Genomic DNA, 285,966 nt, shown 5'->3' with positions numbered 1-285,966 from the left:
GTTTACCTAAAGTTCTGTCCCTTCCACACTCTACTTATCTCTTCTTTTATAACTCTAGTTTATTGTTATTGGCATTACTGAATCATAAACCTAAGAAGGAAAAAAATGTTTCATTTTGAAGTATCTTCTATACTATTTGGGGGTTACACCCATACTTTGAATCTTCATCACATATTGGAGTAGGGAATGGCAACCCACTCCATTATTCGTGCCTGGAAAATTTCATGGACAGGAGTCTGGCGGGCTACAGTTCATGGGGTGGCAAAGAGTCGGACCTGACTGAGCAACTGAGCATGAACATACTGCACAGCAGTTCTTTAAAATCTCTGCGGGTTGTACCACATCACACGAGTCTTTCAAGCTGTCTTGTCTCTGCTGCTGCTGCTGCTGCTAAGTCGCTTCAGTCATGTCCAACTCTGTGCGACCCCATAGACGGCAGCCCACCAGGCTCCCCTGTCCCTGGGATTCTCCAGGCAAGAGCACTGGAGTGGGTTGCCATTTCCTTCTCCAATGCATGAAGGGGAAAAGTGAAAATGAAGATGCTCAGTCGTGTCCGACTCTTAGCGACCCCATGGACTGCAGCCTACCAGGCTCCTCCATCCATGGGATTTTCCAAGCGAGAGTACTGGAGTGGGTTGCCATCGCCTTGTCTTGCCTTTACCCCACCAACACATAATCTCCATGAGGTCAAGGACATTTATACACAATCCCATATAACCTTAGACCTAAAATAGTGCCTGGCTCATAATAGGGGCTCAAGGATACTTGTTAAGACTTCGTGGGTGTCTCAGTGGTAAAGAATCCACCTGCCAATGCAGGAGATGTGGTTTCCATTCCTGGCTTGGGAAAATCCCCTGGGGAAGGAAACAGCAACCCACTCCAGTGTTGTTGCCTGGGAAATGCCATGGACAGAGGAGTCTGGCGGGCTACAGTCCATGGGGTCACAAAAGAGTCGGACATGACTGAGTAACTAGACAGCAACACTTGTTAACAAAGAGTATGAAAATCTATTATTGAAAACATTAATACGGGAAACATTTTTCTGCTCCCATTTTCTTCCAATTACCCTGCTCCTTATAAATTATCTCCTCATTCTTTCCATAAACGCTTATACAATCTGTGATCCTCTCCATTATTTCTTTCTTGGCTCCATGATCGTCAACTACAGTGTAAGTACAGTCATGCTTTGGTTTCTATGGAGGATTGGTTCTAGAACTGCCATGGATATTAAGCTCAGGATGCTCATGTCTCATATAAAATGTGGTTTTATCTGCATATAATCTATGCACAGCCCCACCTACACGTCTCTGATTGCTCAGAGGTAAAGAATCCGCCTGCCAGTGCAAGAGACACCAAGAGGTGAGGGTTCGATCCCCCAGTCAGGAAGATGCCCTGGAGGAAGAACCAGCAACCCACTCCAGTATACTTGCCTGGAAAATCCCATGGACAGAGGAGCCTGGCGGGCTACAGTCCATGGGGTCAGACACAACGGAGTGACTGAGCGCACACATACATACACACAGAATATCTAATGCAGCCGAAATGCTATGCTAATAGTTGTAAATGCAATGCAAATGCTATGTAAATGGTGACAAGCTCTGTTTTTTAGAACTTTCTGGAATTTTCTCTTCCAAATATTTTTGATCTGAGGTTAGTTGAGTCCTTGGATGTGGAACCTGCGGATATGGAGGGCTGACTGTAAAATGTCTTATTAAAATAGACTTAGTGGCTTTCTTTACACTGTTAATGATGTATACGCAACCCTGATCTCTCATTTCAACTCTAGTCCTGGAACTAATCGCGTGTAGGGTACTGCTCCTTTAAAGTAAATCTGTCCTCTTTACTCCAGCCTTGCATCCACTCACTAATTTCATTCCTTCTATCAACAGCATTTGCCAAGTCAGCCCAGCTTAAGACTCTGAAGCCACCTTCTCCTCTTCCCCTTTCCTTCATCTCCTTTAGCCAATGAGTTAAATGACGACTGCAGTAGGAATTCAAAAGGCCTCCTAGAAAAAAACAGGGTCATTGGTAGTGCTGTGAATGGACCTAGAGTCTGTACACAGAGGAAGTAAGTCAGAGGAAAACAAACACATATCACATATTAATGCGTATATAGGGAATCTAGAAAAATGATACTGGTAAGCCTATTTGCAGGGCAGAAATAGAGACACAGATGAAGAGATTGGGCATGTGGACACAGTGGGAGGAAGGGAAGAGGGGAACGAATTGGGAGATTAGGACTGCAGTAGATACACTACCATGCGTAAGACAGCCAGCCAGTGGGAACCTGCTGTGTGACGCAGGGAGCTTAGCTCAGGGCTCTGTGATGACCTAGAGGGATGGGATGCAGGGGGGAGAGGCTCAAGAGGGAGGGGACACATGAATACACAGGGCTAATCCATGCTGTTTGTCATACAGCTGAAACTAACACAGCCTGTAAAGCAATTATCCTCCAGTAAAATTTTAGAAAAACCCTCTAAGTCCAGCCCCTCTCCCTCACTTCCATCACCATACCCCACACTGGCCCTCATTTTCTCTTATCTGGGCGCTTCATTAGCCTCTCGGGTTCCCTTCCTCCAGTTTCTCTTCCCTCTAAAATCCTGTCCACCCAGCCCTTGAAAGCACGCCCAACCAATGTTAGGAGTTGACTCCTGTTTGTTCAGTGAATGAATGGAATAATGGATTCGTGAATAAATGCTCAATCGCATAAAGTGCCTTACGTATTTCACAGTAGTCACCCCATCCCAATGTCTCAGCTCAGACTCTGAATCTGTCTACAGTCTGATGCCAGCTTCTGTCTACTATTTTCAGACTACCCTACCAGCCCAGGTAGCTTGCCCTAAGCAGGCCAGAATCAAGTTTCTCTGGCTCGGGAAATCACCCAAGCTTTGACACATGCCAACTTCACCCCGCTACCTCCATGAATGCATGTCTAGAATGACTTATGCCCTCCCTGGCCATCCATCATCTCTTAATTCCTATAACATCCCCTAAACAGTAGTGATAAATTTTGGCATTCTATCTGCAATGTCACTTCATTGTTTCCTGCCCATATATCTTCTTCTCTCAGCTAGATTTACATAATACTGGGAAATGGACAGTATATTTTAAGGTCTTTGCTCAACTGGCTACAGTGATTTAAAGGCCTATGTATCTCTCTAACTCTTGACCTACTTCATTTTGCCAATGCATACATCCCACAAAGAACAAAAAGAAAACAAACCTTAAAGCAAAGAAAAAAAAACGGTACATATAACAGACTCCTGGAAGGACAAGAAATCACATGTTCTACACCAATTAATTAACATGGAGCATATAACTCAAGAGAACCTGTATAAGTAGAAATTTCTAAATGTCTACATTTATAGTCACAAAATTGAAAGAAAGTAAATGATCAGAATTCAAAACAGAATATTTTATTGTTTTCATTATTGCTTTCTGAAATGCCAAAACTAACTTACTGCTTATTATCAGTTGGTTGAAATGAGAATATATATATACACACACATATACATAACCTTTTTCCTGTTGTATAAAAACTATCTAGAAAAATTTACTTAATTTAATGGTTCTCTATGTACTTAAGAATAACAAACTGTACAACCTGTTTTTTAAAAGTGTCCAGTAATAGTAATGTCAAAAGACAGAGGATAAATAGAGACAGAAATCAGATATCAAAGAAAGTACTATATAATTTTATGAAGGATGCTTGTTCCTGCAACTCAAAAGTTGAAAATGTTCTTATCAGATAAGTTTCAAAGATAAGAAGAGCAACTGAAGATAAGAGTTCATTTTTGACCCTCCAAGGACTAGCGGGCATTTAGTAGGGCATTAAAAATAATACAGGAAATAACTCACATTTTTTGGCTTCAGGAAATACCTTGCTGTTTATGGAAATAATTCCCCAATCTTTATCCCCTGTTTTTTCAGGTAATTATTTCAGTATTCATTTAGCTTTGGTGCTCAATAGTGGAAGTTTTTAAGGAAAGATTCTAGACAAAAAGCCGAAGGTGTAAGCAGAGGAACTGTGAGGGGATGGTGCATCTCCCCCTCCTCCTACATCCTGCTCCCTCTTCCTGCCAAGTGCCCGCCGTGGGTCATTCGGATTTTCAGGCTTACCTGGCATTGCTTCCCCAGAAAACTTGCTCTCCAATAAGGCTGACCCTCTTCAACATTTTACCATAACTCCTCATACACACTTGACTCTCCACCTTAATATCAACCATTTCCATAGCCTCTGACATCTTCTCCCCTTTCCAACTACTCAGGTTTCACCTCGTTGGAGGTCCCATTCGAGTGCCACCTCTCCTGAGGAGCCCTCCCTGATCATATCAAAATCTTCAGAAATGCTGCTGAGCTGTAACATTCAGACAAATACTGTGTCTTCTCTCCTCAAGTGGGTTAGCCTGTACTGGTGGATTGATACTGTCCGTGAAACTAGTCAATCAACAATCGATAATAGGAATAGGAGTTTGGAGACTTGCCTGGTGACCCAGTGATTAAGACTTGGCCTTTCAATACAGGGGGTGTTGGTCAGGGAGCTAAGATCCTACGTGCTTTGGGGCCCAAAATCCAAAACATAGAACAGAAGCAATATTGTAACAAATTCAATACAGACTTTAAAAATGGTCCACATCAAAAAAAAAAAAAAAAAAAAAGAGTTTTATTTGAGCCACACTGAGGACTATAACCCGGAAGCCAGCATCCCAGATAACTCTGAGGAACTGCTCTGGAGAAGTGTAGTTTCAGCACAGTTCTACATCTGCTCAGAACAAAGAACACTGAACAGGTCAGAGATACATGCCTTCAAGGTTTCAAAAACACAGCACCTCCACAGTGAGTCATCCTGGCCTTGGCACCTGGGAAGGGAGGCTTATCATCAAAAGAGTCCCTGCCTTGGCATCCCAGGAAGGAAGGCATTTAATCTACTTTTAACATGAACATTCTTTACCTCTGGTCAATGCATCCTTTCCTTTAATAATTCAAGCAGATGTACAATATACATTTGAAAGTCGCCAATCGGCTGTTTTAACTAGCATAAAATTCAAGTTAACTCATGTATAAGCCAGAAAGACTTCCCCAGACTTCAATAAGTGGACATTTCTTTTATCAATATCATGTTTTATGCTTCAAAGGACAAGGGATTGGGGCCAAAAATGAGCCTACTTTGCTTAAAATGCCTACCTCTTAATTCCTTTTTCTTAAGTCTTCACATGGTGGGTCCCCTGATGGCTCAGATGGCAAAGCGTCCCCCTGCAATGCAGGAGACCCAGGTTTGATCCCTGGGTTGGGAAGATCCCCAGGAGAAGGAAATGGCAACCCACTCCAGTACTCTTGCCTGGAAAATTCCATGGACAGAGGAGCCTGGTGGGCTACAGTCCATGGGGTCGCAAAGAGTCCGGACATGACTGAGCGACTTCACTTTCATTAAGTCTTCACATCTTAACTGTCTTCTATTTTGGTGAGTTTCTGTTTAAACATGTTTCATCTCCCCTAGCAACAGGAGGAAATTCTCAAGAGCAGGGCTCCGTCTGGTGTTGTAGGATTCAACCACCAGGATGCAGAGTGTCACACATGGACTGAGAAATAACTGGGGACTCAGGAAGCATCCCTTTAATAATTGTAACACGGTGGTTTAGAGTTCAAACATCTGGAATCCAATACTGTCACCTACACTCGATGGCAGTGTGATCTAGGAGGTTGCTATTTATCCTCCACCAGCCTCAGCGGCTGCATCTGGGAAATGTAGCAGCATCAGCTATTCTTCAGTCCTATTTTGGGTATTCCCAGGGCTGTGGTGCTTTTAGCGGTCTTCTTCCACCCATAACTGGGAGAAGAGCCATGTCTCTGGTGAGAGATGATGCTTTGTTTACAAAATTTTAACTATCCCCTTAAACTCTCTGCAGAAAATGTACTCCTTTTCACCGTATTTTTCTGAAGGTTCCCTGCCAAACTCGTAAAAGTATGGGAAGGCAATAAAAACAAAGGAAAGGAAGCATTTATAACATATATGTTGACTCTGAATAATAACCCAAACAAATAATGCTGCCAAGGTCTTTGCTGTCAAGTGTCACTTTGGAATCCTTGATGGGTATCCAACCTCAGTTAGGAGCAGTAAGCTGAGTCCTGGAGACAGTTTTGTGGTTCACTGCAGCCTTGGTTGAAGGCTTTAGCCCATGACACTCGCTTCAGTGAAAAGTTCAAAACCACCTTCGGTCCTTTCAAACAGAACAATCCTGCCTGCCCTTATGCTGTTGTGTCTTAACCACTGCCGGGGGAGCTACACCAAAAATGAACTGATCTGAGCAGCCAAGTGGCAGGCTTCTGGGAGGCTAACATTCGCTCGCCTGAGTGACTCTCCGATTCTCACATGCCAAAACAATTAAGGAAGCAGCAGTGGGTTAAAAAATGTCCTTTTTTTTTTTTTTTTTATCCTTTCTCAGCCATGGCACACAGCTCCTCTGCATAATTTGTTTTCCACTATGCAGACTTCAACATCTTGTTTACCACCGCTCAGATGGAGTGTTCTATTTAGGAAAGTTTCTGAGTTTCTATGAATTGATTAAGACTGAGATTTAAAAACATAAAAAGTGATCAGTATTCAGTGAAAGAGGCATTGCCGATCAGCCATGAGTGTGTGCAATGATGCACAAGCCGGGGAAGTGAGCTGACTTGGGACCTTTGCTCATTGGAGTATCACTTATCTACTGAGCAAACCTTGTCTGCCAGCCATTGGGCTTGGCTTTGGGAGTAGATCAATTTCCTTGCTTTAGGATCCTGTATATTGTCTTTTATATTTGCCATTCATATTTAACATGATCTGATTAGCAAATCAAGGAGAGAAACATTACACTCCAGAAGATCCTTCTGAACACACAAAAAAAGTTTAAAACCAACTTCCCCACAATATGATACTGTCTAGTTAACTTCATGGCCACGGTCTTTAAAGGTCTCCCTTAAGAGCACCTCTCCAACTTCATTATGTAATCCTTTCCCCTTTTTCAAGCCATGAAATGTATTATCTTAGCTAAAGTCAGCTCATCATAGGCTCTGTGCTATAAGCACTTACTTGATTTAGCCCTTTTATTTCACTATTATTTCACTTTTATTTCACTATTTTTTGCCATCCTTCCAGTCCTTGGAAAATAGTTTTTTCCACTCTGTGTCTACCAAATCGAGACTGTTTCTCTCCAACTCAATCAATTAGAATCATTTCTTCCAGAAAATCCTTTTATTCTGAGTTTCAGTCACAACGTTTGTTCAGATAAAGAGCATTCCACTCAATCCATATTATATCTAGATTATTTTACAATATAAACGTAAATATGCATTTACTATGCAACCTGGTTGCTCAGACGGTAAAGAATCCACCTGTAATGCAGGAGACGTGGGTTCAATCCCTGGGTCAGTTAGATCTCATGAAGAAGGAAATGGCAACCCACTCCGATGTCCTTGCCTGGAGAATTCCATAGACAGAGGAGCCTGGCGGGCTACAGTCCATGGGGTCTCAAAGAGTCAGATATTACTGAGCAACAATACACTTTTCAAAACTTTGCACAGACCAGCTATATAATTAACGTCTAATGAATGCATAAAGTTTCCTTCAGCTTCTCATCTCTCCACGTGAAGAGTCTTTCCACTATACCATCAGTCTTTAGTACGGCACATTCTGGCACATCAATGGTTTTGTGATGAAGAGAGACCAATTACAAAGTTATAAAGACCATTAGAGACACTTTTTTTTTAAATGCACGGGGTTTGTGGAAAGAGGAAAGTAAAGGTTTAGTCATTTAAGACTCAGAGCCACTTCAAAGGGGCCTTTGAATTCTAGAAGTGAGCCCTGGGAAATATAGACTAAAGCGAATAAAACAGATGCTTGGCAAGTTAGCCCTAGTTTTCTAAGAAAATACTCACACAATTAAGCAATGACTGGCCAAAGCATAAATGACTGGTCAAATTATAAAAGGTGTCTTTTATCCAGAAATTTCAGTAATGAATAGACAGATCCAGGAAATTTGCACAGAGAAAAATAGATTTCCAAGCTAGGTGCCCAGCAAACACAGCTGAGCAAAGCAGTCACGGTTCTAAGCTGGCCTCCCAGAGGTCTCCTTGGCCAGAAACGGTGGAGACCTGCAGAAACTTCTCAAATTAGCCCAGAAGCCCAGGACTGACCTGGAAGGGAACCACAGGGAAGTTGGAACAGAAGCTGTTTGGTCCTTTGCCAACCTTGACCTCAGCGAGAAACTGCCGAATAAAAAAGCACCATCAAATTTTTAAGGGAATTACCCTTAACTACACAACAGTCAGAGGGCTGGATGGGCATGAAAATGCACATTTTTACCACGCCTCTCCTCAGCTCAGAGCACTGAATCTTGCCTGAAATCTGACAGTAGAAAAGATTATTTCACCTGTTTGGTGTCAGAATCAACCCCACGATAACACCTTAAGTCAGACCGTAGAAGTGGTTGAGGCTGTTTCTGATGCAGGCACAGCAGTGCCGAGGAATGTGAATATGAGAAGGGAAAGGAGAAATTTGCAGGACTTAAACTGAAAACATTATATATTTATCTATATATCTACATAGATATGGGCTTCCCTGGTGGCTCAGAGGTTAAAGTGTCTGCCTGGAATGCAGGAGACCTGGGTTCGATCCCTGAGTCGGGAAGATCCCCTGGAGAAGGAAATGGCAACCCATTCCAGTACTCTTGCCTGGAGAATCCCATGGATGGAGGAGCCTGGTGGGCTACAGTCCTCTGGGTCGCAAAGAATCAGACACAACTAAGCAACTGAGCACGCACACATATTTAAAATATATTTAACAACAATGCAATTTAATAAGTTATATATATATTGTGTGTAGCTTAACTTATTAATCTTGATGTTCCTTTCCTCTGAATGCCTTATTAAAGGAATAGAAAAGAACCATCAGTTGGTTATGGCCCCCAAATACAGTTTTCTATATACATGTATCTCAATACACGGGCAGTCACTTGAGATAGTGATTCAGAATTGGATGCTGAAGGGATTTCAGTAGAGATCCCTTTCTGTGACATTGCAATAGAAATTCACAAGTTAATCAAATGCCATGAAATTTTTCCATGATAATCTCTGCTGCCAACACTGCATGGGTGAGTAGCTGTTTCCATTTACAGCTTCCAAGGAGGGGACTTATGCTGACAGGTAGGACACAGACCATCCTAGGAGGAAAATACGCTTGAAATACAGGTTTTTTCATCATGTTCTTAACATCCTCTCCCCTGCGTCTGCATCCATTCCCAAGAACGGCAGCTTTTGAGTCGTGACACGGCAGCTTTTGAGTCTGTTGGCTTCAAGCCCTGCAAGAAGCTGGACGGGCGCCCTCTTGGGATGTCGCTACATCCCCTTTCTACCATGTGACCCTCAACCTTGTCGTGTCGTCTCCGCAGCTGTCTGCTTTTGAGCATCCTGCTTCTGAGAACACGGGCGGTGAGCTGCTGAGGTGGGGTTCAGGAGCCCCACCTCCACGCCACCTCCTGCCCAGTGGCTTACCTGTTGATCTTAACCAGTACTAGTCAACTCAGCCCACACAGTTCAAGCAGACCCACATCCTGGGTCATCTAACTACATGGCCTTCAGCACAGTCTTTTTTTGTAGTTTTTTTAAATCTGTACCTCTTACTAAACTTAATAACGCAACACCATATCTGATTTTTTTAATTCTATAAATGTGTATATATATATATACACACACACACACGCATGCGCAAAAAAAGGAGGCTTGAGGGAGGAGGTCAGACACATAAAAGTGTGATATGTCCAGTCAGAGCCAAATTCCTGAAGGGTGAGCCCACTACACGGCCAAGCAAAATAAGACACGATCGGCGCTAACTCCATTTTCAAAAGTTCCCACGTGCGAGTTTACGAGGGCCTGGAGGGACGACCTGCTCTCAATTGTGTCCTGTTTAATTTGGCCATTTCAAGGGCTAACTCTTTTCTCACTTGGCTCTGGTTGGAGATATCACACCTCGACGTGTCTGAACCTGATTCTTAACTCGGCTGTTTCAGTGCCCATTAAATGTTTCTGATTTGGTATCACTCTAAAAGAATGTGTGAGTGGTCTCTTGCACCAATGTCTGAGTAGACTGGGGTCACATGTGATTGGTAGGTTTCCACTATTCAGCTATTTCGCACCGCCTCACCCCCACCCTAACAGCTGTAACCTCAGGGTTCATCTTCTGTGTGGGAGGCCAAAATATGCTGAGGTCAGGCACCAAAGAAGTTAGATTTGCACCGTTGCAATCACAAGAAAACAAAAAATGACAATGGCTTGGAATAGAATAGATATGTTCTCTTTTCCAGGGGTTTCTCATTAACACGGTTCACAAGTGAAAAATAAATAAATAAATAAATAAAGAGACGTTGCCTAAATCTAAATGGAAGGCAGAAATCACCTGCTTGTGTCTGTCAGTTTCTTCGTTTATTAAGTGGCGAGACTACTATGTATCACACAATAACTCAGTGTAGAGTTTAGAAAGACAGTGAAGGACAGGGAAGCCTGGTGTGTTGCAGTCCGTGGGGTCACAAAGAGCCAGACACAATTTAGTGGCTGAACAACAGCAACAGGATTTAGTGGGAAGACACTCAAATGGGATGAACTCTAAACTCCTTCACAGAAATGCATTGTATTTTTTTCTCTCCCCAAGAAAGAATTAAATTCAGTCTAAAGATACATATAAATACCAGAAAACTTAAACTAAAATATTTTGGAAAGAAGATTCATAAAATGGGGTAAGGAATGAGCAGATGGATCATGAAGGTTACAGTCAGAAAACAGCATTGGAACCCTGATTTATAAACTCTCTAAATCATTTGTCTCATGAAGCCTCAACTTCCTTATGTGTAAAATAGAATCTCAACTAAACTCTACTTCAGTGGATTTTTGAGAGAATAACATGAGACTGTAGACATAAAAGTATGCTACAGAGTATAAATCCCAGTAAGATATTTCACTAATATCATAAAAGCAGTCAAGAGTAACTGTTAAAATATGGTGGGACTATAACTGTAAGGGTGGCGCTAATGGTGAAGAACCCCCCTGCCAATGCAGGAGACATTAGAGATGCGGGTTTGATCCCTGGGTCAGGAAGATCCCCTGGAGGAGGGCATGGCACCCCACTCCAGTATTCTTGCCTGGAGGATCCCAAGGACAGAGGAGCCTGGGGGGCTCCAGTGCATGAGGTCGCAGAGAGTCAGATAGAGAGAAGCAACTTGGCCTGCATGCACGTGAAACTGGAAGAGTTCATGGAAAGAGATTATTAGCATGAATCAAAGAAGGTTAGAGAAGTGTGCTTTGGAGCAGGTGCAGTTTTGGGTGAGCCTTGAGGATAGGTCCAATCTGAGCAAGTACAAGAGAGGAAGAAAGTCTTCGGGGTGAGAGGAGTAGCATATAGGTTTGGGGGTGGGGGATGCGAAGCTGGAGGGTCTCAGGTGCAAAAGCAGGAAACGGTGCTCCCGGTGAGAGCCCTGGAGGGATGGACACCCAGGGCACGAATGAGGGCCAGTCCTGCTGTGGACTGCATATCTGGGTCCTCCCCGAATTTGCTGAATCCTAACTCCCAGCGTCACAGTCTTCAGGAGAGAATCAGCGTTAGGCCAAGTCAGAAGGGCAGGGCCCTGGTGTGGATAGGGTTAGAGCCTCTGAAAGGAGACTCACTACTGTAACAAAAGAGTCAAGGGGATCGTTTAGAGGTCATACGAGTATTCAGAGAGACAAGGCCTCCTACAAGGCAGGAGAAGAGACTTCAGAATAAAAACCTACCTTACTGACCCCTTGATCTAGGACTTTCTAGCCTCCAGAAACACCAGGATTAAATGTCTCTTGTCTAAGTGGCCCCATCTGTGGTATTTTGCTATGACAGCCCCAGCTGACTAGGACAAGCTCCAAATATGGGCAGCCTCGAAAAGCAGCCAGAGAGACAGGGCTGAATACGGTAGCCTGTTGGTTCCTGAGGGGGTGGTGAAATGAACCTGGTGATGATGTGCAGGGTGAAACGGAAAGGAATAAGGCTGAAAACAGAGAGATGAGCGTGTGATGAAAATGGCGGAAGGTAGCACTGAGGCGGAGAGACTGAATCTGCTGGGCTTTCGTAAGCCTGAAAACAACAGGGGACCTCCCTGACTGTCAGGTGGTTAAGAACCTGCCTTTCCATTGCAGGGGACATGGGTTCAATCCTGGGGCAGGGAACTAACGTCCCACATGCTGGGCTCAGCACAGCCAAAAAGTAAATAAAATAAGTTTTAAAAGTACATTTAAAAATAAAGAAAAGACTTAACAGCATCCAGAGGTTAGGAATAAAGGAGCAGGAAAAGCCAGCCTGATTCCTAACTTTGGCTCTTATGTTTTAAAAAAGGAAAAAAAAAAAAAAAATGGATGAGGGCCTTGGAGTAAGCAGGTTGAACTGTTCAAAATAAAAAACTCAAATATTGTTATAATCCATCTTCTTCATTATTAATACAGAGCACTAAGCCTTTGCTCATAGACTGGCCGATCAAAGATTAGGATTCTAGAAGGACTATGCTCAGTTTGTCTTAATTCCCAGCTTCCAAGAGAGTCACTGCTATATCCTGCTGCTTCTACATTGAGCTAAAAAGGGCTAGCCAAGCACTCCGTTCTTTGTTGGGTAAGTTTATTTGTAAATGAGTGAGCTAGCATTTGTAAATAATGGGACCCCTGCAAAAATACTGCCATGCAAACATAAAAATTAGTATGCAGAAATACACAGTCATTATAATAAATATTCATGGACAGTGGAACAACTAACCCTCAAAAATTCCACGTCTTCACTCAGGAACTTCCTGAATCATAATTTGGGATTTTATTATTGGGCTATCCTTTAATTATTAAAAGACTAAACTTAAAATTTAATAATTAAAGGATAGCCCAATAATAAAATCCCAAATTATGATTCAGGAAGCTCCTGAGTGAAGACGTGGAATTTTTGAGGGTTAGTTGTTCCACTGTCCATGAATATTTATTATAATGACTGTGTGTTTCTGCATACTAATTTTTATGCCAGCAAATTTGGAACTCAGCAGTGGCCACAGGACTGGAAAAGGTCAGTTTTCATTCCAATCCCAAAGAAAGGCAATACCAAGGAATGCTCAAACTACCGCACAGTTGCACTCATCTCACAGGCTAGTAAAGTAATGCTCAAAATTCTCCAAGCCAGGCTTCAGCAATACGTGAACCGTGAACTTCCTGATGTTCAAGCTGGTTTTAGGAAAGGCAGAGGAACCAGAGATCAAATTGCCAACATCCCCTGGATCACAGAAAAAGCAAGAGAGTTCCAGAAAAAACATCTATTTCTGCTTTATTGACTATGCCAAAGGCTTTGACTGTGTGGATCACAATAAACTGTGGAAAATTCTTCAAATATGGGAATACCAGACCACCTGACCTGCCTCTTGAAATCTGTATGCAGGTCAGGAAGCAACAGTTAGAACTGGACATGGAACAGTAGACTGGTTTCAAATAGCAAAAGGAGTACATCAAGGCTGTATATTGTCACTCTGCTTATTTAACTTATATGCAGAGTACATCATGAGAAACGCTGGACTGGAAGAAGCACAGGCTGGAATCAAGATTGCCGGGAGAAATATCAATAACCTCAGATATGCAGATGACACCACCCTTATGGCAGAAAGTGAAGAGGAACGCAAAAGCCTCTTGATGAAAGTGAAAGTGGAGAGTGAAAAAGTTGGCTTAAAATTCAACATTCAGAAAACGAAGATCATGGCATCCGGTCCCATCACTTCATGGGAAATAAATGGGTAAACAGTGGAAACAGGGTCAGACTTTATTTTTCTGGGCTCCAAAATCACTGCAGATGGTGATTGCAGCCATGAAATTAAAAGACGCTTACTCCTTGGAAGAAAAGTTATGACCAACCTAAACAGCATATTCAAAATCAGAGATATTACTTTGCCGACTAAGGTCCGTCTAGTCAAGGCTATGGTTTTTCCAGTGGTCATGTATGGATCTGAGAGTTGGACTGTGAAGAAGGCTGAGCCCTGAAGAATTGATGCTTTTGAACTGTGGTGTTGGAGAAGACTCTTGAGAGTCCCTTGGGCTGCAAAGAGATCCAACCTGTCCATTTTGAAGGAGATCAGCCCTGGGATTTCTTTGGAAGTAAGGATGCTAAAGCTTTGGCCACCTCATGCGAAGAGTTGACTCATTGGAAAAGACTCTGATGTTGGGAGGGATTGGGGGCAGGAGGAGAAGGGGACGACAGAGGATGAGATGGCTGGATGGCATCACTGACTCGATGGACATGAGTCTGAGTGAACTCTGGGAGTTGGTGTTGGACAGGGAGGCCTGGCGTGCTGCGATTCATGGGGTCGCAAAGAGTCAGACACGACTGAGTGACTGAACTGAGCTGAAACTTAAAATTTAGATATATAAATCCTGAAAGTCTCCTGTTTAATATATTTATCTTACTAGACATTATCTCAAATGTATAAAGCTGCTTTTTTCATTCCGAGAGTCTGTATTTTTGTTAGAGTCACTCGAAATATTCTGGAGATGTAAGCAGAAGAAAATATTACATTTATCAGACCAAAGAAAGTATTTTAGTCATTTCTTTATTACTAAAAAATGTGAATAATTCATTTATAGATAGAGATTATAGATACAGATATATCAAATTGCATTCAGAGCATTAAAACTAGCAGTAAGTTTACAAGTCATCTAATGTACTGCTCGTGTGTAACAGGTCAAACCACTGAGACCCAGACTTCTAGAGCCCAACCTTGTCTTATGGTACTCTGCTCTATTGTACTCCATAGACACTGTGCTTTCTACAAATTGAAATTTCATGGCAGCCCCGCATGAGCAAGTCTGTGAGCATCATTTTTCTAACGGCATCTGCTCACTTCCTGTCTCTGTGTCACACTTTGATAATTCTTACAATATTTCCAATTTTTCCATTTTGTCATATTTATTTATGAATACTAGGGTGATCAGTGGTCAGTGAATTTTGATGTTACAATCGCAAAAAGATTACAGTCCACGGAAAGTTCAAATGATGGTTACCATTTTAACAATAAAGTAATTTTTAATTGAGATACATGCTTTTTGGGACATAAAACATAATAGACTGTAGTATAGTGTAGACACAACTTTTTTAATTTTTTTAAACATAACTTTTATTTGCATTGGGAAATCAAAAATTTTGTGTGACTCACTTTATTGCAATATTGTGATTTTAGCTTGATTGTTGTGATATGGAATCGAACCCGCAATGTCTCCATAGTATGCTTTCACATCCACAGACTCAATCAACCAAAAATCAAAAATATACTTTTTTAAAGCCCAGAAAGTTCCAAAGAGCAAAATTTGAGCTTTCCCTGCACTGGTAACCGTTTACATAGCATTCACATTATATTCGGAATTCTATGTAATCTCACGCTTGTGCTTAGTCGCTGACTCTTTGCAACCCCAGGGACTGTAGCCCAGGGCTTCCCAGGTGGCTCAGCAGGTAGAGAATCCAGCTGCAATGCAGGAGATGCAGGCAGATGTGAATTCGACCTCCAGGTCAGGAAAATTCCCGGGAAGAGGGCTTGGCAACCCACTGCAGTATTCTTGCCTGGAGAATCCCATGGACGCGGGAAGAGCCTGGCGGGCTACAGTCCATGGGGTCACAGTCAGACATGACTGAAGTGACAGAGCACACAGACATGCACTGACGGTAGCCCACCAGGCTCCTCCGTCCATGGGATTTTCCAGGCAAGAGTACCGGAGTGGGCTGCCATTTCCTTCTCCAGGGGAACTTCCCGACCCAGGGATCGAACCCGGGTCTCCCGTATTGTAAGCAGATGCTTTACCGTCTGAGCCACAAGGGAAGCCCCCAAGAATACTGAAGTGGCTTGCATTTCCTCCTCCAGGGGATCTTCCTGACCCAGGGATCGAACCTACATTTCCTGCATTGGCAGGCGGATTCTTTACCACTGAGCCACCATTATAAATAATCTAGGGGTGATTACTTATATTCCAATGAATATTCATTAGAAGGAAGGACTGATGCTGAAGCAGCACCTCCGATATTTTGACCACCTGATGCGAAGAGCTGACTCACTGGAAAAGACCCATGATTCTGGGAAAGATTGAGGGCAGGAGGAGACGGGAACGACAGAGGATGAGATGGTAGGATGTCATCACTGACTCAGTGAACATGGACTTGAGCAAATTTCAGGAGATAGTGGAGAACAGGGAAGCCTGGCGTGCTGCAATCCATGGGGTCGGAAAGAGTCAGACACGACTTAGTGACTGAACAACAACAGCAAGTGGTAATTTAAAGTTCTTGGAAGGTTTGGGTGATTTAAAGTTCTTGGAAGGTTTGCGTGGGTTACACACCGTTCTGTGTAACGGCCTTGAACACCCTCAGATTTTGTTATCCACTGAGGGTCCTGGAGCCACTCCCCCATGGACCCTGAGAGGAGAAAGTTAAAATAATTGAGCAAGATAATCTCTTGCAAGAGTGGCAGCTCTCAGACTAAAACATGGATGTGGGATTCAGAGGGCTTCCCTTGCGGCTCAGCTGGTGAAGAATCCTCCTGCAATGCAGGAGACCTGGGCTCGATCCCTGGATTGGGAAGATCCCCTGGAGAAGGGAACAACTATGCCCACTTTAGGATCCTGAATCTGTCAGAATCTGTCTTTCTAAAGTCCAAACTCAGGATTTTTCATCGTGTCATCCTGCCTGCCTGTTGTTTTCTCCGAAGCCGGTAATCCAGGAGGAAACATTTGGAAGCCAAAGCATCCTAACAGATCTGGGGGAGGTCACCCTGTGCCTAAAAACACCCGAGAGAGTCAGTTGATTTGGAGAAGATCCAGACTCTTCCTTAACGAGGTCTTAACCGGTCTAATTTCTCACCCAGTTACTGAGCTGAGCTCAGAACCAGATCTGAACTGAAGTCGGAAACAAATGCAAAACCGCTATTTGCTCTGACCTGCCCCTGCCTCTGGCTTCCCTGTGGAGGCTCGCTTATTGACCTCTGAGCTCTGCCCAAGTGCCCTCCTGTAAACTTTCTGCTCTGAAACCTCTCAGGCCCCCTCTCCAAGGCTCCACATGTGCAACCCTGGCCTCACTTGAGATGGGAATCTTGCTTCCCACCCTCCTCTCTCAGCTTCCCAATGTTTCATCATCTGACTGTCATGAAAATAGAATCTTTTCCAAACTGTTTCTCTAAACATCCAAATAAACCAGTTTTCAGGTTCAAATACGTTTTGCCAACCTGGTTGACTGTATTTCCTGCTTGGGAATTCACTCTAGGCATGCTAAAGCTTTGAGGGAAAATCCACAGCTAAAAATAGGAGAAAGGAAAGAAGGAGAATGAGATGTAGGAAGAGGAAGAGGAAGAACATTGGGGAGAAGCATTTATTTCTATTTAACCCAGTGTTTCTGATGCTCCTCTGACCGTAGACCTCTTGGTTTATATGATTTCTTGTAAATAATATTCTCTGAAATATGTTTTTAGGAAAACTTGCATTGAAGTCTTTATGCCTGGAATTGGATGAACATGTGACTTGTCCCTGCTAATGTATTTGCAATTTAAGTTAAACTTCCTAGAAATATACCTTAACCCAAGGAAGGAATTCCTGGAGGGAGAATCTTATACAACTGACGGTCCCCTGAGGAAGCAGAAGTAACACTCTTTCCAGCCCCAGGAAATATCAGTAGGAAACCCAACCAGCCCAGCCCAACCCCCAAAGACAGCCCCTCACCTAGTCTCTCCGATTCAACAGTCGTGGTGGCAGAGATTCTATTTTTTTTAATAACATTTTTCTCCATAAAAGCATATGGATCTAAAAACCCCCAAGGAGAAAATTGAAACGATATGGTTTATCCCACTGTTTTCTCTCCACGGCATTTATTGAAAAAGGCATCATTACATGAAATCCTTTTGAATTGCATTTTGATTTTGTAATTTTATTTATTCATGGTTTGTTGATGTCAAGGTGTTGTGAGAGCTTCCAATCTGAAATCCTATTTCAGATCCACGTAATTGTATTTGAGAAGATCTAGGAAAACAGTTCTCACCGTGTGAACTGCCTATGTTGTCTGTGTTCTGGGTAACGGCCCCCACAGCTTCCTGAAGGACCCCATCCCCTCAACCACTTGGTCCAAGGGAACCAAATAAAGCCTGCTTGACACACATCAGGAAGAGCCATCTCCCTCCACTGATGCTCCTCTGTGTGTGTGTGTGTGTGTGTGTGTGTGTGTGCGCGCACGCGTGCGCTCATGCCTGTGTGCTCGGTCATATCTCTTTGCCACCCCATCGACTCTTGCCCACCAGGCTCCACTGTTGATGAAATTTCCAAGGCAAGAATACTGGAGTGGGTAGCCATTTCCTTCTCCAGGGGATCTTCCTGACCCAGGGATCTCACTCACATCTCCTGCATTGCAGGCAGATTCTTCACCACTGTGACACCACTACCTCTCTGGAAATGATATTGCTTCAGACATTTTCTGTATAATCAGTGCTGGATTAACAAACCCACAGCAACGTATACTTCCGTGTCTCCTCCTCCTACGTTCATTGCCCACGGGCTGGGCCCGCCTGTTACTCCACCTCCCAGCACAGGAATGGAGAGAAAATTTCCTCCAAGACGCCTCATCTGCAGCGGTGGGACAGGAGCCTGACAGTGACTCGCTGAAGCTTCAGACTCGCTCAGGATTCTGCCCATTTGCAGCCTTCTCCGTCACCTAACCATCATTCATTCATTCATCAAAAAGAAAAACAGGGGGTCTGCTTTGCTTATGACCAGGCAGGTGAAGAATCACCACCCTGGGTTATTTCTCACCAGACTTTCAGTGTAGTTGGGTATACTGCCTTATTACAAACAAAATGTTAACTAGAACACAGTGGCCAAACAATAAGGCGAGCAATGTCTCAGGATGGTCTTTTATTCGATGCACTCACTTTTTTCCAGAAAAGCATTATTTAGCTCCTACTCTGTGCCCGGCAATATGTGTGGGGCCAGGGATGAATCAAGGGCTTCCTTGGTGACTCAGTGGGTAAAGAATACACGTGCCAGTGAAGGAGATACGAGTTCAGTCCCTGGGTTGGGAAGATCCCCTGGAGGAGGAAATGGCAACCCACTCCAGTATTCTTCCCTGATAGCTCAGCTGGTAAAGAATCCACCTGCAATGAAGGAGACCCCAGTTCGGTTCCTGGGTGGGGAAGACCTGCTCAAGAAGGGATAGGCTACCCACTCCAGCGTTCTTGGGCTTCCCTTGTGGCTCAGCTGGTAAAAAATACACCCGCAATGCAGGAAACCTGGGTTTGATTCCTGGATTGGGAAGATCCCCTGGAGAAGAGTAAGGCTACCCTCTCCAGTATTCTGGCCTGGAGAATTCCATGGACTGTATGGTCCATGGGGTCACAAAGAGGTGGACATGGCTGAGTGATTTCACTTAACTAATATTCTTGCCTGAAGAATCCCATGGATAGAGGAGCTGGGTAGGCTACAGTCCATGGGGTTGCAAAGAGTTGGACACGAGTTATAAACTAAACAGCAATAGGGATGAATTAAGGAAATGTTTCTACTCTCAAAGTGCTCACTGCCACCTAGGGAGAGGGAGAAAAAAATGAACCAGCACCTACACAAAAGTGTAGCCCTTCTACAAATGCTTCGAAGGAAGTATTTCTTCAAGAGTGCTGCAGAAAAACAGAAAGTGCAGCCAACGAGAGTCGAGAAAACAAGAAAGAAACCCTGAGGTGAGCTTTGAAGACAAGAAGTTTATCATGGGGATAAAAGAGAAAAGCATTTAAGGCAGAGAAAGCAGGGTGGGGAAAAACTCAGACGTGAGAGACAAGCCCCTCAGCCCAGGGCACTGGGTTCCTGGTCGTGGACCGAGCGTGCGTGGCACACGGGTGTGTCAGGGAGCAGTGACAAGACAGGAGGCAGAGGTCCCATCACGGAGGCGTCCGATGCATCCTACCAGGAAACCTGGACACTCACCTTCGAGCAGTAGAGAGCCCTAGTAGCTTCTCAGAGAAGTCGTAGCCTGTAATTTGAATATGACGAAGATGACAGCACCAGCTCAGAGGAGGTGGAATTGGAATAAGAGCTAGTGTGGAACAAACTGAGTCCGTGCTCCTACTAGGACAGAGTGGGGAGGAAGGGAAGGTGATCACCAAACTTCCACCTCGAAGAATGAGTTTTCCACAAGCTGAAAGTTGGTGGCAAGTCTGTGAGCACCATTTTTTCCAATAGCATTTGCTCATTTCATGTCTAAGTCACGTGCTTTTAATTCTCATGATATCCCAAACCTTTCCAGTTTTATTATATATAGTATGGTGATCTGTGAATGAGGATGGTTCCATTCACTAAAGAGGATATGTCTGTGGAGGACTGAGTCTGGTGATGGAATCTGGGCTGAGTGATTTCAGGTTTCCTAGGGGCATTCAAGCAAAGGGGTCTCAGTTCAGTTCAGTTCAGTCGCTCAGTCGTGTCTGACTCTTTGCAACCCCATGAATTGCAGCACGCCAGGCCTCCCTGTCCATCACCATCTCTCGGAGTTCACTCAGACTCACGTCCATCGAGCTGGTGATGCCATCCAGCCGTCTCTGTCATCCCCTTCTCCTCCTGCCCCCAATCCCTCCCAGCATCAGAATCTTTTCCAATGAATCAACTCTTCTCATGAGGTGGCCAAAGTACTGGAGTTCCAGCTTTAGCATCATTCCGTCCAAAGAAATCCCAGGGCTGATCTCCTTCAGAATGGATTGGTTGGATCTCCTTGCAGTCCCAGGGACTCTCAAGAGTCTTCTCCAATACCACAGTTCAAAAGCATCAATTCTTCAGCACTCAGCCTTCTTCATAGTCCAACTCTCACCATTTTTTCCAATAGCATTTGCTCCTTTCATGTCTAAGTTACATGCTTTTAATTCTCATGATATTCCAAACCTTTCCAGTTTTATTATATATAGTATGGTGATCTGTGAATGAGAATGGTTCCATTCACTAAAGAGGATATGTCTGTGGAGGATTGAGTCTGGTGATAGCCCAGATTGGGCTGAATGGTTTCAGGTTTCCTAGGGGCATTCAAGCAAAGGGTCTAGTAGGACATTAAGGCCAGAGGTAAGTCTGAATATTTTCTGGATGTAGGCGGCAGTGGACCCCATGTGGAAACAGTTTATCAAATGGTGTCAGAGCATCCAAAGGAGATCACAAAGGAGAGAAGCTGGAAGATGCAGAAGGAACTCGAGTCACTGCTAACACCCAGGAGGCAGGAAGGAAAAAGGCAGTATAACACAAGACGGACAAGTGCAGAGAGAGCTAGGGACCCGGGGCGACAATGAGGTTCCGGGGATGGTCCACCCACACTGCTAGCCTGAGTGAGCGGGGGAGTTCCTCTCACAGTGTAGGCAGCTAAGACCTCTAATTCTCGTAGGCTTCTCTGGGGCCCAGGGCTTTCCTGATAGCTCCGTTGGTAAGAATCCACCTGCAATGCAGGAGACTCGGGTTCAATTCCTGGATCGGGAAGATCCACTGGAGAAGGGACAGGCTACCCACTCCAGTATTCTTGGGCTTCCCTTGTGGCTCAGCTGGTAAAGAATCCGCCCTCAATGCAGGAGACCTGGGTTCAACCCCTGGGTTGGGAAGACCCCCTGGAAAATGGAATGGTTACCCACTCCAGTATTCTGGCCTGGAGAATTCCATGGACTGTTCAGCCTACGGGGTCACAAAGAGCCAGACATGACTTTCAGTTTAACTGGGGACCAAGGGCACGACATCGGAGACACAGTCCCATTGATTCGTCTTCTGAATATCAGCATCTATCCTTTGCTCTTCTCTTTTGCTGGAAATCAACCAGTGTGAAAGCAATCTGATTCATCATCCGTATGCATCTGCAAACTGGAATCATTTCTGTGGTCTTTCCAGCCCATCTAGTTACCACTTTCATCGTACAGGTAAGGGAAAGGAGGCTCAGAGAGGTTGAGACCTGCCTCCTTGAACAAGGACTGAACTCCCCAGCATCAGACCCTACCATTATTCTGCCAGATCCCACCGGTTCTGTTGACATATCCCATTTGTACTCATTTTTTTTTGTCTTTTCCAATTCTTTCTTCCAAACGAATCCAAATGAACACAGGAGACTGTTCCCAAAATTTGACCTTGTCATCGTCTCGTACACCAGAATCTCACTGTACATTCTGAAAAACAGCTTATAGAAAACACAAATCAGGGGAGATTTTTAGTTCTGACTGTCTGAGTGTTCAGTGTTTCTATGCTGTGTCTGCCTCTACTATTGGGAGGGAAACAAAAAGAAACATGAATGGATGAATGAAAACTTCAACACATTTCAGTTAGGAAACAGCAGCCTTAAAAATAATACCACTGATCGCATTTTAACTGGAAGTACCCTAAAGGGGACGGAGGGGTTAAATCTAGAACATATATGAATGCTCTGAAAATAGTATGCTAATAGAATCTTTGTAACACATCCAGGAATAAGCCCCAGGAAAACCCTAAAAGACAATTATCCTAAAGGTTAATATTTTGAGAGTCAAGCCCACTAATATCCTGAGTAAAATACACTGTGAAAATGGGATGTGTAAGTTTAGGTCAGATTGAGGAGGGGGCGGGTACCCTTGTTTAATCAAGGAGTGGGACTTTTTTTAAAGGCTTCAGAATATGCCCCCCGTGATTTAAATTATTATGCAGCTATAAGGAAATAAGTTGGGTCAAAACTCATTATCAGGTGGCATTTCCACAAGTAGCCAGGGAATACTCTATTTCCTATCAGACATTACATCCAGAGTCTGGGTAGGTTTCTTTCCTGAATCTGAGCCTAAAAACCTACTTCATTTCCTCACCTTTCCTCAGTATTTATAAGGATCCAAGTTTCAATCGTGATCATGAAGAGTAGACCAACTATCCCAATTCCCTGCGCTGTAAAACTTGTTTTTAAAAGTGACTTGTAAATTCAGCAGCTTGCTTCAGTTTCTTCCTATCAACCACGAAAGCCCAACCATCCCCATTCCATGGGACAGACAGAGTGAAACTATCAGAGCCAAAAATAATTTTCCTTTTTCTATTTAGAATAAATCATTTTTGGCACAACTCTGCTTCCATTCCTTCCCCCCTGGAGGATCATTACGGAAAATTTAGTAGCTTGCATTTGAATTCTCAGCTTTGGTTTTTGCTTTAGGACCATGATTGGAAGTTACTGAGAGCATTCATTGCAGGGTTCTTTCTTCAGACAACTCTAGGCAGTGCTATTCCATGTTTTACCTCTTGAATCCTCACAGAAGCCCTGGGAAATAAAAATACCACTATGATTAATCTATTTTTTTTAAATATGTGCTTTATTCTACTCAGTAAAGAAAGATGTCTGCCCATTTATAATTTTATAATCCAAAGAGTATCATGGTCTGTTCCTGATATTTAGGCTTTATGAGGGCAGATGCTTTATGATGTTTACTGGATAGGTGTGTGGATAGATGGAGAGATGAGTGGATGGGTGGATGGACAGATAAATAGATGTATGCCACAGTCTCGGTATGTTTTATTCTTTTACCCATTTTCTTTGTTTCTGACAAAAATAAGTAGAAAATGGATGAATGGATGGACAGATGAAGAGGTGAGTGAATGATCAGTCTTACGACTGTCCTCTTTGTAACCTTAAACTACTTTTTCCACCTTGAAATGTAACTAGCTGCTAAGAAAGAAGAAATGAAAGTGTGAACATAATGTGTGTGATCCAATATACTATGGCCTGAAGGTTTGTGTCTACTGTGCAAATTCATATGTTGAAATCCTAATGTTTAATATGATGTTATTAGGAGGTTTCAGTAGTCATGTACGAATGTGAGAGTTGAACCATAAAGAAAGCTGAGTGCCGAAGAATTGATGCTTTTGAACTGTGATGCTACAGAAGACTCTCGAGAGTCCCTTGGATAGCGGAGATCAAACCAGTCACTCCTAAAGGAAATCAACCCTGAATATTCACTGGAAGGACTGATGCTAAAGCCGAAGTTCCAGTACTTTGGCCACCTGATTCAAAAAGCCAGCTCATTGGAAAAGACCCTGATGCTGGGAAGGATTGAGGGAAAGAGGAGAAGGGGGCAACAGAAGATGAAATGGTTAGATGGCATCACTGACTCGATGGACATGAGTTTGAGCAAGCCCTGGGGGTTGGTGATGGACAGGGAGGCCTGGCGTGCTGCAGTACATGGGGTCGCAAAGAGTTGGACATGACTTAGTGACTGAGTGGGCATTTAGGTTCAGATATTATAAATGAGATGAAAACTCATAAAAAACCTCACAGAGCTCCCTCCCTTTGACCATATGAGGATATAATGAGAAGTCTGCAACCCAGAAGACAGCCCTCACCAGGACGCCTCCCATGCTGGCACCCTGATTTCAGAATTCCAGCCTCCAGACCAATGAGAAATAAAGTACTGCTCTTTATAAGCCACCCAGTCTATGCTGCATTTTTAGAGCAGCCTGATCAGTCTAAGATGCAATGCCTTCCTAAACACATGAATTAAGTATTTTCTTTAATTTGACGCCAGGTATCTCACTTACCTTAGATCATCTGTTTTTCTCAATAATCCTCCAAAGCAGACAGGGTTCACGTATTCTTCTGACTCCTAGACAATCCTACAGATATGGCCCATCCTTCATCATCTTACTATTTTCATTTAAGTTTGCCCAACCCAAAATGGGGAAGGGGGACAGTGCTCTAACTGGTATTCACCCTAACCCATAGCCTAAGAAAGAGGAGAGAGAGGGAAAGAAAAGAAGCTTATCTGACCAGCATGACTGATAAATCTTAACTTTGGAGCTTCATATAACAAGAGCTGCAATACTGTCTAATAATAATGATAATTCAAACAGAATGAGAGTCACAGACACGGGCTCCTGCCCTTCAGCCACAGCCCTGCCCTTGCAGTTATCCTGTTTTCTTCACTGTGATGATGTAGTCACACAGTAAAGCCTGCAACAAGTCACTGAGTTCATAATCTATCTCAGAAGAATTGCCAACAGGTAGTTACTACAAAGGATCCATCCTTACCAACAACAACGAAGTCTGGGTAAAATAAGCCATTATTATTACACAACACTATGTTCACTGCAACTTTCTCTCATTGTAACTTAACCTGTAAATGTCAATGAAGCCATTTAATTGATAACGTAGGGAGGAAAATGTGATTTGTTACAACTTAATGTTTTGTAAGGACGTTTACTTTCCCCCATTCTTATATGACATTTCTAATGGCATTTCATCCAAACATTGCTTCAAGTAAACCCCAAAGTACAGTCAAATCACTTTTTAAGATTATAATTTTCAACGTGGATAAGATATTCCGTAACTTAAGGAGCAAAACCAGGGTATATTTCCTTCTTTGCTGCTAGTTTGGGATGCCATCTTAAAAAGCACTTTAAAATGACTGCTGCAGAGCTCATAGCCCTTCATTCATTCCCTCCTCAATGACTGGAGTACACACTCCGTGCCAGTCACCTTGACAGATGGCTCCTGCTTTCGAGTATTTCATAAGCTATTCCGGAGACAGGCAAACAAGTAGTAAATATGCCTGGGACTGTGGTGAGCTGTACAAGTGTAGGGGACATAAAAGGATTTCAGATCACACCCTTAGACTGTTTTAGGACATGAGGAAGAGATTTATATAAGGAGATCATGCTTGAGGTGACACCTGAAGGATCAGGAGTTTGCCACTCTCAAAAGCGGGGCAAGAGAGTGTTTGAAAGACCAGTGTGTGCAAACGTGCAAAGGTGAAAACACAAGAAATTCTCCAGTATTCAGAGACTACAAGAACCCAAGTACTGGGGAAGAGAAAATACAAGAGGCAGAATATAAAACAGACATGTGGGGTGGGGCCAGATGACAAAAGCCTTTGTTTTCCTGGCAGAGAAAATTGAACATGATTCCACGGGGCAAGAATTGAGAGAAGAGGTACATCCTTGGTGTATTTGCTAGTGAGGAGCTGCTTTGAGGCTTAGCTCAGCACCCTGGCTCAAGAGAACTGCATCTCCATCATCAGAGCCTGTAGAGTATCATCAAAGTCTGCAACACCATCATCAGAGCCTGCATCTCCATCATCAGAGCCCAAATCTCCATCATCAGAGCCTATAGAGCATCATCAGAGCCTGTATCTCTATCATCAGAGCATGGATCTCTATCATCAAAGCTTGTAAAGCATCATCAGAGCCTGTATGTCCATCATCAGAGCCCGAATCTCCATCATCAGAGCCTGCATCTCCATCATCAGAGCCTCTACCTCCATCATCAGAGCCTATAGAGCATCATCAGAGCCTGTATCTCTATCATCAGAGCATGGACCTCTATCATCAAAGCTTGTAAAGCATCATCAGAGCCTGTATGTCCATCATCAGAGCCCGAATCTCCATCATCAGAGCCTATAGAGCATCGTCAGAGCCTGTATCTTCATCATCAGAGCCTGCATCTCCATCATCAGAGCCTGCATCTCCATCATCAGAGCCTATAGAGCATCATCAGAGCCCATATCTCCCTCATCAGAGCATGCAACTCCATCATCAGAGCCTGTAAAGCATTCCTCCGTGGAAAATGTCAACTAGGCATTGCTTCCATAGCCATGGTATCAGCAAAGCATGGTAACTCCAAAGCCTGAATGAAGATCCAAACAATCTCACGGAAGAAAATCTATCCTAGTGCTGTCAGATGGGCACATAAAGAGTATGAAAAAGAAATAAGGAAATTGTTCTTCTTTGAACAAATAGCATGTGCTAAATAATCCAAATTTCTCAAACCAGGATACACAGTTGTACATAAATATGGTATATCTTCCTGATGTGTCAATTCTGGTTAATACTATGTGGCAAAAGTTAACATGTAGACATTTTTCTAAATCGATATTTTTCAAGATTAAAAAAATATGAGTGCAAAACATTGTGCTGTTACCTGCGATTCAAACTTTTCTCCCAAATGCCCATCCCCATCCCCACCTCCAGGGGAGAAAGTCATTCTTTGATTCAGTTATGGGCGTCAATGAAAGTGCCTGAGAATCCAGACCTCCATAAATTATGTACAGAAATTAAACCGCTTCAGGAAGAAACACATTCTAGGGGGCTCATACATGCTTTATACTTGGCAACAATGCAATGATTACGCACACGTAAGTTGGGAAATAGCAAGGCACTCCAGTATGCCTGCCTGAAAAATCCCAGGGACAGAGGAGTCTGGCAGGCTACAGACAAAGGATCACAAACAGTCAAACACGACGGAGTGACTAAGCACACACACACACAAGAAGAAACATTCTAGGGGCTCATACGTGTTTTATGCGTGCGTCTGTGTTAAGTCGCTTCAGTCATGTCTGACTCTGTGCGACCTCATGGACCGTAGCTCTCCAGGCTCCTCTGTCCGTGGGATTCTCCAGCCAGGAATACTGGAGTGGGTTGCCGTGCCCTCCTCCTGGGACATGTTCTATGCTTGGCAAAAATTCAATGTTAGTGCTTATATAAGTTAACACCAGATATTTAAAGACAGGAATAGTAGCACATTGGATTTCTTCTCAACTGTTTAGCTTCTTTCAACAGCCCTGCCTATTCCACAGGGTTATTTTAAGGATTAAATGAGGAAATGAAAGCACTTTGTAAACTGTAAAGTACTGCCCTGATGTAATGTTTCATTAACAAATTAATTTACAAATGGCTGGGACAAGGTGCTTTTTTAATGCTGGTTTCATTCCTATAAGAATTAGGGGGAAAAAATGTGCTCCAGTGTGGTCTACCAAGCAAAACGAAGGGCTGGGGCGTTTTCCTGATGTCAGGGCACCGATGTGCGGAATTCCGATAGTTGACATCAAACAGTAGCAATCAGGAGTGTGTGGAAACCCATCTGGTTCTCATATTGGCTGAGCGAGGTGGTGAAGCGGAGGATTTTTTCCTTCGCTGAATTTGAACAAATCCTCCTGCGCTTTCACCACACGATTGAAGACAGTGTAAACCATACTCAGCCTGGTCCCCTGTTCTTTAATGGACTCCGTCCGCAAAGCCTAGGCTATCTCGGAAAACAAAGGTGGAAGTGGTATATATTATATATGTCAGAACAGAAATTCCAGAGTTCCTGAGTGATCCAGCGAAACTGTCATTCAGCTCAGAAGGTATGCGTGAGACCTGGGAGGTGAACCAAACAGAAACCAGACCTACCCAGTTTTTAATGTTCTCAGCTGCGTTTTTGTGGGAAATATATTTCTTGGAGGCTTGCCACTTCTTTGTTGAGTGCTGTGACTGAGGTTTCTGCCTAACAGCGGCGGTGGGCGTGCTGGTGACAGAAATGCTAACGCCAAACACAGAAGCCTGGCTAAAGAAAGCAAACTTTCTCTCTAAGAAGAATGCACAATTAACTCCATGTGTTAAAAGAAGAGCGTTATTATTTAGACGGGCATCTCTGGCAGATGCAAAATATTTCACTTTATCCCCTTCTGAGACCATGGCATGTTCTTATTAGTAGAGCACTCTGTAGAATTAAAAGCAGGGAAAACTGATGGTAAATGGCCAAAGTAAGAGATCCTTTGACATTTGGGAGGATTAATGTTAGTTCTCAAATGGCCAGGATGATCCAAACTGAATCCGGAGATGTAAAAATAATTACGCTAATCCTGAAATGTACCTGATTACTAGTATATGCACCAAAATCTTGCATACGAAAGATGAAGTTTTCCTTATTTATCTCATTTACTGAAAGACAGATCTCAGGCAATAGCTCTGGGAGTTAAAACAGCCCTTATAAACATGAAATACGATTGGAGCCATCTAAAGACATTGAAAAGGGTTCTTCTGTAAGTAATCCCAGTGCGCTGCTTTAAGATTGATGTTGTGAAATCCACTGCTAACGTGCCATTTCCTCCAACTTACCTAAACTTCAGACTGATGCCAACCACCTAAGGGTGCGCCCAAACCAGCATCCTCTCGCCTTGGATGACATGGACCAGTGAGCTGTTCTGGACTTGGCTTCACACAGTAACAAATGTTACTGGACCAAGCTCCTAAAATGGGGCTCTCCTTTAATTCACATTTCTGATTCGTACTGGCTTTCACGTGCATATTTTTGTCTGATCCTGAGCAAGATGAATACTTGCAGTTATACTATGGCCACCCTAAGATCCTGCCTTGGGCTGACTGCACACAACAGTCAGCCCAAGACCTCACTGTTAAACTGAGCTCTGCACAAGGCTGACAAGTGGAGGAGATTAAACTTCTCAAGAAATGGACGTTGTTGTTTGCTTGATCTGAACACAAGCGCAGCCTAAAAGAACAGACACTTCCGTCATTCACCAAGCCCAGGTGTGTCTAAAAGACTCTCTTGATCAGGTCTTATCTGTGTGATTAAGAATAAGAAGAGCGAAGATTTCAGAGGACATTCTATGTTACAAAGCACTGCACATATATATTCAATATTTTTAAAAATATCATGAAATTGATGTTATTAATATCTTCATTCCACAAAGAAGAAAACTGGGGCTTGTAGGGGTGATGAGACGTGAACATACAATGAGACAAGAACATACAATCAACAAGTGACTAAGATTAAAAACCAGACTTTTGCATTCCTAATCTGAAGAGGTTTTTCTTTTTATTTCGTTATAGCCATCTTTTTCTTTTTTAGGTAACCGTGTGTCATTCTCCTGCTGGTTACAGAGTAGTGGGATACAGGATGGGCTTTTAAGCTCTGCAGTTCAGTGACAATCTTTTACCTGCATGGAGTATTTTTTGTTGTGAAGTAGGGCTGACCGTGGTCTTCCATCAGTCAGCTCACCTGTAGTCAGGCTCCTTTCCACTGACAGGCTCATTCTACCCCTTTCTGACCACTCTCACCAGGCATGAGAACAGCAGGAGGGCAGCTGAGAATTAGGGTTTCTGGTCCACGGATGTTGATCCCATCTTAAGGGACTTCCCACACGTTCCATCCCCTAGGCCTTTATTATCCGACGTTCCATCTTAGTGAAGAACACTCAATTAAATCTCCACACACAATCATAAATGTGAAACAGGAAGTCCACCCTGAACAAGTGGCTTGCTTATCAAGTCATCATCTTTTCAACTAGAGAACCTTGGCCAGCATGACTCATCGAGGAAGTATCCCCTTAGCCCATCGTTTCAGAAGGAAAGGTGAAGAAACCAGATGCTTTCTGTCATCCTACCGGCTTATCTCTAAGAACAGAGATAAGCCAGGAGGTGTAAGGAGAGCGAGAATCCCCTTCTGAATCCTCTACCTGGCTCTGCCCCTCTCAGCTCTGCCCCTGGGGGCTTCCTAGAACACTTTTCTACCAGCATTAGCAGGGGAATAAGGACTGAACCTCACTGGATCGATCGGATTCCTTCAAACCCAAGATCTTCTGAGACGGGTCCACTGTGGGCAGAAAAGGCTAAGGAAACATCCTTCAAATAATCTGGGCTGCTCTCATGGCTCATAAACACAGCCAATGACCTTCATGCTTTCATAGCCAGGATCCGTGACCCTATCTCCTCCTTATAAGACTCGCAGACAAAGAATCAATTCAGTTCAGTCTCCCCGTCATATCCGTCTCTTTGCGATCCCATGAATCGCAGCACACCAGGCCTCCCTGTCCATCACCAACTCCCGGAGTTCACTCAGACTCACGTCCATCGAGTCCATGATGCCATCCAGCCATCTCATCCTCGGTCGTCCCCTCCTCCTCCTGCCCCCAATCCCTCCCAGCATCAAAGTCTTTTCCAATGAGTCAACTCTTCGCATGAGGTGGCCAAAGTACTGGAATGTCAGCCTCAGCATCATTCTTTCCGAAGAACACCAAGGGCTGATCTCCTTTAGAATGGACTGGTTGGGGTTGGATCTCCTTGCAGTCCAAGGGACTCTCAAGAGTCTTCTCCAACACCACAGTTCAAAAGCAGACAAAGAATAAACACAAACAAATCAACAAATGACAAATGACTTCAGCAATATTGAAACTGGATCTTGACATTGATCGTCAGACAGTTGTCTGTCTCCAGGAAGCCACCCACAAATTATATGTCCATGACACACTCAATACAGAGGACAATACTCATGACCTCATGAACACTTCACACTCCTCAAAACAGATGTTTTAGAAAATGGGTACCATGGCACTAGAGAGATACTGACCACTGGTTCCTTTGGAAAGTGTTGGGTCTATTATTCAATGATCAACGCTTTGGCCTCTGAGCCAGTGTTATTTCTTTGCTCTGTGAGCAACTGAATCTATTCGTATACTTCACCTGAAGGCTTGGGCAGGCTGTTGAACAAAGTGTCCATTTGATACCTAACAACTCTCTTATCTCCGATGCAGTGATTCAGTTTTAAACTTCTGCACTATTTCAACACTCTGTTTATATATGCCTATATACCATAATGAGAAAAAAAGCCTTGCCCTGAAAGTTACCACTGCACGAAGCCTGGAACACAGTACTTGCTCAATAAATAATTGTTGAGTAAAAGCAAAATGAACCTACCAGGCAGGATTTAGATCCTAGAAATGATGGAGGAGAGGCACAGACAAGCCTGGCAACTATCCCCAGTCATATTTTTTAAGCTATTTTTTATTGGAGTAGAGTTGCTTTACAAGGCTGTGTCATTTCTACTGTATAGCTAAATGAGTCAGCCATGCCCATATCATCTTCCTCATAGTTCAGTGGGTAAAGAATCTGCCTAAAAGGCAGGAGATCTGAGTTCGATTTCTGGGTCAGGAAGATCCCCTAGAGAAGGAAATGGCAACCCACTTCAGTATTCTTGCCTGGAGAGTCCCATACGCAGAGGAACCTGGCGGACTGCACTCCACGGGATCGCAAGGGTTGGACACGACTTAGTGACTAAACCACCACCATACGTATATCCCCAGCCTTTTGAGCTTCCCTCCCATTCAGGCGGAGAAGGAAATGGCAAACCACTCCAGTGTTCTTGCCTAGAGAATCCTGTGGACAGAGGAGCCTGGTGGGCTGCCGTCTATGGGGTCACACAGAGTCGGACACGACTGAAGCGACTTAGCAGCAGCAGCAGCAGCAGCCGCCCCTCATTCAGGTCATCAGACAGCATTAAGTAGAGTTCCCTATGCTATACAGTATGTTGGCATCCGTTATCTATTTGATACATAGTATCAGTAGTGTATCCATGTCAATCCCAAGCTCCCAATTCATCCCACCCTTGTGTCCATGCATTTGTCCTCTACATCTCTGTCTCTATTTCTGATCATCTATGCCATTTTTTTTCTAGATTCCATATATATGCTTTCGTTACATTATTTGCTCTTTCCGACTTACTTCACTCCATATGACAGTCTCTAGGTCCATTCAGGCCTCTCCAGATGCCCCAACCTCTATTTTAACCACTAGGAAAGAGTTGCCAGGACACAGACTGAGATGAGACATGTTTCTCGAGAAAAATCAGACAAGCAATGCTTTCCCTCCCCTCAAAATTGCACATTTTCATTCTCTCTCCCAAGTAAGGCAGAACTTTCTGGGAAGCATTTACAAAATCTTCTCTCAAATCAGAGACCTCCTTTACTCATTCGCTTTTTTAGCAGAAATTTTCTCCCAAGGGAGCATCCATCTTTTTTTTTTTTTCCTGTTGCAAGACTGGGAAAGCACATGCCCTTTATTAAAAAGAAAAAAAAAATCTCATCTAGGTAAAAGTGGAGTAGGCAGGCTGGATGTCCTCACCATCTCACCCTGAAGCATCCTTATTGTTCTGTCCTTTTTTCTGTTTGGGTTTAAAGTCCTATGATATTATGAGAAACAACAAAAAAAGCTTTTACATAAATCATCTAAGCGCTAAGGTGACGGATGCACAGAGGAGAAGAGAATGACTGATTTTGGCTCTCAAGCTTCAATGGAAGGAAGATTGTGTTAACTTTCGGCAAGGATCCTCCTGCAAGTCCTTGTCCCACTTCTCAGCATTCTTCCCCCGAAGAAAATAAACGAAAGAGCACCACTCAGAGTCTAGCTGCATTCCAAAACTGGGGCCCACACCATGCCTTCTGAATGCCTTCAAGCACTGTTTATCTGAGTCTGCTCCAGGGTCTGTCAAACATTTCCGCTGAAATGCGGGGAAGACCTCGGGCTCTGGTGCAGAACGGGGTACCAGGAGCTGGCCCTGTCTTCTTCACAGAGGGGAACAGAAAAAGCACGCCTGAATAAAGTGGCCTCAGAAAGTAAGAAATTGTGCAAATGAACGTGCCATCTCCATATCTACCCAAAGAAGAGAGAAGGCAACATACTCATGTTTAATGAGTACTGTCTCATCATCTAGAAGAGGAGCTGGTTCAGTTCAGTCAGTTCAGAAGCTCAGTCGTGTCCAGCTTTTTATGACCCCACGGACTGCAGCATGCCAGGCCTCCCTGTCCATTACCAACTCTCAGAGTCCACCCAAACTCATGTCCATTGAGTCGGTGATGCCATCCAGCCATCTTATCCTCTGTCATCCCCTTCTCCTCCTGCTCCCAATCCCTCCCAGCATCAGGGTTTTTTCAAATGAGTCAATGCTTCACATCAGGTGGCCAAAGTATTGGAGTTTCAGCTTCAGCATCAGTCCTTCCAATGAATATTCAGGACTGATTTCCTTTAGGATGGACTGGTTGGATCACCTTGAAGTCCAAAGGACTCTTAAGAGTCTTCTCCAACACCACAGCTCAAAAGCATCAATTTCTCAGTGCTTTCTTTATAGTCCAACTCTCACATCCATACATGATTACTGGAAATCCAATAAATGATCAATGTATGAATGAATGAGATTGAAAATGTAGAGATTCAGGGAAGAGCAGTAATTGCCTGTGCCCAGTATACAAAATAAAATGAAACCCCCTCTGTGAAGATTTGAGAGAGAGAAACTGCTGGTAAGGAGTGGTTGGTTCAAATACCACCCCCAGCAGCCCACTTCACCATCACATACCAAAACGCCACCTGAGTTTCTATAAGCCATTTAATGGAGGGCCTTGCAGGAGTGCTTGTACCTTCAGAGAAGCACTCTTTCTCTTGCAGTTCAGCACTGCCGGGACCTTTCTCCCTTTCGTCAGTCAAGCCAATGGCTGGAGTCAAAGAGAACCACAGCATCAGGGAAAGCAGGATGGTTGCAATAAAAAAGAAGAGCACCTGAAACCTACAGGCCACAGCACAGACCTCTGATCACCTTGAAGGGCCCCAGAGAACATTCTAAAACTTCTAGCACAGGCAGGTGGGGTTGATGCACTGAGAAGTCAGATATGATTCCATGACCTCTTTACCTTGGGTCTTCCCTGTATGGACTTCAGGAGCCTTCCAAGACACCTGTGTTTCACCCAGACACTGGCTGCCCTTCAGGATGGTGAGAGTATTTTGAAGTAGAAAGAAGGAATGGGGTGTCATGTCAAAACAAAATTTTACATGGATGGGGTACAGATAATATGCTATTTTGTAGTAAATAGGTTGGCCGGTAGGTGGTTCAAAAGTAAAAACGTTTTGGGGATTTCCCACCTTCTGTGCTTTTTTTGGTCATTGGCTTGTGGGTGGCGGGTGGTGATCAAATGCAGGAGCCTTCCAAGAGAACCCTCCAACAGAGCCCTCCAACATCGAGAGGTCAGGGGGCTTTGCTGTTGGAAACCCGGTGGTACAGTTGGAGGATGAAGAGGAGCTCACAGGAGGATGGAGCTGCTCTCAGTGACCCACAGGGCTGATGCAGCGTGCCTTCCTGGTATGGATCTCTTCCATTAGAAAAAAATAAGATATAGGAAGTATGAACTTCAGTCCGCAAACTCAAAGGTGCAAGAAATAGCCCCTATCTTTGCTTTTTGTAAATTAATGTGATTGCAATTGTGAGCCTACCTTCGTCCATACTTGTAGGACACCTCAGTCATTCCTGGGGTGCCCCCCACCAATCCAGGGTTATGCGCAGTTCAGGGCCTTACACAGGAACCTGCTGGATGCTCCCTTCATTTCTGCCTGATTCCCCAGCAGACTTCTGCAGCCCATCTCTGCTATTTTGCAATTAGCTACTGAGGTACACAAGAGCCAGGGGTAGGCAGAAAAACTCCTGATAAAAACCAAGGATGTCTTCTTTGCCCCAGAACAATTTTCACTCAGCTCCCAGTTTCAGATGGGCGTCAGAACCCAAGATCAGCCAAGGAGCAGAGGCAGCCTGACGACTCCATCTCCAAGGCTCCAGAACCACCATGAGGCTTCGAGGAAGCCCTGCCTCCTTTCCCCACCTTGTTGGAAGCTGAGACTCCAAGAAGAGGTAGGGTCTGAACTAGAAGTCAGCAGAACGGCCCCCAGACTGCAAAGGAAAACCAAAGGTCAGACCTCAGTTAGGGTGGCTTCTGGGAGTATGAAGTCATTCAAAAGCTAGGAAGAGCCTGAAGACCAAATTCACAATGTAAAGGTATTTAAAGAATTTTCACCACTGGGGTCAACAAATTGAGTCAGGAAGCTGCTCTTTCTCCCTGTAGGTCGGCCTAACATGGGAGGTGATGGAGCTAGTGGGAATCCAGGACCAGACATCCATGGAGAAGTCAGGGGCCAGACCAGGTCCCCATAGGAACTCCTCTGTCTCACATGCAGTCACTTTTCCAGTTTAAAGATTATTAGGGTCTATTCCCTGGTGGCTCAGACGGGAAAGCATCTGTCTACAATGCGGGAAACCAGGGTTTAAGGAAGGAGACCTGGGTCAGGAGGGTCCTCTGGAGAAGGAAATGGCAACCCACTTCAGTGTTCTTGCCTGGAAAATCCCATGGACGGAGGAGCCTGGCAGGGTTGCAAAGAGTCAGACAGGACTGAGTGACTTCACTTCACTTTACTAATCAGTAGTAGGAGAAATGATGTATGTTTTTGATGCAGACTAGTCTTAAAGTCTTTGTTGAATTTGTCACAATATTGCTTCTGTTTTGTGTTTTGATTTTCTGCCCATGATGCATGTGGGGTTTTAGCTCCCAGACCAGGGATTGAACCCAGACCCCGTGCATTGGAAGGTGAAATCTTAACACTGGACCTCCAGGGACATCCTGAAATGATGTGCTGACTTTGCGGTCTGTTTATGTTTATCAAAGTATGTAGGTCAGGCTGCTCTGCCTACACACCTTATTAAGATGTGGCCAAAAGTAGTGCCCTTGACTTCTGCAAAACTGCCATTTCTTCACATCTCACTAGTAGATTTCAGTGAGGGAAAAAAACAATGATGCAATCACTTTTCATCGCAAAATTCATTTTTTTCCTTCTTTATCTCTGGATTCTTAGCACTGGGTTCCTTCTAGCCCCACCTCCTTCTCCCACCCAGGGAACCAGTCTTCTGTCTAACTTCAGATTTCTCTCCTCTCAGGGGTTAGTCTCCTGAGAACACAAATGTCATACTAACTGGCTAAACAATCTCACAGTCACGCACAAAAAATTGATAGAAAGCTATTTGCTAGATGGGAAATCATGTTACAGTTCAATCTTATCTCTTTTCTGGGTGCTTCATGTACTAAAGCTGGAGTCAGGAATCTCAGTGCAAGGGAGAGGTGATTTTTGGTAAGCCAGGCAAATTGAAAGATATGATAAAAAGTTCTCCCTGTCTTCAACCAAGAATATTGATAAGGCAACATTTTTCTGCTCACATTGCCCAAAAGCATAACTCTATTTAAATTCTTTGTAAGTGTCCAAAAGGAAATGCTGATGCAAATGAACCTTGTGTGTTTCTGTTAAAAATTCACCATGTAACTTTTCAGGAAATGTAAACTCCATAGATTAATCGAGTAAAACTTATCAACATATCGACAAATATTTATTGTGCATTTTTTGTTCCCTATGCATAATACTAAGTCTATTTACGGAAACAACCTAGTAAAAAATTATATACCACCATGTCCAAACCCCCAAGGAGTAAATTTTTTATTAATTTGCATGGAAACACAGCTAGCATAAAAGAAATGGAAGAAATCACAAAGGAAAAGATAAATCGACTTGATTACATGAAAATGTAAACCTTCTATTTTTCAAAATACAGGCTTATCAGATGATAAGCAACAAAGTGAAAAATATATATTATTATGATACACCAAGGATATAGCTCCTTGATATATGATGAGGTTATGTTACATGATAAGACACAAAGATTCAGTAGACAATGGTACAGGAACATGAGATTCACCAGCAAGGACACTGTGTGTGCATGTCTGCTCAACCATGTCAGACTCTTTGCAGCCCCATGGACTGCAGCCCACCAGGCTCCTCTGTTCAAGGACTTCTCCAGGCAAGAATACAGGAATGGGTTTCCACGCCCTCCTCCAGGGACCTTCCCCACCCAGGGACTGAACACGTGTCTTTTGAGTCTCCTGCACCGGCTGGCAGATTCTTCACCACTGCACCACCTGAGAAGCCCAATGAGGACATATAATCATTTATAAATATTTGAAAAAGTTAACCTCAGTAATCAATCAAAGAAATGAACATTCAAACAGCGATGAAAAGCCAATTCAATTTAGCAGTTTAGCCAAGGTATTTTTAATGACAACTGAGCAAATAGAAAATTTTGTATGAATCTTACAAGTGAGATAAAGAACCAAATTATTCCTTTATCTCCCATGTACAACAACAAAATGGGAGGGAAAATCCACACCAATAAGTAATAAAGGGCCTTCCCTGGTGGTGGTCCAGTGGTTAAAACTTCGCTTTCCAATGCAGACAGAGCAGATTCCATCCCTGGTCAGGGAGATAAGATCCCACATGCCTCTTGGCCAAAACGTCAAAACAGAAAACAGAAGCAATATTGTAGCAAATTCAATAAAAACTTTAAAAATGGTCCACAACAACAAAAATCTTTAAAAAAATATATAATGGAAGAGAGAAAAGTAACTTTTTAATTAATGGAATTGGAGAACAGCAGGTATTCGGTTGAAGACAGATTGCAGCCTAGAATCTGTTCAGTTTCCTGAAAAATTAGGGAACAATTTCAATGTGGGGATCTGGGAAGAGCATGGAAGGCATGGGAAAGCTTTTGCGTGATGTTAAACATTCAGCTCCACTTACAGTTGTCATAATTGTACGTTTCAAACAGCTCTTTCTTACGCTGGCTATCATCGTAGGCTAAGACTCTCAAACCAAAATTATAGTAAAGCAACTTCACAGATGGTCAGTACAAGGATGTCGGAGCATCCAGCTCCCTGCTGATATGACTTAATCTGGCAGATTTTAGAATTTCAGAAGGAACAAATGGATTGCACAGTCTCTAGTAACCATCCTCCCAATTGAGTTTCTAAAAAACTTACTGTAGGATGCCTATATCAAAGCAGTCAGTATTACTGGGGTTCAAGGCAGGCTCTCCCAAAGTGGCATGTGGATTATTTGAAATTAAAGTGACTCTGTGACAACCTAGAGGGGTGGGATGGGGTGGGATGGGGTGGGAGGTGGGAGAGAGGTTCAAGAGGGAGGGGACATATGTATACCTATGACTGATTCATGTTGATGTATGGCAGAAACCAACACAATATTGTAAAGCAATTATCCTCCAATTAAAAAGAAATCTTTTTTAAAAAGAAAAAAAATGCAACAAGTAGTTTTAAAAGGTCAAATAACAAGAACACTCCTCTTCTGAGCATGTAGATTGATTTCAATTTAGGTATTTTGTTAGGTATGTTGTCTAACAATTTAGGTATGTTGCTTAGTAAATGATGTAATAATTTTATTACATGACAATCTTATGTCACTCCCTTAGAATGGTAATACCACACAGCAGCGGATATATTTACATCATGGACAAAGTCTAGTACATCCCCAGGATTCAATAAATACATTTTTTTAAGTTAAAAAAAAAATAAAGTGACTCAAGAAACAGCCACGCAAGAGGGACACCTTGATGCTCCTCTCTGTCTCTCTGAAACCAGGAAATAAGGCTCCCCTGGGAAAGCTCCTTCCCTGAATCTGGAGAGAGAAGGATACCGACCATCCAGATGGTAATTTGTGGTAGAGAAGATTGTATAAACAAACTTCATTTTGTCTTTACCTGGCTCCTCCAAGCCCCCAAACTCTGTTTAGAGTCTTCACTAATAAAGCAACCAAAGCCTAAGTTTCTCGGTCTTATCAATTTTTCTTAAATTTTTTTATTCTTTGTCTAAAAACTATACAAGTTGCCTACTTTGGCCACTTCTTAGGCCCCATGAAAGCTCCATGCCCCCAAATTAAAATGTGTCTTTTTCTTGTTAAACTGTCTTGTGTTAATTTCATTAGTGGTCTAGCCGCAGGAACTCAAGAACGGTGGAGGAGAGCATGTTTTCCCCCTTTCCAAACAGTGTTGTTCATTAGGCACAAACCTGTACACTTTACCCATCAAGGTGAGGGTAAAGCTGGTAGCTCTTCTGAAATCTGTGGGGCTTAGTGAGGATTCACGCTCAACGAGAGATGATCGCTGCTCTCTGAGCGGAGGAGCCGAGACAGAACCAAGAGCCTCCTTCAAGGTGGCTGCGTCAGCAAAGTATCCGCCTGCAATACAGGAGACCCAGGTTTGACCCCTGGGTCTGGAAGTTCCCCTCAAGAAGGAAATGGCAGCCCACTCCAGTATTCTTGCCTGGAGAATCCCAGGGACAGAGGAGCCTGGTGGGCCACAGTTCACAGAGTCACAAACTGTCAGACACAGCTGAGTGACTAAACCACATGAATCACAAGAATAAATGACTGTCCCCAAACCCTCTCCTGTGCTCACATTTCAGCCTAGAAAACTTTGAAAGCAGATGTAAATATAAGGTACCACGCACAAAGAAAAATGCCAACAGCTCACCCCTGCACCACTTTGCCCAGAGCAATGGGAAGCGGCCTCCTTCCTACACAAGTTGTACAGCGAACCCTCCAGCATATGCAATGCTTGTTGGATTCTCTTTTGTGGACCAACTAAATGTTGGAGAACAAGTCCTCAAAAATAGTAACTTTGGTTTCAGAATATGGATCCGTGGCCCTTCTCTCCTGTGATAATTAGCTTTTTAGGGTCATCAGGCATCTATTCAGGGCACTGATGGTTCAAGACAAGAAAAGCCTGACACCATGCAAGGCATTCTGCCTTATTAAGGAGAAGGAAAGTTAGCTAATCCACTCCAAAGTAGTATATATGCTCTTTATGAAACTCCTTGAAAAGACAACAGAAAGCAATCTTTTATAACACACATTTAGAAATTGTACGTCTCCATCTGGCAGGATTTCTTAGCCTGTTTGAATTAACTATGGGTTTATATTCAAGCAGATTATGTAGTTTAGTCCAAAACCTACAAAAAATCAAAACCTCAGAAAAAGTCAATAAAAGACATATATGTTTTCCCTTTCATCACTTTAAATATATCCTGCTACTCTCTTCAGGCCTGCAGAGCTTCTGCTGAAAAATCAGCTGATAACTTTACGGAAATTCCCTTGTGTGTTATTTGTTGCTTTTCCCTTGCTGCATTTAATATTTTTTCTTTGAGTTTAGTCTTTCTTAGTGTGATTATTATGCCTCAGTGTGTTTCTCCTTGGGTTTATCCTGTATGGGACTCTCTGTGCTTCCTCAACTTGAGCGGCTATTTCCGTCCCCAAGTTAGGGAAACTTTCAACTATAACCTCTTCTAATATTCTCTTAGACCCTTTCTCTCCCTCATGTTCTTCTGGGACCCCTATAATTCAAACAATGGTGTGGTTAACATTGTCCCACAGGTCTCTGAGACGGTCCTCATTTCTATCCATTCTGTTTTCTTTATTCTGCTCCTCAGCAGTTATTTCCACCATTCTGTGTTCCAACTCACACATCTATTCTTCTGCCCTTGAAGACTTGAAGCAAAGGAACAGATATAGGAATCCAGGCCTTGCCAACGCCTCTGTCATTTCTGCATGACAACGAAACACTCTAATTGTTGCGATTATCATTTAGTATGGATCAGATATATGCTGTCTCATTAACAAAAACTTGTCGATCGGCATCATTTACAGATACAGATGTTCGCGTGGAGAAATCTCTTTATCCTCACTCCATCCACGGTAAATGAGATCGCAGAGGTGGAAGCATCGCCCATTATGCAGTCGTGTCATAGACTGCCGTTGTCTTTTTACCGGCATATACTTGCTTTACAATGTTGGGTGCGTTTCTGCTGTACAGAGAAGTGCATCAGCCACGTGTATACATACATCCCCTCCTCCATGTATTTCCTTCCCACTCAGGTCATCACAGAGCATTAAGCAGAGTTCCCTGTGCTATTCAGTATGTTGGCATCATTACCTATTTTATACGAAGAATCAATCCCAACCTCCCTCCATCCCACCCACCCTTTCCCCTTGGTGTCCCTACATTTGTTCTCTACATCTATGTCTTTATTTCTGCTTGGCAAATGAGTTCATCTCTATCATTTTTCTAGATCCCACATCTATGTGTTCATAGATGATATGTGTCTTTCTCTTCCTGATTTACTTCACTTTTTTGACACTCTGTAGGTCCTTATGCCTACAGGATAGCCCAATCCCAGGAAGACACCTGAGGACAAGCTCCTTTGCTGCTAACAGAGCGTGCCTCATTCCTCTTGCAGCTGACTCATCAGTTCAGTGGAGAAAGTAATGCCGGAGTGTCCTAGACTGCATACCAGGGAAACCAACCCAGCTCAAGACTGGATGACCAAGTGACATGGGACATCCTGGCAATCAAGTCAGCTCTAGCAAGAATATGAGTTCTGGATCAAAATAATCTATCAGTTCAGTTCAGTTCAATCGCTCAGTCATGTCCGACTCTTTGTGACCCCATGAATTGCAGCACGCCAGGCCTCCCTGTCCATCACCAACTCCCAGAGTTCACTCAGATTAAGAGTGAAAGTAGGGACTGGTCCTAGAAACTTTCATGTCCTAAAGAAGGTAAGAGGATCTTTTCTAACGTCTTTCTTTGGGGAGCTTCCCTGGTGGCTCCGTCAGTAAAGAATCTGCCTGCAGTGCAGGAGACCCAGGTTCAGGGTCTCCTGGGTCAGGAAGATCCTCTTGAGAAGGAAGTAGTAACCCACTTCAGTATCCTTGCCTCGAAAATCCCATGGACAGAGTATCTGGAGACAAAACAGTCTGATATGGAGAATTTGACACAAGCGTTTCAGCACTTCTGCATAGTTGCATAAAAGTGGACGTGACAAAATGTTAAAAGCACTTTTTTTGAAGTGGTAATGTGGACAACAGAAATTGAACGCCACCATATCCCTGAACCTGTCCCTCATCCCCACCCCCAAGGACAGATGTAGTCACAGGATAAGGCTCAGCAATAGAGCAATGGTATTGGCTTGCACATGACATAGAAAAAAAATGTTTTAAGTAGAATGCTTTTTGAGCTTTTCTTAAAGAGGCTGCAAATATCTGCAAACAGCCATGCCACAGCGTTGTATAACCAACCACAGGACACAACCAACCCACAGCCATTCTCTCAGAGCCTGAATCTCAGAACCCCAGGAGGACATAGCAGTCAATATTCACCTCGGAATCTCCTCCCAACTCCGTTCCTGGCAACTGACGGGGCGCTTGAGTTTGGTGAAAGATCCTGAATCAGCACCGAGGACGTCATCATCAGAGATGGATGCTTTGTGATTGGATTAAACAGGATCGCCTGTCATAGGCTAAAAAGGCTTATCTGCACAGGCGCCTGATATTGAAAGATGATTGAGGAAATCAGCAGCACGTTAAATATTAAGCATTTCATGGAATGTGACCGCTGTGCTGGAGGTTACCGCATCACAGGAAATGAACTTTCGAAGGACCTCAAGGCCTTTGGCTCTGAGACTCTGCTCAAGTGTAAAAATGTCAGAGCAGCTAAATGGGTTTCAGAACTGGCTTGAGAAGGAAACTGGACTGTTAGGGTGTGTCCCTTCTCAGATCCCCAGGTATTTTCTATTCCACCTCCAGGCTGTTGCCCTTAAATACCTACAGATCTGCAGTAAATACGGTTAAACCTATCATCTCAGGATTCCCTGGTGGCTCAGATGGTAAAGCATCTGCCTGCAATGCAGGAGACCAGGGTTCCATCCCCAGGTCAGGAAGATCCCCTGGATAAGGAAATGGCAACCCACTCCAGTACTCTTGCCTAGAAAATTCCATGGATGGAGGATCCTGGTGGGCTTCAGTCCATGGGGTCACAAAGAGTCGGACACGACTGAGCAACTTCACTTTTATCATCTTAGCAACCTTCAAATTAAGACTCTCTTGACTCTGTGAGGCTTCCCTTGTGGCTCAGTGGTAAAGAATCCACCTGCAGTGCCGAAGCCACAGGAGACTTGGGTTCAATCCCTGAGTCGAGAAGATCCCCTGGAGAAGAGCATGGCAATCCACTCTAGAATTCTTGCATGGAGAATCCTATGGACAGAGGAGCCTGGCGGGCTACAATCCATGGCGTCTCAAAGGGTCAGACCTGACTGAAGGAACTTAGCATGCACACACGCCCTCATTTTCATTTGAACAGTTGTATATAACTCCTATTTGAGAAGTCTTCTCTCCTTTCTCCACAATATCATCAGCTCTCTCTGGCTTCCCATGACACTACAACAAATTCTCTGTATCCTTTATGTGTTTATGGAGTGCTTGCTATGGGCCAGGCACTGTTTTAGATATGAGAGCGGTGAGTTAGCAACTACTTGGCTGTATCGCTTCTTGTCAAGCCCTAGGAACTGTGACTTTACCCACAGGCTATTTTGCACAGCCATGCTGTGTGCCCCCCACTAACACTGGGGAACCTGTCCTTGGTCTGCTGCTGACACTGTGTACCTTGTGCCCCGGTGGCGGGCAGGGGCTTCCGCACCTGCAGCACCTGATGGCCTCCTCAGAGAACAACTGTCTAACTTCCTAGCTTCCGTTTCGGAAATCTATTCTCAGCTACCAACCAGCATAGCCTTCCCCAGTCCTCTATGTGGCAATCTTCCGCTCACCTTCTCAAATGTGTTCATTCCAACTTTCCACCGCTGTGATCGCCACACAATCCATGATGAAACAATAATGTCTTCGCTTAAGACACGATTGGGGCTCATAAATTATCTTATTTATAATGGACCCTAAGACACTAATGATATGCTCATCCACTTGTGGCTCCGTATATAGACAAGTGGTTCCTGCCTCCCCTGCCTCATTCAAGCAGCTCCCCTTCCCCTCCTGCCCTGTCCCTCCCTCCCCCCTCCTCCTCCTCCTCCTCTTCCTCCTCCTTCTCCGCTTCTTCCTCCTTCTGCTTCTCTTACAGTCCTTCCGCCTCCTCTTCATTGTCCTCTTTCTTCTTAGAGAACACTCAGAAAGTCCAAATTATCTATAAAAGTTTTTATACCACCTCTACTATTAAATACTTTAAAGAGCTTTGATATGACATCAACACACTCCCAAATACTCACATTTTGAAAATATATTTCGTGTGTTGATACCTGGGGCTTCCATGGGAGTTCAGCTGGTAAAGAATCCATCTGCAATGCAGGAGACCCCAGGTTGATTCCTGGGTCAGGAGATCCGCTAGAGAAAGGTTAGGATACCCACTCCAGTATTCTTGGGCTTCTCTGGTGGCTCAGCTGGTAAAGAACCAACCTGCAATGCAGGAGACCTAGGTTCCATCCCTGGGTTGGGAAGATCCCCTAGAGAAGGGAACAGCTAAAGAAATGTCCATGTTTTGGACACTAATTTAGGTCCTTTTGTTCATTACTCCACTCTGTATTCATGTAGACAATTTCTGATGAGTAGGGTTACTTAGTAAATGGTAATTGATATTCATGACTTGAAGTGTGGAGGCCAAGAAACAGGACAGGAAGGTGAAAGAGGACACCTGTCTACCACATCAAAGGAAGCTGATGGCTTGAAAGATAAAAGAAACTCTCCAAAAGAAAAGCAGAAGAAATTAGCAAGTGAGGGTTTCTCATCTTGGTTTCAGTTGGTGTTGCATTCATAGAAAATGGCATTGGAGGGATTTTTTGAGACGTGAGGGGTTCTTTCACTTGTTTGTTTTTATTACAAAGAACACAGGACCCAGAAAACTAGGTTTAAGTCATGGATAATCTACTAAGACTTGGAATCCTTGAGAAACCACTCCACATCTCTGCAAATCAATTCTTTTCACATGTAAGTGAGAGGGTTGTGTTCAGAGACTCTGCTTTCCTCGTAATATAACTCATCCATGGTTTGCTACAAGGGTACAACCTGCCTATACAATGACCTAGGGGAAAAGGTGTGCCTAGATCTTAATCTTCTCACCTCCAGTTGGTATTTCCTGATATTCCAGGAGCTGAAAGTTATCCTGAGGCTTGAGAATACTCCATTGGTGATAAGCAATTACAAAAAGCAGTATGAAAAGGGGGTTTTATTCCGTTGCTAAACCATGGTACACACCCTAAAAGGCACTTATTATTGGAAACTCTGCTTAACGGACAATGAGTTACATTACATGCAGGCGGCACAGTGGTCAAGAATCTGCTTGGCAATGCAGACGCTGTACGAAACAGGGGTTTGATCCCTGGGTCAGGAAGATCCCTGGAGGAGGAAATGACAACCCACTCCAGTATTCTTGCCTAGAAAATCCCACTGAAAGAGGAGCCTGACAGGCTACAGTCCATAGGGTAGCAAAAAGTCAGGCACAGCTGAGCACAAACACACACCTCCTGCGTAATATTTACAATTAACAACGCAGAGGACCAACCAAATATTCAGAATCACAGATATTTACGAAACAGCACATTATCACCATTGAGATTAATCCACATATGAGTGGACATTGGGGAAATCTGAGATCACTTCAAGTTTTCATCTAGTCATCACACAGGGTCAAAAAGGCAGCCAGAAAGGAGGGGGTGGGCAGATGCTATAAATCACAACCTTGCTTTAAACAGCAACTGGGATTTAGAGGTACAGAGGAAGAGGATAAAGTACTCGTGCGGAGGATGTATGTGTTGAGAAGATCAAATAAATGGGACCAGTTTCATCTAAGTAGTATTTTTCAATTAAGAGTTTAGTAAACACCCACAGTGTATTGGGCTCAACACACACCCCTCAAGCCCAATCTTAAAATGCACAAAATCCTGGTTCGTACATTCTGTGAGTTGGCTGTCAAGTTGATGAGAAAAATGAATGAAATGCTCAATTAAGAATTAGGAAAATGATTAAAGGCAAACTCTGAGAGACGCATAAATTCAGACGAACCCAGAAACAGAGAAAATAAAAGATCCCTACAGTCTGGAATTATTGGATTTCCTAAAGAACAATGAGGAAAGTCAAAGCATCAGTATTGGAATTCCGACTCTGGCTGTGTGCCTGCCTTTTGAGTGCTCTGGGCTGTCTATTCAATGAGGATGGACATCATCAAGAAACGCAGAACATTTCTATGTTGCAAATGAAGTTCATGAATATACAAGTTGATCAAATGAACACTCTAAGTGCTTGGGGAAGAATAATAGAAGTCTTGGTAATGGAGATGTTGATAACTAAGGGAGAAGAGGGTAGCAATTTTGCCATGAAATCCTGGTTTGTACATTCTGTGAGCTGAATTTTGGATGGTTTTAGTCTAGCAATAACATCAGGCTCTTGCCACAGTTAAGAGACAGACTCAATTAGGAATACACCCTGTGGTATTAGGTGCAATTGCCATCCTAGGGACAAACTGCACTCAATCAACACGGAAGGAAAGATGGCCATGCATCAAGCTTACAACTCAATTCACTAGCCCACTAAAAGCTCCGTGAGGAGCAGCATCGAAAACAGGCAGATTTCCTTAACGACTGGATCGGATACATAAAAATGCATTTATCTTCATAGATGTTTGCACTTTGTAGAGTCTAAAAGAAGGAGAGCTGCATTGTTTTGGAACCATGCTCCAACTATCCCCTTCCAGACCAAACCCCTGCAAGACCAGAATGGTCTTGGCCTCTGAACTGGTCCCCTCTTTCATTGTGTCCATACTCCCAACCTTCATGCTTACTGTTGCGAGACTAATCCCCCTAAAAATGCAGCTGTAATAATACCTCTGCCCTGCCCAAAAGCTTTCCATGTTTCCCAGCCCTGTCCAATAGTATCTAAATTCCTTCTGTTGCTGGTGAATGTGAGGTTCTTACTTTGTCGCAAAAAGAAGGTGGAGACAAAGTGATAGGTAAGAAATGGGTTTATATAGAGAGAAGGACACTCCACAGGCAGAGTGTGGGCCATCGCAGAAGGTGAAACAAGAAGGGAGACAGGCCTCGAAATATGGTGTGGTTAGTTTTTATGAATTGGGTAATTTCATAGGCTAATAAGTGGGAGGATTTTTCCAACTATTTTGAGGAAAGGGCAGAGATTTCCAGAAATTGGGCCACTACCCACTTTTTTGGCCTTTTATGGTTAGCCTCAGAATTGTGTCCCTGGTGGGTGTATCAGTTAGATGCTAGTGTGTTCTAATAAGCGCATAATGAGGCTCAAGGTCCACCGGAAGCTAATCTTCTGCCATCTGGGACCCAGCTGGGTCTAGCCAATCTCCATCACATCTTACAGCTATGTCATTCTATCAGAGGTTGCGCTCTGCCACCTTCCTCCTGCTTCACTTCCCCCTATATTTCCTGTCTAATTCCACCGTATCATCTTAGTTGAAAGCTCTCCAAAGGGGGTTATCTCCAGTTTCCTGCACATAGGTCCAAGTACCAAGTATCGATCTCTGCCGTGACCTGCCCCTTCCCCATGATGGATGTATCCTCTCATCTTCCCAACTCCATGGGGAAGGTTTTAGAAATATTCCCACAAGCTCTTCAGTGGTTCTCCCTTTGTGAGGTAGAACCTGATTTTCCTGCTTTTGAATGTGAAATGGACATAGTGGCTCATTTATAACAAAAAGAATGAAGCAGAAATGATCATGAGGACTCAAAAATGGGTCATAAAAAAACTGCCACCACCTCTGGATTGCTCTCATTTCCACCACCCCCTCCCTCTCTCAGATTACTGCCTCTGGAGAAGCCAAGTGCCATGCCATGAGGACCCTCGGGCAGTCCTGTTGGACAGGCCCACTGAGAGGAACTGAGGCCTCCGGCCACTGCCATGAGAATGAGCCATCTTGGCAGCAGACCCTCCTGCTTCCGTCAGGCCTTCAGATTGGCTACAGACTCGGGAGGATTTGTATTTATGTATTATGTATTCATGACACTGCGCAGAACCTCCAAAGTTGATCCCAATTCCTGACCCACAGAAGCTTTGAGAAATAAACAATGTTTGCTATTTTAAGCCACTTTATTTTTAGAGTAATTTGCTTTACAGATACTAGATAACTAATAATAGAAACAAACAACAGATAACCATTAGATAACTGATCCATTTCCAAATGTCTCAATTATAAATGCATTTCAAGATCCAGATTAAATTACCCTTCTTCCACAAATCTCTCCTAGACTACTTGGATAGAAATAGTAACTAAAATCATATCTGGCTGGGTCTCACCTCTCTTATGAAATTTCAGACCACTATTATGATGGTTTTCCTGGTAGCTCAGCAGACAAGGAATCTGCCTGCAATGCAAGAGACACCGGAGATATAGATTTATCCCTGGGTTGGCAAGATCCTGTGGAGGAGTAAGTGGCAACCCACTCCAATACTCTTGCCTGGAAAATCCCATGGACAGAGGAGCCTGGCAGCTACAGTCCATGGGATCACAAAGAGTCAGATACAACTGAGCCACTAAGCACAGCACATTATAATGACATGTATCATTTGCAGTTTTCTCCCTTATTAGAGGTTAAGCTCCTTGAGAAAATTTCCAAACTTCCTGTCATATCTCATCACAGGAGCTAGGGGCATAAAAGAGGATGTGGGAAATATTTGTCAAGAGAATAAGCAGTCAAATGCTATACTCAAGTCTCTTTCCTTGCTTGAAATCGATTTGTGTTTATTGTGATGTTTGGTAAGGAGTTACATACAACTGAAGAAGCAAAACACAAAATAAGAAGCATTTAATTCCTTCGTAACTCTTGGAAAAGAAGAAAAAAACTCAGAGAAAAATAATCAGCATAGTCAGGTTTACCTAGAAGATCAGGTAAGTGGGAAGAAAACCACCAGGCTGGTGTTAGTCCTTGTCCAAAACATACAGGATGAAATTGCAGGCATGGAAAGCAACTGAGAGAGGATCATGGTCCCACCCAAATAGCATAGTCCTCCAACTGAAGACAGAAGCTTTTCTCTTCCACATTGTTTAGGCGCTGATGTCACCCCCAGGCCACTTCCACCCTCCTCATTGTGGCCTTCCACTGACTTCGCCCAAGACTAACTAAGAATCAACAGTAACGTATGAAAAGCAAATAACCACTTCTGATTTTTTTTTGTATCTAAAATCCAGGCTTCCCGTTTCCTCTGAGCAATGAGAAATGTGAACACGGATTATGAACTGAGCATGAAGCATTCAGAGCATTCAGTTTTTAAAAACCAAAGCGCCCTGCCTTGCTAGAGCTCAGTCGACATAATTACATAAAGGGAAGGAGTCTTCCTGCCAGTCCTTCTCTTTGCTGTTGGTAAGAGGGCATGCTATCAGAGGCCATCTCTCTGCTTTCTTCAACCTGTTTCTATAGTGTCTAAGGCTTCCCTGGTGGCTCAGATGGTAAAGAATCCGCCTGCAGTGAAGAAGACCTGGGTTCGAACCCTGGGTCAGGAAGATCCCCTGGAGAAGGGCATGACAACCCACTCCAGTATTCTTGCCTGGAGAATCCCATGGACAGAGCAGCCTGGTGGGCTACAGTCCGTGGGTCGCAAAGAGTCGGGCACAACTGGGTGACTAACACACACACATATTATCTAGTATCAACCAGCATTCACCAGTCAGGGAAGCTCAGATTCAGGCGACAGAAGTCTAAGCAGGCAAACCATACCTGCCTCTTATGCAACCAGATTTGATCCTTGATCTGAAGCACCCACAATAAACCTATGGAGACATTTTGTACAGGGATAATTGTTTTTATAGCAAACCAGCATCCATTTACAGTTTATTATATACTGTAAAACTACTATCCTATTACATGCGGACTTAATTATGCATTCCTGACGTGTAAGACACCAATTCCAGCTGGTTCCCCTTTCCTAAGCAACGGTAACAACAAAAAAACAGGGCGTTCTTGAGTTTCAGTTGTTCTCGGCTTGCTCACAAATGTTAAGAGAAGAGTTTTCCAGTTCAAAACTCATATGAGGTTTTTTTGCCATATTCTTTTTAAAATACTTGTATTTAATTGGAGGATAATTGCTTTACAACATTGCGTTGGTCTCTGCCTCACATCAGCATCAATCAGCCGCAGGTCTCTCTAGGTCCCCTCCCTCCTGCACCTCCCTCCTGCCTCCCACGCCATGCCAGCCCTCTAGGTTGTCACAGAGCCCTGGGTCGCACTCCCTGGGTCACACAGCGCATCCGCACTAGCTCTCTGTCTCACGCGTGGTGATGAATACTATTTCCATGACGCTGTCTCCATTCGCCCCACCCTCTCCTCCCCGCACTGTGTCCACAAGGCTGTTCACCATGTCTGTGCCTCCACTGCTTTCCTGCAAACAGGTTCACCAGCTCAGTTCAGCTCAGTCTGCTCAGTCGGGTCTGACTCTTTGCGACCCCATGGACTGTAGCACACCAGGCCTCCCTGCCCATCATCAATTCCCAGAGTTCACCCAAACTCATGTCCATCGAGTCAGTGATGCCATCCAGCCATCTCATCCTCTGTTGTCCCCTTCTCCTCCCGCCCTCAATATTTCCCAGCATAAGGGTCTTTTCCAATGAGTCAGCTCTTCACATGAAGTGGCCAAAGTATTGGAGTTTCAGCTTCAACATCAGTCCTTCCAATGAATACCCAGGACTGATCTCCTTTCGAATGGCCTGATTGGATCTCCTTGCAGTCCAAGGGACTCTCAAGAGTCTTCTCCAACACCACAGTTCAAAAGCATCAATTCTTTGGTGCTCAGCTTTCTTCACATCCATACATGACCACTGGAAAAACCATAGCCTTGACTAGACGTACCGTCTCACTAGATTCCATTTCTGACTTACTTCACCAGGAATAATCAGCTCCAGGTTTATCTACCTCATTAGAACTGAAAAAGAAAAAAGCCATCCTCTGAGTTTCTAAGCTGCGTCCTTAGATTTTTGACTTCTACTATTCCAGTCTCTGCTTCCAAAATGGGGGTAAGATTTTAAGAGACTGGAAGCCCTTTGAGAAGCATTATTCACACTGCCAAGCTTTAGAGAGCCCTTCTGCATTATTTTTTACACAAGATAAATGAAATAAAGATTTAGGCAATAATTCAAGGAATTTAATCAATGTTAGTCATCAATATGGGTGATTCAAGACAATATAATTTTAGTCCTTGGTAGTAAAAGTTTTCAGCCTGGATTTTCCAGATAAATAACTCCATATTTCTCTTTGTCACTCTGAACAAAGCCTTTGGAGAAAAGTTTGCTTCCTTTTCATTAGCCATCCCTGCCATTCGAGTTGTTACTCTTACAGAAGCATATTCTAAGCGAACCAAACTAATGGACTCCCATGCACGACGGTTATTAATTTTCCTTACAGGCAGTGACAATAAGCTCTTCCCAAATATGGCCTCTTGGTTGGTTTAATCAACTTCACCTCAAGCCCTCCTGAATTCTAACTGACTGAGGCAAGTCATCAACAGCACAGCCACAGATTAAACCAATGCTCATCAACAGCTTCCCTGAAACAGAGATGCAAGGAACTAGGACAACAGGGAAGCAATCGTACAACTATTACTTAGAGGGGAGTCAAGGTGGATAGGGAATACCCATCGAGTCACACAGGAAATATGTTAGAACTCAGTAAGGTGATTCAACATACCTGTGGGCTTAGGAAGACACTATGGGAAAGCAAGCACATGTCCCTAATGTGTAGCATAAAAGAAATCGGCCGGATGTGGTTCTAAGAGGCTATGGGGTTTTTTCCAATCAGACTTTTCCAAAAAGATAAACCTAGAATGCTTCCAGTATAAGAGAAAATTCAGGATCACAACAGCCTGTTGATTGTTGCCCATACGGATCAGTCCCTATCAGAATGTCTCTGGATGTCCTGGCTGCGGCCCCAGACAACAGCAAGGGCACCTTTGATTCACAAAAGTCTACTAGTTTAGTGGCTTCCCTCGTGGTCTGGTGGCTAAGAAAGCACCTTGAAACTCAGGGAACTAAGATCCTACACGCCATGTGGGAACTGAGCCCTCCAGCAACTGCGGAGTCCACACATCACGACATAATGAAGATCCTGTGTGCTGCAACTAAGGCTCAACACAGCCAAACAGATAATTTTTAATAAATAACACTTTAATAATGTACCAGTTTAGAAATTCAGTGACCCTAAATTTTAGTGAATTAGTATTTCAGTTCAGTCACTCAGTTGTGTCCGACTCCTTGTGACCCCCTGGACCACAGCATGCCAGGCTTCCCTGTCCATCACCAACTCCTGGAGCTTACTAAACTCATGTCCATGGAGTCGGTGATGCCATCCAACCATCTCATCCTCTGACTTCCCCTTCTCCTCCCACCTTCAATCTTCCCCAGCATCAGGGTCTTTTCCAGTGAGTCAGTTCTTCACCTCAAGTAGCCAAAGTATTGGAGTTTCAGCTTCAGCATCAGTCCTTCCAATGAATATTCAGGACTAATTTCCTCTAGGATGGTCTGGATCAGTATTTAGAGGGAAAGAAAAATGACATAATAAATACATGGATACTCTTAACATTATCTCATCTACCTTCTTCCTTCAAATATCCCTCAGTCTCAGTGAGAGTAACCAGGAAGAAACCAGCCTTCAGTCTGAACGTTCCAACCCAACTGAAACACACAACACACACACTCAGCATTTTGGTGCTGCTTTAAGTATTCGCCCAGATCTTCCCCAACAAGAATCAGCTCGTGTTTGCCAACCAATGCATCACTCATCCTTGACATGAAGGTCAAGACTCACTCGCTTATTGATCTTACTGATCCCCACTTCATTCTACCTGGTTGGAGGCAGATCCTGGAGGTAAAATTACATTATTTAATGCTTATTTCATTGATTTGCTCAGAAACAGCTTTAACTTGGATGGAATAGAGATAAACAGTGGCAACATACACTGCCCAAACCCTCGTCTGCTTGAGAACATGCTGGCTGCCGGCCTGCGGCTTCACAGAGGCTTAGACAGCACCTCCATCTGGGGGACTCACAATACCCCCACCCCTCTGCTCGAAGGACTCTATGCTACATACTGTCAGGTTACAGAGAGGATCCCTTGGCCTCGTTTTTCTCACCCATCTCTAATTTCTATTCTTTTCCTGTAAACTCCTGAAAGCCTTCTTAAATCCTTCTCCCACCACGTGGGAAACACACGAATAACCAAAGACGGTTCTTGCCTGCACAGATCTTGAAATGTAGCTCTAGCATAGAAGTGCGGCACAGAATAGGATGCAACAAACGCCGTGAAATAAAACAAAGTGCTATTAAGGTTCAAAAGAAGGAAGGAGTCATTTCCATGGAGAGGAGGAGGACAGATAATAAGACAGAAGAATGGGCACCGGAGAGTGGATCCTGTTGAAACTGGTTATCTACTGAGATTGGATAATGGCAGAGATACAGTGGTGGAGCAGTGGGCCATCCAGGTGAGAACAGGACAGATACAGGGATGGGGGTGGCAGGTAGAGAGGAAGACGGGATAAAGCAGTCATCCAAAGCAGCAGGATGACTATTTAGGGGTTAAGACTTGTCCTCTCTAAAAACAGTGGAATTTTCACATGCTTATTTGTGGGGTTTTTTGGGGGAGTGGGGGAGTGGCGTGGGTTGAAGACACTCACATTTATTGTTTTCTTATACGCTGAAGTTTTCTCTAGGGCAAGCTCTGCGTATAAATCTAGCTATTACTTTAAGAATTTGTTTCCTTTTCCTTTCATTTATTTATTTTTAACTTTTTCTTTTGTGTTGGGGTATAGCCATTTAACAAACAATATTGTGATAGTTTCAGGTAAGGAGCAAAGGGACTCAGCCGTACATATACATGAATTCATTATCCTCCAAACTCCCCTCCCATCCAGGCTGCCACATAACAGTGAGCAGAGTTCCCTGTGCTGTACAGCAGGTCTTTGTTGATTATCCATTCCAAATATGGCAGAGTGTACATGTCCATCCCAAACTCCCTAAGAGGGTAGAGTTTTGATATGCCTGTTATATCTGGTGGGTTCAAATTAAGAAAGGAAAACATGTGTGTTCCTAGTATGTATGTGTGTGAGTGTACTTATATTGTTATTTAAAAGGTACTAGACACTCAGGTCCATAGAGTCAAAGCTATGGTTTTTCCATTAGTCAGGTGCAGATATGAGAGTTGGACCATAAAGAAGGCTGAGAGACAAAGAATTGATGCTTTTAAACTGAGGTGCTGGAGAGGACTCTTGAGAGATCCAACCAGTCAATCCTAAAGGAAATCAACTCTGAATATTCACTGGAAGGACTGAAGCTGAAGCCGAAGCTCCAATACTTTGGCCATGTGATGCAAAGAGCCAGCTCATTAGAAAAGACCCTGATGCTAGAAAGATTGAAGGCAAGAGGAGAAGGGGACGACAGAGGATGAGATGGTTGGATGGCATCATCGAATCGACGGACATGAGTTTGAGCAAACTCTGGGAGATGGTGACGGGGAAGCCTGGAGTGCTGCAGTCCATGGGGTCACAGAGTCGGACATGACTGAGCCAGTGAACAAAATGGCATTGGCAGGAGGCAGGGATTGCAGGAGGCAGGGATTGCAGGAGGCAGGGATTGCAGGAGGCAGGGATTGCAGCATCTGCTACTGTGCGCGGGCACACAACGGCTGCTGTCTCTGCTCAAAGCAAAAATCAGGCAGGAGCTCCCCAGAGACCTACTCTCCATCAAGGTCAATTCCACGTCAGAGTCTGGGGATGGAATAGATCCCATAGAATCTCATGCCCAAGTTCAGTAGCTCTGATCCAGGATTACACCTCCTCGCTCAAGTCAGGCTACGTTTGCAGACCAAACGCTGGTGGGAAGGGGAGAACCAGAGAAGCAATTACTGCAGTGAAGTCAGTGAAGCTGACGTACCGCAGCATCTTCTGGATTTGCTGACGGGGTCTTGGTGACAGTTTCCCCCACTCTAACGTCTCAATCAGTTTGATTGACACCCCAGAACTGTTCATCTCCCTCCTCTCCAGGGAGGCAGACGAGGATCACGTGCAATACTGTAGAGCAAAGAGTGGTTTCAGACACGTCATCTTCATTTCAGTGATGGAGAGAGAAGAAAAAGAGCGAGAATTCTAAGTAGCAGAGAAAGGTTCAAGGTTAATTTGATTGGCAAGGTATGAAATGCCACTTACTTCGGGCCATTTCAAATTGCCCCTCATTCTCTCCACAGTAAATGAAAAGATTCTTTCCAAAGACGGGACATCAACTGATAATGACTGCTATTGCATATTCATACACCACTTGACATTCGCTGGCTTACTTGGCAGGAATTCTTACAAAGCGCTCTGCACAGATGCTGTGTCAGAAAGGTAAGGTTGGGATGGAGCGTCTTGCAGGCACTTTTTAGTGGATAGAGGAGCAGAGACGAGACAGGACGTGGGGACAGAGACCACACCTATGCTGGGCAGGTAACACTGCCCACACTGCCTGCTCCTTCAGCACATTTTGGAACTTTCCAAAGACCATAGGGTCTATGTTATCTAAGGACCATTTGCCTCATCCACAGTTTTAACAAGGAACACAACGCTGGGAGGAAGATGGAAAGAAAAATCATTTGCATCTTAAAAAAATAACAGGAGACAATTCTCTTTCTACGTAGGGATGATTTCCTTATCCTAGAGAAACTGAGAAAGAAATTGGTTTTCAAGGATTTAAAGAAAAAAAGATCAGGGAAAATCATGAGTTTTCACATACAGTTGGGTTCCTGAGAGGTGATGCAATCAGCCTCCGGAGCATAGCCTCGGAGACATGAGCCAATCCAACACCCGTTTGCTGTCTGCTATGTTTCAGGCATAGTGCTGGCAAGTTTCACCCCCATTTAAGCCAGTTGACATCACACAACAAAGATATGGCCCCAGAGTTCCTAATAATAAATTCAGCCCAGGGAGAGCTGAAAAGAATATAGATGGTTCAGTGCACACTGTCCCACCTTGGAAAGAAATGGCAAGCACAGAGATGACTTATGCAGGATCATTAATTGCACATTTTTAAACCCTGGTCTCTCTGTCTGTCCCTCTGTGCATCTCTCTGTCTCTCCCTCCCTCTCGCTCTCCCTCCTCCCTCTCCTCAGTTATTTAGTGACATGGCCAATTGCTGAATTGCTTTTCATGATTAACTCTCTTCTTTCAAGGTCAGTGACTGCCCTTCACACGATGACAGCAGTCAAGGCGACGCACGACTCAGATAAACCTTGAAATGTTGACCTACCCTAAGTTCAGTGTAATTAAAGGGCGCGCCTATGCCTGAGCCAACTGTTCGAAACACATTTGCTAGAAACCGCATAACGTCTCCGCGCTTACCCCGAACATCTGTTCGTGAATTGCCTTCACAGGCCCGTAGTTCAGGACAATTTTCATACAGCTCTAAAAATCTGCATGAAATTAATGACAGCAAATAAGCTTGAGCTGATTTTTTAAAATTAACTCCAAATAACAATTTCTGATTTAAAATCAGCAGGGAGAAGATGGTCTATTTATATACTGCTGGAGAATGTAAGGTGGATTCAAATACTTTAGGAGTAAACTGGCTGAACTTACCACCCCGTTGGCAGAGTCTGTGTTTTGACAAACACTGACATTTCTTGAGATATTGTTCCTGAGAGTTATTCTGACCATGACTGTTTGCAAGGCGATTGATTTTTTTTCTTTATTACTAATGGCATTGGTGCTCCCAAAGAAATAATAGAGAGAGAGAGAGAGAAAAAAGAGAGAGAGCAAGCAACATTCCCACTGAAACTATTCTAGAATAGTCTTGCCTTCCCACCTCTAAATATCATTGCAGGACACTAGAAGGCATTTTGAATGCTTTTATGTCCAGCAGGGCCCCCAAGGGCATTGCTTAAAGAACAAGAGGCAAAATTCTTACTCCATGAGAACAGTTGACTCACTCAAGTTAAACGATAAATCAGCTAGAAATGGTTAATCTTGAAGAAGGAAATATGCTAAGAGATGCAAGTGTATCTCAGTAAGCTAAATTCATTTTGCAGAAAATAAAAAACTAACTAGGGGGTTGCGATTTAAAATATAGAAATGTCTAAAATAATTCAGGTCACCCAGAGTGGGAAGACAACGGACAAATGTTCTGAGAAAACTTGCCCAGGTAGTGACCACGGTTCTCCATCCAACAGACCCCGGGGCAAGGAGGAAGCTGAATAACGCTGAACAAATCACTGTAATCTCTCCATCACTCAGGCTCAGCTGCAACAATAATGTTATCTTTCTGGATATTCTCCAGACTTTAAAACACTATTATTCATCTTAAAATGAAGACCAGAATACCTACCTGCTAGGGTTGTAGGGATTACATGAATATAAAGCTTAGCACCATCCTTGCCCTGCAGTCAACTCTCTACAAACTCATGCTGTTATAATTATGGCCATGTGTATTATCTTCAGTCTTTAGTATTTAGACATGTGCTCAGTCATGTCTGACTCTTTGCAACTCCATGAACTGCAGCTCGCCAGGCTCTTCTGTCCATGGGATTTCCCAGGCAAGAATACTGGAGTGGGTCGCCATTCTCTTCTCCAACTTGGCCATGAATTGATTTTATGGGGGAAAAAATGTCTATTTGACATTCATCCTGTTGTTGTTTTTTTTCCCATTCATCCAAAGAGTATATACGGAGTTCCTTCTATGTTCTAGGCAGCGGGCAAGACAAAGGGGCTGAAATCCTAGGAGATCAGAGTCAGGCAGGTGGATAACTAGCTACAGCTCATGGAGTTGAGATTGTAGACCAGACTTGTTGTTCCGTCACTAAGTCGTGTCCGACTCTTTGTGACCGCATGGATTGCAGCACGCCAGGCTTTCCTGTCCTTAACTACCCTAGGCAGGGCCAATTTATGCCTTCTGAGACCTTGACTGCCCAACTTCTAGACAAACATGGGTTACTGTGGCTGAAAGTAAAGAAATAAAACTTTGATTTTAGCAAACCTAAGTAAGGTCTCTTTCATAAGTATCCAGGTGTACTCCAAGTAAAGATGAGCCAAACAGGAATGTAAAAGGCCCATTTGAGAGTACCCATAAGCATCTGAAAGTCAGGAAAATAAAAATATAAATTCACTTAATGGAAAGAGAGCCTCAGGCAACACTAAGCCATTAGGACCGATGGTTATTCTCTTGCCAAGGATCTCAAAAGATGAAAACAGCATCTCTGAGGCCTGTCCCGTGTTTAATCACATTGACCCTCACCCACACGCCCCCTTTCACACTCCTTCAATTTTGGGCTATCCTGCAAAGCACATTTGGCTCCAATACACACACATCAGCAACCTTGCCAAGGCATTCAAGTACATGCAGATGCTCTCAATGATAAGCAAGGGCTTGTATTAGCTCTAGATAACACACTAAGCTTTAAAGGAAAAAGAGAACTCATGTCTAGCTTTGGGGTCTTCAATACTGACAGCATTGTTTCCTACCTTCAAAATGTTGTTTACTATCACTCCCTGAAACAGCCCAATTTTATTCACACTAACAATTCGCTGCATGCAATGCCACTGTCTCCTTATAATTATTCATAACATTTTGGGATAACATTTGCTGCTTTAAAACCATACTAGCCTTCCCAACCTCTAATTTTCACATTTGGAACATCGGTAGACATTTTAAATCTATTGACCACCCACAGCTAAGCACAGAATTGCATTAAAAATCTTGCACTTTCCTTTTACATCAATTTACAACGATTCCTCATTTTAATTATCTTTTGAACATATCCCATACCTTTTTACATTTCATCCTTCATCTACATTTTTTGCTAATTTTCCATTTAGATTCTGCTTTTTAGGCACTCAAAAAAGAAAATCCATCTTTGCACCAAAGTAGGAGCTACTTATGAAATGGAAATGTTACCAATAATGTGGGTGAAGAATGAAATTTAATAGTAAATTGTAGGACTTTGTAAGGGCTTCTCAGATGGTCCAGTGATAAAGAATCCACCTGCCAAGCAGGAGATGCAAATTCAATGCTTGAGTCAGAAAGATCTGCTAGAGAAAGAAATGGCAACCTGGTCCAGTATTCTTGCCTGGAGAATCCCAAGGACATAGGAGCCTAGCGGGCTACAGTCTACAGGGTCTCAAAGAGTCAGACATGGTTTATGACTAAACAGCAGCAGCCGCAGGACTTTGTGCCAGGCAGAAAGCAAAGCACTTTATATGTATTATCTCATTTAATCTTCAGGACAATCTCATAAGGTGCTGGTGTTTCCTCACACCCATATCACAGATGAAAACCTGAGGCTGGAAGACGTTAAGCCATTTGACAAAACGTCACACAGCTAAAGGACAAAATTCTGAACCCCCATCTGCCTAACTCCAGGAAAGAGATTCAAGCATTACACCATGCGCAGTACATTTTCTATGCTTTTTTATGCATGTGCTGTTTGTGCAAAACACTTCTCAACATTGAAGCAGCCAAAGGAAATCCACACACAATGGAAGAAAGGCTTTGGCCCTTTTAAGCCTCTTTAAACCTTTATTTATTCCCTTTCTAATATACCCCTTGCTACTGCATTCAGTCACAGTGAGAGTGACATAAAAGAGGTAATAACACAAACGATACTGAAATAACCCGGGCAGCAGTAGCAAGAATCTGCAGGCAAAACAGAACAACAGGAAAACAAAGTCTAAAGGCCCTCGCTTTGTGGCGGCGCTGCCGGCCTAGCTTCCAGACTTCGCCGCAATCAGCCACACACCGCAGGACAAAAATCTCCATCTCTGAGATGTGATTAGAGGCCTCGCAGAACAATCCAAGTAAGGTCGTATTTGCATAAGTCAAGTGTTCCACAGTCTGTACGGCGTCTTTACCTAATGCTGGATTCAATCACTGGTGTGGACCACAGTCAACCCACCAGATGGCCCGAAATGCCAGCCAGCTTCCACTTAGACAAGAGTGGTGGGAATATGGAAGGAGTGAGGCAGGGGACTGAATTTCCAGAAGCTCTGGCTTCTTGCCCCAAAGCTGCTGTAGGAGGGAGAGGGGAAGGCCAGTTAGAGAGGGGAAAGCCGGTTAGAGGAGCGACAGGTCTTCAGTCCTTCTCTTTACCAGCATGACTTCTCTTCTGTCTGGCAAGTATGCTAGAGTTTCATGCATGATTTGATTCAAAAGAGTATCTGATGTTTAGGTTGGAATATCACGAATTCAAGGCAGCTCCTACCTTATGCTTCTACGTGGATGGGACTGGCCCAAGATTTAGTATCTTGTGGCTCAGTGGTAAAGAACTTACCTGCCAGTGCAGGAGATGTGGGTTCGATCCCTGGGTCAGGAAGATGGAGAAGCAAATAGCAACTCACTCCAGTATTCTTGGCTGGGAAATCCCATGGACAGAAGAGCCTGGTGGGCTACAGTTCACAGGGTCACAAAGAGTTGGACACCACTTAGCGACTAAACGATAACAAGCAACCAATGAGTCAAGGCTGGAAAGTGTCAAAACCCAGACTGGAACCCCAGTGATTCAATTCCTGGTCCAGTGCTTAGCTCAACACAGCATGAACCTTATCCATTACTTCTGCTTCTTTCTACTCCTACTCTGGGCATCCATCATTATTTTTTTCAAATTTTGGTAAATGCATGTGAGAGATCATTCCTTGATGGTATCTCATCATCTCTCCATCACAGGACATTCCTTCATCCTGCCTTTAAAAGGTGGGTCAATCTAGGAGTCATGTAAGGCCCATGGGCTTTGGAGCAGAGGTATGTTGGATGAACTGTGCATGTATGAGTGCGTGCGTGCTGTTGTTCACTCAGTCTTGTCTGACTCTTTGCAGGCCCACGGACTGCAGCACGCCAGGCTTCCCTGCCCTTCACTATCTCCTGGAGCTTGCTCAAACTCATGTCCATTGAGTCAGTGATGCCATCCAACCATCTCATCCTCTGTCATCCCCTTCTCCTCCTGCCCTCAATCTTCTCTAGAATCAGAGTCTTTTCCAATCTCTTCCCATCAGAAGACCAAAGTACTGGAGTTTCAGCTTCAACATCAGTCCTTCCAGTGAGTGTTCAGAGTTGATTTCCTTTAGGCTTGACTGGTTTGATCTCCCTGCTGTCCAAGGGACTCTTGAGAGTCTTCTCCAATACCACAGTTCAAAAGCATCAATTCTTCTTCAGCACTCAGACTTCTTCATGGTCCAACTCTCACATCCATACATGACCACTGGAAAAACCATAGTTTTGACTATATGGACCTTTATCAGCAAAGTAACATCTCTGCTTTTTAATATGGTGTATAGCTTTGTCATAGCTCTCCTTCCAAAGAGCAAGCATCTTTTAATTTCATGGCTGCAGTCACTGCCTGTGGTGATTTGGGAGCCCAAGAAAATAAAATCTGTCACTATCATTGCTGACGCTTCGTGATTCCATGGGACTATAGCCTGCCAGGCTCCTCTGTCCATGGGATTCTCCGGGCAAGAATACTGGAGTGGGTTGCCATTCCCTGCTCCAGGGGACCTTCCTAACCCAGGAATTGAACCTGGGTCTCCTACACTGCAGGCAAATTCTATACTGTCTTTGCCACCAGGTAAACCCAGATCAGCCATATGTATACATACAGCCCTTCTTTTCTGGATTTCGTTCCCATTCAGGTTAGCACAGGGCACTGAGTAGAGTTCCCTGAGCTAGACATATATATGCTACCGATATATATGTTAGTTATATTATGTTACCTATATATATATATGCTTTTAAGTTAGATGTTCTGAATATAAAATAGACAACTAATGGGAACCCACTGTAGCGTTTGAGATTATTGATTTTAAGTTTCAATACCAGCATCTCCTGGTAACCAACAGCCCAAGAAGTGAAACTGACGGGAAAGCAGACGAGATGGAGGCGCTGTGACAATTCCACGACCTCAGCTGAGGTGATGGGCGGAGGCACCTCCCAACCCCAAGGGCACAAACACATAGAAATGAGTCAGCGCGACGTCCGTGCTCACCTAACATCTCCGAGTCATCACAAGGAGGAAAGTTGTGGTCTGTCTCTCTGGCAACCGAGGCAACACCCAGGCACACCACACTGAGACTCCCGTCAGTTCCTTCAAAACGTGTCTAACTAACCTCTAAAAGGCTAAGACCTGGGAATATCCCTCACAAGTTAGAGTGACACGTGGAGATGAAGACCTAGAACATCTGACCTGAGTTGAACCACAAGTTGGAGTCAAAACCAAAGCCAGAATCCAGGCTCTGTTACCTGAGTGAGATGTGAGAGGGAACGGCAGAGCCTGAGGACCCTGGAACCGGAACCAGATTTTCATCACCAGCCTTGGGTCTTGCAGGTGAAACCACGGAGCTCTAGAGAGAGAAATGACTTGCTCCAGGTCACAATTCGAGGACCCATAGCATGGCATCAAGAACACAGGTCTCACGGATTCTAGTATTATATAGTCTTTCCATCAAGATCCACCCTTAGCTTGACAGAACTTACCTCCCACTGGCTAAACATCATCGCCCGACCTCTATTTCACAATAGCTGTACTATCTGAAGTAGCTACTGCTCCTCTGACCTTCGTCAAAGTCACTAGAATAAGGAAATTGTCTGGATGGACTCACTTTCAACCCCTGTAGTGGATTTGTTAAGCCACTCATGCCGTGTATGTTTCAACTTGAGAGATTTAGTGAGGAGAAATGACATTCTGCCCCTACTGGAGACAACAAGAGGAAGAAAGAAAAGGGAGAGAGCACACAGACATCCTCTTTGTCAAGTTTCCAAACATGGATTAAAACCTACTACGTGTGCAAACTCTGCCTACACGCCAAGCCTGCTCTGTTCTTACCCATAAGTGGCTCAGAGTCTCCAAAAGGGCGACCTCGAGTCTCCTAACAGTGCCTGTGAAATTTAATCATTGGGAGGTTCACACCAAACCTCTGTTATGACTCCTTTAAATGAAATAGATCACAGTTAATAAAGAGCCTGCAAATTAAAGTAACCCAGCAGTCTTAACTAGCAATTAAAATGACTTTTTTTTTTCCCTATCCAAGGTGAAACCATATGCTGGAGCAGATTTTTGTCACGTCCAAGATAAATGAGAACTTCGGTTCAGTGGGGAATTATTCCAGTTCACACTGAAGGACCAGCCTCAGTATCAAAATCTCATTGCCTCAATGTCAGGGTCCTGCCACGGATTACCTGAAGACACCTGAGTTCAAGAGCCTTCCTGTGAGGATAGGTGTACATCCCCTTCATCCCTACCCACATCCTCAGGAAGTTGCACGCAGAGCCTCGATGCCAACAGAAGCCTAAACTGACTCTGCTCTTCCCTAGATGTATTTCTGGGATCATCAGATACTACTACAGAAGTATCAGGGAATGGGGAACAGACTGGGAGAGAAGTGTTGCTGTTGCTGTTCTTATTATGGTTTTTTCGCCAAGTCATGTCTGACTCTTTGCGACCCTATGGACTGTAGCCCGGCAGGCTCCTCTATCCATGGGATTTCCCAAGCAAGAATACTGGAGTGAGTTGCCATTTCCTTCTCCAGGGAATCTCCCCAATCCAGGGATTAAACCTGAGTTTCCTGTGCTGGCAGGCTAATTCTTTACCACTGAGCAAGCAGGAAAGCCCAGGAAAAAGGTTCATGGCAATATTTAATCCAGAATGAAACCCATCTCAGTTGGCCAGCAGATCCCTAGGAACATGTTAAGAGGAATTCCAGGCTCTGGGAAATGCCAGATATCATCTAAGGAAAAAGAAAGTAGTAGCCCAGGAAGCAGGATGTAACTGACACACAGTGTTAACCCAACAGCCATCAATAATGTTCGGGCTCAGCTGTTCGGAACGCCTCTTCCCGAGGACCTGACTTGCCTCCATGTCTTCACTGGCCATGATGGGAAAGGGATGGAGATGGTGGAGGTGGCACGCCAGGCGGAAAGATGGGACATGATTACTGCCATCAGAAGACAGAAGGAAAAGAGAAGCAGAAAGAAAGGAGCAAGGGTACAGAAACAGATAGCAGACAGATGGATGGGTGGATGGGTAGAGGAACAGACAGATCCATTTGCATTTTGGGATGGCATCAGAGACTCGGTGGACATGAGTCTGAGAAAACTCTGGGAGGTGGTGAAAGACAGGGAAACCTGATCTGCTGCAGCCCATGGGTTCACAAGGAGTCAGACGCAACCGAGCGAGTGAGCAACAACAACAGGGAATCAATGGATGATCTGTAGAAAAGAATAAGCAATGACAAAGGTGTCAGATACCTACTTGGTCGCTAAACCTTCAACTTCCTAGGCATCAGCTCATGTAATCTATCAGTGACTGCGTTGCTATTCTGCCTACTTTACACAGAAAGAAACCATAGACTCGATTAATAATATCAGAGCTGGAATTAAATAACCTCAGATATGCAGATGACACCACCCTTATGGCAGAAAGTGAAGAGGAGCTAAAAAGCCTCTTGATGAAAGTGAAAGAGGAGAGTGAAAAAGTTGGCTTAAAGCTCAACATTCGGAAAACGAAGATCATGGCATCTGGTCCCATCACTTCATGGGAAATAGGTGGGGAAACAGTGGAAACAGTGTCAGACTTTATTTTGAGGGGCTCCAAAATCACTGCAGATGGTGACTGCAGCCATGAAATCAAAAGACGCTTACTCCTTGGAAGAAAAGTTATGACCAACCTAGATAATGTATCCAAAAGCAGAGACATTACTTTGCCGACTAAGGTCCATCTAGTCAAGGCTACGGTTTTTCCTGTGGTCATGTATGGATGTGAGAGTTGGACTGTACAGAAGGCTGAGAGCCAAAGAATTGATGCTTTTGAACTGTGGTGTTGGAGAAGACTCTTGAGAGTCCCTTGGACTGCAAGGAGATCCAACCAGTCCATTCCGAAGGAGATCAACCCTGGGATTTCTTTGGAAGGAATGATGCTAAAGCTGAAACTCCAGTACTTTGGCCACCTCATGCGAAAAGTTGACTCATTGGAAAAGACTTTGAAGCTGGGAGGGATTGTGGGCAGGAGAAGAAGGGGACAACAGAGGATGAGATGGCTGGATGGCATCACAGACTCGATGGACGTGAATCTGAGTGAACTCCGGGAGTTGGTGACGGACGGGGAGGCCTGGCATGCTGAGATTCATGGGGTCGCAAAGAGTTGGATACGACTGAGCAACTGAACTGAACTGGAATTAAAACCTAATTCTGGGTAGTCACAAAACCCTCAGGTTTTCCACTGTCCACCCTGCCTCTCATTCAAGGTCATGCTACAGTTTGGAAGACATTACATCAGAAGATGGAATGCAGACCATAAAGATTTGCTCCATGAGCGCATAATTATAAACCACACCCTCATACTACTCAACCATTTACCACATGCATCCTGATGAACATAAACACAAAGAGAGCACAACAGACTCTCCCCAAGCCCTCCAGGACTTGCCAACGAGCAGACGAGAAGCGCGGTTCCATTCAACACTGTCTTTCCCCACCTCTGTCCTTCACAATCCACGGTCCCCACAGCCCCACCTCCCAGACAGTTTTTCACTCCAGCAGTTCCCACCTTCTAATGTACAAACAAACTGCCTAGGATTTTGTTCAAATGCAAATTCTGATTCAGAAGATCCGGAATCTGAGAGTCAGCCATTCTAACAAGTGATGTTAGAACCCGAGTGATGTTAACGCTTCCGGTCTGAGGATCACATTTTAGGTAACTAACCTTTGCTCTATACTCCATTGTTGCAGAAATCAACATGCTAACCATAAAAGAATATTTAGCATCATTTCCTGGGCATTCAGAGCATTTACTACACGTAACAATAAGAAATGTGATGCGGATGTGGGGATTTGGGTTCTACGTGTTAATATATTTAAAGACAGAGCATCTGTAAGTCAGGGAGTCCCCCAAGCCCTTCCCAAATTACACAGATGCAGTTTTCTATGACTGAAACCAAGAGTGGCACAGTAAAGAATAATGGAATAATGCCATCTTGATGCTATTTAAATATATGTTTACTTCTTATTCATGATCTTTCACCCATTTAATTTTCTCTGAAAAATTATTCAGGTCACTTTTTAAATAGGTTTCAATGTTTCCAGGACTGCAGCTCATTATAAAATTGCTCACAGCAGATAGAATCTTGCTTCAGCACAGCACTGGAGCTGGCAGACTCAGAAATCGGTATGCGGATATTGTACCATAAACATTAATTTAGTATTATGTGCAAGGTTGATTGATTAATAAATACATAAGCCAGGAAGCCTAGTTTAACTTTCAATTCACTTTTTTTTTAATTTCTCAGAAAGGGAAAAATTAATCTAGAAGTGTTGATTGATTGAGAGCTTTAGTCTCGTCTAGATAGCAATGGAAAATGACAATGAACCTGGGACTCTGCAAAACGCATCATTTGCAAAATACACCCAATCAACAAACTTCATCACACAGTGACGGATGGTCAGCAAGCAAAGGCTGTAGAGATCATGGAGGAAAAGAACGTGTAATTGTCCAAGGAAGCAGCTCATCATGCAGTGGAGAAACCAGGAAGAACTAGCAAATATTGCCAGCTCAGGGGTGGATATAAATGAAAAGAAAAAAACAAAAACAAAAACACTTGAAACTTTAAAAATTAATGAGCATCAGAGCACTCTGGCAGACTAGCAAATTAGAATTAGTACATTGCATTCTTAAGAACATACAGATCGTAAACATATTGTGCAGCTGTGGTCCCACTACAAAGACTCAGTATGACGTAAAGTACTGACTTACACTAGTGCCATGATTAAAAGGTCACATTTAGAACCAAATATTCTATATCCAGATTTAAATAGTGCTGAATTTTTTTCTAAAAACAAGGGAAGCATCATCATTGTTCTCTGCTTTGAAGGGTAGCAATTAAGCTGAGCAGGGCAATTGCTTTTAAATTAAACCTACATCTCCTTCCCGTGATTCTGTTTTTCCTTTCCAGCTCATATTTACACAATGACAATCAAGGTCAAGTTCCAAGCCCTAAGCCTCAGAAAGCTGACATCAGAATCATCAATAATTGTTTGCATTCAGTGTGTCCAGGGAAGGAAAAGAAAAGAAGGAAAGAAGGTAACATTTGAGGATCTAGTATAATAAGAACTGTGAAATATTCCACCAGAGATTCCAACCAAAGTCCTCACATCAACACTCTTGTTTTATTAACCCTATTTTACAAAGGGGAAAATGAAAGATTAGGGATGTTAGGGAGACTGCAACAGCTGTTAAGTGGCAGAACCCCATTACTGTTGGGTTTTGTGCATGTCTTAGAAAATAATCTTTCCACAACCTGCAAGAATGACTGCAGAACCTATTAAAGCACATTGTCAGACTCCCCTACTCAGAGTCTCCGATTCAGTCAGTATGTTCATTTCCTACAGCTGCTGTAACAAATCACCACAAACTGGGCAGCTTCAGAGCACAATGTCGTTATCTCACAGTTCTGTTCACATACCGCACAGCTCTAGTGGGTCCTCTGCTTAGAGTCTCACGGGGCTGAAATCAAAGGTGTTGACAGGGCTGCCTCCCTTCCTGGAGCCTCTTGGGAAGAATCTGCTTCTGCCCTCATTCAGCTTGTTGACTAAACTTAGTTCCTTGTGGTTGGAGGACTGGTGTCCCCTTGTCCCTTTGTCTCATCAAAGGTCCAGCTTGACCCGTAGGGGCTTCTTGCACTCCCCCCACGCTTTCCGAGTGGCCACTCCCAGCAAGGCCAGAATCTCTGAATCTCTAAGTTTCTCTTCTGCAGCATCTGTCTGACTCCAACTAGAGAAAGTTCTCTGGTTTTAAGGACTCATCATAATTAGACTGGCCCTTTGGTAATCCAGGAAAATCTCCCAATCTTAAAAGTCCAGAAACCTTAATTACATCTGCAAACTTCCCTTTGTATGTAGCATAGTCACAGGATCCACGGATAAGAGAACACATATCTCTTTTCAGAAGTGGGTGCCTTCTACCCACTGTAATCAATCTGGGACCCCAGAATTTCTGATCTAACAGGTTTCTAGGTGATGCTGCTGGTCAAGCAACCACACTTTGTGAACTCCTGCTCTAGCTTTTACCCCAAATGTGGCCCATGGTGTCAGCATCACCTAGAAGCTTGTTAGAAATGCAGAATCTCGGGCTTCATCCCAGACTTAGTAAATAAGAACCTGTGGTTTAACAACATCCCTATGGAATTTCTATGCTCATAAAAGTTTGAGAAGCATTGCTCCAAGGCAATAAAAAATGGGATAAAGGGATAAAGTGTGTGGGCCTGCTGTCACTTCAGTCGTGTCCAATTCTACGCGACCCCATGGACTACAGCCTGCCAGGTTCCTCTGTCCATGGGATTCTCTGGGTAAGAATACTGGAGTGGGTTGCTATGTCCTTCTCCAGCAGATCTTCCCAACCCAGGGATCGAACTCATGTCTCTTATGCTTCCAGCCTTGGCAGGTGGGTTCTTTACCACGAGAACCACCTGGGAAGCCCAAAAGAACGAAGTATATGCTTTATTTATTCTCAAAACCTTTTGGAAAGACACTGCTCCTCCTTTGTCCGGGTACTGCCTCTCCTTTTTATTCTCTTGCCAGGAATGGAGACAGGTATCTTACCCATAAATTTGTACCTATAAAGGATTCCTGTTCTGTCTCTCCAGTTATATTTGCCCACCCCTACTCCCCATTTTCTTTCAAAAGGAGGAAAATCTCCAGATGATTCAACCAAAGAAATGTTTAACAACCTGAACAGAAACAGGCTGGATCTGATGATTCGCTGGGCAGCCTTGCCCAGGACACCCCTCCTTTGGTCACATCCAAGGTCTGATGGGAACAGATTTCGAATGGTGCTCAGATGGGTTCCAGAAGGAAATACGGTACTCACCATCATCCATGACCAGGGACAGGGCGAGTGCCGGCGCGTGCAGCAAAATCTGCTTTTATTTTGACATTAATAGGATTTCTGCAGTCCTGGAAAGAGATTCAGCAGAATCTAAGGGCCCCAGAGGAGAAGAAAATGTCATTAACCCTTTTATTGAGGATGTTATTGGTTTTCTGTGAATTCACATTAGAGGAAAGTGACTGCAGTTAGAATCTATGGAAGAGGGCTGAAAAGCGATGCAGACAGACAGCCTGCGACCAAACACACAGCTTGCTACTCTCTCCAGCTCAACAAAGCCTGAATGCAATTACTGAAACCTAATCATTAGACAGCCAGAGAAAGTGGAATACCTTTCAAGAGGTACACATTAACTGAGCATTGATTATCCCAAATTCTCTTGCTTTCTCTTAATTTAAGGCAAGATAAAGAGAACACATCAAAAATGGAAAGAGGTCTGGTAGTGAAAATAAGAATATATGAGTACAATGAAGTTCTATTAAGCATACTCTATTGGTAAAAGACAAACTGATAAACTAATCCTCTCTCTCCCCCCGACCTCTCTCTCTCTCTCTCTCTCTCTCTCTCTCTTTCTCTCTCCTTCTCTCTCTCTCTCACACACACACAGTCACTCACTATGCTGTTTCTTTTTCAGTACACTGAGTTCCAGGCAATAAAGACCCATATTGTCTGCTAAAATCAACCGATTACTCCAGAATCTGCACAAAGAATTGAATAAACCAACTCTCATTCCCAGCACATTCTCCTGATTCTTGGACTTCTCCCTTAATTGCATGAGGAGACCACGAGAGCGTTTGCAGTACTAAACCCAGTCCTCTAAAACATCACCAAATTATCTGTGGGTACTCAGTGATACAAGTGTGCATTGGCAAAGGATGTTGGCCACTCAGAAATGTTCGACGAGGCACCTGACACTGTATGCAAATAACACCAGCAAAGAGTCAACAGGCAATGACCGGTGAAGGCAAGATGCGAGGCAAAAGCTGAAGAGATGACAAGCACTCCAGAAGTCTCGAAGGGAAAAATGATTCCTGCCTCTCCGATCAGTGCCATTCGCCCACCTCCATTTCTGGAAACTATTTACCTTGAGAAGCATTTACAAAGAGAAAAAAAAAAAAATATTGAAATCTACAGAGTGCTTACTTTTGAAAACCACCTAGCAAAATAGCTTGGCTTTCAATCTGTCACCGATGAACCAGTGTTCTCTTAGATCCATGTTTATTGGGAGTGGAGGGAGAAATGAGAGAGCTTAGATCAAACTTGGGATCACTCTGGGGTCACTGGGGGACACAAGATGAGCCTTCACTGGATGCTTGACCTGATGGGCAATAGTCTGGTCGAATCTCCTCCAAACTCTTCATCTTTTCATATATATAAATTTACGATATATACAAATTTATGATATATATACATATAATTATTATCAATCGAAAGTATACATAATAACCTGGGTGCTTCCCCCCCATATACTGTGTTTCTCTCTCTATTCTTTCTCACATGCTATTTCATCTCTCCTTCCCATTTCTGTGACCCCAAACCACCTAAACATCTTTTAAGATCCTGTTCAGATGTTGCAAGCCCTGCATATCTGCTGTCGGAGGCTGCAGCTGTCCCTGACACGTGGTTGACGGCCACCACTGTCCCAGCACGCTTGCTGCTTGGCCACCAGCCCTCCACTTGCTCTGGTGCTTCTCCATCTTCACAGCCATCAATTACCACCTCCACAAAGCTGCTGCAGCCCCAGTGTTCTTCCCTTGGAAATCCCATGGATAGAGGAGCCTGGTGGGCTGTAGTCCACGGGGTCACTTAGCGACTGGACAACAACCAAATTAAAGGAAAACTTCCCCCAAGTGACTAAAATCATTTGAGACCTTCTGTTCCTTCTTCTAGGGTAGTTGGGGCAATAAGCTTGAAAACCCATCCAGAAAACACTTAAAGGACACCCACCTGTATCCCACAGACTTTGCCAAATGTCTCCTCTGTACCTGGCACACAGCTGGATGCGGTGAATATAGTGGGAAGGACACTGCTCCCCAGATGCGCGTGCTGCTCGCCAGAGCAGCTCAAGAAGCGCTATGCACGACTTCCCTGGTGATCCAGTGGTTCAGAATCTGCCTTCCAATACAGGGGGTGTAGGTTTGAGCCCTGGGAGAGGAACTAAAATCCCACTTGCCACCAGGCACCTAAACCCTCAGGCTGCAACTAGAGAAAGCCCGCTGCCACAATGAAGACCCAGCGCAGGCAAGACTTTTAAAAAAAATTTTTTTTAAGAAGAAAGAAGTACTATGGTGACAGAGCAGAAAGGTGGTTACAGGAATTCAAGGAATAGCACACAACTGGGGAGACAGATTTTAGTGCCAGGAGACTACATTGCTGGAGTCTTTCTCACTTCTACACATCTTTTGCATAAAGGTGCTGACCGCCTTTTCTTCTTTCAAGAATGGTTTGTACAGCACACAGCCTTGGAAGATAGAAATGGTGTCTCCTTCCAGAGCACGGGGAAGAACGTTTATTGTATAGTACAATAAAAATCTCATCTCCCTCCTGGGGAAAAATCAGGCAAGTTTCCTTGCAGTCCATTGTTAAAAAAAGATTGAGGTTTCCTAAGCTGGGGGTTCCACAGCTGTGAAGAAAACCCAGTCCAGGTGCAGCGACCAGGACACTCTCTGCTGCCTACATGACTTTGGGGACAAAAGAAGCTGACACACACATGAGACACGAGGTGCTTGCTCTGCAGAGAATAGTAAAGTCCTTTGTCTCTCACCCAGCAGGGCTGTGTCTTCTCCCAGCACCCTTGACACAGTGCTGGGCTGCAATGTCAGCTTGAAACAATAAAACCTAGGAATCTTCACGGTTCTTGACATTTAGATGGGGTCAGATTTGGTGGGTCCTGACAACCACTTGAGCCAAGACAGGCTGGCTTTGTATAAGTTAGCCACGGGACATCCAAGAAGACAAGGTGAAGAGCACACACAAAAAGCCAGAAAGCATGATCACCCAATGCATTTAGAAAACCTCGGTTTAGAACAGGTTGGCCAGATGATCATCAAGAGTTTTACACACAGTCATGAAACTAAATCAATGGATTCAATTTCGCCTTAAGGGTCATTTCGAGTTAAATTTTTATTGATAATATTAACCATAGTCTTAGTTAATGCAGTTCTTCCCAAACTGAGGTTGAAAGAAAAACTGTTCTGTATACTGTTCGTTGGTGTTCCAAGAAAAATCGACTTTCCTTGCACAATTAAGTTAGTTTGTTAACTGCAGATGAAGTTCAATAGGTTTCCCCCCGTCCACTGAAGTTTCCTCAATACTTTAACATGGTTATGCATATTTTTTAAAAACCAAGAGAACACTTAGCACTCTGCCTAGCCCAAGCTAATCTGATCAGATATCCTTTGTTTAGGGAACCCTGACTAACGTTTCCTGGAATCATTGATCTGTTCCTGCTGATGTGAGTAATGTCTGTCTAAATCCATTTAAAAATCACTATAGGGTTGGGAAGATCCCCTGGAGGAGGAAATGGCAACCCACTCCAGTATTCTTGCCTGGAGAATCCCATGGACAAAGGAACATGGCAGGCTACAGTCCATGGGGTTGCAAAGAGCTGGATATGACTTAGTGACTGAGCAAGCACCATAGACTTCTAAGTAAACACAAAAAAATTATAATTGATAAAATTAATCTTTGACTGGATTTGCTTTTCAAATGTATCCATAGGGTTAGGAGTCTGTGTTCCTAAACCTTCATGACCTAAAAAAAGTAAAATTTCATAAATGCTCATCTGCCTCTCTTCTCTGCTCCAGTGATCTACAAATTAACAAATCATTCCATTCACCACACAGAAACATTTAAGCATTTGGGCCATGCAGTCTCATCTCTGGTTGAATAACCTGTTCCAAGGGCAATTCACGTGGTATTAAATATATTTTATTGTTGTTGTTGTTTAGTCACTAAGTCATGTCTGACTGTTTGTGACCCTGTGGTCTATAGCCCACAAGTCTCCCCTGTCCATGGGATTCTCCAGGAAAGAATACCGAGTGGGATGTCATTTCCTTCTCCAGGGGATCTTCCCCACCCAGGGATCAAACCCGGGTCTCCTGCATTGACAGGCAGATTCTTTACCATCTGAGCCACATGGGAAGGCCAGTATATGTTACTATATCACAATCAAACACAGCAAGTCTGTGATCTACCCTGTACAATTCACGTGTTATATATTCTTTGTCAAAGAATGCACTTAGGTCATTGAAAATAGAGCATGATATCCTTAAATTATTTTAATGTGAAAAATATGTAATTATATAAACTACCGTATTATATGTATGCCTATGTATCATATACATACATTTTGAAAACACCTATGCAAGTTCTTTCAACTCTAAAACTAAAAGGATTAGAGAGTGAAGGAAGTCAGAAAGAGAAATATATATTCACACATGTATGTGGAATCTAGAAAAATGGTACAGATGAACGCAGCTCCAGGGCAGGAAGAACAATGCAGCCATAGAGAACAGACGTATGGCCACAGTGGGGGAAAGAGAGGGTGGGATGAGTTGAGAGAGAAGCAATGACATAAATACTCTTCCATGTGCAAAACAGATAGCTGGTGGGAAGATACCCTATAGCACAGCGAGTTCTGCTTGGGGCTCTGTGATGACCTAGAGGGGTGAGGTGGGGGGAGGGGCGCCCACGAGGGAGGGGATGTCTGTATATATACCTTGATTCACTCCGTAGTGTAGCAGAAATGAACCCAACATTGCAAAGCAATTATACTTCAATTTTTAAAAAAAGATTACAGAAACCACACAAGACAAAGTTGATAGCCTTCTGATTGTTAGACATTTTATAGCTGAAATAATGGTTTAATCATTGCTCCAAGCACATGTTACAATACAAATGTAAAAAATACTTTCCTTGAAGTTGTAGGGAAAACTGGTATTTCCCACACTGAAAAGCTCTCTTGACCAAAAGTATTTTGTCTTAACCTGCTTCAATCTATTAAAGGGCAAAGATTCAATTAGATGGTTTTCTGCTGTCTGTAAATTTATCCTGAATCCCTCACCCCTAGCACAGAGCCATCATATACAAGACATCCAATCACTATGTATTTAATCAATAAGTAAACTTTTCACCTGGAAATTGATATAACTATACCATACAATTTTAAGTACATTTTCTCTCTGTGAATTTCTCTACCACCAATCCATTTAATTCAAGTGGGTATGAAAGGTGGAAGAAGACAGTGAGAATCCTGACTTAAAACTGAGCATTTAAAAAACTAACATCATGGCATCCAGTCCCATCACTTCATGGTAAATAAATGGGGGGGGGGGGGAAGTGGCAGATTTTATTTTCTTGGGCTCCAAAATCACTGCAGATGGTAACTGCAGCCATGAAATTCAAAGACACTTGCTCCTTGGAAGAAAAACTATGACAAACCTAGACAGCATATTAAGAAGCAGAGACATCACTTTACCCACAAAGGTGTGTAAAGTCAAAGCTATGTTTTTTCCAGTAGTCAGGTATCGATGTGAAAGTTGGACTTTAAAGAAGGCTGAGCACCAAAGGATTGATGCTTTCAAACTATAGTGTTGGAGAAGACATGTGAGAGTCCTTTGGACTGCAAGGAAGTCAAACCTAAAGGAAATCAACTCTGAATAGTCATTGGAAGGACTGAGGTTGAAGAAAACTCCAGTATTTTAGCCACCTGATGCAAAGAGCTGACTCATTGGAAAAAACTCTGATGCTGGGGAAGATTGAGGGCAGGAGGAGAAGGGGACAACAAAGGATGAGATGGTTGGATGGCATCACTTACTCAGTGCACATGAGTTTGAGCAAATTCCGAGAAATAGTGAAGGACAGGAAAGCCAGACGTGCTACAGTCCACGGGGGTCACAAAGAGCTGGACACAACTAAGCAATTGAACAACAAATGAAAGTTCACTAAAAAAAAGAAACTAAAAGAAATGTAAAAGAAGTGTTTAAATAGTTTAAATGTTCAAATGGAGGAATGATTAAATTACTAAAATCCTAAGGATTATATTAAAAAATTAGAGTTAAAACAATTTAGTAAATGTAGACAACATTTTGCTTCTATAGATGTTTCACTTAAATTGAAAAGCAAACACATTTGTCACCACAGTTTTTCTTTATAAACTATTTGACAGAGCTTTACAATATTCATTTATTTGAGATCTTTAGCCTTCTTAAAACAAGTAGCATTTGTTTTATAAATCCTCTGGATTTTAGCAGAGCAATATTTTGTTATTTTAAACAAAAGTCATGCAGAGGAGTCAGCAATTCATGTTGAAATCAATAAAAGATTTGAAACCACATAGGTAACTTATCTGTCCCTGTGTCTGAGTTAGACGGGGCTAAATGTAATGTCTCTTGGGCCCATGAGCTTTGTTTGTCTGTCTGTTTGTTAGACTTGGTGTAGCCAGGATAATCCTCAGCTTCAAAGCTGCTTCACCAATCTCGTGTGTGAGGACTCACCACCACACTCATCTCTTGGTTATTTGTGCTTATTAGACCCACATCAAGACCTTTCCTACAGAAAGCTGAAAACAAAGGATCCCCAACCCCTGTGAATTTATCACCTACGTGAGAAGACAGTCATACACAGAACTAACTGTGCTGTAGAATGGAGTTCACTTACTCATCCATTCATCGAGTCCTTACTGATTTCTGCAATGTTTATTGAACGCATTTATGGCGCAGGGTCTGTGGAAGATGCTGCAGGGACAAGGCCTAACAAAATATCGTAGTCCACTGGCAGGCTTATGGTACATTACATTCACCCACTTCCACAACCTCTACCCTGGCCCTAGTCCAGTCCTCAACAACCAGAAAAGACTATTGTCTACCATTTTCCCAGAATCTCCAGCCAATAGACAGTGCTTCAGTCTTCCTCATACACAACTTTAAGTAACTCCCCTCTTCAAAGTAGACCTTTGGCTCAGATAGTAAAGGTCTGCCTGCAACGCAGGAGACCCAGGTTCAACCCCTGGGTCGGGAAGATCCCCTGGAGAGGGAAATGGCAATCTGCTCCAGTACTTTTTCCTGGAAAATCCCATTGACAGAGGAGCCTGGTAGGTTACAGTCCATGAGGTCTCAAAGAGTTGGACACGATTGAGCAACTTCATTTTCCACTTTCCTCTTCAAAACCTTTTACTTCCACTCTGTAACCCATGCAGTAAACTATAAATTTCTTAACCAGCAATAATTTGGGGACCTCACCATCTTGACCCCAATCTATCTTTCCAGTCTTAAAAAACTAACATGTCAAGGAGTGATTTACATGATCCCAGTCCTTTTGCTCCAGTCCATGGGGTCGCTAAGGGTCAGGCACGACTGAACGACTTCACTTTCAATTTTCACTTTCCTGCATTGGAGAAGGAAATGGCAACCCACTCCAGAGTTCTTGCCTAGAGAATCCCAGGGACGGGGGAGCCTGGTGGGCTGCCGTCTATGGGGTCTCACAGAGTTGGACATGACTGAAGTGACTTAGCAGCAGCAGTCCTCTGGCATATAGTATTCCATATACACGGCCCTAGCATTTTCACAAACACTATCTCAACAACAATGGAGATTATCTGAGCAATCCTGTGTGTCCCCCTAAAACACTTCATTTCTCCCCTTGGCTCACCAGAACTTGGTTTCCAAGCTCCAGACATCTAGGTGGAGCCATGTGACTAGTTCCAGTCAATAGAATGTGAACAGATTTGGATTTCTTAAATGGCCTGTTTTCCTAAGAGATCTCTCACATGCTCTTCTTCTCTCTTCCCTTTTGTGGCAAACTTGGGGGTTATATGTTAAGGACAATGGCATCCCAGGAAGGAATGCCTGAAACTCACATTCCCCCCAACACCGCTTCACCAACTCCCCCAAAAATCAAATGGACTGGCATGTTAGGAGACCTTTGATCTTCATTGCATTAAGTGACTGAGATTTCCATTTATTCTGACAATGCAGGAAGAAATTAATTTGATATACTTTTAGAAATGAGAAGACTAAGATTCTGAATGATAAGTGACATCCACATACATATGGTTAGGGACTTCCCTGGTAGTCCAGTGGCTAAGACTCCATACCTCCACTGCACGGGGCTGGGGTTCAGTCCCTGGTCAGGGAACTAAGATCTCACATGACAAACAATGCAGCCAAAAAAAAAAAAAAAACTCTAAAGAGATTTTCTTAAAGTTTGCATTGACTTAAGTTCATTTTTATAAGCTTTTATAAAATTTGATATATTTTCTACTTCTATTATTTTTAACTATTCCATTCCCCAAGATATAACATATAAAATATCATAATTCTTTTTTAAGTGCTACTTTAGTAGTTGTATTTTAAAGACAACAGAATCACTAGGGGGTGGGATGGGGTAGGAGGGAGGTTCAAGAGGCGGAGACATATATACATATATACATACCTATGGCTGATTTATGTGGGTGTATGGCAGAAACCAACACAATATTGTAAAGCAACTATCCTCCAATTAAAAATAAGTATGTGTATATATATGAATACGTATACATATATATGACAACAGAATCAAAAAAGACATTATAGGCAGCATTGGCTTTGCATTGCCTTGCATGTAAGTCACCCAATAATCATGTTGAATGAACAAAGGTGGTGGTTTAACCATTGAATCTGTCATGAGTAGATGCATGGATTTACAGTGAGTGTCAGCAAAAGTCACTTCTGATACTAACGCAGATGGGTAAGGTCTGTAAAGGATCTTCTGAACATGGCATCCACTTTGATCTCCTCTTTAACTACAGGACGTTAATTCTAGTTTTTAAAGTGTACTTTGAAACTCTCTGATCCTCTCTAATGAGCCACTTGATTATATAAGCTCTGCTTCATGTTTCAGAAATGAATCTGCAGTGTCTATGCTTCTCAGAGATGAACTTAGGGTATTTGAAGAGTGGAGTAGACTATTAACAAGCTGTTATTCTTGTTTTATGTCTGTTACCACAAACCAATTCACTTCAGCAGTTTTTACCTACTAAAAAAAAAAAAGTTATACAAATTAGAACATGTCTTAAAAAATGAATCGCTTCTAAATAAACCTTAGATGCAATTAGAATGATGATACTTATTATGAAGAGCCGAGTCTCCTTTCATTTGCCACCAGTGACAAAGGTTAAAAATGTCCTCCTATAAAATACCACATAATTAAACAAAGCAATTTTGTAATTACCCACTACAGAACTGGATGAATTCCAAGTTTCATAATTATTTCAACCTATAGATGATCCACTTGTACAGGAAAAAAAAAAAAAAAAAAAGTCCAAAGGACTTTCTCTTCAGTGCAGTTTATTTCCTTCCCATTTTTCTCAATTTGTTCAGCTACTCTTCAAAAAAAAAAAATTCAAAAAACAAATAGCTGTCCACTCCTTGAACATCCCTCCTCCAGTAATGATGCATAGTTATGGGTATAGACTGTCAGGCTTTCTGTTTTAGAATTGCTAAAACTCCGCACCAGAAATGAGACATACAAGTGGTACCTGGTCAACCCACCATCGTTGGGTGCAAGAGTAATACCTAAGGAGAAGTTGAGGGAACTCACTATAGTAATCTGATAGAGACAAACCTCTGTGAAAGTCAAATTCCTGTTTCCCAATGGGATCAAATTACACAACAGACAGGCAAATTCCCACCATGCCAGCTTCCTTATGCTGAACTTCTGGAAGTTTCCATCTAAACCACACACTATCCCCTCAACTTCTCACCATGCCCAGGAGACAGGCTCTTTCCCAAAACTTCAGCTAAATGTCCAGCTAGCACTTCCCTGTCAATGGAGGACATTGCCTGTGGGTAATTCTGTAGAAGGAATCCATTACGCACAATCCAACATACTCTGAGATGATAAAAAAAAAAATTTTATTTTTTTTAGAAACCTCCAGAATTTCCAGGTCACTGGATGAATTTTAAAATCCCAGAGACGACCTAGTCCTTTCATCAAATATCCATGATACACCTTAGGCATTTTGCAAGTACCAATTCTAATACCTTGGCCAAATTTCACCTTTGAGAAGGTGCCCTGGTTAATTATTCAGTCATTTTATTTTGAAAGTAGTATTCTTGCTTTAGGCTCAGACCACTTTCCCCTAGCACAATGAATAAATGTCCCCAGATGCCAGGAGGCTGGGTGGAGTTTCTGTAAGTGAAAAAAATCTTAAAAAATGATGAAATTCCACTCAGATCTCACTATTAGAGCATGATTAACTTTTCCAGAAGGTCACACTTGCCTTCTGGAAAAGTGAAAAACAGAGTACGTTAACCAATGATTCACAGAGTCCAAGTTCAATGTCCTCTGGGGACTCACCTCCTAGTCTGAGCATTCAGAACAAGGGAGAACAAGGGTCATTACAAGAATCCAGTGGTCCAGGCAAAGTGGCTTGGTTTTGTCTTTCAGGCTCTTCTCTTTCTGCGTTTTAATGTAAAAATAAAAGACTAAATTACCTGACCTCTAGGCAAATGAAACACCCTGTATAAATTTCAACTGAAAACCACTTAGAGCAATTTTATATTTATATGCTGTCCTTATGAGAGCATACATTTATGTATCCCTTATTATGCCAGACAACTTTCTAGGTGTTTTATAAAAATTATCATTTTTAATCCTTATGATAAGCCCTTTTTTTTTTTTTTTTTTTTTGCATGAAACAACAGGTTCTAAGAATTTAAGTGACTTGGTCAAGGTCACCCAATATGGAAGCTGAACATCTGTCTCCCCAGCCCGTGGTCTTTCTACAAAAGTTACTCTGCATGTACAGGTATCAATTCTCCACCAACTCTGCCAACTCCTGAGCCGCTTCCATTTTTCAACACTCATTTCTCCCTTAAACACCTTATCTGGAGCTTAGAAACCCTCTACCAAAACATTTTTCTTCATCTAGTATTGCATTTCTCACTCCATGTCAACTTCCTACTGTTCTTAGAATTCTCTCTGCCTTGGTTTCCTCCGTTAACCCATGTGGCTTCTGACCTCCTGGCCAAACAGACTAATCATCCTTCCTTCCTTCCTCAGCCATGTTGATATCAACTCCTTCTTTCATTCACCCTGTTTGAACATCCACTCTGTGTACTCTGCCTGCCACCGAGAACACAAAAATACATAATATAATCTCATTCCCCTAAGGCATCTCAAAGTCTACTTGGGAGAGACAGGCAAGGAAAGAAACCATTCGAAGGCAATGGAACAGTTGCTATAAGACAGATCATGCTTAGAAAACTGCAGGAACACATTGATTGAATACCTGCTGTTATCTCCTTGCATCTGGTCTTATTATCGTCAGATCATCTGAACTTTAAAGATGAGGAAGCTGAGGCTTGGAGAGTTAAGATAATTTGCCCGAAGTCCAACATCTTGGAAGTGAGAAAGTAGAATGACCAGCTCAAGACTATCTGATAATGAACTCACCCTCTTTCCCATCCACAAGCACTAATGCAGGTCTACTCTACACTCGAATGCAAGCTCTTTTCTTAAGACAGTTTCCAGTTCGGCCCCTTCCTGTTGTCCACAAGCACCGGTTCCAACAGGACCCTCATAGTACCCCTGATGCTCTACTACAATGTCCCGCCATGCTCTTTGCCTCAGGAGGAGCCCTGTCACTCTGGAGGGTCTACAGCACAAAGAGGGAAAACCTGTGTTTGCTGGGGTGCCAGTTAGGCTTGCTGCAAACTACCCCACAACTCTGTGGGTTAAAACAATAATGTTTTATTGTCTCTCATGCTTCTGAGGGTTGCCTGGGCTCAGCTGAAGTTTCTTGCTCAGGCTCTCTCATGCAATTGTAGTCAGGTGCTGGCTGGGATGGGAATCATTAGAAGGCCTCCCCTCACTCATGTTTCTGGTGTCTGGACTCTGATGGCTGGAACAAGTGGGAACTGGTTGAGCCCCTCCTTGGGTTCGCTCTGACCACCTCTTACCATGGCAGACTTGGAAGAGTGCCAGGCTTCTCACATGGCAAATGGCTGCCCCAAAATATGTATCCTAAAAGGCTGGGGAGAAAGCTTTAGACTTCTTTTGATCTAGCCACGGGCTTCCCAGGCAGCACTAGTGATTAAAAAAAAAAAAAAAAAAACCACCTAGGAATGCAGGTAGATTTAAGAGACGCAGTTTGATTCCTGGGTCAGAAAGATCCCCTGGAGGAGGGGGCATGGCAACCCACTCCAGTATTCTTGCCTGGGAAATCCCATGGACAGAGGAGCCTGGCAGGCTGTAGTCCACGGGGTTGCAAAAAATAGGACACAACTTGAGCAACTTAGTGAAATCTAACCTTGTAAATTCTAGAATGTTATGTCTGCTCAATTGAGATAAGTCTAAGTCCAAGGCATCAGTCCAGATTCCAGGAGAGGCAAATTGGACTCTACTTTTCAATGAAAGAAGTGGCAAAACAAAAAATTGATAACTTGATCTGGGTTCAAGTCCCAGCTTTGCCACTTACTAGCCAGGTGGCCTTAAGCCAGTGGCTTAGCCTCTCTGAAACAGTGTTTTTGTCTCTTAAATATTGTAAAGAGTATCTATCTCACTGGGTTGCTGTGAGAATCAAATGAAATCCAGTGTGTAAAGTGCCAAGTAGCAGGCAGGTAGGTGCTCTGTAAATGTTAATCTCTCTGGGTTGGTGGGGAGCAGTGTGTATGGGCTCCACAATTGGACACCAAATCTCCATCCTAAAACCAACCCACTTCCTTCCTTTTATTCGTGGCACAACCACCTCCCAGTTCCCTAAGTACAAGACTTCAGAGTCAGCCTCTCCCTTTTGGTCCCATTTTCTAAGCCCCAGTGTTTCTAATTCATCATTTTATCTCAAATCCACTACATCGACTCAATCCCAGGGTCTCATTCAGTCCTCAGCATCGTTCATCCACACACCATAATAATTCTCCCTGCACCCAGCCTCTCTCCCATTTCAACCTGTCTTCCGAGATCACCAGAGTTAGGCATTTGATGATACCAACCCTGTTTAAAAGTCTCCCACTCCTTTCAGATAGAATGCACAACTACTAGCACTCATAGAAGATTCTTTTACCCTCTGACCTCTGACCCCAACCCACACATCCACTTCCCTTCCCACCCCCCCCTCTGAGACACCTTACACTGAAGTCACGCCGGGGTGCCACCGTGCTTGACACACACATTCTGGATTCACGTGACTTTATGCCTTTGCAGGTCCTTGGGGCTCTGACAGGAATGCTCACAGCAGGAGACGCCTCTTCTCACAGCAGAGATTCTCCCTGAAAGCACCATCCACGCAACGATACTGATTTCCGCAGGGAGAATCTCACCCATGTGAGGACCACCTGCCCACCCACCGACATCCTCCACGCCTGCCGCAACGCCTTTCCATGATGGGCACCCAGTTCGTGGGTGCTCCCTGACTCCTCCCCGCTGCTCCTCACAGCCCTTCTGGGCCATCCTCCACCTCCCACCCCTCAGAACCTGCTTTCTGAGGTGACCATGCCCCTGGCCATTTGGCTGAGGGCCAGTCAGGACAGTCTGCAGCTGAATTAGAAGAGAGTTGGCACCTTGAACTTAACCAGAGGCAGAAACATGGGAGGCAACCCAACTGGGGACTCTCTCTCTCCCCTTAGTAGAATGTATTTCCTTGTGTTGCTGTTGTGTCGGGTTGAATAGAGACGAGCTGCAGCCCTCAAGGGGACGAAGGAAACCATGTGCTTTTCCTCACAACTGTATCGTCCCAGTGCTTCCTCTTCAGCTAATCAGTTACGGATTCCAACAGAGCACAGCAGTGGCCCCCGCCCAGCCCCAGACCTAGAGGCTGGAGTCCCAGCAGCCTGGCTGGTGTGTCCACATCTCTTTCTGGCCCTCAGAGTCAATGGAACACTCCCCCAAAGCAAAAACAGCATCAGATCACAGGTCCAAGAAGGGAGTAATGAATTGCTCAGAAACCAAAATGCTAAAAGAGGAAATTATAAGATAAATTGCCCCAAATAAGTCATACGGAAACTCAAGCGTGTTCACACAAATTGGTGTTAAAAAGCAAGCTTAAAAATGGGCCCCCTGACTACCAAGTGAATATCAAAGGCTGCATTCACAGACTGTTTTGCAAAGTTCTTTTAAAGAACTCTATATTTTATTATAGTAAAGCCCTTTGGTTTTGTACAAGTGGTTTAATAGTTTGAATTATAAAATATGTGAGTTGAAGAGGGAGGGGATACGTGTACACATACAGCTGATTTGCTTCTTTGTACAGCAGAAACTCACACAACATCGTAAAGCAAATATACCTCAATAAGCAGAGCACACCGTCCGAAATGCTGGGCTGGATGAGTCATAAGCTGGAATCAAGATTGCAGAGAGAAATATCAACAACCCCAGATATGCAGATGATACTACTCAAATGGCAGAAAGCAAAGAGGAACTAAGGAGCCTCTTGATGAGCGTGAAAGAGGAGAATAAAACCACTGGCTTAAAACTCAACATTCAAAAAAAGATCATGGCATCCAATCCCATCACTTCATGGCAAATAGATGGGGAAACAATGGAAACAGTGACAAGACTTTATTCTCTTGGGCTCCAAAATCGCTGCAGATGGGGACTGCAGCCACAAAATTAAAAGACACTCCTTGGAAGAAAAGCTATAACAAACCTAGACAGCATATTAAAAAGCAAAGACATCACTTTGTCGACAAAGATCCGTATAGTCAAAGGTATGGTTTTTCCAGTAGTCAAGTATGGATGTGAGAGTTGAACCATAAAGAAAGCTGAGCACTAGAGAAATGATGCTTTTGAACTGTGATGCTGGAGAAGAATCTTAAGAGTCCCTTGGACTGCAAGAAGATCAAACCAGTCAAGCCTAAAGGAAATCAACCATGAACATTCGCTGGAAGGACTGATGCTGAAGCTCCAGTACTTTGACCACCTGATGGGAAGAGCTGACTCCTTGGAAAAGACCCTGATGCTGGGGAAGAAGGAGATGGGGGTGGCAGAGGATGAGATGGTTAGAGAGCATCACTGACTTAATAGACATGAATTTGAGCAAACTCTGGGAGATAGTGAAAGACAGGGAAGCCTGGTGAGCTTCAGTTCATGGGGTAATGAACAATAGCAAAGAAGGAAAAAATAAAGCATATGAGTCTTTTCCTCTAGTTCTAGTTTTTTGTTTGTTTTTTATGTATATTCTCTCTTCTCCTAAATTTTTCTTGTTCTTCAAAACTCATAAGGCCAATGATGGTGGTGGAGGGGCAGAGTTTGGCACAAAATTTCTAGAGACCAGCGCTTACATGTGGGGCCTGAATCTACAGCATGTCAGTAAAATTCCTCCCTTGTTGACAAGCACAAAATTTTTTTCCACTGGGACTTAAACCTGTTCCCCATGATCCTGATAACACCTGATGTGGTTTATAACCAAAGCAGAAATTCAGTGAATAGTAAACGCTAGCATTGTTTTGGGGCCTCCCTGGTGGCTCAGAGGGCTTCCCTGATAGCTCAGTTGGTAAAGAATCCACCTGCAATGCAAGAGACCCTGGGTTGATTCCTGGGTTGGGAAGATCTGCTGGAGAAGGGATAGGCTACCCACTCCAGTATCCCTGGGCTTCCCTTGTGGCTCAGCTGGTAAAGAAACCACCTGCAATGCAGGAGACCTGGGTTCGATCCCTGGGTTGGGAAGACCCCCTGGAGAAGGGAAAGGCTACCCACTCCAGTATTCTGGCCTGGAGAATTCCATGGACTGTATAGACCATGGGGTCGCAAAGAGTCAGACACGACTGAGCAACTTTCACTTTCACTGGTGGCTCAGAACATAAAGAATCTGCCTGCAATGCAGGAGATCTGAGTTCAATCCCTGGGTCTGGAAGATGCCCTTGAAAAGGGAATGGCTACTTGTTCCATCATTCTTGCCTGGGAAATCCCATGGAGCCTGCCTGGCCTTTAGGCTACAATTTTCTTAAAGTTTTTTAAATCAAATTTTATAAGCATGCCAATGTCAAAAGCAACTAATACTAAGAATCAAAATCACAAATACCAGTTTTTTTTTAATTTCAACAGGTTTTACATTTGATCTTTAGAGAGCAGTAAAGTTTCCCCTTTTTTGTTGTCATTCTCTGACAACAACAACAAAAAAAAAACCTGATATTTGCATCTGAGTTAGCAGCTGATAACAGAAAGATTATGAAAATTCTGGCTAAAATTAAAATGCCAAAACTGGGTCTTCTGGATAATGAGAAACTGATTGCCTCTATTACTGAAGAGGAAAGGAAAACAGCAATAGAGAAATTTGCAAGTAGCAAGCCTCCCGTGGTGATGAGTACCAATTGGAAGAGGATAAAGCGTTTGAGAGAGAATCAAAAAATCTGTTATGCAGGATTTATAAGCACTGTCTACTTATGAGACTCATGAAAGCCCCAATGCAAGAGCCTTTGTTCTTGTAATCTGTCAAAAGTACCAACATTGCTCCTGTTTGCTTAATTAATTGCACTGGAAAAAAAAAACCCTCCAGGTAGAAACTGCATGAAATAATTCAGCTTGAGATGGGTGGTGGTTTCTTGCATGGCTGCACATCCTGTACATGGGAAATTTCTAATTTGCAGGTGCCAGCAAAGAGATCAGACCTCCCTTCTATAGAAGCTTATGAATTTGCACAGAAGCCTTTATCATGTAGAAGAGAGGTATTTACAAAGGCTTTTAAACAAATTTCATTTTCAAGAACTTTTGTAAATGAAATGTAAAACCTGAATACCCTTGTGACTCCATCAGTTACCAGTAAGAGTGCTTCTTTCTCTCTGGGAAGAAACAGGTGGTACCTAGATATCTTTTGACTTCATTTCATCTGTTGACAAAAGAAGTTTATGTTCAATTCAATAGTGAAGTGATTCAAGGTAAAAGTTAAAAGTCAACCATCCTTGGTAGCTGTGTACTTCATTTCGCAGTAATGTGTTCATTCCACTTTTCAAATTACCTTTAAAACCTGGTCTCATCAAAACCACCAGAATCTGCAAGTAAACACTTTTAAAAAAAGAAAGAAAAAGTCAAAGAGAAAAAGTAACTTTGCTTAACAGCACTTAACAAGCAATAAAGACTGAAATCCAAATCTCTTCAGCTAAAGGCAACTTTTTTTGACAGACAGCATTTAAGCAATCCTTAAAACTTTCGAGACTGATCATTTATTTATTCCCTTTGTGTTTCCTCAGATGACAGCCCCACATCCTCCGCTGAGTGAAGGAAAGAGGAAATTTCATGCTATTTCAGTTGCTTCTGAAATCATCCTACAAGACAACACAAGCACCCGTCATCTTGCCCACCCCCCCCCATTCTCAGCACCTTTTATTTCTGCTTGGCCTGAAAGGCCCTCAATGCAAGTCAATGACTCAGAGTGCAGATTGTACTTAAGGCAAGATTTTCCATACTGGGAGTTTATTTGACTCAAGATGTTTATTTCCTTTCTTTTTTGTACATTTATAAGGAAAGTGTACTTCCCAATGAAGTAGGGTAACCATAGTATATTAGAGAGTGAGGAATTGTACCCCAGTGTTCATTGCAGCATTATTTACATAGCCAAGACATCGAATCTCAGCGTCCACTGATGGATGAATGGATAAAGAAAATGGAGTACACATCGTATATTGTTGTTCAGATGCTAAGTCATGTCCAACTCTTTCAGATCCCATGGACTGTAGCATGCCAGACTTCCTTGTCTTTCACTATCTCGCAGTTTGTTCAAACTCATGTCCATTGAGTCGGTGATGCCACCCAACCATTTCATCCTCTGTCGTCCCCTTCTCCTCTTGCCCTCAATCTTTCCCAACATCAGGGTCTTTTCCAATGAGTCAGCTCTTCGTATCAGGTGGCCAAAGCATTAGAGCTTCAGCATCAATCTTTCCATTGAATATTCAGGGTTGATATCCTTTAGGATTGACTGGTTTGATCTCTTTGGAGTACAAGGGACTCTCAAGAGTCTTCTCCAGCACCACAATTTAAAAGCATCAATTCTTTGGTGCTAAGCCTTCTCTGTGGTCCAACTCTCACGTCTGTATATGACTACTAGGAAAACCAGAGCTCTGACTATACAGAACTTTGTCAACAAAGTGATGTCTCTGCTTTTTAATACACTGTCTAGATTTGTCATATATATATTTCAAAAGACGACTGTGCCATTTGTGACAGCTTGGATGTACCTGGAGGTACCTTAAGGCCATTATGCTAAATTAAGTCAGTCAGATGCAGAAAGACAAATGATTTCACTTATACATGGAATCTAAAAACAAACAAACCAACCAAAGTTCATAGAGAACAGATTGGCAGTTGCCAAAGGCAGGGAGTTGGGGTGAATGAAAAGGAAATCAAAAGGTACGAACTTCTAGTTATAAAGTAAATAAACATGGTGACTACGGTTAGTAATATTGCGCTGTATATTTGAAAGTTGCTAAGAGAGTAAATCTTAAAAGTTCTCATCACAAGAAAAAAAATGTGTAACTATGTGTGGGGATGGATGTTAACTAGCCTCAATTGTGGTCATTTTGCAAAATATACATACATCGAATCATTATGTTATACACCTGAAGCTAATATAATGTTACACATCAATTATATCTCAATTTTAAAAAAAGTCAGGAATTAGTAAACCTAGGTATACTTAAGGGTATTTACTAAAATCCTAACAACTTTGTTACAATACATATTTGACTCATAAGCTAATTTCTTTGACATTTTCTTACTCTCTGTTTGCATGTGAAATTAATATCTCTATTTTTCAAATATCAAAACCAGGCTAGCTAAAGAATATTGTAGATTTTTACGATTATAAGAATATATTGTTATTGCATTTTGCCAAAACTATTGCACATTACTGGAGAAGTCATAAGAAGAAACAAGTGGCTGAGGAAGCTATTAACAATTCAGCATTTCCAGCCCATATGGAAACACCAGTATTATGTATTCATGAGGATATGATAGGTATATTTAGTAAGAAATTAATATTCTCTCAGTGGAATGGTTGAGGTTTTATTGTTTTGCTTTTCTTTTTAGCATTTTGACCAAATTCACATGAGTACCAGTATCTCTCAAATTTAGCACAGGTAGGCTTTCTCATGATACATCTGTATTGAGGAGACTGCACTTCAGAACAACTTATTATGCTCATGACAGAGATTCCAACAGCTTGTCTGACCCACCTAATAAGGACTATGCCAGACTCTGAATGGTAAGGAGGCGTTGCTCAAGGGGTAGGTGGCTCAGTTCAGTTCAGTTCAGTTCAGTCACTCCGTCCTGTCCGACTCTTTGTGACCCCATGGACTACAGCACTTTGTCTTCCCATGGGCCAGGCCTCCCTGTCCATTACCAACTCCCAGAGTCTACTCAAATTCATGTCCATTGTGTTGGTAATGCCATCCAACCATCTCATTCTGTGTCGTCCCCTTCTCCTCCTGCCCTCAATCTTTCCCAGCATCAGGGTCTTTTCAAATGAGTCACTCTTCGCATCAGGTGGCCAAAGCATTGGAGTTTCAGCTTCAGCATCAGTCCTTCCAATGAATATTCAGGACTGATATCTTTTAGGATGGACTGGTTGGATCTCCTTGCAGTCCAAGGCACTCTCAAGAGTCTTCTCCAACACCACAGTTCAAAAGCATCAATTCTTCGGTGCTCAGCTTTCTTTATAATCCAACTCTCACCTCCATACGTGACTACTGGAAAAGCATAGCTTTGACCACACAGACCTTTGTTGGCAAAGTAATGTCTCTGCTTTTGAATATGCTGTCTAGGTTGGTCATACTTTTCTTCCAAGGAGTAAGCGTCTTTTAATTTCATGGCTGCAGTCCCCATCTACAGTGATTTTGGAGCCCCAAAAAATAAAGTCTGTCACTGTTTCCATTGTTTCCCCATCTATTTGCCATGAAGTGATGGAACTGGATGCCATGATCTTTGTTTTCTGAATGTTGAGCTTTAAGCCAACTTTTTCACTCTCCTCTTTCACTTTCATCAACAGCCTCTTTAGTTCTTCTTCGCTTTCTGCCATAAAGGTAGTGTCATCTGCATATCTGAGGTTATTGATATTTCTCCCAGCAATCTTGATTCCAGTTTGTGCTTCATCCAGCCCAGCCTCTCTCATGATGTACTCTACATATAAGGTAAATAAGCAGGGTGACAATATACAGCCTTGACATATTCCTTTTCCTATTTGGAACCAGTCTGTTGTTCCATGCCCACTTCTAACTGTTGCTTCCTGACCTGCATACAGATTTCTCAAGAGGCAGATCAGGTGGTCTGGTATTCCCATCTCTTGAAGAATTTTCCACAGTTTATTGTGATCCACACAGTCAAAGGTTTTGGCTTAGTTAATAAAGCATAAGTAGATGTTTTTTCTGGAACTCTCTTGCTTTTTTGATGATCCAGAGAATGTTGGTAATTTGATCTCTGGTTCCTCTGCCTTTTCTAGATACAGCTTGAACATGTGGAAGTTCATGGTTCACGTATTGTTGAAGCCTGGCTTGGAGAATTTTGAGCATTACTTCACTTGCATGTGAGATGAGTGCAACTGTGTGGTAGTTTGAGCATTCTTTGGCATTGCTTTTCTTAGGGATTGGAATGAAAACTGACCTTTTCCAGTCCTGTGGCCACTGCTGAGTTTTCCAAATTTGCTGGCATATTGAGTGCAACACTTTCACAGCATCATTTTTTAGGATTTGAGATAGCTCAACTGGAATTCCATCACCTCCACTAGCTTTGTTCATAGTGATGGTTCCTAAGGCCCACTTGACTTCACATTCTAGGATATCTGGGTCTAGGTGAGTGATCACACCGTCATGATTATTTGGGTTGTGAAGATCTTTTTTGTACAGTTCTTCTGTGTATTCTTGCCACCTCTTCTTAGTATTTTCTACTTCTGTTAGTTCCATACCATTTCTGTCCTTTATTATGCCATTCTTTGCATGAAAAGTTTCCTTGGTATCCCTAATTTTCTTGAAGAGATCTTTCCCATTCTATTGTTTTCCTCTATTTCTTTGCACTAATCACTAAGGAAGGCTTTCTTATCTCTCCTTGCTATTCTTTGGAACTCTGCATTCAAATGGGTATATCTTTCCTTTTCTCCTTTACTTTTCACTTCTCTTCATTTCACAGATATTTATAAGGTGGGTGGCTAGCTTTCTAAAAATTGTCTAGGGTTTCGTTAGGGGCTTCACACTTACCACCGAGAATAATCAGACTCCAGGGCCTATCAGGCCAGTTCCCGAACCTAGATTCAGTCTACAATAACTCAAAGCAAGCTGAAAGCAGATCCAAGAGGGCCACGATGGAATGGGAAGTGCTGCTGTTGGGGGGCTGGTGTTTCCCATTCCATCCACAGTACCTGTGCCAACATCCACCAGAAGGTAGAAAGGGTCAGAGGAGGAGCCAAGTGAGCTCCATCTTGAAAAGTGATTCAGAGGATGTCATATGAATAAGCCATCCCATAAGAGAGGGGAAAGCCGTCCCATAATAGAGGTATGGGGCTTCTCTGGTGGTTCAGATGGTAAAGACTCTGCCTGCAGTATGGGAGACCTGGGTTCCATCCCTGAGTTGGGAGGATGCCCTGGAGAGGGAAATGGCAACCCACTCAGTATTCTTGCCTGGGAAATCCCATGGTCAGGAGCCTGGCAGGCTACCGTCCATGGTGTCACAAACAGTTGAACATGACTGAACAACTAACACACACACACACACACACACACACACACACACGAGAGGAGTGAGCAGCACCAAAGGCACTGGGGTCTGAGGAAGCCCCCTAAGTTCAGGAACAGCGAGATGTTCACTGTGGCCAGAGTGTACGGTGAAAGGGAAAGTGCGGTGTGATGTCACCTTCCCCCGGGGAAGCCGGTGATTCTCGATAAGCATCCTCCGGGACTGGCTTAGAGACACCAGCCAGGGCACGTGACCGTTTAGGGTCCAGAAGGATAGCCTTGGAGGAGCAGAATGGTGTCAGGTCAGCAGACAGTGTGGTCCAGTTTCCAGAGCAGATTGCCTGACTCTGCCCCTTTCCAGCTTTGCGACTATAGGCATATTACTTACTCACCTGTAAAATGGGCATAGTCATGTTATTTATCTCTATATCTTAGCATCACTATGAGGGATTATGAGTTCATTATTTGTAAGGCATCTTGTAGGCATCAGGCAAAGAGTAAGCATTACTTAAATGCTTGGTGAATAAAATAGTGCTACAGTAATTAAAACATCAGGGGTTTTGTTGTTGTTGTTGTTGTTTGTTTTTAACTAAGAGTACTTGCTCTGGATTTCAGGCTTGAATAGAGCCATTTTTTTATTGATACAAAAAGATACTTAAACCATCACAGAGGTCTCTTGAGTCTAGAACCTTAACCCAATAACTTGCTCAAGGCAGAATTCCAGTCTTGCCCCATGTATTAGTTGAACTGTTGTTGTTCCGTCATGAAGTCATATCAGCCTCTTTGTGACCCCATGAACTGCCCCACCCCAGGTTTCCCTGTCCTTCACTATCTCCCTGAGTTTGCTCAAACTCATGTCCATTGATTCAGTGACGCCATACAACAGTTGAACTGAAATTATGGAGTCTGTCTTAAAGGTGGTAAGTACTAAACTCCCCAACAGAAACTGAATATGAGTCTCTTGGTTTGTGTTAGGAGACAGGTGAGAAAAAACGCAGCAGATGAAGAGTCCCAAGCAGAGCCCAGAGACAAGCTTTTTCCCTTGGGGCTCTCTGATTATTCTTTTCTTCTCTGAAAAGCAATCATTCCTTTTTATAGGTTCTTCAGGAAGAAATACAAGGTTATTAAGAACATTTTTTAATTCACATAGCCCAGATATTTGAGGGTAGCTGTGTCACGTTACTGAGTTATGTGGCCAGATTATATATAAAATGAATTGCTGTGTATATATACGAGCAAATGAAAAATGAACCACAATGTTCCTTGTAATTGCAGCTACAATCTCCTAAATGGAGCATTAAAACTTTTTACAGAAACCTCCGGGTGGCACTTTGTCTTCAACTTACTTCCCTGGTGGCTCAGACGGTAAAGAATCCGCCTGCAGTTCAGGAGGCCTGGGTTCAATCCCTGGGTTGGGAAGAGGCCCTGGAGGAGGGCATGGTAACCCACTCCAGTATTCTCGCCGGGAGAATCCCATGGACAGAGGAGCCTGGTGGGCTACAGTCCACAGGGTCACAAAGGGTCGGACACGGCTGAGCGACTAAGCACAGCACAGCACACACCTGTGTGGCGTGAGACTCAACAAGCCTCATCCAGACAAACAGAAACGAGGGGCAGTTAGTTCACTAAATTCTTATAGATTGATATCGCAAACTACTCTCCTCCCCTCAAAACAGCGAAAAAGACAAGAAGCTAATTTCATCATAATAAAAGGAAGGCATGTATACACGCATGTGACCAAAAGAAATGCCGACTTTGAAATTCAGTCATCCTCATGAACAGTGTGTCAGGACCAGCATCTGTTAAAGATTAATTATTGCAGTTCACCATTTTAGAATAAAAATCTCTTTCCAATGTTTACAACGTAGAGATTTAAAACATTTGTTTAAAATGCAAATTAATTTGAATGTCTCAGCCAAAGTGTTCCCTACCATACGATCATGCTCAGTCTGACTGTGACTCCATGGACTATAGCCTGCCAGGCTCCTCTGTCCACGGGATTCCCCAGGAAAGAATACTGGAATCAGCTGGATCCCTCCTCCAGGGATCTACCAGACCCAGGGATTGAACTCACATCTCCTGTGTCTCCTGCTTTGGCAGGTGGATTCTTTACCACTGAGCCATCTGGGAAGCCCCACGACACCATCATAAGTCCCTAAATAAAACCCTACCTATAAAAATAATGAGTGAGAAAATCTGGGAAAAAGATCATTTGTATGTAACTGGGCCTGGATGGAAACCATGACGGAGCTTTTTATGTGATTTCTGGAAAATAACAAATGTATCCAAAGATACTCCATTTAATAAAATAATAAAGTCTCTTTTGAAAAAAAAAAAAACAGTAAGAAAGTGAAGTCAGGAAAATAAAAAGAATGCCTTCTAAAAGAGACTAACAAAAGCCTTCTGATGTCACAAATTATATTACCTTTCAATATAATTGTGCTCCCTAGTGGGGATTTCTAAAAGGTTTCGTTTAAATTTTTTAGAAGTTTGTTTCATGTGAGCATCCATCACATATGCCAAATGATCCATTAAGGACACTGCTATAGCTTAAAGAGATTTGAGTTAAACACACAGGGTATCGTGGCCTAAGATGCGAAGAAAATACACAGCTCTATTTCCATTTGATGTAGCTCTGTGGGAAGATATTAGCCACAGAACATTGGCTGCATTTAGGCAAGCATTTAGACAAGGCCCTGGGACCGATTTTGAAGCTCTGACCTCACTAGACCAAAGTCCGTCTGTCTTAAGATTTTGGAAAGTTGGTCGAGTCTCATTATTTACACATGAGATGTGCATATAGAGAGGGTGTATTGCAAACAGGCCTGGAGATCTAAACTATATCCTGCATTTTCTTGAGGACTTTCTGCCACCAAGCCAACGCCCTCTCCTGGCCCACACCTCCCAAGACCCTATGTTTTCTCGGGCCTTCCTCAAGCTGGCAATGTCAGAGGTTAGAACATGGACTGTTTGGTCTTCTCTCTGAGTTATCCTGCACTCATATGCACCATCTCACTGACAGTTAAGTGTCCTGAAAACACATTTTGAGCCCGGATTACATAAGGAGTGAATGCGTGTTTAGAGTGAAAACTGATATCTGCAGATCACTGAGAACGTCCTAGTCTCTGGACACCGAGCCTGTCCTGAGAACGTCCCGCCACATGAGCCCCTGGCGTCTGTTCAGAGTCAGTGATGCAAAAATATCCCCACTGCGTCTTTAACAAGCACCACGTTGAGATCCAAGAGGGCAAAGCAAAAGGTGCAAAGGGAAGTTAGCTTATTTCCAGAAGGTATGGTTCTTACCACTTCATCCTTGTTGTTTTGCTTTCTTTGTGCTCATTCTCCCTTGCCATAAATCACCAAACTCAGTTAGGCAGGGTGGAAAGAAAGCCAAGAGCCCACCTGATCTGAGAGAGCTCAGGAGTGCGGTGTGAAGGCTGAAAGGAACAGGTAGGACGTCAACCCTTGTCTTTAGGATTTTGTGTAGAAGTGAGGGGAGGGTTAGGGCTAGTGGGAAGTTGCTGAAGAACACAGGGAGCTCAGCCCGGTGATCTGTGACAACCTGTGGGATGGGCAGGGGGCGTAGATATTCTAGAAGAAGAGGATTTATGTACACTTATGAGTTTGGGTGAACTCCAGGAGTTGGTGATGGCCAGGGAGGCCTGGCATGCTGCGATTCATAGGGTCATAAAGAGTCGGACACAACTGAGCGACTGGACTGAACTGAACTGATTGATGTTGGTGTACGGCAGAAACCAACGCAACACTGTAAAGCAATGACCCTCCAATGAAAAGTAAATTTAAAAAGTCATGATGAGAATCAAAACATTTGTAATATAACAACATGAGATTACTTGTAGAATGAGATAAGCTGTAAGATGTAATAACCTTATTCTCCCTCCTTAGGGTATTCTGCAGAGCTGAGAGATGTGTCTAATGACAAACTAAATATCTATTTATAAATTTTAAAAAGGAAGAATGGAAGTGAGAAAAAGAAGTGGAAGGAGGGAAGGAAGGTGTTCTAAGTGGATGACAGCAGAATAAACAAAGCCCGAAGACAGGACTCGCCACGGAGAACTGCAGGGGCTGAGCACGCCCGCTCCCCCGGTGGAAGGTCCGTGCTGAGGATCATTAGGGCAGTGGGGGCCCAGGCAGCAAAGGCTCTTAAATGTCGGCCTGGGGGAGGAGAAATTTAACATACAGAAAAGAGAAATTGTTAGCGGCTTTTGAGATCATGAAACCGCCTTCCAGGAAGGCTTATCTCACAAATGCAGAAGAGATTTGGAGGGACACGGTGGGTTGACGAAAACTGGAAAATATGAATTACTCACATGCCCTCAGCCAAACCTCTGCCTTTAGCTCCATGTGGTGACTCAGTCTCAGAGGGAGAAAGCCAAGCAGAGGAGACATAAAGAACTTTCCTCCTCCATCTCCCCTTCTCTCCATTCCCCAGGGCTAATCCCACCCCATCCCCTAGAACCAGCACCCCTGGGAGCCTCCCACATCCAGCTCTGAGCTCCCCCTCTCATATTCACATGCTGAACAGCTTCCCAGGTGGCACTAGTGGTAAAAAGAACCCACCTACCGATGCTGGAGACTAGACAGATGTAGGTTCAATCCCTGGGTTGGGCAGAGCTCCTGCAGGAGGCCATGGCAACCCACTCCAGTATCCTTGCCTGGAGAATCCCCATGGGCAGAGCTTGGCGGGCTACAGTCCATGCGGTCACAAAGATTCGGACATGACTGAGTGACTTAGCACACCACACTCACAGAGAGAAGCCTCTCCTTTTAAGTGAACTGGATTCTGCTTAGCTGGTAAGGACCCTTTAAGACTAGTAAGACTCCACCTGGGTTGAAAGTGAAAGTGAAGTTTCTCAGTCATGTCTGACTCTTTGCAACCCCATGGACTGTAGCCTACCAGGCTCCTCCATCCATGGGATTTTCTAGGCAAGAGTACTGGAGTGGGTTGCTATTTCCTTCTCTAGGGGATCTTCCTGACCCAGGGATCGAACCCCAGGCTCCCGCATTGTAGCAGATGCTTTACCATCTGAGCCAAATAGATCTGAATTGCCCCAGATAAAAGGCCTCAGTCTACAGAGGCTCCTTATCAAAGCCACTCATCTTTCTGAGTATTCTTCAGGCTGTACTCAGTCCTACTGAGGTTTTCTCCCACCTGCTTGTCAAGTCTTCGGTACAGAACGTTGCCTAATACCAGGTCAGATTGCCAGTCTCATTCCAAGGAGAGCTCACTTAACTCTCTTCCCAGCAAGACCTCAGCTTGCTTGACCTTAACTCATCTCCCTGCGGGTGTCCAGTGACCACGACCTGACCACATTTCCCGTAGGGACGCGGTCACCTAAGGAAGTTGCAGCCCCCCGGTTACAGGCAGGACGATCTGACACTGAGAGCAGTGGAAGGGAAAAGGAAGCGTCAGTCACAGCATCTCAGATTCCTCCTGTGACATCACAGTGAAAGGGCTACAGTCAAATCATTCGAGAAGGTATCGGGTGCGCCAAAAGTTCACTTAGGCTTGCTATACGATGCTGCAAAAAATCCGAATGACCTTTTTGGCCAACCCAATACAATGTACAGATCATTTCCATGGGGACTTGTGGAAGTCAGAATCATGTCAATGGAGTTCAATAGGAAACTGCCTTTGTGGCGCTGGTATTATGTATAAGGCCTAGAAATGCATAGTGATTACGTACACGTGCAAACAAACAGACTTTTTGTCTTCCTTCTTTCAAAGAGATATAAATTGTATCACTGTAGAAAAACTCAGAATGCTGGCTCTCAGGAATTCGTCATCATTAAATTCAGGTTAACTTAGCCTGGTGCTCTATGACAACCTGGAGGTCTGGGATAGGGCGGGAGGTAGGAGGGAGGTTCAAGAGGGAGGGGACATATGTATACCTGTGGCTGACCCATGCTGGTGTATGGAAGAAAGCACACATAATTGTAAAGCAAAATTATCCTTCAATTAACAATACATAATTTTTTTAAAAAAAATTCAGGTTGACTCAACTTTTCCCACAATACAAATTTGAAATTCTTTTATAAACTATTTACATTCTTAATGAAGATGAGAGAAGGCAAAGAACAGAAAAAATGGAATTGTCCATGGAAGGTAAAGGAAGATGACACAGGTTCTGAGCCACTTACATAAAATACTACAACATAAAAATAAGATTTCTGTAAGTAAACCCGACCCAAAGTCCTAAAAATGAAGATGGGTCTGACAACGATACCCAGGATGTATGACTGAAGGTCTGAATTTGTTCTTTCAGTAAAGTTATACCTTTAATAACAGGAACTTATTAAAGTTTAAGGAGAGATCACTGAGATCAGTCCTGAGGATGAGAACGCATTTGGCAAGTGGAGTAAGAGAAAAGAACGTTTCAAATAGAGAGAAGAGAAAAAATTAAGGCCTAGAAGCAGAAAGGAGCAGGAAGCCACTTGCAAGTCTCTCAGCCTCCTGCCTGTGTTCATTCCAATGGAGGCAAATGACTCTTTTGTTTGTTTTTAACGGTGGTAAAAGTCATGTAATGGAAAACATGCCATTTTAACCATCTTTAACTGAGCGGATTAGTGGCACTAAGGACATTCACACTGATGTGCAGTTCTCACCGCTGTCAATCTCCCAAAGTTTTCACCTTTCTAAACCGAAACTCTGCTCCCAATAAACACTGATTCCCCGTTCTCCCTCCCCACCCCCGCCCCCGGCCTCTGGCATCTACCACTGGACTGTCTGACTCTCTGAATTTGACTATTCTAGGGAACTCATGGCACCCCACTCCAGTACTCTTGCCTGGAAAATCCCATGGATGGAGGAGCCTGGTGGGCTGCAGTCCATGGGGTCTCTAAGAGTCGGACACGGCTGAGTGACTTCTCTTTCACTTTTCATTTTCATGCACTGGACAAGGACATGGCAACCCACTCCAGTGTTCTTGCCTGGAGAATCCCAGGGACAGGGGAGCCTGGTGGGCTGCCATCTATGGGGTCGCACAGAGTCGGACACAACTGAAGCGACTTAGCAGTAGCAGCAGGGAACTCTTATAAGTCGAATCAAACAGTATTTGTCTGCACCTAACGTATACTGGACTTAGCAGCAGCAGCAGCAGCAACGTATCCTGGAATGCGCTTTTTAAGGTTAACTTAATATGTAAAAGAGGAGAGTGAAAAAGTTGGCTTAAAGCTCAACATTCAGAAAATGAAGATCATGGCATCTGGTCCCATCACTCCATGGGAAATAGATGGAGAAACAGTGGAAACAGTGTCAGACTTTATTTCTGGGGGCCCCAAAATCACTGCAGATGGTGATTGCAGCCATGAAATTAAAAGACGCTTACTCCTTGGAAGAAAAGTTATGACCAACCTAAATAGCATATTCAAAAGCAGAGACATTACTTTGCCGACTAAGGTCCATCTAGTCAAGGCTATGGTTTTTCCTGTGGTCATGTATGGATGTGAGAGTTGAACTGTGAAGAAGGCTGAGCGCCGAAGAATTGATGCTTTTGAACTGTGGTGTTGGAGAAGACTCTTGAGAGTCCCTTGGACTTCAAGGAGATCCAACCAGTCCATTCTGAAGGAGATCAGCCCTGGGATTTCTTTGGAATGATGCTAAAGCTGAAACTCCAGTACTTTGGCCACCTCATGCGAAGAGTTGACTCATTGGAAAAGACTCTGATGCTGGGAGGGATTGGGGGCAGGAGGAGAAGGGGACGACCGAGGATGAGATGTCTGGATGGCATCACTGACTCGATGGACGTGAGTCTGAGTGAACTCCGGGAGTTGGTGATGGACAGGGAGGCCTGGCGTGCTGCGATTCACGGGGTCGCAAAGAGTCGGACACGACTGAGCGACTGAACTGAACTGAACTGAACTGAAGATGTGACCTGGGCTTCCCAGGTGGCGCTGGTGGTAAAGAGCCCACTTTCGAATGTAGGAGACATAAGAGACGCGGGTTCAACCCCTGAGTCAGGAAGATCCCTGCAGAAGGAAATGGCACCTCACTCCAGCATCCTTGCCTGGAGAATCCCATGGACAGAGGAGCCTGGTGAGCCACAGTCCATAGGGCGGCACAGGGTCAGACATGACTGGAGCCACTCAGCACACGATATGTGTCCTACACTTTCACCGGTGCCATACAGCAGATTAGTACTACTGAAGTAGTAATCTACTGAAGTAAATGCCTCTTGAAACTATAAAGAAATGAAGACATGTAAGGAACTTTATCATTGCTTTCATCCTTTGTAGAGCTGAATTTGTACAATCTGTATTTCATGCTAGAGATATCAAAAATAGTATAGGATATATATGAAATAAGCCAAACAGAGGAAGACAAATACTGTATGATATCACTTATATGTGAAATCTAAAAAGGTAATACAAATGATTCTACATGCAAATCAGAAACAAGCTCACAGACATAGAAAACAAACTGCTGCTGCTGCTGCTGCTAAGTTGCTTCAGTCGTGTCCGACTCTGTGCGACCCCATAGACGGCTGCCCACCAGGCGCCCCCATCCCTGGGATTCTCCAGGCAAGAACACTGCAGTGGGTTGCCATTTCCTTCTCCAAAACAAACTAGTGGTTACCAAAAGGGAGGGGGAGAGGAGAGGGGCTAACTAGGGGTATGAGACTAATAGGTACAAACTACTATGTGTAACATAGGTCGTCAACAAGGATACATCGCACAGCACAGGGAATTATAGCCATTATGTTGTAATACCTGTTAGTGGAGTATAATCTGTAAAATACCAAATCACTATGCTGTACACCTGAAACTAACATAATATTATAACTCAGTTATACTTTAATAAAAAAAAAAAAATTAGGCATATTGAAGGCATTTTCCCTTTGGTAGACCATAGGAAAACTTAGTAGCAATGTATTTGCTCCTGAATGAGAAGAAAAAAAAACATCAAAAAAATTTCCCTTCTTCTGCTATTTCATCAAGTGATAAATTACTTCTTAACTGACCTCATGGTCTCTACAGAGAAAAATGGAGAAGTACAGAAAGAGTGGAAATGGGAAAGAGAAATCTAATAATTTCTTGGAACATTTTTTCTGTTACTACCCTCTTCCCTTGAGCAGTGGTTCTAGGTTCTGGACCCTGAACTGTAAAACCAACAGCAGGATAGGATCATGTTCCTTGATTTTCAGTTTCTGCGTCTGCAACATGGGTACAGTCATAAATCCTACCCCATCTACTTGCTGGTGTGGCTGTGAAAGTCACCATAGAGAACATATGTGGAAGAATTTATAAGCCCTCCAGTGGCTATTATTATTATGTCTGATCCAAGATATAGATCACCTTTAAGGAAGCGATAGGAATTTCTACAGCCTGCTTGAAAGGAAAGGCTATTATCTACTGAAGTGCTCTAATGAATTGATAGTAAATAGTGCATACTAAAATTAGCTGCTTCAACATCAGTCCCCTAAATATTACCTGATTGATCATGTAGCATTTCCACTAACAAATATTTGTGAAACACTGGATCAATAGCAACATTATTATTGAACCTGTATATATGGGGAAGAAGATGCTCCAGAATATTTACTCAAAGGAAACACGAACAGAAAGCGGAAGGTCACTTTCCTACTGGAAATGCACTTCAAACTCAGGAGACCCCATGGAACTCACCACCCTCCCCTCTGCTCAGGCTGCCTCCTCTCTCCTTTTCATCCCACCGTTCATAGCATCACTTTCCACCCTAGCTTTCATCACTTCCCACCCACGTTCCCCCTTTTCCAACCCCTATCTTCAGTTAAGTAGCAAATCCTAGCACTTCAACCACCAGTTCAGCCCTTTTCAATCCATTGAAATTGTTTTTGTCTAGACCAACTTCATCTCTTAAAGAAATGACAGCCCAGATCTTTCTAAATGTGAGTTCTTTCTGTTGCGAGAAGGTAAATTTGATCAAGCATTTTAGCTGTGGTGCTCAAATCCGCTCTAACCTTACCGGTTTTCATTTTGAACAATCTGACAGGAGTGTGTTACAAATTTCCCACAATGCTGGTGGATGTGTCCATTTTGCCTTGTAATTTTGTTAGTTTTTGCTTCTTAAATACCAAATGCATTATGGGGTGACTTGCAACTTTAGAGCAGTTATATTCTTATATTTCCTCCTGAGTTTTTCCTTTAATCAACCGTAATGTAGCCATTATGACTATACAGTGGATACAGTGGAAGTGAGAAATAGATTTAAGGGGCTAGATCTGATAGACAGAATGTCTGATGAACTATGGATGGAGGTTTGTGACATTGTACAGGAGACAGGGATCAAGACCATCCCCATGGAAAAGAAATGCAAAAAGCAAAATGGCTGTCTGGGGAGGCCTTACAAATAGCTGTGAAAAGAAGAGAAGTGAAAAACAAAGGAGAAAAGGAAAGATATAAGCATCTGAATGCAGAGTTCCAGAGAACAGCAAGAAGAGATAAGAAAGCCTTCCTCAGCAATCAATGCAAAGTAATAGAGGAAAACAACAGAATGGGAAAGACTAGAGATCTCTCCAAGAAAATTAGAGATACCAAGGGAACGTTTCATGCAAAGATGGGCTCCATAAAGGACAGAAAAGGTATGGACCTAACAGAAGCAGAAGATATTAAGAAGAGGTGGCAAGAATACACAGAAGAACTGTACAAAAAAGATCTTCACGACCAAGATAATCATGATGGTATGATCACTCACCTAGAGCCAGACATCCTGGAATGTGAAGTCAAGTGGGCCTTAGAAAGCATCGCTATGAACAAAGCTAGTGGAGGTGATGGAATTCCAGTTGAGCTATTTAAAATCCTGAAAGATGATGCTGTGAAAGTGCTGCACTCAATACGCCAGCAAATTTGGAAAACTCAGCAGTGGCCACAGGACTGGAAAAGGTCAGTTTTCATTCCAATCCCTAAGAAAAGCAATGCCAAAGAATGCTCAAACTACCACACAATTGCAGTCATCTCACACGCTAGTAAAGTAATGCTTAAAATTCTCCAAGCGAGACTTCAGCAATATGTGAACCGTGAAATTCCAGATGTTCAAGCTGGTTTTAGAAAAGGCATAGGAACCAGAGATCAAATTGCCAACATCCACTGGATCATTGAAAAAGCAAGAGATTTCCAGAAAAACATCTACTTCTGCTTTATTGAGTATGCCAAAGCCCTTGACTGTGTGGATCACAATAAACTGTGGAAAATTCTTCAAGAGATGGGCATACCAGACCACCTGACCTGCCTCTTAAGAAACCTATATGCAGGTCAGGAAGCAACAGTTAGAACTGGATATGGAACAACAGACTGGTTCCAAATAGGAAAAGGAGTATGTCACGGCTGTATATTGTCACCCTGCTAATTTAACTTCTATGCAGAGTACATCATGAGAAACGCTGGGCTGGAAGAAGCACAAGCTGAAATCAAGATTGCTGGGAGAAATATCAATAACCTCAGATATGCAGATGACACCACCCTTATGGCAGAAAGTGAAGTAGAACTAAAGAGCCTCTTGATGAAAGTGAAAGAGGAGAGTGAAAAAGTTGGCTTAAAGCTCAACATTCAGAAAACAAAGATCATGGCATCTGGTCCCATCACCTCATGGCAAATAAATAGATGGGGGGGGGGCAGTGGAAACAGTGGCTGACTTTATTTTTCTGGGCTCCCAAATCACTGCAGATGGTGATTGCAGCCATGAAATTAAAAGACGCTTACTCCTTGGAAGGAAAGTTATGACCAACCTAGATGACATATTAAAAAGCAGAGACATTACTTTGCCAACAAAGTTCCGTCTAGTCAAGGCTATGATTTTTCCAGCGGTCATGTATGGATGTGAGAGTTGGATTATAAAGAAAGCTGAGCACCGAAGAATTGATGCTTTTGAACTGTGGTGTTGGAGAAGACTCTGGAGAGTCCCCTGGACTGCAACGGGATCCAACCAGTCCATTCTAAAGGAGATCAGTCCTGGGTGTTCATTGGAAGGACTGATGTTGAAGCTGAAACTCAAATCCTTTGGCCACCTGATGGGAAGAGGTAACTTATTTGAAAAGACCCTGATGCTGGGAAAGATTGAAGGCAGGAGGAGAAGGGGACGACAGAGGACGAGATGGCTAGATGGCATCACCGACTCGATGGACATGGGTTTTGGTGGACTCCGGGCATTGGTGATGGACAGGGAGGCCTGGCATGCTGCGGTTCATGGGGTCGCAAAGAGTCAGACAAGACTGAGCGACTGAACCGAACCGAACCGATGCACCTACTCCTGTATACTTTAAATCATCTCTAGATTACTTATGATACCTCATAGAAGATAAATGCTATGTAAATGGTTGTCAGCATGCAGCAAACTCAAGTTTTACTTTTTGAAATTTTTTGGAATTTTTTTCTGGATATTTTCAACCAGAGGGTGGTTGAACCTGCAGAGGAAGAACCCACATATACAAACTGCAATCTTCTTTAGCCTTAACAGTGTTTTTTGACTTAACAGTGTTTTTTGACTTAAGGCCCCTGTTGCTGGTGATTAATACAGTTAAACTAACTTTCTTTCGGTTAATATTTAGCTGGTACATCTCTCTCTACCACTTAATCTCCAACCATTATATCCTTATATTTTAGATAGGTCCCTGGTAAATACAGGGACACACATATAGCTGGCTTGGTGTTTTTATAACTGCCTCTTGGTTGTAAAGAATTTTTAATCTATTTCAATAATCTCTGCATAACAAATGAGAAGTGTAATGTAACTAACATTTATTGTGCTTATTTCTGCCATCTTACTGTATTCCTTTTTTTCATCTTTTTTCTACAGTTTTTCCTCCTTGCCTGCTGTCTATTGGTTTCATCAAGTTTTATTTATCCCTTTGCTCTCCTCTGTTCATTTGGAAGTTACATGTTCTATTTCTATTCTCTTAGTGTTTAGTGTTTTGGTATTTTGACAAGACTGTCCCCATTTCTTAGTACACGAAAAGTAGGGCAGCTCAGTTGGGATGATGGGGATGGTCCCTAGACAAAGCATGAGGGCAGAAGTGAGGTCTTTCCCATCCAAGCCTGGCCATACTTGTCCTGTCTGATGGTCTATTGTCCTCCCCTCTGTGTGTTCAGAAGCCACGTGCTAAAGGCAGCGTGTCCCCAAATTAAAGAGATCTGGATTGCAAAGCCATCACTTCAAAGACAGTCACCCTGAAATTTCAGGGTTTACTCATCACCTTAGCTTAGTCAAAAGCATAATTAAGCTTCAGAGATAATCAGTGCATCTAACCTGAGATCTTCTTAGATACCCTTTCCCGTCTTCCATGATGAGGCAGCAACTGTGCTCGTCCTGTCTTTACCACCCTTCAAAGGCATGGCCATCACTGTCACTTTATTTAGTTCATGTTGTTTGTATTTACCCACATGCTTGTCGTTCTTGCGTACATCTCAGTCCTTTCTTCTGGGTTCAATTTTCTTTTGCTAGAAGTAAATCCTATCCAGTTCAGTTCAGTTCAGTTCAGTTCAGTCGCTCAGTCGTGTCCGACTCTTTGCGACCCCATGAACCGCAGCATGCCAGGCCTCCCTGTCCGTCACCAACTCCTGGAGTCTACCCAAACTCACGTCCATTGAATTGGTGATGCCATCCAACCATCTCAGCCTCTGTTGTACCCTTCTCCTCTGCCCTCAATCTTTCCCAGCATCAGGGTCTTTTCAAATGAGTCAGCTCTTCGCAGCAGCTGGCCAAAGAAATCTATATCAATGTTTTCCATCAGTTTTGTTGGTAATCAGTCTTTCTTTATGTCTAACTGTCTTGATTTTGCCCTGCCTCTTGACATGTAGTTTTTAACTGAATAGAGAATTTTACTAACTATTGCTGTCCCTTGGCACTTTGAAAATATCATGCCATTACATTCTCGCATCTGTTCTTGCCAGTGACAAGTCTCCTGGCGGTTTAGCAGTCATTCTTTTGTAGGTGAGCTATATATTTTTCTCCGGTTGCTTTTAAGATCTGTTTGCCTTTGGTGTTTTGAAATTTCATCAGGATATGTCTAGGTGTGGATTTATTCAGATCAGGATACACTGAATTTCCTAATGTGAAGACATATGTCTTTAATCAATTTTTTTTCAAAGTTTCAGTCACTAACTCTTCCAATATTTCTCTTTCCATTCTTTCTTTTCTCTCACTCTGGAATTTCTACTAGAAATATGTTTGGCCTTTGAAATCTGTTCTCCACTTCTCTAAATTTCTCCTACAACATTTCTATTTCCTAATCTTTCTGCGCTACGTTCTCGATCATTTTTGTAGATTGATCTTCCAGTTCATTAATTCTCTCTTCATCTGCTCACTAACTCTCTTTGCTCAATTTGGACCTTATTTGCCTAACCCACTGGGATTTTCATTTCAATGAGCATGCTTTTTTATTTTTAGAAATTGCATGTGGTTCTTTGTCAAATGCATCCGGATCATTTTGGTAGCCTTGTTCTCACTTTAATAACTTATTTTGCGCATTCACTCATGTTGCAGTCACTGTCGGGTAATTCTATCACCTGATTTGCTTGGAACCTAGGCCCATTGTTTGTCTTCTCTGCTGATTCCTTCAGGACGAACTATTTTCTTCCACGCTTGCTTCCCAGTTCCATAGATGAATAGGCATATTATCCTGGGTAAACTACCCAACTAAATTCAGCTTCTTAGCCTGTAAAATGGAGCTAAGGATTAAAGCATCTAATTGTATTGTTGCAAGTGTTAAACGAGATTATATATACACAGCCCTTAGCATAGAGACTCAGCTCCAAACACACAGCTTCTGTTACTAGTGACTGGCTATTGATTTCTCTAATACTTACCACAGCACCTGCCACTTTTTGTTACTCAGTGAATATCTGATGAAAAAGCAAAAGTGTATATTAAAACACTGAAAGTTAAATCAGTTATGTAAATACAGTAAATTTTACTCTAAGGAATTATCCAAATACTCGTATTCCTTGGGCTATAAATGCCTAACATAAATACCTCAAACATTCATTCGTTCATTCTCTATAAAGAACAGCCACTGTTCTAGTTATGTCGTAAATGACAATGAATGATACAAAGTAACTGTTTTAACAGGGGCTGCACTCCAGCGGGGAGGATCTGACTATAGATAGAGCATTTATTAGATATATGACAGATAGACAGACTAATGACATTTAGGAAGGACGAGAGGTAGGGAGAAGGGGAAGGAGAAAGGAGTTAGATCCTGATTAAGGCTTATTCAGAGAATTAAACTAGAGTAATGCATGGGGAAGTGGTTGGGTGAACACTTTAGATTTGAACGGATGTATTCTATCATGACACTGAACTGAAATCTGAAGGACAAAAGAGAACCAGCCATTTGCAGACAGGAATAAAAGCACCCAGGCAAATGGACAATGAATCCAATGGCTCCTAGGGAGCACGCTGTGCTCTTTCAAAAATCGCAGAGGCCCGTGTGTCTAGAAGGCAGCCTGATAAGAGGACGATGGTCTGAGACGAGGTCAGAGAAGTAGTTGCCGTGTTATTCTTCAATTGCTACGTCGTGTCCCCACCAGGTCCTCTGTCCATGGGATTTCCCAGGCAAGAATACTGGAATGGGTAGCCATTTCCATCTCCAGGGGATCTTCCTGGACCAGGGGTCAAACCGCATCTCCTGCATTGGCAGGCGGGTTCTTTACCACTGAGCCACCAGGGAAGCCCCAGGTGGCTGGACACGGGCCATATTGTGCAGGGCCTTGTAAACCAGGGGAAAGAGTCTTGAGCTTATTCCACCAGTGGTGGGAAGCCTTTGGAGAGCTTTGAGCAACAAAATGTCATCATTGGCGTTCCATTTCCAAAATACCACCCTGACTGATCAGTGTTTGTGATGGAGAACTGTTTGAGGAGATGCAGTGGAAAAGAGAGCCAGGCTTCTGGCATTCTTTCTGCCTGATCCCCAATCCACCCTGAAACTGCGCGGCCACCACCAGGGTCCACGCACAAAGCTCTGGTCTCAGACAGCCATCTGGCGGCCAGCATGGGAACTGCTTGATCCTGGAGCCTCTGCAAAGACCCACCTCTTCCCAGAAAATCCCCCAAGATCTTCTAACTTCTCCAATCAAACTCTTTCCAGTCTTACACTGAAAGGCATCTGTTATTCAATTTAACTATTTTCTTTCTCTTTCCTAACAAATATAAGAGCAATAAGATCTTTTATTATTTTTCACTGTAAGTAAAACAAAGTCTGGACTAGACTCTAATGTTATAATCTTATGAGGCTATAATTTTCTTAGTGAAATTTAGTATTAATCGCAATAGGTTTCATGGGGGGAAATAAGCATGAAGTTACTCCTCTCCTTACACATCATTTACAAACACTTCTGGAACATAACTAAGGGGTAAATAATATAATTTATGATGTCGCTTCACTGAAAAGGTTGGCAGTCAATCTCCTGTATGTATTTTTAGTCCAGAATGTGATCCTAAATGTGTAATCATAACATCTGGAACAGCTGGTGGGCCCTGAAAGAAGCTCATGATTTTTTTTTTTCTTTGCTTAAGATAGTAGCAATTTGAAAGATGAAGCTTTGTTTCAAAGAGGAAAGCTATTTATAACTGGCAGTTGGCAATTGTTAGAGCTAGTTTGGGCTGGAATATACATATATGAAACAAACTGCCTTTTCCAGTGGTATAATGGTCAAATCAGAAAACTCTCAACTTTCTCTTGGCTAATGCAAAGCAGCCCTACACTAATTTACACTAATTTTTACACTAATTTAAAAGCATGACAGCAGGGCCACCGGTCTCCTATGACGGGACTTTTTCACTTGCAATAATGCGGCTAATTGCAATGATGTAGGGAGACCTGCTTCTTCACTACACTGATCTTTTCTTGTCCATCAAATGGGACGATCTCAAAAGCCATGCTTACTCACTCAACTTCATGCAGGAAACTCACACGTTAGAGCAAGTCTGTTAAAAATGTATTTCCCTGGGCATAAAGACCTCCTGCTGTTTTGCTAGGCAGAGCTGAAGCGGTGAATTTCTCACCCCAGACATTATGAGATTGACTTTTACTTTGGGGATTCTTTTGGGTCCTCTCACATCAAAGTCAGATCTGGAAAGGAAGTAGTAAAATTCCTCTTTCTGGGAAAATTAATTAAAAGTGTGATTTTCAGTATCTGTTAGCGGAGGATAATGAGACAGGCCTGTTGAAAAGCACGGGGCTCTTGGTAATGATCTTCTTTTGCACGGCCCAGCCTTCCTGCTATCTTATCCCAAAGCACCTCCTCTCGTGAGCGTCCTCTCCATGAAATGAGTTAGGGGTCTCAGCCCCCTTCTGAGCCGAGACTTGTCACAGAATCTTTCACCAGTATCGGCAGCAATTAGCACTAATTGGTACCCTGGGCAGCACTGGAACAGAAAGGTCAGTGATGGAGTGAGGAGGCAGGACGAATTACCCTCTCGCCTCTGGAAGTGAACTTATCGGATCTGCTGCGCAGCTGCTCCGTTCCAGCTGCCTCTGCAGGGCCTGTGAGGTGGATGAAGGAGGAATTTATTCTCTGGGGCTGTCAAACAAGAGTATTGGGGAAGGTCAGGTCACGGAGCAGGTCAAAGAAAGCTGCTGAGTTATGACCACTAAAGAGCCATCAATACGTCTCCCCACCTTCACCCCAAATTGCCTCCGCCCTGCCCATTCTCTCCTCCTTGAAGTTTCTTCCTATAATATTATAAATCCAGTCACAGCGAGTGCCCCGTCAGCAGTTCTCTCTTCTCGCCCCAGAGCCCTCACTGTTTATCCGCGCTGCCGTACAACCAGATCGCTGGGCGGCTGCGAAGAGAGGTGCTCGTTTGTCTTAGCTTCGCTGCCCTATACATCCATCCTCCTGCTTCAGCAGACGTGATGGGGGGATGGTGCGAAAGTCAGGCCAAGAAGACCTGCGCAATACACACTAAGGTACGGAAATGGCTAGCCAGTGGACATTTGCTCTATGTCTCAGGGAACTCAGACAGGGTGGGAGGGAGACTCAACAGGGAGCGGACATACGTACCCCTATGGTTAACTCATGTTGTCGTATGACAAATCAAACCAACATTACAAAGCAATCGTCAGTCAATTAAAAATAAATAAGTATAATTATTTTTTTCAAAAAGACCTGTGCAAAACTTTCTCTTTGTCTAATGTTTGCTCTACTAAGGGCCCTTGTGCGTAATCATTGTGGTATCTCCTCCACAGCTACTTGAAGTCAGCGGTTGGAGAAATCCTTGAGAGAATTGTCAGGGAATAATTAATAACGCTTTGCTCGGCTACAAGTAGCCACCAGATGACTTGGCATCACTCACAAGACGACAGAAGGCAAAGGAATGTTGGCATCCTGCCACCTCACAAAACTCGCCCCTCCCTCTCACTTAACTCAGATGCCAGTGCTTTGCTGAAGGCTGGGCAGACAGGAAGAGAAAAGGGAGCAGGGACTTGATTAGCAAAACCACAGCAAATAAACCGGAGGGCCAGTGTGTAAGTCAGTGCCCTTCCATCTTCCCAAAAAGAACAATACGACTGCAAATCCACCACAACAATTCACTTTCCACCTTTGGGTACATAGAAAATACTTCTTATCTGAGGTTTTAAGCATTTGCTTGGAGAGAAGAACCAAGAAGAAATGGTTGACCTAGAAATAATTCAGCCTTGCAGGGACTGGCTGAGCCCAGACGTCAGCCAAAGCCAAGAGGGACCTTTCAGGACCATTTATAACTGGATCAATATGTCAACTGGCCCTGCCCTCAACTCGCTCCAGCTTTTGTTGGAATTGAAAGATTAGCCCAGAAAAGAAACTGCCAGAAGAAACACGTAGGAGACAAATTTGTTCTGCTTGGTCTTCATTTGCCTTCCTCGAAGGAATCCAAAATGAAGTTAATGATATATCTGGCCTGGACAACTTTTGTTCTCATTGACTGACAATAGAAAATATTCCACTGTATTTGTGATATGAAAGAATGGGTAAATATCAGGATGGTCATTTTAAAGGCTAGTAAAGGAACACACTTTATAACAACAACAACAAAAAAAATGAGCTCATTCCGTACAGCCAAACTGATGTTCTTGGCCAAAGTCCAGAATTAAAGTGCCTGGAGCGAAATGAAAAATCAGCAACACTAGCTAGAGGGTGGCAGTATTTCATTTATTCAATCAACAAACACTTATCAACACTTAGGGTGTGTCAGCCCCTCCACTAGGCACCTGGGCACAAAGATTAAAAAAAGCATAGACTCTGCCTCTGTCAGAGTTCAGTTTAGTTGAGAGGGTACAAAGAAAATGAAAGTGAAAGTCGCTCAGTTGTGTCAGACTCTTTGCGACCTCATGGACTATATAGTCCATGGAATTCTCCAGGTCAGAAAACTGGAGTGGGTAGCCTTTCCCTTCTCCAGGGGGTCTTCCCAACCCAGGGATCGAACTCAGGTTTCCCGCATTGCAGGTGGATTCTATATGACCTGAGCCACAAGGGAAGCCCAAGAATACTGGAGTGGGTAGCCTACCCCTTCTCCAAGGGCTCTTCCCGACCCAGGAATCAAACCAGGGTCTCCTGCACTGCAGGCGGATTCTTTACCAACTGAGCTATCAGGGCAGCCTCGAGAGGATATAACCGATAATGAAAAACCGATGAGGCAAGGGTGGGACGAATTGGGAGAGTAGGGCCGACATATATACATTATCGTGTGCAAAACAGCTAGCCAGAGGGAAGCTGTTGTATAACAGAGGGAGCGTAGCCTGGTGCTCTGTGGTGACCTAGAGGGCTGGGACGGGGGACTGGGGTGGGAGGGAGGCTCAAGAGGAAGGAGGCATGCATATTTATGGCTGACCCACATTTGTGTACCGCAGAAACCAACACAACATCGTAAAGCAACTAGTCTGCAATTAAAAATAAATTTTTTAAAACAGCGGTGTGGAATCCCTCTCCGAGGCTACATCATCGGGAGGGTCCCCGGGAAGGCGGCTACCAGCCCTGGGGAGGTGACGGAGGAAGGACACTGAAGCTGAGCGTTTGGAGAGTGAGCAGGAAAAGAGATGGGAAAGGGATATTTTCCAGGCTGAGGGGACAGGCCGAAGAGAAGGAAGGGGCCCCTGGGGAAGGGGACGCAGTTGTGTTGGATTCATAAGGAAATGAAGAGAGTAGAGAAGAGGCAGAAAATGTGGAAAGAGAGAAAGAGAAGTGACAGAGACTAAGAAAGCGTGTGGAGTGGGGTGTGGGGTAACGAGGGCCTGCGTGCCACCGAGTAACAAGCTTGGACTTTAGCCTGCGGGCCACAGGGTACCACGAAAGAGCGAAGTAGGGGAGTTTCCTGCTCAGATGCGCTGGAGGATGATTTCCCTAGTTCCATCAGCTGAGTCAGTATTCCCTTGTTCTTGTTCACTTCCTGGCTGTCCTTCTAAAGCTTGGAAGAGGCAGTGTTTGCAGAGAGATTCTGTTTTTTAAAAACAACACGGTATGGGAAATAGGTCGGAGTAGAAGAAAAAGTCAGAAAGACTGTTTATGGCTGTTTTAAGGGCAATATTTAGGAGGTAAAATTGACAAGGGCTTCCCAGGTGGCTCAGCGGTAAAGAACCTGCCTGCCAATGCAGGAGACACGGGTTCCCTCCCCGGGTCGGGAAGATCCCCTGGAGGAGGGAATGGCAAATTATCCCCTTCATCCTTGCATCCTTGCCTGGTGAATTCCACGGACAGAGGAGCCTGGGGGGCTACAGCGCGTGGGTCGCAAAACAGACAGGACCAAGCAACAACCACAAAATCGATAGGCCTTGATGACTAAATGACCCAAGGATTCAGAGAGAAAGTGGACTTGAAGACGACTCTGAGGCTTCTTGCACAGCACCGGAATGGTTGAAGAAATGCTTGTCCGAAGAAGACCAGAACCTCTATTTTTCACTTCAAAAAAGAGGCACTACACTCTCAACATAGACTCGGCATTTTCATCGCTGTGTTGAACTATGACATGCTTAAAGGCATAGGCCAAAGGCAGGTTTCTTACCTCTGCCAGAAAATAGCAAGAAATACTTTAATCCTGACAAGCCTTCCAGAGATCAAGGAAAGTATTATCTTAAACTATTGCCGTTCAGCAAACATAGAGCTTTTGTTTTCTGTGGCCTACGGTGCATGAGAAAGCAAAGGCGACGTTTGGCATTAAGGATGAAAATGCATTTCAGTGATAAAGCTGCACATTCATTCATTCCTAACTTCCAGATTTTAAATGCAATCTCAATTTTACCTCCCCTGAGAAGAGACCCTGCATTGGTTTTCCTTATTAACATTGGAGTTCAAAAACCTGCTCCAGGTTCAGAAACAAGAAACAAGAAAACTAGGAAAGAGAGCCGCATTTAGTATGAATATGAGACAGACCGAGGCGGTGGCTTGTCTGGGCTGGGGCGGCCCCTCCCGCAGCCTCACAGACCTTTGTCTCCCCCTCTCCCAGGCCTTCAGGGACCCAGCTCTGCGCGTTACTCATTCTGCCTTTGGTGCCCAGAGCACAGGCTCTCAAATATGTGGGCAGATGGATGGACACCGCTATGCAAATAGTCTCGTCCTGGTTGCAAAATGTACGTGGAAATCACATTTTCCCCAGCTTCCCCTCAGGCATTTTAAATACTCAAAACCAGGTAAGTTTTTCCATTTCCACTGAAGTTAGCAACCACTTCTCTCTGCAAGTTTCACTCAACTCCAAAAGGAGAAGGTATTAGCACTTGTTTTTAAGTTATAAGCCACTTAATAGAGTTTTGCACAATAAGTTATTTCATTCGGTTTTTAATCTGTATCAAAACAACACCATAAAATTATTACTACTTCCTAGATGGTTCTAGCCAAGGTTTTATTTTTTTCTTCTTACTCTTTCTTTTCTCTTACAAACCCGGGAAATCAAGGCTGAAATGTATATTAACAATGTTTATGTTACAAATGTAAACACAAGGAGGTCAGAAAATAGTTTAAGAGGGGTCTCAAAGTCATTATAATTCATTCAAGCTATTCTAGAGTGGGTAGTCATTCCCTTCTCCAAGGGATCTTTCCAACCGAGGGATCCAACCCAGATCTCCTGCATTGCAGGCAGATTCTTTACTGTCTCAGCCACCAGGGAAGCCCTTTTAACAACGTTTGTGTTACAAATGTAAACATAAGGAGGTCTGAAATAGTTTAATAAGGGTCTCAAAGTCATTATAATTCATCCAAGCTGTTCTCATGCAAAATTTTATATTCTTGTCCTGTTTTCTGTGTAGTTTACTGAGGAATGGATAAGTACGGGTAAATCTTCATTTTTACTTTTGTTGATGAACATGTGTAAACCAAACAAACTGAATGACTGAATTGTTTTACTCATACTCACAGGGATGTCTTCATTTCTCTTACTGTATTTTTCGGTAACACCTATCTAGACAGCTAACCGAATTGACTTTCCATAATCTACTCTGACTCCTCAAAGCCATGTTCTTTCTCCTCTTTGATTTACTATTTGAAATATACCAAAGATGACCTGAAGCATGAATGAATTTAAATCCCATACGAATTGTGCCAGCATCGATATTTCGCCTCTACATTCAAGAAGAGCTTTTCCTGACAACTTCTCTTTTTTTTAATTTTTCCTGGAGCAGAGCTGCTTCACAATGGTGTGTTAGATTCTACAGAGCCGCAAAGTGAATCAGCTGTACGTATAGACGTGTACCCCCTTGGTTTGGGATTTCCCTCTCCTTTAGGTCACAGCAGAGCACTGAGCAGTTCCCTGGGCTTCTCGTTAGTTACCCATTTTGTCCAGGGCATCAATAGCGCGCTGCACTTAGTTCCTCTGTCCTGTCCAACTCTTTGTGACTCCATGGACTGTAGCCCAGCAGGCTCCTCTGTCCGCGGGATTTTTCAGGCAAAGTACTGGAGTGGGTTGCCACTTCTTCCCCCAGGGATCTTCCCCACCCAGAGACTGAACCCAGGTCTCCTGTTTCTCCTGCGTTGGCAGGTGGATTCTTTACCTGCTGAGCTTTGGGGAAGCCCTATCAATAGTGTATACATGTCAGTCCCAATACTGTCTGAAGAAAACAGAAAGATGTGCCAAACCCAGCCTCCTGCAGAGCGCCCTCTAGCGAAAGACCGTGGATGCGACCTTTCGACTCGGTTCTGCCCAGACAGGATCTGTGGCAAACCATCCTCTCTTCCTGGAGAAGGAAATGGCAACTCCAGTATTCTTGTCTGGAAAATCCCATGGACAGAGGAGCTGGACATAACTGAGCACACACACATATCTCCTCTTCCTGAACAAAACATTTCAAGGGTCTGACATCCAGGGCAGCAGATTTCCTGACATCTAATCACAGCTGCCTGGTTGTATTGCTGGTACTCTATTAAAATTCCAAATCAGCTTATTAATGTATGCATTTCTTCAGTGAATAAAAGCAAGAATTCTAATAGAACTCACTTTAAGTCAGTAACAAAGCTGGAAATCATCAAAAATGACAAGACACTAAAACCTGGAGAATTCATCTTTAAATTGATATCAAAGGAAAGAGAACCCAGCAACAGCCTCTCCTAATAAAAAGCAAAATGCCAGCGGTGCAGGTATTGAATAAGACAAAGGACCAAAGCTATGTCTAGCAAAGGTTTTTCATCTAAGTGGCCATGTCCATTTGACAACCGTTAGAACTGTGAGAAAGTTAGGTAGATGGAAGGTTTCACTCTGTATGTGCCTGTTGCCAAAAAGACTTGAAGATTTGAAGTCGTTTACTTGTCTGTTTGCTCTACTGCTCAGCACAGCGTGCAGGATGTTAGTTTCCCAGCCAGAGATCGAACCCATACCCCCTGTATTGGAAGGCAGAGCCTTAACCACTGGATCGCCAAGGAATTCCCTTTAAATAGTTTAAAACAAGGTAGTATGGTAAGGTGATCTATCAATAGAAGTCATTTCTGTAGAAGGAATTAAATTTAGAAAATAAAAGATTTTCCCCAGTAACATCGGAAGGGCCTGTGTGCTGCATGAAAGCTATGCTGTCAATAGAAATACGGCCACAAGGGAAGCCTGCAAAGCACTCGACACAGAGCACAGACCTCCCCAGGCAAGGGCTTCCCCGGCTCCCTGGGAGACGTGGGCATTTCTGAAATCCATCAGGAGAAGCAGAGCCCCGTGGATTTCCAGGAGTCACATACGGATGTGAGAGTTGGACCATAAAGGAGGCTGAGCGCCAAAGAATTGATGCTTTTGAACTGTGGTGTTGGAGAAGAATCTCAAGAGTCCCTTGGACTGCAAGGAGATCAAACCAGTTAGTCCTAAAGGCAATCAATCCTGAATTCATTGGAAGGACTGATTTTGAAGCTGAAGCTCCATTACTTTGGCCACCTCATGCGAAGAGCCAATTCATTGGAAAAGAGCCTGATGCTGGGAAAGGCTGAGGGCAGGAAGAGAAGGGGACGACGGAGGATGAAATGGTTAGACGGCATCACCGACTCAATGCACATGAGTTTGAGCAAACTCCAGGAGAGAGAGAAGGACAGGGAAGCCTGGCATACTGCAATCCTTGGGGTCACAAAGAGTCAGACATGACTTAGCAACTGAACAACAACAGATGGTGAAAAAGCACCATATCCTTCATTATAACAGTATCAGCTGCCCTGGACCAAAAACCCTTCCACTTTTTCAAGACCAAGCAAAGTTCTTGAACAATCCAAAGAGCAGAACAATCCTAAGACTAATACAATATTCTTCTGCCAACCCTAAAGACTGGAGAATGCCAACGTGTTCTTAATCTTCATTAAACTGAAAAGTATAATTGTGACACCAATATTGTGGTTCACATCAGTTTCAATAGTAAAATATAAACAGACCTAGGAAATTCAACTCCATTGAAAAGTGGGCTAAACACGCCATCTCTAGTGGTCAACAGAGCTGTCTTTGGCTCAGTGCTATTTTGAAATGATCAGGCTGCGTTGAATGGTAAGTAGGAATTCTTTTAACGGGGAACATTTCAAAGCAGGTTTATTGTTATGACTTAACTTGAGCTTTCTGAAGAAAACATTAGTGGTTTTAAGACAATATTGAATGTGGCTTTCAAACTCCCTAAATGGGTCCACGTACATACGAAAATGTTTAATGTTAAATACGAAAATCATATTCCTTCTTGACCCTTCAGCTGGGAGCCAAGTTCAGGTAGGTGCTTACAATTTCCCAGCTCCTTCAGGTGGGTGACTGCTCCCTCTTACCTATTACCCCACCCCAGCATGCATTTGAGTAACTTCATCAGTTAGCAAAAGGGAAGCCCTGGACTCTGATCTTGCAAAGCAAACAATTCTGAGTTTATAGAGGGTAGGAATTTCCACAGGAAATCCCTCGCTCTCCCTGGGTGGACCCGGACATGCACAGCAGTGCATTTAACTAGTACATTTCCTGCAGGCCTGAAGTCTAAAAGTCGGATTTCTAGAAGCATAACATCTTGATTCCTTCCATATCTATGAAGTACAGCCACTGTCTTCATCCCACTGTCGAAGTATCGCGTTCAGAAAAAGCATTCTCCATCTAGGTCAGACCACCTCTGCAGCACAGCCTCATTTTGAAGACCACAATTTAAGAGGAGACATTGAGTAACTGGAGCATCTCCAAGGAATGCAGTCAAGATTCCCAAAGTAATGTCAAATGACATACCATTGAAAAAGAACTGGAGACGTCTGGTTTGAAAAGGACAGGCTGTTTCATACTTCTCTCACTGCAATGTTAGATGAGGAAAGGCTTGTTTTGTGTAGACAAGGTTTATTTTCTGTTGGATCTAAGAGGCAAGCAGATTTCAGTTCCATATAAGAAAGTTCTTTTTCAAAATTAGAATATACTGCATTCTCAGAAGATGACTTCATACTAAACAAGAGGTCAGACTCCTAATCTCAAAGGTAGCTTGAAATTCCAGGTTCCTGAGAGTCTATATGGTTGCTTAGTTCTTTAAAAAACAAATTTTTTGCCGGAGAATTCTGAATCATTTCTGCAGTCAATAGTTTCTTCTAAAGCAGCTGAATCAGACAAAAATACCAGCGGGTACAATTCCCATTACCTTACAGCTGGGCTAGCAGGTAAAACCAAGAAAGCATGGACTTTTATGTTTGACTTAAGTTCAAATTGTACTCCGCTATTTATAGACTTCTGTGACCCTAGGCAAGTCTCTTAACCTCACTAAGCTTTAATTTCCTCATCTGTAAAATGGGATAATACTATTTAGCTATGAGACTATTATAAAGAAATTAAACGACATAATGAACATAGCATGCATGCTCAGCTGCTAGGTCGTGTCCAACTCTTTGTGACCCCATGGACTGTAGCCCACCAGGCTCCTCTGTCCATGAGATTTCCCAGGCAAGAATACAGGAGTGGGTTGCCATTTCCTTCTCCAGAGGATCTTCCTGACTCAGGGATCCAACCCGCATCTCCTGCTTTAGCAGCTGGATGCTTTCCCACTGGAGCCACGTGGGCTTCCCAGTGAATATAGGAAGCTTAGCAAAGTCCCTGACTCAAAGAAACCCTTTTGTGGGGCGGCAGGGGCGGGGGGGAGACACTGTGATTATTAGACAGCTCAGAGTCCTTCACTTGCCCCTGCACCCCCAGCTCTGCTCTGTTTGAAGATTTTCTGTTGCATCCTAGACATCCACAAACTCAGGAAGGTGCGTGGGGAGAGGGAAGGACAAAAAGTTGTGTGTGCATCATCTACACACAAATAAATACATCTGAACACACATAGCTCATGTTGAACATCTGTGGGTCCACATGCAGTCGTAAGAAAGAACACAGAGACATCTGATGAAATCTTTACTCGCTACATTATCTTTTGTGTCACGGTATTTGCTTATGATGTTAGGCATTGTTGTCAGCTATCTTTCCCTCCATCCCACATACTGACACAAGTGAACGTGAAAGTCGCTCAGTCATGTCTGACTCTTTGTGACCCCATGGACTGTATAGGGGATTCCCCAGGCCAGAATACTGAAGTGGGGAGCCTTTCCCTTCTCCAGGGGATCTTCCCAACCCAGGGATCGAACCCAGGTCTCCCGCATTGCTGGTGGATTCTTTACCAGCTGAGCCACCAGGGAAGCAAAACGTGGAAATAATAAATGCTGCTGAAAGCACTGACAACCTGAGTGAGTGCCCTCGCTTGGAGCCCGTGAGTCATCCTCCGTTTCCCTTTTCTCAGCACATCTTGCCCCTGGCTGAGTCTTCTTTTACACTGCTTTGGGAAAAGCAGAAACCCACTCCAGTATTCTTGCCTGGAGAACCCCATGGACAGAGGAGCCTGGTGGGCTACAGTCCATGGGGTCGCAAAGAGTTGGACACGACTGAAGCGACTTAGCATGCACGCACGCTGTTCTAGGTGGCAGAGCTTCTTAGGCTCTTGGAAAATGGTGACTTTGTGGCTCATTGAGTAAAGGACTTGGTAGGTGTTGAACATGGTAACATTCCAATTTCTATTGATTAATCAATTAATACTCCAGTGCAGAGGTGAGCAAGTATGTTTTCGTTCCTCCCAAAACAATTAATTAATGTGAACTGACTGAGCTCTGGGGAGAATTATATTCTAGGACATATCTGAAGCTGGTTTCAGTATAGTTGGAAGCTTTCAACTGGAAAATTCTCTATTTAGCAATTGCATGCAATGAGAAAACTCAGAATTCATCAGTGATTCAGTCACTGGCAAGTCACGAGAGTGCAAGAGAAGGCACGAGAGTGCAAGAGAAGGCACAAAAGGATGACTCGTCACGTACACCAAACCAGCAGTGGTGGTTCAGTCACTAAGTCGTGTCTGAGTCTTGCAACCCCTTGGATTGTAGCCCACCAGGCTCTTCTGTCCATGGGATTTTCCCTCAAATGACTAATTAACAGGATCTTGTGGGGAGATTTATAAAAATATATATTCCTGCACCAAACTGCACCCCACCAACCCCTGAGTGTTCTAATTCACAGGTAACGTAGGACCAGGGAAACCCTATTTTCTCTAAAGGTTCTGTTCGTCAGCCAGGCTGGAGAACCACTGCTCTGAGTCAGTGGATTTCACTATGATGCTTGTGAATTCATACTAGGAAACAGCAAACAAACACTTGCCTCCAACTCCACCTTCAGAATATTCTGATTACTTCTATTTTTTCATTATTTTTTATGACAGGGCTGAGGAATGCCAGTTTTTCAAATTAATTCATAGATATCATCCAGTTAAAAGTATGACTATGCCAGTTTCCTGGGAGAATGTGGCTCTGATTCATCACATGTGTGAAAAGAGAAAAAATGCTGCACCCCAATGCCAGAAAAATTCACTTGTGGCTAAAAAAAAATGTCACCAATGCCAACATCTTCAAGCTCAGGAGTCCCCAACCTCTGGGACCCAGTGCCTGATGATCTGAGGTGGAGTTGGTGTCATAATAATAAAATAAAGTGCACAATAAATGCAATGTGCTTGAGTCATCGGCAAACCATTCCCCACACCCGCCCCCTACGGCAGAAAAACTTATCTCCCACAAAACTGGTCTTTGGGACCAAAAGGGTTGGGCAATACCGTCTAATTACTGGGCAGGTGATGAAGGTAGGTGACAAATGGGGTGCTTGCCCACTGACGGGATGCCTCTACAGTGATGAAACCAAGGACTTCCCCACTCCAAGCCTGACAAAGTCCTGTGCACCACCACAGACCCCACCCCCAAGGCCGTCACTCTTGTATGCGTTGGAACTTCCCTTCTAAAGATGGGACAAGACTTGGGAGTTAAATCCCTAGTACTAGGAGCATCCACACATATTTTAATTAAAAGCTCATTTGAATGTGGAGCAGGAAAATTAAACAGTGTCACCTTCTGTTCTTTAATAGCTTACAAGCATTCTGTATTCACAGTCCCCAAGCTAGAGTTTCAAGAAATATCCCTTTAGATTTGATTGTGAAATAATCTCAGGACAGTTTTTCTTCCCCCCTCTTCACTTCATAGGCTATTTATAATTTGGCTTAACAAGGCAGACTCAAGATGAACATAAATGGACCCCATGGACTGCAGCACACCAGGCTCCTCTGTCCTCCATCCTCGAGCTTGCTCAAATTCATGTCCGTTGAGCCAGTGATGCCATCCAACCATCTCATCCTCTGTTGTCCCCTTCTCCTGCCTTCAGTCTTTCCCAGCATCAGGGTCTTTTCCGGTGAGTTGGCTCTTCACATCAGGTGGCCAAAGTATTGGAGTTTCAGCTTCAACATCAGTCCTTCCAGTGAACACCCAGGACTGATCTCCTTTAGGATGGACTGGTTAGATCCCCTTGCAGTCCAAGAGACTTCCAAGAGTCTTCTCCAACACCACAGTTCCAAAGCATCAGTTCTTCGGTGCTCAGCCTTCTTTATGTTCCAGCTCTCACATCTGTACATGACTACTGGAAGAACCACAGCTTTGGCTATGCGGACCTTTGTCGGCAAAGTGATGTCTCTGTTTTGCTAATGAAGTTGCCTTCCCAACCACTTAGAAAGGATGGAGCCTACGGGAATGTAGGTAGGGGTTTCAGGGATGGTCACACAGAGGAGGTGTGTTCACTGGAGGAAGACGGTGCCCTTTAAGATGGGGATATCAGACACAGAATAGGGACACGGTGGAACAGTTAGAAGGCGGCATCTCCTTTATTTGCCCAAATGCCCTAGTTTCGAGTGATTAACTCCCAAGGTTGAAGTGTCATGTATGACAACAGCAGTTCTCAAAGTGTGATCCCTGGGCCAAAGAACCTGTTAGTTAAGTCGTTCAGTCGTGTCCGACTCTTTGCGACCCCATGGACTGTAGCCCACCAGGCTCCTCCGTCCATGGGATTCTCCAGGCAAGAATACTGGAGTGGGTTGCCATTTCCTTCTCCAGGGGATCTTCCCGACCCAGGGATTGAACCCAGGTCTCCCGTATTAGAGGCAGACGCTTTAACCTCTGAGCCACCAGGGAAGCCCCTGTTAGAAATGCAAATTCTCAGGCCACCCAGATCTGCTGAATGGGCTGGGGACCCAGCTAGTTGTATTTAACAAGCTCCGCAGGTGACTCTGAGCCAGGCTCAGGTTGCAGAACCACTGTGTCACAAGAGTAGCTTCCCAGGTGGCACTCGTGGTAAAGAACCCGCCTGCCAGTGCAGGAGATGCAAGAGAGGTGGGTTCAATCCCTGGTTCTGGAAGAATCCCTGGAGGAGGGCATGGCAACCCACTCCAGTATTCTTGCTCGGAGAATCGCATGGACAGAGGAGCCTGGCGGGCTACAGTCCATGGGGTCGAGAGTCAGACACAACTGAAGTCACTTAGCAGAGCACGGTGTCACAAGAAAGTATGATCAATATTTACACTTTTCCCTCCCCTCCTCTCCCCACTCACACACGTACACAAACACACACGCAGCCGTGGACGCGTGTATAGTGTTCAAAGAACTGGAAAACAGCCCTTGTTTTCCGTTTTCCTGGAGAGTTTCTTTCTTTTCGTGTGCAGGGCGCTGAGGCAGGGGTGGAATTTAAACAATCCCTAATGAAGGCAGCCGGCTCCACATATTTATCACATTACACTGTGCTGTATTTACCCCTTACCGCTTTGGGTGCATTTGCATAGAATCTTTCATAATTCAATTCACTTGTTTAAATCATTTATTTTCACTTATTTATTCAGATGGGAAAAGGTCATTGTACAGATCACTGGGGCCCCCCAGTGGCAGCTTTTGGTACTGCCAGCCTCGGATTTAATACCTGGAGTTTTGCGGGAATGGTGCCCACTCAAATCCTTAGCTTTTCACCTGGTTGGTAGAAGCAAAAGGTAGCATCAATTCACGCCTTGTATCTGAGGTGGATTTTATCGGCATTCGAGCTGAAATGTCCCCAGATGCTCTGGCTTCCCCTTCCTGCATCTATGAGACTCCACACTCGGGCACTTGCTGAGTAGGTCAGCGGTCTTCAGTACCTGCTGGTCAGTGCACACACCAGCCAGGAATGGACGCAATAAACAGACAGCAGAAGAGAGAAACTTGTCCTGAGATTCCTCTTCCTCCATAACCCTAGAGTTTCCGCTCCTACCATCCGTCCTTTGAAGCTGTCACTGCCCAGAGAAGCTAAGTCCTGCCGGGAGTTTAGATACAGCCTTCTCCCTCCGCTGTTTTCTGGAACGTTCTGTGTTTAGCAGCGAAGGGCAGCGCTCTTCAGGGACAGCCCCCGACAGCTGCCCTGCGAGGGCGTCACAGAAGCAGCGCCCCCACCCCCGCCCCGTCCGCATCTCTTGTCCCATCACCCGTCCAGGCCTCCAGCCAGATGTGGGGCTTGCTTCCTCGGCAGGGTCGCCCTCTCGGGAACCGCAGGGCCTGGTATCGGGTGAAACGCAGGCGGGTGGACAACGGAGGCCGTTTCCACTTAGCCAGGCACTTTGATATCCGTCCAGTCTCCCCGGCACGGCCCCTGTGCGCTCTGCTTGGGCTGCAGAAGCCACGCTGCCTGGGAAGACTGCGGAAAGGTGCTTTCCGGGACCCTGTGTGCGCGCCTCACCCCGGGCTCCGATGGTGCTGATGCAGTGGGGCTGGATCAGCAGTGACCCCCCCCCCCCGCGCCGCCGCCCCAGTGAGAGCCCGTAAACACTGGTGTCACTGACAGATCGGGTGATGCTCTAAAGTTCAGCCCCGCCCCCTTGGCCTTTCCTCACCCGAGGAGTCATCCGAGGGCACCCACTGCCTTCCCTTCAGTCTGCCTGAGCTGTTTTTGTCAGAAAGAAAAACACCAGTACAATATATTAACGCATATATATATATATGGAATTTAGAAAGATGGTAACGACGACCCTATATACAAGATAGCAAAAGGGACGCAGATATAAAGAACAGACTTTTGGACGCTGTGGGAGAAGGCGAGGGTGGGATGATTTGAGAGAATAGCATTGAAACATGTATATTACCATATGTGAAACAGATCACCAGTCCAAGTTCGATGAGTGAAACAGGGCACTCAAAGCTGGTGCACTTGGACGACCCTGAGGGATGGGATGGGGAAGAAGGAGGGAGGCGGGTTCAGGATGGGGGGACACATGTATACCCATGGCGGATTCATGTCACTGTTTGGCAAAAACCACCACAATGTTGTGAAGTAATTAGCCTCCAAGTAAAATAAATAATTTTTAAACAATTTTAAAAAATCACTACTCATGTTTAAATTAATTGATGTAACATTTGTATGATATTTCTTGCAAAGAAAATTTTAAGCCTTTACTGGGTATATACACATACATTTGTAAAAGCATTCTTTGTGAGGTTCTGTGAAAAGGAGTTCACAATGCAGACACATCTCAATAGTACCCCACTTACACTAATTGGCTCAGGAGGCAAATAAGGACTGCTAAGTCACTTCAGTCGTGTCCGACTCTGTGCGACCCTATAGACGGCAGCCCACCAGGCTCCCCCGTCCCTGGGATTCTCCAGGCAAGAACACTGGAGTGGGTTGCCATTTCCTTCTCCAATGCATGAAAGTGAAAAGTGAAAGTGAAGTCACTCAGTCGTGTCCGACTCTTTGAGACCCCAGGGACTGCAGCCTACCAGGCTCCTCTGTCCATGGGACTTTCCAGGCAACAGTACTGGAGTGGGTTGCCATTGCCTTAGATTGCTCCGAACTAGCTAGATTAAAATTCAAACTCAGGATTTCTGTGCCCATCTCAGAATGGAACATGAACACAGGGCAGTGCCCCAAAACAGCACAAACTTCAGTGCCTTAGAGACCGAGGTCCCCATCCCAACCAGACACAGGTGAGTACTCTCGGAGAGACAGCTCACCCTCAGTGAGCCTCAGCTTCCTCCTGTGTAAAATGGGCTAATGCCAGCAGGGTATTTATTAGAGGTGATCAATGAGAGGCTCCACCTAAAACATCTAAAACCAGAGCCCAAAGCATGAGGGCGCCATTGCTTGCTTGCTTGCTTGCTTGCTAAGTCACTTCAGTCATGTCCGACTCTGTGCGACCCCATAGACGGCAGCCCACCAGGCTCCCCCGTCCCTGGGATTCTCCAGGCAAGAACACTGGAGTGGGTTGCCATTTCCTTCTCCAACGCATGAAAGTGAAAAGCGAAAGTGAAGTCGCTCAGTCGTGTCCGACCCTCAGCGACTCCATGGACTGCAGCCCACCAGGCTCCTGTGTCCATGGGATTTTCCAGGCAAGAGTACGGGAGTGGGTTGCCATTGCCTTCTCCGAAACGGAGTTGTTTCAGCACGGGTTACTCGAAGCCACAATTTTTCCAGCAAGTAGTTCAAAGGGGTCACTCTCAGCTGCCCAGAAAGCCCCTCTGCCTCCTCCTTTCCCAAAGTTATTCCTCCCGAAAGCCCTGCCTGATGCCCCATTGGTTGACTGGCTCTCCTCCTATCAGCACGCCGGACACTGCTCTGAAAGCGCGTGTTTCCCGCCATGCGTGGACTTCGTGGCATCTGCCTGACTGCACTGAACTTGACGCTTCCAGGAGGGCTGGGCGTCTATCTTGTTCACTTATGTGTCTCCAGCCCCTGCTCAGCATATTATGGGATTTCCGTAAATACTGAATAAATGAGTGAATGAATGACGGCCATTATTAGATGACTACCTAGAGAAGAAAAAATATCAGGAAAGTAAGTTTTGCGTTCTTATAATTGCCTTTAAGCCTCTTTGAATTACCTTCAAAACATATGAAATCTGAGCTTCCAAAAGCTCTAGCACTTTCCTCCCCTCACTATAAGAATGTGCTGCTGGGGCTGCTAAGTCGCTTCAGTCGTGACCGACTCTGTGCGACCCCATAGACGGCAGCCCACTAGGCTCCTCTGTCCCTGGGATTCTCCAGGCAAGAGCACTGGAGTGGGTTGCCATTTCCTTCTCCAATGCATGAAAGTGAAAAGTGAAAGTGAAGTCACTTAGTCATGCCCGACTCTTGGCGACCCCCTGGACTGGAGCCTACCAGGCTCCTCCCTCTATGGGATTTCCAGGCAGGAGTACTGGAGTGGGGTGCCATTGCCTTCTCCAATAAGAATGTGCACATTTTTATTATTAACATACATTATATTTATTAGAATAATTGTATAATTATTCCAACTAATTATAATCATATTCATTATTCCCAATTCCTCTTTTGAATACATGACTATAAAATGTTTATCAAGTTTGACACCTTTCTAATTCTTAAATTGACTATGTATTAGTCACACAGACCCTAAGGAAGAAGGAAATCCTTGGTAGAAAAGTGTTAATAATTTACTAGTTGCAAAGTGTACTTTTACCTCCGAACACCAGGTAGGTACAAAAAAATATTGCTCATGTTTTTTAATCTACGAATTTCTTACATTTTTATGGCCTGTTCTTTGGGCTTATTTATGATGGTTTGGGACAAAGAGACAACCTTTGCCATTATGATTTATACTCTTCCAACAAAGGAAACACAGAAAGAGATAAGACATCCAAATTAAATCATAGCACTAGATAAGAAAATCCAAATTAAATTATGACACTAAAGAAAAAAAACATGAAGGGGCTGAAATTTTAAAATCAAAACAAACAGGAGTACAGACAGACTATAGACAAAGAAAATAGGAAAATTTCAAAAACCTAAGCTACAAAAGCTAGCACTTACCAAATAAAAGTTTTCAGATGCCTTGTGTTCTGCATTTGTGACATTATGAACTAATGCCTACCCACTAAAATATTTTTATATGCCTTATTTTAATCTCACTCAGCTTGTGTTGTTGTTTAGAAAGCCTAACAATATATTTTGTTATGGTAAAATGTTAGCAATTAGCAGCAGATAGCCAATATTTTCCTTTTTTCCCCCCATTAATGCCATTTATTAAAAAAAAAAATGACCTGGACATCTGTTTTCATTTTTAGTGATGCTTTTTAAGCTCCTTGATGGTTGAGCACCAATTCTAAAACTTGATTGGATTTCAAGGAAAGACAACTGCTTTAGAAACAAAGAAACTGAGAGAATTGAAAAGAAAAATTCCTGCCTTTGAGCCTTCTCGGTATAAGCACTGTTGATGATAAAGGCCAAAGGTTAGTTCAATAGCAGATAGTCAGTGGGGTGAGCACAGCAATCTAACCATAACACAGCTATACACAGGCTGAGTAAATACTCCTGTCCAGCCCAGGAACTCTTAGTAAGAGGAGTTAATGTGACCACAGAACTAACTGACTCTAAGACCCCTAAGACACACTGTCCCATTAATACGACCACAAAATCATACAGAACGCTGACTTGGATTATGTATGAAACTTGGAAGCAGAGCACATACTGACATTGGACTTGCAGGTAAGTATTCTAGACTTAACTTCACATCACAAACTCAAAAAAGCCAAAACCAAGATGAGGAAATCATTTGTGAACTATTTCTGGCCTCCATAAAGAAGGCATAGAGAACTGAGTCCACTCACAAACACACTCGTAAATATTTACGGCACTTTTGCATTTCGCTTTGCCCATATCCCCTACATTTTGTGAAAGCATTTACTTGCCACACTCCCAGTTTTGTTTAGTATTGCCTTATAATTTGCTGGGAAAAAATGTACACATTTGACAATTTTTTATTTCTTCCACATGAACTAAGTTAAAATGAAGTTAAGAAAAGAGGCACAGTATGATTAATTTTCTTCCAAATGTTTCATTAAGCTTACTTATCTGATCTACTTTAATATGACATTACTTCTTTTATATCTAGAACCCAAGGTCCCCAGATTGTTTTCAAAATTACTACATGTAAATCTTTTCTTGTATCAAAATCTTACCCAGTGGACATACTTTACTACCAAAGGCTATTCAGAAATTACTTATCTGCGTTGCTTAAAGCAAGGTGGACATGGTCTCTGTAGAGGCCAGACATTCATAGAGAACACCAAGCTCCTGGAATCTGAGGATTTAAAGAGGGGTAAAAAAGGAACATTCCATTCAGTTGTGTTTGCTCATCATTTTTCGTTCTGCTGTGGCTCCAGCTCTCTTAGGAAGTTACCCAATGCCACAATTCTTTATCCGCAAAAGAGAACAAAATATTAATACAAAATGAACACCAATGTTTTAAAAATCCTGGTGGACAAAAATGAGTACAAATGAAATAAGGTGGATCAGTAAATTCTAAGACAGAGATTTGAGTCCAGCATTTAGTTTCCTAAAGTCAGCTGGTACAGTCTGGGGACAAGAACTTTTCTGGTTACATGCCTGTAACAGAAATTTTAAGCTGCAGAGTACTACCAGCAAGTTAGTATGTCTACTGTGAAGCAATAATGACTCTCTGATAACCTCTATTAAAACCTTGACAGCATTTCCCTCCTATTAGAAACCCAGAAAGTTACTGCAAGCATTAATAAAGGTTTTAAGTAACGTAGTTTAACATGTCAAAAAGGAGAGAGAGAGAAAGAGAGGAAAACAGAACAAAGGGAAGTAAAGGCAAAATTCACAGTAAACTCCCTTGGATTAAAATTAACAAATCAATTCCTAGACAGAAAAAAAAAAAACAAAACTGTAAGATAGAAAAAAACCCACTCAAATTACATCTTTTGAAATTCAATTATTGTAAAATTGAATCTAGAAAAGTGTGGAGAAACAACAGCAAAGAGATAAAAGTAGACAAACATGCGGGACGGAGTGAAGCAAGAGCTACAGGGTATGTGGGTGGGTGTTAAAATTTGCAAGTGAGTGCTATAAACAGAATAAAACAATGGATATTGAGCATTGTGTTTGACAGATTGACACTTAAAGAAAAAAGAACTGTTAGGAGCCATATGGTAGGTTGGGTTCTAACAGTCTTTGAAAGGACACTTTATCTATTTTATCTAAAAATAGCTTAGCAGTGATATACAAACATTTTTTTTTTTTGAGCAGAACCATTTTTTTCACTTGCTACCCCAAGATTCATGCTGTGGCACCTAAAACCTTCCTCGAAGCCTCTGAGACAGCTTTTAGGAACCTTGGCACTCTGCTGACCAGTGCAAAGGCCACAGTGGCAGCAAATTCTTTTGGAGTCAACAGATCCTAATACAATCGGGAGGAAGGAGGCCAGAACCTAAAAACACCTATCCCAGATGCCACTGTGCCTGATTTCAGCCTGGCCACCTCAGGGCTGGGTCCTTATTTCACCCTGGGTTCATTGTCATTCCCTGCGTGAGCATCACAAACCACCTCCCAGCCCACAACTCAGACATTCTGTCCATCAACCTGGACCAAAAATGCCAGAGTCAGCATCGCATCCTATCCAGTGTGGGGAGAAGGCCGGCTGGCCTCAGGCTCCAGTGTGAGCTCTAACACTGTCGTCCGACTCTGTGTCCCCATGGGCTATACCCACCAGGCTCCTCTGGGCATGGGATTCTCCAGGCAAGAATACTGGAGCGGGGGGCCACATCCTCCTCCAGGGTATCTTCCCAACCCAGGGATCGAACCTGTGTCTCCCGCATTGCAGGCAGATTCTCTCCAGACTCCTCCAGAAATGACCCCTCTCGCCACCTCCAGGCACAGTCCCCACTGTGAGCAGGTGGCCACCCTCTCACCCCAGGACCTCTCATGCTGGCCCCTGTGTCCTACTCAGTGATCTAGAAACTCTAGTTTCCAGTGATCACTCACACTAGTGATCAACCAGAGTGGTCCTTACACGGAGGCTGACTGTTTCACTCTACTCCAAACTATCCCCCGATCCTCCACTTGCACAGAGAAGAGGCCCAGCTTCCACAGTGGCCCTGAGGTGGTGGCCACCCTGACGTGCTGCCCAACTTCTCACAGTGACTCATCGCCTGGCAGCAGCACTGCTGGCAGAGGGCTTGGGCTGACAACGCCCTGGGCCCTCCAGCATCGCCTAACCCCACTGTCACCTCCCCAAACCACAGCCCTCCAGGGCCACCCACGTCCAGGGCCAGTCACCAGGCCCAGAGGCCCCGGGGAGCAGGGGGAAGGGCTGAGCCTGCACAGCAGCTTGACCTCGGCCACTGCCCTGCTTCCTTCTGCTCTTTCCACACGTCTTCATCCCGTCCTGAAAAATGACCTGCACCCTTTACACCACCTCCGGGCCTGCCTCCTGAGACCCCAGCCTGCCACGAAGGTCCCACACGATCCAGCCCCGCCAGCCTCTCTGATCCCCGATCTTCCTGGTCTCCCCAGTTCACCCTGCTCCAAGCTCACTGGCTTTGGTTTGGTGTTTCCTCCTGAGGACCAGTGAGCTCCTGCACGAAGCTCTTGGCACAGCTGTTCCTTCACCTCCTTCCGGCTCTGCTTAAGTATCACCTTAAACACGTGCATGCATTTGCTTACCTGTCTGGGTGTTGACTTCACTCGGAAGAAATTACTTCACATACATAAGAGTGTGAAAATGACTTTTTTAAATACATGAAGGCCAAGTAAGTAATGGTAAACAAACAAAACAACAACAAAAAAAATTCAGGGATTCTGGACTCAACCCTGAGCCCCAGTGCACAGCACCACCCTCCTGCAGCTGTGTGGTTTTGGGGCAGGGACCACACCCCTGGCAGACTAGGCCCCCTGATGGTGGGGAGACTGATTTCACGGAGACTATTAGAATGGCCCCTGAGACTCAGCTGTGAAAACAACAAAGGGCATGTAAATCCTGGTAATTCTGAAGAGATGACCCTGTGAACATTGCATCCAAAAAAACCCACTGGGAGTATACTTGCATCTTGGCTTAAGGTCAGAGTCCTAGGAAGTCGGCTTTTTGGCTCTACTCAACCATGAATAGACTGAGAACTTCCAGTGAAGTAGAAAGGGCTGGACGATAGCATTCCCAGGGCATAAAGCTAGCCCAGCAAACATGACCGAGAACCCAGAAGGGTTATGACCGCTAGTCTTGTTACATGGTACAAAATCCTAATGTTTTCCTCGTCTTACACTGACTTTAATTACTTCAGACTTTATTCTAATCTCTAAGGACCTGGCAGGGGGTGGAGGGTGGGAGAAAAGCACATAGGATTTCAAATATCTAGGCCTCTGTATGTTCATCAGAAAAGCTTTAAATGTTAAAAACAGCCATACGTCTGGTTATTGGAGATTAGAAACTGAAATGTTTTCATGTGTATCTTCAGCTCAAACTTTTATATTTATTTCTGTTCTTGTGATACAGAGTATCTGTACTTGGCTTAAAAATAAAACAATAACTCCCCCAAAATCTCAGCTGTTTTTATGTGTTCTTCCATTCATTTTTCATTTACTGGAGTGAAATGTCCTTGCCCATAACCTCAAATCCACCAGCTTGATTGATTTCAGGGGGTGTGTTGGAGACCCACCCTGCCGAGCAGAGAAGACAGACCACCTGTAAGCTGGCGCTAACAAAGCCACAGTAATTTCACACCGACCATCATATCCTATATTCGTTCACCTTTTATGATTTATTTGTGAGCTCACTAGAGAACATTTCTTTATTTCTAAAGAGAGAATCACGTAAGCTTATGTTAGAGACACCATTATTAAAAACCATTGTTCCGGGTTTTTTTCAATGACTGCACCATGTATTAAGATGATAATAATTAAAGATGGTGTTATAGAAAGATAAGGAAAGCAGGCCTTGTCCTAATCAATTAGCACACAATGGCTGTGCCATTCTCTAGATCCACATGCTACCTCTGGGAATATCCCTGCCTGGGGTGAGGCGCTCGCAGGTGTGTGTGTGTGTATGTGTGTGTGTGTGTGTGTGTGTGTGTGCGTGTGTGTGTTTCCCCTTGGAAAAGTCAGTGCTACATCAGATTATCTAGGGTCTTTGTTAGAGCAATAATCTACCAGAAATTGCCTTCGCTTTCCACATCCTCCTTTGAGGATAACATGCATTCTTCTGATTTTTCTTCATCGCTTTATACAACTTAATATTCAGGCTAGGGAAACTAGAAATCTCCTCCAGGTCAAACAACTGCTCAAATCTATCCACAAATTTATTTTCCTTCTCCAGCCTGAATTTCATGACCCAGAGGATGATGGTGGTTTCTTTGCACAGATGGTCGAAGGTAATGAGGAGTTCTTCGAGAAATGGATGAGCATAGACGACGTCGGCCGCCAGGATGTAGTCAAAGTTGGTGGAAGCCCTGGGGAAGTTCTCGTCTAGAGCTACACCCCAGGAGAGCTCTTTGACCTGAGGCAGATACTTAGCTTTCATTTTGGTGTTTCGGGAAATATTATACTGCAGGTTTCCAAGTAACTCGGGTAAATCTGTGGCAGTCACGTGTGCGCCTGGGAGACAAAGGACAGCAGGGAGAGAAAGCTTCATGGGACGAGGTGAAGCCATCGGTTTGTGAGACCGTGCACTTTGCAATTCGGCACGAAGGCTAGCCCCATGTCAAAGACACAGTACACACAGGAGGGAAATCCCTTCAGAATGGATGCTAAGGTAGCCTTACGCCTCCCCTTACTCACAATTAGGTTCTCCAGGTACTGAGGCTTTTACATCTGTTGCGCTTTTCTGTTCTCCTGGGCTTTTATTTTTGGTCAGTTTTGTTTTGTTATTCTTGCTGTTATTTTCTATTTATCTACTTAAAACATCAAAAAGGAAGGGAAATTCAAAGGATTTTAGTATCCTCATTGGATTGGAACAATCATATGTCATTGTTAAAAGATGAACGGGATCTTCCCCAAAAGAAACCTGAGCTCCAGTCATGTGAGACCGAGTGAGTGTACGTAACACTGAGCACCCCATCACTGACCAGGAAGTGCTTAAGTGTGAGAAGTGGAGGCAGGAGACGACTTCTCAGTGTCACCACATTGAACGTATCGTGACACCCAGGTTCATGCCCATGGTTTCAGCTTGACCCCATGACAGCCTGACTCTCACAACCTGCCTTTGGGGCTTCCCAGGTGGCTCAGCAGATAAAGAATCCACCTGCCAATGTAGGAGATATAGATCCGATTCCTGGGTCAGGAAGATCCCCTGGAGGAGGAAATGGCAGCCCACTCCAGTATTCTCACCTGGGAAATCCCATGGACAGAGGAGCCTGGCAGGCGGCAGTCCATGGGGTCGCAAAGACGGAATGACTGAGCATGCGCACACACAGCCTGCATAGACAGCTCACACAGCCAAAGAGCATACACACAGGACAGAATGCTCAGATGAAAAACATATAAAGAAACCCATAGTTAAAACTGAACACTGGTGGTCATTTTCAGGAGAAAACTGTACACCACAACTCAATAAAATTTGTCCCCTAACGTGAATTTAGGCAGTAGGAGAACCTGAAAACAATGTGGAAATAAGTCTAGAATTGTCTGAAGTCTACATCATCAGACAAGGACAGACTCGGGTAGGGGATGAGAGAACAGATCTGGAGGGGAATCCAGTTCACCCCAGACCAGTTTAGAACCCGTTTCTCACCCATGATGGCAAATTTCTCTGGCTATTGATTCTATTTCTGGAAACTATTAAAACGGGAGGGAAATAAACATTTCATTGGTAGAATCACAGAGATAAAAATCTCTGCATTCTAGTGTGTGTGTATAGGGCGGGAGGTCTATCAGGTTCAACAAATCTTTTTAAGATCTCAAGATAAGGGATGACTCCTCCCTCCACTGCCCTTCACCCATAGGAATATAAACTATCTGAAGGGGTCGAAAGAGGATGAGATGGTTGGATGGCGTCACCAACTCAATGAACATGAGTCTGAGTAAACTCTGGGAGTTGGTTATGGACAGGGAGGCCTGGCATGCTGCAGTCCATGACATCGCAAAGAGTTGGACACAACTGAGTGACTGACCTAAGGCACTAGGGCTGACTATGAAGAGTTTTGTGTCTAGAGGCAATCACTACCACTGACCAAACCAAGCTTCCATCTTTTGACGTTTGTGTCAAGTCATACAAGCAGACCAAAAGGACCGACTCTTTTTAATGAATGGACAACTTCCCAAAACACAAATTCTGCTCTTAGATGAGGAAGCTTTCAGGGTATAAATCCAATAGGACATCTGACACTAGCCATACTAAGTGGAATGCTAACTTTCAAAGCAATGTCAAGACAGAGCAATTTAAAAAAATAAAATATTTGGGGAGGGTTTCAAGGGTCCTATATTTCTCCAGTGTTTTAGAAAGTTGTAAATTGCTAAGTCTTGAACTCCTCTCAAGATTTTAGAGTGGCAGGAGTGCACTTTTGAAGATCCAGGAAATCAAGACAGATTTGAGCCGCGCACATCAGAGAAGGCAGATAAATTAAGGCTGTGAAATAGATAACAACAGCAAAAGAGATTGAAGCAGGCTCAGACACACGTAGAGACCATCACACATTTAGTTGGAAAAGAAGATGCTGGTGAGAGAACAAGCGGTCGCAAAAGAAGAATGGAAATAACTGAGAAAATAAATTCAAGGACACGTGCCTAAACTTAGAAGCAGACGTGATTTCTAACACTCTTTCTCTATTCTAACAGTTGCTTTTTCATATAAGAAAATGACTTCAAAATCCAAAAGGAATATACCGAGTACATGGGGATGTTGAAATGGGGCTGAAATTTAAATAAAGAAAAGAGAGTCCGCAGCAGTCAGCTCTGCCTATGCCTCATATTCCCCGTGTCCTCCAGCAGCCAGAATGCCAAGATATACATGCCGGCTAGAATGCGCTTGTGACCTACACCCCAGGAGAAGAACTAATACAGCTTCCCAGAAAATTCAGAAAGAAACCAGTTAGGTGACTAACATCATTAGAGTTTCTTAATGAAGCCCATTCAAAGCATGAAGGGGTTGAAAACAGGCTCTGATTCATGCTGATGAACAGTGGAAACCAACACAGTATTGTAAGCAATTATCCTTCAATTGAAAATATATAAAATTTTTCAAAGTAAAACTAGAAATAAATAAATAGAAATAGGAAAAAACTAAAAGATATTCCTTAATATCAGGAATAAGAAGGCAAACAAGCCCAGGAAAAAAGAGCAGGGTGGGTGGGGGGAAATATACGTACAAAAGGAAAAATATGTAAAAAGACTCAATTATGAGAAACTGGGACCCACTTTCTCTCAGGAGGAGAATTTCAAAATAAACTATCATTTATATATTAAAAAAAAGGTAGGCCCAGGTTATAGTAAAATGAAAGTGAAAGTTGCTCAGTCGTGTCCAGCTCTTTGCAACCTCATGGACTATACAGTCCATGGACTTCTCTAGGCATAGTAAATGGATAGCAAAAGCAACTAATGATATCAGATCATTGGATTTTCTGATCCCACTTGATCTAAAGCAGCTACTTACCAAGTAAACTCGCCACAATGGAGACGAGCCCTGTTCCAGCTCCAATTTCAATCACATTTTTGTCAACCAGGTTATACTGCTTTACGTTAGTTTCCAGAAAATAGCACAGAACAAGGGCCTATGAAGATGCCAAAAAAGAAAACCAGTGCTTAGTAAGTAATCACAGAAAGCAATATTAAACTCTATTAGACAAATACCCCACTAATGGTATAATACATATATGAGCACAAGTTAGAGTGGGCTTCCCAGGTGGCACAGTGGTAAGGAATCTGCCTGCCAATGCAGGAGACATAGGAGATGTGGGTTCGATCCCTGGATTGGGAAGATCTCTTGGAGGAGGAAATGGCAACCCACTCCAGTATTCTTGCCTGGGAAATCCCATGGACAGAGGAGCCTGGCGGGCTACAGTCCACAGGGTCGCAAACAGTCAGACACAACTGAGCAGCGGAGCACGCATGCACATGTGAGTGTATGTGTGTATATATACACATCTCTCTACAGAAAATTATCCACAGAAGTACATTCTCCAATAGGTTCAACATTTAGGAGAGAAAAAGTCTTCGGGGATTGTTGGGGAAAGAAGAGAACTAAGAATATGGGAGTTCAGTTACTCAGGCTTGATTATCTTTAAAGGAAGCAACTTCTAACAGGGCCTCCCTGGTGGCTCAGAGGGTAAAGCGTCTGCCTGCAACTCAGGAGACTCGGGTTTGATCCCTGGTTCGGGAACATCCCCTGGAGAAGGAAATGGCAACCCACTCCAGTGTTCTTGCCTGGAGAATCCCATGGATGGAGGAGCCTGGTAGGCTACAGTCCACAGTGTCACAAAAAGTCAGACACAACTGAGCGACTTCAGTTTCACTTTCTAATAATAGGAGTCATTTTAAAGAACTATATGTTCAACTATATTGGGGCAGACAGTAGAGGGGGCTGCAGCCTTCGTAGGACAATTGATAAATGAGTGTGGCCTTTTAGAATATTCTGCATGTTGAGACTGATACAGATTTCATTTTAATTGTTTAACTCAAATAAAGCCCAGTTAAATGGGAAATAAAAATGTGTACAATTCTAAACTTTTCTGACCTATAGTAACGAAAAACTGAATGTGTAAACAACAGTCTTTATTAACCCTACAAGTCAGAAATAGAATTGGTGGAAGCATTTTCCCAATTTCTTGATTTCTAAATTTTACTGTTGCTTGAGGTCACAAAATAGAACTATGGAACCTCTCTTCTCCTTCCAAATGGTATATAATAATAAACAAAATTGGATGAAAAAATAAATTATACCGATGGCCAAACAACAGCGCCGTAACAATCCGTGGCTTCATTGATCCGGATCTCATGACCAGCGAAATGAAACCCTTCCCAGGGGATGGTTGTTACAAACGCTGGAACAAAACATCTCCGCATGATCTCTGCAACCACTGTCCCGTCATCGTCATCTTCCCCGCTGTCTGAAAGGAAAAGAAAACGGCAGTGGTGGTGGTTGTAGCAGTAAAACCATGGCAAAGGAGACGAATCGACTGGAAGTGCAGCATTTCCCCTTATTCTAAGTTGCTTCTCACCAGTCATTGACTTCAGCTGCAACATGATAGTAAGGTAAACTATTTGAAAACAGCTCTTAGCAGAAGCTGACATTTCATACATTGGGACAACATCTTTCTGATTTTTACTGAGGTTGAAATCAACTGCTAGTCCTTTCTGCAATGCTATATGAAATAAACAATTGATAGACTTTTTTTAAAAACAGCATATTTTAAAGGCTATCAACCAAAAGAATAAATAAATAAAGGCTACCAATCTAATTCATCTAGAACAAAAGAAAGACTGACGATAGAATCTAAGATTTCTACTATTCATACTAGCTTCACCGCGCAATTTTAGTTATTTCAACGTAGCAGATCGTTTGTGACCTGCCTTAATCCAAACAAAAGACATGTGATACCATCCATCAATTACACTTGTATTATATTATTATTACTTATTTTTTTATTATTGTTTGGGGGCAACTCATGACATCTTAACATTGACAATATCAGATAAGTTTCACTGGTAAGAATACAAAATGTTGCTTTCTGAAGAGCAATCTTATGGTATTTTGTTAATTTATATATAAATATCCTACAAGCCAGCAATTCTGCTCCCTCTTCTAAATTTTTACACAAGTCCTTAAGTGGATATGTGTGAAAATATTTGTCAAAGACCTACATCAAACACACTAGAAAGGTTGCTAGGAAGAAGCTGGAAAAGGAAAGGAAGTATGAAATGGGTATAAAGGATGAGTGAAACAAGATACAGACAGATACACGTACCACAGGGGGGTCTTGCTGAGATGATGGCATGACCTGAAGGGTATGACTCGCTCACACCCCTGCGCTGAGACCCAAAAACAAGTAAACAAACAGAAAACAAAAACATTTCCCAGAAATTTGGAGGAAGTACAAAAACTTCTCATTCTGGTCTTCATAGAAGAAGACAAGTTTCTCTAGGGAGATTTATTTCCCAAATCTCGAAAGTTAAAACCTTCACACTTTCCAACCTTGACATCATTCATACTTAAACAGATATGACACTCCAAAGTCAAATGTCATCCGATCCTTGAACGTCAGATGGAAAACTCCGTGGCCGCCTCCTGGTCTCAGCTTGCACCTCATCCAGGAAACTCAAGTTCCTCTGGGGATGAACAACATGCCCAGCTTGTTCAGCCTCTTTGAATATTTCCATGGAGGGTGAAGTTGTTCCTTCACAAGGAGCCCATTCTGCAATTAGAAAATTTGATGATTCACAATTCTCCCTAACTCTAAACCAAATCTGATACCAGCAATTTTAAAATCTATTCTTCCTAAAAGTAAGGAAGCAATTTTCCTAAAAAATGAGCAAACTTTTACCATTAAAACAAGTCCCAAAATTTTAGGAAATGGGAAACATACAAAGGTTTTTTTTAAAAAAAAAAAAACGAGGAGTTTGGCACCAGTCTTAAAAATTCTGGGCTCAAGGCCCCAGGAGATTTTGCAATTTCTCCATGGCATTGAGGTAAAAACAAGGGTGAGAGGCTGTCTTGAGTCCTAAGAGAAGACATACTGGGTTAGCCAAAAGGTTTTTCCATAGCATCTTATTGAAAAACTCAAACAAACTTTCTGAACCACCCAATAGCAGCCAGACTCTGTCCTGTGAGCTCCAGTAACATCATTCCTTAGCATTCTGGGAGAACGTGGGAAGGAGATGAAGTTTGCCCTTGTTGGAAGATTCCCTCAGGGGCCACAATCCAGCAGGAACTTGAGCCAAGATGATTTCCTGTCCTAAATTCTGTGATCCCTGAACAGACCCAGACAGAACCAAGCGCTCTCCGAAGGACTCTAACCTCTCCGTGTTCCACGGCAGGGACCGCAACCTCACCCCCTCCACCAGCACTCACACTGGCCTTGGCAGAGATGCAGAGAAAACAAACTGGTGAAAAACGGAGAGTCCTAAGCAAGAGACACATATTTCACTGTATTTCTCCTGAAACAACAGCACGCTCTCACATTCAGGAAGAGCTCCAGGAACCAAGTAACATCGGTAATAACGTTGCATTTGAACTTTAACTTTCATTTTGCTAGATTCACTTGCCTTGCTAAGATGGGAGGCTGGGGGGACAGCAGAGGGCTGCGGAAGTTCTTTAGGGGAAAGCTGAGAACTTTAATTGCTTCCTTGACCTTTAGTTGAATGTGCCTGCTTGGGCCTCCTTGCAAACTCCTTATAAATGCAGCACTTCTTTGACAAGTCACCTAAGGTATCGGGGATTAATAGACCTTAGAGCACATGAAATCCCAGGAGCACCCCCTAAGATTCCAGTCTTGGATATAAAAACTATGCCTGTGAGTATTTACCGCTACCACACCGACATCTCCGCCTTTGCACTTTCTTTTAGAGCTTAGTTGACCAGATCAGTGCTGCTGTCCTAACAACTACAGTGCAAGAACAAATGTAAATAAATAGAGCTAGTCATTTTTGTTTTCAAGAATGACCACATTTTTACTTCTATAAGGAACTGAGATTTAAAATATATATGTAAATACATTATGTAATTTTTAAAATGACTTACACCCCCCAAATTAAAGGATCTTCCAAGAGACTGGAATTTCATGAAATTTCCAAAAAATTTCATAAAACAGCAACCACTATTAATTGCATGTTGTGGTGGTGGTGGTGGTGGTTTAGTTGTTCAGTCGTGCCTGACACTTTGTGACCCATGAATTATATGTAGCCCGCCAGGCTCCTCTGTCCCTGGGATTTCCCAGGCAGAAATACTGGAGTGGGTTGCCATTTCCTCTCCAGGGGATCTTCCCAACCCAGGGATCAAACCCGAGACTCCTGGGTTTCCTGCATTGCAGGCAGATCCTTTACCCAGGGATTAACTGCACATATACCCTAAAAGAACACAATTATATCATTGCACACGGTCATTTGAAATTAGTTATGCACCTAGGATGATCACATATCCTATAGCAAACACTGTCAGGCTGAAGAAAATTTAACGGACAGTGTTTTATATTAGTATTCTCCTTTGAATTTAAAGACTGTATGAATATCAGTCATTCCATAGAAAGCAACACTCATAAAAAATATTGCATAATTGATAGCAGGAAATCAAAATATACTGAATTGGGGTACTTAAAATTATTTGTCCAGATGTAATACATGGGATTTTGAGAGCAAATACACACACACAGTTACATCCGGCTTAAAATTTCAGGGACTTCCTGGTGGTCCAGTGGTGAAGATTCTGGGCTCCTAATGCAGGAGTTTGATCCCTAGCCTGGGTTTGATCCCTGGTCAGGGAGCTAGATCCCAAAAGCAGCAACTTGGACCTGGCCTAGCCAAATAAATGAAAAAAAAAAAAACTTTACTGTTTTTTAGCATTAATTTCTATTGAAAGATTTTGAGGTTTAAAAAAAAATTTTTTTTGGCCTCACCTTGAGACTTGCCTGGTGGCACAGACGGTAAAGTATCCGTCTACGATGCGGGAGACCCGGGTTCGATCCCTGGGTTGGGAAGATCCCTTGGAGAAGGAAATGGCAATCCACTCCAGTACTATTGCCTGGAAAATCCCATGGACAGAGGAGCCTGGTAGGCTACAGTCCATGGGGTCGCAAAGACTCGGACATGACTGAGCCACTTCATGTTCACGTTCACGTTGAGACTTGTAGGGTTTTAGTTTCCTGACCAGGGATTGAACCCAGCCCGTGGCAGTGAAATCACCAAGCCTTAAACACTGGACCACCAGGGAACTCCCAGGACTAATAATTTTAAGAACAGTTATTTATTTAAATTAAAAGACAGGAGCTTCCCAAGTGGCACTAGTGGTAAGAACCTACCTGCCAATGCAGGAGACATAAGAGACACAAGTTCTATCTCTGGGTCGGGAAGATCCACTGGAGAAGGAAACAGCAACCCACTCCAGTGTTCTTGCCTGGAGAATTCCATGGACAGAAGAGCCTGGCGGGCTAGTCCATAGGGTTGCAAAGAGTCGGATAAGACTGAAGCAGTTTAGCATGGACTAGCATGCACTCAGTGTTTTAGCAATATCACCACCCATTTCAAGGCTGATGACAAGAGCCATTGGGCAGGAATCTAACAGAAAAGGTGCACTTTTACAGGGCATCCCTAACATTGCCTTGTTGTAATAAAAGGGGGAAAGCTATGCTCCAAACATAATATGCAAAGAACAGGTCCCCAAAGAGTTTGTTTGGCTATTTGTTGACTATGGGACTGAATCTTGAGGTCAATGAATTAGCGGATATTCTTTGGTTTTTAGGAAAGATGTGAAGAACACTTTTCTCCAAAATTTAATAGTCTTATCATACAACAGAATTCTAATTTACACTTCTAAAGAACAATTTTCTACACATATTCCTTCCATGTAATCTAGCACTCAGCCCCAGAACAAATAACTAAAACCAGGAAATGTTATACAATATGTGGAATTTTGGCTTCCCTACATGAAAAGCAGGAAACTTCTGATATCTATATCTTTGTGTGTTAGTCACTCAGTCGTATCCAACTCTTTGCAACTCCATGGACTGTAGCCCAGCAGGCTACTCTGTCCATGGGATTTTCCAGGCAAGAATAGTGGAGTGGGTTGCCATTTCCTTCTCCAGGGGATCTTCCCAACCCAGGAATCGAACCCAGGTCTCCTGCATTGCAGGCAGATTCCTTACCATCTGAGCCCCCAGGGAAGTGCTATACCTCTAGTTAAAGCTATCTACCCTAATCTTAGAGTATTATTATTAATGAATTTAATATTGAAACAAATATTAAAACAAATTGTAAATAAAACATAATCAAGAAACCATTACAATTAGGTTGCAATTTTAGGCCTATCTGTCTTAATGCTTTTGATACAATAAAGGCTTAACACCATTTTCCTGCTATTAAATCTTTGCTGATCGTGAATAAAATCTACCAGGTGCTCTTGTCCTCTGGAGAACGAAAGTGGTTTCAATTACAAAGTAAAAATTAGCAAGATTCTGCCACGTTACAATGATGATTTTCTTAAGAGGAAAATTCAACAGTGAATTGACTTTCAAGGCTGGATCGCAACAAGCCTTCAAAAATGCAGGTTCTGTCTGCATTCTTCTCCTTTATACTTTTAAGGTCAATAACAGCAATAATAGATGGAAGGGTCAGATCACAGAAATACATGGGAAAAAAAAAATTCTTTAACAGCTATGACAAGTGAATTTAAGCTTCCATTTGAGGGCTGTCATGAAGACCTGTCAGCAAAATTTAAAGTAAAAACCCTTCAACTAAATGAAAGAGACTGTCATTCAATAGAATCTTCTGTTCAAAGATGAATGTCATATGCTTCTTAGAAATACCTAGAGAGTTTTTTTAAAAAGATGTTAAAGATATTTTGAGATTAGTGAATGGTCACAGGCAAACCTGAAAACTAGAATTCTGAAAGGCTCAGCAATGTCAAGTTCTCAGGCCCTCATGTTAAACCTGATTCCCTTATGCTGTTTTCACAAATTTTTTTTTGGTCTGGATGTCTGCTTAGTTTCAAGAATATATAGAGGCTGTAATTTTTTTTTTTTGCCAGAATGTATTTTTTAATTGGAAGATAATTGCTTTACAATCTGTGTTAGTTTCTGCTGTACAACAATGTGAATCAGTTATAAGTGTATATATATGTGTGCGTGTGTGTGTGTGTGTGTGCGCGCGCGCGTGGTGGGTGGGGGGGCTTCCCAGGTGGTGCTAGTGGTAAAGAACCCTCCTGCCAATGCAAGAGATGTGGGTTCAAACCCTGGGTCAGGAAGATCCCCCGGAGAAGAGAATGGCAACCCACTCCAGTATTCTTGCCTGGAGAATCCCATGGACAGAGGAGCCTGGCAGGTTACAGTTCATAGGGTCACTAAGTGTCGGACACAACTGAGCAACTTAGCACACACATGTGTATATACACATATATGTCCCCTCCCTCTTGAACCTCCCTCCCACCCTACCCCCACCCCACCCAGCTGGGTCATCACAGAGCTGAGCTCCCAGTGTTGTACAAGAGGCTGTAACTTCCATTAAGTGGCTCAAATGATAACTATCAATACATTTGCCAAAGAAAGAAAATTCACTTTTTACTGAGACTGCTCAGGTTGCAAGTTGGGGGGAAAAAAATAAAAAAGAACCAAATTTAGTTGTACTCAGAGCGTGCTGCCGGAATAGTACCAATGTGGGATAAAAGAAATAACTTCAGACGAGCGATGGGAAACCCCGCTGCTTGGCCGGATCAGGAGAAGCATCCTCAGGAGGAGACATCTGAGCTGCGGCAGAGGGAAGACGAGGGCTGCCGGGCAGGGAAGGGCGGATGGGAGGTCAGGGGAGACAGACGCAGCCCCCGCCGGGGCATGGAGGCAGGCTCGGCAAACCGGGACCGTGAGCTGGTGTACAGGCTGGTGTCGAAAGCAAGACAGAAGAGGCAGGCGGGGATGACCCGAGGGCAGTGCTGGCCTTTCCTCTACAGGGTGAGCAGGAGCCATCGACTATCATGAGGACAAGAACTGACCCCGTCAAATTTGATATTTGAGAATTTCCTTCTGGTGGCAGCAGCGGAGGCTACGTTAGAAGAACCGGAAGCCGTAATCATCTAGACAGAAGACGCCCGAGTCTGCAGTGAGGCAGCAAGCCTTGGGTCTAGGAGCCAAGTGTGACTGTGGGCTCCCGAGGCAGTGGTCGACTCCTCCCTGGAGGGCAACAAGTGATGTTCAAACCTGACATTCAACCCTGAGTTTTGAAGATATCCGAGGCAGATTACCGTGTTTAAGGGTTATTATTCAATATGTGGAACATTGATTAGTCTTATCTAGCAGATATTTATCCAGATTACTTTTTAAACACGTAAAATGTGTTGATAGGTGATTCTCCCATTAGTAACTTTGTGTACTCTGGTACTCCAATTAGTATATTAACGTTAACTCAGACTACAGTTTGGTATGTTTCTTAAACAGCAATAGAATTACTCAAAATTTCTTCTTCCTATATTAAGGCAGTATTGCTTATGATGGGAACTGCACTCAGCCGTGCCCAACTCTTTGCCACCCCATGACTATAGTCAGCCAGGCTCCTCTGTCCATGGGATTCTCGAGGCAAGAATACTGGAGCGGGTGGCCATTTCCTTCTCCAAGGGATCTTCCCAACCTGGGGATTGAACTCGCATCTCCTGTGTCTCCTGCCTTGGCAGGTGGGATTCTGTACCACCAGCACCACCTGGGATGGGAAGGCTCTTTGCAAACATCTCCCCCTGTAAATCTCGGGCATGTTTAGTCCCATCCTGGCATCCGCCTCTTGAAGGGACCAAACCAACGCAAGGCAGAACAGAGGACATCAGATAGGCAGCTGGATGGGCAGCTTTGGGAGTCTGTGTGCAGGCATCACAGAGCCTCGGATTAGGATGGACCTGATCCAAGGCTGTGCACCCTGAGAGCAGCCTTTATAGCACGTGGCTACTTGTGCTAACAGCTGGAGAGCGGCTGTTGACAAGGGTAGGCAACCTGAGATTTGGCAGAGTCAACACGGATGTGGTTTTAGACGGCTTAGATTATAACGCAGCATTAGAAACCATTCACTGTTGTTCAGTCACTAAGTCATGTCTGACTCTTGCGACCCCATGGACTGCAGTTCACCAGGCTCCTCTGTCCGTGGGATTTCCCAGGCAAGAATACTGGAGCTGGTTACCATTTCTTTCTCTGGGGGATTTTCCTGACCCAGGGATCGAACCCACGTCTCCTTAGAAACCAAAGACAGAGGAATTTTCAGCATTCACTGTAGTCCTAACTAAGCGCTTCCTTGGATCTTCAGGCCAGTGTTGAGTTAGAAGCACTGGGCTATGGGCTTGCTCCATCCTTTCCAAGCACAAGATAACCAAGTATAAAAGAGCTAGATGGGAAAGAGCCAATACCCTTCAGTACTTGAGAACTGAGTGTTCCACTGCTTACTGAAAGCTTTTCCAGCAAAATGCCATGTGACTCTGCCCCGTCGGCACACTCTTAATCCCCTCAGCACCATGCCTGTGAATGTATTTTGAAAGCTTCAGTCGGCTACGTGGATGATTATTAAGGGCTGTGTTTGTTCACATTGTAAAATACTTTCATACTAGTTCTGTCTGCGCCTTACCTTGAACTTCTTCCATATCTTTTGTAATTCGCCAAATTACCATACGCACAGTGGAAACCAGGCTTTGTCACTAATGGTAATGATAGTGATGAGATTTTATTCCTAAACTGCAGAGAAATCGCATCTTCATTCAAATCATCTAAATAGTTGGATTCTCTAAAGTGATTATGACTTTACGTGTTTAGATTTGTGAAAATTACTGCAGTTAAACCATTCACGTTTAAGCCATGTAGGCTGCCAACACTGGGCATCCACCCAGCTCTCTTGGCCTAATGGTGCTCACCCAGGCAGAGGCCACCTGGTACGCCTAAAAAAGGGAGGGGAAAAAACAGGACTATAGTCGTTAGAAAATATCCAAAGTGTGTAGATAAAACAGAGAGAGAAAGAAATCTATATAATTAAGTTTGTACAACTGTTCTACAGAAATATGGTAGTAATTCTTCTAGTCTATGTCAAGAGCCTATGTCTGCATGTTTTAATTTTTACTTATTTTTGACTGCATTGGGTCTTAGTTGCTGCATGCAGGATCTTCGACTTCCATTGCAGCATGCAGGGTCTTTAGTTGCAGCGGGCAGGAGCTTCTAGCTGTGGCATGTGGAATCTTTAGTGGCAGCACATGGGATCTACTTCCCTGACCAGGGATTGAACCTGGGGCCCTGCATTGATAGTGTGGAGTCTTAGCACTGGACTTACCAGGGAAGTCCCTATCTGCACTTTTTATTCCAAGGCAATGGGAACAGTTATATTACATAGTCTATGAAAAGTCATTCTTGATAGTTAGGATGATATTAAAAAAAAACAGTGGCTCAAATCCAAATAACTCCACTGGAGGTGGAATTTGACCTTAAATTCTCCTTACCACAAGAGGTCAAAAGAGGTCAAATTACACTAGGTTTGCCTCTAATTAATACATCAGAGGGACCATAAACATAAGCTAGATATATTTTATAGGCTAAAATCAACTTTCATGGAAGCAATTGTAAAAGCCATAAGACTATTTTTATCTCTCTTCCTATCTGAAAAGAAATAACTAAGAAATCACAATCATCAAGCATCGGGGGAAAATTTTTATTCCACTTTTGCAGATTAAAAAAAACTCTATTAATACCTAGCAAGTCTATATACTTGATGTATTACCTGTCAGAATTATCTCTAACGTATCATCAGGTATAGCAGGAGATAATAAACATTGTTAGAGATAGTTACAGGTGAGCAAACACAAGCACAAATATATATGCAATTGATAAAAAGTCCCAGCTCTCTTTATCACATCAGTGAACACTGTAAAGGTTAGCATTTATATTGTTAGTTGTTTTGTCTTCTTAGAATTGATCAAATTACATGAAGAAACATAAAATAGTTTACCTTTTTGAACTTCTGGATCCATTAAGTGATTAGCTAATGGATGGTGATATAGTGATGCTTTCTTGATCATTTCTTGAAAACTAGACAAATAATATATTAAGATATCAAATGGTAATAATTAATTCAAAATGTGCCTTTAAGTGCTCTCATAGTTACCTAATAAAATTTAACACCAAATACAGTAGAGAAAATTATACTAAAATATCTTATTAAGAAGTCATGATTTTTAAAAAGAGCATTAAAACACAATCTATCTAGTACCAACTAAAATTCAGAGTCAGAAATTTTAGAAGTTCTTGGAAGAACAAAACACATTCTTCACCAGAGCCACCTCAGCTATCACAAAGAAAGCCATCGTCTTCATACTAACTAGTCAGAGAGCAATCCTAAAACTTAAGAGGCGATTAAAACATTGGGAGAGAAACAGTTCCACTCAGTGTAGTGAACACCATTAATCCAAAACAAACCTCCCTACATAGCAACAGATGCAAAGATCCTGTCACCCATGGTCATCAGCCTGTACCCAAGGTCAAATAGCCCAACCACCAAACACTTTCTTTTTTGAGTAGCTTTTTCTTTAAAAAAAAAAAAAAATCCATACCATCTCAGCAAAGATATTTAAAAGGAAAGCAATTCAAGTATTGTATGCTTCTCAAACAAAGCATATCTTGTGAATGAATGAGCTTAAGTAAGCTGTAGTTCCAACTTTGGAAAACAACAATTTGACATTTCAAGCATCAGTTTTTGAATCCTTTAATAATCACTGTACCACCATGAATTAACATTCACTCCTTTCCTACCTGGCTCCTAAAACACGTCACAGCCACCACATCTTTCTTTAAAATATGCCTCAGTAAATTAGGAGACAGATTGTTTTCCTTACAAAGGAGGAAAATCAAAGGTTATATTACACCCCTGAGGTCACAGGGCTGAACAATAGCGAAAGTGGTCACCTGGTTTGTTCCCAATTTAGTTTCTCTTCCATTAAAGGGACGCGGTCTTTACGACACCTGTCCGCCGGCAGGTCAACATTTATTAAACGTGAAGTCTGGACATACCTATGTACACGAGTTAGCTGAGTTTCTAGAAGGTTAAAAAGGATCATCCACTACTTTGTCTTTGCTGCTGAGACGCTCTGATGGTGCCCGAAAGGCGAGCACCCAAGCTCGGCAGTTGACTACTGTACGCGCTGGCCAGCGGGTCTAAGCCTGACAGCTGCGTCTGCACAGCCTCTGAGATTCAGCAGCGAGGCTGGGATGCCCATAAATAAGGGGTCGGAGAAAGTAAGTAGGCACATTCCATGTGGGCGTCTCGTGCCCAGAGCGAGAGCCAGCGGGAAGGTTTCAACTCCTCCTGCAAATAAGTGAAGGCAATTTGGGCCAAGTGATAACTTTTCAGTTGGATGCCAAGAGTTATTTAAGCGTCCCCGGCTCTGACGTCCTGTGAAACAGAGGCTGCATGCTTTCCATGTCACCTTGTCCGGATGCGAAGGCCATTTTTAGCCTCAGACAGCTGCCCCAGAAGGTTTGGGAGTGCGTGCTGCAGCGCTCTGACCGCAGGGATTAGGTTACCGCAGTTCCTTCCTACTGGGAGTGAAGAGGCAGGCGAAGAGCATCTGTAGCCTGTACACCTGCTCACGTGCATGTCGGACTCTATTAACTCCTGCGACCTGGAAATAGTCTGAATAAGAAGTTATTAACAGGTAATGAAACCCAGCAATATTGTAAAGTTAAACTTAGGAGTGCGGATACAGCCTCTAAGAAATACTTCACATATTATGATGGATGGAGCTCACAATAGTGGATAGGACAGGACTAGTGGTCTGGGAGCCTGATTTTAATCATTCCTGTCAATTAATTGGCCTGTGCTTTTAGGCACTGACTTAGATTTTAGGCACTGACTTAGAGTGTTTCTTGGCTTCCTCATCTGTAAAACAGAGATATAAAAGGCACATAATATCTATGAGATGAATATGGTAGACAAAAAAACATTCTGGAAACTGCAAAATCTTAAATGATGAAAACAATTATCCACAGGCAGTTAATCCTGGGCAGAGAACACGCTCTCTTTTTTTTTTTTTTTAATCTTTTTAAAACAAGAATGAAGAATTATTCGGTGAATAAAAACCACCTGTCTTTTCCCACAAGTTATTTTTTAGTTTATTTTTTAATTGAAGGATAATTACTTTACAGAATTTTGTTGTTTTCTATCAGACATCAACATGAATCAGCCATAGGTGTACATATGCCCCCTCCCTCCTGAACCTCCCTCCCATCTCCCGCCCCATCCCACCCTAGGTTGATACAGAGTGCCTGAGTTCCCTAAGACATACAGCAAATTCCCGTTAGCTATTTTACAGATGGTAATGTGAGTTTCTGTGATACTCTCTTGATACATCTCACCCTCTCCTCCCCTCTGTGTCCATAAGTCTGTTCTCTATGTCTGTTTCTCTATTGCTGCCTTGCAAATAAATACATCAGAATCATCTAGATTCCATACATATGTTAGTACATAATATTTATCTTCCTTTCTGACGTACTTCACTCTGTATAATAGGCTCTAGGTTCATCCACCTCATTAGAACTGACTCAAATGTGTTCCTTTTTATGGCTGAGTAATACTCCATCCCCATAAGTTATTTAAAAAATCAAGAAACCTCAGTTTAGACAGGCAGAATGTCTAAATCATCTGAACAGACACGACAACAATGATTATTTCGGTTATATTGAACTGTTTTGGAAAAAAGAAGTACAGAGAGACTTCTGCCTTCAGCTCTAAGTAGCTTATAGCAACACAGCACTGACTCTTTACTCAAGATTATTTGCTTAGGAAGATGTTTAGGGCAAGAGGCTAACTTTCCAAGCATAAAGTGGCTAAAAACAGAACAAGATTCAAAAGAAGAAATATCCCACTTACCTGGTACCTGTGGAAAACTACTTTTTAGGGATGGAGGAAAACTAGGAGATGCAGTCTGACAAACTGCAAACCAGCGCTGAATCCACTCAGTCCTGGTTAAAGCAAGGTGACCTTCCCCTCTGCTTCCCGCCAGAATACCTTCTGGAAACCTCTCCAGAGGAGGACTCACAACATCGACAATTTTTCACACAATGTCCAGCATTCACTCAAACTTTACCAGTCATACCAAGAAACAGACCACACACAGACAGGTAACCTAGATACCGGGATTGTTTGACACAAACTTCAAAGTAACTGTGATTAAGATATTACAAAAAACAGACAAAAAGAATTACACCAGAGAACTTAAATCTATAAAAATGAAACAAATAGAATAAATGAAATAAAAAGCTCTATGGTGGGGTTAACTGCAAATGTAGAGAAAGCTACAGAAAAGTTGAAATAAAAATTTACAGAAAAAGTATAGGATGGTCACCATGTTAAATAAGTTACAGGTATCCCAACTTGCTTTGAAAAATGATAAATTTGTTATGCTGCTGTTTGTCTTAAATGGGTAACCTTTTTTTATAGGTAAAAGAGCTCCTTGAATTCTGAATTAAGAAGATTTGGGTGCAGGTCACAATGTTTTCCTATTAGATGGGTGAATTTGGTAAAGTCAGTTATAATAACATCTTGAAACTTGTTTCTTCTCTTATAAAGCATCTACCTTGGTCACAGGGTTTAGAGGGAAAAAAGGATATAATCTCAAATTGTCCTGTAAATACTGTACTTATGGCATAATAATGGTGTTTGGTTTTTTTTTTTTCTTTTTTTCCCCAGACTTCTATTATTGGTATGGGGCTTCCCAGGGGCTCAGTAGTAAAGAATCTGCCTGCCAATAAAGGAGACACAGGAGACATGGGCTCAGTCCCTGGGTCAGGAGGATCCCCTGGAGAAGGAAATGGCAACCCACCCCAGTATTCTTGCCGGGAGAATCCCATGGACAGAGGAGCCTGGTGGGCTACAGTCCATGGGGTCACAGAGAGTCAAGTACAAACTGAGCATGCACACATCTTAATTAGCATATGGACTGAGTAAATAGGCTTTTTGCAAACATATTTAAGTCGTCTACTAATGGCAGAAAGTGAAGAGGAACCAAAAAGCTGCTTGATGACAGTGAAAGAGGAGAGTGAAAAAGTTGGCTTAAAGCTCAACATTCAGAAAACTAACATCACGGCATCTGGTCCCATCACCTCATGGCAAACAGATGGGGAAACAGTGGAAACAGTGTCAGACTTTATTTTTGGGGGGCTCCAAAATCACTGCAGATGGTGATTGCAGCCATGAAATGAAAAGACGCTTACTCCTTGGAAGAAAAGTTATGACCAACCTAGATAGCATATTCAAAAGCAGAGACATTACTTTGCCAACAAAGTTCTGTCTAGTCAAGGCTATGGTTTTTCCAGTGGTCATGTATGGATGTGAGTTGGACTGTGAAGAAAGCTGAGCACCGAATTGATGCTTTTGAACTGTGGTGTTGGAGAAGACTCTTGAGAGTCCCTTGGACTGTAAGAAGATCCAACCAGTCCATCCTAAAGGAGATCAGTGCTGGGTGTTCATTGGAAGGACTGATGCTGAACTCCAATACTTTGGACACCTCATGCAAAGAGTTGACTCATTGGAAAAGACTCTGATGCTGGGAAGGATTGGGGGCAGGAAGAGAAGGGGACAACAGAGGATGAGATGGCTGGATGGCATCACTGACTCGATGGACGTGAGTCTGGGTGAACTCCAGGAGTTGGTGAAGGACAGGGAGGCCTGGCGTGCTGCGATTCATGGGGTCGCAAAGAGTCGGACACGACTGAGCGACTGAACCAAACTGAACTAAACTAATAGTTCTGAATATCCATTATTCCTCCTTCTGGATACACAGCCCAGGTAGATATTACAGTTCTGAGTATGTCGAGTATACACTGAAGAATATGGTCAGTTCAGTTCAACAGGATGGGAACGGGAAGTGATTTTTCTAGTCACCTTTAAGATAAGACATCCTGCTCACCCAGGACTATGGGTCTTTCCTCTTTGAGGAGGTTCAATTGCAGAAACAGCCATGACCGGTATAGACAGCTGAAGCGGCACAGTACCCAGGGGATGGCTGAACCTGGACCCTGCATGACCTCAACGTGCTCACCTGCCTCACCAGCCCAGACTGGCCTGACTGCTGAGGAAGAGCTGGTGTCTCAGCTTACTTGAAAGTACAAGTGTTTGTCGCTCAGTTGTGTCCAACTCTTTGAGACCCCATGGACTGTAGCCCAGCAGGCTCCTCAGTCCATGGGATTCTCCAGGCAAGAATACTGGAGTGGGTTGCCATTTCCTTCTCCACGGAATCTTCCCGACCCAGGGATCGAACCTGGGTCTCCTGCATTGCAGGCGGGTTTTTACCATCTGAGCCACCAGGCAAACAGTGGTTCACAGGGTATAGGAACACGTCTTGGTTAAGCAGCTTAGCCTTCACTCTAGCTACTGCAGTGCAGGACAAATATAAGTTATCAAGGCAACAAAATTACATTTTAGCAAAACTACTGCTACTCTACCTACAAACACATATGCAGAAAACTCTCAATTTTACATAGCTTGGAAAAATTAGAGAATAACATGAAAAAGTTAATGTCTCTCTTCCCAACCCTTCCCCAAAACTGTTCTATTTAAAATATCTCCAGAGAAGAGAAGTATTGAGGAAAGATTCTATTTTGGAATCTAGAAAAATGATACTGAAGAATTTACTTACAGGGCAGCAGTGGAAAAACAGACATAGAGAATAGACTTATGGCCATGGGGAGAGGGGAGGAGAGGGTGAGATGTATGGAAAGAGTAACATGGAAACTTACATTACCATTTGTAAAATAGATAGGCAATGGGAATTTGCTGTGTGGCTCAGGAAACTCAAACAGGGGCTCTGTATCAACCTAGAGAGGTGGGATGGGGAGGGAGATGGGAGGGAGGTTCAAAAGGGAGAAAATATATGTATATGGCTCATTCATGTTGAGGTTTTACAGAAAACAACAAAATTCTGTAAAGCAATTATCCTTTAATAAAAAAAAATTAAAGAAACCACACACAGAAGAAAAGATTTTGTTTATGTGGAAGTCAGTGTTGACTTTAGAAGAAAGCTTTTAGAGAAGGCTGAAGCAGAAGATGTATTTCAAATTAGGAAGAAAGAAATAATGAGCAAAGAAATGCAGCAGCTATAGTCCAAGTATTTAAGAAGCTGCACTGGAGTGTAAACATAAATGAATGCAAATATAAACACAAAAATACTTATATAAGGGGTTTCCCAGGTGGTGCTAGTGGTAAAGAACCCACCTCCCAGTGCAAGAGACATAAGAGACGCAGGTTCCATCCCTGGGTCAGGAAGATCCTCTGGAGGAGGGCATGGCAACACACTCCAGTATTCTTGCCTGGAGAATCCCATGAATGGGGGAGCCCGGGCTACGGTCCAGGGTCGCAGAGAGTCAGACACGACTGAGGTGACTTAGCATGCATGCACATACATAATGCTTACATAAATGAAATGGCTATAAAGATAAATATATTTTATTCTCATCTAGGTTGGAAAGTCAGAGGGAACATACACTGAGAGTAAGTACTGATCAACAGAAACCCCTTTTCCCTTTCTAATGTTAGAAAGAATCGACACTGCATAATACTGGAAACATAAACAGATGAGGCCTGTAGATACAAAGGAATATTCAATGAAGTGGAAAGCACTAGAAAAAGGTAACATATTAAAGAAAGTAAGTAACTGTCCAGCTTAAGGTCCATATTTTTAAAAGCCACACAACAAAGACTGTGCAAATGCTGTGAATTTTATTATTTCCCCACAACAAATTCATCACAAAACATTAAGCTGTGCCCAATTACAGAGGCTGCGTGGGTATGCAGGTTTTCTACTTCCTTCCTCTCGTGCCTCTCCGTCTCCTCTTTTTCTTCCCAAACACAGGCCTGGCGGTCACCAGGACGGGCTTCGCCCTCCCTCCATCGTCGTCCTCGCTGGAGCTGCTCGTGGTGGTCCCGCCGTCCCTCCGGGAAGCAGGCTGTGCTGTGCTCCGTGCATCTGACGAGCGGGCCCGGGACCCCCCGGATGCTTTCATCCTTTGCACGCCCATCGCAGGGAAGTACTCCGCATCCTCACTTGAAGAGGCCTCGGATGACTGCGAGAGGTAGGCCTCCCCCAAAAACCCACCACTTTCGTTCCCTCCTTTAGAATCCAAAAGCCTCTTTCTTTTCGGGCTGGATGGCTCTTCCCATCTATTTGCTGTGCCTCTCTTCTGGGTTTTTCCTTTTGCCTCATCAAGGAACTCAGACTCTTTCTCCATGGCAACAGAAGCTGCTTCTATCTCACTGGCTGCTGCTTCTCTCTCTTTTCTCAGCATACATGTCACAGCTCTGTTAAGCCTCTGGCTCTTAATACCCTTGGCCTCCTGTTTCTCCTGTTGGGCTAATCTAAAGAAAGAATCAATTCGGAGCTGTGTCTAAAAAAATGAAATAATAATCGATCAGACAAGGAAGAAAACTTTACAAAGCAAATCAAAGAATTCCACCTTGTATTTGTGGCACTGGATGACTCTTTCAGAAAATACTAATTCATCCTTTTTCAAAAGGGTAAGCCTATGGCTAATCCATGTTGATGTATGGCAAAAACCCAACATAACATTGTAAAGCAATTATCCTCCAATTAAAAATAAATAAAATTTTTTAAAAAGGGAAGACAATGCAAAAACAAAAAGTCCATCTCTCCCAAATGAATGCTGGCAGTAAATTCCACTTTCAACATCATACTTGCAAGTGCCACCCCTGTCAACTAATCCTGCTGCCCACATATCAAGTAAGAAATCCCTTTGTCAGCATTCAAAGAGAGTTAAATATTTTTCAGGGACAAAATCATCTTATTTTATAGCAACACAATATCATGGAGTCTGTTTCTAAATTCTACTCTTTCCTTTTAAAAACACTGTCATCATGATTCCTTTAGGAAGCAACTTCACAGTATTATACATTAGGAGTCGTAAGAAATATTCTTGACTTTTGTTCTAAAACTCCACTTTCAGGAACTCAGTCCTTAAAAATAGTTGTTTGAGAAAAGTTATATGCCTGATGTCCATCACAGCATTACATACGAAAACCTGAAAATTCAAGGTCCACTATGGGAAGTGAACCAATTAAGTTAAATCTCTTTGATGAAATGATGTAATCTGGTCATTTAAAATGAAAGCTATGCAAAAAACACACACAAAAAAACTTACCCTAACCAGTGAATGGGGGGATTATTTATATCAAATTGCAATTATGTCTGGTAACAAACATATGTGGGAAAGGGGAAAAATAAGAGAAAACAGACCTAAATGTTAACCTCTATATTGGAAGAAGCAAACAACAAGTAATTTTAATTCATTTTTTTCACTTTCTAATTTTGGAGAAATAAACTTATATTAACTTCTACAATGAAAAAAGAGAACAGTATTACAACAAAATTTATCTGAAATTAAGCAGTAACCAGTTACTAAGCCAACTAACTTTCTTGTTGGTGGGCATACAAGGCGTCCAGCCCAGAAAGTCACCAAACAAACAACACGAAACTTTCTGGAAAGGCGGTCTACTTCAGCTTTACGTTTTCTTTTTTTCAAGGTTAACCCGACCTAACTGAAAAGAATTTAATCTGAACATGTATCTTGCAGGATTTGATCTGAATTCTGAAGAATGATTTACCTGTATGTACATCCTGTGGGCTGTCTCTGGGGTGAGAGGAGGTTCCTGTGTGGGCAGGAACACACTCACGGATAAAACAAGATGCAGTTACCTACCCAGAGGAACTGAGGGCCACACAGAGGCCTCTTTTTACAGTCGCTTAGTCATGTCTGACTCTTTGCGACCCCATGGACTATAGCCTGCCAGGATCCTCTGTCCATGGAATTCTCCAGGCAAGAATGCTGGAATGGGTAGCCATTCTCCTCACCAGGGGATCTTCCTGACCTAGGGATTGAACCCAGGTCTCCTGCATTGCAGGCAGATTCCTTACTGTCTGAGCCACCAGGGATGCCCCACAAAGTAAAACTAACAGGTCTTTAGCAGCTGGCCATCACAGCTTTCCTAACTTTATTCACTATCCTGAACTTAGGACAAGAGCTGTCACGATTACCTGATGGACATTCAGTTGCTTTAATACAGGAAACAGAGATTCATCTGTCTTCGTCCTGTTCCAGCCAAAATACCGCTGACAAAATATGCAGGCAGTTAAGACTTATACTGTTTTTAAAGATATTTACAAGCGATAAGTAAAAAGGTCCAAGAAACCCACCCTTGACTCCACTTCCCATATCTCCAAAGATTTTCATATTTATAAAGATTAAAATGGTAAAAGAAGATAACAGATTACTCTACCATAATGGCAGTATGTTCTTATAAATATCCTCTAAGATAAAAGATATCCAACTCTCATTTTAGGACACCCAAGACTAGTGACTGTGAAAAAAAGGCTAATCTAGGATAAAAACAAATTTCTGATATCATATATATTTCTTTGAGAGAAAATGATGTAGTTAGATTAATACTACTGCAAACTTTAAAATATCTATCCAAGTGGTTATTTAAATATGCAGAAAAGAACAGTAATAAAAAGAACAAACCTAATCATCTTTTCTATTCTTTCAGAATAAATACTTAAATATGATTGCTTATCACTATTTATTTCAAATAAAGATCCTCCTTAAAACTAAAGAGATGACTCACAATAACTAAAACATGGAAGGGACCCAAGTGTCTGTCAACAGATGAATGGATAAACAGAATGTGATATTACATACATTGGAACAGTATTCAGCCTTAAAAAGGAAGGAGAGTCTGCCACATGCTACAATTAGATGAACCTTGAGGATATTATGCTACGTGAAATAAGTCAGTCACGAGGAGATCTATACAGTATGGTGTAACTTACATGATGAACATACATGGAGTGGTCAAAGCCACAAAGACAGAAAGCAGAGGGCAGTGGCCAGGGTCGGGAGAGAGACGGGGGGCTCGTGTTTAATAGGTACAGAGCTTTAGTTTCAGAAGATGAGAAGAATATGGGGGTGAATATACAATAATGGGAAAGTATGTCATAATCACTGAACAGTACACTTAAGATCGTTGAAATGGCAACATTTTATGTTATGCGTACTTAACTCGCAAAAAGAAATGGAGAGAAAGGAATGGAAAGGAGCATCTTAGCTAAAGCAATATTAAGAAAAAAGTGATCCAAGTTCATGTTTCGTAGGTTTTAAACCAACACACACATTTGCCTTGATGTTCCCGGTGTCTGAGGAAGGGAAAGGATACTCTCTGATCTTGTCCAGGTCGGGTTTGCCCCACAGAAATGACCCCTTGGACTCGTCCACCACAGGCTTGAGGTAAGCGTCCGCCACGGCCGGGTTAGGGAAGCCAGGTGTGAGTTGCAACTTGCGCAACTTTTTTTTCACTTTGGTGTCATATGGATTCGGCCTTATCTTCTTATTCTCCTGGGCTTCGTGCCACCACTCTCTACAAGGCAAAGGAAACCAGTCTTCGTGAAGCAGTGAGACCTTGTAGCTGATGCACCACAGACAAAGAGCTAACCTTAGTTTAGCCACAACTCCTCTGTGTCTTTCCCAGTGGTAAAACGAAATAATGCATGCACACGCGCACACTCGGTCATGTCAGACTCTGCAATCCCATGATCTGAGCCTACCAGGCTCCTCTATCCATGGAATTTTCCAGGCAGGAATACTGGAGTGGGTCGCCATTTCCTTCTCCAGGGGATCTTCACAACCCAGGGTTCGAACCTGCGTCTCTTGCATCTCCATCATTGGCAGGCGGATTCTTTACTGGCTGAGCCGCCAGGAAAGCCCAAGTTGAAGTAATGTATCTGTATTATTTACTTCAAGTCAACTACAATAAGGAACCCAAAAATATTTAATAAAATGTAAAAACACCATGAAGACTGTCAAATTTTAAAAATGCAAAATACAACTCTACGTTAAATATGATCCCAATACTGGGGAAAATACATATATGTGGAGAATGAGAGAAAAAGTACATAGGGGTATTTACAATAATAAAAAACACTAACAGCTCTCTTTTATCCTATGCTAGGCAAAGTCCTAAGTGAGGATACAGCTATTAATTTTCTTTATGTTTTATTCCTTATTCAATTTTTCCGTTGTGAGTACAAATCACTGTGGTGGGTTAGAGCCCATGTTGGCCCCTACGCCCAACAAGAAGCAGGGTTCCATGCTCCTCCCCTTGAGGCGGGTGGACTCTGTGGCCAAGGAAGTGACTCTGCCGGGCCTTCAGAGACTGCAGTCTCCACTTCCTGTCTCTTAGACTGTTTGCCTTGAAAGCTGCTGACGTGCTGTGAGGGGGTCCAATGGAGAGGATCCAGGCCCCCGATCCACACTGCTGGCTGAGCTCTGCTGACAGCTCCACTCACCAGCTAGGAGTGGGTCATCTCAAGTGACCCCCCAGCCCAGCTCAGGTGCCCCTGACACACCTGGTATCAGCCAAGACATCCCCATGCAGCCTCATCAAACTGCAGATTCATGAGCAAAATCTGTGACTATTGCTGCGTGAAGTCACTGAGACTTAAGGTAGCTTGTAATGCAGCCAACAGCCAGAAAATTTTATATAGTTAGGATAAATAAATAGCATGAAAATTAAAAAACGTAAATATAACCCTTTCCAATATATTCATTCAATGGAACCTAAAAAACTCACAATCACTGCTTCAATACTGAGTCCTAGGAACTGACAGACTTGGTCTCCGTCAGGGCGGCCCCTCACCAAGGCAGCAGCGCCCTCTAGTGCTAAGAAAGACAAGCTGCAGTCTTTGTGCAGGATCAAAATGCGAAAAGGAAAAAACAAAAAACAATAGATCTATCTTCATCAGTTCTATAATACTGTCCAAGAGGGCAATGGGAGAATACCTCCATGTCTCCCTTACTGGCCTGTGAATTTTCAGCTTCAACACAGTAATCATGGCTGCCACTAGGAAGAGCGGCACAGCAAATTCATCAAACCAAAAGGATCACCCCCTCCTTAAAACAAGCGGCCCAGGCACTTAACACAAACGTGAAAGACGGCCATGATGACCTGGCCACCAGCTGAGCTCCAGGGGGACAACAGGGGGTGGCAGCGACTGAGATATAAAACTGAAGGGTCCGTCCCCTGACCACCCCAGTGGAGTGGAATTGCTCTTCTGTGCTTTGGGACTATTTGGGAATCTGGACTCAGCACTTTCAGGTCTCATTTCCCTTCCTCCAAAATTTTCTGTGAAATCTCCCCCAATTTCAATGTTGGTAGCCAATTCCAAATGAAAGAAGAACATACTGTGTAGGTCAAACCAAACACAGCTGGGCTGAATTCAGCCCATAGACTCGGAGTAGCTCTGCTTCAGTGGGGAGTGATCGAGCAGGGTCTGGGTAGAAGGGAAAGCAGAGAAGAAAGCAAGGCGACACTCTGTCTTCCTGCTCTTCACCCTTTCCATGCCCTTTTCTATTTGCCATTGACGAGCTAAAACATATATTCCCACTCCCCGGTCTGGCCGATCTCCCTTGGCACGCTCAGACACAGAAGCGCCAGTACACGCACGCTTCCCCTAGCCCCAGCGTGCAGCAGCTCCTAAGCGCACCGCCTGTGACTCAGCCATCTTTCCTATTCCAGCCCAGCACACTGTCTGGCACATAATGGCGACTCAAAAAATACGTGAAGTAATGAAATGGTAACTTCTATGTTCCCAGGAAATCCTACAGGACTGGCTACATATCCTTTAGCTCAGATAAAAAATATAATCTGAACAGAATCTTCTCTGATTTCCTCAAAAGCTAGAAAAGGGAAAAAAAGCTTTAGAACCCCAACTGTTACCTCTTCCTCCATTCCCAATGAAGAATGATCTGTGACAGTTCATAATGTAAGTAATAGTCCTGTTTAATTTGGGTGTTTATATATAAACACCGGAACTAAAGAAATTAAGAAAGGACTTACGAGAATTTTTGGAGTGGTTCCAGGCCGTGTCCAGGGAATTCGTTGAGAATTTCCATGGCGGTAACACAACCCACAGTTGGTATTCCTTCTGTATAATCACTTCCAAGCAAATAGGCCAAATTTATTAATTTGTTCCGGTCCAATCCTGTTAAAGTAAAAATTATTACATATTTTTACATCTTTTGTTTTATATACATTTATTACATAAGATTTATAACTATTTTCTTATAACGATAATATACTTGTGTGTATATCCTCATCCAATGTCCAAAGATATCTGTTTCATTATCTGAAATAGGATTCTTTTTTGTAAATGACATTGCGTTAGGATTTTTAAAGTTTCATCCATCCTCACAGTTTTCAATGTCCCATAACCTGTGACCCCTAAATGCAGCTCTCTCCCCAAGACCTCTTCTCTGAACCACAGCCACATATAATCAAGGGTTCATCAGGATGTCACATGGGCGTCTCAGAAACAACACAGTCAGGCCCAGATCTTCACTGTTCCCCTACCTGCTCCCTACCATTCCACCTCCTCATTCAAGGCAAGTCCACTCTATATACGTGAATTCTGGGGAGACAAAATTCAACCCGAAACCACCTCCATGCTTCTTTAGAACATGCCAAGCAGGCTTCTTTCTGCCTCAGGGCCTTTGCACATGCCAGCCCCTCTGTCTGACATGCTCACCCCAAGGTACCTGTAGCTCCTGCTTCCTCTCTCCTTTAGCTCCAGCCACAAAGGTATGATTAGTAAAGCCTTGTTTGACCACAAAGGACACATACTTCCTGTGACTGCAGGACACTCTTGCCTCTCTTTGGTGGCTTTATTTTTCTATTTGGCTCACACCGCTGTCAAATTATGATTTATGTGTTTTTTTTATCATCTGTGTCTCCTGCTGGACTGTTTTATTCTCTGCTGTTTCCCCACTTCCCAATGCCAAGAACAACAACTGGCATATAGGAATCACTCAGTGCGTATTTGCTGAAGGAATGGGACGATGAGGGATCACTGCCAGAAATAATACAGGACCCTGAGGCTCATGGTTCCCGTGGGAGTGACTCACACCTGCCTCCCCTCTCTGCCACCTCCGGTTTACTCTGGAGAGTGCGGGGGACTAATCGAGTGTAACCAGGTCTGATGACTGAAACTGCAGAAAACATCTGAACATGACAAGGGCTTTAATTTCTTCATTCTGAATTTACAATCCTATTCTGGACTTCCCCGGTAGTATGGTGGGTAAGAACCTGTCTGCCAATGCAGGGGACATGGGTTTGGTCCCTGGTCTGGGAAGATCCCACATGCTGCACAGCACCAAGCCCAGGAGCCACAACTATGGAAGCCCGCGTGCCTAGAGCCTGTGCTCTGCAGCAAGAGACGCGACTGCAGTGAGAAGCCCACGCACCACAGGGAACAGCGGCCCCCAGGCACCTTAGCTAGAGAAAGCCTGCACTGAGCTTCCCGCAAAGACCCCGTGCAACTAAAAGAAAGCAACAAAACCCTATTCTCCAGAAGCAAAAGACCATCATACGAAAACATGTATGTGAAAGGGTTAGCCACTCACTCGTGTCCAACCCTTTGCAACTCCATGGACTGTAGCCCTCCGGGTTCCTCTGCTCATGGCATACTCCAGGCAAGAACACTGAAGTGGATTGCCATTTCCCTCTCCAGGGGATCTTTCCGACCCAGGGATTCAATCTGGTCTCCCCCTACCATTTCTATCAATACACCAACTAGTCCCTTGGAAAGAAAGAATTCATAATATAAATTCCTAAGGTAAATTTCAAAAAGTAATCATACTCTGAAGTCTTACCTAATTGGTTGTGAAAGTCCACATACTGGTAATATTCTACAAACTTGTTTTTATTGAAGAAGTTTTTGTAGACGTGCCGTGCCCCGAATAGCCAAATATCACTATCATCGGTGATGGTTCCGGAAGTCTGGTCGGTCAGATCCAGGATGGCGCACTGAGCCTCTGCTTCCATGGGAGCCTCGATGTAGGGGATGCCGAAGAGGCGGAGCAGTTCCTGAAGAGTAAGACACTCCATGAGCCCTGCTGAGGAGCAGGACCTGTCCTCCCCCCGGAAGTGGAGGCCGTCACCCCGGAAGTGGGGGCCATCACCCGGAAGTGGGGGCCGTGCCTAAACATGTCATTCAGTGCACGTTCCCTCGGGGGGTCTTACTCAGTAGTTATTCAGTAGAGACACGGCAGGTGTTGTTCAAGGAGGCCCCGGCTGTACACCCACCTGGCTTTCCAAGAACATCTGCCCCGTCACAGTAGCGGCCACCCGCTCTTGCTGCTGTTTTTGAGCTTTCAGTGAATTCTGCTGGGTTAAGAGGTTGCTCTCCAGAGCTTCCAGCTCGTCCTGTAAAATAATTTCATTTGTAGACAATTACACTAATAACCCAGTTAAGTTCACTGGTTCTAAAAAGTCTGCATTTAGTCTGACTAAAGTTACCAATAAGCGTTTCTCCTTACGAAGCTTTCCACTTGGGTTTCTGAGCAAGTCTGTAAAACCTTTAGCGTTCCCTCACTACCTCACACAAGGAAGGGACACTATCCCAGCCGGCAACCTAGCGAGAAAGACGCCGTCAGGAGGAGCAAGAAGATACATATGAGCAGCTAGTAAGGATTCAACACACAACTCCTGGGAAACCCGAACGCTACTTAACTTGGCTTCCTTAGCAATGAGTAAAAGCGCGACGTCACGTTATTACCAGATCGATGTCTTGCCACTCGTGGAGCGAATCCTCTGCATCTTTCTCAGTCTCTTCGCGTCTCTCAATAGCCACGGCCTCACTCTCAGAAATCTCTCTTGGGAGGCCCTCAGAGTCACTGGTGGCTTCTTCCTTCTCAGTTCCTGTCGGTTCCTCCTCACCTTGTCCAGAGGGAGGTCTGGAAGCTTCCTGTAACTCGGCTCGAAGTTCATCACTGCTACTTATATTCTGCACTTCAATGAAGCTTCCTGTATCAAAATAATGAGGTCATTTTGTCTACAAGTAAAATATTAAAGTTATCCAGAGTACATCATGAGAAACGCTGGACTGGAAGAAACACAAGCTGGAATGAAGACTGCCGGGAGAAATATCAATAACCTCAGATATGCAGATGACACCATCCTTATGGCAGAAAGTGAAGAGGAGCTAAAAGCCTCTTGATGAAAGTGAAAGAGGAGAGTGAAAAAGTTGGCTTAAAGCTCAACATTCAGAAAACGAAGATCATGGCATCCAGTCCCATCACTTCATGGGAAATAAATGGGGAAACAGTGGAAACAGTGTCAGACTATTTTGGGGGGCTCCAAAATCACTGCAGATGGTGACTGCAGCCATGAAATTAAAAGACGCTTACTCCTTGGAAGAAAAGTTATGACCAACCTAGATAGTATATTCAAAAGCAGAGACATTGCTTTGCCAACTAAGGCCTGTCTAGTCAAGGCTATGGTTTTTCCTGTGGTCATGTATGGATGTGAGAGTTGGACTGTGAAGAAGGCTGAGTGCCAAAGAATTGATGCTTTTGAACTGTGGTGTTGGAGAAGACTCTTGAGAGTCCCTTGGATTGCAAGGAGATCCAACCAGTCCATTCTGAAGGAGATCAACCCTGGGATTTCTTTGGAAGGAATGATGCTAAAGCTGAAACTCAAGTACTTTGGCCACCTCATGCGAAGAGTTGACTCATTGGAAAAGACTGATGCTGGGAGGGATTGAGGGCAGGAGGAGAAGGGGACGACTGAGGATGAGATGGCTGGATGGCATCACGGACTCGACTGACGTGAGTCTGGGTGAACTCCGGGAGGTGGTGATGAACAGGGAGGCCTGGCGTGCTGCGATTCATGGGGTTGCAAAGAGTCGGACACGACTGAGCAACTGAACTGAACTGAACTGATCCTGAAATCAAAAGCTTTCCAAAAGAATCTTGAAAAGTGTTTTACCCTAAAAAGGAAAGGCCTAAAAGTAACAGAAAACACATAACCATAGTATATTATTATTAAATAGATTCAGTAATAAGTGTCTATAACTTCAAAATAAGCCTCTTCAACCAGATATACTGGCACTGTCTTTGAAAGTAGGAACTGAGCTTTCAATACTTACACATCTGCTTTATACACAAATGTTCTCTAACTTACATTGTCTTAAAATTAAAAAAGAACTATCAGGGTATGTACACAATTATGGAGGTTGTTGAAAACGTTTTTATGCTGTTTCACTATGAACACAGCAAAGAAAAAAGCTGTGACTTAGAAAAAAAGCCCTGGAGAAACACAGGAGAAACAGCTCTTCGTCTTCCACGTCCCTTCCCTCCTCTCTCAATATTTCTTCTTCTCTTTAAAAAGCATCTATGGATTAATTCCCTTCCTCCACTTTAGGTGGAGGAGGCTGGGTCTGAGGACATACTCAAGACAGAGGGCTTGGGGCTCAGGGCTGGGGGCTGGGGCCAAGGAGACAGCCGTCCTCCAAGGAGGCGGCCAGGGAGACCAGGAGGTGGTTACAGAGAATGACTCAATATGTAAATACACTGAAGACAGTGGACGGTCCTTCACTGTCAGCCAGGGAAGTTACAAAGAGGTCAGAGCGTGGAGTGAGAGCTGTGACGCTGGAGAGGAACTACAGACATAAGTGTGAGTTCAAAGGTGTTTGCACGGCCCCATGAACAGGTGCAGGGATTGGGATTCCAGCCCCATCTGATGGCCCCAGAGCTGGAGCTTCCTGGTCTGCACTGCACCAGTCTCCACCCTCTGGTCACCTCTGCAGGGGAGCAGAACCAAGAAGACGGAGTGTCTCCCACTCAACCTCAGCTGGGAACAGTGTGGTCACTCAAGTTTTTGGTCATTCTGCACATCTGCAGGACAGATTCTGAGCTAAGAAGTAAATTTCAGTGAGTAGGCAATTTCACAAATATGAAATCTGTGAAAAATGAGGTTTGACTGTACATAAATGTGTATAGATATATAATATACATGTGTACATATTAAAAAGCAGAGACATTACTTTGTCAACAAAGGTCCGTCTAGTCAAGGCTATGGTTTCTCCTGGTCTACACTGCACCAGTCTCCATCCTCTGGTCACCTCTGCAGGGGAGTGGAGTCACGTATGGATGTGAGAGTTGGATTATAAAGAAAGCTTAGTGCCGAAGAATTGATGCTTTGGAACTGTAGTGTTGGCGACGACTCTTGAGAGTCCCCTGGACTGCAAGGAGATCCAACCAGTCCATCCTAAAGGAGATCAGTCCTGGGTATTCATTGGAAGGACTGATGTTGAAACTGAAACTCCAGTACTTTGGCCACCTGATGCCAAGAGCTGACTCATTTGAAAAGACCCTGATGCTGGGAATGATTGAGGGCAGGAAGAGAAGGGGACGACAGAGGATGAGATAGTTGGATGGCATCACCGACTCAATGGACATGGGTTTGGGTGGACTCTGGGAGTTGGTGATGGACAGGAAGGCCTGGTGAGCTGCGGTTCATGGGGTCACAAAGAGTCGCACACGACTGAGCGACTTAACTGAACTGAACTGAACATATATATAGAGAGAGAGATAGATACAGAAAAACCAATGTGGTAAGATGCCAGTAATGAGGTTCTAGGTGAGAGAAATAGGTTTTGAAGTATTTTTTTCAACATTTTAAACTTTCTAATTATTTCAAAACAAAAAACTAAAAAATTAAAAGGGAAACTCACCTTTACCTTCTCCAACTAGGGCACTTCCTCCCTAATTTAAATAAAACAAAAAGAGCAGCCACCAGGAAAGGTCAAGATCGCATTATGAGCTATGTGTCCCTCGCAAAGCCACTTGACCTTTCTGGGTCTCTAGTTCATCAGCTGAACAGTGTGGACCTGGACTATGCTCAGATGTGAAATCCTGCTTTTCTTTATCTCTTAGGAAAGCACAAGCACCTACCATCAGATTCACTGTCTTCGGAGTCTACTTCCGTTGGTTCCGTGGACTCTGGCACCAAAATCAAACCCTGGCCTACAGATTCAACGGACTTGTGTTCTTGGATGGTTTTCAAGAAATTCTCATGCTCTGGGGCACTAATAGGTGCCTCATTTCCTAAGTCACTTACTGTGTCTATAGCGACACTCAGGATGTTACTCGATTCTTGCAAACTGGTGGTGCCAACGATGTCAGGGGCAGGATTTTTTTCAGATTCTGCTTCGTCATCACTTGATAGAACAGAGGTGTCATGCTTACTCTCGGGTGGAAGAGCCTGCTGTGGCTTGGACACTCTGGTGTATGTCCCACTCCTTGACCCAGAACTTGGACTTGCTGGAGGTGTTGGTATCTGCTCTGGTCCCCCCGGGAGCCCAGGCACATCCCTGTGTGGCACCAGATCTTTTCCATCCTGAGCTGTAGACTCAGCGCTGGTCTGAAAGGGTTCCTTCAACGCGTGCATAGATGGCGTCTGTTCTTTTGGAAAGCTAGACTCGCTGCCTTGACAAAAGACAGTCTGCAGTAAAGGAGCTGAGTCTGTCTGCTCTTTTTCATCACTGGTCTTGGTCACATGCTCCTCTGTGAGGGTCACACTGGCAGCACGAGGCGCTGCCGTCAACAGCTCTCCGTCTCCATCTCTCACTTCAGGTTCTTCCACAGCTTCCTCATCAGAACTGCTCACCAGCGGTCTTGGTTTTCTCCTGCCCACCCCCTCTGTCTGCACACCGGCATGCACTTTCAGATCTTCATCGTCGTCATCGAGAGCTCTCTGAATGGCCAAGAGGGTCAGCGGGGACACAGAACCCTCAGAGGTGGGAGCTGGTGGGCTCTTCACATCGCACGGCCTGCGATGCTTGCCCTCCAGCTCATCTTCTGAGCTACTGCCCAACAGAGCAGCCTGCATGGCCAGCAAGGTTCTCGGGGAGGGAGGGGAGGTGTCGGGTTCTTTCTTTGGCTTCAGTTTTTCACACGGAGGTGACTTCGTGTCTAAAGCCCCACTATGCTTTGCGCTGCAAGAAGGCAGGGACTCTGAATCCGCTTCTGTGACTTTCTGAACTTGAACACCTTGAGAAAAATTAAAACAGGGTCACTAGGTAGTTCTACAGGGTGACAGCATGCTTCTAGTTAGATAAGTAAGAATATACTTGTTCTCATGATGAAGTTATAAATTCTCATTTAACCAGCAACTAGGAATTAATTAATCTTAAAGTGGGTTGGTACAGTACTAGTTAATACATTAATGGTTGTATAGATCATCACATTAATAATAATTACACTTAGTAAATTAAGTAGGGCTTCATTCATGTTATCTGCAGGTGGGAGTTTACAGAATTCAGAGACACGACATACTTTTGGGTTTTAACCATCAAGTAAGTGATGGTATGTGGTACCTTTAATCAAGATGTAGTGGGACGTGTCCTCGGAGACCACTCTCCTGGACTCCACCTCCTTCAGAAAGCCTCCTTCATCTTCATACTGCCTTTGGATTTTCCCTGAATGTTGTTGATTCATTTCCTTCTCGACGTTTTCTATGTGTTGGTTTAGATAGTTTTTTTTAAGCAAGCCTTTTAGCTGGTACTGTGAAAAGTCATTAGACTCCTAAAACAAAATAAACAAACAGAATGGTTTCATATATTAAATACAGATAATATTCCCATATTTCCACTCTTTTCCCTAAAGGAGATAACTGATTTTTTCCATTGGTGGTATTTTTACACTAGAAAAGTAAAATGTGAGTAGTAGGGGAAAGCCATAATTGCCTTGTTAAAGAGTAATCTTTCAAACAAAAAGAATTGGGCAAAAGAAAAGAAATCATGAATCCTGTTTATGATTCAATTACTTACTCAAAAAAGATTTATCGAACATGGGATGCACACCAGGGAGTCTGAAATGTTGCCTGTGGCTTAACAGACAGTTTTTTTAGAATGCAAGTGAAGTGCTGGTCCCTGGTCCACAAAAGACACACGATAAATCACTGTAGTCAGTTATTAATAATACTTAACATTTACAGCACATCTCCTGAGTAAGGCATTCTTCTAAGTGTTTTTACATACACTATCCCATTTTATACTCAACCACCAAGGAGACAGAAGTCATTACCTCCATTCTACAAATGAAGAACCTGAGACTTAAACAGTTTAAGTAACCTCTCTAGAACCGTGCGGTTAGTTATATGGTAGATCTGGGTCAAAACCAGATTGCTAAGCCTTATACTAAATTATTACCAAATTATTATGATTACTCATATTCTCACCAACATTACTATTATCAATATTGCATTTGCCTAATGTACAGACAATGCAAAGATCCAACCTGTATGACTCAGAACTTCCCTCAGCTACCAGCATGATAGATCCAATGGGCTGTGCACCATTCTACCCTGGCCGACCCAGCCCAGAGGCTCTGCATTGGCAGAAAGAGAAGAAATGGAGCAAGGCATTGGGACTGCCTCTTTTTCTCCCATCTGTTCCACTGTTGTTTACATAATCCAAATTCTATTTCCTCAAAGACAAGCCAGAGGTCCTTTCACACTCAAGAAATAGAACGCTTGACTGAGGGCTTCAGAAGGCTTCCCTGGTGGCTCAGGAGTCAAGAATCCACCTGCCAGTGCAGGAGAGACTGGTTCAATCCCTGGTCCAGGAAGATCCCACAGCCTGTGGAACAACTAAGCTGGTGTGCCACAGCTACTGAGCCCGTGCTCTAGCACCCAAGAGCCACAACTACCGAGCCTGCTTGCCCTAGAGCCCATGATCCCAACAGGAGAAGCCACAGCACTGAGAAGACCATGCACCACAATGAAGAGTAGTTCTCCACGCCCCACAGCCAGAGAAACGCCCGTGCAAAGCAACAAGACCCAGTGCAGCCAAAAATAAATAAATACAAATCATTTTTTAAAACGCTTGGTTGATAAACTGAGCACGGATTCGCCCCTCCCCAGAGGTGAAAATAAATTTACTTCTGTCCTTTGTACATCATTTCTGTACACCTTGGCATTTTCCTACATTCATGTGCTTCACAGAAAAGCAGAAAGGAATGATGGGAAAAGAAACAGCTCCTGCCTTTTTCATATTTTTCTTATCAATCAAAGAAAAGTTCAAAAGTCTATAGAAAAAAAGAAAAAGCCCCACATCCATTCATTAGCAATATTACAAAATTCATAGGTAAAGTTAATGGAGAACAATGTTAGAAAGAACAGGTTGTAGCAGTAGGAAGGAAAACAAGACTCATTCTCCAGCTAAACACAGTAATGATGGTACAGTGAGACCAGGGAACACACTCAACAGAACCCGATTCTACGCACTGCCCCACCTCCCATTTCTGCAGCTGCGAAGCCACCATCAGAGGCTCCAAGCTGAGGAATTTACCACTGAATTCCCTGTTACCACCATCCAGAAAGAGGAAGAGGGAAGACGGGAGATCCGACTACACTTCTAGCCTTCAGGGGAACAGATACCTGGAATTTCAAGTTAGAACAAACTTCTCCACTGTGATTAGGTTCTCTATTACTATGAATAGTCTACAATGTATATGATGGATTAAAATAACTTTCATGAACTAACTTAAGGACTGAACTACTGAGCACCTACTATGTGAAAAATACTGAGCTAAGCACTGAAAATACAGAAGTGCACAAGGTAGGCACAGCTGGGTGCTAAAAATCTAAAGAGACACCACAGGGAGCTGTGAGAACACAGAGCAGGAGATAAGACTTGGTCTTGGTGGAAAGTCAAGAGGTCTTCTGTGAGTAAGTGTCTGTAAGCTCCAACTTATACAAAATGATGTTGCACAGGATCTCAGAGATATGCAAAGGCTGTTTACTGAAAACAACAGATCGTGTGATGTTTATCAAGATTCTCTTATTTTAACAAAAAAATTTGCTGGCACTCTTAACTTTACACATTAACATGCTATTGTATATTTCACCTCTGGCATCGCTTCAAATAATGTTCTTCTCCGCTTAGTAAATTCCTTCATATCAGTCAAGATTTCATGCTTTACTTCAAGGGGCAGGCTGTTGAAATCTTCAGACTCAATGTCAACTGCATGAGGATTGTGAAAGAACTCTTCCTGTAAAGAGTGAAACGTAACACCATGACATTTACATTTTATACACTTAACTCTACACACCATGCCAGACTGTGTGTGTGTGTGCTTGTATACAGAGTTCTACGTAACTACAGTAGGCTAAACAGTTATACATATCTGCAACAGGCATTGAAGTGAACAGACAGGTGAGGAAATACATCCATTTACTCATATAACAGTACATGAACCAAGAACTTCCAGATGTTGAAGCTGGATTTAGAAAAGGCAGAGGAATCAGAGATCAAATTGCCGATATCTGTTGGATTATAGAAGCAGCAAGAGAATTCCAGAAAGATATCTACTTTTGCTTCATTGATGCTAAAGCCTTTGACTGTGTGGATAACAAGGAATTATGGAAAATTCTTAAAGAGATGGGAGTATCAGACCACCATACCTGCCTCCTGAGAAACCTATATACAGGTCGAGAGGTATCAGTTAGAACCCTATGTGGAACAACACACTGGTTCAAAATTGGGAAAGGAGTATGTCAAGGCTGTATATTGTCACCCTGTTTATTTAACTTATATGGAGAGTACATCATGTGAAATGCCAGGGTGGATGAAGCACAAGCTGGAATCAAGATTGCCGGGACAAATATCAATAACCTCAGATATGCAGATGATACTACCCTTAAGGCAAAAAGCGAAGAGGAAGTAAAGAGCCTCTTGATGAAGCTGAAAGAGTGAAAACCTGGCTTAAAACTCAACATTCAAAAAACTAAGATCATGGCATCTGGTCCCATCACCTCATGGCAAATAGATGGAGAAACAATGGAAACAATGAGAGCCTATTTTCTTGGGCTCCAAAATCACTGTAGATGGTGACTGCAGCCATGAAATTAAAAGACGCTTGCTCCTTGGAAGAAAAGCTATGACAAACCTAGACAGAATATTAAAAAGCAGAGATATTACTTTGTCAACAAAGGTCCACCTAGTCAAAGCTATGGTTTTTCCAGTAGTCATGTATGGATCTGACAGTTGGGCCATAAAGAAGGCTGAATGCCAAGAATTGACGCTTTTGAACTGTAGTGTTGGAGAAGACTCTTGAGAGTCACTTGGACTGCAAGGAGATCCGACCAGTCCATCCTAAAGGAAATCAATCCAAAATATCCACCGGAGGGATTGATGCTGAGGCTGAAGCTCCAATACTTTGGCCATCTGATGCAAAGAACTGACTCATTGGAAAAGACCCTAATGCTGGGAAACACTAAAGGTAGGCGAAGAAGGGGACATAGAGGATGAGGTGGTTGGATGACATCACCGACTCAATGGACATGAGTATGAGCAAGCTCTGGGAGACAGTGATGGACAGGGAGGCCAGGTGTGCTGCAGTCCATGGGGTCACAAAGAGTTGGACAGGACTGAGTGAATGAACAACAACATTAATTAACTTAAAAAAAAAAAATACTTACTAGGCATCTCTAATATACCATGTACTGTTCCAAGTGTTAAAGTACTTTAGAGATCATGCCAGATAAACTTCTGTTCTCAGGGGAAGAAGAAGACACATGATAAACAAATAAATGAACAAGATAAATGATGAGAAAACAAAGCAAGTTAATCTGATAGAGTTGATTAGAAGAATAGAAAGAGAAAAAAATATTTGATAAATAGGAAAGACTCCACAAAAATCAATGACCTGTATTCGCCTGACACTATCACAACAATGTTAATCGGCTCTACCACAGTGCAAAATAAAAAGTAAAATAATAATAATAATAATGACCTGTGAGCAGAGACATGAAAGACACCAGAAATCTGCTCAGGGAAGAGCATCCGAGGCTGAAGGGACAACAAGTGCAAAGGCCCTGAGGCAGAGATGAGCCTTATGAATTTGAATAATACTTATAATTGCTTTAGTTAGATATATTTTGTTTTGCTTTTAACCTAGTGGCTCAGCTGGTAAAGAATCTGCCTGCAGTTCTTTACTTGGGTTTGATCCCTAGGTTGGGAAGACTCCCTGAAGAAGGAAATAGCAACCCACTCCAGTATTCTTGCCTAGAGAATTCTAGGACAAGAGGACAGAGGAGCCAAGCAGGCTACAATCCATGGGGTCACAAACAGTTGGACACAAGTGTGCAACTTTCACTTTCTAAAACCAAAAGTGAAATTAACTGTGAGAAATTTTCAGACACGCAAAAGTGTAAAACTTTTCTACATTTAACTGGATTACTGAAACTACTTTAAAACTCTTCATTAGTTCAGTTCAGTTCAGTCGCTCAGTCGTGTCCGACTCGTTGCGACCCCATGAATCACAGCACACCAGGCCTCCCTGTCCATCACCAACTCCCAGAGTTCACTCAGACTCACATCCATCGAGTCGGTGATGCCATCCAGCCATCTCATCCTCGGTCGTCCCCTTCTCCTCCTGCCCCCAATCCCTCCCAGCATCAGAGTCTTTTCCAATGAGTCAACTCTTCGCATGAGGTGGCCAAAGTACTGGAGTTTCAGCTTTAGCATCATTCCTTCCAAAGAACACCCAGGGCTGATCTCCTTGCAGTCCAAGGGACTCTCAAGAGTCTTCTCCAATACCACAGTTCAAAAGCATCAATTCTTCGACACTCAGCTTTCTTCACAGTCCAAATCTCACATCCATACATGACCACAGGAAAAACCATAGCCTTGACTAGACGGACCTTAGTCAGCAAAGCAATGTCTCTGCTTTTGAATATGCTATCTAGGTTGGTCATAACATTTCTTCCAAGGAGTAAGCATCTTTTCATTTCATGGCTGCAGTTACCATGTGCAGTGATTTTGGAGCCCCAAAAATAAAATCTGACACTGTTTCCACTGTTTCCCCATCTATTTCCCATGAAGTGATGGGACTGGATGCCATGATCTTCATTTTCTGAATGTTGAGCTTTAAGCCAACTTTTTCACTCTCCTCTTTCACTTTCATCAAGAGGCTTTTAGCTCCTCTTCACTTTCTGCCATAAGGGTGGTGTCATCTGCATATCTGAGGTTATTGATATTTCTCCTGGCAATCTTGATTCCACCTTGTGTTTCTTCCAGTCCAGTGTTTCTCATGATGTACTCTGCATAGAAGTTAAATAAGCAGGGTGACAATATACAGCCTTGACGTACTCCTTTTCCGATTTGGAACCAGTCTGTTGTTCCATGTCCAGTTCTAACTGTTGCTTCCTGACCTGCATACAGATTTCTCAAGAGGCAGGTCAGGTGGTCTGGTATTCCCATCTCTCTCAGAATTTTCCACAGTTTATTGTGATCCACACAGTCAAAGGCTTTGGCATAGTCAATAAACCAGAAATAGATGTTTTTCTGGAACTCTCTTGCTTTTTCCATGATCCAGTGGATGTTGGCAATTTGATCTCTGGTTCCTCTGCCTTTTCCTAAACCAGCTCGAATATCAGGAAGTTCACAGTTCACGTATTGCTGAAGCCTGGCTTGGAGAATTTTGAGCATTACTTTACTAGCATGTGAGATGAGTGGAATTGTGCAGTATTTTAAGCATTCTTTGGCATTGCCTTTCTTTGGAATTGGAATGAAAACTGACCTTTTCCAGTCCTGTGGCCACTGCTGAGTTTTCCAAATTTGCTGGCATATTGAGTGCAGCACTTTCACAGCATCATCTTTTAGGATTTGAAAGAGCTCCACTGGAATTCCATCACCTCCTTTGCTTTGTTCATAGTGATGCTTTGTAAGGCCCACTTGACTTCACATTCCAGGATGTCTGGGTCTAGATGAGTGATCACACCATCATGATTATCTGGGTCGTGAAGATCTTTTTTATATAGTTCTTCTGTGTATTCTTGCCACCTCTTCTTAATATCTTCTGCTTCTGTTAGGTCCAGACCATTTCTGTCCTTTATGGAGCCCATCTTTGCATGAAATGTTCCCTTGGTATCTCTAATTTTCTTGAAGAGATCTCTAGTCTTTCCCATTCTGTTGTTTTCCTCTATTTCTTTGCATTGATTGCTGAAGAAGGCTTTCTTATCTCTTCTTGCTATTCTTTGGAACTCTGCATTCAGATGCTTATATCTTTCCTTTTCTCCTTTGCTTTTTGCTTCTCTTCTTTTCACAGCTATTTGTAAGGCCTCCTCAGACAGCCATTTTGCTTTTTTGCATTTCTTTTCCATGGGGATGGTCTTGATCCCTGTCTCCTGTACAGTGTCACGAACCTCATTCCATAGTTCATCAGGCACTCTATCTTCATTAGTAAAGGAGACAAAATAATACAGTTTGCTTTCTTGTATGTATGTGTGCTCTGTGTTTGTAGACCAGCAAGCACTTAAAACAGGCCAGTCATTTTACTCAGAGCTTCCAGTGTTCTTCCTCAAGAATGATCTCATCACTCCTACAGGGAGGGCATCAAAGTTTTTTTTTAAAAAAAAGCACCATGGAGAAGCTAAGTTGCATCTAAGATCTCAAAACTAGTTAGTAATGGAGCCCAGACTTAACTGCAGATCTCTCTGCCCACAGGATCCCTGGTCTTCACCAAGTCTGTGCTCTCTTGCTATGTTAATAAGGCAGTATCTTCATGAGCTGAAGAACCTTGCAATTTTAGCTCAAAAGTCTTTTAACAGACATACTAAAATATTATTATAAACAGACAAGGGAATCAAAGAATGTTACCTGCTTTTCTGAGAAACTTGCAGGAAATTGCAAAAACATGTATCCACAGCACAGTTCAATTTGTAAGCATCCTATTCATTAGATGATAGAACATGTCCACAGGTTCTCTGACTCTCTTTTCTGGATGAATTCCCCTCCCATCCAGTAGGTGCTGACCCTACCCGGCAGCCAGTGAACTGCACGCTGTGGACAGGAGGCTGTGCATCCCCCAAGGCCATGAGAAAGGGCAGCACGGGCCCAGCAGTCACTGCTTCCTGGGCTCCTGCCCTGGGAACCCAGCGCTGCTGTGCCTGAGCTCAGGACATGCTGGGAGCCAGCGTGAGGAATTCCACCCGTGACAAGGTCATGCGGCAGAGCTCTGATGGCAAGGCTAATCAGACCTCAGGTTTTCCCCCTGGAATTTCCTGAGCATCCACCCCCAAAAAATAAGAATCTACCTGCTTTTCCACTCTCCTGATATTCTCTGGAAAAAGTCAACTCAGGGCTTTAGTCTTCTGCATTTGAAAGGGATGTTTCAGTTAAACCCCCTCTGATAGCTCTCTAGCTTGCCTAACAGGTTCCCCTGACCTCTTACAGCTTGTGAATTGCTTACAGCCCCCCAACCCAGAGAGGCACAAAGCTTAAAAGCATCTTAAAGATACAGAGCCTTTTCTAAAGAGCTAAAAATCATATTGGTGATGGGTTTTCACTGTTGACTTAATGATTGCCACCAGGCCTCCATATTCTTTATCTTTTAGGCACCTGGGAGGATGTTAATCAATGTAAACGGGATATGGAAAAGATATATAGTAGTTTTGATGTTAGCAACACTAGACTTTTGAGTTAATTACTTTTCTTTTGTTACAAATCACTGTACTCCTTTCACTTGTTATAAACTGCTGTATCTTTGCTATGTAAGAATGTAACTTTATTTAGTGCTTTCTGAGAATGGCACCAGACTTTGGGAAGATCGACACAAATAAGTCTTCTGGTTGACAAACCCTTATCAGAAAAAAGGCTGTAAAATGTTAATTGGCCCTTTTGGCCGGAAGATGATGTAAATTACCTAAGACTTGTGTATACAATTAGGTATGCAGAGAGAAAAGCCTGGTTTTGATAAGAGTCTGGACTGCTAACGCTGCATAACTTTGTATTACCCATTGATCTCCATGTTTTATCAGAAGTATAAAAAGCCTTCTGAACAATAAAGGATGGACCAGTTTCTCAGACTAGTCTCTCGGCCTAGTTTCTTGGGAATCTGGCTCCCCTCATGTCTCTCTCTCTCTCTCTTTCTCCCTCTCCCTCCCTCTCCTCTTTACTCTAATTTCAGGCTGAATTCCCATCTGGAGCTGGGTGGCTCACTAAGTCTACTTACTTGCCCTGGCTTTTAAGACCCGCGCGAAAGAGAGCCTAAGAAGGGGCACCCTTAGGTATTCAAGTGGGCGCCGGTGGCCCAGCGTAGATAGTGCAAGCTCCTTGTCTGGAACTTTATTGGCCTTCCCCGTAAGCCAAGTTATTCAGTCTTCTTTCTCCACTTAATTTTCTTACTACACTATTTCTTTCTAATCTAATCTTATATTAATAAATAAATAAGTTTTTTCCTCACCGACTCCATCCCCGCTTCGAATTCCCTGGATCCACCGGGGCTGGACCCTGGCAAGGACACACAGGCAGGGGTTCTGACGAACTGCCAGCATCAACAGCGGGGCACGCAGGAGAGGAGGCCTGGAGGGACTCCAGTCCCAGCTCCAGCCTGACTGCACTCACACAGGAGACACTCAAGGGAATTGCCCCTTGCGCTCATCAACCCCCAGATCAGCAAAGAAGATGATAATAAAAGACTGTTGTCACAGCACTAAGTTACACAGCAATAGACAACTACAGCCTGTGCACCAACATACATCTTCATTAATGTATATGTACCCATGTACCCTTGAAACATATACACATTTCCAAACACACACACGCACAGATATGCAACTATACAGGGTGGGAGGGGCATTAACATACAGCAAAATGCTACCAGAAGTTATTCATGGGTGATATGCTTTCCAATATTTTTATATAAGCATTAACTATTATATTTATTTACTGGTTGGTTAAAAAAGAAAGATGGCTTATTTTGGATACCTAGATATGCATAATTCCATATATGTTTATGAGCATGTGTATATTTTAATATGCATGCATACATATATATATACACACAACAAATAAGGTAGTATCTGTCTTTCTTATCAAGAACATGCATAAGTCCATACTACTCATTAAAATCATTCATTTTCATGTTATTCATTTCAAATACCAATAATAGAATAAATTGTACATTCAAAAAATTATTTAAATACCTGTAATGCCTGTTTCTGACTCATCCTTTCTTGCCATTCTTTTTCATCCTCCTCTTCTGAACTGAAAGTCAAACACACATTTATAATACCTATGATTTAATGACGACTTACAAAAATATTTCTTGAGTGCAAGGCACTGCTAGTTACAGAAGCTACAGTGGTGAATAAGATGGCGAGAACTGCGCCATCTTTGGTCTCACCATCTGGTAGGGACACCTGTAAGGGAGCGATCTTAAGAAGATCTAACATCTTCCATCACCAGCGCAGAGCAGGTTGCCAAAGGGGCAATTAAGGGTCACCTCACTGCAGAAGCTGTCTGAATTCTCTCGCAATTACACTGCTTGGAGAAAAAAGAACTAGGAAGTGTTTTAAGCAAGGACACGACAGTATCAGATTTGAGTTTTAACAGGTTCTACACTACAAATCAGAAACTGGGCCTGACAGGAGTTCCTCCAAAAGGATAAGATCAGAGATGGAGACAGAAGTGCAGAAGCCAGGCCAGTAACCTCGAGATACGGTGATGGCAGCAGCAGGGATTCAAGAGCTGTGTGACCTCACGGGAGCCCTGGGAAAGGAATGGGGGTGGTCGGGGGGTGTGGGGGGGACAAACTGGCCCTCCACCTGCACTTCAACCAGAGAAGCCGCTGAGGATTATCAGCCAGCCGGAGGAAGAGCAACCAGAGAGGTCCCCGTAGAGCAGGACCATGTGGGCACCACGTCAGCCTGAGAACTGCAAAGCAGCCACTGGATTTAACACGGAGGACATCGTGTGTGCGGACTTCAGTGATGGGGAGAGAGAAAACGCCGGGCTGAGAAGCAGGCTGAGATGGTAGGTATCAACAAAGAGTCAGAAAAACTAGAATCCACGTCTCCACAAACTCTAAATGAACAGTGCTAACACAGGCTCCTGAGGATGGAGAAAGGAAACCACCACAAACCACTAAAACACAAAGGGAGTCGATAGAAGACGTAGCCTTAAAAAACCAATAAAAGTGTCAAGAATGTGTATTGCAGATGCATTAATCCAGCACACCTGATCATTTAAGTAAAACATAAAGGTTTAAATCTGTCTGAATGCAGCAATAACATTTTTAAATAGTTAAAACATTTACCTGTTTTTCTCTCTCTCTTGTAAAGGTGGCAAAGCATAGATGTCATCTCTCTGAACTTGAGTAAGACTGGGAAGGGTTTCCTCCCTGAAAAGTACACAGAGACTTCACCAGAGATGACAGGAGACAGCATTTTGAGTCAGTAATGCTCCCCATTGAACACACAAACCCGGCCGAGAAGGGGAAACCTAGGGGGATGGGCTCTGCCCTCGCTGGCCTGCCTGCCTCCAGGAAGAGGGAACCTGGTCTTGGCATGAGGAAGACTGTTAGGAGGGTAACATGTACAAGCGATGCAACCTAGCAGCTTTTCCTTCTCACTGTCAAAGCTGATTCTCAAAAATCAGAGAACTTTCACAACTTCAATTCACGCGGTCAAATGGACATTCCACTGATTCCTCTCATTAGAGAAAGGGAATCACAGAATTCAGGGCAAACCTAAGAAATGTTCATCTTTGAAATGAGTGTAATTCTCTGCTTGCCTTTTGCTTTTTAAGGCAGTTTTGATAACCTGTCTTTTCAAAAATGTTTTCAAAAGCTTCTCTGTAGTTGTTTTGGAGTCACTGGCAGCCAAGTCCTTTTTATGCCTTCTCTTAGCCTGTGAAAAGAAAGAATATAGGATTTTATTTGGAGGTATTAGGATGTTAAAAACAATTCTGTGGCTTTTTTCCCATAGAATTTGGTTTGTCTTCTGAGTTTTCAGATTATAGCTGTCTTAGTATTTTCTCCTAATTAGTGTACGAGTGAATAGCTTCAGGTTTTTGTTGTGTAAAGGACAGCCAGAGTTTCCAACTAAGTATTACTTAATGAATTATTATACAATATATTTGGGAAACCATTGTTTCTTTTAAATGTCCTTTAATGTTCCCAAGAAGCCTAAACTTAATAATATATAATTAAGTAAATGCTTCCCTAAAGGGATTACTACATCAATTAACTAGTCTTTAAAATGCTACTATTAGGTCAAAACCAATTTCTGGTATTAGATTAGTTTTTATAAAAACACATTACTTATATGTAACTCTGCCCTTCCATATCCAAAATGATGTCATAAAAAATCCTAAAATGTACAGATATACCTTGTAAGAAATTCCCAAACAGGAAAAAATGAAATAGTCTCTGTGCTTACAGTTGAATATAAGGCAAGACTATCAAAACATTCTTTTTCTTTTTGATATAGTTGCTATACAATACTGTGTAAGTTTAACTGTAGAACACAAGAAGACAATCCAAAGGGAAAACTCTTTACCTACTGTTAACTTTAATAGTTTTATTAAAAGTTAAATATTATTGCACCCATGTTATACAATGTTTTCAGAGGGAAATCTCTTTGAAATTATCTGTTCATGATAAATTTTTAAAAGTTGAATTAAATTGGATATATGTCAAAGTAAGTCTTGGTTTCCAAAATTCTAAGAAGAAAATTTTAATTTTAGGTCAATTAAAATATGACCTAAAATTCTAAGAATGCAGAAAGAAAAAAAACTATATATATACAACTCTTACCAATGTCTGTTTCTTCAACAGTGGCGCATCCCCATCAAACACAAAAATAGGACGAATTCGGAAAAATAAGAGTTTGCAGAGTCGGTGGAACAAAGTGAGAAGATGGGCGTTTTCTATCGAGTTCCCGTGGCGATCGCGGACTCCTTTAAGAGCCTGGTTTAACCAGATGCTAATATCTAGAAGAATTGCTCATGGAAAACACTCTGCAAATCCTTCCCTCCCGTTACAAATTCCCAATGTCTGGTATTATCGAAACATGCAAACTGAGCACTCATCCCAATTCCCTTGAAACTGAAAAAGGTTCAGCCCTACTGGAATCTCCCTAAAGTGAGCTCACTTTAGCTGGGCTCCTGTCATCACTGTTGACATCCTGAATTGTAAAAGCTTACACAGGCACATGTCTCCTTTAAAAAGTCTAATTGAAAGGAACTTCTTTAAAAGAAATCAGTGATCTATATGAAATGTTAGTAAATTAATCAACTCTTCTGGAGAACGATTTAGCAATTCATAGCAAAACACTTTAAAATCTACACTCTTTTATGTAAGAATTCCACTGCCACACACTTATCCTCAAGAAATTATCACAGACTTATAATCAGAGTGACTTATAAGGTGGTTTTGTTTATAATAATGAAAATATGAAGAATGGAAGTTTTCCAACTGGTCTTTTATTAAAATTAGATTATGATATCATGATTTGCTGCAATCCAAGCAACCCTTAAAAATGGAAGCTAAGCACATAAAGCAGCCAGAAAATATTATTAAAGGAAGAAATAAAACAGGTTACAGAAGTATGGAAAGTATAAATCTATTTTGTAACATATGCAGTATGTTAAATATACTCGAAGCTCAGACCTCAAAATACTGACTTGACACAAAAGATTGTTCAGGGTTTTCCATAGGATGTTACAGAAAAACTGGAACAAACTTTTTGGTCAATGTTAAGAGTAGTTATCTTCTGCTGTGATTATAACTGATTGCTTTCTTCTTGGAGTCACCTATTTTTAAATTTCACTAAAGAGTGCTTTTTAACCAACTGTTTTCTATTTGTTCGTAAGAGAGGGACACAGGCTTCTGCTGCATTCCCTGGATCCCTCTGCCCACTCCCCTGGCCCACCATCAGAATGCTCACTTCCATGATGGGGGTTCTCAGGCCCTCTCCTTTCCTCCTGTCTGCAGTGTCCATCCAGGCTACCTCTGCCCCCCCTGCAACTGCAACCCCCACAGGCCCCTACTCCAGGCATGCACCTCTGACCCAGAGCTCTCCTAACCCCAGAATGGATGACTGAGTTGACATGTCCACCTGCTACTTCACAGTCACTGCATACTTGACACAAGCAAAAACTGAGATCCATTAAAAAAATTAAAATTAAAAAAAAAAAAAGAGCTCCCTGTCTTTGCACCAGGGTGCTCACGCCCCAGGGGGGATCTTTGCAACCCAGGGATCAAATCCAGGTCTCCTGCATTGCAAACAGATTCTTTACTATCTGAGCCAACAGGGACTACATTAGATGGGGAAGGCCCGTCCAAAGAAGCAACAGAGATCTGAGCAAATGAGAGAAGACAGTGAGGCTGGAGGTACAGCTAACACAAATGCCCTCGACCAGAAATGTGTTCTGTTCAAGGACAACGTGGCAGGTGCAAGGGGAGCAGGGAGAGGACGTGATGTATCTGTGGTCACTGGAAGGATGTCACTGAAGGCTCACCCCAGTGGCCAAGTGATGAATGAAATATCAATACAAGGAAACCTGCTTTAAACTAGTTACAATAGGCTGAGTGAAAGCAGAATGCAGTGGTAAGGACAAGATGTCAGCTAAAGGGTCCATCCTGGAAGTACGATTAGGTGTTGGCTTAGTTCTGTATCACACTGGGTCGATTTCTAATTGGCTTGTTCCAGTTGCTACACCACTGTATTAGATGGAAAAAGTTTCTACCTAACTCATTCAATTTTATGAAGCGTTAAGTCACCCAGTCGTGTTGGACCCTTTGCTACCTCATGGACTGGCTCCTCTGTCCATAGATTTCTCCAGGCAAGAATACTGGAGTGGGTAGCCATTCCCTTCTTCAGGGGATCTTCCCAACAAAGGAACTGAACCTGAGTCTCTAGGACTGCAGGCAGATTCTTTGCGATCTGAGCCACCAGGGAATGGGAAATCTAATTTCAGATCGGGAGCTCTCAACTCTGCTATCCTTTGGAACTAGATATGAACCTTCTGAAACACAGGCTATTAAACATGCTGTGCTTAGTCGCTCAGGCATGTCTGACTCTGTGCCGCCCCATGGACTGAAGACCACCAGGCTCCTCTGTCCACAGGGATTTTCCAGGCAAGGATACTGGAATGTGTTGCCATGCCCTCCTCCAGAGGATCTTCCCAACGCAGGAATCAAACCCAGGCCCCCACATTGCAGGTGGGGCCTACACAGAGTGTAATATTTTGTTAATAATAGAGTTAAGTGTATTTTACTTTTAAGTAAGGTCCATAAAAGACAAAAGTTTAATTATTAATTCTTTATTATTTGACACAAACATTTATACTGTATAAATAAACAAGACACTCAGCTGGAAATGGTAAAAAGACCAAACAATTTATTTCAGGGATTCAAGAATAAATTATGAACCTAGTATGCCAAGGGTAATTTCTTCATTAACAAATAAAACCAAAAAACCTGAATACATTTTACAAATTATTAATTTCTCACATGGGCTGGAATGTAAACTGATTCAAACTTTTGCTGACGTTTTAAGGGTTCCTGACACTGGATACTGCTTTCATTCCTATGGATAGATATTAACAGTTCCATGGAGAAAACCTTCAGGAAGCAATGGTTTAAGGAACCACTAGAGGGCGGCCACAGCACATGTGCTTCAAAAAAAAAAAAAACAACACAAACCTCTGCCACAAGGTATCAGGCACAAAACTTTTAACCCACCATTCATTACGGATGTGTTTTAAATTAACCACATTGCAAAAAACGTGTAATCATTATCATCATCTTGCCTTACCAAAAAAAAATTATCACTGTTCCATTACATATGAATTGTCTCCAACCAAAGTCAATGAATGGCTCCTCCTGCTGAATCCCCAACCCCTGACAGCGCATTTACCACAGCAATTACTGCAGGACTGTCTTCTCCACAAAGCATGGAGCTCCTAGGCTCATACGCCCAACTTAGGGAACTGGTGGAAGGTACCACCAGCTTCTGGAACAGAACAGACACTCAGAAAAAGAAAAGAAAGATAAAAACAGAAAGATGATGAAGAATGCCTAACGAATAAAAACACTAAAACTTCAGAAACAGCTTTCACTTGTTTCTGTAATTAGGAAACAACATCTAATTCTAAAGACAAAACCAGCCAAACACGCACACAAACGAGGAAAATAACGCACGGTACACCTTTTGAAATCTTTGCGGTGTTGTACCATACGAATTTCCTATTCCAAAAACAGTAACCAAAAAAAAAAAAAAAAGTAAAAGCTACTTTAAAAAAAGAAAACGTAAAACACATGACCACAACGTTTTTCTTCCTCTCACAAATATAAACGGGCAAGACTCAGGACGGCTGGCAAAACTACTGGTAGGAAGTCGACTTCATTTTCTCTAGGCTGACCTCCCAGCCAGAATAACACCTTCAGGATTTGCAATATTAACAGTGCCAGACACTAATTCTAAACTCCTTTCATTTAAATATTCCCTTTATTCCTCCCACCAACTCTGTGTGTAGAGACTGTTATCACCTCCACTTCCCAGATGAAAGAACTGGAGAGAGGCGCAGAGCGTTGGGCCTAAGACTCCAATCCAGGGAGCTGTGACTGCAAAGCGGAAGAAAATGAGACACTTAGAAAGGAAGCGTCCTGAGGAAGATCCTATAGCTACTCCTCCCCGGCCTGAGACTCCCCTGGGCTGCTCCTCCAACGCCGCTCTGCGCCCCAGCAAAACTGAGAGCAAAAAGCCCTGGCGTCTCACGTTGATGTCTGACAGAAAACACAATTCTGTAAAGCAGTTATCTTTCGATTAAAAAAATAAAAAAAAAAAACAACCCTGGCGTCCACCGAGCATCCCCAGTGTAAAGGATACCCACGGCAAGGATCTTCCCCTCCAGCGTCTCCGGGCTGATCTGCCGCCCGGAGCACTCCAACAGCTTCCAGAGCCCCTGGACTCCCATGAGGGAGCTGTGTCCTCGGCGTCGCGGGCGGCTTCTCACTCCAAGTCTTCCCCGCCCGGCTGCACCGCCGCCCGGAGCCCAGGAAGAGCCCTCTCAGCTTCTACTCAGAAAGACGGAAAATTAAGAGCCCGCAGCTGTCCAGGAAAAACCGACTCCGGCGAAACGGGCAGTTTCCAAAAACTGACACGGCCTTGCGGAAGAAAAACAGGACCGGAGAAAACTGGCGACGCTGAGGGGCAAGTCCTCGTCTCCTCCAGCGCTCTGGCCCAAACGTTAGCACTCTTAACGGACGACCAAGGTGAGGGGCCGGCGCAGGCAAGATTTAATTGCCAGAAAAACTTCCTCCGAAAACTCCAGTCTCCTCAAGCTCAGGCGTAAATGCACGGGAAATGGAGCTTCCCGGATGCCGTTTAATGCGTCGCGCAGGGCGGAAGTCCTGGCTCCCCGCGATGACGTATATCCGCTGCGCCGATGCATTCCGGAAGTGAGGGGGTGGTTTAGCTTCTGTGTTTACGGCGTGTTGGCAGCCTTACGTTCTCTATGGCGCGGTCTTATTTCTGTTAAACGTTGAAACCGTACGCAAAGCGTTTTTTCTCAGAAGTTACGGGTTTGTGCGTCCTTTTCTAGCGTCGGTTTCTTCCCAGTCTGCCGCCAGTTGTGAAAATTCTTGATGCTAAGTACTGTTTATCGCGGGAGGCAATAACTGAAAGGTGGAAGCTTTGAATTCGTTTCAGTCGCTTAGTCGTGTCTGACTCTTTGGGAGCCCATAGACAGCAGCACGCCAGGCTTCCCTGTCCATCACCAACTCCCGGAGTTTACTCACACTCATGTCCATTGAGTTCGTGATGCCATCCAAACATCTCATCCTCTGTTGTCCCCTTCTGCCTTCAATCTTTCCCAGCATCAGGGTCTTTTCTAGTGAGTCAGTTCTTCGCGTCAGGTGGCCAAAGTATTGGTGTTTCAGCATCAGTCCTTCTAATGAATGAATATTCAGGACTAATTTCCTTTAGGATGGACTGGTTGGATCTCCTTGCAGTCCAAGGGACTCTCAAGAGTCTTCTCCAACACCATAATTCAAAAGCATCAATTCTGCGCTCAGCTTTCCTAATAGTCCAACTCTCACATCCATACCTGACTACTGGAAAAACCGTATCCTTGACTAGATGGACCTTTGTAGGCAAAGTAATGTCTCTGCTTTTTAATATGCTGTCTAGGTTGGTCATAATTTTTCTTCTAAGGAGCAATCTTCTTTTAATTTCATGGCTGCAGTCACCAGCTACAGTGATTTTGGAGCCCAAAAAAATAAAGTCTGACACTTTCCATTGTTTCCCCAACTATTTCCCATGAAGTGATGGGACCAGATGCCATGATCTTCATTTTCTGAATGTTGAGCTTTAAGCCAACTTTTTCACTCTCCTCTTTCACTTTCATCAAGAGGCTCTTTAGTTCTACACTTTCTGCCAGACGTGTCATCTGCATATCTGAGGTTACTGATACTTCTGGAAATCTTGATTCCAGCTTGTGCTTCATCCAGTCTGGCATTTCTCATGATGTATTCTGCATAAAAATTAAATAAGCAGGGTGACAATATACAGCCTTGACGTACTCCTTTCCCAATTTGGAACCAGCCTGTTGTTCCATGTCCAAGTATAACTGTTGCTTCTTCACCTACATACATATTTCTCAGGAGGCAGGTCAGGTGGTCTGGTATTCCCATCTCTTTAAGAACTTTCCACAGTTTGTTGTGATCCACACAGTGAAAGGCCTTAGCATAGTCAAAACAGAAGTAGGTGGAAGATTTGGTTGATGTTTTTTCATTAATAAGTAGGTAGTTATCTGAAAATCTGTAGTAACCAGATAGTAATATGGTTTAAAATCTTAGCCCTTGAAGTACATTTTTCTTCAGCATTTAAGAGGCTTGTAGGTCAGAAATAACAAGAAACTCATTGCCAGAGTAGCTCCTGGAAAGGTGGTAGATTGGACCCTCAGGCTAAGATTCAAACGCCTACCGAACCACTTATGGTGTTTAGCATTGCCCAGATCAGGTTTGTTCAAAACATCTTTCTTCATCTGTAATAGGCAGGCATGGAAGCAGTCTTACAAACTGTTTCAAGCAAGGATCATAGGTAATGTTTGTGAAGTACTTAACCACTAGTGGTCAATGAATGGTAGCCTTTTTGTACAAATTTGTTCAGATTTGGACTATTGAAATTAGATTTAAATCAGTGAAAAGAAATGATTGGAAAATAAGTTTTTAGCGAAACTATTTTTTTGCACAAACAGATGGTTCCCAGTAGCCAAGTTTCCTGAACCTGTGTACTCAGTTGCTTAGTCACCTCAGACCCTGTAACCCCATGGACTGTAGCCCACCAGGCTCCTCTGTCCGTGGGATTTCCCAGGCAACAATATTGGAAAAGTGAAAGGAAAGTGCAGTCGCTCAGTCGTGTCTGACTCTTTGTGACCCCATGGACTGTAGCCTCCCAGGCTCCTCCGTCCATGGGATTTTCCAGGCAAGAATACTGGAGTGGGTTGCCACTTCCTTCTCCAGGGGATCTTGCTGACTCAGGGACTGAACCCCGGTCTCCCGCATTGCAGGCGGATGCTTTGGGTTGCTATTTCCTAACTTAGAATCTTCCTGACCCAAGGATCTAATCTGCATTTCCTGTATCACATAGATTCTTTACCCCCACGACCTAGTTGCAACTAATTTTCTCTCAGGGCTAATCCTGGTAAAGTACTTACTTGCATTTCCTCCAGATGTAAAATTATACGCGGAACTTTTGTTCCTAAATGTATTTTGCCGGAATTAATATGATTACCTATTTGTGTCTTCCTCCACCCAACAAAGTAGATTGTAAAGTTACTGGAACCAACAACTGTTTTGTTGACTGTTGTATGTATGTGTGTGAAGTTGCTCAGTCGTGTCCAGCTCTTTGCGAACCCGTGGACTGTAGCCCACCAGGCTCCTCTGTCCGTGGGATTCTCCTGGCAAGAATACTGGAGTGGGTTGCCATTTCCTTCTCCAGGGGATCGTCCCAACCCAGGGATGGAAGCCGGATCTCCTGCATTGCAGGCAGATGCTTTATCCTCTGAGCCACCAGTTGTATACCCCACTGTTTATATTTAGCAGGTATTCTATAAATATTGTCTAAATGACCACTTTCCCAGCCTCAAATCTAAATCTGCAGGGCATCTTGCACCCTATTGAATTTTCTCACAAGTTCGAATCCCATCAGAGCCATGTAATAATCCTGAGGTATGGGCTGAATCGTGTCCTCCAAAGTTCAAATGTTGAAGCGCTAACCCCCAGCATCTCAGAATGTGACCAACTGGAAACTGGGCCTTTTTAAAGTTAAAATGAGGCCATTAGGGTAAGTTAATCAGTCTGACTGGTGTCCTTAGAAAAGGAAATTTGGACACCCAGACACTAAGGCTCTTTGCACAGAGGAAAAAGCAAGTGAGGACACAGGGAGCTGCAAACCAAGAAGGTTCAGGAAACCAAGTTTTGGATCTTGACTTCTAGCCTCTGGAGCTACGAGAAAATAAATGCTGTATAAGCTACCAGTCTGACGTTTCATTTTGGTAGCCCCAGCAGACACATCTAGGATCCTGGACACATTTGTTCAATGTTGAGAATCTGAATAAAATGGAGATGGCACTTCTTTTTTGCAGTTTCTCTGAGATCAGTGACTTAACATGAGACACCTAGTAGGTAATGACATCCCCATTAGTTTGTTGAGTGAATGACTGAGGGGGAGAACACCACGAGCAAAATTGAAATACAGAATATGACTGAATTGCAGAGCACCTCGCCTGAAACCCTCTGGTGTCCGGGGAAGGCAAGTTGGGGGGTATTATAGCTGCTGCACCAGCTTGCCCTAATGATGGGGCATTGTAGCAGGAAAAAGAACACTTTCAGGATTTGATCTAAATGAAGCTACCTGAGAGCTAGGTAAAAACAAGTAGTTAATGTGAGCATTTCAGGACTGTAAGTGCTTGTAAAACCAGAGCAACATTTCTTGGATACAAAATGTATTTTTGCAGGAACATCAACTGAGGAGTGTTCATTTGACTAATAAGGAATTGGTTCCTTTGGATGCTGTTTAAAGGGCTTCGCAGGCAGCACTAGTGGTGAAGAACCTGCTGCCAGTGCAGAAGACATAAGAGACATGGGTTCAATTCCTGGGTCGGGAAGATCCCCTGGAGGCGGGCACAGCAACCCACTCCAGAATTCTTGCCTGGAGAATCCCATGGACAGAGGAGCCTGGTGGGCTACAGTCCATAGGGTCACAAAGAGTCAGACACGACTGAAGTGACTTGGCAACAGCAGCAGCAAAGGGCTCTCTATCAAGATTCTGACAGGAGAATACACATTATATAGGCAAATAATAATAATAACAAGCACTTAAATAGCAATTCCTATCTAGAAAGCACTGTGCAAAACACTTTATACCTATTAACTTACTTATTCTTCATAACAGTTTGTAAGATAAGTACTATTACCCCCATTTTATCCAGTGAGGAATTATGCACAAGAAAAACGATCTTAACTTGCCCAAGATAACAGCCAGTTAGTAGCGAGCCAGTAACATGAACTTTCATTACTTCTATGGAGACCCCTAAGAAAAACTGACCAAGAAATTACGACAGGAATGTTACTAAGCTTCAAAGAGCAATGTGCAGTCCCTTGCTTACAGATTCTGGAAAAGCAGTCCCTATAAACCTCAGTGTGCTCCTCATAACTGCCAAACTTGTAAACCAAGTTATTAGGCGATCACGTATATTAAATGTTTTATGAAAGTTGATTATGGCCAATAAGCAATATGTATAAACTCATCCTCTTTTCCTCAATGTCACCGTGTTCTCTGTTTTATGTTGCATTCGTCTCCATTCTTTACCAACCTCTTCTCTGAAATATTTGGCTGAGCTATATGAAATCAACAAGATTTTATGTCTAGAAATTAGTTTCATTTGGTTCAAGCGAAAGAATTACGTTTTCTATTTCCTGTTATAAAGTCTTACAAAAATCTAAAATTACAGACATGTGCCTACAGTCTCACTAATTATAAGTCAGATATTTCTTACGCTACTCAGGCAGAATTGACAAATTCTGTCATATACCTCTGTCTTATACTTCAAATTATAAGGCCACTCCATCCTTAAAAGTTCCAAACATTCACATGATTAAAAGTAGAAAACAAAACTTTATTGATGAAAACTTCTTAAAAGTTCCAGTATGAAGTAACAAAATCAACAACCTACAAATCTCTTTCAGTCCTTGGCCTTTCAAGCAAAATATTCTCTTCAGAAAAATGCCCACTTCATAATATCCCCATCTGTAGGCTAGGAGTATCTGAGTGGATACATGGATATAAAATTCAAAAGAGAAGGAAATGAAAATATTTGCAAAATAAAAATCTGAACCCTTTCCTTGAGGTGTATTGCAATATGGTTACCAACATATTCAGCACCTTGTAATACTCAAGTTACTGACTGGAGTCCTGGAACAGCCCCTGGAATGAAAGAACAAGAGATCCTAGTTGTTCATGAGTCACAGGTTGGTAGAAGAAGAAAAACTGGACAGAAGCTCAAATACATGAAATCCACACGTTCTGAACGATTACACACTCACTTCAAATAGCTAATAGTCTATATGGTTTTACAAAAGGAAAGAGCTCAGAGCCCGGAATATGGATAGTTGCCCTCTGAGTGATGGGCAATCCTAACACATCTTTAATGCTTTTGTTTATCAACACATGACTCCATATGGGGGGACCAGTCAAATATCAGATCTCATCTCAAAGGTTACTTTAGGTGTAGAAACTTCAGATGCCACTTGTTATTTTGTTGTTTTAGTTGCTAAGTCATGTCCGACTCTTTTCGACCCCATGGACTGTAGCCCACCAGGCTCCTCTGTCCATGGGATTTCCCAGGCAAGAATACTGGAGTGGGTTGCCATTTCCATCTCCAGGGGATCTTCCGGACTCAGGGATCAAACCCATGACTCTTGCGTTGGCAGGCGGGTTCTTTACCACTGGGCCATCAGGGAAACCCACTTGTTCATTTACTCTATTCCTAAACCAAGGTTTATTGTAGACTTAGAGAAGTCTTTCAAGACCTAAAGTTCTTGTCAATATGTAACAACAACATACCAAGAAAGTCCAGAACACCTAAGTTGATGCAGGAAGTCATCCATCTGCACCAGCAGAAAAGATCAGTGCCTGGAGTCTTTTCTCTTTTGCCTCTTTATTGAGAATCCTGAGAAAGTTAATCAGGAAAAATACGAGGCAGGCAGGTTACCGCTACAAGTAAAAAGGAATTTCTAGACTCACTAAATTATTTGAAATGAGCTTCAACCACAAGAGAAAAACTAGAAGTCAACAGCCCCAATTTTTTTTAAAGGGCAGAGAGAGAGTACCTTAAATTTTGGGCTTAGGAATAAAACTGCAACAAATATCTGGGGGTCAAGTCATGAGAAATCCCTTCATGCTTAAGTATTTCAAATCATGATGCTATTGAATGAAACTGTGTCTGATTTGTTTATATGTAATTTTATCGGACTTTGCAAAACTGTCCAGAATGTTTATATACTCTTAATTTTAAAAGGACAAAAAAAAAAAAAATCTGTGCTTATCTGTTTATATGTCTGAAATCACCCATCCTATTCATATGCAAGCTTACTTACTGGAGGAACTACAAGGTTATGTTTTGCCCCACAAGATCTGTTCCTATTTAACATAGACTTAAAATCTCGTACTGCCTTAACGCAGTCCTGCATTGACCAGCTGTGTGCCATCGTAGGGACCCAGCATGGTCAGTCATTCCCCTCGTAATCACTGTAACCATGGTAGCCACTGTTCCTTCTCTCGTGGATACTAGACATCTTTTTCCACGTCGAGTCCTGATGGAAACCAGTACTGAAAGACCGGCCCAGGCGCCCCTGCTGCTTCTTGGAGATATTGTCCTCACTCTCAGATTTGGCAATTCCCTGGGCATGTGTTGGAGGCTGTGATTCCTGTCTAATGGTTCCAAAGGGAAAGTTCCAAAGGCCAAATCTTTGCCAGCTAAGTCTCTGGAATGCTATGATGCAATGCAAATTTCCTCCAACCTGAGAAGGGGGAAAAAAAAAAAATGTTGGGTTCAGAAAACAAGAGGAAACTAGTTATAATATGTGAGTTCCAATGAATTCTGTTATTTTCCCTCCTTCATGCATGTATGGAGAAGGCAATGGCACCCCACTCCAGTACTTTTGCCTGGAAAATCCCATGGATGGAGGAGCCTGGTGGGCTGCAGTCACTGGGGTCGCACAGAATCGGACACAACTGAGCGACTTCACTTTCACTTTTCACTTTCATGCATTGGAGAAGGAAATGGCAACCCACTCCAGTGTTCTTCCCTGGAGAATCCCAGGAACCGGGGAGCCTGGTGGGCTACCGTCTATGGGGTCGTACAGAGTCGGACACGACTGAAGTGACTTAGCAGCAGCAGCAGCAGCATGCATGCATGCTCAGTTATGCTGTCTTTGCGACCCCATAGACTGTAGCCAACCAGGCTCCTCTGTCCATGGGATTTTTTTCCTGCTGTCATCTGCATCTAAATAGTATTTATCCTTTCCGACATCATCAGATCACAATACCCAGCATCTTTCCTGACCAGCTGCCTTTACAAAAATATAAATAACAATGTCCACAGGAGCCAAGACCCCTTCCCCATCCCCATATGCCTCTCTACCTCTCACACATGCTCAGCCCTCCCACATTGCCTAATCCAAACACCGAGATCATTCCTCTTCCTCTCCCTGCTATGTGTTCTTCACATGTTAGTGGGATTATAGCAATGGGCTGTCTCCTCAACCCACAGAACATACCATTCCCTGAGAACTGCCCCCAGCGGCCTTGTTGGTAAACACAGCTCTGCCCCAAGGCCACAGTTAATGCCCCAGGAGTCAGCACCTGACTCCAGCCGGGCCACAACTACAGAACTGGGCTGGAGGCAGGCCCGTCTCAGTCTAGACTGTTCTTCTGAAAGGGAGACCTAAGTTGAAAGACGATGATCTTCAGGAAGCAAACAGAAAGACAGCTGAGAACAAGACAGACTAGCTCCCTGCCCCTGATAACATTTCTGCCTGGCACCCGGCTGGGCTTCTTGCCTTTTCTTTACATTTTAATTTTTAATTAGAAGATAATTACTTTACAATATCGTGGTGGTTTCTGCCATACATCAACATGAATCAGCCACAGGTATACGTAGGTCCCCTCCCTTCTTAACGTCCCTCCCTCCTCCCACCCACGTCCCACCCCTCCAGGTTGTCACACAGCACTGGCTCTGGGGTCCCTGCATCATACAGCAAATTCCCACGAGCTGTCTACCTTACATATGGTACTGTATGTGTTTCAGTGCTATTCCCTCAAATCATCCCACCCTCCCCTTCCTCCGCTGTGTCCAAAAGTCTTTTCTTTACGTCTGTGTTTGTGGCCTTGCATGTGGAATCATCAGTACTATCTTTCTATCCTCCATATATATGTGTTAGCAGACAATATTTGTCTTTCTCTTTCTGACATACTTTATTCTGGGTAGTAGGCTCTAGGTTCATCTACTTCATTAGAACCGACTCAAATGCGTTTCTTTTTATAGCTGAGTAATATTCCATTGTGTATATGCACCATAACTTCTTTATCCATTCATCTGTCAATGGACATCTAGATTGCTTCCCTGTCCTAGCTACTGTAAATTTCCTTTTAAAGACACGTGTCCTCGGTTTTCACTTTTCTGTCTAAAATGGTCTGAACTGGGTTTCTGTTATTTACAACCGAGAGGGCTGAGTAAAATAACTGCATTTTGGCCAGTTGAGCAATACTTTCCCACACAGTGGTATTCTTACCTTCTTTGTCTTTCGATACTGCAGTCCCCTCTCTAAGTGCCGGATATCTAGATATTCTGGATTTTGAGTGTTCAGATCAGTAACAATATCTGCCCATCTATTGTTAAGGAAGAATAAAGCACAATTTTCTTTAAGTTTAAAATACTTTTAAAAAGTAATGGAACTTTTCACATGAGCAATTTGCTACAACAGTTCCATGGCAATAATTCTTCCATCAGAGGATTATTTCATCTATTAGGTTTTCATAAATCCTCTTTTAAATGACAGTTCTCTTTATCCAATTAATACCAAGGTTAAAAATGGTTACTCTCCATATGAAATAAAAATATATATCAACCTGTTAAGTGACATCCTGCGGGCTAGTGTGGAAACATTCTATATTTTCTTTTTAATTGGAGACAAGTACATTTTCAAAAGTTCTATAAGTTAGTATGCCTTCATCCACAAACAACATGATTGATGGTATAGAAAATCCAAAACAATTACAAATTGTTTTATATTGCAAATCTGTTACTAGAACTAACAACTGAATTTGATAAAGGTGTAAGATTTAAGGCCTATATAGAAAAATCCATTATATTTTTGTACACTACCAGAAAATAACTGGGAGATAAAATGTTTTAAAAGTCAGTTTACAGGAACAATATTCAATATTGTAACAACCTACAATGGGAAATAATTTGAAAAAATATATATATATAACTGAATCACTTTACTGTACACCTAAAACTCACACAACATTGTAACTCAACTATTACTTCAACTAAATCAATTTACAATAGCATCAAAAAATATACACACTTAGGAAAAAATTTCAACAAAATATATATTAAACTCTATGCTGAGAAATACCATTGCCAAGAGAAATTAAAGTTCTAATTAAGTGGCGATACAGTCTATGTTTATAAAGAGAAAACTCCACATTATTCAGATGTAATGCTCCCCAAACTAAACTATGGATCCTATGGATTCTATTCTAATTAAAATTCCAACAGGCTTTTTAGCAGAAACTGAGAAAAAGTGGAGAGGGAGGGGTTAACATACTTTTTACAGTGAATAGCAGGATGTTTTCTACTCGATTCTCCAATTAAGATCCAATATTCTACTTCCTGTGGTGTGAGGGGACCCCTGCTAGATATAAAATACATTCACAGTAAGCTTCATAAAGTCATTCACTCCCTTGAAAATATTACTTTAATTATATACTGATAAAACATACACTGAGGTTTATGCAGAAATAGCATTCATTAGCACTAGAATAGAACTGGAGTTAAGGGTTGAACAAAATTCCAGAGGCCATTAAAGAGGAAGCATAAATCAGGGTAGGGCTTGATCCCTTCTTACAAAATGTTGTTGTCTACTTGCTACGTTGTGTCTGACTCTTTTGAGACCCCATGGACTGTAGCCCACCAGATTCCTCTGTCCATCGTATGTATTCTCTAGGCAAGAATACTAGAGTGGGTTGCCACTTCCTTCTCCAGGGGATCTTCCCCACCCAGGGATGGAACCTGCCTCTCCTGCAATTCAGGCAGATTCTTTACCACGGAGCCACCAGGGAATCCTGAGAAAAGCCTAATAAACCAAACACAATTCTGCAAAAGATTAAGCTACAATGTTTAAAAGGATAGTCTTACTTGATGTAAGGAAAGCAAATCATCAAGCCTTCCAATGTCTAATAAACCAAATATTTCATAAATGCTTCCAGCAATATATTTTTCTGGTGAAGTATGCACATAAAATATAAAAATGCTTACCTATATGCTTTATTCGCCTTAACAGGGGTTGCTTCAAAGCCAATTGGACAAAAATAATGATTTTGGCAATGATAGATATAAGCTAACGATTCATCTTTCAATCCATGAGTTAACTTCGACAAGGCCCCAGATGCTACAATAAAGCAAAAACAAACCAACTAAGGGACCATAAAGCACTGTCTATGCGTCATACAATTATATAATATATATATTGTATATTATATATACAATTTTATATATACATATATATATATATATACAAGTAATTATACAAACAATTAGTTAAGGACTCAAAGGCAGAAAAGACATTACTTGGGACAAAGGGACATTGCTGGGGAAAAAGTGAATAACTATTGATAGAATTTTTTAAAAATTAATGGATTTCAATCTTACCCTTTAGACTGAAATTCAAATAAACTGAATAGCAAACTAAATAACTGAAATATGTCCTTCATTACCAAAACCTTCAAATAACACACATGCTTATCTACAAACATTAATACTTAGTATATATAGCAAGGGTCTCAACTTCTCTGATTGCACACATCTGTCACTAGAAATTTCTAAGTAAGCATGTCCATGATAAGCATGTTTGTTTATAAACTATGTATATTGACTACTAATATAAAAGATACACAAAAATAGGAATTTTTTATTAGATTAAAATGTAGACATCTAATACATTCTTCCCAGACCACAGTGATCACTCTGCAAAGCTGTCATATGCAAACATCCCAATTTGGAAACCACTGAAATATGTGGACAAATACAAACTCCAAACAATTTCCAAAGATGAAAACTTTCTCCCATTAATACACATTACAATCCTTTCTACAAAAGTCACCCAAATTAGAGGAACAGTTTTCACAAGCCAAGTGGTAAGAACACCTTTCTAGAGACTGGCTGGTGAAAAACTGCATCCTCTTACAACTGCTTCTCCTTGTGTCTTTCCGATGGCTGCGTGTATTAGTGACAAAGTAATTTCAAAAGTATTACATAAGAAACCAGTTTTTAACCACCACTCAAAACTTAAAGCCATTAACTGAAGTTTCATTAACTTGCATCTCCTGGAAGAGGCTAAATTATTCATGAACAAACAGCCCATTAAGACAGGAAATACTAAAAATGGTTGAAATAGAAGAAAATTTCCAAGTTATGGCTTCTCTGATGGACTTTCTGGCCACTGAAATAGCTGAAGCCCAAGAACAGCTGGTCAATGGCTGTAACAGAGCCAAGAAGGTGGGAGCCACCCCCAACCCCCAGAGATTCACACAATTTGTGAGTTCCATGGAGACTGTAACATTTCTGTCTTAAACTCTTTCTCCAAGGTTTCAGCTAGGAGATTTTTACTCATAGATTCACCATAGATTTTTACTTCATTATGTGCATTCCTGCATGCAAGGCAATCTTTTCTACGACAATCTCTATTTCATAATAATAACTAAGTCTTTCTGCTGTTTTGGGCTGAGTTCCCCAGACAAACTAAAAACCGACACCCGAGGACAGTTCTAAATGAATTCTAAGAACTAAAATTAAGAAGATGCTCAGTATTTCATTTCCACAGCCGAACTTGGTTGTAGATATATTCCAGAATAGTAAGCAAATGTAAATAGATTTGGACTCTTCATAAATCCACGTGTGTAAAGATTCTTACACACATAACTGGCTTAGGAAGAACTCTTGAAATCTTTGTCAGATTGTGAAAATGCCAAGTAAAAAGTTACCCCAGATAACCAAAACTAACTGTGAAAGAACTTTATTGTAACTTTTTAATGGAAATCTTTATTTCACACTTCCCTGCTTAAGTCCAATATAATCCAAAACAGCTGATTTTCTTATTGTGATTATGAATAGGAGTCACATTAATGTCTGGAATATATTCAGGGGCAAATGAGATAGGAATGAAAGTTTGCCATCATTAATATTCATACTATTTCACCTGCTACAAATACTCTTCGACAATGTCCTAGTTTTCTAGAGGACACGAGGTGGGTTTTCTTCTATGAAGTAATGATCATGCTACTCGGGTACGTCTTTTGTTATTATTTCAAAGTACATGACAACATTCTGATGGACTTAGAGTGTTGTTGTTCAGTCACTAAGTCTTATCCGACTCTTTGCGACTCCATGGACTGTAGCCCCCCAGGCTCCTCTGGCCATGAGATTTTCCAGGCAACAATAATGGAGTGGGGTGCCATTTCCTTCTCCAGGGCATCTTCCTGACCCAGGGATCAAACCCGGGTCTCCGGCATCACCAGCAGATCTTTACCATCTGAGCTACCAGGGAAGTCCTGGATCAGGGCACTACCCTTGCTCCTACTCAGCTCTGTCGCTGTAGCTGAAAGCAGCCACAAACAGAAACAGCCGTGGGCCATGTGTAAGCAGATGGATATGCCTATGTGGCAATAAAACTTTATTTATAAAATAAAGTGGGCTGTTGTTTGCTGCGTGCTCATGGGCTGTTGTTTGCTGACCTCTAATTCAGATCAGTAATTTTCAGATTTATTTTGACATGGAACACCTTCTGCAAGGAAAGTTTACATGTCAGACCAGTTCATAAAAAGGATCAAAGCTGTTACTGTGGCCCAAAAGGAGGTAGGGAATCTACGGGCTCACCCCTCTCCCCTCACCAGCCCTGAGGCACCACCATATAATTTCCAGGACTCAACTGAGCACAGAATGAAAAATCACGGAGCTTCCTATCAATGGAAGACCACACTCCTGATAAAGAAGTGGGATAGCACCTCTTTAGAAAGGTAACAGAGTGTGTGCGTGCTAAGTCACCTCATTTGTGTCCGACTCCTTGCGACCCCATTGACTGTAGCCCGCCAGGCTCCTCTGTCCATGGGATTCTCCAGGCAAGAATACTGGAGTGGGTTGCCATGCCCTCCTCCAGGGATCTTCCTGACCCAGGATTCAAACCCGTGTCTCTTACATCTCCTGCACTGGCAGGCTTTACCATCAGCACCACCTGGGAAGTCCAGAAAGGCCACAGCAATAGTTCTCAAACCTGAGCAGGAAGGGCTTGTTAAATAACAGATTGCTGATACCTACCCCCTCGGTGACTGACCCAGTAGGTCTGGAGTGGGGACCAACAATTTGCACATCTAACACGTTACCAGGTGATGCTGATATTCATCCAGGGGTCACATCTGGATAGACACTGGTCTAGGGTTAACAGGAAATTTTTATTGCACTCAGTTTAGGAAGCAAATTAATGAACAGCTACCAACTATCGGGTTAGCCAAAAAGTTCGTTCAGGCTTTTCTGTAAGCTGTATCATGACGTTTTCGGTAACAGGAAAACCTGAATTGTTCAGCCAACCCAATCTATCAAGAACCATAAGGAAACAAAAGGCAAGGAATGCACAGTACCTCAAGCTGCCCTCGTAGAGAAGATAAAAGAGGTGACTTGGATATAGGGTGGAAAAAATGCCACAAAAAAAAGGAGGGATGTAATTCAAAGGAGAAAGAGCACCTCGGGTTTAAGGAATCAAGAAGGGGGTGGCAGTCAGGACAGAACAAAATCAAGTGGCAGGATTCTGAGAACCCAGAGGAAGGAGCATGTGGAGAAAAGCACACTACTGCATGGGAGGGAGACAGTCAGGGAAGAGCATATCGTCTGGTCCAGAATGGAGGGCACGCAGAGAGGCCTCTCGTAGGGCACCCCCAGAATCTCAGGGTAAGGTCAGAAAAAGATCACCTTCTGAAATAAAACACACCACAGTCAACACACCACTTAGTACATTAAGGTGGTCATCCAAGACAGGGATGCTACATAGGAGAAGACAAACGAACTTGTTACAGATGGAAACTAAATTCAGACTGACGTGGAGTCTAAGCCAGAGGACATCAAGAATCTGAAACTTCAGCAACACAGTAGCCACTACCAAATGCAGAGCCATGATGCGGATGGTGCAGAGAAAGCAGATCAAAAATACCAAAAGGTGCCAGACCCCTGTCCCGTGAGGAGCAGTGTGTGTCCTGAGCAGCTGTCGAGGAAATGCAGGTGCCTTTGATACTGTATTTCTCACTCTCAGTTAATCTATTAGCATTCTAATATTCTGTGAGCCTGCTGAGTCAGAGTCTATTCTATAAGAACAGAACTCCAGAGAACTCTAAAAGAACTTATCAAAATGTGTTTTTACACCTTCAAAGACAAGAACTGGATTTTGTAATCTAGCAACACTGTATCATCCTGCAAGGTTCTTAAGACCCTCGAATCTTCTAAATTCAACTGGTTCATGCAGGACAGCATTGAAAGACCAATCTGCTCTCGCCTGGAATGGTGCGAAGGACTTGACGCTTTCAGCAAGTTACACAGCATCCCCAAAGTAGGAAAGGATATATTAGTGACACACACGGAAAAGATTTATTTGATCTTGTGTCTAATATGAACTGGAGAAAACCAGAAGATGAGGAAAACAGAATACAAATGCCCAGTCCACTCAAGATGCATAAGACACTGTAGTTAACTGGTAGTTATGTCGGGATAGGGCAAAGATATCCACTAGAAGAATCAAAACTAAATACAGGAATGTTAGTGTAACTTTCAAGCTAGCTGTTAAAAACAAATGAATCTAGATGTTCCTGGCACAAAAGCTGGTAACTAAGGGAACCAACAGTTTGACACTTTAATAAGTAACAATAATAGGAAGTGAATAATATTAAGTGAACCAATAGTTTGACATTAATGTTGACAACTCCTGGCACAAAATTTTGTGAGTCATGTTTAAATACAGCTCTTAAAAAATGCTTCAACTCATATTCACAGTCAAATCTGTTAATTTTTGTTAAAATCCGTGGATTTTGCTTTTATTCCATGAGTGAGGGCTTCCCAGGTGGATCCATAGGAAAGAATCTGCCTTCCAATTCAAGAGACACAGGTTCAATCCCCAGGTCCGGAAGCTCCCCTGGAGATGGAAATGGCAACCCACTCCAGTATTCTTGCCTGAGAAATCCCACGGACAGTGAAACCTGGCAGGCCACAGTCCACAAGAGTTAGACATGACCGAGCATGCACAAGCTCGGTTCACATTTCCTGAAGGCCCACAGGAAATGAGCAAGTCAGCCAAAAAAGAGGGAGTTCCAAAATCGAAGAAGTGTAGTCACCAGGAAATGTAAAGCCTGTTGAAGAAAACAGGCCTGGAGCCCTTAAAAATAATCTAAGCATGGGACTCCTCTGGTTGCTCAGTGGTTAGGACTCCGAGCTGGCACTGCAGGGAGTGTGGGCTCAGTCTCTGGCTGGGGAACTGGGATCCCACATGCTATGCCACAGGGCACCCCACACACAAAAAAATCTAACCAAAAGATACATTTCAAATTGTTTTTTTAAATGCACACTAACAACTGGCCACTGTTTTCACTACGGAATATCCCAGAGACAAACGAGAAAAGCCTGTCTCTGCAACTCTGTCGTTTACAATGAGATGGAACAGGAACGGCTTCTGCTCAACACAGGTTGACACTCTCCACTCAGAATACAATCAGAAGTCCCAAGGGTCACGTGGGTAAGGTCAGAGGGCATCATACTTAGAATCAAAGGGCTACTGAGGGAAGTCCCTATGACCGAGGAGCAGGGCAGACACACATTAAAAAGATACAACATCATATGAGGCTGCACGTCCCAAATGCCAAACAACAGACAAAAATGACCAGTATTACAGAAATTAAGAGGAATCTGAGTGTCAGACATAAGGCAGGGCTTGCTAAGGACCACTGAGGCTTGAAGAGGAAGATGGATCAGTTATTCTTCAGGAAAACACACGTAGAAAAAGAGACAGTGAGGAGTCAAGTCTTATAACAGGGAAAGTGAAAACAAGAACAAAATTAGAAACATACAGCATTGAAATTTATTTGAAGAAATTATAGAAACAATTCCTCTCCTCCCATCAAAAAGAAAAGAGGAGGGATGGAGAGAAGAGCCTATTCCTCGAAGGAAAAACACTGATGTGTGTTGCAAAGTCTACCCTCTCTCAGCTTTCCATCGCCTGATCAATTAGAGAGCCTGTGTTGACAGCCACCGTGGAAACCGAAAAAATTATTAACATCATTTAAGGCTCCCCTTTCCATGGAGAAAGGAAAGGAAAGTGAAGTCGCTCAGTCGTGTCTGACTCTTTCGCGACCCCATGGACTGTAGCCTACCAGGCTCCTCTGTCCATGAAATTTTCCAGGCAAGAGTACTGGAGTGGGTTGACATGTCCTCCTCCAGGGCATCTTCCCAACCCAGGGATCAAACCCGGGTCTCCCACATGGCAGGCAGATGCTTTACCATCTGAGCCTGACCAGGGAGGCTCCATGGAGAAAGGCCCCCTGCAACTGAACAGAGCTATAATTCAGTCAATAAGAATAAAATTAACATTGATTGAGTCCTTACTCTGTCAAGCAAGGAGCTAAGTGTATTACAAATACGTCTCCTTTTATCTTCACAGTGACCCCAAGGTCCACACTGGCTCAGTAAGATAACAGTCTACACTGGCTCAGTGAGTGAGAGTTTAAGTGCCTCGTTCAGATCACAGAACCAGGATGTGCAGAAACCACTATTCGGACTCCAAGTCTGCCTGCCTCACAAGCAGCTGGATATGCCTGCGAAAAGGCAACAGAAATACACCCTGTTTATTTACCATTACCTTGAGCTTGGTAAACCAGGTACCCTCTCTGCTGACAAAACCTCTGCTTGAGCAGACTTCAATTTGATTTCGGATGCACGCAGCAGTAAGCGGCAGCTGGCAGCAAGCAGCAGCAAGTGCTAGCTGGAAGCAGGGGCTTAGGTTCTCAGACCTGGACTCCTAACCGCCATGCCACAGGAGCCAGCAGTTAGAGCTAAGGTTCCTAGCCTTGCCTGCCTAGTCAGGAACAAATTCAGGCAAGGAGGCAGAAGATAAAGAGTAAAGTAAAAAGTTTATTGAAAAGAAAAGTACATGCGGAAAGGCACATGGGCGAACTCAGAGAGACAGTGGTGCCTTTGGGAAGTTTAAATCCTTTAGAAAGAGGCAGTTTTCTGGATCTAGATCTTCCCTCAGGCCAGTCACCTTGCTTTGTCCCCCCTGGTTAATATGTCTTAGGACCATCCCCTGGGATGTGCACGCACACCCTAGCCAAGATAGATCTCGAAGTGAAGGCTTCTGGGAGGAACACGACTCATTATGGCCTGGAATTATCTTCTGACTTTTGACTCCAAGGAGCCTTTCTGAGCATAGGTAGTGTCTCCCTTATCAGACAGGGCTTTTTCCTTTCTTTGTCCTGGCCATAATTATGCCCTTGAGGTAAGAGCAAAGACTGGCTATTTATCCCGTTTCTTGTTGGTTGTAAATTCCTCAACAGGAGCCCAGCTCTCTCTGATGTCAAGAAATCCAAAGAGGAGGCTGGCTGACTGTAAATTCCCCAACTTGGAGTCCACCTGTATCCTACCTCAAGTAAGGCATCACTGAGCCTTCTTCTCAGCTAGGCTTGGATCTTGGGCTTCTGTGTCCATCCCGGCTGAATCCAGTTTTAGCAAAAATTCTGCCAAAGTCAGTTGAGAGAGAATCCCCCACCCGGATACCAGATCAAGGTCCTTATCCTTCACTCTTAAAGCCCAACCGTTAGACTGCCTGAGATGAGACCTGTTAGACTGGCTCAGCAAGGACCCTTGATGTCTCTTCTTAATAACCTTCCATCCATGGAACCCTCGCTTTGAGAGTTGGTTTGTTGTTTCAGGTTGAGCCCGATTGCTCCCCCATGACCCAGTTCCCCATTACGACAGTCTTCAATAGTCTTCCTTACCCTTTTGACAAGTGTCGGAAGAACATTTTCTTTAACACTGTGTTGTAGGTTTCTGATCGTAAATTCAAAAGGCGATTGTGAAATTTTAAAAATGGAAATGTTCAAATAATGCAAATTATTTAACTAGCACATAACTAACACAATCCTTAAGATCAACTGCATTATTCTCTGTAACAACCAAGACCCTTTTATAACAGAACTGCGTCACTTTCACAGTTCGCTGTCCTGTTGTTATGTATTTTTATGCCGCTCTAACAACAAATATTCTAAAATCCTTGCATTCCCTTTCAGGAAGAGGAACTGCAAATTCCATGCTGCTTCCTGAAAGGATTTTAGTAGCAGCAAGCTCTCTCTCTCTCTCTCTTTCTCACACACACACACTCCATGGGCCCAAAAAACACACCGTGCTAAAACAGTGTTTATGACATGCCATAAAGTTTTAAAAGTTCTACACTCAAAGAGGAAAAGAACTAAAAAATATTAAACTGTATATTGAAAAGTACTCTATATATTACTATCAATATTATCTATTATGATTTTCTCTTAGATAGAATGATAGACTGTATTTAGAGTTTACAGCATGTCCCATGAATCAAAACCAATCTTTGAGATGAATCCTAAAGCATATACCTCTGTGTGTGTGTGTGTGTGTGTGTGTGTATGGGTGTGTGTAAATCTTCTATATATTTACTTACCAGTTTCTCCAGCTGTTTTATTCTTCCCATGAGGCTTATATAGAACATATGAGCAGCCTTTTACATGGAAGTGGTCGTTAATTTGTCTAAACCACCTGAAAAATAACAAGAAGACTCACTCATAGCAACAATTCCATGACAAAGAAAGTGCTATTCTAATTTCAGTAAAATTCGGGCAGAGCCCAAGTCTGGCATATCTATCAGAAGTTGGGTTCAAACAGTCAGATACATGGTTTACTATCAATGTACACCTACAGAGTTATTATTTTGCAGAACTAGAAATAAGGTCTTCCTCTAAGCTCGGGCTTCATACCTCATAAGTGTTGTATTTCCAGTGAAGGGGCCGAACCTAATATCTTCAAATGGAGGCTGAAAGCCCAAAATATGTAAAGCTTCTTCTTGAGTGATGGCTGGAAGACTACAAAAGAAATACGGCCTTTCATTTGACAATTTCCATCAGACGCAAATGCAGCCTGTCTCAATGTCACTATGTCTGTCTCATTTGCAAACAGTTTTACTAACATTTAAAATTTTTATCTTATCAGAAACAATGCATGCATATATTTTTAGCTAAAAGGTTTCAAACAAAATATGGCAGTTTCCCCCCAATTTCTAAAAAATCTGGTCTTAAAAATCTTCCATTATAGGGACTTCCCTGGCAGTCCAGTGGTTAAGAATCCACCTGCAATGCAGGGGATGTGGGTTCAATCCCTGGTCAGGGAACTAAGATCCCACATTCTGCAGGACGACTAAGTCTGTGCATCGCAACTAAGACCTGATGCAGTCAATCAATAAATACATTTTTAAAAAGAATATTAAAAAAATCTTTCATTATTCCATATTTCAAAATCTTCAAAATTATTATTCCATATTTCAAAATCTTTGGTTTGCTTTTGCAACACCAAAGAACTCCTGAATTTGGAGTTTAGAGATAGCTTATCAAACTTACTTTCCAGCTCCCATTGTGCTATATAAGAAGTTCCAACAAGAAACTAACGAGGAGATGCCACAAGAAGTCTTATATTGTGGTCGGCTTATGCAGTACCTGAAAAAATAAAAGACTGTCTCCTTCACTTGAATAAACACAAAATACGCATATAAAAACAGAACACTCATGGCAACTGAGCATGTTAGCATAACGAAAACTTTGATCATTCAAACCAATGTGAAATATTTATTCATTTATTTTCATATTTGTTAAACACATTATAAATACATAACTGGCTCAAATGGTCAAGAACACACCGGGCAGTGCAGCAGCTCAGGAGATGCACGTTCAGTCCCTGGGTCGGGAAGATCTCCTGGCAGAGGAAATGGTAACCCACTCTAGTATCCTTGCCTGGAAAATCGCATGGACAGAGAGGCCTGAAGAGCTTTAGTCCACAGGGTTGCAAAGAGTGGGACATGACTGAGCATGCGTGCATTGTAAATGCATAACAATAAATCATGCTTTTTAAGAATGATGGCTAAGTATGACTGCTGCTGCTGCTGCTGCTGCTGCTGCTAAGTCGCTTCAGTCGTCTCCGACTCTGTGCGACCCCATAGACAGCACCAGGCTTCCTCGCCCCTGGGATTCTCAAAGTAAGAACACTGGAGTGGGTTGCCATTTCCTTCTCCAATGCATGAAAGTGAAAAGTGAAAGTGAAGTCACTCAGTCAGTCCAACTCTTAGTGACCCCCCGGACTGTAGCTCACCAGGCTCCTCCGTCCACGGGATTTTCCAGGCAAGAGTACTGGAGTGGGCTGTCATTGCCTTCTCTGAAGTATGACTAGTTCAAGTGAATGCTACCCAAATCAATGGAAAAAAATTACAAATATATAAATTTAGATGCCAGCTCCTAAAATTTCATTGCAAACTCCTAGTTGAGCTACATGAATGACTATTAGCAACTTCAGCTATAGGAATTCTATATATTCTCTGGATATTACTCCCCTATCAGATACATGATCTGCAAACATTTCTCCCCACCTTGTAGGCTGCCTTTTCACTTTGTTGATTGTTTCCTTTGGTGCGCAGCAATGTTTAAGTTTGATGTAGTCCCATTTGTCTATTTTTGCTTTTGCTACCTGTCCTTTTCATGTCATACTCCAGAAATCACTGCCATCCAATGTCATGAAGATTGTCCCCTATGTTCTAGGATCTTATAGCTTTAGGTCTTACATTTAGGTCTTTAATCAATTTTGAGTTAATTTTTGTGTATGATGTGAAGTAAGGGTCCAGTTTCATTCTTTTGCACATGGATATCACAGCACTCTTTTCCAAAGAGACCATCCTTTCCTCATCTTGTGGTCTCGACACCCTTGCAAAAGATTATTTGCCTGTTTGTGTGAATGGTTATTTCTAAGCTCAATTCTGTTCCATTGGTCTATGTCTGTCTTTATGCCGGTACCACACCATCTTGGTTATTGTAGCTCTGTAATATGTTTTGAAATCAGGAAGTGTGTGGCCTGTGTTGCCCTCCTGTAAGCACCACCTTTCCTGTAAATCCCTAGAGGCAGTGTCCTCAGCTAGCATACAGGGGGTAAGATAATCAGGTAAAGATCAGTGCAGTGTCTTCTCCTGAAACCCTTCCTGCATTTCTGTAGTGCTGTCCTGGATCTCCTCAAAGAACTCAGATTCTTCCCCTCTCACTCCACGGCTCATACCCCTAGATTTAACCAGAGTCACCAAATGGTTGGGGGACGTCACCTGAAATGTAGAGCAACCTGCATTGTTCGAGGCCAGCAGTAGTCTATGAGGTCTCAGTATCTCCTCTCTGTTAATACAGAATGTATGGGATCTGATGAGTATGTATTAGAGCCGATGGTTTGGAGATGTTGCTATTTCTTTGTTTCGGGGAAGATAGAGGATTTCCTGTTTTTCATTTTGTTGTTATTGTTTTCATGGTTTTGAGGGAAGGAGAGGAGTAAAAAGACCTTATTCCGTCATGGTTCAATCTGCCTCCTCCATCTTACACACTTCTTCACAAATCCTTAGGATCAAGCTTAGGGACTGTTAAGATTTTTCATACATCTTCATCAGTCCAAACTTGTTTACCAGTCTTGTTCATGACCACCTTAAAACTTTTACATTCTGTGGGTCTTTCCATTCCATCTCTAACCTTGTATCATTCTCCAGGAAATACACTTGTCATCCAGGTAATTTTTCCCCTTAGGTTATTTCTCACATCTATCTTTCCTCATCCAAGTCTTTATGGACTTACATGTTACACTACTGAGAATAATTAATCATATATGTGGTTATAACAAATCCTAAGTCAAAGGGATTCAGAACAAAATGCATAAAACCTCATTCCAAAGAAACTAAAATTAATGTTTTTTATCTGCATCGCTTCCCCAATACAGTCTACCAGTTTATCTGTGTAAAATATGCTTTTGTTAAAAAGCATCAGTGGATTATCTCTACCCTGGAAAAAAGTTCTAAATCCTTAACCTGACATCCAAGAAACAGACTTTGAAAGGTGTTATAAAGAAAGAACAAGGACTCTGAAGTCCAGTTCTCTTCAGTTTCAACGCAAGATCTACGTATTTGCCATGTGATGTTGGGTAAGTTTCTTAGCTGCTCTGAACCTCCCTCCAGACAGATCGGTCTACTCTTCATTACCAACCTGCCAGACACTTTCCTACCATCCATTCAAAGACCTTTAGACCCTCTGCCCCCTCGTTTTCCTTTCTTAAGCCCCAGCTTCTCAGTGAAGTGCTTCAGTGATCATTACCTCCTCTCAAGTTGGTTCTTTATTCCCACCCACCATCTGACCAAGTTCCTGAGATTTTTTACATTTTTCTCTCTTCTCAACTAGATTGGAAAATAAAGTCCTGTTTTCTGCCTCTTTGTACTCAGCCCACAGCAAAGCGTCCAATATTTATAAAGTAAGAGAAAGAATCTAATATTTCTAAAACGTCACACAAAAGAATTTTTAAAAACCTCAAATCACAGATTAGTAGTACCTAAAAACTATCATGACTTAAACAGCCTTTTCTTTAGAATAGGGACTCTATGTTAAGGCTACCAAATAGCCCGAGCTGCTAAGTGGAAGATCTTCTCATTAAAGGAATGCCAGTTAGTAAAGGCAGAAGAAATGAGAGAATTTTGAAAAATCACCATTTTATAACAGGATTCAGGAAGGGGTCATCAGTGGGTTTGGTTAAAACCACTAGATGAAAAGCTGATGGCTGTCTAGATGTGAGCTCGAAGCCACTGTCAGCAGTGTGACGACCTGAGAGCTGCAGAGGGAAGAAAGGGGCCTAACAGTGTGGCTGAGGCTGTGGCCTCCTTATTCCAGGGACCACTCTTGGAAGCTCTAATCCCGAATGACCAGACTCCACATACTTTCTGATGGGATGCAGCATGAAGGCCACAAGGTCACCAAGACAGCATTCTCGCCCCCAAGTATTCAACCAGAATCTAATCATGTCTTTACATCTAACTTCCAGGTTACAAGGACCGCTCAGTGTGTGCTCAGTAGCTCAGTCATGTCCAACTCTTTAGGACCCCATGAACTGGAGCCCTCCAGGCTCCTCTGTCCATGGTATTTTCCAGGGAGGAATACTGGAGTCGGTTACCATTTCCTTCTCCAGGGGATCTTCCTGATGCACACCTCCTACACTGGCGCGTGGATTCTTTACCACTTTACCAGGGAAGCCCAAAAATGAGATACTAAGGAAATATTTGTTAACTTCATTAGGTATGACAGTGGTACTGTGGTTAGGTAAAAAAGGTCAATTTTTAGCGATTACCATCGTCTGAGGTCTAATACTTTCCGCTGCTTAATATCTTCAAGAGGAGAATACTGAGGCCACTCCCTTTGATGTTTTCCTTTCTTATCTGATGTTTTTTTCTTGGAAACTTGCTTCTTTCCATTGCCTGGAACACAAGAGTATAAAAATGAGGTAAGATGAAGTAAGCTCTCTAAACAATACAATTAATTATGTAACAAATATCAAAGTAGCTAGGTCTAAAAATGCTATTCACAAACATATTCAAAACTGTATGTATCTTCAAGAATGCCCTCTGCCTTAAAGAAAGGGATAGAGAATAAAAATACATTTAAACAACCATGAATGTCATTTCCTATCAGGTTCTTATATTTTAATCCCTGAACTACTCACTTAGCTAGCAAAAGAATCAATCACAAAATGCTTAGCCACATTTAGAAAATCAAATTTCCTTTCTAAAAAACAATAAAACCACACTAACGTTACTCTGCTGAGAAAGTAAAAGCAGCAGATCCAATAATCTGATGATGTGATGTTTAAAAATAGCTCCAGGCCTACAGAGACCACAAAATGAATTAAGAATGATACATACAAGTACATTATTAAAATGCAACTTTAGCACCGGGAGCCAGAATGGAAAACAAAGTCTCCTTTCTGTGCAAGTAGGTATATATGTGTGCACAGACAGACACACAGACACCACACACATTCTCTAAAAGACACAAAAGGCAACACAGTGGTTATCTATGGGGGGGAGGGAAAATTGGGAACCTCACCAAGGGGAAACAAAAGGGAATTTTTATACTCTTTGATTTCTATACTTTTTTATTTCCATTCAGTGGATCACCCAGTCCAAAAATAATATAAATTAAAATATTATTCATTAACATCCAAGCCTCATTTCACTAAAACACCATGAACATTTCACACAGCTATGTGCACTTTATATCTTTATTTTTATTTTCGATCTCACTGCATGTGGGATCTCAGTTCCCCGACCAGGTATCCAACCTGCGCCCTTGGCATTGGAAGGGCAAAGTCTTAACCTCTGGATCACCAGGGAAGTCCTAGCTAGGTGCACTTTAAAATCTCTCACACGTATTACATTTTAAACAAAATCAATCTGCTATAAAAATTAAATAGAAGCTAATATTTCATTTTCATGAGTCAGTCATAAATTAGACAATATAGATTATAGAGATACATGTTTAGAAAACAAACGTGGAAGAAGATACATTTTCTTCACTCAAGATGCTCTACAATGAAACCATCTGGCACCCAAAACCAGCTGGAACCATAAAGACCTACTGTATAGCACAGGGAACTATACTCAATAATTTGTAATAACTTGTAAGGGGAAAGAATCTGAAAAATATATATGTATATGTACAACCCTACCACTGAGCTGTACATGTGAAACAGCATGACACTGTAAATCAACTATACTTTAATAAAAAAATTTAAAAAGACTGAGGTCATATGTCCTCTGTCCACAATGGAACTAAATTAGACATTGGTACCTAGAAAAACCCTAAATATATGGAAATAACATAGCACACTTCTAAATAAGGTATTTATCGAAGAAGAAATTATAAGGGAAATTGGAAAATACTTCAAACTAAATGACAGTTGAAAATAAAGTGTATTAAAATCTATGGTCTTCAGCAAAAACAGCACTCAAAGTGAAAGTGTTAGTTGCTCAGTGGTGTCTGACTCTTTGTGACCCCAGAGACTGTAGCCCGCCAGGCCCCTCTGTCCATGGGATTCTCCAGGCAAGATACTGGAGTGATATGCAACTTCTTCCCCCAGAGGATCTTCCAGACCCAGTAATCGAACCTGGGTCTTCCACATTGCAAGCAGATTCTTTTCCATCAGAGCCACCAGGGAAACCCCAAAACAGTACTTGGTGAGCAATTTTAGAGCATTTAATACTTAAGACAGAAAAGTCTTGCATCAAGAGGATAGAAAATAAAGAACAAAATAAACCCAAAATAAGAGGAACAAAATAGTAAAGAGCATAAATCGGTGAAACAAAAACAGACAATTCAGAAAATTAGTAAAGCTAAAAGCTGGTTATTTGAAAAGACAAAGTTGATACACCCACCACTAGGGAAAAAAAAAAAAGGACATAAACTACCAGCATCGGGGATGAAAAAGGAGTTATCACTAACGACCCCACAGGTGTTAGAGGGATAAAAGGAACTGTTAGGAACAGCTTTATGTCAACACCTTGACAATGTGGATGAAATGCACAGACTAAACTGACAGAATCTATGGGAATTAAGACAACTCCATAACTGTATTTAGAGACTGTTATTACCCCTCTGAAAACCGCTCAGAAAACAGGATGAGAGGACACTTCCCAATGGCACTAGTGGCAAAGAATCTGCCTGCCAGTGCAGGAGACATGAGATGCAGGTGTGATCCCTGGGTCAGGAAGGTCTCCTGGAGGAGGGCACGGCAACCCACTCCAGTATTCTTGCCTGGAGAATCCCATGGACAGAGGAGCCTGGCAGGCTACAAGTCCATAAGGTCACAAAGAGACCGACGCAAACCGAAGTGACTTAGCCCATACAGCACACACAAGACAGCCCTACCATCGTATTTAGAGAGTGCCATCAGCCCTCTGAAAACCCCTCAGAAAACAGGAAGAAAGAACACTTCCCAACACATCTTAGGAGACCTGAACAGATACTACCAAAAAAATATGATGGATCAATCACCCACAAATAGAGACACAAAGTGAAATTCTGATGACTCCCCAAGAATTACAAATTTACAAAATATTCTGTGAAACAAGTTGATTTTGTCAATGAACGAGCAGATGGACAGAGATTTTACAAAATGATCCGAAAAGCCAAGAAATAATACGAACCTGACTTCTGCCTCTTTCTAGCTGTGCAAATGTATCCCAAAATTTATCCCCTCTATGCCTCCATTCCTTCACCTATAAAATGAAGACAACAGGACCTACCTCACAAAATTACAGTCTTACTGTGCGTTCCAAAGAAAGACATGAAGGGCATTAGTACGTGCTCCAGAACTACCACGTTGCGATAGTAAAGACTGCACTGCACCCCCTTACATTGTGCTGTGGGCAACCTACTCGGTGGCACCTGGAGACCCTGCTGAGTGTTCAAAACTTTTTAACAACAGAAAAGTCAGACTGTTATATAGTAACAAAGAAAACTAGATGCTTAACTGGGAAATATGAATTCACATCGCTGCAAAACAGAAATACTATGTTATTCTAGACACCTCATTACCCACTTCTAAACTACTGCGTACTTAGCTGTAATACTTCCGTTTAACAGCACTCAGATTTGGCCCAAGCTCTCAAAACACAAGGGTTAAGTTTGAAATGTGCCATTTCCAATGGCAACACATTAATCAACTAAGTGTCTTACACCCAACGTTATTATTTAAAACTATAATGAAATACCGACTCGATGGACATGAGTTTGAGCAAGCTCCGAGTTGGTGATGGACAGGGAAGCCTGGCATGCTGCAGTCCACATGGCTGCAAAAAGCTGGATACGACTGAGCAACTGACCTGAAGTGATAATGAAAAACAACACAGTGGAAGTGTTAATCACTCAGTTGTGTCCATCTTTTTGTGACTCCACAGACTGTAGCCCTCCAGGCTCCTCTGTCCATGGGGATTCTCCAGGCAAGAATACTGGAGTGGGTTGCCATTCCATTCTCCAGAGGATCTTCCAGAACTGGGTCTCCTGTATTGCAAGAAAATGTGCCTAATTGCAAGTTTAAACAAGTGATATTGCTTGTTTTCTCCTTATTTTCACTTGAAAACTTCCAGGCTCCTTCCTCACCTGATTTGTGTTTCAAATTGGTGGTCACTCCATCAAATTCAGATTTATCAATTTCCCACGCGAGAGGTAGCTTGCCCAGGCTGTTGGATAAGTTCTCCAAGCTGTTTTCTTCGTTGTAGATGATGTCCGACGTACTGGCTGAGATGCCAATGTACCTTGAGGAATTATTTGCCGCAGATAAAGAGGTACTATCGGAGAGGCAAGAACGAGCTGGATTTGGAGTTTTATAGATTGAGGTGGCCTGGTTGAGAAAGGCATAGTCTGAACAGATGGCGTAAATCTTCTCCCGAGTGTGGGTCACTGGACAGCTCCACGGATAATGACCATCCCCTCTGGGACCCAGGGGTTCTCCAGAGGCGCGGGTGCAGAAAGATTGAACGGCACCTTGCAGGCTCTCTTCGGGAGACCTTCTCTCGGATTTGTGCTCACCATTTCCAGAATCATCTGCCCCTTCTGCTTCTGCAACGTTAGGCATTGAACGCAACTGTGAAAGTTCTGTTGTGAGGAAGAGGGTGCCACACTTTCTATTTCTTGAGAAACAGCTGTGACAATCGTTTACAGCATTCTGCAAAAACGTGAGAGCTGCAAAAATGGGCTCCTAAGGAAAGAGGGAGGAGACAGAAATATCAACAACCCACTAGACACTGCAAAATGCAAACATATATTCTAAGTGTTTCACAGGCCTTCATTCGATAAATATTTATTTCACAACTACTGTACACTTCAGTTGTGATCACTGACCATCTGTCTGGTTAAAAATTATTGTTAAATGATGCTTTGGGATAATAAAGGATGAGATGGTTGGATAGTATCACTGATTCAGTGGACATGAACTTAGGAAAGCTCTAGGAGATAGTAAGGGACAGGGAGGCCTGGCAGGTTGCAGTCCATGGGGTCACAAAGAGTCGGAGATGACTTAGCGACTGAACAACAAATAGGATAATAAAAAGACCAATGACTCCATTTAAAGATGGGCAAAATATCTGCACAGTCATTTCTCCAAAGATGATGTAGCAACGATCAATAAGCACATAAAAAGATGTGCATCGCTAGCCTTCGTGGAAATGCAGATCAAAACCACAGTGAGATACCACCTCATATTGATCCAAGCGGCTTGAATCGAAAAGACAGATAATCATAAGGATCAAGAAGGAAGTGGAGAAACTGGAACCCTCATACAATGCTGGTGGAAATGCAAAATGCTCCAGTGACTTTGGAAAACAGCTCCCTAAACGTTATACATGAAGTTAGCATATGATCCAGCAATTTCACTCCTCAGAATATATCTAAGAGAACTGGAGACGTCTGTCCACACAAATGTCCAGAGCAGTACTACTCATAATAGCTGAAAAAAAAAAAAAAAAGGAAACTACTCAATTCTATCCAAACGATGAAATACTATTTCACAATAAGAAGAAACGAAATACTGATCCATGTTACAGCATGGGTGAACCCTGAAAGCATTATGCTAAGTAAAAGAAGCCAGTAACAAAGGACCAGAGAGAGTGCAACTCCTTTTACATGAAATGATCAGATTGGGAAAAGCTACACTAACAGAAATTAGATGAGGGATTACCTAAGGGCTTGTGAGGGGAAAGGACATTGGCAGTGATGGGGTTTCTTCCTGGAGGAATGAAAATAGTCCCTGATTGTGATGATGAACGCACAACTTTGTGAATGTAGTAAGAGCCGCTGAACTGGACACTTTAAATACGTGCAAGGGGCTCCTCCTCATTAGGGAAGACGCCCATGCCCCTTTCTCTCTGGGCGTGTATCTCTGTCTTGTTTCTGTCTTAAATAAACAAACTGTTTCTCTGTGTGTTCTCCCAAAATAAGCAATAAAGAAATAAATATAAATAGATAGATATAAATAAGTAAGTGAATTGTATGGTATATAAGCTTCCCTGGTGGCTCAGTGGTAAAGAATCTGCCTGCAAGGCAGGAGCCGTAGAAGACTGGGGTCAGGAAGATCCCCTGGAGGAGGGCATGGCAACCTATTTCAGTGTTCTTGCCTGGAGAATCCCATGGACAGAGGAGCCTGGCGGGCTACAGTCCATAGGGTCACAAAGAGTCAGACATGACTGAAGCAACTTAGCATGCACACACACATGGTGTATATATATCTCAAAACTCTGCAGGCATCACCACAATGAATCATAGCCCATAGTAACTAACTTCTGATCAGTCTCAGGAAAAACTGAGTTTCAGGCGCACACCTAGCCTTTGGGGAAGAAAACAAAGTTTAATAACAACCGAGGGTTATCTAAGGAAGTTGAAGATTTAAACAAAAGGAAGACCTTGGTGAATCAAACCATTCCAGGTGATATGGGAGATCCCTTGAAGCAAGTGCCCAAGCAGAGTAAGCCCACCTCCCAAGGGACCACTTCATAGATAAAACCCACCCTGGGTCACCAGCTGGAATGTGACCAGTTATTGTCTCTGCCCCTTCACTTACGTGAAAAACTAGAAATGAGAATAGTTTTCCCAGATTACAGGAAAATGATTATGTAAAACCCATCCTCAAATACTGAATAACAAAAACTGATGATTAAGACACTGGAATCTGTAAAGCAATTATCCTTCAATTAAAAAATAAATTAAAAATATACATTGGAAAGGACCTGATGCCAGGAAAGACTGAAGGCAGGAGGAGAAGGGGTCAACAGAAGATGAGATGTTTGGATGGCATCACCGACTCGATGGACATGAGTTTGAGCACAACATCTATTTCTGCTTTATTGACTATGCCAAAGCCTTTGACTGTGTGGATCACAATAAACTGTGGAAAATTCTGAAAGAGATGTGAATATCAGACCACCTAACCTGCCTCTTGAGAAAACTATGCAGCTCAGGAAGCAACAGTTAGAACTGGACATGGAACAACAGACTGGTTCCAAATAGGAAAAGGAGTACATCAAGGCTGTATATTGTCACCTTACTTATTAAACTTCTATGCAGAGTACATCATGAGAAACGCTGGGCTGGAAGAAACACAAGCTGGAATCATTTCTGGAGAAATATCAATAACCTCAGATATGCAGATGACACCATCCTTATGGCAGAAAGTGAAGAGGAGCTAAAAAGCCTCTTGATGAAAGTGAAAGAGGAGAGTGAAAAAGTTGGCTTAAAGCTCAACATTCAGAAAACGAAGATCATGGCATCCAGTCCCGTCACTTCATGGGAAATAAATGGGAAACAGTGGAAACAGTGTCAGACTATTTTGGGGGGCTCCAAAATCACTGCAGATGGTGACTGCAGCCATGAAATGAAAAGACGCTTACTCCTTGGAAGAAAAGTTATGACCAACCTAGATAGCATATTCAAAAGCAGAGACATTACTTTGCCGACTAAGGTCCGTCTAGCCAAGGCTATGGTTTTTCCTGTGGTCATGTATGGATGTGAGAGTTGGACTGTGAAGAAGGATGAGGGCCGAAGAATTGATGCTTTTGAACTGTGGTGTTGGAGAAGACTCTTGAGAGTCCCTTGGACTGCAAGGAGATCCAACCAGTCCATTCTGAAGGAGATCAGCCCTGGGATTTCTTTGGAAGGAATGATGCTAAAGCTGAAACTCCAGTACTTTGGCCACCTCATGTGAAGAGTTGACTCATTGGAAAAGACTCTGATGCTGGGAGGGATTGGGGGCAGGAGGAGAAGGGGATGACCGAGGATGGGATGGCTGGATGGCATCACGGACTCGATGGACGTGAGTCTGGGTGAACTCCAGGAGATGGTGATGAACAGGGAAGCTTGGCGTGCTGCGATTCACGGGGTCACAGAGTCGGACACGACTGAGCAACTGAACTGAACTGGGAGATAGTGAAGGACAGGGAAGGCTTGAGTGCTGCAGTCCATGGAGTCACAAAGAACCAGACAGGACTGAGCAACTGAACAACGGAAGCGATAAGCAATCATAGAAGATGGTTCCCACAAGAGCCCTGGAGTCTGTGAGGAGAAACCGGCACAGCTACTGCATGTCCTTTGTGGAATTTATGGAACAGAGCACCACACAAAGAGGACCCCACACATCCTGTGTGCTGTGCTTAGTCGGTCAGTCCTGTCCAACTCTTTGCAACCCCATGGACCGTAGCCCACCAGGCTCCTCTGTCTATGGGATTCTGCAGGCCAGAATACTGGAGTGGGTTGCCATGCCCTCCTCCACTGGATCTTCCCAACCCAGGGATAGAACCCAGGTCTCCTGCATTGCAGGCAGACTCTTTACTGTCTGAGCCACCAGGAAAGCCCCCACATATCCCAGGGAAGATTTTATTTTCTTTCTTTTGAAGGAATGCTTCCTCCCTAGTCATACCTTTCGGACAGTGATTTATTTTTTTTTTTTTTAGTACTTTATGCAGAGTTCAGTTATTTGCAGGAGGGCTGGTTTGGCGGGAGTTTCATTGCCAAAGGCGGAACCTCCACGGTTTTTTTGCTTTTTGGTCAAGAAATCCTAGGAGCAGCGGATCTCTTGACAGGACGCCTTGACGGTTTTTTCTTCTTCTTCTCCTGATGTGATGATGGACGAAGATTCAAAAAGAAGCTCTGGGTAGGGCTTCTCTCGTGGCTCAACGGTAAAGAAGCTGCCGGCAGGAGACACCGATCTCTGAACCAGAGAGATCCCACAGGCCGGGGAGCAACTAAGCCCGTGGGCCACAAGTACTGAGCCTGTACTCTAGAGCCCGCGAGCCACAGCTGCTGAAGCCCGCAGGCTGAGCCCACAAGCCACAGCTACTGAGCCTGCGCTCTAGAGCCGGCGAGCCACAGCTACTGAGCCTGCGCTGTAGAGCCCGCGAGCCACAGCAACCGAGCCTGCGCTCTAGAGCCCGCGAGCCACAGCTACCGAGCCTGCGCTCTAGAGCCCGCGAGCCACAGCAACTGAGCCTGCGCTCTAGAGCCCGCGAGCCACAGCAACTGAGCCTGCAGGCTGAGAGCCCTTGCCCCCCAACAAGAGATGCCACCGCAACGAGCAGACCATGCACCACAACTAGAGAACACCCCCACTCTCCACAACTAGAGAAAAGCTCATGCAGCAATAAAGACCCAGTGCAGTCAAAAATAAAATAAATAAATAAAATTTATGGAAAAAAAAGAGAGAAGAAGCTCTGTGTATCTGAGGTTGTACAGGCCAAACCCTAAGCTACTCTCTTAGCAGATGCCCTAGCAAAGCATTTTCTTTTTTAAAAAATTTTGTTGAAGTACAGTTGATCTACAAAGTTGCATTAATTTCTGCTGTACAGAATAGTGACTTAGCTATGCTCACACACACATATATATACACATATACGTGTACACACACACACACACACACACACACACACACATATCCTTTTTCATATCCTTTTCCAGCATGGTTCATCACAAGATATGGAATATAGCTCCCTGCGAGCAAAGTATTTCCTACTTCTTTTCTGTTATTCTCCTGTGTTTCACTAAAAGCCACAGTGGGGAATAGAGGGAGGTCTAATTTCTGGGTTGGGCTTGTGTGGGTGGGTTCCAGGACGGTGGGACATGAAACAGAGCATGGGGCCATGGCGAGGGGCAGTGAACAAAGGTTTAGGGGGCTGGCCGGGTGGGTTAGGATAGACAGAAATGTTCCAGGCCCTGTCCTGTTATCTCTTCATCTCAGACTTAGCTTCTGCTTAGACAGAGCTTCAAGAAAATTAGAGATACCAAGGGAACATTTCATGCAAAGATGGGCTCCATAAAGGACAGAAATGGTCTGGACCTAACAGAAGCAGAAGATATTAAGAAGAGGTGGCAAGAATACACTGAAGAACTGTACAAAAAAGATCTTCAAGACCCAGATAATCATGATGATGTGATCACTAATCTAGAGCCAGACATCTTGGAAAATGAAGTCAAGTGGGGCTTAGAAAGCATCACTATGAAGAAAGCAAAGGGGGTGATGGAATTCCAGTGGAGCTCTTTCAAATCCTGAAAGATGATGCTGTGAAAGTGCTGCACTCAATATGCCAGCAAATTTGGAAAACTCAGCAGTGGCCACAGGACTGGAAAAGGTCAGTTTTCATTCCAATTCCAAAGAAGGGCAATGCCAAAGAATGCTCAAACTACCGCACAATTGCACTCATCTCACATGCTAGTAAAGTCATGCTCAAAATTCTCCAAGCCAGGCTTCAGCAATACGTGAACCATGAACTCCCTGATGTTGAAGCTGGTTTTAGAAAAGGCAGAGGAACCAGAGATCAAATTGCCAACATCCGCTGGATCATGGAAAAAGCAAGAGAGTTCCAGAAAAACATCTATTGCTGCTTTATTGACTATGCCAAAGACTTTGACTGTGTGGATCACAATAAACTGTGGAAAATTCTGAGAGAGATGGGAATATCAGACCATCTGACCTGCCTCTTGAGAAATCTGTATGCAGGTCAGGAAGCAACAGTTAGAACTGGACATGGAACAACAGACTGGTTCCAAATAGGAAAATGAGTACGTCAAGGCTGTATATTGTCACCCTGCTTATTTAACTTCTATGCAGAGTACATCATGAGAAATACTGGACTGGAAGAAACACAAGCTGGAATCAAGATTGCTGGGAGAAATATCAATAACCTCAGATATGCAGATGACACCACCCTTATGGCAGAAAGTGAAGAGGAGCTAAAAAGCCTCTTGATGAAAGTGAAAGAGGAGAGCTCTTAAATCTCTTAAAGCTCAACATTCAGAAAACAAAGATCATGGCATCCGGTCCCATCACTTCATGGGAAATAGATGGGGAAACAGTGGAAACAGTGTCAGACTTTATTTTTCGGGGCTCCAAAATTACTGCAGATGGTGACTGCAGCCATGAAATGAAAAGACGCTTACTCCTTGGAAGAAAAGTTATGACCAACCTAGATAGCATATTCAAAAGCAGAGTCATTATTTTGCTGACTAAGGTCCGTCTAGTCAAGGCTATGGTTTTTCCTGTGGTCATGTATGGATGAGAGAGTTGGACTGTGAAGAAGGATAAGCACCAAAGAACTGATGCTTTTGAAATGTAGTGTTGGAGAAGACTCTTGAGAGTCCCTTGGACTGCAAGGAGATCCAACCAGTCCATTCTGAAGGAGATCAGCCCTGGGATTTCTTTGGAAGGAATGATGCTAAAGCTGAAGCTCCAGTACTTTGGCCACCTCATGTGAAGAGTTGACTCATTGGAAAAGAATCTGTCTGATACTGGGAGGGATTGGGGGCAGGAAGAGAAGGGGATGACTGAGGATGAGATGGCTGGATGGCATCACGGACTCGATGGACATGAGTCTGGGTGAACTCCAGGAGATGGTGATGAACAGGGAGGCCTGGCATGCTGCGATTCATGGGGTCGCAAAGAGTCGGACACGACTGAGCGACTGAACTGAACTGAACTGAACTGAACTAGACAGAGCTTCCTTCCTCAGATTAAATGGAGTTTTGCCTTTGGGACCAGCTCTCTGTGCAGCAAGGTGGGGATGTCTGAACAAAGCTAATCTGGAACATATATAAGAGAATATATATGCATGCTGCAGTTCATGAGGCCACAAAAAGTCAGACAGGACAGCGGCTGAACAGCAACAGAAGAGGAGAATATTCTTATCAGAAACATCAGAATGAATGGGAATGAAATCTAAAAGGGAGGGCATTTATGTCTATGTATGGGCTTCCCATGATGCTTACTCCTTCGAAGGAAAGTTATGACCGACCTAGATAGCATATTAAAAAGCAGAGACATTACTTTGCCAACAAAGGTCCATCTAGTCAAGGCTATGGTTTTTCAAGGGGTCATGTATGGATGTGAGAGTTGGACTATAAAAAAAGCTGAGCACTGAAGAATTGATGCTTTTGAACTGTGGTGTTGGAGAAGACTCTTGAGAGTCCCTTGGACTGCAAGGAGATCCAGCAAGTCCATCCTAAAGGAGATCAGTCCTGGGTGTTCATTGGAAGGACTGATGCTGAAGCTGAAATTACAATACTTTAGCCACTTCATGCGAAGAGTTAACTCATTGGAAAAGACCCTGATGCTGGGAGGGATTGGGGGCAGGAGGAGAAGGGGACGAGAGAGGATGAGATGGCTGGATGGCATCACTGACTCGATGGACATGAGTTTGGGTAAACCCCAGGAGTTGGTGGTGGACAGGGAGGCCTGCTGTGCTGGGATTCATGGGGTCACAAAGCGTCGGACACGACTGAGCGACTGAACTGAACTGATAGGCTTTCCAGGTGGGTGCTAGCGGTAAAGAATCCACCTGCCAATGCAGGAGACACAAGAGACTTGGGTTTGATCCCTGGGTCAGGAAGACCTCCTGGTGTAGGAATCGGCATCCCACTCCAATATTCTTGCCTGGTAAATAAATTCCACAGGCAGAGGATCCTGGGGTGCTACAGTCCATGGGGTCACAAAGAGTTGGACAAGACTGAGCACATATGTTTATGTATGGGTGATTCACTTTGCTGTACATTAGAAACTAACACAGCATTGTAAAGCAATCATACTCTAATATAAATTTATTTAAATCAAGAAACATAGAGAAAGGGAAATCGCTGCATTTGTGTATAAAAGGTAGAGCTGAGCTTCCTGGAACCTATGGACCAGAAAGAACGTAACACTTGATTAATAAAAGTGTAACAATCTGGTTTGTTTTGTTTGGAGTTTGTTTGCTTTTAAATAATGGTCACTGACAAGAATTATCTTTTTAGTTGCACTTTCACCAAAAAAAAAACCAACAACAACAAAGATCATCAACAAAAGGACATGTTTTTCTATTGATTGTCAACCAAGCCAAGAGTAAAACTTGGGAGTGGTATGAACACTTTCTCACCTGAATCACTATTGATGGAAATTTCTCTTTGAGGGACCTCCCTGGTGGCCTAGTGTAAGACTCCACGCTACCAAGGCAGGAGGCCCAGGTTTCAGGTTCAATCCCTGGCCAGGAAACTAGATCCCACATGCCACAACTAAGACTCAGAAGAGCCAAATAAATATATTTTTTAAAAAAGAGAAAGAAATTTCTCTTTGAAAAGTTGTCATATTTATAAATTTTATCACCTAAGTAAACCAAATTAGAGAAAAATGTTGCAAACTACCAAAAGATTTCACACCAAAGAGGAAGATTATCCAAACCCCATGACCACAACCCTGCTGCTGTTGATTTCCTCATTATTTACCTGTGCTTGCATGCTTAGCCACTCAGTCATGTCTGACTCTTTGGGACCCCATGAACTTCAGCCCACCTGGCTTCTCTGTCTGACCGGTGTCTCTTCTCCTCATGACAGCGACAGCTCCATAAAGCCCAGGGTGCTGGTGTTATTGCATCCTCGGAGTTTCTTAGACATGAACTAAACACAAATTATTACTCATTATAGACTCATGATGGAGGTCAATTAATATATTAGATTGTAATCACAGCCTCAGGAAATGCCTAGGTACAGAGGGGCAGGCTGTCCCTCCACTGAATGGCCTTCACCTCTCATGATATCATCACATCTTCTTTTGCCCTTATTCTTATAAACCATTTATTTCTGCTCCTAGGTCCCTGCCCATTCCCATGCACTGACATTTCTAACCTGACCTGTGCACAGATAATGGAAAGTAAATCGTGTACACATATGTGATCATATAACTCCCCTGCCTAAAATCCTCTGCTATGAAAACAAAGAGCCAAACTGGCTCTCTCTCTCTTTACCTCCACCTCACTCTCGTCTGCCTGTGGACCATGTTTCCCTTCTCTGAATGCTGTCTCCTCCCTTTTCCCCTTTATTTACTTAATTCCCCTTATCCTCCGTGTGCTAGGTGCTAAGTTGCTTCAGTGGTATCCACCGCTTTGTGACCCCATGGACTGTAGCCCTGCAGGCTCCTCCGTCCATGGGTTCTTCAGGCAATACTGGAGTGGGTTGCCCTTTCCTACTCCAGGGGATCTTCCCAAGCCAGGGACAGAACCTGAGTCTCTTACGTCCTCTGCATTAGCAGGTGGGTGCTTCACCACTAGAGCCACCTGGGAAGGCCACATCTGGATGTCAGTCAAATGTCACTTTCTGCCAGATGCTTCCTTCCTTCAATGAGACCAGGTGACTGTGTACAAGCTCAGTGCCTCCCCTTCACAAGTCTTTCGTTGTTTAGTTGCTAAGTTGCCACCCCTTGGTCTGTAGCCCATGAGGTTCCTCTGTCCATGGTATTTTCCAGGCCAGAATACTGAAGTGGGTGGCCATTTCCTTCTCCAGGGGATCTTCCCCACCCAGGGATGGAACAGGAGTCTCCTGCGCTGGCAGGCAGATTTGTACCCTGAGACTTCACAGGTCTTACCAGGGTGCAATTCTAGATCGTGTGTTTGTTTATATGATAAATGTCTGTCTCCTGCAAATCTGGTTTTCCTGACTACTCTATCCCCAGGGTGATTTGTAAAAGTCTCATTAATAGATATATATTTAAGCCCCTGCAGCATCCTAGGCATTATCGTAAGCCCGGGATTCAGTCGCTCAGTCGTCTCCGACTCTTTGCGACCCCATGAATCGCAGCACTCCAGGCCTCCCTGTCCATCACCAACTCCCAGAGTGCACTCAGATTCACATCCATCAAGTCAGTGATGCCATCCAGCCATTTCATCCTCTATCGTCCCCTTCTCCTCTCGCCCCTAATCCCTCCCAGCATCAGAGTCTTTTCCAATGAGTCAGCTCTTTGCATGAGGTGGCCAAAGTACTGGAGCTTCAGCTTTAGCATCATTCCTTCCAAAGAAATCCCAGGGCTGATCTCCTTGCAGTCCAAGGGACTCTCAAGAGTCTTCTCCAACACCACAGTTCAAAAGCATCAATTCTTCGGCGCTCAGCCTTCTTCACAGTCCAACTCTCACATCCATACATGACTACTGGAAAAACCATAGCCTTGACTAGACGGACCTTAGTCGGCAAAGTAATGTCTCTGCTTTTGAATATGCTATCTAGGTTGGTCATAACTTTTCTTCCAAGGAGTAAGCGTCTTTTAATTTCATGGCTGCAGTCACCATCTGCAGTGATTTGGGAGCCCCAAAAAATAAAGCCCGAGATTAGGAGCCCAGATTCCAGGAGGGCTTACCAGGAGTGGCCTTGGCAACCAGGACCTGGAGTTCTAGGCAAAGGGACTCCTCCTCCCAGGCTCTCATTGGTGAGAACTGAGGTTCCCTCATCCAGTAAAGGAGGCCATGCTCTATGATGATTTACTAGTAAGACTGATTGCAGGGCCTAAGCTTCAGGACTTAATGATTTATTCATAAAATCCTATGAGAAGCAACAAAAGTACTCTTTAGCTCCGTGTAGAAAAAACCTCATCAAATGGCCAGCTTCAAATGCACCGCTGGAGGAAAGATTTTTGTCACTGGAAGGAACTGCTAGGTAAAATAAACATTTGGAAATACACTATTCATGGCCTCAGTTACGCTCTTTTCTGGTTGTATTTTAAATCCTTGTTTTTAAGCACCAGGTTTGCTTAGAGAACGAAGTATCTTTAAAAGTCTTCCAGTAAAGGCTTCCACGTAGGACCACTATTGTGGTCTATATATTCTGCCCAAGGTCGCTGAGACCAAGGGCAGCGAAGGACTTAACAAGGTGGAATGAAATAGACGCCGGAGGGCCAGACGCGCTAAGCCCAGGGGGTCAGATCTCCGTCTCCCCCCTCCGCCCCCTGCCAGCCCCCTACGCACGCCCTTCAGGCCCCTTCCTCGCTCGGATCTGAGCCCCTGCACAGGCAGAGGCGCCGGCCTCCGAAGGATGCCGGGCGGCGGGGGGTGGGGCCGGGTAGGGGGGTTCTCCGCGCGCTCCAGCCAGCGGCGAGCCCCGGCTCCTGGGCAGGCAATCGGAGGCCCCACCGCCCTTCTCTGCGAAGCTGGCGGCGCCGGCGGGCTCGGAGGCCCCCGGGATGAAGACGACAGTGGCGCAGGCCTGCCGCTTGCAGCCGGCGCCAGCGGAGACAGAGGCGGCGCCCGCCCGCAGGAAATAGAGCGGGGCAACCCCAGCCCGCGCCGCCGGACATCCCCGCGCATCCCCAGGCGCCGCGCGCCCCCGGGCCCGGCAGCGGGGCCTCCGCGCCCTCCTCCCGCCCTTCACCCGCGCGCCGTCGGCCTCCAGCCCGCGCGGGGGCCCGGGTCGCGAAGCGGATGGGGCCCAAGGCAGTCCCGTCCCCGGGCTAAGAGAAAGCCCCGGATTGGCGTTTCTGAATGCACAAGTTGATATGATTACTAATGTTAACTGTCCCCCGAAGAAAACAGTACAGAAAACCCTCGCCTTGACCCCTGCCCGGGCCCCGGCTTTGGCTGGCGGGGCCACCGGCTCATCAGAGTTTGTGGGGCAGCCGACAAGGCCGAGAGAAGGGCGGAAGAGGGAGAGGAGGAGGCTCCCGGTACGAGGTCGGAGCTGGCCCGGACCCCTCCGGCGACCGCGCGGGCCGTGCACGGTGAGGGCCCGGCCACCGCGCTCTCCCGGCCCGGGCCCAGCCAAGCGTGGCGCGGAGGCTCGCGCCGCGCCGGCCGGGGGGCCATCGGTGTCCCCGCCGCCCCTCCAAACCGGGCTTTGTTCCCGAGAAGACGTGTCCTTTCTCTCTCGGACGCTTACCCTCCACCCTGCGGCCCAAGTCTTCGCCCACTTCTTCCCGGGAGGACCGGTCCCCATGCAGGGGCGTCCACTCGGATGACCACCGGGCCCCGCGGAGAGCAACTGGGAGGCAGCAGGCCCGGCCCAGGGGCGCTCAGTTGCCCCCCGCCTCGGGCCCAGCGAGCAAGGCGCAAGGTCGTCGGCGGCCACCTCGACCCCCGCCCACCGCCCGAGGTACCTCTGGCCTGTCCGGTGGAGTCGGGCCGCGGCGGGCGCGGCGGAGCCCAGCCCCGGTCCGGGATCACAGCTTCCAGCGCGCCGCCCGCGATGCGCCTCGGGTTAGCCTGGGGCCGGCGTCTCGCGTCCCATCGGAGCGCGTGGGGCCCGCGCCCAGACGGCCGTGCCGGGCGACCGATTCCGATGTCATGGGCAACACCTTCCTTTCATCTTGTTTTACACCTGTCCTCTGCACGTGCGGAGGATATGGTGGCAGCTTTTGTTTTTGTTTTTGTTTTTTAATCTTAGCTGCTCCTCCAAGAGGCGCGTGCCCCTTTATTGGGCATCTACTGTTTATCTGTCCCCTGAAAGCGGCTACTGCAAAGTAAATAAACGAGGGAGAGAAGGTTAAAAAAAAAAAAAACTGGCAGGATTTCCGCTAGCCCAGCCGCGAACTACACGTCCCAGGAAGCTCCGGAGCCAGGACGCGTGTCCACTCGGCCATCCACTCGGAGGAGGCCTTACTGAGCCCCGGCCGACGCGCGGGCCAATCCCCTCGCCCTGCACCTTGGGCTGGAACCTGAGACGGGCTCGCCCCCAATGATGCTACAGTTACAGAAGCAACGCGGGTTTGTCATTGTCCCAAGAAAGAGGAGCGGCGTGCTTCTTGTCCGTTTCAGCAGAACTGCTGGCATCCTTCAGCTGGACAAGCCTGCGCCCCGGTTGTGACCTTCTAGGGGAGACCCCCGCGGGCGAACAGCACAGCCAGAGACCCCCTCCGGGAATCCCGCCTGCTGTTGCGATCGGCCGACGCGCCCCCGCCCGAGCCGCGGCTGGCTGCGTCCACCTCTTCCACTTCATTTATCCGTGGATCGTCTTGAGTCCAGCTTGTAAATGTTTAGCATTTTGCTACTTTACTGGTTCTTTCTGGGGACCGTTCCAGCGCTGGCCGAGAGCGGCGGAGAGAGGCGACTGAGCCCCGAGAAGAGCGAAGTATGGGGTCCCGGACTCAAGGCAGCCGTGGTCCTTCCCGCGCGCTATTTCTACATTCAGGCGGTGGACACATCTGGCGAGAAGTAAGTCCGCAGTGGCTCCATGACGATTTGGGAAGGCAGTTCAAGCTTTCTGCTTCTCTCCTCGCGTTCTGTCCTCCCAGAACTCGTTTCTCCACAGCAGTTTAAAATTCAGGACACTTGGGGGCTATTCACATCTCCTTGGAAGTTTATCCCCCTCCTACTCAATTTTTCTCTGTAGCTTTAGAAATCGTTTCCAATTAGCTCTTCTCCTGGCCCTTTTGAAGGGGAGTCCTACATGAGTGCTGAGCAAACAAACCCCTGTACTTTGCTTAAGCTATTCTAAATTTTTTTCTATTTAAATTAATTTATTATTTATTTATTTTATGGAAGTATAGTAGATTTACAATGTGTTCATTTCTGCTGTATAACAAAGTGGTTCAGTTAGATCTATATATTCTTTTTTTTTTTTTACTTTATTTTACGTTACAATACTGTATTGGTTTTGCCATACATTGACATGAATCCACCACGGGTGTACATGCGTTCCCAAACATGAACCCCCCTCCCACCTCCCTCCCCATAATATCTCTCTGGGTCATCCCCGTGCACCAGCCCCTATACATTCTTTTTTATTAATTTTTATTGGAGTATAGCTGCTTTACGATGTTGTGTGTTTCTGCTAGTACAGCAAAATGAATCAGCTATACATATACGTATATCCCCTCTATTTTGGATTTCCTTCCCATTTGAGTCAACACAGAGCACTACATAGACTGGGGTTGACATAGATACAGTCAATCCCAATAGCAGTAGGTATAAAAGAGATAACTAATGAAAACCTAGCACAAGGAACTCTTTTCTAATTTTTGCATAAACTGTTATAAGGAATTTGAACTCAGCTGTTAGAAACTAGTTGGCTTCACCTTTTTCCGGTGCTGCTGTGTTTTCAGGTAGACCTCTGCACATAAGTATGTTTTGAAACTCAAAATGAAAAATACAACAGGATTCATAACTTTATGGTTGAGGCAGAAAGTATCAAAATATGAATCTCCTATGTGTTTGTTACAACTTTATTTCATCCTACTGCATTCAACTATTCCACTTGTACTTGAAACTTATTTGTAGAATTCACATACCTCTGACATGACTGTCTTTTTATATTGAAGCTGTCTGTGTATATTTTGTTGGCAAAAAAATCTTGGGAATAAGTTTTCCAAAGAAAAGGAAGCTTATAAATTTTGTCACTTGGTTATATAAATAGTATGGTTGGGAAACTAAGTACCATCTTAATCTTAACACCAAGAGCATGCCCTTTTGTATAAAAAACCTTTTATACAACATCACTTGGATAATATGCTAACTACTAGCTTTTTCCATGGCTGAGTATGATTTATAATAGTGATTTTTTTTTTTAAAGAATCATTGAGAGCGATGTTTCAGAAAACCATTAGAGGCATCATTTGATCACAGATTTCCAGATGTGATGGACACGAAATAAATAGTAGGTTAATAGGACTATTTTTATATATGAAATGCATAAGGATGTTCTATGTTTACAGAGATTAGTAGTCTTAAAATACCTCCTTGTAATTTTCTAATGAAACTGTTTTAACTTATCTTGACCATTGTCATCCTCTTCTTTTTTTTTTTTTTTAATCTCCGATCCATCCTATTCATTTTGGTACTGAAAGCATAAGGAAAAGGAAACAAGCACATATTAGGGGGAGGATATAGAGAACAGTCAGGTTCACAGACTGGAGACCATAGTCTTTGTACGTTTGTTTCTTAAAATAAGCTTTATGTTTCACTGTTCTTCCCATCACAGATTCACATCTTCTCCGGGTGAAAAAGTGTTCCAGATTAAAGTCTCAGCCCCAGATGAGCAATTTACTAGAGTTGGGGTCCAGGTTTTAGACCGAAAAGATGGGTCCTACATAGTAAGATACAGAATGTATGCCAGCTACAAAAACCTGAAGATAGAAGTCAAATTCCAAGGTCAACATGTGGCCAAATCTCCATATATTTTAAAAGGTAATGTGGAATATAATTTCAAAACAACAGTGTTTGAATACAATATTACCTGTCATTCAGTCAGTAAAAGCAGGTTAGCCTGATATTTTTCACTGGAAGAAAAAAAATCTTGTTATTGTGTTTTAGTTGCTAAATCAGGTCAGACTCTTAGTGACCCTATGGACTGAAGTTGAAAGCTCAGTTGAGAATCCTGGTAGAAAAAAGAAATCAGGATTTGAATGGAAATTATAATTCACTAAAGAGGAAAGAACTTAATATGTTCTTTAATATGAACTTAATAGTATTAAGTTCTAGTAATAGAGAATTTGCTTCCGGAAGATGCAACATTAGCAAGAACAGTCAAGCTATCTATCTATCTATCTATCTATCTATATATATATATATATATATATATGGTCCTAGATGGCACTTTCTTAGTTAGAGACATATCACTTAAGTAGCTGATGAGTGTCACTGAAATTTGGTCAATCACTTCAGGAAGAAAGGGCTTGATAGAAACAGTGAAAGTTGACTGTAGCTTTTTTGGTTTTGTTTCAGTGCTATTTTTCCAGAGAAATTCTCCAATGTTTTCTTATATGGAATAAGCGTACAGCTTTCTTCCCTAAAGCCATATCATTCCATCTCAGCAGACATATATCCTAAGATATTAGAGAAGCAAGGAGAATACAGACACACAAATCTTTCTTGACCCACTGCTCCAAGAAAGGCAAACGTTTTTCTAGAAAGTGTCTAGGTTCCTTCCCCTCACTCCACTAAAACCACATGGTACCATATAAGCTGTGAAACCTTAAAAAGATGTCCCATTGTCTCCTCCTGCCTGGGTCAAGTGACAATCTGAGAATTATAGAAATAAATGACAGTGAAATCTCAATTCAGATTCTATGTTATGTATTATTTCTACATGTAATTAATTCATTATAGTATTAGTGAAATGGGTGTTTTGAGGATTACTTTGCTTCTTTATATTATCCTTAAAAACCTACTAACCATAGTAGGGGTGCTTTATTTACTTGTATTTATTTTGGTCTCACCTCAAGGCTTTTTTTTTTTTTTTTTGGACTTCCCTGGTGGCTCAGACGGTAAAGCGTCTGCCTACAACGCAGGAGACCCGGGTTCGATCCCTGCATCGGGAAGATCTCCTGGAGAAGGAAATAGCAATCCACTCCAGCACTCTTGCCTGGAAAATTCCATGGACGGAGGAGCCTGGTAGGCTACAGTCCATGGGGTCTCAAAGAGTCGGAGACGACTGAGCGACTTCAATGTCAATGTCAAGGCTTGCAGTATCTTAGTTTCCCCACCAGGGATCGAACCCAGGCTCCAGCATCAGAAGCACAGAATCCTAACCACTGGACCATCAGGAAATTCCCACTTGTATTGATCCTTAGGATGATTTATCCATTGAGAAAAGTATCTTAGACATTTTAAGAACTGGTTTGTATAACAGACCATTGAAATATTAATTTCTTATCACTTTTGTCTTTCATTAAAACAGGGATATGCCTCTGATATCCTTTTACCAATGCTTGGTTATTCTTTAGTACACAAAACATAAAGAGTAATGCTTTGCGGTGCAACAGAAACTAATACAATATTGTAAAGCAACTATACTCCAATAAAATTTAATTTAAAAAAAAAGAATAATGGACTATGGGGACTTACCTGGCCATGCAGTGGTTAAGACTCACATGGGGTCCATCCCTGGTTGGGCAACTAAGACCCTACATGCCATGTATAAAAAAAAAAAAAGAGAGAGTAATGGAGGGACTGTGGAAGCCACTTAAAGCACAATGTAGTACCATTAGCTTTCTTTTGAAGTCATGCCAAGTGGACTTTACTGTGAAAAGATCTTAAGACCCAACTGTAAAGAGCCGTCAGAACAGATGTACTCACGATACACCAGTGTAATAGAAAGGTTTCTCTTTTTAAAATAGGTTTTCCATCAAATTGCCCGCCCCATCTAACTAGGCAGGATCTGACGTCATGCTACAAATATCTGTTACACGTTTCACACGCTGAGATTGTGCCTGTACCCTTTGCTCCGTGTATCATCAGGGCCGGTGTACCACGAGAGCTGTGACTGTCCCTTGGAAGACAGTGCAGCCTGGCTGCGGGAGATGAACTGCCCAGAAACCTTTGCTCAGATTCACAGAGATCTGGTGCATTTCCCTACCGTTGACCCGGAAAAGATTGCAACGGAAATCCCAAAAAGATTTGGACAGAGACAGAGCTTGTGTCATTATACCTTGAAGGATAACAAGGTGCAGTTGCTTGTTTGTCTTGGTGATTTATTTTTGTTTTGGCCATGTGGCTACAACTAGCTACCTAGTTTTATTTAAAAATATCCTGCCGATCATTGTGATAAGCTTGCTCTCAGTGAAGCCAAAGCGTACTTTTAGACTAACGGAATAAACATGGAATTGTCTTCCAGGTTTATATCAAGACTCACGGTGAACATGTAGGTTTTAGAATTTTCATGGATGCCATACTACTTTCTTTGACTAGAAAAGTAAGTATTTCTTTTCTCTTGTGTATAATGGACAATTTAAATCCAGGTTTTATATCATAGTCTTCCCAGCTGGCACAGTGGTAAAGAATCTGCCCACAGTGCAGGAGACCTGGGTTCAATCCCTGGGTTGGGAAGATACCCCAGAGAAGGAAGTGGCAACCCACTCCAATGTTCTTGCCATGAAGAATTCCGTGGACAGAGGAGCCTGGCGGACTATAGTCCATGGGGTCGCTAAAGAGTCAGACATCACTGAGCTACTAAACAATGACAACCGCAGTGGGGTTTGGACAGTGATAGTGAAATGGCTGATACGAAAAATGATACCATCATTTTAACACTTTGGCTTCTTTGTCCTAGGTGAAGATGCCTGATGTGGAGTTTTTTGTTAATTTGGGAGACTGGCCTTTGGAAAAAAAGAAATCCAGTCCCCACATCCATCCAATCTTTTCTTGGTGTGGCTCCACAGACTCCAAGGATATTGTGATGCCCACCTATGACTTGACAGACTCTGTCTTAGAAACCATGGGCCGGTGAGAGATGGGTCGCAGACAACCCAGAGTCTTGGTTTTCTTTCCTTGATGAGTTTTTTCCCAACACCCCTTGCGAGGCGATGGTTTGGGGGAAACACCTGTTGCACTGTCTGTCTTCCAGAGTCAGTCTGGATATGATGTCCGTGCAGGCCAACACGGGTCCTCCCTGGGAAAGCAAAAACTCTACCGCTGTGTGGAGAGGGCGAGACAGCCGGAAAGAGAGACTGGAGCTGGTTAAGCTGAGCAGGAAGCACCCGGAGCTCATAGACGCTGCTTTCACCAACTTCTTCTTCTTTAAACATGACGAAAACCTGTATGGCCCCATCGTGAAGCACATTTCATTTTTCGATTTCTTCAAGGTATGACATCATCCAGAGCCAATGCTTTGTGATTTTCCAAATACCTGCATTTGCGTGCTAGGTCACTTCAGTCGTGTCGGACTCTTCGTGACCCTATGGACTGTAACCCACCAGGCTCCTCTGTCCATGAGGATTCTCCAGGCAAGAGTACTGGAGTGGGTTGCCATTTCCTTCTCCAGGGGATCTTCCCGACCCAGGGATCGAACCCATGTCTCTTATGTCTCCTGCATTGGCAGGCAGGTTCTTTACCACTAGTGCCACCTGGAAAGTCCCACCTGCATTTGAGGGGCGGGAAATCAAGGTAAATTATAGGAGATGAGTAAGTGAGTGATAGTCGTTGCTCAGTGGTGTCCGACTCTTTGCAACCCTATGGACTGGAGCCCACCAGGCTCCTCTGTTTATAGAATTCTCCAGGCAGGAATACCAGAGTGGGTTCCCATTCCCTTCTCCAACAGAAGATGAGAGGTGAGCACAAAATTTTAGGAACATCCAGGCATGGGGCACGAGGCCAACCCCTAGCAGGCAACCTGGATTGTACTCAGTACCTAGAAAAGTGAAAGTGTTAGTCGCTCAGTCCTGTCCAACTCTCTGTGATCTCATGGACTGTAGCCTGCAGGCTCCTCTGTCCTTGGGATTTTCCAGGCAAGCATATGGGAATGGGTTGCCATTCCCTTCTCCAGGAGATATTCCTGACCCAGGGATCAAATGTGGGTCTCCCACAATGCAGGCGGATTCTTCACTGTCTAAGCCACCAGGGAAGCCCTGAGTCAGTATCTAGACCTGACATGAAATATGCACCAAGGGAGTTTGGGATCTGGGTAATTTTTCCTCCCAACTGACCTTCAAGAGAAGCATAATTTCACTCCAAGCCTTTTTTTATTAAAAAATACATGTAAGTGATTTTATAAATATTTCTCCCCTGAGCCATAGAATCACAATAGACTAAAGAGGGAATATAGAGCAGGTGTCTCTTCCCTTCTGTAGGGAAATGACTTGGAATCCATCCAGCTGTTCTGCTCAAAAACTCTGGGGATTCTACACTCTCCGTGTCTAGAATGTGGGCTGTTTCTATTTTCCCAGGGTTGATCCTTTTTCTGACAAGTCACCTTTCTCAAGCAGTGAGGTATACCACCCTGATCTCTAGACCCCCGAGGGGTTTTGAAGCCTCGTCTGCCATCTCCTGCAGGTGGGAAGGTCAGTGATTGACGAGCTCTGTACAGAGGAGCCTGGTGGGCTACAGTCCACAGGGTCGCAAGAATAAGATGTGGCTGAAGCGACTTACTGCATGGAGCGCAAGAAGACTTAAAGATGGCCATTAGCTGAATAATCAGGTTTTCTTCCATATGCATGTCACAGAAATTTTGGAAAGAAATGGTTATAACCAAAGAGAGCTGATGGCAGCCATTCCTCCTCTGAGAGTGTCCTGTCAGACCTTTGCTTTCTTTCTGTTGTACCTGTTATGATTTGTACAGCTTAAAACTATTGACTGGGACATCCCTGGTGGTCCAGTGGTTAAGAGTCTGCCTTGCAAGGTAGGGGATGCAGTTTCGATCCCTGATCTGGGATCCCATATGCTGGGGAGCAACTAAGCCCGTGTGCCCCAACTAGACAGCCTGCATGAAAATCACATGTGCCTCAACTAAGACCCAGTTAAATAAACAGATAAATATTTATTGACCTCTGCCATGCTAGAAATAGTTTGATTCATAGATGTTCTTGCCCCAGAGCTTGTTAATTTCTTTAAGACCTGGGTGTGGCCACCTGATGTTTCAAAGGTATGGTTAACACAGTTTAGAATGTGCCCTCAGTAGGCACTATCATGCCATCGATAAAGCAGTCACATGCATGCGAAGTCACTTCAATTGTGTCTGACTCTGTGACCCTGTGGGCTGTAGCCCACCAGGCTCCTCTGTCTATGTGGATTCTCCAGGCAAGAATACTGGAGCGGGTTGCCACTTCCTCCTCCAGGAGATCTCCCCAAACCAGGGATCGAATCCATGTCTCTTACGTCTCCTGCATCAGCAGCTGGATTCTTCACCGTGACTGCCACCTGGGAAGTAGTCATAATAAATCTAATTTCCTTCGCTGGCAGGCTTTGGACAACAGTTGTATCATTTTATTGGCTGCTCCAGCGTTAGACTTGGCACCCTTTCTTGAAATTTGGGGGAACATCGAAATAGGCCCTAGATCTAGGTCTGTGTGTTATGTATACGTATAAATAATTAATAGCACTTCCCAAGTGGCAGGGGCCAAGGACAAAATCTAGCCAGTTTGTATCTGAGGATGGTGAGGTTTGATGTGTGGGAAGAGGAAGAGAATAAAGAAGAGTGGGCAAAAGGGAGTTCAGTGGAGGTTCTTCTGCTGTCCTGCTGTTTGCAGCATAAATATCAGATCAACGTCGATGGCACCGTGGCAGCCTACCGCCTGCCGTATCTGCTGGTTGGTGACAGTGTGGTGCTGAAGCAGGACTCCATCTACTATGAACACTTCTATAACGAACTGCAGCCCTGGAAACACTACATTCCAATTAAAAGCAACCTGAGCGATCTCCTAGAGAAACTTCAGTGGGCAAAAGATCACGATGAAGAGGTAAGGTCAGTCTCTTTGTTCCCCCAGGTATCACGGGGTCATTTCCGTGTCTTGTGCCTGGAAAGCATTCAACATGCTTACATGTCGACCCTTTCCTATAAGTGGGAAGCCACTTCCCCATGCATAGCACAGATCTCTTCAGGGTAAAGCCAGGCATAGTGGCTTGGATTAACTGCCCACTCTGCACATGACATGAAAACCTAAACCTTGGCCTCGATTTTGCTGTCTCACTCAGTTAGATCTGAGCTCCAAGCATTGCCTCACCTCCACTAGCAACATGAAGATAAAGATGGTCAGCCTGGCAGGGGAAGAACTAACTGTGCCGTGGATTAAAATGAAGGATTGCATGAGAGAAGCTTCAAACTAATTGCTAAAATTTATTCAGGCAGTGCATTAAGCTTCATCTTGCGTTGACTTTGCAAAGTCATTGTTACTTCATTTTGTCTCCCCTTTCTGTCCCAGAGAGGCCCATTCTAGAAGGCCCAATATGACTTCTTAAACTATCAAGTCTTAAAAATCTCACTTGGATTTGAACACACTTCCTCTATTAAATGTTCCCTTTACACACAAGACTTCAAAGATACTGTAGCCACTATTTTCCCACCGAAATGTACTTGGAAGATCACTTAGCATATGTCTGCATGGGGACAAATATGTTTCATTAAAGGATATTATTCTTGCTCCCATAGGCAAAGAAGATAGCCAAAACAGGACAAGAATTTGCAAGAAATAATCTCATGGGCGATGACATATTCTGTTATTATTTTAAACTTTTCCAGGTCAGTATTTTCTAAGAAAATAGAAATATTTGTAATTGTTCATGTTAGTAGCAAGTAATGTTTCACTGAACAATTTCTAAAAGTATTTTCATTAAGGAGATACATATATACCTCTGTAAGTGAAAGTCAGGGGTAAATATTAAATTATAGTGAAAATGAAGGATGCCAAAGAATAGCTAATGGAGAATGCCACCACCTTAAGGGAAAGGTGTTAATGTTAGAACTGTGTGGCATGTGGTTAGAAAAGTGGTCTCTGAGCCCAGAAAGTTATTGTGCGAGGATTCTCATTTGTTTTTTGTACAAAACTGCTACTGTGTTACTGTCTCTTTCTCTATACAGTGCAAGCTATGTTGGGACCTGTTGTGCTTACCCCATATGGACCGTAACTTTTCTTGCAATTTGCCTTTATGGACTTACCCATTTAGGGATTGTAGTCAAAGCCTATCTCACAATTTGAAAGGTTCTTTTTTTTTTAAAAAAATGCAGTCTTAAGCATGTAATTCAGTAATAGTTCTAGATCTAAGTTAGATTGGTTTAATCTCAGAGTGGCAGAATTCTAGATATTGAGCCCAGTGTCTCAGGCTCTGCTGCAGAACAAAGTTGGTCATTGCTGATCCCCTCCCCCTTTGTAACCTTTCCTAAAGAGTGATATGTAAACTATAGAAAGAACTGGGGGGGGGGGGGATTTGCTAATCTGAATTCCTAAAGAGCCACAGGTTATTAGAGTTCATTCATTCAACTCACATGTACTAGAGCATAAGCACCTCGCCCAGAACTTAGGACAAGGAAGCCCATGATGAATGAAGACGTGACTGAGGCTGTACCAGCTGTGGTGGGTCAGGCAGAAATAGTCTGTCCTCAGATTCTCAGTTAAGGGAAGATGGGAACACAGTCATTTTCACTACGTGGCAGAAGATGAAAATAAATACCATAAAAGAGTCATATAAATGAAGGGTAGAGTTAGGAGTGGACCGTTAGAAATAGGACAGTCACCTCTCAGAAGCTCTGTTGTGGGGTTTTAAGGAGGGCGTTGCATTTCGTAACTTGGCGCAGGTGAATTAAACAGACGGAGTTCTAGCAAACTCCAGTGTATCTAATTTGGTAAGTGCGCCTTACGTTGTTGTTCAGTCACTGAATTGTGTCTGACTCTTCGCGACCCCGTGAACGCAGCATGCCAGGCTTCCCTGTCCTTCACTGTCTCCCAGAGTTTGCTCAAACTCACGTCCATTGAGTCAGTGGTGCCATCCAACCATCTCATCCTCTGTCACCCCCTTTTCCTCCTGCCCTCAATCTTTCCCAGCATCAGCTTTTGCAGTGAGTCAGCTTTTTGCATCAGGTGGCCAGAGTATTGGACCTTCTGCTTCAGCATCTTAAATGCTAAATAAAACATGCTTTCGTATTGTTGCCTGTACAGGAATATGCCAGTTTACAAGTGAGTGAGCCCCAGATCCGAGAGGGCATGATGAGGGTAGAGCCAGAGACTGAGGATGACCTCTTTCCTTGCACGTGCCACAGGAAGAAGGTAACCGGAACTGACCTCCTAGCCAATGCCACAGGAAGAACTAACCGTGATCCAAGTCCTCATTCTCCCCTTTACTCATTCAGTCAGGCAGCAACTACTCCAACTCCTCCCGGAGCCTCTAAGCAACTCATTCTAGCAGAGGCAGAAAAAACAGTTACCAACAAAAGGCAAAAAAGAAAAAAAAAAAGAAAAAAACCAGGTGCTAAGATGCAGTGAAGCGAAGATACGTAGGAGCTCCCAGCAAAGTGGAGGGAGGCCTTTTTTATTGTGAGAATTACAGATGACATGGCATTTGAATAAATATTTGCAGTTTGCAAAGTATTTTCACATGTATCATCTAATAGCCTCATCTCCCTGTGAGATAGTTTCTGCAAAGTTCATCATCCCAGTTTAGAGATGGAAAAATATATAACCATGATTATTCATGTTAATAGATTATTCATTTAAACGTGATCTCTGTTAATACCACTACGTTACTGGGCTTCCCTGGTGGCTCAGATGGTAAAGCGTCTGCCTGCAATGAGGGAGACCCGGGTTCGATCCTTGGGTCGGGAAGATCCCCTGGAGAAGGAAATGGCAACCCACTCCAGTACTCTTGGCTGGTCCAGTCCATGGGATCCTCCAGGCAAGAGTACTGGAGTGGGTTGCCATGCCCTCCTCCAGGGCACCTTCCCAATCCAGGGTTCAAACCTGCATCTCCACTGTCTCCTGCATTGCAGGTGGATTCTTTACTGCTGAGCCACCGGGCAAGTCACATACAAGCTCTGCTGCTAAGTCACTTCAGTTGTGTCCGACTCTGTGCAGCCCCGTAGAGGGCAGCCCACCAGGCTCCCCCATCCCTGGGATTCTCCAGGCAAGAACACTGGAGTGGGTTGCCATTGCCTTCTCCAATGCAGGAAAGTGAAAAGTGAAAGTGAAGTCGCTCAGTCGTGCCCGACCCTCAGTGACCCCATGGACTGCAGCCTTCCAGGCTCCTCAGTCCATGGGATTTACATACAAGCTCACTGATTGTTAAATATTTTGGAATTCTGCATGGCGGTTAACCTTTGGTAGTTTGGAATACACCTGGTTGCAGTATTTACACCATGAAACCAGCACCTGCTGAAATTAGTTTTATTTTGCTTCATTTGGTTTTGTTTTGGATTTGCCCCTAGCTAGCCTTCAGAGGAGAAGGCAATGGCACCCCACTCCAGTACTCTTGCCTGGAAAATACCATGGATGGAGGAACCTGATGGGCTGCAGTCCATGGGGTGGCTAAGACTGAGCGACTTTACTTTGACTTTTTACTTTCATGCATTGGAGAAGGAAATGGCAACCCACTCCAGTGTTCTTGCCTGGAGAATCCCAGGGACGAGGGAGCCTGGTGGGCTGCCGTCTATGGGGTCACCCAGAGTCGGACACGACTGAAGCGCTTAGCAGCAGCAGCAGCCTTCAGAAGTGGTACAGCATCAGTGATAACTCCTCTCAGTGCTGCAAGGCCACAGAATCACTGAAAACCAGTTTCAAAACAGAAATGGCCAAAATTGGAAGGTGCTCCCACATGGAGTTTGATTTGGTATCAGAATGAGTCTGTTGGCTCCAAATGGAACTGGGTGACTGCCTTACACCACTCCTCTTTTTTTTTAATTTATTTTTATCTCTTAAGTGACTTCCAGGTGTGCCAAATGATTCCCCTGATTGGTAGAACTTACGACTAGAATGATAGCTTTATTGATTTTCCCACCCCTCGTGGTCTACTCTGGCCATTCACTAGTATCAGTTCAGAACACAAGCCTTTACCATAATACAGACCCTTCGATGTTCAGGTTCCCACCAATGAGACTTTACCCTTAGATGATTTCATATAATAAAATCCTAAAATTTTATTTGAATCCTAAAATTCAAATAATAAAGTCCTAAAGTCCTCTAGTGATGACTCGGCTTTGTTTATCCCTTCTTTCATCTTTGTGTGCTTGTGTGCTCAGTTGCTAAATCGTGTCCGACTCTTCGTGACCCTGTGGACTGTAGCCTACCAGGCTCCTCTGTCCATGAGATTTTCCAGGCAAGAATACTGGAATGGGTTGCCATTTTCTCCTCCAGGGCATCTTCCCCACCCAGGGATCAAGCCCGCATCTCCTGCATTGGCAGGCAGATCTGAGCCACCAGGGAAGCCTCTTTTGTCTTTAGGGGAAAGTAATTAATAGACTAAGTGTAAGCCTTCTTACTTATGGAGAACTTCTTGATGGCTCTAAATATTTTGTTTCTTAATTGCAGACCAAAGATGAACTGTGATATGCAAAATACCTTTCCTTCAAATAGTGGTGCTCTGAAGACTCTTCTTAAGTGAAAAGAAGAATGTCTTCTAAATACTAATTCCGTGCTCTATGATTGTCTGGATTATGAAGATCTGTTTCTTCTTATGCAGTATTTCCACGATGGTCATTGGAAGTACATTTTTAGAATTTTATAATAAAATCACTTTTATTTTAAAGGCCTGTGTTGTGCTCATCATTAGCTGTGTTTGGACCATGGAGCAGTAAAAAAAAAAAAAAAAAAAAAAAAGGGTGTCTGAGTCCTGAACTCAGTCTGAAGTATGTCAAAAGCCATCACCTACCTAGATACACAGTTTACATGACAAAACAGTAAACTTCTGACTTGTTTATTATTTTAGATAATCAGTCACTCACAGCCAGACTGAATACTAATTAATATACCTTCCAAGGTTTTTTGTAATCTGGCCTCTTCCTGTATCCATTACAAATGGATTTTATTTAACAAGTATTTAACAACCACTACTAAAATATGAAATTTCCAATTACTAAAAAGGAAGCACATTAAAATTTTATTAAATGCTTTTCAGGCATCTATTTACATGTTCATGTTTTATGGTGATTTATTCTGTTCCAGTAATCCATGATGAACTACATTATTGCTATTCTCATTTTGAAACATTATAGAACATTATAAAAACTCTAGTACATCCAATTATGTATTGTTTTAATCCGTGGATGGACTAATCCTGCTAATATTTGGCTAAATCTGGCCCACCACTAATTTTTGGACAGCCTGCAAGTTAAGGATGATTTTAAAACTTTTAAATGGTTGAAAAAAATCAAGAAAAGAGTAATAATAATGACATGCAAAATTTATCCGAAATGGAAGTTTTGGTGTCCATATTTTTGTATTAGTTTCCTATTGCTGCTGTGACAAAGTGTTAATACCACAAATTTAGTGGTTTAAACAAGAGGAATTCAATCTCAGGGTTGGATTTGAGAGTCAGGAATCAGTGTTTCTGGGACAATGGCGATGTATTTGGAGGGCTGGTCTCTTCCTGAGGCTCTGAGGGCAGAATGCCTTGTCTGGCTCCCAGGGCTGCGTTTCTTATGGTTCTTGTCTTGCGGCCCCTTCATTTTCCCAGCCAGCAGCTCAGCATCTTCAAATCTGTTTGTCATCACACTGCCTTCTCTCTCTGAGTGATGCAGCACTGTTCTTTATAACAAGTCAAACAGTGGAAACCATCCAAATAGCCATCCACCAGTGAATGGATAAACGAAACGTGGATTTATCCGTAAACTTGACTACTACTCAGCAATGAAATGAAACGAGTTATAAGGAACAAAGTACTATTAGATATGAGACAATATGGATGGAATCTTCTTCTGATCACGCGGCATGCGGTGTCTTTATGACTGGTGCAACTGCTGGAAGGATATGGCTGGGACGCCGAAGGATCCTGAGGAAGTCGGGGGTGAGCAGCGAGGGGAGGCGGCCCGGCAGCGCCCCCTGGGTTTGAGCAGCAGACACCGTCACAGCAGAGGCGGCAGGGGCGGGAAAACTCCCGCTCCCAGCGTGCCCCGCGCGCCGGCTCGCGCGCCTGGGGGCGGGGCCTGCGTGCGCCTGCGCTGTAGCGGAACGCGCTGGCGGGCGCGGCGAGGCGGTCCCTTCGAGTGTGGTAGTTCGCTCCCAGAAGGGAGTGAGGACGGTTAGGTGCTGCCGGCCACTTTCCCGTCCCTGGTAAGTGCGGCGGCTGTGGCGGCGGCGGCGGCAGCGGTCGGGGCTGCTACTTGGGAACGGCTTCCGAGGGCTTTCCGCGGTCCCTCCAGAGGCGTTTCGGGCTCGCGGCCGTTGCCCCTCAGGGGCTGTTGGGCGGCTCCGTGAGGCGTGAGGCGTCGGTTAGGTCCCGCGGGCCGCGGCCGCTGGGGCTTCGGCCGGCCGGTCGGGAGGCTCCGAGAAGGGATTGTGCGAGCGGGGCGAGCCGGGCACCGGCGGCCCCCGAGCGAGGAGGGTCTCCCGCGCGCCGGCCACCGTGCAGCCCCGACGGGCGGAATCGGACGGTCCTCGGGCGCCTGTGGGTCCCCAACCGCGGGAAGCCTGGCCTCGAGTTTCTGTCCTTGTTCCGCTTGTTGTCGACGCAGCCCGGACCCGCGACCCCCCCTGAAGAACCTGAAGTCTGACAGTTGCCATTGCGTTTGCCTCGCGATTTCCAACGTTCCGCCTGGACGAGGCGGATAACGCCCGAACGTTTTTTTCCAACTGAAAGTTAAGGGGTGGTGGCATCCGATCATCCGGCTTCGGATGTGGTCTCTGTCGCGTCCTGACGACAGTAGTCACACAAATCACTCTTGAAAACGCCCACAGGCGTGGGCACGCGGGTCCAGACGGTGAACCGTCGCAGCCTCTCTCCGAAGTTGGTGGCGTTTGCTGCCTTTGAAGACACCGAGGCGCAGCCAGGCTCCAACCCCGCCGCCCCTTCTGACCCGCTAAACCCGAGATTTATTAGCTTGAGCAGGTCGGAATTAGATCCTAGTGGCGGCTCACTATTGCCCCTATAGTCCAGCACGTGTGTGCACTGTTGGCAAGGACAGACTGTCCATCACGCAAGAGAGTGGCGTTTGCCAGAAAAAAAAACCACGAACACCCTACTTGTCGAGGAATAGTAGAGCATTGTAGGTTAAGAGAGTGGGTTGAGGACGTGTATCTAATTTTACTCCCTGAAATCTCACTGAAAGTACAGTACAGGGATTTTCAAAAAGACACAAACCCACAGAGCTGAAGAAAATGGGAAAGAATAGCAGTAAAATACTGGGTTCCAGAAAACAAGTGTCGTACAATTATATACATATATAAGAAACAAAATCTTCAAAATGTGCAGAAACTGGCAGCATGGGACACTTTGGGAGCTGGCAATGAATGGTGCTGGGGATGGGTGTGGATGGCTCAAAGACCACTTGGGTGAGGTCTGTCTGAGAAGTAGATAGCAAGCTCTCCTTCCCCGTTTCACACTGGTAGGATACTGCTTCTCTCCCACCAGGAGACTGGAGGCTCTTCTCTTGAGAACATAAAACGGGATCTTTGAACCTGGGGACCCCAGGCGCAATTACGAGGCTACATTTGTGAAAACAGTGAAGGCTGAAACCCTTCATCCTCCTCCTCCAGTTTAAATCCCAGAACTTTTTGCAGCTGGTCTAATACCTTTCAGGCTCTGTATGAGAATTCTACACACACATACACGTAAAGGGAAGGATCTGTACAATAAATTAGTCACAGTGATGGCTTCTTGGAAGGAAGAGGAACTTCGTGGCTGGGGGGAGAAATGTGAAGAGACTTAACTATTCACACATTTTATTCTTTTAAAATAATGTACCATGTGCGTATATTGCCTGTTCAAAAATGAAATGTTTCTTAAATGCAAATAAATACACCCTTTGACACAGGAGTTTATAGATATGTCTACACACGTGTTAAATAATGTTAAGTACAGTGCCACTCATTGCAATATTGCTTTAGCAAAAGATTGGAAACAGTCTCAATTTTCAGTAATAGATGGTTAGTAAAATAAATTTTGTACAACCCTCCTTTGGAATATTTTGTAGTCATAAAAAAATAGTGAAAGAAGCTCATTGTATAAAAAAGAGTAATCACAAAGATGTATGTTGGGGAGGGGGTTCAGAAAAATATATTACTAGTTTTATAAAAAGATGTGTGTATGTATATATGTATATAAAATACCTGAAAGATAAGCAGAATATTGATTGCCTTTGAAGAGGAGATCTGGATGGTAAGGCAAAAGTGGAATTAGGGAGAGACTTTTCACTGTATATTTTTGTACATTTTGAACATGTTATTCATTGAATAAATTAGTAAATGTTAATAGGAAAAAAATTAATGATCCTGATGTTAAGCATATCCTCAGCAATAAAAGATCTCTTACTACAAGAAAGAATACTGTGTAACAACCCTGAAATCTTAGTGGCTCAGAGCATTTCATGCCCTTGATTCTTCAGGTAGACATTTCATGGTTCTTAAGTGGTTTAGATGTTGATTGGACTAGGCTGGACTCCAGACTTCAGTTTTGAGTTCAGATCTGCTCCATGTATCTTCACTTCATTTTTCCATGAAGCAAAAATACATGGAGCGTACTTTTCTTGGGGCTGAAGGTGAGAGTTTAAGAGCACTTCTGGAAAATTTGCCATGCTTCAGCTCAGAAGTGGCACTGAAACATCTTTTGGTTAAAGCAAGTCACATAGTCAAGCCCAAAGGTAATAGTGTGGAGATACACATTCTGTCTACTGGGAGGTTTCTGCAGTCTCAGGACGAAGGATGTGGATGAATGCTTCCATTGCAGGGTAGAAGGAAGAACTGGGACCAGTAAAGACGAAGGAAGTGGGTTAGTAGAAAGATGCTGTGAAATTAGGTTGAAGATAGTTGGTTGAGAATAAAGATGCTTAGGAAAAATACATATTTATATGTATCAAGATATAGCATCAAACTTTGATATGAGTCTTCTTACAGAATGCATATTATGGTATCACATTGACTTTATCTTAGATAACATCTTAGATAACATCTGCCAGCCCCACTCCTGGCCCTATAACCAATTCTGAATGACCATAGGAATGAAAATAAATAAGGTACATGTGAAGGTATCAGTTCTTAAAGTAGTTATAAATGTCTTTATTTTAGCTACTAAATGTGTTCATTAATAGTTCTTGTATCATATCCATGTCTGCCAACCCACCTTTCACAATAGAATCTTCTTTTCAGGGAGATGTCCTTTGCTTCTCAGATGTAATGCACTTAAAGTTTGTTATTCAACAGTGAAAATGAGTCATACAGAGGTAATACATATTTTCATACATTCTGCATCTTCAGGATTCCTTTTTTTTTTCTTCTTGTAGTCATGTGGCTCCAGAATAATTTTCTTATTTTCAGCTTGTACTGTGAGAGACAATAGAGCATTAGTGATTAGGAGTGAGAACTTTGGAGCAGACTGCCTGAATTTGGATCTTGGCTAGTGGATATATAACCTTGGGCACATGATATAACGTACTGTGCCTCAGTTTTCTCATCTCTAAAATGGAAATTGTAACAGTACTTACCACAGAATTCTTAGAAAGGTTAAATGAGTTAATACATAAAGAGCAGTTATGATAATATCTGACATACAATAAGTACTTAAATATAAATTATTATTAATATTGCTTTTTATTTTGAGGCTGTGATTTGAATCATTTGTATTACAGAACAAACCTATATAGTTATTCATTTGTCTGAATAGGCATGGAAGTAATTTTTGACCCCTTTGTTCTCTTCAATTCCAGGTAAAATTAAAAATACCTTTTGGAAATAAATTGCTAGATGCTGTTTGTTTGGTACCTAACAAGAGCTTAACATATGGAGTCATTCTTACACATGGAGCGTCAGGAGATATGAATCTCCCTCATTTGACGTCACTGGCATCCCATCTTGCCTCTCATGGGTTTTTTTGCCTGAGGTTTACCTGTAAAGGCCTTAATATTGTACATAGAATTAAGGCATATAAATCAGTTTTGGTAAGAAAATTTCTTTATATTTACTTAAAACAATTCTATTTTTTAAATGCACAGTAAATTTACAAATTTTATTAGTCATTTGGTTTAATTTTAAAAACACTAATGAATAGTCTTAGAAACTCAACAGTGTGTGAAGGCTGGGTAGTGGTCAGATTGCTCTTTTTTGCCATCAGTTTCTATAGGGATGAGTGCTCACGTCATAGATGTTTCTCCATGATACTGCCAAGGCATCTACTTATGATGTAATTTCCTTCTTGGAATTATATAACTTAAGCATATACAGTTCTAGACAGCCTCATATGCTGCGAGTGTACAAATAGCATGATTTCCATGTTGGAAACTAAAATTCCTGGATGAAACCCGAAATTTCTTTTAATCCAAATTACTTCAAGCGTGCTAAGTTTTTCAGAGCTTTAAATCAGATGTTAGTTGTAGCATTATCAGATTTTGCCTTCAGTTCAGTCGCTCAGTCGTGTCCGACTCTTTGTGACCCCATGAATCGCAGCACTCCAGGCCTCCCTGTCCATCACCAACGAGTTCACTCAGACTCATGTCCATCGAAGTTGGAAGCTTTTAACTGGCTCTTTTTTTTCCCTCCAAATTTTTTTCTTTAAAAATGTTTTAGTACTTGAATTTTTTAGACAGTGTTTTTGTTTTCCCCACATATTTGCGTGTATTACCCAATATATGACTTGATGGTGAAGGCATGACCAGAAGAGCAAAGAACTGGTTACCTCTTCCAAGTAGAATCCCTTAAAATGTTGTGGTTGTCTTTGTAAAAGTTTTTATACACTTTAGTAATGATGAGAAATATGTGTTGGTTTTTCCAGTGGAATATTTCATAGGAGAAGAATTGATGGTTTTTTGGTTGATTTTTCTAGAATTACCTAAAGACCTCAGGAGAATACAAACTTGCAGGTGTTTTCCTTGGAGGTAAGTTGCAATACTTGTGAATACTTGTTTTAAAATCTACTCACATTAATACAGGAATAGGTAATCAAGAATTAAAATTAATGACAGGAATAGAGTTAAGGATTTTTGTTTTGTTAAGTCACTTCCAGGTATAATAACATCAAGGTACTTTAATACTTAAATTGAATTTAAGCCAAATTACACATGTATTATAACCCAAAGACGTCTCCTTTTATTATATTCTTGAATCATCCTCTGAACTGATCCCTTCACAAGGTTTGTCTTTACCTCTTTAAGTATTCTTTCAATAAATAATAATTTTTTTTTTAAGATTTGATTTAGGATCAGTTTTTAGCTCTTCACAAGTCTGTGGGTATTGTGGCTTGTTAATTGCCACCTTCTGTTGGTTAAGTATAGATAAGCAATATGATGGATGCATAGTAAATTAAATCTGCCATTATCATCACTACTACTTTATGTGAATGTCTGTATTTCAAACTGAACTTGATTTTAATTGATTTTAGGTCGTTCAATGGGCTCAAGAGCAGCTGCCTCTGTACTGTGTCATATTGAGCCTGATGATGCTGATGATTTTGTTCGAGGTCTCATTTGTATTTCCTATCCACTGCACCATCCAAAACAGCAGCATAAACTTAGAGATGAAGATCTCTTTCGTATAAAAGATCCTGTACTGTTTGTGTCAGGCTCAGCAGATGAAATGTGTGAAAAGGTGATTATGACTTGCTATTTGTGTGAATGAAACAGAATGAAATAAACATCTTGGGAACAAGATGCTACCTGCAACATTCAGTCTCTTTAAAAAGATGCTGATTTTACTATGCTGCTTTTGTGTCTTTGGTACCCTGTTACTGAGGGGAATCTAAAACTATGAGCATACTGACAATATTCAACCCTTGTAATTAGGTATAAATTACAAACTCTTACTTAGCAAATGAAGGATTAATATCTGAATCTTGTGAATTTGGGATTACTAGACTGTATATTTGTTTTATCATTTCAACATTTAATCAGATTCTTCAAATTTGTTATAAAATTGACCCTTGAAGAAAAGTAACTTGTACATATTACTAAATTTTAGTGTCTTTCCCAGAATATATAATTTTCTTGGGAAAAATACTTCTTATAAGAATTTTTTGACTTGTCAAGAATGAATGCTTGATCTGTTCTATGGTGTTGCTATATGTAAGAAGTCTGTATTGTTACTTCTTGCACGATCCATTGCCTCAGAAGTTATCTGTAGAGTAGGTTTTAATATTTAGTGAATGGATGCCAAGTATAGGCAGGGTAGGAGAGAGTAAATCTTTATGAAACACCAAGAGGGTATTAGTCTAGTATCATCTTCTTTTTTCCTTTTAGAACTTGTTGGAGAAAGTGGCACAGAAAATGCAAGCTCCTCATAAAATCCACTGGATTGAGAAGGCAAATCATTCCATGGCAGTGAAAGGACGATCAACAAATGATGTTTTCAAAGAAATAAATACACAGATTTTGTTTTGGATCCAGGAAATTACTGAAACGGACAAGAAATAATTGTGTATAAGTTAGAGGCTATGTTATTTTGAATACAAATACAGTTAACTTGTTAAAGAAGAGCATACTTCTCGGCATTATGAGATATATTTCAGACTAATTTAATGTTCTTTCATGTTCCCCTGTTTTTAAAACACATTTTAATTGTGAAATTAATGTTCTTTATAAAATGTCTCTTGAAAGTACTGTTATAGTTGTATAAAGATGATGTACAAATATTGAAGGTGGTCTAAATATAATTTATTTTCTTTAATAAGTTTTGAAAAATTAAACGTTGAATTTTGTTACAACAGAACTTTTGTCTTATTGCAGTGCAACTCAGAAAGTGCTCTTAATTGTGCAGAGCAGTGTAGTTTTTATGAAGGAAAAACAATGCTTTAGTAAATAGTCAGTTTTATACAATGTATACATCTAAGTCACCTAATGTTTTGCTAAATCTCAAGGGATAGATGAAGATACATTTTCAAATATGAGGACTCTGAACATTGTTTTTAGAATAAAGTAACAACTTTTATTGAATAAATGTTTACTGAAGGTCTGTTACAGGAAAAGCTTCATTAGGTTTACAACAATGAGTAAACATTTGGAGTTTAATATAGTAGGGGAACTTGATGTCTAAAGCTCTCTGATTAAGGAGAGAATGAAATGAGTAAATAGTGGAACTAACATCTGTGTTGTATCTAGACAGAGTTAGGGCTCTTAATTTTGCTTTGAGAAGTGCAGGTATCACTTGGACTGGACTTGAATGGTATTAGTTAGATATGAAAATTTTAGTTTCTATATTTCCTATAAAAAATGCAAAAAATGTGATGAGGCTGATGATCTATCGTATAAGTTTGTAGTGAGCAGTGGTTTCTCTACAGTAGGAAATTAACTCCCTGAGTTCCCTACTGACCTCAGGTTAGGCCGTTCCGACAGCCAGGGCAGCCTAGGAAGCTTTCAGAGTTTTCAGGTCCCTTGTTTCTCCTGCCCTGATGAAGTCAATGGATTTTAATTTTTCTAAATAGTGCATAAAGAACAAAAATCTAGATAACTATCTAATGTGTATATTAGATATAATGTGAATATTAGAATCAAATGTACTATTACAAAATCAAAATTTCCATGTCACACAGTGTATAATAGTTACTTTTTGACTGAATTTCTTGAATGATGCCTTAATTTTTAAAAATAGTGTATAATTAATACTTTTAAAACAAGATTGAATAAAATATTAACATAAAAAATACTTAACCAGAGCTGACAAATATAATAATGATCTATTTTGTGTAAATCAATTGGCAAATAATATTGTAAACCAAGAGTGAAACTATAAAAAGGAAAATACAAAGGAAAACTTACTAGAATGCAGACTATAGTATAAAAGTACAATGAAGAAATAGATTTGAAAGATTACTAACCAGTCTTTGTAGTCATAATAAAGTTTGCACACTAAACTATAGGCATAATATGGATAACCATTCAAAGATACTACTGCAAATATAAGGATAACGTAGAAGTTCATTTAAAGTTGGTTTTCCCCTGACTTGAGTTGGGCTTCCCAGGTGGCTCAGCAGTAAAGAATTCACCTGCCAATGTAGGAGATGCATGTTCAATCCCTGGGTTGGGAAGATCTCCTGGAGAAGGAAATGGCAACCCACTCCAGTATTCTTGCCTGGAGAATCCCATGGACAGAGGAGCCTGGTGGACTACGGTTCACAGGGTCGCAATGAGTCAGACACGACAGCACAACTCAGCTTGCCCTGAGTTACCCGTAAGAAACTACTCCAGATTGATGAAACAGCTTGTCATTGGAGAACTGTGTACCATGGGTGGGGACCACATAACTGCATTTTTGGTTTTCATGACGGGTGGAGTGGTCCTGGCACCTCACAAGAAAGGGATTCTACTAACATCCTGCAGGGCACAGGACAACCAACCACTACAAAGAAGTTCCTGGTCCAAAATGTTAGTAATTCCTAGGTTGAGAACCTTGTCCTTGACAAACCAGCTTTGAGATTTAAGTCCTTTCTCCTTCACATTAGCTTTTCTACACCACCCCTGAATCCATTTGCTTTCCTTTTAGTTAAATCCTATGTTTTCAGTATCAACGTCTGATTCTACCCACATTTTGTTAACACTGTGTGGTTTACAAGCCAGGCCCTTATCAATTCACATCTGTATAGTTACAGTAGCCTAATTCATTTTACTATTGTCTCCTTGTACCAGTAAACTATTTAACACCTTTAACCCAGAAACTGTTGGTGGATCTCCAAAGGTGATTGTTAAAGTTAAAGACCTTAGTTCAAGGCCCTCCACAATAGGCTCTACCAACATTTTAACCTTATTTTCTTTCCCCCATACTCTGAACCTATACATAGTACTCCAGCTAAATTCACTGCACAAAGTTTTGGAACAAAGTCTTTCTGCCTTTTCTTCCTGAAACTTTTTTGTTAGTCTTTGTCTGCTACCAATCCTCATCCTTAAAGGCCCTTAAGTTCTCTTTACCACTTCATAGCTTTTCTTGAATTACCCCAACCAAGTATCTCCTTGGAAGCCACATATCTTCACTCGAGAAGTAATGCTCAAAATTCTCCAAGCAAGGCTTCAACGGTACATGAACCATGAACTTCCAGATGCTCAAACTGAATTTAGAAAAGGCCGAGGAACCAGAGATCAAATTGCAAACATCCATTGGATCATCAAAAGAGCAGAGTTCCAGAAAAACATCTGCTTTATTGACTACACCAAAGCCTTTGTGTGGATCACAACAAACGGGGAAAATCTTAAAGAGATGGTAATACCAGATCACCTGACCTGCCTCCTGAAAAGTCTGTATTCAGGGCAAGAAGCAACAGTTAAAACTGGACATGGAACAACAGACTGGTTCCAAATGGGGAAAGGAGTATGTCAAGGCTGTATATTGTCACCCTGCTTATTTAGCTTATATGCAGAGTACATCATGCAAAATGCTGGGCTGGATGAAGCACAAGCTGGAATCAAGATTGCTGGGAGAAATATCAATAACCTCCAATATGCAGATGACACCTCCCTTACAGCAGAAAGCAAAGAAGAACTAAAGCAGCTCTTGCTGAAAGTCAAAGAGGAGAGGAAAAAAGTTGGCTTAAAACTCAACATTCAAAAAACTAAGATCATGGCATCTGGTCCAATCACTTCATGGCAAATAGATGGGGAAGCAATGGAAACAGTGACACACTTTATTTTGGGGGCTACAAAATCACTGCAGATGGGGACTGCAGCCATGAAATTAAAAGACACTTTCTCCTTGGAAGAAAAGCTGTGATCAACATAGATAGCATATTAAAAGTAGAGACATTACTTTGCCAACAAAGTCTGTCTAGTCAAAGCTATGGTTTCTCCAGTAGTCATGTATGGATGTGAGAATTGGACTATAAAGAAAGCTGAGTGCTGACGAATTGATGCTTTTGAACTGTGGTGTTGGAGAAGACTCTTGAGAGTCCCTTGGACTCCCAGGATATCCAACCAGTCAATCGTAAAGGAAATCAGTCCTGAATATTCATTGGAAGGACTGATGCTGAAACAAACTCCAATACTTCAGCCACCTGATGCAAAGAACCGACTCATTGGAAAAGACCCTGATGCTGGGAAAGATTGAAGGCAGGAGGAAAGAGGGATGACAGAGGATGAGATGGTTGGATGGCATCACCGACTCAATGGACATGGGTTTGGGTGGACTCCGGGAGTTGGTGATGGACAGGGATGCCTGGCATGCTACGGTTTATGGGGTCACAAATAGTCAGACACGACTGAGCAACTGAACTGAACAACAAAGCCCTGGAAGCGGAGACTCTTCTTTACCTCTATGCAAACTTAAGCATTAGCAGGAGTGGTAGACATTAGTGGTATACTAATTAACGGGTTCAGTGTCATCACTTAAAAGATCTTAGGAACAAACTAGAGAGTTTCTTCTTGTTAAAATGTTGAATCCCCTTTAAGGTAGTAAACATTAAATGAATTTAATTTCTCTTGCCATTGGTCAAGAGAAGTTGAGTATTTCATTAGCTGCATTGATATGGCAAAACCCAGCAGAATAAAATCACCCTGTTTGTGTATATGGAAGGGGAGTCAGAGAGGAGGGTATATTTTAACCTAGAAATGCCTAGAGGAATTGTTTCTTCTAGAACCAAGGAATTCCTATACCATGCATCCCAGTGAGACATATGTTTGCAAAGACAAACCCCAAGATCACAGTTAAACCTAAAATAAGATCATAAGCTTCTAGGATGTGTCATTGATCTCCTTCTCTCTAATACTCTAGGTTAGTAAGAACTCAAGAGATCTTTCTTGCTCTCAAAGTTATGCAACAGAGAAAACCTGAACAATAAACTCTGGTGTAAATAACTATACTTCTTTCTTCTGCCCACCTTGAACAAATGAAGACAATGGAAGTATTAATTCAGCACATCTTCCAAAGGAAAGTGCTCTAAATCCAAGGTAGTGTTAATATTTTCACTAACAGTCCCAATTGTTTTGTATACTTAGACTCTTAAGACTTTGGCTCTGCCCCACCCTAATTCTGACATCAGCAAGCATACCAAGTTCCTTGGTATCACCAGAAACAGAGTAAAGAGGAAATTCACCAGGAGACCATTCCAGAACCCACCAAATCTAACTTTGGTTTTCAACATTGCAGTAGATTATTGAAGAGGAAGATTGCTGACAGACACCTCTGACAAAAAGAAATATAAAATGAGGTGTTCTATTTTAAGAAAACATCAGGCTGGCCCCCAAGAGACAAGCTATTATCTGTCCTGCAGAGACAATGAGACATACTAAAAAATTATTTGGTATTTATCTGAAGTTCAAATTAAACTGCAGCATCTAGTTTGTGTGTATGTGTGTGTAGTTTGTGTGTGTGTGTGTAGTTTGTTTGTGTGTGTGTTTTAATGCTAAATCTTCCCACCCTACATTCATGTTTTCCCGATCACAAGGAAATATAAAATACACTTCCTGGTTGTAAAAGAAAGTGGTTTTGTCCAATTCAAATTTGTTCTACATTTTAAAAATTTACAGTATCATTATAACCCAAATGTGCTAAGGAATTATTTATAGAATGGGGGGGGGGGGTTGTGTGAAATTAATGGAGGATTATTTTTTATTTTAATTTAAATAAACTACAGATAGCATCATACATGTCTCACCAGTGAACTTGCATTATTGCTCAAGTAAGTTGATATGAGCTCAGTTAAATACCCACTATGACACGTACCTCACTTAGACCCAGAGCAATCACCACTGTACTTAACAAGGCACTGGGCAATACTGGGCACTTTTTCCTTGGCAGAACATTGCATATGGTTATGAGATGGGCATACCACCTTGTTGTGTTTTGGGGCATCCAGAATCAAGGGCTTTGGAATGAAGAGATCCATCTATTTCGTATATTACATAACAATGTCAAAGCAATTTTATTTTTTTAAAAAAGTGGTGCAAGGAGGATTGGGAAATGATACATTTTTGACATTATGGGAACTTCTAGAGTCCTGGACTTCTCAAAATAATTGGATGGCAATCTTCTTTATAATTTTCCTGGGAATTATTTTTGAGATCATACTCTTAAAGATTTGTATGTCCTTTCAGAAGAAGCCTGAACTTCCTTCAGAAAAGGATAAGTCAGATATCCACAAGGTAAGAAAAAAATGCTTGATTTCCTTTTCCAAGATTTTTCAAAATAACACAGAAGAATAACTTATAAAATTGTGTAACTTTGGTATTTGGATTACTCTAACGGGTCGCAAAGAGTCAGACACGACTGAGCAACTGAACTGAACTGAACATTTTATTGTCTCCCTTGACAGAAAGAAGACAATGGGAGTCGCCTGACAAGCATGAAATTTGGTAAGTATCCTACAATTTTATTAGTTCAGTTCAGTTCAATACAATTTCATATTTTAATATAAAACTTGTTCAGTCTGAACTTCTCCCATTGATACTCTGACTTTTTTTTAATTCCTATTTCTCTCTAGATAATTGGTCAGCTCTTTCATCCTCAGAAGCAAGGTAAATGATATATTTTGAAATTAGATGAAACGGATTGGTTTTTTTCTATTCAAAACTACATCTGAACTACAGAAAAAAGTTTTCCCATTTGTATAGAGTATAACAGCAGTTCAACATCATAATTCAGTCTAACTTTGATTTTTGTTTTTTAAACTGATTTTTATTGGAGTATAGTTGCTTTACAAAGTTATGTTAGTTTCTACTGTACGGCAAAGTGAATGAGTTTTATATATATATAAACACCGTCTTGGATTTCTTTCCCCTTTAGGTCACCACCTAGCACTGAGTAGAGTTCCCTGTGCTCTACACTAGGTTCTCTTTAGTTATCTATTTTATACATAGCAGTGTATATAGGTCAGTCCCAATCTCCCAGTTCATCCCACCCCTTCTTTCCCCCTTGGTATCCATACATTTGTTCTCTACATCTGTATCTCTACTTTGTGAATAAGTTTATCTGTATCATTTTTCTAGATTCCACATATAAGTGATATACTCAGTATTTGTTTTTCTCTTTCTAACTTCACTCTGTATGGCAGTCTCTAGGTCCATCTGCTGCTACTGCTAAGTCACTTAAGTCGTGTCTGACTCTGTGCGACCCCATCAATGGCAGCCCACCAGGCTCCCCCGTCCCTGGGATCCTCCAGGCAAGAACACTGGAGTGGGTTGCCATTTCCTTCTCCAATGCATGAAAGTGAAAAGTGAAAGTGAAGTCACTCAGTTGTGTCCGACTCTGTGCGACCCCATGGACTGCAGCCCACCAGGCTCCTCCATCCATGGGATTTTCCAGGCAAGAGTACTGGAGTGGGGTGCCACTGCCTTCTCCACTAGGTCCATCTGCTGCTGCTGCTGCTGCTACATCTCTGCAAATGTCACAATTTCATTCCTTTTAATGGTTGAGTAATATTCCATTGTATACATGTACCACATCTTCTTTAGCCATTCCTGTGCTGATGGACATTTAGATTGCTTCCATGTTATGGCTATTGTACACAGTGCTGCAGTGAACACTGGGGTTCATGTGTCTTTTTGAATTATGGTATTCTCTGGGTATATGCCCAGGAGTGGGATTGGTGGGTCATATGGTAGTTCTGTTTTTTAACTTTGATTTTTAAATCATTGCTCTATTCTAAACTGTATTAATGGCTTTTATATATTGTTTAAATTATCCTTCCATGTAGGTAGTATCATTACTGTTTTTTTTTAATTTGTTTCAGAGTATGTACGAATACATGTATGTATATAATGTATATATTGGGGCTTCCCTGGTGGCTCAGATGGTAATGCATCCACCTGTAATGCAGGAGACCCAGGTTTGATCCCTGGGTTGGGAATCTGGAGAAGGAAATGGCTACCCACTCCAGTGTTCTTACCTGGAGAATTCCATGGAAAGAGGAACCTGGCGGGTTACAGTCCAGGGTTGCAAAGAGTTAGTCGTGACTGAAGCGACCGAGCACGCACATAGTTGCTTTATAATGTTGTGTCAGTTTCTGCTGTACAGCGAGTGAATCAGTGAATCACACACATACATATGTCCCCTCTCCTTTGGATTTCCTTCCCGTTTAGGTCGCCACAGAGCATCACTCCTGTTTTTACAAATGAGGAAAATAAAGCTTAGAGGTTAAGTGGCTTGCTTCTTTCTCTACCCCAACCTCTCTCTCCAATACAAAGAAGTAATAATGACAAGTTCTGATAATTCAACTGAAAAAGTATTCATTTAGCACCTACTATGAACCCAGCAGACCCTGAGCTAGGTTCTTCAAGAGTGCCATGAAAGGAGTTTATACAATCAGAATTCATCCTGCATCCTGAGGATACATGAGTGCTAGAGATTCAATACTGACATTGCTACTCTTGTTGCTATCAACATCTTAATTGTTTTCATCAAAATCCATTCAGTAACCATTAGATATCCCTATACAATGGACCTTGTATTTTACACTGGTATTCAAATAATAAGCCCTGGAGGAGGTAGTGACCAGCCACTCCAGTGTTCTTGCTGGGAAAACCCCATGGACAGAGGAGTCTGGCAGGCTATGATAGATGCTAAATAAATATTTTTCAACTGAATTATCAGAACTGGTGATTATTACTTCTTCATTTGCATTGAAGAGAGAGGTCATGGTAGGTAAACAAGCCACTTAACCTTTAAGCTTTATTTTCCTCATTTGTCCGTGGGGTCACAGAGAGTTGGTCACGACTGAGTGACTGAGCATGCATGCACAAATAATAAGATAGTATCTCTTCTCAAGAAGTTTATATTCTTGGGGAGGAGACATATTCATAAAGGATGATTTTGTTTGTTTTTATTTATTTTAATTGGAGGCTAATTACTTTACAATATTGTAGTGGTTTTCGCCATACATTGACATGAATCAGCCATGAGTGTACATCTGTTCCCCATCCTGAACCCCTCTCCCATCTCCCTCCCCATCCCATCCCTCAGGGTCATCCCAGTGCACCAGCCCTGAGCACCCTGTCTCATGCATCGAACCTGGACTGGCGATCTGTTTCACATAAGATAATATACATGTTTCAATACTATTCTCTCAAATCATCCCACCCTCGCCTTCTCCCATAGACTCCAAAAGACTGTTCTATACATCTGTGTATCTTTTGCTATCTTGCATATAGGGTCATTGTTACCATCTTTCTAAATTCCATATATATGCATTAGTATACTGTATTGGTGTTTTTCTTTCTGACTTACTTCAATCTGTATAATAGGCTCCAGTTTCATCCACCTCATTAGAACTGATTCAAATGTATTCTTTTTAATGGCTGAGTAATATTCCATTGTGTATATGTACCACAGCTTTCTTATCCATTCATCTGCTGATGGACATCTAAGTTGCTTCCATGTCCTGGCTATTATAAACAGTACTGCGATGAACATCGGGATACATGTGTCTCTCTCAATTCTGGTTTCCTTGGTGTGTAGGCGCAGCAGTGGGATTGCTGGGTCATATGGCAGTTCTATTTCTGGTTTTTTAAGGAATCTCCACACTGTTCTCCATAGTGGCTGTACTAGTTTGCATTCCCACCAACAGTGTAAGAGGGTTCCCTTTTCTCCACACCCTCTCCAGCATTTATCGTTTATAGACTTTTGGATAGCAGCCATTCTGACCGGCATGAGATGGTACCTCATTGTGGTCTTGATTTGCATTTCTCTGATAATGAGTGATGTTGATCATCTTTTCATGTGTTTGTTAGACATCTGTATGTCTTCTTTGGAGAAATGTCTATTTAGTTCTTTGGCCCATTTTTTGATTGGGTCATTTACTTTACTGGAATTGAACTGCAGGAGCTGCTTGTATATTTTTGAGATTAATTCTTGTCAGTTGCTTTGTTTGCTAGCTATTATTTTCTCCCATTCTGAAGGCTGTCTTTTCACCTTACTTATAGTTTCCTTCGTTGTGCTGAAGCTTTTAAGTTTAATTAGGTCCCATTTGTTTATTTTTGCTTTATTTCCATTAATTTGGGAGGTGGGTCATAGAGGATCCTACTGTGATTTATGTTGAAGGGTGTTTTGCCTATGTTTTCCTCTAGGAATTTTATAGTTTCTGGTCTTACATTTAGATCTTTAATTCATTTTGAGTTTATTTTTGTGTATGGTGTTAGAAAGTGTTCTAGTTTCATTCTTTTACAAGTGGTTGGCCAGTTTTCCCAGTGCCACTTGTTAAACAGATTGTCTTTTCTCCATTGTACATTCTTGCCTCCTTTGTCAAAGATAAGGTATCTATAGGTGCATGGATTTATCTCTGGGATTTCTGTTTTGTTCCTTTGATCTATATTTCTGTCTTTGTGCTGGTACCATACTCTCTTGATGACTGTAGCTTTGTAGTAGAGCCTGAAGTCAAGCAAGTTGATTCTTCCAGTTCCATTCTTCTTTCTCAAGATTGCTTTGGCTATTCAAGGTTTTTTGTATTTCCATACAAATTGGGAAATTATTTGTTCTAGTTCTGTGAAAAATACCATTGGCAGCTTGATAGGGGGTTGCACTGAATCTACAGATTGCTTTGGATAGTATACTCATTTACACTATATTGAGTCTTCCAATCCATGAACATGGTATATTTCTCCATCTATTTGTGTCATCTTTCTTTCATTAGTGTTTTATAGTTTTCTATATATAGGTCTTTTGTTTCTTTAGGTAGATTTATTCCTAAGTATTTTATTCTTTTAGTTGTGATGGTGAATGGAATTGTTTCCTTAATTTCTCTGTTTTCTCATTGTTAGTGTATAGGAATGCAAGGGATTTCTGTGTGTTAATTTTATATCCTGCAACTTCACTGTGTTCATTGATTAGCCTCTAGTAATTTTCTGGTGGAGTCTTTAGGGTTTTCTATGTAGAGGATCATGTCATCTGCAAACAATGAGTTTCACTTCTTCTTTTCCAATCTGGATTCCTTTTTTCTTCTCTGATTGCTGTGGCTAAAACTTCCAAAACTATGTTGAATGATAGTGGTGAGAGTGGGCACCCTTGTCTTGTTCCTGACTTTAGAGGAAAAGCTTTCAATTTTTTAGCATTGAGGATAATGTTAGCTGTGGGTTTGTCATATATAGCTTTTATTATGTTGAAGTGTTCCTTCTATCCCTGCTTTCTGGAGGATTTTTATCATAAATGGATGTTGAATTTTATCAAAGACTTTCTCTGTATCTGTTGAGATAATCATATGGTTTTTATCTTTTAATTTGTTAATGTGGTGTATTACATTGATTGATTTGTGGATATTGAAGAATCCTTGCATCCCTGGGATAAAGCCCTCTTGGTCATGATGTATGATCTTTTTAATATGTTGTTGGATTCTGTTTGCTAGGATTTTGTTAAGGATTTTTGCATCTACAGCCATCAGTGATATTGACCTGTAGTTTTAATTTTTTGTGGCATCTTTGTCTGATTTTGGAATTAGGGTGATGGTGGCCTCATAGAATGAGTGTGGCAGTTTACCTTCCTTTGCAATTTTCTGGAAGAGTTTGAGTAGGATAGGTGTTAGCTCTTCTCTAAATTTCTGGTAGAATTCAGCTGTGAAGCCATCTTGTCCTGGGCTTTTGTTTGCTGGAAGATTTCTGATTACAGTTTTGATTTCTGTGCTTGTGATGGATCTGTTAAGATTTTGTATTTCTTCCTGGTTCAGTTTTGGAAAGTTTTACTTTTCTAAGAATTTGTCCATTTCTTCTAAGTTGTCCATTTTATTGGCATGTAGTTGCTGATAGTAGTCTCTTATGATCCTTTGTATTTCTGTGTTGTCTGTTGTGATTTCTCCATTTTCATTTCTAATTTTGTTGATTTGATTCTTCTCCCTTTATTTCTTGATGAGTCTGGCTAATGGTTTGTCTATTTTATTTATCTTCTCAAAGAAGATAAACAGCTTTTTTTTTTTAAACAAAGCTTTTAGCTTTGTTGATTTTTGCTATGGTCTCTTTTGTTTCTTTTGGATTTATTTCTGCCTTAATTTTTATGATTCCTTTCCTTCTACTAACCCTGGGGTTCTTCATTTCTTCCTTTTCTAGTGTGTAGAGTTAGGTTATTTATTTGACTTTTTTCTTATTTCTTGAGGTAAGCTTGTATTGCTATGAACCTTCCCCTTAGCACTGCTTTTACTGAGTCCCATAGGTTTTGGGTTGTTGTGTTTTCATTTTCATTCATTTCTATGCATAAAAGGATGATTTCTTGCAGTATGGTAACACGATAATCAGAAATCTAGGAGAACATTTTAGGAGACACCTACACCAGCTTAGGGGGTGTTGAGAATGTCTTCATGGAGAAGGTTATACTGGAGCTGAACTTTAAAAGGTAAGTGGAAATTAGTCAGAAAAAGACACTGGTTGGGAGAATAAAGAAGGCCTTATAGGCTATGAACAGAGGCAAGGAAATAAGAAACTGCAGGGTGTGTACACGAAATTATGATTATTTCAGGATTGCTGGAATGGTGAGGATGGGCCGGGGAGTTGTGGGTGATGAATGTGAAAAAACAGGCAGGAGTCAGATCATAAAGGACTTTCTCTCATTGTTGTTGTTCAGTCGCTCAGTCACGTCCAGCTCTGCAACCCCATAGACTACAGCACACCAGGCTTCCCTGTCCTTCACGATCTCCTGGAGTTTTCTCAGACTCATGTCCATTGAGTCAGTGATGCCATCCAACCATCTCATCCTCTGTCTTCCACTTCTCCTCCTGCCCTCAGTCTTTACCAGCATCAGGGTCTTTTCCAATGACTCAGCTCTTTGCATCAGGTGGCCAAAGTATTGAAGCTTCAGCATCAGTTCTTCCAATGAATATTCAGGGTTGATTTCCATTAGGATTGACTGATTTTATCACCTTGCTGTCAAGTGACTCTCAGGAGTCTTCTCCAACACCACAGTTCATAAGCTTCAATTCTTTGGTGCTCAGCCTTCTTTATGGTCCAACTCTTACATTTGTATATGACTACTAGAAAGACCATAGCTTTGACTATACAAACTCTGTATGCCATGTGAAAAGCTTGGAGCTTATTCTGTAGGTAGTGAGGAACCACTGAAGGTGGTTGAGCGTAGAAGTGACAGTTTTGTGTTTCAGCTGAATCACTAGTAGCTGTGTAGAGTACAAACCTGAAGATTACTTGACTTCAGTCTAATTTATTTGGGTTGTCAGGTGTAAAGGGGCTTTATTCATGTAATGTGGTTGTTCTATTTGCATTTATTTGTTTATAAATATTTGTTTTGGGGTGTGTTGAGTCTTAGTCCTCACTGTGGTGCACAGGTTTCTCTAGTTGTGGTATGTGGGCTTACTTGCCCCACAGCATGTGGGATCTTAGTTCCCCAGCCAGGGATTGAACCCATGTCCCCTGCACTGGAAGGTGGATTCTTAACCACTGGCCCACCAGGGGAGCCCCTCCCTCTGCCTTTCTTGGTATTGGTTTACCCTGAGGTAAATAGAAAGATGACCACCAAGAGTTTCCAAATCAGACCAGCAATGTCCAGAGGATGTAAGAGGCCAGTTCTTTCTGTGTCTTTCTTAGGAACAAGGCAACTTTTCCCTGAAGTTGTTAAATGTCTTTGTCTTATACAGGGATTAGTTCATACCCACTCGTTATTCAGTTACTTGGAAATGAGATTACTATGTTAGATTTAGCATAAACCCTTGAGGTAGAATGGATGTTGAAGAGTCCGCATCCATGATTATTACTCCAAGCCATAACTTTGCTTTAGTCATAAGGACAGATGATGATACCAAAGGTGACATGATACTAAAGATGATGGGTAGGTGTATCAGTCAGGGTTCTGCAGAGAAATGCAAAAAAGAGAGAGAGATAAAAGGAGTTTTATAGGAATTGGCTTGCATGGTTATAGAGGCTGAGAAAAGTCCCCTGATCTACCAAATAAAAACTGGAGACCCAAAAAAGCAAGTGGTATGATTCAGCCCAAGGCAGAAGTCCTGGGGTGTCAGGGAGTTGTGCAGTGCAGGGAGTTGTGGATGGTCTCCGAGCCCAAAGACCCAAGAATCAGGAGCTCTAATGTCTGAGGGTGAAGAAGATGGACATCCCAGATCAAGAAAAGATGGGGAGTTTGCTCTTCCATCTATTTGTTCTATTTGAGCCCTCGGTGGATTAGATGATGCCCAGCCAATTGGGGAGGGCATATCTTCTATATCTTCAGGCTGCTGATTCGAATGTGAATCTCTTCCTGAAGCATCCTCACAGGCACTCAGAAATAGTGTTTTACCAGCTGTCTGGGCATTCCTCAGCCCAGGCAAGTTGACACACAAAATTGACTACCACACTAGGTAACAAAAATGTGTATACAGCCTGTATATTAGACATTAACAGCTTCTCCTGACAGTAGAGAGAACTTGAAAAATATTTAATGTATTTTAAACATCCACCTAATAATTTTGTGTTCCCTGTGAAAAAAGGTAATCAATAGTTCAGTCTAAAATACTCCAAATTCTATTAATAATTAGCAGAATCCAAATCAATGAGATTTTCCTGTATAAGTAAACATGTAGAAAACTATTTGTGTGATGGGGGTATATGTTGATAATTTTATTTATTAGTTTCATGGCTCTGGACTTCCCTGGTGGCTCAGACTGTAAAGCATCTGTCTACAATGCAGGAGACCCAGGTTCGATCCCTGGGTTGGGAAGATCCCCTGGAGAAGGAAATGGCAATCCACTCCAGGACTCTTGCGTGGAAAATCCCATGGACTGTAGCCTACCAGGCTCCTCTGTCCATGGGGTCACAAAGAGTCAGACACGATTGAACGACTTCACTTTCACTTTCATGGTTTTGTTCATAATGATGAGTTATTTAAAACTAGGGTCATTCTTCCAGTAAAGAAAAAGATAATCTGTGATCCCTGGAAAGACAGCCACCAGAATTTCTGACTTAGCTTATATGAGTTTCAGTTTATGATTTTAGGGTACCTTACCGTGAAACAAATAGTCAGACATGACTTAGCCACTAAATAATAACAACTATGAAACAAAACTTAAGGGGCATCAGAATCACCTGGAGAGCTTGTTAAAATTCAAATTTCCAGGCCCCACACCTAGGGCATCTGATTCAGGAAGTCTAGGGTGGGATCTGAGATTTTGCATTTCCGGTCATTTTGCATTTATGATCATTTTGCATTTCTGATCAAAGTGATGCTGATGCTGTTGGTCTGAGCATTGCTAGACCAAGCCTAATCATTTGAGGTAGAAAGGATGCTGGAGGGTCCACTTCCATGATCATTTGCTGCTGCTCTTTAGTCACTGAGTCGTGTCCAACTCTTTGCAACCCTATGGACTATAGCCCACCAGGCTCCTCTGTTCATGGAATTCTCCAGGCAAGAAGACTGGAGTGGATTGCCATTTCCTTCTCCAGGGGCTCTTCCTGACCCAGGGAGCCAACCCGAGTCTCCTGCATTTGCAGGTGGATTCTTTACCTCTGAGCCACCTGGGAAGCCCTCTGTGATCATTCTTGTTGTTATTCAGTCACCGATTTGTGTCCAACTCTTTGTCAGCCCATGGACTACAGAACACTAGGCCTCCCTGTCCCTTACCATCTCCCAGAGTTTGCCCAAGTTCATGTCCATTGAATCAGTGATGCCATTCAACCATCTTCATCTTCTATCGCCTTCCTTCATGATAATTATTTAAACCAAAATTATGCTGAGAAGCATTACCCTAAAATGTAGGCTTTTCTCTTGATCAAAAACAAACAGCTGTTAAATAATTAGGACTTATAGAAAGCTATAGTTTATGGCATTGGGCATTGTTCTGTTGTACCTCTTAAATTTCCATATGGATGTTTTCATTCTTATCAAAACTGTCATACAGAGAACAGAAACTGATATTCCTTGTAAAAGGATATAATCTTAATCTGCAACTTTGTCAAAATAGACAGTCAAAAGTAGACTTTTGGACAGATTTTTGTGGGGAAAAATCCCTCATTCTCCTAGATATGAAAATAACTTACTTCACTTTGTCAGTGGATTGATTTATTGAATGAATGCAACTAAGTAATGAATTATTTTGTAATGTGGATAATGACTTCCCAACTTATCTCTACATTCAACTATGTTATCATATACTATATTGGATTTCCTTAAATTTCAAAGAGAGTTCTTATATGAAATAGGTCCTCAGTGGCAGTTGACTCACTGTTTTCTTATATTTCAGAGTTGATAACTATTCAGAGAGAACAAATGCTTCATCAATTACATCTGAAGGAAATGAAGAGTACTTTGAAGACAGCGTTCCACCACCAGATGAACCACCACGGGAAAGTACCAGTGAAAGTAGATTTCGAGTAAGTCACTTTAGCGAAAGTCATATGACATCTTCAAATGGGACTAGCTCATCATCTTTGTCACTATTTCATTCGGAAGTACAGGAAATTTTGCTAAGGTGTAGCGGGTGCCCTAAAAATGAACGCGAAACAATACAGTTTTCATCTAAGAAATTATTTTCCATAATGAAAAGTAATAGAAGTAAAAACAGGACATTTTCTTCTGACTTTAACTTTTCAAGAACTTCGAGAATCATTATAGAAAGTGAAGATCTAGATGTGGCACCATGCCCTCCTGCCCATCTGTTTCTTTCTAGAGACCAAGTCCGACTTCTGGAAGAAAATGTGAGAAATCAAAGCCCTCCAAAATCCAAAGCCACATTAGAGAATAAAACTACCACCTCTCTGTCCTCAACCTCTCTAGAGCCCTTGATTCAGGATCAACATTCTCCCCAAGCACAATCTTCTTTTTCCAGACAAAAGGCTACTCAGAATCAAGGATTTTCCAAAGCCCAATTTATTGGTCAAGCCCACCAATTTTTTAACAATCAGTCATCAGTCAACAGGCAGCCTGAGAGTGAGGCCAGCTATTTTGCTCTGCCTCAAGATTTGGTGAGGGAACCACTTACTATCAGCACCCAAGACTCCTTCCAGACTGCAGACATGGATGGGTGCCAACATCTGGTCCAAGTTCCACAGTCTGCTGAGACTCAAGATCCAGTCAAGGGCCTAGGGTCTGATATGAAACACTCAGATGAGGCCCAGGATTCTGTCTGGTCTGAAGAGTCAAACAAGATTAAATATTCTATCCCAGGGCAAGACACTATTTTAAAGGATGCCAGACATCTGGTTTTACCTCCGAGCCCAAATTCAGTTGATAAAGTGATGCCACAACAAGAGCATGTTAAGAGTGAAGGCCAGAAACAAATTACTTCCTCAACATTAAACCAGTCTCCTTCATATGGCTCACTGCCTCTCATGACCAGGCAGAAAAATAGAAGAAAAACCTCACACAGTAAAAGTGAACTTAGCCTCAAAGATCTGCCTCAGAAGTCAAAGAAAACACCAGTTTCACAGGTACTTCAGACCACAGCATGTCACACTTCAGAGTGCAGCCAGTTAAGATATGAGCATAAAACTAAGAAGAAAGAGTTACATCAAAGAAAAGGTGTATCAGGTATAGCATTGCATTTTTCGTATGCTTTCAAGCTTGTCCCTCCTTATATTAGGAAGTATTACAGGAAAAGACAAGCAAAATTCACTCCACGTTTAACAGAATGTAGAGATTTTCTGCCGAAGCCAGATCAGTCACTATGTGCAGAGAAAGTTAATTACATAGGGTCTGTTGAGGAAGAAGGAACCATGGGGAGTACTGAAAATGAAGAGCAGCATGGCAGAAACAATAAAGAACCAGAAAACATTTCACAAGAAATTCCATCTCAGCTAGAACAGTCTTTCATGGTCAATACTTATCAACAGAAAGTACCTTGTCCTTCATTAATAGAGACAAACAGGATGAATAAAGAGTCTCTTGAAGATCCAAAGGAAATGGATATTGGAGAGTCTTGTGCCCCAGATAGCGAAACAACATCTGACCTGCCTGTAGCAAGGCAAGAGACACCTTTAGAAGAAGCCATATCAGAACCTTTGCAGAAATGTGTTTCCTCTCCCCAGATGGAGTCAGACAGAAACATGAAAACATGGGAGGACCTACGAGGTTCAGAGAATTCAAATCCTGCCCTTTCAAGCAGAGAGGAGTTACCAATGAGTATATCAGAAATGCAAAGATGCTTCTCACAGGGGAATACAGACAGAAAAGATCTTCTTGAAATTGTTCTGGAGTCTTCTGACGTCAACTTGTTCATTCCCCTAGGAACCGAAAAGCATAAAAGCAGTGGACAACCAGCAGTTGTAGAAATTCAGGAGAGGCCAGAGGATGTAACTGAGAAGGAAAAGAACGCATTAAGAGTTCACGTGATGGAAGATGACATAAGCGGAAGTGAGGAACTCGAATGCAACACTAGAAGCAAGATTAACAATATGCAAGATGAACGAATATCTCCTGCGTTTCATGAGGCCACTCACACTGCCCTTTCTTTACCACCTCGTATGAAAATGCAGAGTGGATTAAAAACCAAGCTGGATACATCAGAAATAGGACTTCGTTTTTCCACAGTAAAGCCAGACGAATTACCAGATGACAGGAAAATATATTCTTCCTTTGAGAAGAACTGTCTAGTTAAAAAACCACAAGAAGACAACAGAGAGGAAGAACAACAGGCTCCACAAGAAGCAGCTTTGCAGCTAACGCCAGGTTTCAGGTTCAGCCCACGACTACAGCAGAAGCCCACGTCTGTCCAACTGGAACCAGGACAGAATAGTTCAAAAGGTCGCACCACTGAAAATAAAGACCTCGATGTTTACCCACAAACTCTCTCTACAGAGACAACTGTGGAGACTAACCCACACCCCGTGATGGATCCATTTCAAGTTGAGGTGAAGCAAAGCACAGACAGACCTACAGGCAGGGAAACTGCAGACCCAGTGCATCCTCTCACCATGTTCGAGAGCTTGCCAGTTTTGACTGAATCAACAGAATGTGGTGTCCCTTTGGGTGGAAGCCCTGAGAAGTTCCTGGATGCTCAGACTGCAGAAGAAAAGCAGGACTTAGAAGGAGATTTACCTGAAGTTGCCCTGGGGTCTTTCCATAGGCACATGCCTCCTTTATCAAATTTGAAAAGGAAGAAAATCAGAAAAAAAATATCAGGAACCACAAATGTGCTCGGTTTCAAATGTGTGATTACAAAAGTAAAAAAGCCACCAAAATGTCACAGAAGAAGATTAAGAAGCAATTTCAAAATCATGATTAAACTCATACTTCAAGATAAATCCATGGCAGATATGCTTCTGAATGTTACTGACCCTTGCCTGTCTATTTTGCCCCACGTTAGAATGCACAGCAGATTAAACATAGGGAATCACGGTCATACCGAGCTAAAACAAGAGACATCAGAAGCTGAAAGAGAAGAAGACTATTTAGATATCATTAATAAAGGAAGTGACTCTGGAAACACAGTAGAAGCAGCTCGGTTGCAGGAGGAAGTAAGTGGGGACCAGGAAGCTTCACCAGAAGCAGTCCTTGAGGATCTCTGGAACCTCAGATTGGATGAAGATCCAGAGAAAGAGCTCAAATCCATGAAAGAAATGCAACAACCAATCACATTTGCAGAAGTCATGGCAGAACCTATTCACATGGCCACAACAGGCCCAGTTCATGTTGAGAATATGGAGAAAAGCCGGATAGCACCCACAGATTTAAGATGCACTGAAGATGATTCTGAGATATCTGCTCCCACATCAGAAAAATCACTGATTGGAGACCCTTTAAACCAAACAAGAGAAAGTGATGTACCAGATGATGGAAGTGATACCAGGGAAACAGGTTACTGTTTTGCAGCAATGAAGGTGGAACAACCCAAAGATTTACCAGCAATGTTCCCAAAGACTTTTAATTGCCACATGCCTGTCTTATCTCATTCTAAAGTGAAGAAAACTAGAGTAAGATTTTCACACATAGAATGTAGAGTGAACTCCAAGTCTGTACCTATGAAGGCATTGAAGCCATCCATTTCACAAATGTGTGATATCACAGGTCATCAAAGAAAGAAACTGGAATCTGACTTTAAGGCCAAGTTCAAAAAGATCGGCCAAGCTAATGGACTGGAATATGAATTTCTAAACACCCTTTACTCTCCTGTGCATAGCAGGTTACCAGGAGCGATAAAGAGCTTCCCCCATGTTCAACCAAAGCTCCGGGGCCTAGCCATTGAAGAGAGACCACTGTATGTTGATTTTTTTGATGAGAGTAATGCACTCTGTGACAGAGAAGAAAAAGGACAAGATGTAGAAGAAAAGGAGCAAAAGACTTTGCTAATAACAGCTCCGCAGCATACCCAGTACCTCTGGATCAATGGATGTCGAGGAAAGGAGACTCACCTTGCTGAACCAGATGCAGGCCTGCACTGTTTAACACAGGAGCAAGATAAACAGCACCAAACATGCTTTAAACAAGCTGCCTTGCAGACTGATGTCCAGATGGGTCCTCGAGAAGCTAAGGAACTCCTGAAGACCAAGAAACCAGAAGATGACCTAACAGCCCCTGCGGGCCTGGAGGTTCTACCTCCCGAGGCAGGGAACTCATCACCTGTAAAACTTTTGAACATTCCAACAGAGTGTGGCGTAGCCTCTGGTGGAAATCTTACAAGGGAACGAGGTTCTTATTCTGTGGATAAAAATTCAGCGTTACCAGAAAGTTTGCAAGTGACCTTCTTGCAGTCCTCTGGTTCTGTTGACACTTTCATTTCTAAATCTCAAAGAAAGAAAAACACACTAACATTAGCAAGAAAGCAAACAACAGTGAGTCGTAGAAACAGAGCTATGAGAGAACAAAACCTATCCACTCTGTGTATGCTCCCTGACAGGCAGAGAAAGGCATTGCAATGCAATTTTCAAATGAAGGGTTTACAGCAAAATAAAAACACAGGAGATATGTGTTCACCTGTCATTCTCTCCAGGGTGCCTGTTTGGCCCAACACCAAAATGAGCATCGGATTAAAGGTGGAGACAGATACCCAAGGGATAACAAGGCTTGATCATACGCAAATGCAAGAGAAATCACCCAATGAAAGAAAAGTATGTTGCCCAGCTTCTGTGGATATGAGTACTTTACCTAACAGTGTGAAAGACAGGAAGGAGAAGGGGGCAGGGGAACAAGATTTACCAATTCCAGAGAGTGGCCAAGGCTTCATATTCAGTACATATCAGGAGCAGGATCAGGACCTTATCAAATCAGATGAGGGGCAGAAACAAATAGGAAGTATAAATATCCATGTACAACCACAAACACATTTTGCAGAGAGTATTTTGAGCTCTGCTTCATGCCCAACATTGGATCCATTTCAACTGAGAAAGCTAGAAAGCGATGCTAGGTTTTTTCCTCCAACGTCAGGAGAAGCAAAGTTTGATGAAAAAATATTTTCTGCAAGAGAAGGTGGTGTTCCATCTGACGCAAACCATCAAAAGGAACAAGCTGGTGGAACTGAAAAGGAAGAGAAAGTGACTTTAGATTTCTGCATGGCTGCTTTATCTCTATCCAAAGGCAACAGAAACTTCAAACAATATTCAGACATGAAAATCTTGATGAATCCCAAATGTGGAATTTTAAAAGCAAAGAAACCACCCATTTCACACATGCTCAATATCAAGGGTGGTGCTAGACGAAATCGTAGGAAAGAATTGGGATATAACTTGAGCACCAAAATGGGACAGGTAGGTCAGGGTACAAAAATGGCAGAGGGCAGGGACTCCCTCCTGAACATCATCTCTGCCATTAATAGATATAGTGACCGAGAAGGGGGAAAAGACATGTTAGGAGAAAAAAGACTCAGTTCCGAACAAGTAATGCAAAATATACCCCCACATGAAGGGAATATGACTCCAGATGACCCCAAAGAAGGTGATCTTCAAGATGAAGAAAGTGAACAGGAGATGTTACTAAAAGTAATTCCACAGCACAGCCAACATTTCATACTCTGTTCAGACCAGACGAAGGAGCTTGAGCTTCACAAACCAGGAAACAAAGGATGTGGGGAAACTCTGTTTTTTACCAAACAGGACATCCCCCAGCGCACACCAGATCCAGTGCAGGCAACACAGCCAAAGAGCAGCCAGCAGACACAAAACGGCACAGTGTGGTCAGCGAGTTCAAACCTTCCTCTTCTAAAGTCAAACGAATCACTAACCGGTCAAGTTGTAATTGATACAATGAAATGTGACGTCCCAAGTGATAAGAGCCACATGGGAGAACTGGATGATCATGGTAAAGAGGAAAAGTCAGAGTTTAAAGAAGATTTACAAGCACCTGTCCCTGAGTCTTCAGCTACTGCCACACCTGATCCCCCTGACCCTAAACAGGGGAGAAAGACATTTACATGTAGAGCCTTAAAAAGTAAAATGAGTCCCAAGTGTGTTGTTATGAAGGCAAGAAAGGCACCAGTGTCACAGATATTTAACATCCCTGGGAATGGCTGTCTGAAAACCCTCCCTTCAAAAGCCCTGCGATCACAGATCATTGAGTTTTTGATTGAGATAAAATCCTCTGGGGCGCTAGAAGATGTTACTGCAGAGAGGAAGGAAAGAGGAGCCCAAGAATTGCTGGAAACAATGCTGGAGTTCTGGGAGGCAGCCACACTTGCTTTACCTGTGTCGAAAAGAGAGAGAAACCACTCAGAACTTACAGACAATATAAATAAAATGAGGCCCAAATGTATCACTTTGAAGGCAAAGAAGACACCGATTTCCAAGACATTTAATGTCACAAAATGTGGTGCGCCAAGCCGTGGTAGGCAATTTGAAGGCAAGCTCAAAACCATGAGGAAACAAGGTCAGCCACTGGCAGTAGCCACGCCGAAGGCCACTTCCTCTCCCATGTCAGTTTCACTGGACATGAAGGTGCATAACAGAACCAAAGTAGAGACAGACATGCCGGGGAAGATGAGGTTCCATCCTGAGCTACAACGGCAAGGGCACTGGCCAGATGGAGGGGGGGCCTCGTGTCCCCATTCTAGGGCCGAGAGGGAAAAGGCCAGGAAGGAACTCAAAGGCCACGGTGGAGAAGCAATGCCTCGGAATTTCCAGCACCTCACTTCCAGTGCTCACCATATTAAGGAGGCTCACTGTGTGAAATCCGATCTCAAACGGAAGTATTCAGCAAGGGGAAAAATCCCAGAATCACTAACCATAGCAGAGGAGCTGCAACAACGCACGTTTTTCACACAAAGTGTCTTGCATTCTGTGTCTTCCTCTATTTTGAATTCACTTCCATCTGAGAAGGCACCAAAAAGGACAAAAACACAGAGGTCAAGGATTTTATCTCCAGCGACAGACAAATCACTCGGCGAATCTTTAGCTGTTAAAGTACCAAGTGACGTCCTGCCTGAAACAGACCCAGCAAAGGAACCTGCTAGTTCTAGTCCAGAGGGAAAGAAAGAATTACAAACGGATTTACAAGGCAGAGCCCTACAGTCTTTCGGTATCTCCAGGCCGGATTCATCTAAAATTAAAGGGTTGAGAAATGTAGCACTGATCCCTACGTCTCAAACTGGTGAAGCCCAGATGGCATCAGTTTTGAAGACAACTAATACCACTAGTCCCAGTGCCCCCAGCCATGGAAAGGAACTGGTCTACACCTTTGATAACATGGCCAAAGAGTTATCTCAGAGTATGTCAAATATATTTATGAATACTTCTTTTTCACCTACACCTGTTTCACCTGCCACCAAAACACGTAAAAAACGGAAAGCCAAGAAAGACCCAGTCGAAGTCAGTATTATACAGCTAAAACCAGAGGACAGGAAAAGAGTGTGTAAAAGGTGCAGTGCCTTGGGCACCACATCTCAGTCAGGACGGCAAAACGAAAGAGAGGGCAAGGAGGTTGCATTCAAAACAGAAAGTAGAAAAGATGAAAATATGCTTATTACAGAGCAAGACATGCAGCAGCAAACACTAGTTTCAGAAAATATATTGGAGTCCAACTGTTCTCCTCTGATAATTCCATTTCAAACTGAAAAGGTGAAGAAGAACATCCCACCATATACAAACATACTGCATAGAAAAAGTGAAAAGATTTCATGTGTAAAAAGAGAGAAAGCGATGGTCGATGGTCTTTTAATTGATGAGGCAGGGTGTAGGACTCCATCTGCTGGGAATCCCACAAGGAGGCTGGATGCTTCCAGTCCAGCTCCCCTACAACCTGGAGAAGAGAAAGACATAAAAACTCAAAAAGTAACAAAATACGCAGCTGATCAAAATATCCCACTTCCCAAGTCAGGGATCTTAGCGCTTGGAGATTCACCTATTGAAAGCTGTAGAAGGAAAGTGGGTGGTTCTATTGTCAAGAAACATAAAGAGTTGCAAAGAGATTTACTAACAATATCCACAACGTCTGTTTTGTCTGAATCTAGAAGGCAGAAAAAAGCACTAAAATTTCCAGAACGGAAAGATCTTATGGGTCCCAGATATATAACCATGAAGACAAAGAGGCCTCTTTTTTCACAGGTGCTTAATATCACTGAGCATGGTCATCAGTACTGTGACAAGAAACAGGAATGCTATCTAAAGTCTGTGATAAAAGACAGGCAACAACATAAAGCTGATGCATTTTCATCTCTCACACCTGTTTCAACGGATAACAAGATAGATATTGAAATTGATAGCACACTCACCACAGGGACAGATCAACCAAGAGTACAAACACACAACCACACCTGCCCAGAGCTAGAGAAATCACTGAGTGTTGGGGAAGCATGGGAGGCCAATTTGATTGATACACAAAGCAGATCCAGCAACACAGGGGGAGTGAGTGTGCCACATGAGAAGGAAGAGGAAAACGTCCCAGAAATATCAGCAGAATCAGTTCCACACGAGAGCCAACATCTCCATTTCACTTCTCATCATGTGAAAAATCTTGGCCCTTGCAAATCAAAACCTAAACTGGATAGTTCAGAAGGTAGAAGTATTTGGGATCTGTCTTGTGCGGCACAAAACATGAGGCAAGAAGAACACATTAGAAAAACTATTTTAAAGCCTGTCTCTAAAAGCGTGATGACTTTAATTCGAGTCCAAACACTGAAGAAAGTTCTTCACACTCAAGAGGAAATCCAACACATGGCAGATCTAAAGACCCCATTTCCAGAAGCTAGGAAATCAGAGACTGGTACCTTACACTGCGATGGTGTCTGGGATGGAAATCCTAGGAGGAAACGAGATAATCCTATGTTTAAGAAAAAGGCAAGGAGTCAGAGTGACTTACTGGGAACAGTCTTAAAGCCTTTAGGTTTCTCCAGCCTTGATTCATCTGAACCTGAGATCCAGAGTCATACAGCAGAGGCTGTAGGCGAGAAAAGCACAATGAGTCCCAAGCAGGCAGCTCTGGAGGCAGGGACGCTACCAGCTTTACAGGAGCTTGATAGCATGAGGTGTCTTACCGGAAACCATAGAGAGAAAAGCCACAAACTGAAGACCAAGGCAAGAGAGAAGCGATGGAATGAAGATGCGAGAGAGACATTATTCCATGCCAGCGAGGGAGCTAAGAGTCCACCAACCACATTAGTGACTGATAAACTCTCATTTGATACAGCAGTGAGGGACAGTCTGGATAACCATGGAACACTTCACAAAAATCTAGGTGATTTTGTTACAGAGAAAAAGGCAGAGCTGGACAAAAACTTAGCCACAGTTCTCCTGGGGCCTTTCGATTTATTCATGCCTGTTTTATCTGACTCTGAAAGCCAGATAAACGCAGTGCAAGAGAAAATCATACCGAAACACAAATGTTCAGTGATGAAAAAAAAGGAGCCACTCATTTCACAGCTATTTAAAATCAGTAGGCAATCTGCCACAAAACAGAGGACGAAATTTAGATCCAAGGTAGAAACCAAAATGAAAGAGATGCACTCAGGTAAAAATGCAACTGATATGTATACAAATGCCACTTACTTCGAAGTGGATACCTCCAACATTAGAAGGCAAAGCAGATTCCAAACAGAGGCAGACAGAATATCAGGGTTTAATCCTGTACAGCCAACACACACTCAGCTGCCAGTCGAAGACAGAGTGGTTTTACAGTCACGTAATGCCATAGGTCCTGCTGCTTTAAGCATTAACAAAGAACAGGAGCTAGACACACACACAGAGAAAGCTGTGTTAAACACAGACCTAAAATCTACAGATGCTTCTCCATCTATTCCACCACATACAAAAATGGAGCAGTCACCTAACACCTCGAATAACTATGAAGAATCTTCTGAAAAGAGAAATGCCCTAAAGAAAGCAAAAGGTATGGAGGAAAAAGAGTGTGAACAACAGGTCTTGTCTGGAACACCTTCACAATATAGCCAGTCACTTGAGTTTCTACAAAAGAAGCAGCAAGAACTATGTGTCTCAGGAAACATCCAGAACTCTGCTTATTCTTATACACCTCCATACCCCCAAATCCTAAACCATCAAGCTAATGCGCAAGCAGCAGGTGTGGAAAGCACTGTGCCTACTGAACAGGTAAAATCAAAGGCAAAGAAACCGTTTGTTTCCCTGATGTATAACACAGCAGGGCATGGAACCCAAAGCCACAAAAAGGAGACAAGGTTTAACACCAAGAAGCAGAAGCCAGGGTTCCAGCAAGATAAAACTGAGGTAGAATTCTCTCTGAAAACTATCTGTGACCCTGAGTCTATTCCAGCTCAAATTCAAGAGTTGATGGAAGCGGAAAGGGAGAAAGGCAAGCCTCCAAGGCCAGAGAAATCGCTGAACACAAGACAAATAGCATTTTCACGGTCTCTTGCTAAGAGTGCCAAATCCAGAAATAGGAAAACCCCGAGACAGTGTATCAGAAAGCAAGAAGAAAATTGCCAAATTGCTTCGCTGGACCTCTTCCCACAGTGTAGATATCGATTCGTGATGAGACAGCAACTGAAGAAGAGCCCCACCCATGTCAAATACACAGTAAATTTGAAAAGAGAAGCACATCCTGCTCAACCTTCACCAAAGAGAGCAAGCTGCTCCACCACATTTGACATCTCAAGAGTAAGAGTACACACACAGCGCCAGCACCTCATCGCCCTGGGAGTAAAGGCGGGAGACAGAGACAAGGCCCAACCTCCGGTGTCAACTCCGCAGAGGACGGAAGTATCTGAGAAAACAGATATTTCTTTAAGTTCGAATGGACAGAATATGTGTCTTCCAGAGTCAGGTGCTTCTCAAGAGAAGACTTGCAAGGAACAGAATCTGCTGAAAGAAGGAAGTAATTCAAGGACACTGGTGGAGCCTACTTTGTACTCCATTACGGAAACCTCTTATTTGGAAAATACCATTCCAAATCAACTGGCAAGAGATGGCTTAAGAGAAACTGATACCTTACAAGGTTCAAAAGGACAGACATTTCTTTGTGCAAACGCAGAAGCCCAGCAATATACACCTGCAGTGGAGATCGGAGACGTGAAACCAGATCCCATTCCGGAACGTCTCCTGGATTCAGCATCTTGCCACAGTGGGGAACTTCATGTGAGAGAGGCAGGAAATGCAACACAGAAAGAAAAAGTTAGCATCCCTGTTGTTTCAGACATCAATCTATGGGAAACCGAGATGCCAAAGGTAACGAACCTTCTATTAACATCAAATGAACAGAAAATAAACTGTTCCAAACAAGGGAGGACAGAGCAGCGAAACAGTTCTAACCAGAAGAAAGGAAATCTTCTGGAATTCATTTCCTCTTGCATATTGTATCAACTCCATATTGAAAGGCAAAAGAAAGAAATCTTAGCCAAAGGAATGAGTTCAGCGGTTTTGAGTCCAGTGGTCCAGAAAGCATCAGACACAGTAGATACTCCAGTGGATCAACCTCCGTGCTCAGGAAGAAGAAAAGGACATCAACAGGAAAGTACACGCAAGGCTCTCCCAACATCTCTTTCTCATTCTATGATGAATATATTTCAGATTAAATTGCCAGGAGTAATGAAGGCAGCAAAGGAAGTCAATAGTCCAAGGCACCACAGTTCAAACACAGGAGGAACTGGCTTGCCTGGTGCAGGAACAGAAGAGCAACCAGAATGCGTACAACGTATTTGGCCAAATCTTGCTTCTGATCCTTCAAGAGATATATTATTTCAAAGTAAGATGCCATATGAAAAGACAGTATCGGAAGAAGTAGTTAGCACTGTGGAGTATACTCCAAGTACAGAAGTACTTTGTTCACATATTACAGGAAAAGGAGGCCAGCAAGAGAAATGGGTGCCTGAGACCCTTCAAAAGTCCACATCTCACCCCCAAGCAGGTCTCCACCAAGCTAATATCTCAGTGCAAGAAGCAAAGTTTGATGACACAAGTAAGATGCATTCCGAATGTTCAACTCCACAGGCTAAGGAAGCATTAAAAGGAATGGATGTTATTTTTGGATATACACAAAAAAGTGAAAAAGGACAGAACTTACCCAGCGTGGAACAAAAGCAGCAGAACCTACTGATTCCCTCTGAGAATTTTCCCTCCCTGAGAATTCCCTCTGAGCATACATCTTACCCTCAAAACAATCCCTGGCTCCTGCCGCATTTAACGCCTCAGACGAAAGAAGCATCATCCGAAGTAGGTAATGTGTCGAGCAGGACAAAAGGATTAGACTTGATTTCTAAAGAACAACTAAATACTCAACGTGAGTGTGGCCTGGAATGGACTGTACCCTCAACTCCTCCAACGCAAACGACGAGACACAATACAAGGTCACCTCTAGAATCATCCAGTGAAACTGCAAAATATCAGAATGTCTCACTGATAAAAGGAAAGAAATTATTATATGGGGAGCAGACAATTGATTCAATAACAAAAGTTAGCTCCCCCAAGCTAAGTGTTAGAAAGAAGGTGCACTTATGTAAAGCATGTCGAAAAAAACTACGAAAAGAGGTGTGTCTACCTGGATTTTTTTCACATTCTCTTTCTAGCCATATGCCTCCTTTGCCTGAAAATAAAAGACAGAAGAATGACCTAAAACAAGAAGTTGAGAAAGACATAGTATCCACCCGAAGGACTGGGGGGAAATTGATATTTTCAAACATATTTAATACCACTGACTGTGGTGGTCCAGGCAACAGACCAGAACTGCCAAGGAAGATAAAAGAGAAAACGGTAAATTTGAACCATAGAAAGGTTAAACCTGATTTGGTTGTGACAAATGTATATGAGTCCATCTCTTCTCTCAAACTGAATATAAAGACAGCTGATGAGATTACCTCAAATAATGTAAAACGAATTAAACAACTTATATCGCAGAGAAAGGAGATTAGAATAAAGGGAGTCGATGTGAAAGGAACAGTGGATCCCAACATTACCTTGAAGGCAAAGAAACCATCACGATCACACATGCTCAGTGAAAAGGAATCGCCAGGGAAGTTGAACATTATACAGCAAGAGAGCGAGGGGCAGATAGGCAAAGGTATGTCAGGTGTGAAGCTGACAAACTTGTTTGCTTCTGTACCATCTCTGTCACCTCTTGATTTGAATTTAAGAACAAAAGGCGGAAGAGATTCGTCAAGAATACCACAGAACTGCCTTCCACCACTAAAGCTCCAGGCAACATCAAATATCAGGAAAGCGTCATTTGCAGAGTCAATTAACAGAGAAAGTTTAAGCAACATAATAGAATCAAAACGTTGCCCACAGCAAAAGAGGGAAGATGGAGACAATATAGTATATGTGAAAGATAAAAGGGACTGCAAAAGGGCCACTTTTAAAAGAAAGAAAAAACTTTTCAAACACACACCGCATGCACACGAACCGCAGTGGGACAATAAAGAGCAAGAGGAAATGATACAGGAAGATGAGAGTGATGGAAATGTAGTTCTGAATAAGCCCCATGCCTCCATTCCATCTTCTCACCTGGAGCAGGGTCCTGGAGTAAAAGAAGCGGCATCACAAACAGTATCATGGTTCTGCCCTCCATCACTGACCCTCCAGGAACTGTCAGATGCAGTGATAGCATGTAAGGAGCCAACTGACGATATTTTAAGCAATATAGCAAGATCAAAATATATGTCACAGGAAAATGAAGACAGAGTGGACACGGCTTTGAAAGAGATAAGGCATCCCCAAAGAATGCCTCTGGAGGTGAACCAGTCTCCAGTTGCCCAGGAACTGCAGTTGAACATCAAAGAAAAAGAGGAAAAGATGCAGCAAGATAAAGGTAAACAAGTCAGGATTCAGAGACAGTCCTGTGTTTACATCTCTTCTCCACCTTACTCTGAAGTGGACACAAGAAGGGGAGGAGAAGCAGTCTTGCTAAGAAAAACAAGATCCTGTTTTCTACAACCCAAACTCCAGGAGTCATCAGATATGGGAAACGTAGCATATGAAAAGTCTGTTTCTGGTGATATCTCAAACAGGGTAAAACAAGCTACAGAACATGCAATCCAAGGAGAAGAGGAGAGAGTTAATATGGAAGAAGTCCTCCTTTCGAAGAAAAAGAATTCACCACTTTCACAGGAAATCCAGCTGGACATCAAGGAACAAAAGAAAAAGATACATAGAATTCAAGGTGAACCAAGTGTGATTTTGATCTGTACTTCCAGACCTGCCACTTCTTTTAACTTGAACACAAGAATAACAGAAGCAGATGACAGAGCTAAAGTAACAAGATATTCTTGTTCAGAACTACCCCACCAGAAATCATCAGATATAGTGAAAAAAGCAAATCGAGAGTCAACTGAGATAGATATCATAAGTGATGTACAAGCAGCAAAGGACTTTATGCCCCAGAAAGGAGAGGATCACGGAGAAACAGCCAATATGAATTATATGAGGTACTCCAAAGAAACAAGTTCCAAGGCAAATGAGTTCCCACTTCCACACGTTCCCAGTAACCCTGGGAGCCACAGCCCCCAGACTAGAGATAAACCAACAAACAGACGAGAAAACCTGGGTCATGCACAGGAAAGAAAAAGTGAACTAGATGAGGTCCTGACCGGACTTTGTCTACCTCAGTTTACATCAATCAAAGGCGAGAAGGAGAACCAAGGAGCTCTTAAATCCTGTCTTCCACCGTTATGGCGCAGGAAGTCATCAGATGCACAGGAGTTAAAATATACAGTGTCACCTCTGAGTGAGATCTCAAGCGATTCAAAAAGAACAGAATACATGACGTGGGAAGAAAAGGATAAAGCAAATATTTTTGTGAGGGACCCAATGCATCCCAAGTCCTTATCTCTGAAGGTAAGGAAATCCCCGCTTTTCCGTATGCTTGAAGCAAAGAAACTACAAGTGAACATTAAGGAGCAAGTGAAATGGGAGCAGAAAGGGAGAAGGGACACAGTTGTGATTCTGAGCAAAATCTGCCCTTTTGTCACTTCCTCAACTCATCTTAAATCTGACACGATAAAAGAAGACAAACGTGGTCCAGTAGTCCTAAGGCACTCTGGGCCACATCTCAAGATCCAAGCCTCACGGCCTTCAGTACAGAAAGCACCTCTAAAGTCAACTGATAGAAAGAAAGAAAAACAATATCCGCCACCAACAGAAAGGAACAGAGCACACACAACAGTTGTGAGAGGCGCGGTGCATGCCAGTGGCTCAGACTTCAAGGCAAAGACGTCATCCCCCCATGATGTGTTCGGTGTTGCCAAGCACGATGCTCTGAGCAGGAGAAAGGAAGCGCGCCCAAGCGCGGAGGAGAGCGCAAAACGGGGGCAGGAGCGAGCAGGAGAGCCTGGTGTGACTCCAACAAAAACCCCTCCTGCCTTGCCTTCTCCATCAGACCGTGGACTGGATGCAGGAATCAAAGACGACAAACACTCACCTGCAGTCACGGGATTCTCTCCACCATTTCAGCTCCTTGAGTTATCGGGTGCAGGGAAAATCAGGCATGCAGATTTCAGTCAAGGTATTAGCTCGTGTAATATAACAGTAAGAGCTAACGGACGTGTGTCGTATACAGAGACAGAGATCAGAGTAAAAAGAAAAGATGAGAAAGATAGAAAACACCCCAAAATCACAGCTGTGGAAGCCCAAACATCCCCACTTACACATTTGCTCAGTAGAAACAGACTGCCTTTGAATGTCAAAGAGCGAGGGAAGGAAATGCAGGATGGCAATGGTGAGCTGGGAATGGTTCTGAGGGAAACTCGTGCCTCCTTACCTTCTCCATCTTCCCTGAGACAAGACACTAGCAGAAATGAAAGGAAAGATGCAGAAAGAATAACGCAATCCTGTTTTCCACCACTGAAGATTTTTGATCCACTCAACCTAAACACAAAAGCAGATGCTAAGTCATTTGATGGTTATTTGTTAAAAAACAAAGTTAGACTCAAAACAGATAATGAAGACAGAGTGCTTCCAATATCTGTGCATCGAAAGGCAACAGAATTACCACTTTCACACAGATGTGATACCAAAGAATCACAGTGCAAAATGAAAACGCAAAAGAAAATGGTACAGAGAGAGGACAGTGAACTAGCTACAAGACTGAAAAACATCTGTACTTCTTTACTGACTCTACCATATCTTAAATCTGATACACCAGAAGGAGAGAGGTACGTGATAAGAATCACAAAATTGCCTCCCCCACAAGCAGAATCACCTATTATACTTACACACAACCTAACTGACCTTCAGGGAAAAACTAAAGGGAAGGTTTGGGAAGATAAACAGGAGCCAGGTGATACCATGCACACTGAGACCTGTGCTGCTCTCTCTTCTTCTCTTTGCCTTGATGAAAACACCAGCATAAGAGAAGAGGGCATGTCAATGTTACCAAGATCCTCTTTGCCCCCAGTAAACTTCCAGAAATCATCAAGTTCTGAGGAAGTGATACATGTAGAGTCAATGGCGAGTGATACTGTCATTAGTCCCCGCAAAGAAAAATATTTGCCCCGGAACAAGAAAGAGGACGGAGTAGAAAGAAGAAACTTTGTGTCTCCCAAACATCAACGAAAGGAGATGCAGGAAAGTAAAGATGAACCAGGTATGGTTCTGACCAAATTTTCTACTTCATCCCCATCTCTCTCTGCCCTCAAATTGGATAAAGCGGTACAAGTGGATGATGAAACGCTAGCACGTACAAGGTCTATTTTGCAGAGAGTATCATTTGGAGGGAAATTATATACAGACACAACTAGTGGTGATACCACGGAAGAGGCTCAAACCCCGACCAAATCTTCTACTTCATCACCATTTCTCCCTGCCCTCAAGTTGGATATAGAAGTCCAAGTCAATGATGAAATGCTAGCACGTAGAGAATCTGCTCTGGGGAGAATGTCATATGCAAGAGAAGCAGTACATACGGAGATAATTAGTGGTGATACTATGAAATATGCTCAAAACTGGACCAAAATTTCTACCTCATCACCACCTCTCCCAACCCTCAAACTGGATAAAGAAGTACAAGTTAATGATGAAACGCTAGCACATACAAGGTCTATCTTGAGGAGAATTTCATATGCAAAGGAAATAGTGCACGGAGATTCAATTAGTAGTGACATCACAGTTCAGTTCAGTTCAGTTTCAAAAGATGGTCAAAACCTCACCAAATTTTCAGCTTCATCACCATATCGCTCTGCCCCCAGATTGGATAAAGAAGTTCAAGTCAATGACGAAATGCTAGCACTCTTTAGAAGGTCTGTTCTGGGGAGAGTAGCATATGCAGGGGAAATAGTACACAGAGATTCGATTAGTGGTGATACCATGAAAGATGGTCAAAACCTGACCAAAATTTCTACTTCATCACCATTTCTCCTCACCTTCCAATTGGATAAAGAAGTACAAGTTGATGACGAAATGCTAGCACATAGAAGGTCTGTCTTGGGAAGACTGTCATATGCAGGGGAAAGAGGACATACAGATTCAATTAGTGGTGATATCACAAAAAGTGACCAAAACTTGACCAAATTTTCTGCTTCATTACTGTCTCTTCCTGCCCACAAATTGGATAAAGAAGTTCAAGTTGACGGCGAAATGCTAGCATGTAGAAGGTCTGTCTTGGGAAGACTCTCATATGTAGGGGAAACAGCATATACAGATTCAATTAGTGGTGATATCACAAAAAATGATCCAAACTTGAGCAAATTTTCTGCTGTGTCACCATCTTTTTCTGCCCGCAAATTGGATAAAGAAGTTCAAGTTGACGGCGAAATGCTAGCATGTAGAAGGTCTGTCTTGGGAAGACTCTCATATGCAGGGGAAATAGCACATACAGATTCAGTTAGTGACGATATCACAAAAGTTGGTCAAAACCTGACCAAATTTTCTGCTTCATCACCATATCTCTCTGCCTTCAAATTGGATAAAGAAGTTCAAGTCAATGATGAAATGCTAGCATGTAGAAGGTCTGCCTTGGGGAGAATTTCACATGCAGGGGAAACAGTACATACAGAGACAATGAGTGGTAATACCATGAAAGATGTTCAAAACCTGACTAAATTTTCTGCTTCATCACCATGTCTTCCTGCCCTCAGACTGGATAAAGAAGTACAAGTTGACGATGAAATGCTGGCACGTAGAAGGTCTGCCTTGGGGAGAACTTCACATGCAGGGGAAATAGTACATAGGGGTTCAATTCATGGTGATACCACAAAAGATGGTCAAAACCTGACCAAATTTTCTGCTTCATCACCATATCTCTCTGCCCTCAAGCTGGATAAAGAAGTACAAGTTGATGAGGAAATGCTAGCACACAGAAGGTCTGCTTTGGGGAGAATATCAAAGGCAGGGCAAATGATACATACATATTCAATTAGTGGTGATTCCAGGAAAGATGTTCAAAATGAGGAACAACCTATTCCTGAGAAAGAAGAGAGGGACAGAGAAAAATCAGTAGATAGGAGAGGTGTGATGCACACCAAATATATAATTTTGAAGTCCAAGAAATCGCCTTCTTCATATACACTCCACAGATCAGAATTGTATCTGAACCTTGGAGGGACAGAGCAAAAGAAACAGGAAACTCGAGGTAAACCACCTGGTAAGATGGTAAGAAATATTTATCTTGCCACACCTCCAACTAAACTGAAATTGGACAAAGGCACACAAGTAGATGAAGGAAAGCTTGGAATTAAGAAACCCTCTCTACTTCCACGAATGATTTCAGCATTATCAGATGCAGAGAAGAGAACAGATACAAAGGGAATCAGCGGTGATGTAATAAAAAGAAAACAATGCATGTCAGAGAAAGAAAAAAAGCTTGATGTGAAACATGTAGATATGAGGCTACGGACCCATCACAAAAAATCAGCGATTTCACCAATTCCAGATGTCCTTAGTACAAAGAAATTTGTGTTGAATGTTATTAAAGAGCCAGGGGAAAAAGTACACAAAGATAAAGATGAACCAAGTATGGTCCTGACAAGGACTTTTCTTTCTATCCCTTCTGCACCTCTTTATTTAGATTTAGGGAGCAAAACAGACAAAGACACACCAGAAATCACAGGATCCTCTGGTTCACAGCAACATCTCCAGGAAACATCAGATACTCAGAAAACAGCAATGAGAGAATCAGCTGCTGGTGAGAGGGAAATAGTTAAAAATGCAGAATGCTCAGTGCCAGAAGACGCCATGCAACAGTGGACATCAAACTTTGTGATCAGTGTACAGCAAAGGAGGGAACCTCTGCAAGTCAAATCTGAAGGAGATGTGAGTCAGTTACTTTCAAATTCACAGCAGGAGGACTTTTATGTCACAGGGTATGGTACTATAAAAAGTGGGAAAAGGCTAGAATGTTTCTTTGCAGGGTCAGAGGCTCAGCAAGAAAAATACAAACCAGAAACTTTGGCTACAATTCTTTCCTTCCCCATGATGGATCTCACTAAAATTGAAAGTCTGAAGAAAGAAACGGAAATAATGAATAACTTAAACCATAAGATAAGTCCTCACATTCTGGTTTCACTGCCAAGGAAATTATCCAAGGAAATATATGCCACACTCGGCTCCCCTGTCAGTTCAGAAGGATTTTCTGCTTCCAAGCAAGATGTCCACCACCAACAAGAAGCTTTATCACAAGCATCTCCAGCATCTACAGATCTGTGTAAACTGGATAAGCCAGAAGAAGATGGACAAAACAATGGAAAAACAAAGGAAATGTCCCCTCCCAATGTGTTAGCACCACAGATAAAGGAACCCCTTGAGGAAATGAATCTCACAGAGTCAGATGCACTCCAAAATGCAGATCAAGAAATTGTCATGAAAAAGCAAGTGGTGCTGCAGTCTGGGAGTGGACAAAAGACCAGAGTGGATTCTCATCTTTCTCTGAAAATTCCACTGCAACATGTAAAGCAAAGGACATCATTGGAAATAGATGTGTGCAAGCAAACTACAGTGTGCCCGGGAATACGAACGGGTATGACAGAGTTTGATGCCGAAAGAAGGAAAAAGGAGCAGGCATTGCTTGTTCCAGATAAAGAGGCACAGAGTCTAGAAGCGCTTCAGAAGTCTGTTTCCTCCTGGATTTTTCCACTTCAATCTGGAGATGCGGGGGGAAAAGACGAAACTGACACTGGCTCTACTGGAAATCTGGAGCAAAAAAAGTTAGAAATGAAAGAAGGGATATTAAGAATAGATACAAACATAGCTGTCCGTCTAGAAGAGGACAGAATAGAAATGCACAAACACACCATTGTTAATCTGGAGGAGGACACAAGCAATACCGTAAACCTGAACACAGCATCTCTAAAGGCAGAGGAGCCTCAGGTTAAGACTCAGGTAATCACTCCCACGGCAAACAGATGCCCAATCAAGCAAAAACAGAAAAAGGAACTAGAAGTGTCCAGTGCAAAACATAACATTCAACTACAAAAAATGCTTCAAAAACATGCTCTGGATTCATTTTATGCCTATATTCCTCTTTCTCCCAAATTAGGAGGCCAGAAAGGCAGATTAACAATAGCAGACTTGAAAAGAGAATTGGGCCCCAAACATTTAAATATGAAAATCCGAAAACATCCAATTTCACAGATTCTAGGCAACACGGGACGAGGTACTCCAAGCAATCGAAAGAAATTAGAGTATAACTTTAACAAATCAAAGAAAATAGCTTTGAGAAGAGGAGATGCCTCAGAAATATTTATCAGAAGTCTTTCTATTTCCACAGTGAGTCCATCTCAGACTAAAGACTCAGTAAAATCTCAGACAAACCTAGAAAGTGCAAAGAGAACCCATATTTCAGAATTCCAGAAGAAATCACCAAATACTAGTGAAACTATGAAGAGGGACAGTTCAAGCAATGTGAGAGAAGGGAACCAGAATTCTACAAACACAGTTCCACAGGATTCCCAGCCCTTCATGGCAGACAAGCAGCAAACGTGCAAACTTCCTAACACCAAGTCAGAAGCAAACCTCAGCAGAGAAATAAATAAAAATCTAGCTCCACAAACAAACGAAAGGGTTGTTCCAGGCCAGGATATCTCCAGGATCATAAAAGAACCTGACGTGCTTATGATCAAACAAGAAAAGGCACCAAAACCCACTGAAACACCCACAGAGTGTCTAATCATGTCTAAAGATCCAAAGGAAAATGTGGAAAGGATTGTAAAAGAAACTGACTTGCTTATGGTTGAACAAGAAGAGGCACCAAAACCCACTGAAACACCCACAGAGTGTCTAATCATGTCTAAAGATCCAAAGGAAAATGTGGAAAGGATTGTAAAAGAAACTGACTTGCTTATGGTTGAACAAGAAGAGGCAGCAAAACCCACTGAAACACCCACAGAGTGTCTAATCATGTCTAAAGATCCAAAGGAAAATGTGGAAAGGATTGTAAAAGAAACTGACTTGCTTATGGTTGAACAAGAAGAGGCACCAAAACCCACTGAAACACCTACAGGGCGTCTAATCATGTCTGATCCAAAAGAAAACACAGAAAGAATCATAAAAGAACCTGATTTGCTTATGGTTGAACAAGAAAAGGCACCAAAACCCATTAAAAAACCTAGAGAGTGTCTAGTCATGTCTGAAGATACAAAGGAAAGTGTGGAATGGATCATAACAGAACCTGACTCGCTTATGATGGTTGAACAAGAAAAGGCACCAAAACCCACTGAAACTGCTAGAGGGTGTCTAATCATGTCTGAAGATCCAAAGGAAAATGTGGAGAGGATCGTAAAAGAAACTGACTTGCTTATGATCCAGCAAGAAAAGGCACCAAAACCCACTGAAACTCCTACAGCATGTCTCATCATGTCTGATCCAAAAGAAAACACAGAAAGGATCATGAAAGAACCTGACGTGCTTATGGTTGAACAAGAAAAGGCACCAAAACCCACTGAAACTGCTACAGGGTGCCTAATCATGTCTGAAGATCCAAAGGAAAATGTGGAAAAGATCGTAAAAGAACCTGACTTCCTTAAGGTTGGACAAGAAAAAGCACCAAAACCCATTAAAACACCTACAGAGTGTGTAATCATGTCTGAAGATCCAAAGGAAAATGCGGAAAGGATCGTAAAAGAACTTGATTTGCTTATGGTTGAACAAGAAAAGTCACCAAAACCCATTAAAAAACCTAGAGAGTGTCTAGTCATGTCTGAAGATACAAAGGAAAGTGTGGAATGGATCATAAAAGAACCTGACTTCCTTAAGGTTGGACAAGAAAAAGCACCAAAACCCATTAAAACACCTACAGAGTGTGTGATCATGTCTGAAGATCCAAAGGAAAACATGGAAAAGATCGTAAAAGAACCTGACATGCTTATGATCGAGCAAGAAAAGACACCAAAACCCACTGAAACTCCTATAGCGTGTCTAAACATGTCTGAAGATCCAAAGGAAAATGCGGAAAGGATCGTAAAAGAACTTGATTTGCTTATGGTTGAACAAGAAAAGGCACCAAAACCCATTAAAAAACCTAGAGAGTGTCTAGTCATATCTGAAGATACAAAGGAAAGTGTGGAATGGATCATAAAAGAACCTGACTCACTTACGGTTGAACAAGAAAAGGCACCAAAACCCACTGAAACTCCTACAGGGAGTCAAATCATGTCTGAAGATCCAAAGGAAAATGCGGAAAGGATCGTAAAAGAACCTGACTTCCTTAAGGTTGGACAAGAAAAAGCACCAAAACCCATTAAAACACCTACAGAGTGTGTAATCATGTCTGAAGATCCAAAGGAAAACATGGAAAAGATCGTAAAAGAACCTGACATGCTTATGATCGAGCAAGAAAAGACACCAAAACCCACTGAAACTCCTATAGCGTGTCTAAACATGTCTGAAGATCCAAAGGAAAATGTGGAAAGGATTGTAAAAGAACTCGATTTGCTAATGGTTGAACAAGAAAAGGCACCAAAACCCATTAAAAAACCTAGAGAGTGTCTAGTAATGTCTGAAGATACAAAGGAAAGTGTGGAATGGATCATAAAAGAACCCGACTTGCTTATGGTTGAACAAGAAAAGGCACCAAAACCCACTGGAACACCCACAGAGGGTCTAATCATGTCTGAAGATCCAAAGGAAAATGTGGAAAAGATTGGTAAAGAACCTGACATGCTTACGATCCAGCAGGAAAAGGCACCAAAACCCTCTGAAACTCCTACAGGGAGTCAAATCATGTCTGAAGATCCAAAGGAAAATGCGGAAAGGATCGTAAAAGAACCTGACTTCCTTAAGGTTGGACAAGAAAAAGCACCAAAACCCATTAAAACACCTACAGAGTGTGTAATCATGTCTGAAGATCCAAAGGAAAACATGGAAAAGATCGTAAAAGAACCTGACATGCTTATGATCGAGCAAGAAAAGACACCAAAACCCACTGAAACTCCTATAGCGTGTCTAAACATGTCTGAAGATCCAAAGGAAAATGTGGAAAGGATTGTAAAAGAACTCGATTTGCTAATGGTTGAACAAGAAAAGGCACCAAAACCCATTAAAAAACCTAGAGAGTGTCTAGTAATGTCTGAAGATACAAAGGAAAGTGTGGAATGGATCATAAAAGAACCCGACTTGCTTATGGTTGAACAAGAAAAGGCATCAAAACCCACTGGAACACCCACAGAGGGTCTAATCATGTCTGAAGATCCAAAGGAAAATGTGGAAAAGATTGGTAAAGAACCTGACATGCTTACGATCCAGCAGGAAAAGGCACCAAAACCCTCTGAAACTCCTACAGGGAGTCAAATCATGTCTGAAGATCCAAAGGAAAATGCGGAAAGGATCGTAAAAGAACCTGACTTCCTTAAGGTTGGACAAGAAAAAGCACCAAAACCCTCTGAAACTGCTACAGGGTGTCTAATCATGTCTGAAGATCCAAAGGAAAATGTGGAAAGGATCGTAAAAGAAACTGACATGCTTATGATCCAGCAAGAAAAGGCACCAAAACCCACTGAGACACCTACAGGGTGTCTAATCATGTCTACAAATCCAAAGGAAAATGTGGAAACTCACATGAAAAGCACCCTAAATATGAACAGTTCTCCTCCAAGGGTAGAAGAACCACAAGATGAGACTCAACCCGTTGATATCACGGGGTGTGCCTCACCATTCGATCATAGGGATCAGAGTGAACTTGTACAGGACACAGCCATGCAAAAGGTCCAGCAACAAGAAATTTCTCTAGGAACTGTGCCTATTCAACCACAAGCTAAAGGTAATGAAAGAAAACCAGTGGGATATAGTCCAAGTGCAGGAATTATGATTCCTATTTGTGAAGCAATTAAAAATGTTCTTGAATCCCAGATAAAAAACATAATTCAAAACACGTTTTTTCCTAAAAACCTTGAAAAAGCAAAAGACAATAAACCTGTTGATTGGAAGTCACAATGTCTCACAAGGGGTCCAAGTACACTATCCATGACAATACATCCTGAATTGCAGCCAAAACCTATTTTAGAAAATTTTACTTGCAAAGAAAAAGTTAAGCTCACAAATCATTTAGAGTCGAAAGCACCTGAAATAAGACTGAATTTGATACCAGAGGTGGTAAAACAATCCTTCCAAAGGTTCAGCTTTTATCAAAAATTAGCTGTTTCAAAACATAACAGTTGGAAGCTCTATCCAAGACATAAACAAATGTTCTTTTTGCCTCTGGAAGGGATTGATACTATAGAATTTAACCTAAAACACGAATCGGAAAAAGACTCACTTCCTGTCAATTGTATGAAGTCACTGATTGTTAATGTTTCAAGAGGTAGTGAAGAGGCAGTGAGCATTACAAAGTTAAAGAGGATGAAAGCGCTAGAAAGTAGAGCACCTTCACTGACTTCCCCTAGAGAGAAAACATTGCCTCATATTCTCCAGAACTGCTCAGTAGGAGAGAAAAACAAACTCCTCATACACTTTTCTAAGAAGACGCTGGAGATTCAAATGAAAGCCTTTCCCAGAATTGTAAGGGACTCTTACACAATGGCCAGTGCTCAGGATGGACAGAAACCTTTATCTAAATGTTTTCATTCTGTGGTCAAAGTACCAAAACGAAGAAACAGAGTTTTGTTACTTTTTGAGGAAGACTCTCTTCATCAAATAGATCTTGATTTACAATACAAATACCTCCGTTTTCTCCTGGGTTCTCCAGTTGCAAGGATGTTCCCTAACCCAATTGTATTTCCCAAACATAGTCTTAAATTACAGACAGTTGCAATATGTAAAAAAGTAGATAGCAGTGGGGAAAGTGGCGGTCATTCCATTAATACACAACCATTAGAACATATCCCTTTCAAAACACAAAGTTTCCATGAAAACTCATCATTAGCCAGAAATTTCTTGGCACCTACCCAGGTGTGTGCCCCTGACCCTGATCAACACAGCACAGTGCAGAAAGATACCATGGCTCTTTCTAAGTTAAAATCTCATGTGACTCCAGAAAAAGATAAACAATGTCATGTATGGTTTCAAGAAACAAGTGCATATGAATCTGTTGATTTAATGATTCAGAAAAAGGCTCAGGATGCAGGCGGTTCCCATTCAATTCAGAATTCTGAAGATTTTACTGACAGTCAGACAGATATTGAGAATTCAGATAACTTGGAGGAATGCTCAGCTCATGATGTACATGAGAGTGAAGACTGTATCTTTTTAGATGCCACCCCTTATTTAAGGCAGGAAGCGGAGACTATTCTATTTGAATTACAGAAAGGCATACCTGTGGAAAATCTCTACAAGAAGAAGAAAGTCAAAATGGGTTTGAAACCACTTTACAGTGAAGATTCAGGTCCCCAGCATCTTCGAGGTCATCGACAACATTCGTCAATTGTGACACCCCATTCTTACGAATCCCATAAAAGCAGGATGAACAGGTCCTCCAGTATTACACCACCTTCTTATGAATCCCACAGAAGCAGGAAACACAGATCATCCTCCAAAATGACGCCATCATCTCATGAATGTCGAGAAAGCAGGAAACGTGGGTGGTCCTCCAAAATGCGGCCCCCTGACCCGTGGTGTCACAGCTCCTTGAATACCGTTGAGGTTCCATCTGTATCCTCTTCCATCTCTTTCAATGGGGAGACGCTTTCACAGACTACAGTAAGCGGGAAAAATTCTTTAGTTCCCTTAACAGAATCCAATATTAAATTACATCTTGCAAAAAGCCAAGGCAAACCTCACAGGCATTCAGAAAGCAGAGAAAGAAGGAAGGCCAAATTGGACTTCTTTAGAAAGAACAGCATGCCTTGGGAATGTGATGACAGTTATACAAAGAGTAAAGAGAAACACACAAGAAGGAAGGATGTGAGGGCTTATGCATCAGAAAGACCAGATTATTTCCCAAGTAAATACAAATCATCAGCAAAACCTCATCAAGAGGATATCAGCTTCCATTCTGAAAAAAAACAAAACCAGCCATTTTTTTATGCCTGTATACCAGCAGACTCGCTGGAGATTATACCCCAAACCATTCGCTGGACTATTCCCCCCAAAACTTTACGGAAGAGAAACTTCAGAGTTCCCCTGGTGGCCAAGATTTCAACTTCTTACAGCATATGGAACTCATCCAAAAAGTTGTTGGAATCACTGTTAGAGTCCTTCAGCTTAGTTCATTAAAAATGTTAGCATTTCAAGATTCATCTCCAGAGGACAGCTGGTTGCTAAGATGATATTCTTTGCAAAATAAAATCGTATTCAGTCAAATGGCTTCCTCATGGAGTGTTTTCTAAACTGACATCCTACAGTAGATTTGAATCTATTGTTCTGGGAGGGCGTGTTGGGAAAGAGAATGACTTTGGGTTTGGTCTAGCCGTGCAGGAGAGCTCTCTTTAGTTTGTGCTGTCTCCTTATAAGCCCCCAGAGGAGAAGCCCCCAGGTGCCAAAGCCCCCTTCCCACCCCACCCCACCCCAGTGACTGCAGGGTGACTTGGAAGAAGTGTAGCCCATC

At 42.9% G+C, this 285,966-nt stretch overlaps 6 protein-coding genes across 26 annotated transcripts; 3 read left to right on the top strand and 3 right to left on the bottom strand.

Moving 5' to 3' along the window:
* Nucleotides 1–129,824: 129,824 nt before the first annotated feature.
* On the bottom strand, nt 129,825–145,924 carry LOC101114712 (protein-lysine methyltransferase METTL21E). Of its 8 annotated transcripts, none has more exons than XM_027973769.2 (5): nt 145,637–145,924; nt 144,684–144,763; nt 134,961–135,127; nt 133,675–133,792; nt 129,825–130,682 (listed from the first exon to the last, which is right to left on the bottom strand). In XM_027973769.2, exons 1-5 carry the CDS (start codon nt 145,786–145,788, stop codon nt 130,222–130,224), a joined length of 978 nt encoding a protein of 325 aa, XP_027829570.1. In that variant the 5' UTR covers nt 145,789–145,924; the 3' UTR covers nt 129,825–130,221. The 8 variants fall into 8 exon arrangements, with proteins under 8 accessions (XP_027829570.1, XP_004012281.2, XP_012040322.2 ...); XM_004012232.5 differs by having other exon boundaries at nt 145,742–145,924; XM_012184932.4 differs by lacking the exon at nt 145,637–145,924 and adding an exon at nt 145,484–145,592.
* A 5,499-nt stretch (nt 145,925–151,423) lies between these two features.
* Nucleotides 151,424–181,725, bottom strand: ERCC5 (ERCC excision repair 5, endonuclease). 5 transcript variants are annotated; one of them, XM_060394210.1, is made up of 15 exons: nt 179,511–181,725; nt 177,176–177,351; nt 176,152–176,267; nt 175,676–175,759; nt 174,564–174,624; nt 167,483–167,626; nt 164,950–165,157; nt 163,526–164,623; nt 160,348–160,595; nt 159,876–159,995; nt 159,443–159,656; nt 157,632–157,776; nt 154,953–155,153; nt 153,775–153,859; nt 151,424–152,110 (listed from the first exon to the last, which is right to left on the bottom strand). In XM_060394210.1, exons 1-15 carry the CDS (start codon nt 179,524–179,526, stop codon nt 151,526–151,528), a joined length of 3,501 nt encoding a protein of 1,166 aa, XP_060250193.1. In that variant the 5' UTR covers nt 179,527–181,725; the 3' UTR covers nt 151,424–151,525. The 5 variants fall into 5 exon arrangements, with proteins under 5 accessions (XP_060250193.1, XP_004012399.3, XP_060250196.1 ...); XM_004012350.5 differs by having other exon boundaries at nt 181,254–181,725; XM_060394213.1 differs by having other exon boundaries at nt 151,424–153,849; nt 181,254–181,725.
* Nucleotides 181,726–186,525: 4,800 nt separating this feature from the next.
* Nucleotides 186,526–222,104, bottom strand: BIVM (basic, immunoglobulin-like variable motif containing). 10 transcript variants are annotated; one of them, XM_042255044.1, is made up of 11 exons: nt 221,740–222,104; nt 218,112–218,282; nt 208,980–209,577; nt 205,171–205,297; nt 201,384–201,479; nt 200,748–200,852; nt 200,435–200,529; nt 191,977–192,109; nt 191,267–191,353; nt 190,223–190,319; nt 186,526–188,449 (listed from the first exon to the last, which is right to left on the bottom strand). In XM_042255044.1, exons 2-11 carry the CDS (start codon nt 218,139–218,141, stop codon nt 188,156–188,158), a joined length of 1,662 nt encoding a protein of 553 aa, XP_042110978.1. In that variant the 5' UTR covers nt 218,142–218,282; nt 221,740–222,104; the 3' UTR covers nt 186,526–188,155. The 10 variants fall into 10 exon arrangements, with proteins under 10 accessions (XP_042110978.1, XP_060250198.1, XP_004012279.2 ...); XM_060394215.1 differs by having other exon boundaries at nt 191,267–191,350; XM_004012230.5 differs by lacking the exon at nt 218,112–218,282.
* Nucleotides 222,105–222,327: 223 nt separating this feature from the next.
* On the top strand, nt 222,328–235,519 carry POGLUT2 (protein O-glucosyltransferase 2). Its single transcript, XM_004012229.5, has 10 exons — nt 222,328–222,793; nt 224,559–224,764; nt 226,817–227,022; nt 227,193–227,270; nt 227,628–227,800; nt 227,922–228,159; nt 230,539–230,748; nt 231,438–231,527; nt 232,942–233,049; nt 235,303–235,519. The coding sequence occupies exons 1-10, from the start codon at nt 222,612–222,614 to the stop codon at nt 235,318–235,320; spliced, it is 1,509 nt and encodes a 502-aa protein (XP_004012278.2). The 5' UTR covers nt 222,328–222,611; the 3' UTR covers nt 235,321–235,519.
* A 1,454-nt stretch (nt 235,520–236,973) lies between these two features.
* Nucleotides 236,974–243,615, top strand: TEX30 (testis expressed 30). The gene is made up of 6 exons (XM_004012228.6): nt 236,974–237,042; nt 240,073–240,146; nt 240,630–240,860; nt 241,742–241,793; nt 242,297–242,502; nt 243,150–243,615. Exons 2-6 carry the CDS (start codon nt 240,132–240,134, stop codon nt 243,321–243,323), a joined length of 678 nt encoding a protein of 225 aa, XP_004012277.1. The 5' UTR covers nt 236,974–237,042; nt 240,073–240,131; the 3' UTR covers nt 243,324–243,615.
* A 5,123-nt stretch (nt 243,616–248,738) lies between these two features.
* On the top strand, nt 248,739–285,722 carry CCDC168 (coiled-coil domain containing 168). Its single transcript, XM_060394209.1, has 4 exons — nt 248,739–248,972; nt 249,143–249,182; nt 249,311–249,344; nt 258,983–285,722. Exons 1-4 carry the CDS (start codon nt 248,739–248,741, stop codon nt 285,633–285,635), a joined length of 26,961 nt encoding a protein of 8,986 aa, XP_060250192.1. The 3' UTR covers nt 285,636–285,722.
* Nucleotides 285,723–285,966: the final 244 nt, after the last annotated feature.

This window comes from Ovis aries, chromosome 10, assembly GCF_016772045.2.
Source record: "Ovis aries strain OAR_USU_Benz2616 breed Rambouillet chromosome 10, ARS-UI_Ramb_v3.0, whole genome shotgun sequence".
In the NCBI taxonomy this organism is placed as follows: domain Eukaryota; kingdom Metazoa; phylum Chordata; class Mammalia; order Artiodactyla; family Bovidae; genus Ovis; species Ovis aries.
Note: the sequence above shows the minus strand (reverse complement) of the source record. Positions and strands in the feature narration are given on the sequence as shown.

Excerpts from the sequence above, each read along its gene's own strand:
- TEX30 (XM_004012228.6), top strand. Across the intron at positions 240,861-241,741 it reads AGGCATATAAATCAGTTTTG|AATTACCTAAAGACCTCAGG; the intron begins GTAAGAAAATTT and ends TGATTTTTCTAG. Across the intron at positions 241,794-242,296 it reads TGCAGGTGTTTTCCTTGGAG|GTCGTTCAATGGGCTCAAGA; the intron begins GTAAGTTGCAAT and ends AATTGATTTTAG.
- ERCC5 (XM_004012350.5), bottom strand. The coding sequence starts at position 181,341 with ATGGGAGTCCAGGGGCTCTGGAAGCTGTTGGAGTGCTCCGGGCGGCAG. Across the intron at positions 175,760-176,151 it reads ACTGCCTTAAAAAGCAAAAG|GGAGGAAACCCTTCCCAGTC; the intron begins GCAAGCAGAGAA and ends TGTACTTTTCAG. Across the intron at positions 164,624-164,949 it reads CCACTACATCTTGATTAAAG|GTGTTCAAGTTCAGAAAGTC; the intron begins GTACCACATACC and ends ATTTTTCTCAAG.
- POGLUT2 (XM_004012229.5), top strand. The coding sequence starts at position 222,612 with ATGTTTAGCATTTTGCTACTTTACTGGTTCTTTCTGGGGACCGTTCCA. Across the intron at positions 227,023-227,192 it reads ATACCTTGAAGGATAACAAG|GTTTATATCAAGACTCACGG; the intron begins GTGCAGTTGCTT and ends ATTGTCTTCCAG. Across the intron at positions 227,271-227,627 it reads TACTTTCTTTGACTAGAAAA|GTGAAGATGCCTGATGTGGA; the intron begins GTAAGTATTTCT and ends TCTTTGTCCTAG.
- BIVM (XM_060394219.1), bottom strand. The coding sequence starts at position 221,579 with ATGGGGACCGGTCCTCCCGGGAAGAAGTGGGCGAAGACTTGGGCCGCA. Across the intron at positions 192,110-200,434 it reads TAAAACAGCTGGAGAAACTG|CATCTGGGGCCTTGTCGAAG; the intron begins GTAAGTAAATAT and ends GCTTTATTGTAG. Across the intron at positions 191,354-191,976 it reads AAGGCGAATAAAGCATATAG|CAGGGGTCCCCTCACACCAC; the intron begins GTAAGCATTTTT and ends TTTTATATCTAG.
- CCDC168 (XM_060394209.1), top strand. The coding sequence starts at position 248,739 with ATGTCAAAGCAATTTTATTTTTTTAAAAAAGTGGTGCAAGGAGGATTG. Across the intron at positions 249,183-249,310 it reads CCTGACAAGCATGAAATTTG|ATAATTGGTCAGCTCTTTCA; the intron begins GTAAGTATCCTA and ends ATTTCTCTCTAG. Across the intron at positions 249,345-258,982 it reads CTTTCATCCTCAGAAGCAAG|AGTTGATAACTATTCAGAGA; the intron begins GTAAATGATATA and ends CTTATATTTCAG.
- LOC101114712 (XM_027973769.2), bottom strand. The coding sequence starts at position 145,788 with ATGATCCTTTTTAACCTTCTAGAAACTCAGCTAACTCGTGTACATAGG. Across the intron at positions 135,128-144,683 it reads GGATCCAGAAGTTCAAAAAG|ACAGCGGGGAAGATGACGAT; the intron begins GTAAACTATTTT and ends TTTTCCTTTCAG. Across the intron at positions 130,683-133,674 it reads CATTGTGGCGAGTTTACTTG|GCGCACACGTGACTGCCACA; the intron begins GTAAGTAGCTGC and ends TTTGTCTCCCAG.